Source organism: Triturus cristatus, chromosome 3_2 (assembly GCF_964204655.1).
Source record: "Triturus cristatus chromosome 3_2, aTriCri1.1, whole genome shotgun sequence".
In the NCBI taxonomy this organism is placed as follows: domain Eukaryota; kingdom Metazoa; phylum Chordata; class Amphibia; order Caudata; family Salamandridae; genus Triturus; species Triturus cristatus.
In genome coordinates, this window is record NC_140584.1 from 163,155,407 (window position 1) to 163,443,764 (window position 288,358).

At 46.4% G+C, this 288,358-nt stretch overlaps 2 protein-coding genes across 7 annotated transcripts; one reads left to right on the plus strand and one right to left on the minus strand.

Annotated features, from left to right (window-relative positions):
- Positions 1–3,189: 3,189 nt before the first annotated feature.
- SMIM35 (small integral membrane protein 35) lies at positions 3,190–150,209 on the plus strand. 6 transcript variants are annotated; one of them, XM_085647422.1, is made up of 5 exons: positions 3,190–3,434; positions 125,708–125,824; positions 127,667–127,700; positions 139,664–139,802; positions 146,389–150,209. In XM_085647422.1, exons 1-4 carry the CDS (start codon positions 3,218–3,220, stop codon positions 139,770–139,772), a joined length of 477 nt encoding a protein of 158 aa, XP_085503548.1. In that variant the 5' UTR covers positions 3,190–3,217; the 3' UTR covers positions 139,773–139,802; positions 146,389–150,209. The 6 variants fall into 6 exon arrangements, with proteins under 6 accessions (XP_085503548.1, XP_085503550.1, XP_085503551.1 ...); XM_085647424.1 differs by having other exon boundaries at positions 3,213–3,490; XM_085647425.1 differs by having other exon boundaries at positions 3,236–3,752.
- Positions 150,210–204,469: 54,260 nt separating this feature from the next.
- IL10RA (interleukin 10 receptor subunit alpha) lies at positions 204,470–253,453 on the minus strand. The gene is given in 8 exon segments (XM_085647428.1): positions 204,470–204,632; positions 204,635–205,448; positions 223,363–223,487; positions 224,835–224,982; positions 227,899–228,068; positions 229,567–229,739; positions 235,511–235,631; positions 253,254–253,453. Coding segments are annotated over 8 exon segments (1,653 nt in total). The 5' UTR covers positions 253,327–253,453; the 3' UTR covers positions 204,470–204,603.
- Between the last annotated feature and the right edge of the window lie 34,905 nt (positions 253,454–288,358).

Consider the following 288,358-nt stretch of genomic DNA (forward strand, 5'->3'; position numbering starts at 1 on the left):
CATGGCCAGAGTTTTATAATACTGGGCGCATGCGCATCATAGTCCGCAATTGCACTGGCCAAACCTATGGGCATGGGGAGAGGCGGATGGAGTTCCACTGTGGGGGGAGGTGGGGTCCGTGTTCAGTGGGATTGCTTCCAGCAAAATGTGAAGACAATGGTTACTTTCTGGATATGTACAGTACACATCTAAGCGGTCATAGTCAAGCCCCCCTTAAGCCACCGTACTGCAGGCCGTACTAGAATTAACATATCTCTTCTTTGGTCCATTTACGTCCAGCAAGATCTTTGCTCATCATTTCATTCTCCTCTGTCATTTTGTTGTAAAAAAAAAAACACCTGGCGCTTTTGCCAGGTGTCCACAACGCAGTACAATCAGTCATGTGATTCAAATGGATAAACTCGTGGAAGGGATTTTTATATGGGGTACTATAAATATTCTCTGCAGTTATTTTGACCTGCACTTTCCATCGTGACACTTAATGCACTTGCACTGCTACTGAAGGCTGCTCTCTACCGAGCTGCTCTTACAGCCTATCCAGTGCTTTAAATGGGCCGGTACTGCCCAGTACGGAGTACCGGCACTTTTTTATTTTGAGAGGGAGAGTACCGGCACTTCTCAGAAACAAGCAGGTACTTTGCTACAGAGTAACTGCATTTCTATTTTTCATTTCAAGCACTGCTCTCCACTCTACGTGCTTGCACACCTTCAGCCAAATGATGACCTCGGAGGCCTGTACCACAACCACATCGACTCACTCAGTGGCTAGTAGCTCTAAATCAGGCAATAAAGTAGATATTTCCCTAATAACGCGAGACTGGAAGCTACAAGCGACGCTCCACTCACAATATACAAGCCGTGTATTTATGCTCCTGTTCTGTTCAGAGACTAAATGACGATTTGTGAGATTTTTTGTTTTTGATACTGGTGCAGGGAAGAAAAGCAAAGAATAGATGCCCGGAGAAAGCTTAGTGTGCCTCTCAGCGAAACAGGTGTTGACGCCTTCATGGTTCCTCATTGAGATTACTTCTTGAATTAACCAATTCGGAATTAATAAAGGGTGCTCTGAGGAGAAGGTCAACTCCTCTCTGGGCAGGAGTGTGCTCTTCTGAGCAGTGTAGCTGAAGAGTCCTATTCTGTATAGACTGAGACAAACTGAACAAAAAGACATGAGAGCAGTTGCGGGCTGGGAGAGTCCTCGAGTGCTTCGCGTGTAGGCCCGCATTGGCACTCCGTAGTTGGAGCTCAGTAGAGCAGATGCCCTACACTGGCTCTCTAAAGGCTGGACGTGGGGCGAGATGAGAGAGACAGAAAGGGAGACACTGACACACCTCGCACCTTCAACCATGGCTCACTGAGTATAACCGAGGCACTCAGTTATGGGGTCTTTATTATTCTAGTTTAGACATATTGCAGGGCCGCAGCTCCCACCAGGGAGCGTTCTCTCTCTCTTTCTCTCTCTCTCTCCCCTCTCTCTCTTTCTCATTCTTTCCCTTTCTCCTCTCCTCTCTCTTTCTCTCTCTCTCTCTTTCTTTCTCTTTCTCTCTCCCTCCCTCTCTCTCTTTCTCTCCTCCCTCCTCTCTCTTTCTCTCTCTCTATCTCTCTTTCTCTCTTGCTCTTTCTCTCAGTCTCTCCCGCTCTCTCTTGCTCTCTCACTCTCTTTCTCACTCTTTCACTCTCTCCTCTCTATTTCTCTCTTTCTCTCTCTCTCTCTCTCTCTCTCCTCCTCTTTCTCTTTCCCTCCCTCCCTCTCTCTTTATCTCTCCTCTCTCTCCCCCTTTTTCTGTCTCTCTCCCTCTCTCTTTCTCCTTCTCTCCCTCTCTCTCTCTCTCTCTTTCACTCTTTCTAACCCTCTCTGTCTCCCCCCCTCTCTCTCTTTCTCTCTCTATCTCTCTTTCTCTCCCTCCCTCTCTCTTTATCCCTCGTCTCTCTCTCACTCACTCTCCACTCTCTCCTTTCTCTCTCCCTCTGTTTTTCGTTCTCCCCCTCTTTCTTGCCCCTCACCTCTTCATGTATTTAAGTCTCTTTTAATCTTTCCATTGCTTTCTCGATTCTGTTCAATGCTGCTTTATTGAGAAGTTTTGTAGATAAATCCACTGGAATTATGCGGCAAAGGACAACATTATATTGTGGGGTTGAGTTGTTTATCATGAAAGTTTGCGGCTAATACATATGCCATGCCATAGGGCGGTTGTGCAGCGCACCACTCTCTGTTGAAGTGTAATTTAATGACTTAGTAGAGGCATAGTGATAGTGCCAAGGTCTCCAAATCAGAGAGGAGCATGAGCTTCTTGCTACAGCATTTGCAGCAAAACAAGTATTTGGGGCACAGTAGGACCTTCATAAAATGTCGCTAGTGGCAGCCACAGCACTCCTGGCAGCCCCACTAAAGCCATACAGGGGGCTTAATTTCAGCCGGAGTCTGCCGGTACGCTCATGAGCAAAAACTATTAAAACATGAAAATTTGCGGATAATACATATGCCATGCCATAGGGTATGATCTTGAGTGGGGGTATAATTCAATGGGGGTCAAATAACATTTGAAAATGTCACCAAAAGTAATTCCATCTGCCTAATGTAAATGTTTCTAAATTACACCATAGTATTTGGTAGTGTGAGTACAATAAAAGTATGTTTGCTTTCTTACTAATAAAATATATATATATATATAATTATTTCCGCATTATTATTAATCCATACTAGTGTATGGGAGGTACTAACCGACACAACTCCCATGAATACGCCTTCAACTACATACAATACCTTAAAAAAAATCAACTACTACAATTCGATGCATGTTTCCCATTATTCAGGCATTTTTAAACAGATTACTTAAGGAAGCCTTATATTCTGCAAAACTAATGACCCCTCCCAAAGGCGAGACCTATTGGCTATGCCAATGATTGTTTGAAAATGTAACATATACTTCAATAGTGATTGGCATCACAGCTGCTGAAAGTCGTTGAAAATGACTGCTAAATGGAGTTACTCGCATTAGGGGTCCCTGTAATAATGTTTCCCGAGGCCCAAAACAGGTAAGATGGCATTTCTGTTTGGAAAGAGGGCGAAGGCTGCCTGTGCCAGGACTGGGCCACGGGGGAGAGTGCCTCGGCCTTCGCCCGGTTCAGCGTCAGGGGACAGTGTTTGCTGTGTCGCCTGCCAGGGTAAACAGAGAGCGCTGTGCCAATAACCTGTGGCTTGGAGAGACCATGCAGGATGTTGGGAGTGTGGGAAACACCGAGGTGTGGAAGCGAGGCAGCCATCCTGGTGCGCGGCTGCGAGCGACAGCAGACCCCAGAGTCCCTGTGGGACGGACAGGGACCGCCCTATATGAACAGGAGGGACTGCTGCAGGTCGCAGGAAGGGGGCGCCGCGGCAGGAAGTTCGGGGAGTGAGCCCACTGCTGAGGACTCCCCGGGAATAACAGAACTGGGTCAGTAATCCGCGTGTGAAGTGAAGCCCTCCTGCGCGAGCCTCTGCAGGAAGGCGGTACGTATGCAGGAAATTCTAGCTAAAGACGCACGTGCTGCGCCGGGTGTCTCCAGGCGAAGAGAACACTACTGCAGGAAGTTACACATGAGGGGAAGGAACAGCAGTGTTGGCACATCTTAAGGGGGGCGTGCAGCGCGAATGGCAACTAAAGAGAACAATACAGAAGCAACCATAGGCGAGGAGAGCGCGAACTACCACAAAAAGGCCTACTGGAGCCTCTACAGGAAGAGAACTCAAGAGTAGAAGCGACCATTTGCAGGTAAACTGCAGGGAACTCCAGTAGTGTCAGGTAGGAGCCAGCGTCATAAACACAGCAAACGTTTGTCAGCACACCCTGATTTGTCAGCACAGTAGCGCACGAAAACCTCTATCCTGAGCTGATACAACCTATGCTAAATGTTGTGACCCACACACAGCTCCGTCAATGCATGTCAGTCCTAAAGTACCCCTGATAACGCATCACTGATACAAGCACACAGCTCTCCAAATGCACCTACGGCAACATCCCTCCATTTCTGCACTGCATGCCACACACAGCTCAGTCAATGCCCCTCAGTCCTGGTCTGGAGCAACCCTAATAACGCAGCACTGATACAAGAACACAGCTCTCCTAATGCACCTCCTGCAACATCCCTCCATTTCTGCACTGCATGCCACACACAGCTCAGTCAATGCCCCTCAGTCCTGGCCTGGAGCAACCCTAATAACGCAGCACTGATACAAGAACACAGCTCTCCTAATGCACCTCCTGCAACATCCCTCCATTTCTGCACTGCATGCCACACACAGCTCAGTCAATGCCCCTCAGTCCTGGCCTGGAGCAACCCTAATAACGCAGCACTGATACAAGAACACAGCTCTCCTAATGCACCTCCTGCAACATCCCCCATTGCCGCACTGCATGCCACACAAAACTCAGTCAATGCACCTCAGTCCAGGGTTGGAGCAACCCTGATAACGCAGCACTGATACAAGCACACAGCTCTCCTACTGCACCTCCTGCAACATCCCTCCATTTCTGCACTGCATGCCGCACACAGCTCAGTCAATGCCCCTCAGTCCTGACCTGGAACACCAATGATAACGCAGCACTGATACAAGAACACAGCTCTCCTGATGCACCTCAGTCGTGCAACATCCCTCCATTTCCACACTGCATTCTTCACACAGCTCAGTCAATTCACATCAGTCCTGGTCTGGAGCACCCCTGATAACGCAGCACTGATACAAGCACACAGCTCTCCTTATGCACCTCAGTCCTGCTGCACCCCTCCAGTCCCGCACTACATGCCACACACAGCTCCGCCAATGCACCCCATCATATTCCGCAGTGCCCATGCTAATCGTATATAACACTAGCACACATACACGCTGATCTGTCAATGTACCTCTTTCCTGCATTTTAACATCACTCCTTCCGGCAACGCCCACAATGCAACATACAAAAATCTCAAAGTGCACGTCAACGCTGCCCTTCAGTACCCCTTCTATTCAAGTACTGGACCTGACATGCAATGTATTTCAATTCTGACCCGCAGGAACCAGTGCTGTTTCCTCAGGTGTCCCATAACTCTGCTTAAGTACCTCAGTCTTAAACTGTCAACTCCCTGATTGGACGCAGTGCGCATGCTCTGTTGCCATAAGAACTTCTGCCAAGTTGTGTGAGTGAACTTCTCAAAGTTCTGCTTCGCCCGGAGCGGCTCCTGCTCGCGCGCCTTTCTCTCTTCCCTTTCTACACGTTCATGTGACAGGTCTGGACTCTCTCCAACATCCCGGGTGGCTGGTGCATGAGACATTTAGCAGGAATGTAGAGTAGACAGTGCCGACACCTCTGTGTGCCAAGAGTATGGTGACTGTCATGGAGCTGGAAATCATGTGAGTGTTCGACTGCGTCACTTTCAACTAAATAGTTCAGTAGGTTAATGACGTCTCCCGCGCTCCACGAGCACGTGTCCATTATCCCAGGGCACGTGTGTCTTTGAGGCCAGGTTGAGGATTAGCGCCGGAGAACTTCCCAGCTCTCCTCAGTTCATCATACTGAGGTGACGAACATCTCAGGCATCAGCCGGTGTCTCAATGATGAAAGGCACTGAGTGAACCAGTGAGTGAGCGAAATCGCTTGAGGCGAGAGCGGAGGAATTAGTAACTGCTCGAAGTGAGAATTTCCCTACAAGTTGCACCACGCACGTGTCTGTTGTGATATACTTAGGCTGTCTCAGCTAAGGCTGCAACTGCATATCTTTATGATGTACTTTGGTTCCATCGTGATGTCACGATGCTTGGAGGACGGTTTGGCAGTTGGTCCAGCTGTGTCTGGCCAAGCTTTGGTGTGGGTTTCATCTCTGCTGAGTAAACCTACATCAATTTAAAAGCTTCGTTTGTGTCGTGCTCTTCAACATAACAATTTTGGTGAAAAGGGTTTTCTGTGTGGGGTTTGTGTTTTGTGTAAGATAGGGAGATGTGTTGTGATGTACTTAGGCTGTCTCAGCTAGGCTGGGACTGCATTTTTTATGATGTACTTTGGTGGGCAGGGCCGGACTGGCCATAGCGGGCACTGGGTGTTTCCCCGGTGGGCCGCCAGAGTAGGCGCCGATGTTGGCCCCTGGGGGGCCGTTTTTGTTACAGGGCCATTTTTGCAACAGAGCTGCAATCTTGGCCCCTGTAACAAAATCAGACGAAACCGGCCCTGGCAAACAGCTCGGCCGCACCCCCAACCCCCTAGGGGGCCAGCAGAGCACTTTGCCAGGGTCGGTTTTCGTTCCCTGTCCGGCCCTGACTTTGGTTCCATCGTGATGTCGCGATGCTTGAAGGACGGTTTGGCAGTTGGTCCAGCTGTGTATGGAGACGCTGTGGTGTGGGTTTTATCTCTGCTGAATAAACCTACATAAATTGAAAAGCTGCATCTGTGTCGTGCTCTTCAAAATAACAATTTTGGCGACAAGGGCTTTCTGTGTAGGGTTTGTGTTTTTTGTAAGATGGGGAGATGTGTTGTGATGTACTTAGGCTGTCTCAGCTAGGCTGGGACTGCATATCTTTATGATGTACTTTGGTTCCATCATGATGTCACGATGCTTGGGGAACGGCTTGGCAGTTGGTGCAGCCGTGTCTGGCGAAGCTCTGGTGTGGGTTTCATCTCTGCTGAATAAACCTACATCAATTGAAAAGCTGCATCTGTGTCGTGCTCTTCAACATACCAATTTTGTCGATAAGGGTTTTCTGTGTAGTGTTTGTGTTTTGTGTAAGATGGGAGATGTGTTGTGATGTACTTAGGCTGTCTCAGCTAGGCTGGGACTGCATATCTTTATGATGTACTTTGGTTCTATTGTGATGTCACGATGCTTGGGGAACGGTTTGGCAGTTGGTCCAGCTGTGTCTTGCGAAGATGCGGTGTGGGTTTCATCTCTGCTGAATAAACCTACTTCAATTAAAAAGCTGCACCTGTGTTGTGCTCATCAACATAACAGTGTCCTACCCACTGAGTATTAAAATATTTCTTGTTTAGGACTTATTCCCAGGTAGGGTGTGTCACGTCCACCACTGTTCTGGAGCACGCACATGACCACGCCACCTACGGAGCTCTGTAAAACATCTTTATTCTTCGGCATGCAACTGTTAACTGAACGCAGTATGTTTTAAACTTTATTGACCACTCCCAGACACCCAAATACCTCCCAACCTATTACATAACTTTGTAAGGCGTCAACCGAGGACCACAAGGGTCCTACTACTTATGATCACACAACACTACATCTCCCTCTTTGTTAAATAAAAAGTACTGAAAACATTTATACATTAGAGTTCCTCAATGAGTCGTTGAGGTGCTCGCACCAATCTTCCAGATTGAGTCGTATGAGTTGAAAGAGTTGCACTGTCATCTGGCATCGTAGATGTAGCCTCAGATGCTTGACTTAGGCACTCAGGAGGACTTGCCTCACTCATGATGTCTGAAGCTGACAAACATCGAGGCAGATGTTTGAAATGTGATGAGTCTCTCATAGTGGACTTTCTGGGACATTGAGCAGTCACCATATGTCCTTTACTTGTACGACTCTCAATGGATCAATATCGAACGGAGCGCAAGACTTGCGTTTCTGTTATAGTTTCACTAGGACCCAGTCTCCTTCTTCGAAAACCATGTCCAGAGCGCAACAGCGCTTATCTGCATAGGACTTCATCTTGCTTTTGCAAGAAATGTCTGTGACACGAATCTCATCAGTATCTATTCCTCGGCTCGTGTTCCATTGTGGTGGCTTTGTCCCAATGGCTCCCCCAAACAGCAAGGTGGCTGCTCTTTCACCTGTTGTAGAATGGATGGTTGACTGATAGGCATGAAGGGCTGGACATAAGGCTGACTTGAGATCGCACTGAACCACTTTATTCAGGGTGTCAAAAAATGGTTCAACAATGCCATTTACCTTTTGCCAGAGAGGTTTGCTTTTCTGACGCTCGACGTTCAAGTGACTAAGAAAGTTCTTAAACTCTGTGCTATTGAAGGGTGGACTGTTTTCAGGTTTGAAAATAGAGGAAACACCACATGCTGTGAAGATATCCAGCCTGTCGATGACTTTGCAATGGGTGGTCAATGAGAGATCTTGCACTAAGGGAAAATGTCAGTACTCATCAATAACTACCATGTGATGATTGCCATTGTTTAAAGGTCCAAAGAAATCAACGGGAATTTTCTCCCATGCTTGTTTAGGAAGGTGAGACACATTTAACAGATACTGTGTTTTCTTGGGAGATTTGTAGTTACATGGGGACATGCTTTCAGTTCCTTTTCAAATCATTCATCAAGGCGAGGAAACCACACTCTGTCTCGGAGGACTCTCTTGGTGGCTACAATATCACAATGTCCTTTGTGTGCCTGTTCAATGACTTGTTGCCTCAAGCTGTCAGGTATGACAGTTCTCTAACCTCTTAGTATAATACTTTCTTGAGTGATGGAAAGTTCTTCCCGTAAATCTTTGAATTTTTGATATTCAACGTCATCTGTGAGAGGTCAAGTATGTTTTCTCCATGTTTGCGTTGCAGTGATATCCTTGCGTGTAAGCATGGCTCTGTGTTGGTAGCAGCAATGATTTGGTGAATGGATAGAGCTGCAGGGGTGCTGGACTTTACTATGAAATTGAGATATGCTTCAGCCACTTTAGACATTGCACTGTGATGCAGTAACTTCACCCGTGAGAAGTAATCTACGGGGTTTTGATCCTTCACCAGTTTATGCACAATATTGTAATCATACTCTTGCAATCTCAACCCCCACCTCTCGATGCGAGGGGCCATCTTAGCTTTCGGATTTCTGAAAATACTGAGCAATGATGCCAGGGTCAGTGACAATGGTGAAATGTTTTCCGTACAGAAACACATGAAAATGTTCACAAACCCACTCTACTTCTGAGCTCTCTTTTTCTGGCTGAGAATAGGCACATTCAGTCTGAGAAATAATTCTGCTAGCATAGGCTACAACATGTCTCTGAGCATTTGGATGTCCATTGTGTTGAGCAAGGAAAATATCCAAACCCACTGGGCTTGCATCTACTATGATCTCAGAATGTAACTTTGGATCAAAATAGGCCAGTTCTGTTGCATTTTCAATTGCATGTTTAATTTTACTGAAGCTTTGGTCACATTTAGAGGACCATTGCAAGGGAATATTCTTCTTTTTAACTCTCCTAATGGGGCACCCACCATTGCAAATTCAGGAATGTATCTGGAGCACTAGCTGGCCATGCCTAAGAAGGATTGCAGCATGGTTACATCTTGCGGTTAGACAAGTGGATGACAATGCTTGTACTTTTTCAGGGTCATTAGTCATTCCCCCTTCAGAGACAATATGCCCAAAGAAATTAAGTTTGGTTTAGTGAAACTCCAAATTTTCTGCATTTAAAGTGAGACCTGCATCAGTGAGCAGACGGCATACTAATATATCATCACTGTAGTTAACAATATCTGTGACATGTTGAATTACTCGGCGAATGACATCCTGAAAGATTTCTGCAGCCGACGACACACCAAAGATAAGTCTTTTGTATCTAAACAACCCAACATGAGTTGAAAAAATAGTAATGTATCTACAGTTCTCTTCTAGCTCAAGTTGATGATATCCTTTGTTCAAATCAAGACGGAAGAAGACTTTGGTGCCATTCAGCTGTGTAATCATGTCCCCTATGTGTGGACCTGGATGTCTTCCTCTCTCGATTGCTTTGATGGTCTGGCGCATATCCACACAAATGCGCACTGCACCTCCGCTGTCCTTTTTTGGCATTACCACTATGTTTGAAACCCATGGCATCAGACCAGTTGAGCTCTCAATGATGGCATGCTTTAAAAATGTTCTTTCTCAATGGCCTCGTGTAAATGAAAAATTGGGTTGAGGGAAGCCTCAAGAGCCAAAGACTCAAAGAAATACTGGCACCTGATCGCAGAATATTGCGATTCAAGACAGAGGGCTCTCCCTATCCTGATTCCAGAAAGGGAGTGGGTGGTCTATATTTCGCTATTATATAAAAATAATGGTTTAGTACCTTTTTTGATGCCCGTCATAGAGGAGTCTTCTTTTTTGGAATATGGTACTCCGTCAAGGGATGAAGTAGTGGGTTACATAAAGAATGCTAGAACCTTCGGCGCACTAGGGCCAGATGGAATCCCGATTGTGTTAATTAAAAAGGAGCCAGTGGCATGGGGAGCTCTTTTGGCGCCACTGTTTAATTTCTGCTTTCGAACGATTAATATTCCCTCCTCCTGGAAGGGGAGTATTATAGTTTCTCTGTACAAAAAGGGCCCGAAGAGTCTACCTACTAGTTTTAGACAGATTGCGTTGTTGGATGCTTTGGGCAAATTATTTGCAAAAAGTATACTCTGTCACCTGCAGCAATGGGCCCATGACCAGAAAATCTTACCACCAGAACAGGCTGGCTTTAGAAAGAACCATTGATCCCTGGACAATATTGCGGCTGTCCAGACCATCGTAGAGAAATATGCTTTCTCACGAAGCATGGTAGTTTATACGGCTTTCATTGATTTCTCCACGGCATTTGATAAAGTGGATTGTCAAACGCTGTGGAGAAAGCTTCACCATCTCGGTATGCCATACCATCTCCTGGGCCTCTTAATACAACTACATACAGACACCTGGTGTCAAGTGATGATCGGAGGTCTGCAGGGTCTATCTTGTAGGATTGAGACTGATAATGGGCTTAAGCAAGGCTGCCTGTTGGCCCCTCTTCTGTTTTCTTTTTATATATATGATCTCCCCAGCACGTTAAATTCAGTGAGAGGGGATGCACCTAGAATTGGTACCTTGTCCATCGGCTCCTTACTATATGCAGATGACGTTGCAATTTTTGATTTAACTCCTATTGGCTTGCAACGTCGACTGGATGCCCTAACCAAATATGCGGAGGAACACTTTTTGAAGATAAATATATCCAAAAGCAAAATCTTAGTCTTCCGCAAGAAAGGTCATAGAATAAAGAAAGGGTATAAGTGGTTGTTGGGGCATGAAGAACTAGAATTGGTTGACTCATATTTGTACCTGGTAAAGGTTTTTTTAAAAAATGGGTGAGATTCAGAGCATATTAAGCTGTGTGTTGGTAAGGCTGCCTCTCAGGTCGGAACTCTAAATAGATTTTATAAAACCTGTGGGAGACGCCATTTTAGTCATGTCCTGTCAGTATTCAAGGTTAAAATTCCTCCTTCATTAACTTATGCTGCAGAAGTATTGGATAATAACTATTGGCTTGCTTTTGATAAGGCAGAAGGCCAGTTCATCCGGCAAATTTGTAATTTAAACTCTCTGGCTGCCCCACATGTTCTACGCTTGGAATTCGGTCTAGTCTCTTTGTACGTTTTATCTCTGTCAGTGGTCCTGAGGTGGGGGAATGCTCTCTCTTGGGGGGATGAGGGCTCTCTTAGGGCCTCCTTGAGAATGGAAATTTTGTGCCAAATTAAAGGATCAATCAGCATTCTTTAGATAATTTGCTTACGCAAATGACATATTTGGGCTCAGTCTAAATAGTGATTCACCCATGCCGAAGCCTGCATTGAAGTTATTTTTAAAGAAGTCCGCAAGCTCGATTAGCATGGCAGGAGATATAGTTTTAAGTCAATCTAAGTCCCGCAATGAGGTGGTTTGTGGGAGCGACTTAGGAAAAAGGCCACAGCCTTATCTAACATGGATTAGAAGACTGATACTTCTTTTGAGAATTAACCTGTTGCCCTTAAGAAAAGTTAATGGTATATGGGATAAAATCCCAAGAGAGGAGAGCATTTGTGAATTGTGTCATATACAAATCCAGGATCTCAATCATGTGCTATTTGTGTGTCCAGAATTACAAAGGGCAAGGCGTATGTTTTTAAGATCATCATTTATTAAATTTAATATTCATTCTGCTCAGGAGGCCTGAACATTTGTTTTATCCCCACCAAATGAAATGGTCTGTTATAGGATATTCCAATTTATTAAAACTTTTCTGGCTATTTAGCAGGACATTTTTAAAAGTCTAGCTACCAGGTTGTAACGTCTAATGGTTGGACATTGAAGAATTTTGCACTGTATACAAAGTATGTCTCTCCTTCGTTTCACTTTTTAATCTACTGGTGTATTTTAGAAAAAGGGAAACATTTTTTGTATTGTATTTAAAATATGTCTTTTTATCGTATTGGTGTATTTTTGTGGACCTCCGTAGGAGTTCTTTAAGAAATAAAAAACTGAATTGAAAAATAATCCGACGGTGTCGCTGAGCAACAGGATGAATGTGCTCAATAATGTGAAGTTTCACCGTCATTGTCATAAGTTTCCCATGTTCATTAAACAATGACGGGAATTGATTCACTATTTCAGAATGTGCATTGAGGTTGTAGTTGACGCATATTGGTCCCATGTCAGCAGCAGTGCTGATACTGAGTAGAAATATACTCTATAAGTACCTTGGAGGACATGAATTGGCACTTGGAGTGTTGTTTTCTTATGTCTGATGGTCGCTATGAACAACCCTTGACTTTCCAATGGCATAGAAGCATCCCCTGGGAAAACGCCTTTGTTTTTGATGGTGTTCGACATGGTACCACAGACAGTTTGTTGTATTTTTCTGCTGGTATAATATTGCTCAATGCACCACTGCCTATATTAATAGTTATAGTAGGGCAGCCAATTACCTTTAGCGTGATCTTGGGGCAATTACTAAATGAGTTTGGTCACGTCACGTGGTGATCTCTCTTTGACTAGTGCTCTTTTTTGCAAGCAGTCAATCCTACATGTGCCCATCATACTGCAGTAGACATCATCGCTGCATTTGACCCTTGTGGGTTTGACTAGAATGCTTCTAGAACTTTCTGGCACCCATTTTCTCTTCTCATTGTGACACACTTCTTTTCTGTTTCGATTTTCAGACCATTATGAAATGGTTTTCTGTCCTACAGCCTTAGCATATCTTTCCAATGGCAGGACATTTACCTTCGTGTGGAAAAGAGAATTCACATCGGAGATGCAATTTCTTTTTCTTCTGATAATTTGTTTTCTTTGCCTCCACTTTGTGTTTCTTCTAACTTTTCAAGATCAAAGCTGATTCATGTTGTGGTCTTCCAGCTTCCATATCAGCAGCCTGTCAATCTGCATGTTTCTCAGCTCTCGCAAACATTAGTACCTTTTCTAGACTGAGTGTCTCTCTCAGCATGCATTGTCTGAATGAATCAGAGAGGCAACTATCGATGACTGAGACACATATCTTCTTCATCATTGAATGTATTGACCTTTTGTTCAAGGGCCTCCTACAAACCCACACTGCATTCCACTCAACTCCAGCATCAACCCACTTAAAATGTAGAAACTCCACACTGGAACACCAGGGCAAGGTCCATAAAGCACCAGAGCATCCTTTACCTCTCATCATTAGTGTTATACACAAGAAGGTAGAGGTACAGACAAGAGCAAATTCCTATGGGGTGTCATGTGTGTGCTACCTGTGGTGTTCTTGTAATTGTCTCCTAAAGCTGCCCATGCAATAGTATATGGTGACACGTCACCTTATACTATTTACTCTCAGTGGGATTACCCTACATAATGTGAGTGCTTGTACAAGTCCAATAACGTAAGGGAAGGTAAAAAAAGGGCCTAGCAATCACCAATACAGGCCATTTGCTATGTGCCGGGAACATAATAAAAAACAAATCATGCATTGGTACCTCATTTAAAAACTCATCATTTTGCACTGCAGAGGTAATTTCCTGCAGACTATACATGTCTTAAAACATGTCCTAAACACTCAAACATACAGTAATTAGTTTGTTCAAACAAGGTGTTCTCAAGCCAGCAAACAAGAAAAAATCTAAAATATCTTCCCAAAATGATGAATAATAAAAAACTATAGTAAAAGACAGCAGCATCTGTCTTACTTTACTTATTTAATTACTTTGTTTGCAGTTTTATATGGTTAAAAAATGACTCAGGGCAGGGTAATCTTAACAGCATTATGGTCCACCGGGCAAAGCAGTGCATTGGGCCATGCCTTCACAACCACTTACAGGAATAAAAATGTTTAACGGAAACTTAGGGGGATATTCTCAAGAACGTGTGAGAACTACCGAGCTCAACGCGACCCTTCACATCACAGTCCATCGTGGGAAAATAATACCATGTTAACGTGGTATTCCCAAGCCGGCGGCACCATGCGATAATCCCACGGCAACGTGTCAAATGTCCGCGATAAAGTCAATGCGACACCGCAAAAATGGGAAACACCAACGCAAAAAAAACTGCGATGATGCCGATAGGGATACAAAAACCAGTGAAATCCAGCAACAGGCCTGCAATTCCCACACGTCATGCGGGAAAATGCAACATAAAAGCAGAGCACAAAAACGGTGAGATGACAATGTACGAGCACACCCCCACATCTGTGACGTAGAACAAATGACCATCGTCCCGCATCACATAGGCATCTCCTCACAGTCACAATGTACATCGAAATGCAGTCTGCATGTAAACTGCGCCAATGCTGACACATGCATGGAACACGCAGTGAAACCGCATCTCCCCTTCACATTGCAAAGGGACAAGCAATCCCTCCTGCACACAGACGCGTCATGAGCAATCAATCATGACAGCGTGGACGAATGTAGGGGCAGTGACTCCCGCTTACGTACATGTTGCACTTGTTGTGGGATTTGAGTCACAGGGGGCATCCCTGCATCATGGTGGCACATAACTGACCCCACAAGGAGCCCTGCTGTCACCTGTAGGCCACAAATGGCAGGCAAAATGGAATCACCATGGACACATGTGACACAAGAGTGGGATACCCTACCAACAGTGACACACTGGACGGGCACTTTGAATACGTGACAACCCAACAGCCCCACTGCACAGAGGTGACACACCCACCATCCATGAACACATCATAAAATCGCCATCAACACATGTCACACTCACACCTGTCTGATTGATGTGCCTGTACAGATGAGTGACATGCACTTAGTGAATGTAAGTTTGTAATGCATTTTGTTAGACCTGGCACCTTGGCGTGGGTCTCCCTTGCATTTTTTGCTGTTGCCTCATGTGTTTTTGCTGGTGTTAGATGCTTTGGGCACTGTGCCACTGCTATTCAGTGCCACAGTGCAAGTGCGACCTATGGTAAATTGATGTATGGATTAGTGATTCCATGATTGGCTGTTTGGTTTACTTGTTAGACCCTAGTAGAGTGCACCAGGGGTGCCCAGGGCTGGTAATCCAAATGCTGCTGGTGGGCTTGCAGCACTGGTTGTGCCACCCACAGAAGCAGCTTGTAAAGTGTGTCTCAGGTCTGCCATTGCAGAGCCTGTGTGCAGTCTGGTACTACCATGCTGACTGGGCAAGTGCACCCACTTGCCAGTCCCTCAACCTTTCCTTTTCTGCATATTAGTCACCCCTATGGTAGGCCCAATGGCAGGGTGCATTGTAAGTATAAGGTAGGACATGCCCTGATGTGTGTGGCATGTCCTATTAGTGAATTACAGCCATTTTCGTTTTTCACTATTGCAAGGCTACCTGTTCCCCATAGGCCAGAATGGGCAGTTTGTTATTAGATTTTATAATCCTAACTGACTCAGGGAACTAGGTAGAAATTCGAGTTTAGTATGCCTGAAGTCAGAATGATATGCATCTTTTAGTGAAGTTGGTTTTAACATTCTGGGCCCGATTCACGGAACTAACTTAAGACAAAATCCTAAACTTACTACCATTTTGGTATTCACAGAAGGCACTTATTCATTTTGGTATTCACAGAAGGCACTTACTCATTTCGGTATTCACAGAAGTTAGGAGTCCTATCTTTAGGACTCCTAAATGCCTTCTGTGAATACCGAAAGTCTTAAAATTAGGATTTTTCTCAGTTTAGTAGTAGTAAAGTTAGGACTCCTAACTTTAGGACTCCTAAATGCCTTCTGTGAATACCGAAAGTCTTAAAATTAGGATTTCTCTGAATTTAGTAGTAGTAAAGTTAGGACTCCTAACTTTAGGACTCCTAAATGCCTTCTGTGAATACCGAAAGTCTTAAAATTAGGATTTTTCTCAGTTTAGGAGTCCTAAATTTAGGAGTCCTAACTTTACTACTACTAAACTGAGAAAAATCCTAATTTTAAGGCTTTCAGGATTCACAGAAGGCATTTAGGAGTCCTAAAGTTAGGAGTCCCAACTATACTACTACTAAACTGAGAAAAATCCAAATTTTAAGACTTTCGGTATTCACAGAAGGCAATTAGGAGTCCTAAAGTTAGGACTCCTAACTTCTGTGAATACCGAAATGAGTAGGGGGCATATGTATCAACCGAATTTTTAATCGCAAACGCTGCGATTCGCAAAAAACAGCGTTTGCGATTAAAAATTTGCAAAACGGGATGTATGAGGCAAATCCTCATCGCAAATTTAAGGAATCGCTAATATAGCGATTTCTTAAGTTTGCGTAAGCATTTAAGAAATCGCAAATTGCGATTTCTTAAATGATATGTACCACGCACCAAAGCATTGCGACTAATCCTTAAGAAATCGCAAATTACCACCAACTTCTAGTTGGTGGTAATTTGCGATTTCTGTTAAAAATGCACTTATTGTAATTTTACAAAGTGCCTTGTGGCGCACATACATGCCCTTAGGGCATGTATGTGCGCCATATGCACACACATGCTCATTTCAGGGGTGCATCAGGGTGTCATCATGACACTCTTGCACCTTTGAAATTATTCTCAAATTGCGATTAGCAAATTGCGAATCGCAATTTGAGAATTACTTCCCATTCATTCCTATGGGTCTCCTGGCCCATAGAAATGAATGGGAAGGTATTCCTTAATTGCTATTTCGCAATTTGCTAATCGCAATTAAGGAATTTTAAGAAAAAGTTTTGCGATTTTTTTAAATACATCCCGTTTTGCAATTCTCAAACAGCGATTCTTTAAAAATCGCTATTTGAGAATCGCAAATGGAGATGTTGATACATATGCCCCCAAGTGCCTTCTGTGAATACCAAAATGAGTAAGTGCCTTCTGTGAATACCAAAATGGTAGTAAGTTTAGGATTTTATCTTAAGTTAGTTCTGTGAATCAGGCCCCACGTGTTTAAAAATACCACTTTTAGAAAGTAGGTATTTTCTTGTCCAACCATCCAAGCCTGCCTCTGCTAGGTTGTGTATTCCTTGTCTGGAGTTTGAGTGACAGGGGCTGGGGGATTCCAGGAGACAGGGTGAGTCAGCACAGGGCTGAATAGAGATATCTACATGTAGATGGGTGGGAGGAGTTGCACCTGGGACCTGAATAGGGCTGTGCCTTTCCTCCACAATGCTGGCTCCACCTCCTGTGGTGTGTCTGATGTCCCTGCCCTGCACTGTGAAAGGAAAGAAGAAGTCATGTCAGCAAAGTGCTCCAGGACTGACCAGAACTGGTTTGGACTAGGCAAAGGCCTCCCAGCCTTCAGAGAACAAAGAGAAACTGTGCATGAAAAGGGGAACCCAGACCCCAGAACTTTAGATCACTTTTGGGAAACAAGAAGAAACCTTTGCTGAGGAGAGGAACCAGAGAGACTGAGGAGAGACTATCCCTAAGCTTGAGGGATTGGCCTGCAGTGGTTGCCTGTCTGCCAAAGAGAGGAGAAAGGAACTTTGTGTGTACTTTATTCAACTTGTGAAGGATCTCCAAGGGCTCGAGAAAATAGCTTGCCTCCTGCTGAAGTCTCAGGGACAACAGACTTCACCAACCAGCTCCCCAAGAGTTCTTTGGAAGTGCCTGGAGTTGTGTTGGGCTTTCTGAGGGACTGCGTGTCACAAGGAGCTGGAAGCGCGACTCACGAGCAAGAAGCATGACGCCGAACTGCCACTGTCGCTTCACAATGCGAAAGCGACTCGCATCGCCGGAGAAGAGGATCAACGTCACATCAGATGCCGCCGCATTACCGGGAAGCGTATCGCAGGGCCTGTCGCGGCTCAGAAGAATCGTTGAGTCACCACAGGGCCGTTGGGCGTGCACGTGTGTCGCATAAAGAAGAATACGCCATCTTTGTTGCATTGTACCAGACCTTCATTGCATCACGGCATTGCGGGCCGCATCGCCACGGAAGAGCAGTAAGAAACCGACGCTTTACCTCCCCTCACAGAGAAGAACCGACGCATCCCCTACGCATCAGTAGGGACCCGATGCATCACTGTTCTTGTGTGTAAGGAACCGACGCATCACCTTCCCTGCAACACTTTCGTTGTATAGCGTTACGCATCCTAAGGTGCATTGAACTCAAAGTGTTGTATTTTAACATCTAAAGAGAACTACGCTAATCTACCATTTTAAGTACAGTATTGTGGATTTTTGTCGTTTATGGTCTTGTGTTAAATCTATATAAAGAATACCTATTTTTAATATACAACTTGTGTGGTGTCCATCTGTAGTGTTGTCACTTGATTGCTATATGTGTTCATAAATGCTTTACACACTGCCTCTGAGATAAGCCTGTCTGCTCGTGCCAAGCTACCAAGGGGGTGAGCAGGGGTTATTTTAGGAGAGTACCCCCTTACCCTGACTAGACGCAAGGGACCCTACTTTTCTCAACGGTACCTACCTCGGCCAACTAGAGACCCCCAAATCTAACACATTTATTTGCACATTCCGTGCCTGTGGCCATTCTGTACTGTCCCATGATTGCCAAGGACAGTCACAATGTGACATGATCATCAGAATAAATTTGTAATGATATAATCCCAGCGGGCTAATCCTGCTGCGGCTGCAGTGAGGTGTGGTCCACCTGCCTCATCCTCATCCCCATAGTCCGGTGCCTCTGGAACTGGTATCCATGGTGCCTTGTTGCGTACACATATGTTGTGCAACACACAACATGCAACGGTCATCTTGCACACAATGTCTGGCCTGTACAGGAGTTGTTCACCTGTGATGTCCAGGCACCTGAAACGTGACTTCAATACGCCAAATGTGCGTTCCACGATGCCCCTGGTGTGTTTGTGGGCCGCATTGTACTGCCCCTGGGACTGTGTGTTCGGGGCACGGAGGGGTGTCATCATCCAAGCGCAGAGTGCATATCCTTGGTCACCTGAGAAAGTGCAGAGAGACATGAGTCAACAGTTGGTTCTGCATGATGTGTTGGCAGGCTCACTGTGTCATTGGTGTGTGATATGTGGGACTGTGTGATTCTTGTACGACATGTACTGCTTGTTGCAAATGAGCGGCATCAATGTGTAGTACATAGCCTCACTGCTGCTCCTCCCTCCCCCGAGCCTATTCACTAGTGTGCGCAGTGCGGTTCATCACCTGCACCCCTACAGCACACCATTGTCATGCCCATAGAAGCATGTCCACAAGCCTGCCAATGGCACAGTGATGTTGTGTGCTGAAGGTGTGAGGTGACGTGCGTTTAGGCCTAGGGTAAGGACAGGGCGGACACAGATGTAGGGTAAATGCCTGGCCGAACTCGCCCTGTGCTTGAGGGTAGACCTCTGTCTCATGCTGCGGAAATAGCGACATACACAACAGTTGGCATGCATAATCCCAAACCCTGTGCGAGCTTGCTCACCCTCATGCACCCCTCGGCCGAGGCCGCACGCCATGGGAATGCTACATAGCAACATTGCACAATGTGTGATGGGTGGCGCAGACACCACACCAGAGACACACGCATCAGTTGCCTCTTTCTCAAGGCCTAACCTCAACCATGCCCAGAGCCACGTGTCGAAAGACCACACCCCTCACCGTAATGTCGTACGCCAGTCAACTCACTTACGCTCACAGGGGGGTCCGACACAGCCACATGTCCAAGGTCTACACCACTGCCTGAGGTGATAAGGTTGTGAACGCTGTACACAGCACAATGTGATGTGGTATGGCCCGGGGCCCTCATGCATACATAATGACCACACGGACACAATGAGATAATTTGTGGTACGGGCACGTGCGCCCGGCACCTTTTATTGCCAGGATCACACGTCCAGTGATGCCTGTGCTGGATGGGTGTTGGGTAGTGTAAGCAACCCCTCAGGGGTTGGTTGGTGCTGGCAACAACTACAACAGTGATCTGACAATCAGAAGTCCAAAGTACAAACAGCAAGGGTCCATGACTTGAGCTGCACAGAGTTAGTAGCCCCGGATGCACTGCGGCCGGCACAGGCACACCCGCAATGGACGGTGACTTGTGGTGCACTGAGATAGGGCCACAAGAGCTGAGCGGGACCTCGTTGATGTCCCAGGAGAATGTCACGGAGTGTTACGGGGACAGTGGAAGGTGTCCATCCAGGGCATGATGCAGAGGGCAGAAGCAAGCAGAAACAGGCATATTGGAAGAGATGAATGCTACAGTCTCCTTTATCCAACCATGTCAGTAACAGCTACATGATGAAGACAACCCCCAGGCCCTGGACTCAGATGCAAAAATAGTCCAACCGGAGAGTGCCCATAACTCCCGTGGCACAGAGTCTGTGGCACCAGAGCTGGAAGGGAATGCAGTCTGCGATGAGGCCTGTACACTGATATCAACTCTGCAATTGACAAATCAAGAGTCACTTCCAAATGTGTGTCTGACTCGACCACAGGGTGTGCCGGAGGCAGGGGTCAGCGTGGGGCAGCCACTGTGCAGCCAGCTCCTCCTGGATCTCTAACACACGGCATTGGAATGGCATGTGGAGAAGTTGCCTGGTTGACGGAGGTGGAGGCACCAGGGCGGGTGTGCAGTCCGCGACAATGCCGTGTCCTGGCTGGGACGGACTGGATAGGATTTGTCTGAGGCCTGCTGGACAGGTGTGTAGGCCTAAGGCAGAAGTCCACAAGGGCCCACAGACATGTGTGGTCGGACTGCTATGCACAGAGTTGGTGGCACCACATCAAAGGGAGTATAGGGATTTAAGCTCTGTCTTAAATATGCACTCTGCCACTGTGTAATCAAGACTCAGTTCCAAATGAGCAACCTACTTGTCCGCTATGTATGCCAGTGGAGTGCGTCAATGGGAAAGGAGTACTGTGGCCCTTGCTCGCGGAGGCCGTGATGGTCTGAGGAGTCTGCCAAGGTCACGGGCCTCAGGCGTCGGGCCAGCACAGGCACGTGGTGGGCACTCTTGGAGACACGCCGGGTTCAGCAGGTGAGCAGTGAGACCTGGATGCGCAGGGGCAGACGAGACTGGTTCGGGGAGCAGCGGCCCGGGCTGTGACAGGCGCACATGATCGCAGGCACCGCCGCAAACAGCGTCGGCCTCGTAGGGGGGTGAGAGGCGCCACCCTGGCAGAGAGGTTGGCCATTCCGGAAGAGAACCACGCCCAGGGCTACGTGCTTTTTATTCACACCCCTACGCTAGCCTGGCGTACGGCGGGCAAGCCCACTCCGCACAAGCTTACAGGGGGGACGTAACAAGCTACATTTCCGTGATCTTCCCCACTGGCTGTGGTGACATGGTTGAGTCCACTGTCCACAACACTACCAACATCAGCATTATATGTCGACATGGCTATGTCTGTGGTCTGCATACTTCAGTCTGTCCAGCACATCCACGCCACACTTGGCAATGTGTGCATTCTCATTCATGGGTCAATCGCCTCCTTCGCCACCTACCTACACATTCCACTGGTGTGTGGCTGGCTTGGCTAACCCAAGTTGCCACAGTAAGTTGTGCTGTCGGGTCTGGTGGGTGGGCGTGTTGTTTGGCCAGAGTTGTGAGTTGCATGATTGTGGAGTTGAGGTGTGTGGTGTGTACTTTTGCTACTTACCAACGAGCACTGCATTTCCGTAGGTGCTATCCTGGAAGGGCCGGTTGATGATGGACTGTCGGAAGATGTATTAGTCGTGCACACTGCCTGGGTAGTTGGCGATGACATTGGTGAAGAGTCCCCAGTGGGCCACAATTGCCTTCACATTGATGGAATGCGTGTGCTTTCTGTTGCGGTAATTGTGTGCTGTGTCTGCAGGGGGCACAAATAGGACATGTGTGCAGTCAATTGCTATGGTGTAGAATCCTTGATTAGTCTCCAGCTGTTCCTGCGCAGTGTGGGGGAAGTATAGGTACTGGGGTGCCAAGCTGATGATGGCATCCAGGACAGGTTTGAGGAACTTGGATAGGGCTGGCTGTGAGACTCCTCTGACTCTGGCGGTTGTTTGTTGGAATGTCCCAGAGGCCAACAGGTGCAGCACAGCCAGCAGCTTTGTCTGCGGAAGGATGTTGGTTGTCCACTGTGTTGGTACCGTCAGCCTGTGGGAAATGATGGTCAGGATGCAGAGGATGGTTGTCCTTTTGAGCCTGTAGTGGGCAATGACATGCTCTGGTGTTAAGTCTGTGAGGCTGGTGCGTTTCTGAAGGTCTGCTGTATTGGTCTGCGCTGCCTCTGTGGTGGTCCGGGGGGGGGGGGGACGGTGGGAATCCGGGGGATTGGCTGACCTGGGGGTGGTGGCGGTGGGTGTTGTGGCCCTGTTGGGGCTCCGAGCTGCATGATGAGTAGCTCCATGGCATCTGTTGTTCTTCAGGTGTAGCACTGGGCTGGACTCCCTTTATGCTGCCGGTTGTTGTCCGGCTTTGCACCACGTCGGAGCAGGTGTTAATTTCCTGCAGCTAACGCTCCTTATCGCCTGTTTTGGGATCTTATCGGCGACGTGGCTGGTCGTTGTGAATGTTGCGGAGTGGTGTTGTCACGGCTTTTTGCCCGGGAACGCCTACTCTGCATCTCATTAGCGATAATTGCCGGTGTCATCTGTGGCAATGTTTTTGGTGGATGCTCTCGCCGGAAAACTGGTGATATCGGCTGTTAGCACCAGCTTGTAAATGGTTCGGTAATATTTACTACGACTTTGGCTGCGCTAAAGTGCCGGTATCTCGGCGATAGCTCCTTGAGAATATGCCCCTCAGTGTTAAATTCTGGACTGCATGGGGCTCCTATGCTCGGGGCACCCCCGATAACTGCCCAGGGTGGCCATGCGTTAAGATGGCACTGACTCAGGACATTACACTGCCTTACATGGAAAAGGAATTTGATAGAGGAAAACAATCTTCATGAACAAATACCAACAAAGATGGATAAGCAGGGAAGATCAGCAGAAAAATCGCTAATGGATCTTATGTATGGGAGTGAGATGAAACAATCACAGCCTTAGGGTCATGCACAGGGTTGGTAGATGAGATGTTAACATATTTATTGTACTTCTGAGAAGGCCTGTTCCGCATGACTTTTGTGTTTGAATGTGGAAGGCTCCAGGAGAAGAGATTCTGTCTTCCTCTGTCACAGTAGTGGCGAAGTTTTTCACTGAGGCTGCAGGGAGAGGACTTTGAGAGTGGTGCAAGCAGTCTTAAATAGAACGCTGCCTTCAATGAGGAGACATTTAAAAGGTGAATGACATAAAAATCGAACGATAAATATCGTATGACATGAATATTTTGTTTAAAAAATAATTTGGCTACAAAAATGTTATGTAACAGAATATCAAAGGAAAGAATATTTTTTGTTTTGTTATGTATTACAGTTGTTATGAATATCGTTTTTAACGTTGTTTGCCTTAATATAGTTGTAATAAATATTTTGTTTTTTTATTCATTTAATTTATTTTTAGTTAATATATTCATTTTAGGTGTTAGTATATTTGTTATTAAGAAGCCAAATCTCGACCCAGAGGATCCTAGCAGCTACCGCCCAATTTCGCTGCTCCCTTGGGTTAGCAAAATTCTCGAGAAGCACATCAATGTCCATCTGATGAAGTTCCTCGAGAATAACTTGCTACTGGATGCTACCCAGACAGGCTTCAGACCCAGGCATGGAACCGAAACCGCCTTACTGGCAGTCACCGAAGAAACCCGAAGGATTCTGGATCAAGGAGGATCAGTGGCAGTGGTCCTCCTTGACCTAAGTGCCGCCTTTGATACAGTCAGTCACGCCACCCTGCTGAACCGCCTATTTAACATCGGAGTAACAGGCAATGCACTTAGATGGCTCGAATAATTTCTGAGCAATAGATCATTCCAGATTTTTGACGGGGATACGGTGTCTGCCAGCAGATCACTGAGCTGTGGGGTACCGCAGGGCTCCTCCTTAAGCCCTGCGCTATTTAACATCTATATGAAACCACTGGCGGAGGTCGTCCAGCCGTTTGGTATTAAGATCATTTCATATGCTGACGACACTCAGCTAGTGGTTTCCTTGGCGCAGGAGGGCAACAGACCTCTTTCATCAGGTCTTATGAAATGCCTGGAGGAAGTCAAGGAATGGATGACAACGTCCTCCCTAAAGCTCAATGGGGATAAAACAGAGCTGATGCTCCTAGGACGAACATCTCCAGTACCATTTAATTCCCTCTGGCCCCCATGCCTGGGCACCCCCCAGCACCCAAAGACAACATAAAGAGCTTAGGGGTATGGCTTGACAAGACCCTTTCCTTCAACACCCAGGCCACCAAACTGTCTGCGACCTGTTTTGGCCTCCTCAGAATGTTGAGGAAAGTTCTTCCCCTTCTACCGATGGAGGCCAAACAGGTAGCAGTTCAGGGTCTGATCCAGTCCCGGTTGGACTTTAGTAATGTCCTCTACCTTGGTGCCCCGGAATTCACACTGCGAAAGCTCCAGGTAGTCCAGAACTGCGCAGCCCGCACCCTGCTGCAGCTGCCTCGCAGACAATCAGTCAAGCCCGGACTTAGCAAGCTGCATTGGCTACCGGTACGACAGAGAATTGCCTTCAAGGCAATGTGCATCTCTCATCAGGCTTTCTGGCAGACAGGACCAGCAATTAGCCGCAATTTAATAGCTCACTACCACCCGACCAGAAATCTCCGCTCCACCCAGGCCTTTCTAGCCTCAATACCCAAAGTAAAAAGAGTGAGAGCTGGTGGCAGGATGTTCGCACTAAATGCTGCCAAGTTGTGGAACTCTCTCCCTCTTCAACTTCGGTCCAATCCCAATCTCCTGTCATTCCGGAAACAATTAAAAACCTTCCTGTTCACTACCCCCCTTTAATTCTTCTGGCTGATTCCCCCTCAGTGCTCAGTTACCACTAGTATACACTAGCGCTTGGACGCCCCTGGGCAGCAATTCGCGCTTTATAAATTCACTTTTCATTTCATTTCATTAATTTTTATAAATATAGAGTAGAATTCTAAGTGTTTCATTGTTATTGTATTTTTAATTAGTAATTTATAATGTAACAGCGGGTTGTTGGGCTTTTAGGGGACTAGGGTAGGAAGGTAATAATAATAAATTTACATTTATTGCTAATTAATATTTTAATATAAAATAATTGTTTATTTGAATATTAATTATGTAAATAATGTTTTGTTTAATTGTCATTTTAACTGTTTAGATGTGATAATTTTAATTATATTTTAATTGTACATTTTTGGTAATTATTTCTATAAAAGAGGTGGAAATAGAGTAGAAAGTTATTGAAGTTATACTTTTTTTTACTTACTTGTTCATAATATGTAATTGAGCAATTGATAACTAATTATGCATATTTTTATATGGTTCAATTATTATGTCAATTATAAGTTTTATTTGAATTATTTATTATTTACAGCTAAGTATTTGTAATAATAACATCTGTAAAATGATTATTTTTTAATTATATTTGTTGTGTGTTTAAGTAAAATTTGAAATTAAATATTGTTGTATTGAATATATTTCGTGCAATATTCTGTTTGTAGGTAGGGAAGGGATTTTCTTTTTTATTATATGATTTAATATTCTATATGCTATAGGTTACGTTTTAGATGGTGGATTGACATCCACTTTGGATTCTGGCCAGGGTGTTGAGTTACTGAGTTACAAAGAATCTTTCCAAGTGGTTCTAAGTTTAGACTAAAGTGTGCTTGGATCAAGCCCTCCAAACCCCTATTAATAGGCTGACCTTGCTGGATAAAGAACAACCAATTATAACTATGTTTGACAACTAGTTGAACCATTTTAGGGCTCCTTCTCAATACCCATTCATTCTTTCTAGATATGAATCGTAGAGAGGCGGTTGATAGTATCAAAGGCAGCCGATCGATCTTCGAGCACAAGTAAGGAGGTGCCAGATTTGAGGATGCAGAATGAGTCATCAACAATTTGTAGGACAGCATCTGTACTGTAGCCCTGTCTCAATCCTGAAAGGAAAGTGTTGAGAAGGTTGTTTGTTTGGCTGTGGAAAAAACCTTTCAGTGGGTACACAGCTTTCTATTACCTTTCCTAAGACGGGATCTGTAGAGCCAGGACAGAACCAATGTGTGGCCCTCACCCTTGAAAATGAGAAAATGCCCCTTGTGATCCATATTACAGAGGGCACTGCACATGTGTCCCAGAGAGCTAACAAAGGCACAGATGACCGCTGTGCCCCAAGACACGTACCGCAACAAGGCCACAGGTGGGTGCTCAATCATGTTTGATATGGCACAACTTGAGATTGCTGACCGTCTTTGCCTAGAGTACCTTCACATTCCCATTCCCACCCCTTCACATGATTCCATCTCCCACACTGTGAACTGACAATTTAGGGAGCTGCGTCTCACAATCTTTGTCACTTGTATAAGCATTGCTCCCAGAGATCAAGTACGAAACATCCCTACGATCCGCCCTCAATTCACCATCCACACAGCCAAAACCTTCGTACATATTGTAACACTCAACAACCTTAGGGATTGCTCATTGATGAAATCACAGATATCATAACATATACCTTGTTCAGTTTCTAATGCTACACCTCTGCCTCTCCCAAATTCTCTATAGTCATTAGTCGGCATGGCCTGCCTGTGATCCTTGAAGGAGTTCCTGACATTGGTCTTTAAATCCATTTCTTTGTCTCTTAAACCTCCAGAAATCTCAACTTCTCAAAACCCATGCACCATGCCCCGATTGTGCACCTTCCCCTGCCTGGATCCCTACTTCTGACACGCCTTCTCCTTGCACATGAGATCCAGCAAGAGCCTGAAGGCCTTCAGCTCAAATGTAAACTGTATCTCCTTACCTCATTCATGACTCACTGAGTCAACAATTTTGGCTTCACAAACTTTGGACTGTACGTTGAAGTATACTCATGTATGCCAAATGAATGTTTCTGAAAACCCTCTTGAGCTGATGTACCCCGTATTATATCCATTTCAAGCTGATGCCCCACAAAACATTTCTGCATGAGTTCTATAACTGGCTAGTGTAACTCCAGATGCTGTTTGTGATGTGCATTGCAAGCATTTTAAATCAAGGCACTCCAAGTCTCAATCTTGTGTTGGAGCAAGAACACGTTCCTTCCACATCTGTGACCTACAATTCATTCTCTTTCACAACTGTTTGCTTTTACACACACACTTGGGATGAAGTGATTGTGCTAGAATAAATATTGTGTATATAAATTACTAGGTGTGCTCCATATTTGTGTTACTGTTAACGTACGTCAGCATTCTCGTGTGCCATACAACCCAGATATTAGTGCTTTCTCCTTACATGGCACATTTTTCCTCCTCTGAACTCATTCCCTACTCATCAATCACAGCCCACAGCAGATAGCAACAGTGACTCAACGTTAAGTGTACCATCTGCAGCACCACACAATATGGATTCTATCGCCAAAGCCATCACCATGCTTTAGGGGGGCCTGCACGCACACCGGGTCCTATCATGGATGGCACTTTTCGCCTTCTATCTAGAACAATATCTACAGATACTATGTCACATGGGGCCACTGAGGAGCATCTGCACAGCTACAATCATTCTCACCAGGGTGTAAGGACACTGGATGCTGTAAGGTTAGCCAAGACTCCCTTCATTTCCTTGACTTTTTGGAAGAAGACAGGAGGAGATCTAGTGCAATCCGGGGCAACGGAGCGCCAATTGTGACCACTGTAGTTTTTTTTCTGTTGCCCTCAGGTCATCATTCTGTTGGTGCCAGTACTGAGCACTAAGGGGCATATTATCAAGAAACGGCGTTAAAATTATATGCCGCAGAGAGTTCCAATAGAAGCCCATGTTCTGGTGTCAACCTGGGCTTCTATTGGAATTCTCTGCGGCATATTATCAAGCCCATTATCGCCGCTTTAGCGGCAGTTTTCTGCCGCTAAAGCGGTGATAATTTTAACGCCGTGCTTGATGATAGCCCCCAAGTACACACGGTTAGCACTTGATGCACAGGGTGGCAAGTAGAGCAGTCCATGGTGGTGAAGGCTAGAGACTCCAAACTCAGTAAAGCACGCTGCAACGATTAATAAATCAAGGTCCAGCCGGAACCTTTACTTTAAGAGGGTGTCAAAGAAATCATTTCACATATTGTAAGGAGTGTACAATTGTTTATTGACAAAAGAGAAATAGCCTGCGAATCACAAAGTTAGTTGGCCATTGGGTGTTATTGAAATAACCGATGGAGACAAGTACAGGCAAGGCCCAAGTTTATTATCTGCTACATGCAAGTTTCTCGTAATGATCACATTTATCGCAGTAGCAATATATATCTAGGTTCTGAAGTAGGCTAGACACTTTTGGGTCATATCGCCGAAACATGTAGACTACGTTTGCAGTTATTATGTTAAAACTGCTCTTTATGCACTGTTTTTAACCCTGACATTAAGAGACATTCATTAAAGAATCTTTTGTCTCTTGATAGCCAGTTTTAGTTCACATTAGCACTTTTTTTGGTTTAGTTTTCACTGCTTTCATCAATCACATTCAACAACATTAGCTCTTCATTCTGGGTTTTAGGAACCCCTAGATAGGGACATTATATTTGAAAACATCCCTGTGCTTCTCCCTCATAGTGAGGGGGTTGAAGCCCTCGGCTGTACTAGGGTTTACAGCCGGAAGGAGGTCCCAGATGATGAAGCATGTCACTTCGGTGAGTGATGAGATTCCGTCCTTTAAGATAGGACTTCCTGTGTAGATTTAGTTTTCTTGGTGCACTAGTAGGCACGTGAGTCATCATAACCTTAGGTGGCTTTCTTAGACCCTCCGACTTGCTGGTTTTGTACATGTAGATTGGGGATTTAGTCTGAGCTGGTCTTTAAACGTTTCCCTTTGGCCCTCACCTCCCGGTTTTGTATTGTTCTTTAATGCAGCACCCAATCTCTTGAGGCAGCAGGGCTTGATGAACTCCGAAAGGCATGCTTTCCTTAGTGGGGATGCACTTCAGCAACCCTTTCTTCACGCGGTCCGCAGCTGCCCTCTCAGGGGTCATCGTCCAGGTGTGTTCCCAACCTAAAGGGAGACTAACATTAAGAGATTCTACCCCTGGATCTTAGAAGTCATCTTAACAACACTTGCACGAGGCTCATCTTCGGCTGACAAGAACTGCTAGCCTACTTGTCGGGGCAACTGCAGAGTAGTTATTTACACGCCGACCAATCACCTTCTGTGCAATGTTCAAAATTTGTTGGGCTCCTCCAAACAGTGTGCACGCTGCACGCTGCCTGATCACCTTATGTCCCAGTGTTGGTCAGCAGGTGCTCTTGCTAGAGCTGATGCATTCCTGTGATTTTGTATGTTGCACCCTTACAGGTCAGCTGCGTCCACTTTCATAAAGATATAGGCAGGAAGAGGGTGCAGACCTATGGAACCCTCTGGGAGGGGATGCACGAGACAAACACGAAGGAGAAGACGTGGCATGCCCACCCAGCAGATGCTGAAATAAGCTACAGTGTAACTGGAAGGAGAGGGAAGTAAACTTCCAGAGCCTTGGCAGGCTCACCCTAAAACCCTCTTTTTAGGTCTCGCTGAGCCCAGCGCATGCGCTGGCTCGGAGAGACATTTTGTATGTGTGTTTTTTAAGTGCTGCTGGCTGGCCTAGCGCTTGCGTGCACGTGAGCGTGCACGCGCGCAGCCGCCATGCGCTAGGCCAGCCAGCAGCATTCAGGAATGCCTTTAGCGCGTCATTGCGATCACTTTTGCTTTCTCAGCGATCAGGATCGCGATGACTTTCGTGTGGCCGAGAGCGCACACAACTCCCGGCCGAGAGCGCACACAACTCCCGCTTGTAAACCCACACTCTACATTTGAACTCACAGGGGTGTGTACCATCGAGAGGATCTGATTGACGTCCCTTAGAGAGCTAGAGGGAAGCCCTAGTTTTCAATTATGTTAGAGCATCAAGAGGAAACTTCAGCATTACTGACCGTCACCAACGTAGTATGCTGCGTACACGGCCTCTGCCTAAACTCCCCTACCTCTCTTCAGCTGATCCCTTGTTGAGCTGCAGAGAGGTACAGGAGTTTTACATGACACCCCCCCCCCCACTACCCCGCTGGCCATGTTGCAGCGGCTGCATCCGAACAAATATATATGTAAATAAAGTTGGAGTCAACCTCCCCCACACACACGCCTCACCTACCTCAGCGCTGCCGCATCCCGATGTTTACAAAATGACATACCTAGAATAATTTCTCTCTTCCCCATCTACTTCTAGTCCTTCCCTCACCCATACACACATACCTGAAGATGGGTTCTCTGCTCCTGATACAATAGTGGGGTGCGGCCCCTTGCTGACTGCTCTGGGACAGCTGACGTCATTGCAAGTTACAATTCACGGTCAGCCTTGGACTGAACGTCAGGCAGCGGGCGAGGGGTGTGAAAGAGCGCCCACGCTTTCTCTCCCTCTTGCTTTCCTCTGACTGATACTGAAGCAGTGAATAACCGGGTTTGAATCCTGTGGAAGCCGCTATGCACTGCAAACTCTTATTCGACCACCTGCGCATTCTTTGGGGCCTCACAACGGATGCAAATACCTATTCAAGACACCACAATGCAAAAAGACAACCTCTAAACCCATTTGCCTGAACACGAATTCTAGAGCTGACGAGCATTTGCTCAATCGGGAAAGCATCCGTGAAGAACAACTTATTTGAAAAAAATTGTCAGCTTTTTTTTTTTTAAATATCAAAATAAGGTTAGGAGATACAACTAACTCATTGAATTCACATAACCCGACTATCAGTTGTTGTGCTGCAATTGTGCTGCACCTTTTCCATCGGGTGGAAAGATCTAAAGCAGATGTGAGGATTACGCAGAACAAAAACCCAGCCCAGTTTTAATCCTTCTGTTTTTGGACTCGCAGCACCAGTGTTTCAGAGGTCCACAATCTAGATAGGAGTTACTCATAGGGAGACCACAAGCTCCAGGAAGCTGTTGCAAAGTCAGGATCATAAAACAGGGCTGAAGCATGACGTAGCAAAACTGCAAGCAAAAAACACACAATAAAAGCACCTTGTGACGTTTACTTTTCACTACGGTTGTGTTACTAACGAGTCACTTCAAAGTGCTTCAAAGGATCGTATGAGGAAAGAAACGAGGAAAAGAAAAGAAAAGAGGGAAAGATGTATTAAACCGTAAACAAATGAGTGAGAATGACGATTCTCCAATTATCATACAGAGAGAATCTTGATTTCATTAAAGACAACGGAGGCTGACATTATGCAATAACTTTTATTGGTGTCCAAGACATGCAGCCCTTTAAAGTGTAACAAGTAGATCAAAGATAAAACATTCCAAATAACAATAACAAAGCGCCATGGCAACCAACTATGTTCCTCTTGGAGCTGCGAAAGGATAGACAACTTCTTCCAAGATAAACATCATTATGACTTCTTTACAAAGATGTAGAGTCTGGAATAGAAAAAAGGAATATTGGTAGAGACTATTTTCATAAATCCATATAAGTAACATTTGATATAAATTAACATTGATAAAACATCCACCAGGGAGTGGTGGGAGGGATAATGTCAGCCTCCGTTGTCTTTAATGAAATCAAGATTCTCTCTGTATGATAATTGGAGAATCGTCATTTCATTACAAGACCGGAGGCTACATTATGCAAGTTTAAAGCTCTGCAATGCTACGTTGCTTACATGTTCTACAGGTTTAAGATAAAATCTAAAAGTGGAAGCATTTGACCAATCTGCTGCTTTGAGGATATCTGAAAGGGAACCTCCTCCCCAGAAAAACTTACTGGCCATAGCCCCTCAAAAAGAATGAGCGCCAAATTTGGATAATTCAATACCTGCTTCCAACATCACAGTTCTAACCCATCTCAAGATAGTAGCAGAAGAGATTGCCTTGTAGGGTTTAACAAAAGAAATCAGTAGTTGATTTTCATTCATAGGTCTAAAAACACTCATTTTCTCTTCATACACTTTCATGCAACTTACCACACAAAGTTTGGGACACTCAAAAAAGAACGGTAGAAAATGTTTTCCGACATTGTTGTGGTCCTTTCCCATATCTCAAATAATACACCATCAGGTGAATAAATCCTATTTGAAATTCCTAATGCTTTAACGTCTGAACCTCGTCTAAAAGATATTAAGCAAAGTAGTGTAGCTACCTTAATGGAAAGGTGTTTCCTTGTAAGGAAAAGGTTATCAGGCCAGGATTTAAAAAGGTCGAAGATAAGATTTACGTTCCATAATGAATAATATTTGGCTTTAAGAGAACGTTTCATTCTTATTCCTTTCATCACTCTATGAACTAGGGGGTCAGTACCGATAGAGAAGTCATTTAACAAGGAATGTCCTGCAGAAATCGCTGATCTGTAACAATTTACTGTTCTATAGGAAAGTCCTGATTTAAAAAGGTCTGCTAAGTAGTTTGCTCCCTCTACAACAGGTGCGTCCACGGGATCCATATCCGTTCCATGCACCAACTACACCATTTTTTCCAAGCACCGATGTATCTTCTCCTTGTTCCCGGAGCCCATGACTCATCCAACAGGTTTTTAGCCTCTCCTGAAAGGCCAGAGTATCTTCTTGAACCCCTGAAATCTTCCAGGCAAGAAGGTTAATCTTTCCTTCTAAGAGAAGAGGATGTACCTCTCCATCAGGGCCCTGAAGGAGGTCCAAACTCCCTGGGATAAGGCGTGGAGTTTCTACTGCCAGTGCCATCACGCCTGGGAACCATATTTGAGAATTCCAAAAAAGGAGTAATTAGACCAATGCGGCAATGCTCCCTTCGAACTTTCAATAGAACTCTCTGGATTAGTGCAAAAGGAGGGAAGGAATAACAATTCAGTATGTCCCAAGGTTGGAGAAGAGCGTCCACTGCAGTTGCTAGTGGGTCTGGCCTCCAACTGTAAAAAAGATTTATCTGAAAGGTCAGCCTGCTGACAAAGAGATCTATCTCGAAGGGCCCCCACAGATCTTGAACTCTGTGGAAAACCGAAGGATTCAGTTTCCAGTCACTGGAGACTCCTAGGAACCTTGAGTTCCAATCTGCCCTTGTGTTTAGATGGCCTGGGATGAATTCTGCCATCAGAATTATTTTGTGATTTCAACAGAAATACCAATTCTTTCTGGCTAGATCTGCTAGAAGCTTTGACCTTGCTCCCCCTAATCGGTTGATGTAGGAGACGGCTGTGAAATTGTTTAATTAGATTAGAACTACACTGTTTTACAGGGCAGACTTGAAGCTCATTAGTACGTTCAGGCTGGCTAACATCTCCAAGCAATTTATGTGTAGGGTGAGTTCCTCCTGGGACCATTTCCCCCCAGTTTCTATTTTTCCTAGTCTGGCACCCCAGCCTAGATTGCTCGCATCGGATTCCAGTGTGTGATTTGGAGTATTCCCGAATATTGCTTTCCCATTCCAACTGTCTAGGTTGTTGCGCCACCATAGGAGATCCTCTCGAGCTTCCAGAGACAGGGGAACGATGTCCGAGTACTAAAGACCTTTCTTCAGTCCTAAAGATTTTACTCTCTGTAAGGCCCTCTAGTAAAGGGGTCCTGGGGAAATTGCTTGAATGGATGAATATAAGAGCCCTACTATCCTTGCTAGTTCCCTCAGGCTCACTGTGTCTTTGGTCAAAAAATAGGAAACTTCTTTCTTTATTTTTGATAATTTCTTCGAGGGAAGTTGTAATTGAGTTAGAGGTGTGTTCACCTGAAAACCTAGAAACTCCAGGTTTTGTGAAGGGGTCATAATGGATTTCTCTACATTAATGATGAAACCTAGACTCTCTAGGAGATCTACAGTCCGTTTCATGTGAGTCAGTAATTCTTCCTGGCTTTGAGACATCAATAAGATGTCGTCTAGGTAGATAATCAGACGTACTCCTCTTCTCCTTAAAGAGATGACCACTGGCCTCAGGACCTTGGTCAAGCACCAACGAGCTGAGGATAGGCCGAAGGGGAGACAGCGAAACTGGTAGGTTGTATTCCTACATACAAATCATAGGTATTTCTGAGAATCTGGATCCATAGTGATTGTAAAATAGATGTCCTTGAGGTCTAGTTTTATGAGCTAATCTCCCTCTTGGAGAATATCTCTCAGAAGATGTATACCCTCCATTTTGAAGTGTCTGTATACAAGGAAGGAGTTTAATTCCTTTAGATTTATTACGGGGCGCCAGCCCTTTTCTTTCTTTTTCACGAGAAAGATTGTGCTCACAAAGCCTGGACCAATGTTTGAAACAATAAGAATTGCCCCTTTGGCTAACATTTGACTCACTTCGGCATCTACTAGCGTGGATTGTTCTTGGTCTAGTGAAAGTTCTCTGGGTTGTATGGTCTGATAAGGAGTAGTAATAAAATCTATTTTGAAATCTTTTACAGTCTCTAGGACCCAGGCATCGTTCATTATGGATAACCAATTGTGGCTGAAAAGAGAGAGCCTTCCCCCTACCTTTGGGGGGGAAGAACCAGGAGGAGAGCTCCTTACCTTGTTGTCCTTGATCTTGCAATATTCCTCGATTGTTTTCGCATTGTGTTCGACTGTTGCGGCCCCTCTGGGGGAAGAAGCTGTTATTCTCCCGATAGTATCTTGAAAAACCGCGTTGGTTTTGTTGATAAAGGACCTGTTATATCCACGCCGAGCAGTTGGCCCTGCCCTGACAGCCCTTCCAAAAACTCTTCCTCCGAACATGCGTCTCATGTTTGTTTGGGCTTTGTTAAAGGTGGAGAATGTGGAGACGTATTTACCAAGTGTCTTAATGAAGGTCTCTCCAAAGAGTAGACCATTCGGGTCTCCTTGAACATCTTTGTTCGCTAGATCTCCCAACTTGGGGTTCATGCGCATTAATATTGCCCTTCGTCTTTCGGAGGTTAGATTGGCGTTAGCGTTTCCGAGCAGGCAAATGGCACGTTGGCTCCAACCTCGTAGGAGTTCAGTGTCAACCGGGATCCCATTCATTGAGGACTCCTCAGCTAGGTCCAAGATCCTGGCAAGGGGATCAAGTGTGTCTAATAGTTTGTCCTGGCACTGCTTAAGGCAGCATTCCAGGCCCTTGCGAGGATCTCTACCCGTCTTGAATAGGTAAGTCAGAAGTTCAGGGTCAAGGTTGGGAGTCATGCCAGCCTTGTTATCCAAAAAGGGTCTTGGACACTCAAATTACATGAGATTGCGAGAATCTCTTTCAAGGGGTTTCCTTATCCAGGCCTTAATAAATTTAGATACATGATCTAAAGGCCACCATTCTGAACCTCTAGGATGGGTGATCTTTGAGGGGTTAAACATCTCAGACCCTGACGGGTCTTTAATAGAGTCAGAGTTGTTGCTAGATTGCCCCAGGTCCTCCTCAAGGAGGTCATCGTCAAATTTCTCTTGGGGATCAAGAACATATTCGTCAGCCTCATCATCAATATCAAGTAAAGACAGGTAATCATCGTCATCTTCGATGATGTCTATTGTGCCGCGATATACACCTGGTCATTGTGTGCCGCGAGGGACACCTGTGCTTTTTGCGCCAAGAAGGTCGCTCATTCTTTTTGTGCCGCTCGGGGCAACTAGGTCATTTGAAGCGCACAGGCTACCAATTGCTAAAACCCTGTCGTTGGTAGCACGAAGGTTACCATGAGGCTCAATGTTTTTAGATTTTTTTAGGACCTTACTGCCTTTTTTGGGGAGAGCGTCTTGCTCCTCTTCAGAAGAGAGTGCTGGGTCTTCACTCGCTAGGAACATCCCTTTTTCTTTGGGCAAGTGCTGCCTCCACAGCTTCCTTTAGGGAGGACTTTAATTGCCTCTCAAAGAGGTTCATCAGATTTTTTATTAAATAGAAGCCCCAGAGATGTTGCTTCAATAAGGTTTCCCTTTAAAAATAAAATTGTTTTCTTTAAAAAACCTTATTGGGCAAGTTAATAATTAATAAACTGACCAAGAGTAAGGATTGGCTTGAAAGCTGTCCTTAGTGTGGACACATTGGTTTGAAAGCTGACCTCAGTGTGGACGCATTGATTTTTTAGCAAAAAAAGGCTAAAAGCAAGTGCTCGAAAGTTGAATAAAACAGCTTTTTTTATTTTTTTTTTATTTTTTAAATAAAGGGAGAAGAAGGGAACCCAACCATAAATTGGAAGGGTGTCAATGAACAGAAAGTTAAACTTACCAGATAAGGATAATATTATCTAAAGTGCAGCCTACGTGGATAGGCTTACTTACCATTCCAATGAATCTGAAAAAAATCAAGTTTAATCCTAAACAATTACATCAAAAGACATTAACCCCTTCGCTGCTAGGCCTTTTCCCCTCCTGTGCTAAGCCTTTTTTGGGCTATTTGGGGTAGTGCGCGCTTAGGCCCCTGTAACTTTTTGACCACATTAGGTATCCACGCCAAATTTGCGTCCTTTTTTTCCAACATCATGGGGATTCTAAAGGTACCCAGGGTTTGTGGATTCTCCTAGAGGGTTCCCAGAAATTAGTCAAAATACAGCAAAATTTGGGTTTTTTTGTGAAAAATGGGGAAAAGTGGCTGCAAATGAAAGCGTCTGGGTTTTTCTCTGCAAATGATATCAAAAAAGGGTTTGTGGGGCTGAAATCACAATTTCTCCAGCTTTTAGGGAATGACAGTTTTTTGTTAGAAATCCAACATTTTGTACACAGTTTTGACATTTTTCTGGGACATACCCTATTTTTGCTATTTTTTGTGCTTTGAACCTCCTTCCAGATAATGGTAAAAATGGGTAGAAAAGCAATAATGGATCCTGGAAAGCTATACATTTTTACAAAGTAGACATAATTCTAAATTCAGCAAGGGGTCATTTGTGTAGATCCATCAAGGTTTCTTTATAGAAACTAACAGGTAAATATAGGAAAAATTAAAAATTTGTTGAAAAAAGCAGCCTTTTGAGTCAACGTTTTCACCTGTAACTTCTTCGAATTATGACATCTCGTTGAAAGCAATGTACCGTTACATCCGGTGGACCTTCCTGGTTGTGGGGATATATAGGACTTGTAGGTTCACCAAGAGCCCAACGAACCCAGAGTAAAAAACTGAGCAGCATTTTGTAATGTTTTTTTTTTTGTTCCGGGTATATCAATTATTGTGGGAAAATGTATACATGGAAAAATCGGTATGAAAGACACCTATGTATTTCTGAAATGGGAACAAATTAAAGAGTTTAGAAACAGTGCATATTTGCACATTTTCGAAATTGGGAATACTCATACTTGCATGACAATTATTGGTCATTTTTCAAAATTACTTTTTTTTTACACAATGTCTTTCATTTGGAAGGGAGAAATGCATCAAAAATCAATAGGTAATAACAGTTGCTTTACAAAGCTGAACTACCCTAAGTCTCCCGATAAAAATGGTACCACACTTGTGTGGGTAGGCATAGTGCCCACGACAGGAAGTGGCTCAAAACCAAAGGTGAACGCACCACATTTTCACACTGAAAATTTACACTTTTTTTGCGAAGAGTCTAGCTGTAGTTTTTGAACCCTAGCCCTGCCGGCACCTAGGGAAACCTAGCAAACCTATACAATTTTGTAAACTAGACACCCAGGGGAATCCAGGATGGGGTGACTTGACTGCCTCCCACCATGGTCTGTTACCCAGAATCCCTTGCAAACGTAAAAAAATGACAAAAAAACACATTTTCCCCACATTTCTGGGATGGAAAGTTCTGGAATCTGCGTGGATCCACAAATTTCCACCCACCCCACGTTCCCCAAAGTCCTACGAGAAAAATGGTACCTCACTTGTACGGGTCGGCCTAGTGCCCGGGACAGGAAACGGTGCAAAACGCAACGTGGTCACTCCTCAATTTTGCAGTGAAAAATGACCCCTTTTTGGCAAAGTGACTAGCTGTAGTTTTTGAACCCTAGCCCTGCCGGCACCTAGGGAAACCTAGCAAACCTATACATTTTTGAAAACTAGACACCCAGGGGAATCCAGGATGGGGTGATTTAACTGCCTCCCACCATGGTCTGTTACCCAGAATCCCTTGCAAACGTAAAAAAATGACAAAAAAAACACATTTTCCCCACATTTCTGGGATGGAAAGTTCTGGAATCTGCGTGGATCCACAAATTTCCACCCACCACGCGTTCCCCAAAGTCCTACGAGAAAAATGGTACCTCACTTGTGCGGGTCGGCCTAGTGCCCGCGACAGGAAACGGCGCAAAACGCAACATGGTCACACCTCAATTTTGCAGTGAAAAATGACCCCTTTTTGGCAAAGTGACTAGCTGTAGTTTTTGAACCCTAGCCCTGCCGGCACCTAGGGAAACCTAGCAAACCTATACATTTTTGAAAACTAGATACCGAGGGGAATCCAGGATGGGGTGACTTGACTGCCTCCCACCATGGTCTGTTACCCAGAATCCCTTGCAAACGAAAAAAAATGACAAAAAAAACACATTTTCCCCACATTTCTGGGATGGAAAGTTCTGGAATCTGCGTGGATCCACAAATTTCCAACCACCCCGCGTTCCCCAAAGTCCTACGAGAAAAATGGTACCTCACTTGTGCGGGTCGGCCTAGTGCCCGCGACAGGAAACGGTGCAAAACGCAACGTGGTCACACCTCAATTTTGCAGTGAAAAATGACCCTTTTTTGGCAAAGTGACTAGCTGTAGTTTTTGAACCCTAGCCCTGCCGGCACCAAGGGAAACCTAGCAAATCTATACATTTTTGAAAACTACACACCCAGGGGTATCCAGGATGGGGTGACTTGACTGCCTCCCACCATGGTCTGTTACCCAGAATCCCTTGCAAACGTAAAAAAATGACAAAAAAAACACATTTTCCCCACATTTCTGGGATGGAAAGTTCTGGAATCTGCGTGGATCCACAAATTTCCACCCACCCCGCGTTCCCCAAAGTCCTACGAGAAAAATGGTACCTCACTTGTGCGGGTTGGCCTAGTGCCCGCGACAGGAAACGCCGCAAAACGCAACATGGTCACACCTCAATTTTGCAGTGAAAAATGACCCTTTTTTGGCAAAGTGACTAGCTGTAGTTTTTGAACCCTAGCCCTGCCGGCACCTAGGGAAACCTAGAAAACCTATACATTTTTGAAAACTAGACACCCAGGGAAATCCAGGATGGGGTGATTTGACTGCCTCCCACCATGGTCTGTTACCCAGAATCCCTTGCAAACGTAAAAAAATGACAAAAAAAACACATTTTCCCCACAATTCTGGGATGGAAAGTTCTGGAATCTGCGTGGATCCACAAATTTCCACCCACCCCGCGTTCCCTAAAGTCCTACGAGACAAATGGTACCTCACTTGTGCGGGTCGGCCTAGTGCCCGCGACAGGAAACGGTGCAAAACGCAACGTGGTCACACCTCAATTTTGCAGTGAAAAATGACCCCTTTTTGGCAAAGTGACTAGCTGTAGTTTTTGAACCCTAGCCCTGCCGGCACCTAGGGAAACCTAGCAAACCTATACATTTTTGAAAACTAGACACCCAGGGGAATCCAGGATGGGGTGACTTGACTGCCTCCCACCATGGTCTGTTACCCAGAATCCCTTGCAAACGTAAAAAAATGACAAAAAAAACACATTTTCCCCACATTTCTGGGATGGAAAGTTCTGGAATCTGCGTGGATCCACAAATTTCCACCCACCCCGCGTTCCCCAAAGTCCTACCAGAAAAATGGTACCTCACTTGTGCGGGTCGGCCTAGTGCCCGCGACAGGAAACGGCGCAAAACGCAACGTGGTCACACCTCAATTTTGCAGTGAAAAATGACCCTTTTATGGCAAAGTGACTAGCTGTAGTTTTTGAACCCTAGCCCTGCCGGCACCTAGCGAAACCTACCAAACCCACACATTTCTGAAAACTAGACACCCGGCGGCTTCCAGGGAGGTATGGCTTGCATGGATCCCCCAACGTTTCCTTACCCAGAATCCCCTGCAAACCTCAATTTTTGCTGAAAAATTCACTTTTTTCACACATTTTGGGGTGGGAAAGTTGTGGCATCACCGGGCTCACACAAATTTACCACCACCCAGCATTCCCCCAGGTCTCCCGGTAAAAATGGTGCCTCACTTGTGTGGGAGGCCCAAGTACCCGCGGCAGGCAAGGGCCCAAAACGTAGTGAGGCGACATCAAAATGGCCTATCGCAAAACCACCTGGTTTTGCAAGGGGGGTCACTTTGGTTTTTGACCCGGTGCTCGGCGGCCATCTAAGGAAACCTACCAAACCCACGCATTTCTGAAAACTAGACACCCGGCGGCTTCGAGGGAGGTATGGCTTGCGTGGATCCCCCAACGTTTCCTTGCCCAGAATCCCCTGCAAACCTCAATTTTTGCTGAAAAAATCACTTTTTTCACACATTTTGGGGTGGGAAAGTTATGGCATCACCGGGCTCACACAAATTTACCACCACCCAGCGTTCCCCCAGGTCTCCCGGTAAAAATGGTGCCTCACTTGTGTGGGAGGCCCAAGTACCCGCGGCAGGCAAGGGCCCAAAACCTAGTGAGGCGACATCAAAATGGCCTATCGCAAAACCACCTGGTTTTGCAAGGGGGGTCACTTTGGTTTTTGACCCGGTGCTCGGCGGCCATCTAAGGAAACCTACCAAACCCACGCATTTCTGAAAACTAGACACCCGGCGGCTTCCAGGGAGGTATGGCTTGCGTGGATCCCCCAACGTTTCCTTACCAAGAATCCCCTGCAAACCGACATTTTAGCTGAAAAAATCACTTTTTTCACACATTTTGGGGTGGGAAAGTTGTGGCATCACCGGGCTCACACAAATTTACCACCACCCAGTGTTCCCCCAGGTCTCCCGGTAAAAATGGTGCCTCACTTGTGTGGGAGGCCCAAGTACCCGCGGCAGGCAAGGGCCCAAAACCTAGTGAGGCGACATCAAAATGGCCTATCGCAAAACCACCTGGTTTTGCAAGGGGGGTCACTTTGGTTTTTGACCCGGTGCTCGGCGGCCATCTAGGGAAACCTACCAAACCCATGCATTTCTGAAAACTAGACACCCGGCGGCTTCCAGGGAGGTATGGCTTGCGTGGATCCCCCAACGTTTCCTTACCCAGAATCCCCTGCAAACCTCAATTTTTGCTGAAAAAATCACTTTTTTCACACATTTTGGAGTGGGAAAGTTGTGGCATCACCGGGCTCACACAAATTTACCCCCACCCAGCGTTCCCCCAGGTCTCCCGGTAAAAATGGTGCCTCACTTGTGTGGGAGGCCCAAGTACCCGCGGCAGGCAAGGGCCCAAAACCTAGTGAGGCGACATCAAAATGGCCTATCGCAAAACCACCTGGTTTTGCAAGGGGGGTCACTTTGGTTTTTGACCCGGTGCTCGGCGGCCATCTAAGGAAACCTACCAAACCCACGTATTTCTGAAAACTAGACACCCGGCGGCTTCCAGAGAGGTATGGCTTGCGTGGATCCCCCAACGTTTCCTTACCCAGAATCCCCTGCAAAACTACATTTTAGCTGAAAAAATCACTTTTTTCACACATTTTGGGGTGGGAAAGTTGTGGCATCACCGGGCTCACACAAATTTACCACCACCCAGCGTTTCCCCAGGTCTCCCGGTAAAAATGGTGCCTCACTTGTGTGGGAGGCCCAAGTACCCGCGGCAGGCAAGGGCCCAAAACCTAGTGAGGCGACATCAAAATGGCCTATCGCAAAACCACCTGGTTTTGCAAGGGGGGTCACTTTGGTTTTTGACCCGGTGCTCGACGGCCATCTAGGGAAACCTACCAAACCCACGCATTTCTGAAAACTAGACACCCGGCGGCTTCCAGGGAGGTATGGCTTGCGTGGATCCCCCAACGTTTCCTTACCCAGAATCCCCTGCAAACCTACATTTTAGCTGAAAAAATCACTTTTTTCACACATTTTGGGGTGGGAAAGTTGTGGCATCACCGTGCTCACACAAATTTACCACCACCCAGCGTTCCCCCAGGTCTCCCGGTAAAAATGGTGCCTCACTTGTGTGGGAGGCCCAAGTACCCACGGCAGGCAAGGGCCCAAAACCTAGTGAGGCGACATCAAAATGGTCTATCACAAAACCACCTGGTTTTGCAAGGGGGGTCACTTTGGTTTTTGACCCGGTGCTCGGCGGCCATCTAGGGAAACCGACCAAACCAACGCATTTCTGAAAACTAGACACCCGGCGGCTTCCAGGGAGGTATGGCTTGCGTGGATCCCCCAACGTTTCCTTACCCAGAATCCCCTGCAAACCTACATTTTAGCAGAAAAAATCACTTTTTTCACACATTTTGGGGTGGGAAAGTTGTGGCATCACCGGGCTCACACAAATTTACCACCACCCAGCGTTCCCCCAGGTCAATGTATGCCTCACTACGTTTTGGGCCCTTGCCTGCCGCGGGTACTTGGGCCTCCCACACAAGTGAGGCACCATTTTACCGGGAGACCTGGGGGAACGCTGGGTGGTGGTAAATTTGTGTGAGCCCGGTGATGCCACAACTTTCCCACCCCAAAATGTGTGAAAAAAGTGATTTTTTCAGCTAAAATGTAGGTTTGCAGGGGATTCTGGGTAAGGAAACGTTGGGGGATCCACGCAAGCCATACCTCCCTGGAAGCCGCCGGGTGTCTAGTTTTCAGAAATGCGTGGGTTTGGTAGGTTTCCCTAGATGGCCGCCGAGCACCGGGTCAAAAACCAAAGTGACCCCCCTTGCAAAACCAGGTGGTTTTGCGATAGGCCATTTTGATGTCGCCTCACTAAGTTTTGGGCCCTTGCCTGCCGCGGGTACTTGGGCCTCCCACACAAGTGAGGCACCATTTTTACCGGGAGACCTGGGGGAACGCTGGGTGGTGGTAAATTTGTGTGAGCCCGGTGATGCCACAACTTTCCCACCCCAAAATGTGTGAAAAAAGTGATTTTTTCAGCTAAAATGTAGGTTGCAGGGGATTCTGGGTAAGGAAACGTTGGGGGATCCACGCAAGCCATACCTCCCTGGAAGCCGCCGGGTGTCTAGTTTTCAGAAATGCATGGGTTTGGTAGGTTTCCCTAGATGGTCGCCGAGCACCGGGTCAAAAACCAAAGTGACCCCCCTTGCAAAACCAGGTGGTTTTGCGATAGGCCATTTTGATGTCGCCTCACTAGGTTTTGGGCCCTTGCCTGCCGCGGGTACTTGGGCCTCCCACACAAGTGAGGCACCATTTTTACCGGGAGACCTGGGGGAATGCTGGGTGGTGGTAAATTTGTGTGAGCCCGGTGATGCCACAACTTTCCCACCCCAAAATGTGTGAAAAAAGTGATTTGTTCAGCAAAAATTGAGGTTTGCAGGGGATTCTGGGTAAGGAAACGTTGGGGGATCCACGCAAGCCATACCTCCCTGGAAGCCGCCGGGTGTCTAGTTTTCAGAAATGCGTGGGTTTGGTAGGTTTCCCTTGATGGCCGCCGAGCACCGGGTCAAAAACCAAAGTGACCCCCCTTGCAAAACCAGGCGGTTTTGCGATAGGCCCTTTTGATGTCGCCTCACTAGGTTTTGGGCCCTTGCCTGCCGCGGGTACTTGGGCCTCCCACACAAGTGAGGCACCATTTTTACCGGGAGACCTGGGGGAACGCTGGGTGGTGGTAAATTTGTGTGAGCCCGGTGATGCCACAACTTTCCCACCCCAAAATGTGTGAAAAAAGTGATTTTTTCAGCAAAAATTGAGGTTTGCAGGGGATTCTGGGTAAGGAAACGTTGGGGGATCCATGCAAGCCATACCTCCCTGGAAGCCGCCGGGTGTCTAGTTTTCAGAAATGCATGGGTGTGGTAGGTTTCCCTAGATGGCCGCCGAGCACCGGGTCAAAAACCAAAGTGACCCCCCTTGCAAAACCAGGTGGTTTTGCGATAGACCATTTTGATGTCGCCTCACTACGTTTTGGGCCCTTGCCTGCTGCGGGTACTTGGGCCTCCCACACAAGTGAGGCACCATTTTTACCGGGAGACCTGGGGGAATGCTGGGTGGTGGTAAATTTGTGTGAGCCCGGTGATGCCACAACTTTCCCACCCCAAAATGTGTGAAAAAAGTGAATTTTTCAACAAAAATTGAGGTTTGCAGGGGATTATGGGTAAGGAAACGTTGGGGGATCCACGCAAGCCATACCTCCCTTTAAGCCGCCGGGTGTCTAGTTTTCAGAAATGCATGGGTTTGGTAGGTTTCCCTAGATGGTCGCCGAGCACCGGGTCAAAAACCAAAGTGACCCCCCTTGCAAAACCAGGTGGTTTTGCCATAGGCCATTTTGATGTCGCCTCACTACGTTTTGGGCCCTTGCCTGCCGCGGATACTTGGGCCTCCCACACAAGTGAGGCACCATTTTTACCGGGAGACCTGGGGGAACGCTGGGTGGTGGTAAATTTGTGTGAGCCCGGTGATGCCACAACTTTCCCACCCCAAAATGTGTGAAAAAAGTTTTTTCAGCAAAAATTGAGGTTTGCAGGGGATTCTGGGTAAGGAAACGTTGGGGGATCCACGCAAGCCATACCTCCCTGGAAGCCGCCGGGTGTCTAGTTTTCAGAAATGTGTGGGTTTGGTAGGTTTCCCTAGATGGCCGCCGAGCACCGGGCCAAAAACCAAAGTGACCCCCCTTGCAAAACCAGATTAACTATTGTTCATACAGCGTGAGAATTTTGGAATAATATTGCAAAGAAAATGTGGCAGACATTTTGAGGTTTACAGGACATTGGGGATGAAAAATGTTTTTGAATTCACAAGAGAGACATCACCATGAACTCCCATGGGTTTTCGACAATATCTACAGTTGGTGGGTTATTCTTGAATGGAAAGTGTACCTTGGCAGAGAAACTAAAGACAAAGATTCCTGCACAACCATCTATTCCTCAAACACACACACATACTGGTTGGATTTGGCACGAGGGCGAGTCATGGTTCAGTGTATTAAATTTTATTAACAAGAGATTTCACAAAAATGAAATGCACTGTCAATAATTAAATTCACAAAAAACCAAACCAATGACTCGCAGCTCGTGAGCTGTAAAGCCACGTCAAGGCACCAACCACTTTACAGGCCATTCACACACCTTTCATACGTGATACAAACAAGACCATTCGCACCACCAGGCACAAAAGCAACACATTTCATAATTCACCAAAAAGGGACAAGTTACACCCTGCTTCAGAAAGACAAATATTACTGCACAGCCATCTAATCCGCAAGCACACACACATACTGGTTGGATTTGGCACGAGGGTGAGTGATGGTTCAGTAGATACAATTGTATTAGCAAGTGATTTCACAGAAATGAAATGCACTGGCAATAATTGAAAGGGCGAGAAACTGAACCATTGACTCACAGCTCGTGAGCTGTAAAGCCACGACAAGGCACCAACCTCTTTACAGGCCATTCATACACCTTTCATACGTGTGAGACATACAAAACCATTCACACCGCCAGCCGTAGGCCCATCACATAACAAAACTCACACCAGCACACAGCGCCATTCAAGGGCCCATCACTTTCACACGCCCACAATCCTGACACAGCAACTACACAGGCTGATGGATTGCATGGAGTGGCACTCAGCTAGCAGTGTGTGTAGTGACCAGCAGCAAGTCACTACTCACACACAGCCAGCCGAGCACCAGTCCACACACACCGCTAGCCAAGCGCCAGTCCACGAACACCGCTAGCCAAGCGCCAGTCCAGGCACACCGCCAGCCAATCGCCAGTCCAGGCACACCGCCAGCCAATCGCCAGTCCAGGCACACCGGCAGCCAATCGCCAATCCACCCACACCGCCAGCCAAGCTCCAGTCCACGGACACCACCAGCCAATCACCAGTCCGCACACACCACCAGTCCACGCACACCGCCAGCCAAATACCAGTCCACGCACACCACCAGCCAAGCACCATTCCACGCACACCGCCAAACAAGCTCCAGTCCACGCACACCACCAGCTAAGCTCCAGTCCACGGACAACACCAGCCAAACACCAGTCCGCACACACCACCAGTCCACGCACACCGCCAGCCAAGTACCAGTCCACGCACACCACCAGCCAAGCACCATTCCACGCACACCGCCAGCCAAGCTCCAGTCCACGCACACCACCAGCCACGCACCAGTCCACGCACACCGCCAGTCCATGCACACCGCCAGTCCACGCACACCGCCAGCCAAGCACCATTCCACGCACACCACCAACCAAGTGCCAGTCCACACACACCAACAGCCAAGCGCAAGCCTACACACACCGCCATCACATTTAGGATTTTTTTAGAAAAAAATAAAAACACAAACAAATTGCAAATAGATACAAATCTTCTAACAGAAAATCAGCAACTAAATACATTGCACTAACACCAACCTTGAAACAGAATCAAATTATCCAAAGAATACAGACCAGACAGTTCACTTTACCACTCATGAATGCTCCCAAAAATTCTTTCGCGTGTGGTACGCTCTGAAACAAGCAGGGAGACACAGTGCAGGATGAGAAGGACAGTCGGGGCAGTACATCCGACTCTCCTTCCGCGAACCTCTTCGCCAACAGACTCTACATCTCCTACTGGGAAAATCTTTTGCGGGTGTGGGAGGAATGTGATCTGGAAAGTGGCGTTCTTTCAATCTAGCAACATCCTCCACCACTCCAACTCTAGGAACACTTGCCTGTTCCACTACAACAAGGCTGCCTATTACAGACTCCTGAAACTTAGCAAAAGTCATCTTTGACTCAGGGCAAGAATCCTGGAACACAACAAAAGCATTAAACATTGCCAAGTGGAAAAGATGGATAGCCAACTTCTTGTACCAAATGTAAGCCTTATGAAGAGCAGTGTAAGGTTCCAACCTCTGATCTACTCTGTCAACACCACCCATGTGCCTATTATAGTCTAAAATGCACACAGGTTTGCGCGCTTCAGCGACCTGACCCCAAACAGTCACAGGTGCAGTGCTTTCATCATGGATGGTAGTCAGCATGTAGACATCTCTCCTGTCTGTAAACTTCACAGCAAGAAGCTCCTGGCAACGCAACGCACTGCACTGTCCCCGCACAAGCTTTTGACAAACAAGTTCTTTCGGGAAACCTTTACGGTTAGAGCGGATTGTGCCACAAGCAAGAGTGTCCACTTTGGCCAATTCCCTGAACAACCGCACACCAGTGTAGAAGTTATCTACATATAAATGGTGGCCTTTGTTAAAAAATCCTCTTCCAAGTTCCCAAACAATTTTCTCAGTCACTCCAAAAGTGGACGGACAACCAGGGAGGTTAAACCTAGATTCCTTACCGTTGTACACCCTGAAATTAGAGACATATCCAGTCCTACTGTCAGCATATACAGCTTTATTCCATAGCGTGCCCTCTTACTAGGAATGTATTGCCTAAAAACCAAGCAGCCCTTGAACAACACCAAAGACTCATCCACTGCAATTTCTTTCCCAGGGGCATAAATCTCAGAAAATCGATCAACAAAGTGATCAAGGACAGGCCTAATCTTAAAAAGACGGTCACAGTCAGGGTGATCTCGTGGCAACGCTAAACCATTATCAACAAAATGCATCATCCGAAGCAGAAGCAAATACCTGTCACGACTAATGACTGCCAGAAAAATAGACGTTGCCATCAAGGGACTGCTAGACCAATATGAAGACATTGATGGCTTCCTTAGCAAGCCCATCAAAAAAGTTAAACCCAAGAACTTCTTCATCTCTTCAACATTTGTGGGAGTCCACCGGGTAGCTCTAGAGTGTGGCTTAAGACTGGCACTGTTGTCCCTCAAAAACTGTTCGGCATACAAATTAGTCTGCTCAACAATCTCTGCAAAAAACACATCGTCCATAAACAACTGAAAAAAATTGACCGGCAAAAAGTTCTCAGTATTCACTCTAGACCCTGGAACACCAGTAAACTCTGGCAATGCCGGCTGCACCATGCCAGGGGCAACCCAGAGGTCATCACTTTCAAAGGGAAGCCTTGCAGCCCCAGCCTGCAGCCCAGCTGCCTCTTGCCGCACTACACCAACGGGAAGCCTTGCAGCCGCAGACTGCAGCCCAGAAGCCTCTTGCCGCACTATCGGCACATCAGTCTCCTCCTCTAACACAGGCACTTCATCCGCACTAAGAGTATCTTCATCATCCGATGACTCCATACAGAGAGACAACTCACTGCCAGAATCGTCCCCTGCCTCCTCTCCCTCAGATGCAGAGTCAGTCTCTGAACCAATATCAGAGGAAGACTCAAACAGCAAACCAACAACCTGCTGAGCAGTAATCCTGCGGCTAGCCATTATACTTACTAAGATAGAAGACTGCACAAACAAGTCAACAACAACCAACAATGTGCAAACCAAGTAAGTAAAGAAATGTGTACCTTTATCACAAAGATCAATGTACTCAAAAACTATACAATCCAATTACAAGAGACAGCTGCACTCACCAGAAACCAACTCTGCAGTGACACAGCAAAAACCAACGATATCAAACTAGAAAGAAGAAAAAAAAAAATTACTCACAAGACAACAAATTACACATCGAGCACCAATGCAAAAAGTTTTTGACACTCAAAAAACAAACATACTGCTATTATTACACCATTTGCAAAACAAATTCATGCAGAGAAATCAAACACATTTACATTGTACAAAAAAGAGTCTCTTACCAAACTACACAAACAGCAGAACCGCCAGTAACAACACGGCAAACTGAAAAGAGCAAAAGCCTTCACCTAGAACAAAAAAGTAAAAAAAAAAAACATTACTATTGCAATTCACAAAAAATAAAACAAACATTACAACATGCTATGTTACTACCCAAATGGTCAATCGGGTTATGTTCCAGGTGGGGCAGAAAACAGCAGGAAAAAAAAAGGCTACTCTGTCCCGGGGCGGGTGGGCCAAATACATATTATAAAAATTGCCCCCTGGAAGCGACTCTTGCCAGAGGGGTCACTTCCATTTTTATTTACACTAATTCCCTGGTGTCTAGTGGGCTTTTCTGCCCCCCCTGGGGGCAGAAACGGACCGAAAGTGGACCGATCTGCCCCCAGGGGGGGCAGAAAAGTCTGTCCACAAATTCTCCCCCAGGGAAGCGACCCTTGCCCAAGGGGTCGCTTCCAAAATGGCCAAAAACGACATCCCTGGGGTCTAGTGGGGGCATTCCTGTCCCACGATCGTGACGCTGTGCGCGATCGTGGGACAGGAATGCCCAGCATTGAGACATCAGGGGAGAGGAAATACTCTTTCCTCTCCCCCGATGCCTCAAGGCCCTGGAATTCCGCCCCCCGCCACACCGCAATCAAACACTCACCCTCCCCGTTGGACGCGCTGGAAGAAATGAATTCCAGCGCGTCCAACGCTTCCTGATGACGCCGGCGCGCGCTGTGCGCGCTGACGTCATCAGGAAACGTGGGGGGGCTCGGGGGTGGCAGCGGAAACTCTTCCGCTGCCATCCCCCTCTGTGGGGGCACGATCGATGCCCCAGGGGGGGGGAGCGCCAGCGCTTCCCCCAGGGGCTGTGCTCATGACGGAGCGGTTCCGTCATGAGCACAGCTCAACCGATGCTCATGACGGAACCGCTCCGTCATGAGCATCGAAGGGGTTAAGTATAGGAGATAGAAAGAAGTTGTACTTAACTGTCCTGCAGCAGCGAATAAAAGAGGAACATAGTTGGTTGCCATGGCGCTTTGTTATTTGAGTGAGAATTAAGGACAGGAAGTGAACATGAACTGTTAAGACCATGGATCTCAGGATAAGAGTAACACAGCGCATGCCAGCTGAAGTAAGAGCCTGTGCCCTGCTCTGTGTGAGCTAACCCTGCAGAAGCATTTTAACTTTTGCTTACAATATTTTAGTGGTATAAGGCCAACATACCCACTTAGCACAAGCCTTCTTTAAAAGGAAAAAAGGTTTTATTGGCACTAGAAGAATGCTGTTTTCTCTGGACATCACAGAAGCAGTCTGCTTGGAAAGCATTACACTTTCAAGGTGGTCTCCAAAACGCAAAGTAAAATGGAAATACCTATGGCTCAGTGACAATGAGCACTTCCTGGGCAGGGAGCTGTGCTTGGTACACTGCAGTGTCCAGATGTATTGTAATTGCATTTATATAGCGCTTACTATCCCTGACAAGTGTGCAATGCAATATAAACTGCAATGCAATAGATCTCGCATTTACGCGAGCTTAAGCTATTGCCATTGCATATGACAATGTCTTTTTATTTATGTTTTAAAAACCAAAATAAAAGGCATAGCCATTTACAGTGCCAATGGCTCAAACTCGCGTAACTGCGAGACCTATTGCATTGCAAATGCTTGTTTGAGTAAGCATTCACACTAAGGAGTGCCAAAAGGACCTCTTTGTTGCAGCTAGCCAAGCACATGAATAGGCTCCACACTGCAGTATACATGCAAAGTGAACAGAACCTCAAGTCATGTCCCGCACAACAAATCGAAGAAACAAAAACAGGAAAATTGGAAGAACAAGAACTTATCCAGGGGAGGCAATGTACACTGAAGTCGGACTTGACAAGAGCCCATGCGTTCCCTGTTGCCTTACTCTGGCAGCCTATCATAATAATACCAAATGTAGTAGTTTGGGGGAAATTGGGGAAGGGAGGAAACAAAACCTAGGTCCAGAATGACTTAGGGCCTGATTACGAGTTTGGCGGTGTGTGAGCGGGACCGCCACGCTGTCACACTGATCCCACACCGCCAAACCCGTGTATGACTTTTTCAGTCAATGGCGGACGGTTCTTTGGTGTTCCCACAGCAGTGCCTATGAAATAGGCACTGCAATGGGAATGTCAAAGGTGCAATCCATGCCAAGTAGGTACTGGGGTGCATGCTCACAAGGGGGTACACCATGTGGCCCCCTGCATGCACCCTATGGCCCAGAGGTAACAGGGGTCCCTGTAGGGCCCCTTTATTTCCTCTCTGTCACGGTTTTCATGGAGGAGGAACCACTTTGAAAACCTTTGTGGGAAGGAAACTCGAAATATGACTGGGAGGATCGCAGAAGTCCCGCCAAGTATGTTGCAGTGTCTAAACAGTTGTGCCATCACCATGTATCTCCGATCCCTGGCAGATGCAGCACTGCAATGGCGGTCCGACCGCCCTAGTTGTAATATGGCAGTTAGAAGATCGCCACCAGCATGCCACAGTGAGTCTTGCGGTGGGTGAACCACCAAACTCATAATCAGGCTCCTAGACAGTGCTAGTAGTGTCTTAACTGGGTGCTACTCAAAACAGTCATTATTGGGCCTTCACGCTATAGAGCTACACTGTGTCCTTTTAGATGATGACTAACAAAGAGTGGAACAAGGGCACATAAAGTTTTGCACAGTGCCTTACCGGTTTCCTGGTGACTCAATAATCTGACAAACATAAAGACGAGGAAACATTCAAGCAACCATGGGAAAGCAGAGGACAAAGCACACAGAGAGGAAGGGTGGAAAAAGCCTGAGGCAAAGGAACTTAGAAACCAAAGTAATATCCTGAGGGACTGAGAGGTATAGAACGACACAAAACTGCAGGAGGGAAAGGGCTGGTGCAAACTGGTAGCGGCAGCAGTTAATCACTCCAAACATGCAAACTGTTGCCAAGCATGGAACTGCAGACGTGCTTTCTATTGTGCTACGCCTATTAGTTGGGTCTGGTGGCTGAGTGGACTAAAGCGTCACTAGAGGGGCCTCTGTTTGACCTCATAGTCACAGGTTCAAATCTCGGTGGGTCCACTTAGCCTTTCATCCTAATGAGGTTTGTTGAGTAACAATAAACATCTGTTATTCAGCACCAAGATACCCTCCTGTGTGAACGTGCACTTTACAAATACTTATGTTATGGCTGCCTACAGTGCCCTGGGAGTCCTTCCCACAACCCTGAAGTTCTACAGTGGTCCGTTAGCGCTCTAGTCTATGGTATGTCCCTTGATAGTCGCCACTTTCCGGTTCTCCGTAGTCTTTAAGTCTGACCTGTTTCTCCATTATACAGATCGAGGTTTCATGGAAACAAATCCTCCTTTTGGGGATGTACAGAGCCCTGTTAAACACACAGCACCACAATGCACAGTCACTGGACAAGCGTCCCTCCACCTATGGGGGAGAATTTGTGAGCCCCTTTCTGACCTCAGCTCTGAGGTCTCAATCAGTGTAAATAGGGTGACCCTCAGTGAACCCAAGAGATTGACATTTTGTTGGGGTAAAAATCAAAACTTCTACTGCCACATTCCAGTAGATGGCCTGCAGATCAACACTGGCCAAGGGCACACTTTCCCCAGAGCCATATCGGGGACATTTCCATCACAACAATCTCTAGTCACAGCTATGGTTGAGCAGTCAGGGCTTACTCAGGGAGGTGATGTGAGAGCTGGTTTCTGATAGAATCCAGCCTTATCACACTTCTTCAAGGACAGTGTTCACTGAGCTAGATTTATTTTGAAAAGAATAGAACAGTTTGAATGAAACAAAAATAGTGAAAACCAGACGTGCTTGCTACCTACAGTGGCTTAGATATGCCACAAACCAGGTTCACATTCAATAACATAAAATAACAGAAGGTGGCATGTTCCACATGTATCATCTGGTGATGCTATGTTATCGGGCTACATTCATGAGCACTCAGAAGTACATGTGTCTTCTGGCTCAATATTATGTTTGCTAACAAACTGTCAATGTTTGGGGCAAACAAGTTTAGCAGAGCGGTCTCTGGCAGTGTAGTTGGGGTTCAAGGCAATTCTGCAGTATTGGTTCCTGCTGACGAGTTTTGACCCAATAATCCAGCAAAGATTTAGTTTTTTTAGGCTTCTTGATCCAATGGTTTACAATATCGGCTGGAGTCCCAGGGCCTTCTTTGGCTCCCTGTTTTTGTTTGGGGCTAACAGGTAGTCCGAAAGATGGTATACTATTGGAATATAAACAAGCATTGGCATAGCCAATAGGTCTCGCCTTTGGGACCTTATAAGTGTTTAGCCATGCAACAGTTGCATAAGTAAATGCTTATAAGGTCCCAAAAGCGAGACCTATTGGCTATGCCGTGAAAGTGAAAGTGATCGCGATCACGATCAAACATCAAAGCGGCCGCGCGGCAGCGAAAGTGAAAGTAATCGCGGTAAAGCGCGACGCGCGCGCACATGCACTGTAGCTCCAGACTGGCCTGGTAGCACTTTTTGGAGCCCTCTCAATAAGTCTCGCCAGACCAGTGCATGCGCTGGGTCAGGCGAGACCTAAAAAAGAAGGCTTCATGTGAAAAATGATCTTAAACTTCACATAGAGTATCAACATTTTGTAAAGGTAAGTATATACAGGTAAGTGTAGATTTACTTAACTTAATTTCTCATTAATGTACCCTGACAACTGAAGTACCTTCATTATATCAGGGCATTTATATTTTTGTTTTCAATATTCTGACATGCATCACAGAAAGAGCTAGTTTGTCAAAAGTGATTGAGCTTGGGTGTCTCTTTGGCATCCAAGCGGATTGTGCTTTGTGGTACCCGGGCAGCTTTGCTTCCTTTCCCCGGTGAGTCCTACCCCAATTTTAGCCCCTCTTCACGGGATACACTGGGTTTGCTAACAGAAGTTTTCATCATAATGAAAATAACAACAGGCAAGTTGTAATGTTGTACTAGTGGCAAAAAGTGACTGCAAATTGTGCCCTGACTTTTTGCAACTTATTATTTTTCAAACCTGCCTATGTACTAATCGGTCACAGAATGACCTGCATACTTAATATTCATTAGGCAGGTGAAAATTGTGACTCCCTCTGATTGCCTACCTTCGCAGGGGGTGAATTCCTGACCACCATCCCTTTGAACATTTTTCAAAATTATATTTTTTTAAGCACTGGGCAGATTTATGAAGCCCGTTGCGCCATCGGAACGTCACTTTTTGTGACGTTCCGTGGCGCAGAAGCCTGCGTGATATTTATCATGCAGCACTGAGCCACTTTTTGTGGCTTAATGCTGCCTCATAAATATCAGTCCCTTTAACGCAGTGTTCTGCGTTAAAGGGGCGTGCAATGGGTGTTGCTGGGGGCGTTCCCAGCAACATCCATGGCCTTTTGACACTGCCCCAGATTTACGAGAAATCGTAAATCTGAGGCAGCGCTAAAAGCTTCCGCCTCCCCAGGGGAGGCGTAAGGGAGGCGCAACGGGGAGAAATATATTTATTTCTCCTCGTTTTTCTTTTTTCTATCTGTGCTGCATTCTGCAGCACCCATACAAAGAGGAAAAACCTCTTGTGATTATTTTTGTACAGAAAGGTTTCCCTTCCTGTACAAAAATATTCATCTCCGCAACGCAGGCACCCTTGCACCATGGTGCAGAGGTGCCTGCGTTGGCGCAGGCAGCCCATTGTGCGCCGGCGCAGGGGAAAAGGACAGGAATGCGCCGCATTTTATAGATACGGTGAATCCCTGCCCTTTTCTTTTGCCGTAGGGAAGCGCAGCAGGAAGGCCTGCTGCGCTTCCCTACGGCAAAACCTCATAAATCTGCCCCTCTGTGTTTAAAAAAAAAAAATTAAATGGAGTTCTTTTTTTACATTTTAAAAAGGTTCAGTGGGAGCAAGCAATGGTTGGAATTGGATCCCTTTCCCTTCACAAATCACTTACCACCCTAACTTGGAAGCCTGTAACTAGAGAATGTTTTTTGACCGGAATTCGAGTCGCAAACCATTGATGCATAGGTTACCGATTCACAGCTTGGAAGGGACACCCAAAACATGTCGTTTTCAATTGCAAATGAGTATTTACTTCTAAACCCTTGTAGCGATTCGGGAAAACTTTTCTGAATCACTAAATAGGTTTAGCACATTCGAAAAAAGGATTTCTGTGAAAAATACTGTTTGCTCAATTCTCTGTGCAAATGTATTTGCACTTTTTATTCCATCAGCACGAGTCCACGAGACCCAGGACAAGACATATTGTTATCTTTGTTATTCCTATTATTTATTTATTTTAAACACATTCTATGGTTTTTACAGTTTAGCGCAATTTACAACAGTAATCAATATTTCTCAATTATACAAGTTTTCTGGTGATACAGTTAAGGTTGCAGGCATGGATAAATGGAAAAGGGAGACATCTTAAGTCTTGTGATAAAACAGCAACCATACTCATGTGATGATAATGACAAAAAAGAAGGAAATATGTAACTATCACAAAACTCCCTAACCCACCCCCCGAACAAGTTTGGGTGGTCCTAGTGTTGACTAAGAATTAAGCAGCAGGGTACTTGTGGGGTCCAATGCGGCCAGAGAGGTCTCAGAATGTCTAAGTACGTGCCCCTTAACTAATATGTGTAGGGATATTTCAATATCGGGGAGAAGGGTATAATCCCGATAGGCATATGGTCACTTCGCTGAGTCGAAAACAGGCACTTGTCACAGTCTTCAATGTGCCCGTCAGTGTCGCCCTTACTTCTATGGTTTCCCACGTGAACCTTTATTGATGCCAGTGGACTCGTGGATTCTACTCTACTTTCATCATACCCCAGATACTTGTACTTGAAATTGTTCGAGTAGGACATTCCAATCAAACGAGAGTGGCTTCTTACGGAGGCCCCTATACTTCTCCCGCCGCAGTACCTCACCTTCAGCTGTGCCACAGCTTAGCACCTCCCCCCCCCACCCAGGTCCCTATTCTTGGAGCCCATGGAGATTTCCTGGCTTTGTAATTAATCTCTTGTCCAGGAGTAATGTGAGGCTTACAAAGCGTTGCATCACTTTCGCTTTATTGGACAGCGGGGATAGACCCATTATACAGAATTCTACCAATGTCCAGCGAAAGCACCCCTGAAATCTCCCCCCAATACTCTGCCAGGGAGGGGCAAGACCAAAGCAGGTGCCAAATTTCCGCTTTGGGTGAGCTACAACCCGGGCACTCCGAAGCTTGTTAGTTTGTATGATGTTAAGTACGCCCTGTGTAGAATTGAAAATTGAAAACACTTCCTGTCAGTTAGTTCCCTCGCTAAGATGGCCTCCCACTTGAGTTTCAGGGGAGCGAGCGATATCATGAGATGTTCCCTCAAGCCTCGGTAGAGCCAACGCATTAGGTGGCTCCCGTGCCTCATTGTATGCAGCACTCAAAGTAACTTTTAAGTAGCAGGTTCCATATTATCCACCACCCAGTGTTTGCGTACATAGTGGAGAATACTAGCATGTCAGAAACAAAGAGTTGGGCAACCTGTGGACTTGTACAAACTCTGCATGGGGCAGAAGGACGCCATCTACGAATAGCGAACCGACTGTCGCCACCCCAGCCTGATCCCAGGGGGGCCGACTACAGGCTGTCAATGTGCCTGTGGAGATCAGGAGAGCACGAAGGGGGATATTTGAGGTGTACGGGTATTTTAATGCCATTCTCCAGTACATCAGAGCAATGCTCAACAATTATGAGTCTTAGTGTAATACCAGAGACTCTGGACATAAATCCGTATTTGTAAAACACAAACTACTCACCCTTAGGGTCTCAAGGCGCTGGAATGAGAGGCCTTTAAAGTGGAAATTAAGTGAGCTATTGCTATTGCCCAGAGTCACATGGTGTTTAGCCGAGCTGCCGCCATTGCCGGGAATCAAACCATGAACTCTATGCTCCGAAATCAGCTGCCCTGGCCGCTGCACCACACCTCTCCACTTTACTCCACTCACCTCTCCACATAATAGTGTATGGAGCTTACCCTGTTGTAGGTTTACTGTTGGGTATCCTATTTCAAACAGCTTATGGTCAGCTAACAAATATGATAACTACTAAAACTGTCCAGCTATACAATAGGCTTCAAAATCAGGAGCCCCCATTCCTCTCTTGGACACCGGTAGTTACATTTTAGACAGGCTAACTCCATGATGTCCTTTTCCCCAGACAAGTTCAGTCAGCATCAGGGCCGGACTGGCCATAACGGGCACCGGGCAATCCCCCGGTGCGCCGCATGGGTGGGGGCCGGTTTTGGGCCCCTGGGGCCGTTTTTGTTACAGGGCCGCTTTTGCAGCATAGCTGCAAAATCGTCCCAGTAACAAAATCGGCAGAAAACCGGCCCTGGCAAAGAGCTCGGCGGCACCCCCGACCCCCTGGGGAGGCCGGCAGAGCCCTTTGCCAGGGCTGGTTTTGGTTCCCAGTTCGGCCCTGGTCAGCATGGAATTCACAAGCTAAAACACCCAGGATGGGACCACCAATGGAAGATTCACAAAATGATACAACAACCATGGTAGCATCGCCATTTTTGCCAGCGCCAACCTACCTACCTTCGATGAGTATGGGTAGTCTGATCCAGAAGTACACCTGAGTCCTCAGGGAATTAATTGTACATACCAAGTTCCCTTACAGTATATCGAGGGATTTCCAATAGATCTGAATTCCTAAGTAATGGAAGGAGGCCACCAACCTGAAGAGTGGGTTCTTTATAAGTGTCATAGAGAGAATATCTGGAAGACTTAGTGGTATATATTTGGAAGCCAGACACGCAGCCAAACTGGGTGAGTAGTTGGGCCATTTCAGCTGTATTTGTCCAGGGATCTTTAAGATATAGGAGCATATCGTCGGCCCATAGAGACACAGAGTGAACAACCTGACCAATTGGGATTCCAACATTAGGCATAACGTGACGGAAATGTTGGGCGAGTGGTTCTACAACCAATACAAAAAGGAGTGGGGACAGGGGACAACCTTGATGGGCACTGCAAAATATCTGGTAAGATTGGGAAATGTGTTGGTCTGTTTTGGCCCTGGCTGTGGGCAAGGAATATATAACAGTTTTACCCACTGAAGGTACTCCGGGGGAATTCCGTATGTCTGCAAGGTCGCCAGCATAAAATCCCACCCCACGGTGTCAAAAGCTTGCTGGTTTTCCTAGGAGAGGCATTCAGCATAGGGGTGCTGGTTACAGGCTGCATCCATTAATCCAAATAGTCAACGTATATTCAAAGAGGGATTATTGTGAGGCACAAAACCATATTGGTCTGTATGTATCAACCGTGGAAGGAATGGAAGCAAGCAGCTGGCTAGGATTTTACTGAGAATTTTATACTCAGCATTTAGAATTGAGAGAAGTCTGTACGAGATCAATTCAGCAGGCGGCTTATCTGGCTTCAGATGGGATGTCACCAGTGCTTCTCTAGTGGTAGGTGGTAGCGCACCCTCCGTGAGGGAGACATTATAAAGTTGTGATAAAATTCTATTGGGAGGCTGTCCGACCCCAGCATTTTGTTACAAGCCAAGTCTTTGATGGCCCCACGTATCTCATCAACCATAATAGGGGTGCTAGGTCCTCTTTATTGGTGTCTGTAATAGTGGGTAGGGACACACAAGATAAAAGGTCAGAGAGCTCGGCCGGGGGGGGGGGGCGGTGCCGAGTAAAGTTCTGCATAATAATCACAGAACGCTGTATTCATCTCTACCTGCATGGTGACCAACTTCTATGCTGGTGTAACAAGGGACAATATGGGTGTGGGGTAAGATGTTTGCTGAATTAATTGGGCTGATATCGTGTCCCCTCTGTCCGCTTCAGAGTGTGCCGGTTGTATATATGCCCTCTGATCTAATGAACATAGTGGCTCCAGAAGTTCAGCATACTGGATTCTAGCCTCCTGCAACTCCGTTACATTTCCTGGATTTTCTTGAGCTGCCACCTCCAGAAGGCCCAGTCTGCTGTCAAGCTTTGTAATGTCCCTATTGACTTTGCTTCTAGCTCCCACCACCGCACCGAGTGATGCACCACGAACCACCACTTTAAAGGCCTCTCATTCCATCAATCGGGAGGAAGCTGTGACATTGTTCTCAGAGAAGCATGTGGTAATGGTTGTAGCCAAAGTGGTCCTAAACACTGAGTCTTCTAGTAATTGAGGCTGTAAACACCAAGGCGGTATAGGAGAAGGGACCCGCCCCCAAACAAGTGTAAGTTCCTGAGGGTTATGATCAGATATTTTTTATCCAAGATAAGTAGTGTGGGTAACAGAGGGGACCAAGCTCTGTGTACAGAGGAACCTATCCAAACGGGAGTGTAAGGTGTGGGGATATGAATAAAAGGAGAATTCGAGGAGACCTATATTACAGTCTCTCCATATATCCACTAAGTCCCACCCGTCCACCCAGCAGCGAAATTCCTTAGCTTGATGTACTACAGATGTGCCTGGGAGGGGGGGTGGTATCGGTCTAGGTTTGTGTTTACCAGGAGCCAGGGGCATTGTGAGCAATCAGCCAATGAGGTCGACAAGCAGGCCAGGGATTCCACTTGGTCTGAGTTGGGTGCATATACATATTCCTGGACTACCTGCTTCCCATCAAGTGTGCCCCTAAGTTGGACATAGCATCCCTGAATATCTATCTTGGATTCCAACACTGCAAATGAACCCTCGGCTTGTATCCACACAGCTGCCCCTCATTAAAATGCGGAATAGCTGGTGTGTTATAGTTGCCCTCTTCATCGCTTACTGAGCTTATGTGCTTCAGAGGACAGCAAGAGTGTCTCCTGAAGGAATACTATCTGTGTGCGGCATCTGTGTTATTGAGCAATGTTAGACCTGGCACCTTGGCGTGAGTCTCCCTTCCACTTTTTATCGCTGTGCCTCATGTGTTTTAATGGTGTTGGCTGCTCAGAGCACTGTGCCACTGCCAACCAGTGCCACAGTGCAAGTGCTCCCTATTTAAAATGTATATGTTGGTTGGATTCCATGATTGGTTTATTTGGTTTACTGTCAGACCCCAGTAAAGTGCACCAGAAGTACCCAGGGCTTGTAAATACAAATGCTGCTGGTGGGCTTGCAGCACTGGTTGTGCCACCCACAGAAGCGGCCTGGTAAAATGTATCTAGGGTCTGCCATTGCAGAACCTGCGTGCAGTCTGGTACTGTCATGCTGACTAGGGTAAGTGCACACACTTCCCAGTCCCTAAACCTTCCCTTAACTTCATAATAGTCACCCATATGGTAGGCCCAAGGGCAGGGTGCATTGTAAGCATAAGGTAGGTCAAGCCCTGATGTGTGTGGCATGTCCTAATAGTGAATTACAGCCATTTTCGTTTTTCACTATTGTAAGGTTACCTGTTACCCATAGGCCAGAATGGGCTGCTAGAATTGTTACATCATATGATCCTAACAGACCCAGGGAACATGGTTGAAATTCGAGTTTAGTATGCCTGAACTCAGAATAATAAAATACATCTTTTAGTAAAGTTTATTTTAATATTCTGTGTTTGCAAATGCCACTTTTAGAAAGTTGGTATTTGCTTGATTGACCATTTCAGCCCGCCTCTGCTATGATGTGTATCTGCCTGTCTGGTTGTGTGAGTGACAGGGCTGGGGAAACCCAGAGGGGCAGGGCGCCTCGCATCCATGGAGAAGCGTGCCGCCGTCGGAGCCGCTGTTGCCGCACCTCGCAGAAGGGGTGTCGCCGCTGCAGCAGCACATCGAGCGGCAGCGTCTCGCAACGTCGGAGAAGAGTGCCGCTGCAAAGGCCGTTGTCGTCGCATCTCGTCAAGGGTGACGCCGCTGTAGCTGACGCATCGAGTCGAGCCTTCTCGCAACATCGGAGAAGCGTAACGCATCTGGAAGATCCGTCTTTATTTCTTTTGCACCAAGAACTTCAACGCATCTGCATCGCTGCAACACTTTCGTTGCCCTGCGTGTCGCATCTAAGGTACATTGACTTAAAGTGTCGCATTTAAGAACTTAAGAGAAACTAAGCAATCTTCTACCAACTAAGCAACCGTATTGTGTATTTTTAATCGTTTAATGATCTTGTGATAATCCTATATAAAGAATCCTTATTTTTAATATAAATACCTGTGTGGTGTCCATTTGTAGTGTTATCACTTGGTTACTGTATGTGTTCACAAATGCTTAACCTATAACGCTCTAAGATAAGCCTTGTCTGCTCACGCCAAGCTACCTAGAGGGTAAGCAGGGGTTATTTTAGGAGTGTAACCCCTTACCCTGACTAGAGGAAAGGTTCCCTGCTTGTCACAAGTACCTATCTATGCCAACCAGAGATCCCGGATTCTAAAATTGGTGGTCAGCGGTGAGGATTCTGTATTTGCATTTGTGACTCATGTACAGTGATTGGTGAACACTACGTAGTGAGTGCAGACCTTAAACGCAACCAATACTTGTTGGTAGATTTCTTTTTGGGACTGTCTATTTTTGAGCACTGCCAAGCTTAACCATGGTGGAGAAAGCAGCATCCATAGTCTCGGTGAATACTGAATTAAAATGGGAAGAAGAGAAATTGGATAGTTACACTGTGTGAGAAGTTGGCCTGGTATATGCTGTTCACTAGTTAAAGTGACCACCTTGTACCATGCCAAGCAACCCTTATGGTGTGGTTGTAAGTCAACCTTTTCGGACTAGCTGCCCTAGTGGTAGCGTAGGCTAAGCAGTCTTTAAGGCTAAACTCGTTAAAGCGTGTTAAGCAGGCTGTTTTACCAAATGTAACCCCCCTTTATACCAATGAAAGGACACCACACAGATATATATTGAAAATATATATGTATTTATTTCTCAAAGTATCCCCTAGACTCTTTATGAGCACAGGAGCACAAATCGTTAAACAAGACAACGTTATAATATACAGAAGTTGCACTTTATATGGATGGGCCCTGGTGGCCACTCAAACCATATACTAAAATAGTGGTATAAGTACCACGAACAGGAAAGGGAAAAGGCCTAGGGCCTCTAGAATCGCTGGGCCTACACGGAGCTAACTTCAGTTAGTGACCAGGAGGTCCACGGGTCGCGTGTGCAGTGAGGAAAGTTACACGCGGGCTCCCATAGGTTTTCAATGGGTGCGTAAAAGTTAAAAAGTTACTGCAGAAAGGGTATTCTGGATAGACTACGATCTCAAGATTCAAAACACAGACACTAGAGATGTTTCTCTACACTTGGGCACCAGAGTGCCAGCTTTACCTCACCCACAGGAAGCGGGTGCATAGGTCTCGAAGTGCGTCGGGTTTCTTCTATCGATTCAATGGAGCCTGATGACAAAGATGCTACAGGCGGTCGGTCCAGAAGAGCTGCGTTGGATCCAAGGGTGGATCGGAGTGGTAGAAGACCTGAAAGCAGAGGGGACAGTGTTCACAGTCACTAGCCAGTGACCGGCGTGGCACCAGGTAGGTACCAGGCGATGTCGGGTGCAAACAGGTGGTTAGGTGTAGCTTGTCTCCGCAGCCACGTGGTCCCTGAAGGTCAACGACATCCAGGAGTCGAGTCACGAGCTGTCCCACGCAGGCTCTCGCTGTCGGCGGTGTCGGCGGCTCGAGAGAAGCAAACAAGCCTTGGCAAAGGCAGGAGTCGTGGAAGTTCAAGAAAGCTGATTGTTCTGACCAGCAAGGTCAGAGGGGCTGCTCTTTTGGGGAGCAGCTAGGGCCAGTCTGGAGCAACCAGACCAGCGTCGTTGTTTTTAAAATAGGTCGCCAAAATGGCCACTAGCCAACGGGCCAGGGACCGGACAGGCGCGTCGAGATGCAAAGTGCAGAGGGGCCCCACGCAGATCGTGGAGATGCTGGAGGGCTCACCTTTGGTGCAGATGCTGCTCGGTGTTTGGGCTTCTCAGGACCCAAAGCACAACTTGGAGGGAGCCTCTGTCGTTGCGCTTGCAGCTTGTCGTCGGTCTTCCAAGATGGCTGGCTCCACGTGTCTCGGTGCCTCCACGGGTTCCTTCTTCTCAGGGACTGTGGATCGGGCGGTGAGAGGTCTGGAGGTCCAGGTCTTGTTGGGCTCTGGGCTCGGGCTCCGGCAGGAGGCGGCGGCAAAGCAGACGTTCAATAGCTGGTTGGTGCTTGCGTTAGCAAGATGGTCACTCCCTGACCATAGGGGAGATTTCCTTCAGTCCTCTGTGCAGCAGAGCGTCGAAGTTCCCGTCTTCTTCTTTGTAGTAAGTTGATTCCAGGATGTCTGAAGTCTTAGGACACAGCTCCTACCTTTAAGCGGATTCTAGGGGCCGGACTACCTGCTAGGTCCCTCCCTAAGGGTGGGACCAGGAAGGGGGGTGGTTACACCCCCAATCCTTTGTCCAGCTCGCCCCAGGTCCGGGGCTGGTGTGCCCCAGGACCGGTTTGAACTGGCATATGCACCGAGGCTCCTTGTGAGCCTCAGGCATGTCTGATTCCTTTCAAGCCCTACCTGACCAATACACAAAATCCTGTCTGGGGTGATGCTCGCACCTCCCCTGGCAGGAAACCCTTTGTCCACGTCTCCCAAGCTGGAAGGACTCCCAGCAGCAGGAGGGCAGACTTGTGTCTGTGGTGGCAGCATCCATTTTGTGGAGCTGAGGCTATGTCTGATTTTACCCGGGTTTCAGGTACTGTACATGTCGTGTCCCTCTAGAAGGGTGGAATGCTAACCCCGTCGCCAGAATTGGCGAGGGGTTAGTATTCCAATTCGTATGACACCTTACTCGACATGTTTTGATAAAGCCAAACCAAAGATAGCATTTAACCGCGAGGTTCATAATGCACTTAAGAGTATATGGTATGACGATATCTGGAAACGGTAGAAGGAAGTTGTTCCGACCACTGCAGACAGGCTCAGCTCATGCCAGAGCACCATCTCACATGGAACCAAGCACTCTGCCTTCAGGATTGTCAAGGCCTGCCATAGGAGTGACTTATAGGTTACCAGGTGTCCCATTTAAGGTTAGGTATAGGCATACTACACCTAAGTAAGAGGTGGTTACACCAACTTACCCCAGCTGAGTGATCAGCCAGTTGTGTCAAATTTGTTAGGCCAGGCCAGGGGTGGCATAATACATGCTGCAGCCCCTGGTAGGCCTTAGATACACCAATGCCCTGGGTACCTAGTGTACACTGGTACAGGGGCTCACAGGGTGATCTAGTTCCAATGGGTTATGCACCTAGGGTACATGGAGTCCATTTTAAAGAGAGAGCAGATAGGCTGAGATCCTGAATGGCAGGATCTCAGGCCAACTAAGTCGAAAAACCAGCTAGACACTAGGCAAAAAATTGGGGGTAACCATAGTCAGATATCCACCTTCCTACACAACCCCCCCCCCCCCAAACGAAGGGAGATAAGGCTGTCCTTGACCAGGTAAGCCTCTATTGCCCAAGTGGCCATATAAGGAAGAACCAGCACTGGCATGGTTACCCCCTGTCTCATGGTCCACTAAGCAATCCCTCACCCTAAAGGTATCATAGGGTCTCCACCATAGGGAATCTCTACATTTGGTGTGTCTTTGCAAAGTAAAAGGCTGGTGTGGAGATGGAGTACTGAAGTGAGGGTCCTCAAAGTTGGGCCTCAGCTTCCTCCAATCATCCTCCACCATGGATGCCTTTCTCTCTTTAGCTGAGTTGCACTGTGCTCTCAGGGTCAGCCTCTGGCTACCTAAAGCTGGAGGCTGGGTCCCTTTTGTGGGATTACTGGAGGGACAGGTCAGGTTTGGGGCCCTAAGGTCCCATGTTTGCCTGTGCCCAACAGAATCCCTCTGGGGGAGGTCCCTAACTACCTGTAAAGGGGATCCCTCAGAAATGTGTTTAACCATCACCTGGCTAGGGCTACTAGCCAGGCAATCCTCATTCTTTTGATGGGGGGGTTCTTGTGGACAGGGGCCCTCTTGGGGGCCACTGGCCTCCCTGACCTCTGCAGTCCTGGGCTGACTAAGGCAGGGTAGAGAGAGGCAGGCTACCTGCACCAGACTGGGTCCCACCTTGGAAAGGTCCACTGACATCAGAGGCTCTGCCAGGCCAGGCCTGGCTACCTCTGGGGCAGTTCCTTCATAAGGGGTGAGGTTAGATCCCTGAGGAGGCTGACCTTTTCCTAATGTCTGGGGAGAGGGAGACTTTTCTTCCTCCCCACTACTCTCTGTTTGTGTGGAGTGATCCATAGTTTCAGGCTTCACTACACCTATGTCAGTCTGAGTATAGGCTGAGACCATTACAGCCTTGCCAACCTTTTCAGGGGGGCACTCAGTTTGTGTTTGAGCTGTGACTGTCACAGCTCTGCCAGTCTCTACAGGGAAGTCTGTCTTTGCCTGGGCTGTGGCTACCACTGCCCTTCCAACCTTTCCAGGGAGGAAACCTATTTGGACAGGGGTTGTGAATGGCACAACCCCACTACCCTTTTGTGAAAGGCCTACCATTTTAGAATGGGTGTCTTGTTCAACTCTAGCCCAAGCTGAGAGTTCTAAGTCATTCCCCAGTAAGCAGTCTACAGGCAAGGTTGGGGACACTGCCACCCTTTTAGGGCCAGTGACCCCTCCCCAGCTGAGACATACCTCTGCCATGGGATGATTGTTCTGTTTGCCATCAATGTTAGTTACCTGGTAGGAGAAACCAGGCAAACGCTGCTCAGAGGGAACTAGCCAATGGGCCACCATAGTGATGCTAGCTCCAGTGTCTCTGTAGGCCTCAGCTTTTGTACCATTGATGTAGGGCTCCTGTCTGTACCTACCCAAAGTGTTGGGACAGGCAGTGAAGTTGGCAAACCCCATGCCACCATCACAGACAAGAGTAGTTGCTGTAGGGGAATTGGCTAAGCCAGGGTCCCCCTGTGTTCCCCAAGTAAACCCACCCAGATTTCTAGGGGCACTCCCACCACCTGGGGGATTACTGCTGACAGTAATAGGTGGTGCGACAGGAGTAATTGGAGGAACAGTTTTGTTTTTAGCCTTTGGGCAACTGCTGTCAGTTTTCCAATGCCCAGGAATTTTACATTCATGGCAGTAAGGCTTTTTAGCTGTGGTAGAGGAGGGAGCTTGGGACACACCACCCTGCGTGGAGTTTTGGGGCCCTGTGGAAGATTTCTCTTTTACTTTATCCCCACCCTTCTCTTGAGGCTTGGTGGTATCTTTCTTTTGGTCACCACCCTGGTTTTTAGGCCTGATCCTGGTCCTGACCCATTTATCTGCCCTCTTTCCCAATTCTTGGGGAGAGGTCAAATCTGAGTCTACCAGGTGTTGATGGAGAAGCTGGTTTTGACAATTACTTAAAATCTGCTCTCTCATCATCAAATTGTACAATCCTGTATAATCAGACACCTTACTTCCCAGCAACCAACCCTCCAAAGCCTTAGTGGCACATTCAATTTATTCAGACCAGTCCTGAGTCTGTGTCTTCTGGGTGTCTCTGAACATTAACCTGTACTGTTCAGTGGTTAAGCCTAACCCATCAACTAGGACACTCTTCAGGGCTCTGTAATTTCTGACATCCTCCTCCCTAACAGTGAGGAGTCTATCTCTGCCTCTTCCTTCAAAGGAGAGCCATAAGATTGCTGCCCACTGGTCTTCAGGAACCTGCTGCACTTTGCAGGCTCTCTCAAGAGCAGTCATCCATTTGTGGATGTCATCCCGACTTTTGTAGGGGGGCACAACCTTGGACAGGTTCCTATTGTCAAAGACCCTATCTTTGTCCTTAGGGACAATGCTGCCACCAGTGGGTATAGACCCACTCTCTCTAGGTTGCCTAGCCTTACTCAGTTTCTCTTCTATCAGAGCTACTTCTAGCTCCTGTCTCCTGATTCTCAGCTGAGCTTCCTTCATTCTGGCCTCATGCTCCCTCCTCTGAGGGGTGGTCATCCTACTTCTGGAGTGACCTTGAGAGCCTCTAGAGGTATGAGAAGCATTAGATTCACCTGAGTGATTCCTTTGCCTCCCAAGCCCCTGGTTAAGTCCACTGGGGAGATCCAATGGGATGATCCCATTGTCAGTCCCCAATAGCCTTAGGTTAGCTGGGCCACGTATAACACTTGGCACTGGGCTAGTTCTCCCTTCATCCTCACTACCTTCTGTATCAGTACCCTTATCACTTTCATCCTCTGTAGTATGATTCTCATCTAAGGGGTGACTATTGGAAAGGGGTACCTCAGTAGCATCTTCAGAAGGGGGGCCTCCTGTTCCAGTCCCTAAGGGGCCTAACTGGGAGGCTTTCTTGAGAGCTTTCTGATCTTCATCAGCTTGTAAAAGCTCCCTGAGTTCAGCAGAAGTAGGGTTCTTGGGCTGTTTAAGGCCCCTGATATTTGCCAACTGCCTGAGCTCATTTTGGTTTAGGGTAGCAAAGATGGATGGTGCCCTCTGGGGGTCACTCTCAACAGAGATGGGTACATTGGACCCCTCTGCCCCAGCCATTGCTCTTAAGTGTGGGTGGATGTGTTGCAATCTACCTACACTTGGGTTTTCCTACTAAACCTATCTAGTAGTTGTAGTCAGGGTGTGCTACTCCCTGTGCTCTACAACAACTAAGTTCAGTAGAACTTAAGTATATCTATCTTGTTTTATATGTACCTACAGGTACCTATGTGATCTTTCAATTGGTAACCAAGAGATTACAATGGTAAAACACAGCAAGCTCACATCCAACCGCTGCTCACCAATATGAGAAGTTGGCCTGGTATATGCTGTTCACTAGTTAAAGTGACCACCTTGTACCATGCCAAGCAACCCTTATGGTGTGGTTGTAAGTCAACCTTTTCGGACTAGCTGCCCTAGTGGTACCGTAGGCTAAGCAGTCTTTGAGGCTAAACTCGTTAAAGCGTGTTAAGCAGGCTGTTTTACCAAATGTAACCCCCCTTTATACCAATGAAAGGACACCACACAGATATATATTGAAAATATATATGTATTTATTTCTCAAAGTATCCCCTAGACTCTTTATGAGCACAGGAGCACAAATCGTTAAACAAGACAACGTTATAATATACAGAAGTTGCACTTTATATGGATGGGCCCTGGTGGCCACTCAAACCATATACTAAAATAGTGGTATAAGTACCACGAACAGGAAAGGGAAAAGGCCTAGGGCCTCTAGAATCACTGGGCCTACAAGGAGCTAACTTCAGTTAGTGACCAGGAGGTCCACGGGTCGCGTGTGCAGTGAGGAAAGTTACACGCGGGCTCCCATAGGTTTTCAATGGGTGCGTAAAAGTTAAAAAGTTACTGCAGAAAGGGTCTTCTGGATAGACTACGATCTCAAGATTCAAAACACAGACACTAGAGATGTTTCTCTAAACTTAGGCACCGGAGTGCCAGCTTTACCTCACCCACAGGAAGCGGGTGCATAGGTCTCGAAGTGCGTCGGGTTTCTTCTATCGATTCAATGGAGCCTGATGACAAAGATGCTGCAGGCGGTCGGTCCAGAAGAGCTGCGTTGGATCCAAGGGTGGATCGGAGTGGTAGAAGACCTGAAAGCAGAGGGGACAGTGTTCACAGTCACTAGCCAGTGACCGGCGTGGCACCAGGTAGGTACCAGGCGATGTCGGGTGCAAACAGGTGGTTAGGTGTAGCTTGTCTCCGCAGCCACGTGGTCCCTGAAGGTCGACGACGTCCAGGAGTCGAGTCACGAGCTGTCCCACGCAGGCTCTCGCTGTCGGCAGTGCCGGCGGCTCGAGAGAAGCAAACAAGCCTTGGCAAAGGCAGGAGTCGTGGAAGTTCAAGAAAGCTGATTGTTCTGACCAGCAACGTCAGAGGGGCTGCTCTTTTGGGGAGCAGCTAGGGCCAGTCTGGAGCAACCAGACCAGCGTCGTTGTTTTTAAAATAGGTCGTCAAAATGGCCACTAGCCAACGGGCCAGGGACCGGACAGGCGCGTCGAGATGCAAAGTGCAGAGGGGCCCCACGCAGATCGTGGAGATGCTGGAGGGCTCACCTTTGGTGCAGATGCTGCTCGGTGTTTGGGCTTCTCAGGACCCAAAGCACAACTTGGAGGGAGCCTCTGTCGTTGCGCTTGCAGCTTGTCGTCGGTCTTCCAAGATGGCTGGCTCCACGTGTCTCGGTGCCTCCACGGGTTCCTTCTTCTCAGGGACTGTGGATCGGGCGGTGAGAGGTCTGGAGGTCCAGGTCTTGTCGGGCTCTGGGCTCGGGCTCCGGCAGGAGGCGGCGGCAAAGCAGACGTTCAATAGCTGGTTGGTGCTTGCGTTAGCAAGATGGTCACTCCCTGACCATAGGGGAGATTTCCTTCAGTCCTCTGTGCAGCAGAGCGTCGAAGTTCCCGTCTTCTTCTTTGTAGTAAGTTGATTCCAGGATGTCTGAAGTCTTAGGACACAGCTCCTACCTTTAAGCGGATTCTAGGGGCCGGACTACCTGCTAGGTCCCTCCCTAAGGGTGGGACCAGGAAGGGGGGTGGTTACACCCCCAATCCTTTGTCCAGCTCGCCCCAGGTCCGGGGCTGGTGTGCCCCAGGACCGGTTTGAACTGGCATATGCACCGAGGCTCCTTGTGAGCCTCAGGCATGTCTGATTCCTTTCAAGCCCTACCTGACCAATGCACAAAATCCTGTCTGGGGTGGTGCTCGCACCTCCCCTGGCAGGAAACCCTTTGTCCACGTCTCCCAAGCTGGAAGGACTCCCAGCAGCAGGAGGGCAGACTTGTGTCTGTGGTGGCAGCATCCATTTTGTGGAGCTGAGGCTATGTCTGATTTTACCCGGGTTTCAGGTACTGTACATGTCGTGTCCCTCTAGAAGGGTGGAATGCTAACCCCGTCGCCAGAATTGGCGAGGGGTTAGTATTCCAATTCGTATGACACCTTACTCGACATGTTTTGATAAAGCCAAACCAAAGATAGCATTTAACCGCGAGGTTCATAATGCACTTAAGAGTATATGGTATGACGATATCTGGAAACGGTAGAAGGAAGTTGTTCCGACCACTGCAGACAGGCTCAGCTCATGCCAGAGCACCATCTCACATGGAACCAAGCACTCTGCCTTCAGGATTGTCAAGGCCTGCCATAGGAGTGACTTATAGGTTACCAGGTGTCCCATTTAAGGTTAGGTATAGGCATACTACACCTAAGTAAGAGGTGGTTACACCAACTTACCCCAGCTGAGTGATCAGCCAGTTGTGTCAAATTTGTTAGGCCAGGCCAGGGGTGGCATAATACATGCTGCAGCCCCTGGTAGGCCTTAGATACACCAATGCCCTGGGTACCTAGTGTACACTGGTACAGGGGCTCACAGGGTGATCTAGTTCCAATGGGTTATGCACCTAGGGTACATGGAGTCCATTTTAAAGAGAGAGCAGATAGGCTGAGATCCTGAATGGCAGGATCTCAGGCCAACTAAGTCGAAAAACCAGCTAGACACTAGGCAAAAAATTGGGGGTAACCATAGTCAGATATCCACCTTCCTACACACTGCCAAGCAGCTGAAGTCCTTCTGCAAGAGATTTAAAGTTTGCATTACTGGATGTACAGCCAAGGCAGAGTTCTACAAGGCGCTGAGGGCCTGGGTAGAAGCAAGGAATACTACTGATGATGAGATTGCAGATGAGCAACTGGATGAGCCAGTGGGCTCAAGAGGAAGGAGAAGCCCTTCCCCTGCAGGTAGCAGTGTTTCTAACAAAAGTTTATCTCCAGAGGAGTTGGCAGACAGGAAGGACACCAGAGCTCATGAAATAGAGATGGCCAAACTAAATGGACAGTTGGCCATGGAACAGAATAGGCTAGAAATGGAAGAGAGAAAAATGCAAATGGAAGAGAAAAAAGTCCAAATGGAGCATGAAAGAATAATGAGGGAGCTGGATTTGAAAGCCTAGGGCTTGGGAAGCACTCCCTCTGGTGGCAGCACACCCCCAGTGCAGGTAGAGTCTAGAGTGTACATACCCAAAGACGTAGTGAAGGAATTTTTTAAAAATGATGACATAGGGCAGTGGTTTAAGGCCTATGAGGTAGCCATGTCTTCCCACCGGGTCCCTGAGAAAGATTGGGGAGCGGGGATGTGGGGACAGTTCCTTAGTGAGGGGCGGGATACACTGCTGGATTTGCCTTCAGATGACTATAATTCCTATCCCCATATGAAGGCTGCTTTAATGTCTAGGTATGGGTTGACCCCTGAGTTGTATAGACAAAGGTTCAGGGGTTGCACTAAGATTCCAAACAGTACGTATGTTGAGTATGTGACTTTTTTTGCAGAGCACTGGATGGTTGGGTGAAGGGTAGCAAAGTTAATGATTTTCAAGGGCTTCTTGATTTAATGGCATGGGAGCACTTGTCTAGTAATTGTTTTCCTGAGCTACGCCAGCACCTGATTGATAGTAGGCTGACTAACCCTAGGAAGCTTGCTGAGGAGGCGGACCGCTGGGTCAGTACCAGGGTCCACAAGGGTCAAGTGGGAGATTCCGCCAAAGGTGGGCAGGGTCCCCAGCAGAAGAGTGGGGGGGACAAGGGTAAACAGAGGGAGTTCCAGAAGAGGCCCCAAAGTAATCCCCAAGGGAACCAAGGGAAAGGTTCTCAGCCTCCCCCACCACAGAAGCCGACTGGGGCCCCGACAGGTACACCTGTTCAGAAGGGGCCCATCAGATGTTACAAGTGTGGTAACTTGGGGCATTTTGCCTCTGATGTAAAGTGTCCATTATTTGGTAAAACAGCACCCACTGGTGCTCCATCCCGGCAGGTGACTAGTGTAGCCCTGGGGGAGGAGATGAGTGTCCAAGGTGGGTGGGGTATTACAGAGATGTCCCTTGTCTGATTAGGAGACTGTGAAGTGGTCCCCCAAACCCAGCTGCCTGAGAACACTAAGAAGTACAGTCAGTGGGTGACCATAAATGGCCATAGGGTGGAAGCTCTCACAGATACAGGAGCCAGTGTGACGGCTGTCAAGCGCCACCTGGTGTCTCAGGAGGAGGTTGTCCCAGGAGCATTCTATCCGGTTGTTGCCGCCGACAACACCGAGAGTCACTGCCCAGTGGCTCAGGTTCCCTTTCAGTGGGGGGGGGGGGGGTCTCTGGTACTCTTCAGGTAGCTGTGAGGCCCGCCATGCCTGTAGACTGTCTGTTAGGGAACGACTTGGAGAGCTCACCTTGGGCTATGGGGGAGCATGCTCACCTGGAGATGTTGGGTATGCGGGATTGGGCGTGTGTCACCACACGGTCCATGCCAGCCAGTAGAGGTACTCAAGAGGTCCTGGAGCCTGAGAGGGAGGCCCAGGGACCGGTCTTAAAGAGAAGGAGCAGGGGGCACGGGAAACCGGCCCCTGAAGTTCCCACGGTCCAGTAGGGAGCAGACCTTGAGGGGGATGCTCTGGAACCTACAGGGGAACAGATAGCTGAACTGGGGGACCTGCCTGAGCTGACCCATTGGCAGAAAGAAGGAGGACCCTCCAGGGAGGAATTCTGCGGGGAGCAGAAAGAATGCCCTTCTCATGTGGGTATGCGGCAGCAGGCTGCAGACCAGGCCAACGGTGATCAGTCTGGAACACACTTCATTTACTGGGAGAACGACCTCCTGTATTCTGAGCCTAAGGTTGCTGAGCCTGGGTCAGCCCGTGTGCTGGTGGTACCCCAGCGCTTCAGAGCCTTCCTACTGGGGCTGGCTCACGATGTGCCATTAGCAGGACATTTGGGGCAGGACAAGACCTTTGAAAGGCTTGTCACCCACTTCTGTTGGCCCACAAATGCGCAGGAGTTCAGACACTCACTGCAGAACATGCCAAACTTGCCAGGCAAGTGGGAAGAGTGGAAGGAAGCAGAAGGCTCCACTCCAACCATTCCCTGTGGTCGGTACCCCACTCCAGCGAGTGGGGATTGACATTGTAGGGCCACTGGACCCCAGGACAGCGATGGGCAATAGGTTCATCCTGGTCCTGGTGGACCATGCCACCCGGTACCCGGAAGCCATCCCTCTGAGGACAGTGACGGCCCCCGTGGTGGGACGTGCGCTGCTGGGAATTTTCTCCCGAGTGGGATTTCCTCTAGAGGTGGTGTCTGACCGAGGTACCAACTTCATATCTAAATATATGAAGTCCCTTTGGCAAGAATGTGGGGTAACCTACAAGTTCACCACACCTTACCACCCCCAAGGAAACGGGTTGGTTGAGAGATTCAACCGAACCCTGAAGGGCATGATAATGGGTCTCGAGGAACCCATGAGGCGTAAGTGGGACGTCCTCTTACCATGCCTGCTCTTTGCTTACAGATCGGTGCCACAGAAGTCTCTAGGGTTCAGTCCCTTTGAGCTGCTGTACGGACACCCAGTGAGAGGACCTCTAAGTCTGGTCAAGGAAGGCTGGGAGCAATCTCCCAGGAAACCTCCCCAGAATGTATATAGTTACATGCTGGCCTTCAGGAACCAGACTAGGTGTTTCAGGGAACTTGCTGAGACAAACCTGGAAGCCAGCCAGGAGGAGATGAAGCGGTGGTACGACCGGAATGCCACTCTGGTAGAGCTTCAGCCTGGACAGAAGGTGTGGGTCTTGGCCCCCGTGGAGCCGTGTGCGCTCCAGGATAAGTGGACCGGTCCCTTTGAGGTTGTGGAGCACAAGAGTCCTGTTACCTACTTGGTGGACCCGAAGTCTCCTAGGAACCCCTTAAGCGTCCTACATGTCAACCGCCTCAAGCCCCACTTGGAGAGGTCCCAAGTGGGCATGCTCTTTGCGACAGATGCTGGGATGGAGGAGGAGACCAAGCCTCTTCCTGACCTCCTGTCAGTCAAGGAGCAAGATGGGTCAGTGGATGGTGTCATCCTCTCTTCCGCCCTGACCCCTGAGCAACAGAATGATTGTCGCCAGCTGCTGGGACAATTTTCTGATCTGTTTTCCCTGGTTCCCGGTGTCACTGATTGGTGCGTCCATGATGTGGACACTAGGGATAGTACACCTGTGAGGCACAAGGCCTACAGGGTGACTGACAGGGTAAGGGCCTGCATCAAGGAGGAGGTCTCCAAGATGTTTGCCCTTGGGGTAATTGAGTCTTCAAGCAGTCCTTGGGCCAGCCCAGTGGTCTTGGTCCCAAAGGCTGCAGCGCCGGAAGCCACACCCGAACTCCGGTTCTGTGTGGACTACAGAGGACTCAATTCGGTCACTAGGACTGACACACACCCCATCCCCAGAGCTGATGAGCTCATAGATCGGATAGGGGCTGCCAACTACCTCAGCACGTGGGATCTAACATCTGGGTATTGGCAGATCGCCTTGACCGATGGGGCCCGAGAGGTCAGCATTTTCCACCCCTGATGGGCATTACCAGTTCCGGGATATGCCCTTTGGGATGAAAAATGCCCCTGCCACCTTCCAGAGGTTGGTCAACCAGGTGTTGGTTGGGCTGGATTCGTTCAGTGCAGCCTACCTGGATGACATCGCAGTGTTTAGCTCCACGTGGGAGGAACACCTGCGCCACCTCTGGGAAGTGTTGATGGCGCTGCGGAGGGCAGGCCTCACGATCAAGGCGAGTAAGTGCCAGATCGGGCAGGGTTCAGTGGTGTACTTGGGGCACCAAGTTGGGAGTGGCCAGGTGGCACCCCTTCAACCCAAGATAGAAACCATCCTGAATTGGGAGTCGCCCAAAACCCAGACAGAGGTGAGAGCCTTCCTAGGTCTCACCGGGTACTTCAGGAGGTTTGTCAAGGGGTATGGCAACATTGTTGCCCCCTTGACAGCGCTGGTGATCTGGACTGACACCTGTCAGAAATCTTTTGAGGCCCTGAAAGCTGCTATGTGCACGGCGCCCATGCTTTTGGCTCCCAACTTCTCCAAAGAGTTTATCGTTCAGACAGATGCTTCAGAGCATGGTGTGGGGGCTGTTCTTTCACAGATTAATGAAGAGGGCCTAGATCAACCTGAAGCCTTTATTAGCAGGAGGTTACTACCACGGGAACAGAGATGGAGTGCTATTGAGTGTGAGGCATTTGCTGTGGTCTGGGCGCTGAAGAAGCTAAGACCCTACCTGTTTGGGTCTCACTTCCGGGTTCAGACAGACCACAGGCCCCTCAGATGCATATGAGGGGTGAGAATCCAAAGCTGTTGAGGTGGTCCATTTCCCTATAGGGTATGGATTTCACGGTGGAACATCGCCCTGGTACAGATCACGCCAATGCTGACCGTCTGTCCAGATTTTTCCGCCTTAGTGATGAGGAACTCCCTGGGGTAGGGTAGTTCTCCCCACTTTTCAGCTGGAGGGGACACGTGTTAGACCTGGCACCTTGGCGTGAGTCTCCCTTCCACTTTTTATAGCTGTGCCTCATGTGTTTTAATGGTGTTGGCTGCTCAGAGCACCGTGCCACTGCCAACCAGTGCCACAGTGCAAGTGCTCCCTATTTAAAATGTATATGTTGGTTGGATTCCATGATTGGTTTATTTGGTTTACTGTCAGACCCCAGTAAAGTGCACCAGGAGTACCCAGGGCTTGTAAATACAAATGCTGCTGGTGGGCTTGCAGCACTGGTTGTGCCACCAACAGAAGCGGCCTGGTAAAATGTATCTAGGGTCTGCCATTGCAGAACCTGCGTGCAGTCTGGTACTGTCATGCTGACTAGGGTAAGTGCACACACTTCCCAGTCCCTAAACCTTCCCTTAACTTCATATTAGTCACCCCTATGGTAGGCCCAAGGGCAGGGTGCATTGTAAGCATAAGGTAGGACAAGCCCTGATGTGTGTGGCATGTCCTAATAGTGAATTACAGCCATTTCCGTTTTTCACTATTGTAAGGCTACCTGTTCCCCATAGGCCAGAATGGGCTGCTAGAATTGTTACATCCTATGATCCTAACAGACCCAGGGAACATGGTAGAAATTCGAGTTTAGTATGCCTGAACTCAGAATAATAAAATACATCTTTTAGTAAAGTTTATTTTAATATTCTCTGTTTGCAAATGCCACTTTTAGAAAGTTGGTATTTGCTTGCCTGACCATTTCAGCCCACCTCTGCTATGATGTGTATCTGCCTGTCTGGTTGTGTGAGTGACAGGGCTAGGGAAACCCAGAGGGGCAGGGCTAGGTAGCCTGGTGGTGAATAGGAAGATTGGCAGTCGGATGGGTGGGAGGAGTACACCTGGGCTCTGAATAGGGTTGTGCTCTGCTACCACAATGCTGGCTCCACCTCCTGCGGAGCGGCTGATGTCTCTGCCCTGCACCCTGAATAGAAAGGCAGAGTCATGTCAACAGAGTGCTCAAGAACTGGTTTGGACTGGGCAAAGGCCCCTCTACCCCAGAGGAACAAAGGAATTAGGGGTATAAGTATTGGGACCCTGCTCCCAAGAAATTAAATCAGATCCTGCTGAAACAAGAAGAACCTCTGCCTGAGGAGAAGGAACTGGGAAAGCTGTAAGGAGGAGTACTGTCCCTGACCTGGGGGATTAGCCTGCAGTGGTTGCCTTGCTGCTGGAAGGAGAGGAGAAAAGACTACAAAGACTTTTATTTCAACTTGTGCTTTGAAAAGATCTCCAAGGGCTTGAACTGAGCTTGCCCCCTGAACGAAGTCCCAGGACCAGTGGACTTCACCCCCAGCTCCCCAGAGTCTTTTGGAAGTGCCTGCTGCTGTTGTTGGGCCTTCTGAGGGACTGCGTGTCGCAAGGAGCTGGAAGCGCGATGCAAGGAAGAGAAGCGTGCCGCCGTCGGAGCTGTTGCCGTCGCATCTCGCAGCGAGTGTCGCCGCTGCAGCATCGCATCGAGCGGAAGCGTCTCGCATCATTCCGGAAGTGTCTCGCAATGCCGAAGAAGCGTGTCACCATCGCAGCCATCGTAGCTGTCGCATTGCACCGCATTGAGAGGAGAGTCTCGCATCGAGGACGAAGCGTGTCTCCATCGCAGCCATCGTAGTTGTCGCATTGCACCACATCCAGAAAAGCGCCTCGCATCCAAGGAGAAGCGTGCCGCCGTCATGGCCGCTGTTGCCGCACCTCGCTGAAGGGGTGTCGCCGCTGCAGCATCGCATCGAGCGGAAGCGTCTCGCAACGTCGGAGAAGAGTGCCGCTGCCAAGGCCGCTGTCGTCGCATCTCGTCAAGGGTGACGCCGCTGTAGCTGACGCAATGAGTCGAGCCTTCTCGCAACATCGGAGAAGCGTAACGCATCTGGAAGATCCCGTCTTTATTTCTTTTGCACCAAGAACTTCAACGCATCTGCATCGCTGCAACAGTTTTGTTGCCCTGCGTGTCGCATCTAAGGTACATTGACTTAAAGTGTCGCATTTAAGAACTTAAGAGAAAGAAAGCAATCTTCTACCAACTAAGCAACCGTATTGTGTATTTTTAATCGTTTAATCGTCTTGCGATAATCCTATATAAAGAATCCTTATTTTTAATATAAATACCTGTGTGGTGTCCATTTGTAGTGTTGTCACTTGGTTACTGTATGTGTTCACAAATGCTTAACCTATAACGCTCTGAGATAAGCCTTGTCTGCTCGCGCCAAGCTACCTAGAGGGTGAGCAGGGGTTATTTTAGGAGTGTAACCCCTTACCCTGACTAGAGGAAAGGTTCCCTGCTTGTCACAAGTACCTACCTGTGCCAACAAGAGAACCCGGATTCTAATAAGCAAGTATTATGTGCTGTTTGTGGATTGAACCCATGACCCGTACATTCCAAGTGATTAGGATATAGACTTTAGTTACTGTCGACATGAAAAATCTGGGAAAATGTAGAACAGGTGTACCATTGGAAGCCAGGCCCAACCCCCGGTGTTAGTACAAGAAATGACGACCTCAAACAGGTAATAAGAAAACAATCCCACAATACTCGGTCCAGCGATTCTTTGTCATTCGACCAAACTTGAAACCAAATAGAAACTGTAAGATAATGTGTGCATTCACCATAGGGGCGGGTAGACAGACCCTCCCATCAGCAGTGAGTTGGGTACAATCATGCATAGAAGAACCCATACCAACAGGACCTAAGACCAGAATAAGTGCAGGATCCATGTACAATCCCATAGCCAACATAGAAGTGTTCATCAGGCAAGGATGCAAACATTATATTATATGGCACCTCTTGGCCATGAATAGAATTACGCACAGTGGCGGTCCAATCTACATATACCAATGTCTGCAGCACATACCAAGTATCATCAAGGTGCCCCGGAGGGGTGGTACCCCATCACCAAATGACAGCCGGTAGGTATTGGCTTAAAGGATCTATTTTCAGTGATCATTCCAAAGGATCATTACTCAACTGCAGGGAAACTGAGGGGAACCGAGCCACACTACCATCGGAATCCGAGTCTGAGGCGTTGTTCTGAGAGGAACTTGAACTGATGGGCAGATGGGTGGACCTCAGCACCGATACCAAGTGGAGCACCTCCTGTTGGCCCTCGAGTGCTTGACGTGGGGAAGGTGCATCCCGACACTGTCCTGTTTAGTGAGCCCCCTCCTGCGTCTATGAGGGACATGCTGTGACCTCGGCGGCGCCGCATCCCGAAGGCCTCATCTTGCAGAGTCTGGAGAATTCTGCTCTAGCCATTCCCAGGCACTCTCATGGGCATCACAGAAATGGGAGCGTGACCGTGGAGTATTTTAAGTTTAGCCGGAAAAAGAAGGGCATATGGGAGGCCAGTTGTACATAAGTGGGTTTTAATGTCTTGGAATGAGGAACGTTTGTGTTGTACAGCCATTGTATAGTGAGGGAATATGGAAACACTTGAATTGTTGACCAGTAGGGGGTCTCTGTCACAGGCTGCTTGTAGGAGGATCACATCGTGGTCCCTGAAATTGCAGATTTTGAGTGATAGCAGGGCGAGCATTTGCTCCATGAATGGGCTTCCTGGAGGGGACATCATGTGCCCTCTCGACAGTGAACAGTTCAGATATACCGGTCTGGGCCAACTCCTTTCAGAGCCAATCTTCGATATATAGTGTCTAGCGGGGGTCCTCTGTTCCTTCAGGGAGTCCCACAAAGCGGAGATTATCACAGCGAGATCTTCCTTCAGCATCCACCGCACGTGCCTGAAATTGCTCCACCTGTTAGCGCAGCTGCAAAATCTGGGCATTATGTTCCTTTGAACATGTGGCGAGTGTTTCCAGTACTGTTTTGGAGGCCTTGACATGGTCTGTCAATTTACAGTGGTCATCCTTCCATAGGCTTATGTCTGTAGTGATCACCCCCACCTGCTGCACTATTGCCGTTTGAGATTCACGGATCTCTTGAAGTATAACATCTAATTTGTCCACGGGGGAAGCTGGAGAGGTGTTGCCCTCTGGTAAGGAGTGAGCAGATGAGCACTCTGAAGGTGAGGAGTGAGAGTGGATCCGGCCGGAGGGGTTCCCGACTTGGTTTTAGTGAGCCGGTACCACGGATGATGGAGACTAATAGACAGAGCTGAGGGGCGGGATATAAAGATTATACTGGGAAGGTCAATGTGTGCACTGCGAGGCCACAGCTGCTGTCTATGTCTAGCTATTTACCACTGCTAGCTCCTCTGTCTACCACTCTATAAGGAGTCAAGGAGTGTAGCACATGATGTAGGGCCTGGTAGCACCTTTGTGATTAATCAAATCTGGGGATGGGGTGGTGGTCGAGTAGCTGCTTTTCGGGTATCAACTTGTGCACTCGCTTCTCAAGCACATCGGCTGTTATCCACAGAGGTGACAGTGCTGAGTACAGTCTCTTGCAATGGAGTGAGAGACTATACGCACACAGAGTCTTGCAACACCTAGGGAAAAGGTGAATGATTTCTGCTGAGGGTGTACTCAGTCCATCGGGCATTGTACACACTCTGTTCTCCTATTGGAGGAGGTGACCTCAAACCATATCAGACAGTCCCGGGGGGAGGGGGGTGCAGGGACTCACAGATGTCCGCTCCACCTCTGGACCAGTAACAGGGTTCACTGATGCTCCCTACCAAGCCACTCACACCTCCAAGGGGAGGCCTCGGTGCAACAGGGTAGACCTCCAATCAGTATGTGCCCAACCGTACTCACAGTCCTTATCCTCATCTGAGGTGGGCAGCACACCCAGTAGACAAATGATGCGCTGCAAGTACCCAGGCAGCACCCTGTTCACTTGCAGGCTGTCACCAGACGGTCCCACGAAGGCAGCAGTCGAGCTTAGGCTCCAAGGCCAGCCCCCAGGCACCGCACAGCACTTCTTCTTCAAGCACCAGGGGGCTGGCAGACTCCAGCTTCAGCGTCACCCCACTTTGAATCAACAGGGAGTGACCACGCAGCTAGTCTCAACACTACCCTGTCCCCAGGCACCGGACCATGCCACTCCGTGGCCGCAACACAGGCTGATGCTCAACCCTGACCACGGGCGGCCCAAGCAGGCACAGTCCGAGGACGGCCACTCTGGTCATCAGCAGCCAGCAGAGCCGGACTGGCCGTAGCGTGCACCAGGCAATCCCCCGGTGCACCGCATGGGTCGGGCCAGTTTTGGGCCCCAGGGGGCCGTTTTTGTTACAGGGCCGCATTGGTCCTGTAACGAAATGGGCCGAAAACCGGCCCTGGCAAAGAGCTCGGCGGCACCCCCAACCCCCTCCCTCCCCCCCCTCCCAGGGGTGGGGGCCTGCCGAGCACTTTGCCAGGGCCGGTTTTGGTTCCCAGTCCGGCCCTGGCAACCAGACAGGTAGGGAAGATGTAAGGAGGGCCTCTAGTCTGTGCTTTCCACAGGGAGCCCATCGCACCCCCCAGTTCTGGCACTCATCAGCCCGGGGCTCAACCCAGATGTTGCACCCCACCCCTGGGCTGCACCTCGGGGCCAGCCAACAGTCCGATGCAGCAGCCCAGTGGGGATGGTAACTGGATAACTATTCCTTGGTCTGAGAGACTTCTGATAATGAAGCTGCTATCTTGGACTGCTAGACACGCCCCCCCCCCCCCCATTATTCTTGCTGTTATTAGGAGTAGTATGATTAATATGCTGTTTTGTTGTTATTAATATTACATTGTTAATAGTGAGGCGCAACATTCACCTAAGCATCTTGGCACTCAGAATTAAATAAAAGTTGAAAAATATTCAAAATAGAAGAAGAGGAGAATGAGAGATCCACGGGGCATATTATCAAGAAACGGCGTAAAAATTATCGCCGCTATGGGCTTGATAAAATGCCATTGAGAATTCCCATAGAAGCCCATGTTCTGATGTCAACATGGGCTTCTATGGGAATTCTCTGCAGCATATTATCAAGCCCATTATCGCCGCTTTAGCGGCAGTTTTCTGCCGCTAAAGCGGTGATCATTTTAACGCCTGGCTTGATAATATGCCCCCACATAAGGCAGATTTTCTAAACCCTGGAAGAAGGGCTAGGTTTGAGAAAGAAAGAAATCCACTGTAGTGTTGTAGATATGTATCTCTATGCAGAGCGAGCTCTCCTTCGGGCGAAGCATTGTGCTCAGAGTTCCCTCCACTCTCTGTTGGGCATATTATCAAGCACGGCGTTAAAATTATCGCCGCTTTAGCGGCAGAAAACTGCCGCTAAAACGGCGATAATGGGCTTGATAATATGCCACAGAGAATTCCAATAGAAGCCCATGTTGACACCAGAACATGGGCTTCTATGGGAATTCTCAAGTGCATATTATCAAGCCCATTATCGCCGCTTTAGCGGCATTTTTCTGCCGCTAAAGCGGTGATAATTTTACGCCGTTTCTTGATAATATGCCCCTGTGTTCTTTCATGGAGTTTTGGGGCATATCAACAACAACCGGCGATAATTATTGCTGAGCGCACTTAGCGCTCGGATAATTATCGCCGGCTGGCGCCGATTTTTATTGCTGAGATAGCGTGCTATTAGCAACGCTTATCTCATCGGCGATAAAAATCCTAGCACTAACTGGCTAACGTGAGATTATCGCTGGAAACCCAGCGATAATCTCACGTTAGCTAGTTGATAGGGACTCACAAACTTAGCCATGATATCCACCTTCCATAGGATATCATGGCTAAGTCAGTCCTCAAGCAGGCGTAAGGAAAGTAGCGATAACAGGGGTTATCGCAAATTTTCCTGACGCTATGCTTCATAGCGTGGGGCTTGATGATAGGAGAAATGTCGCTTAGCGACATTTCTCCTGTCATGCCAGGTCAGGTATGCCCACTTTGCATCTCATTAGAGATGCAAAGCTGGGCGTTAGGAATTCTGACGCTAAAGCAAGGTTTCACGCGTTAGCGTGACCTTGCTGATTAGGCGATAAAATTATCGCCGCTTTTCAGCCGAAAACGGCCGCACAAGCGGCGATAATTTTTTATCGCCAGCTTGTTGATATGCCCCTTTATTCCTTGAATGTGTTGTGCATATTTTGTCATGGCGTGAGCCTCCTCAAGCGCTCAATGTGTTGTATATATATTGCTTATATTTGAATGTGGATGTCATGGCCTGTGCTGCCCTGGGTGTTGGTTAACACAGATACTGCTGAGGGGCCGATGGGGAGGGTGCGCTGACTGGGCTACGTTTATATTACTATTTGTTGCTGCAATAAGCATACAGTGGAAAACCTACCTGGATTTTGTGTGGAATTCCTCTTGCAACATTTGGCGATGAGCTGTGCTGCTGATAATCATGGGTTTCTGAATTTTGGACCCTGCAGTGGCGACGCTTATTTGTCTTCTTTCCGACACCTTCACCACAGACTTGGTGTCGGAAGGTGTTACGCACCTCGTTTGGAGCACACACTGCTCTGCTATTTTTTTATTTACCTCCCACCTATGCTTATGCTTAGACGCGCTGTACTTTATGATTAATTAACTTCATGCGCATTGATACATACTCATTAATTGGTTTCTAGACGGCTCCTCACATCTTTACGCTCGGCAGCAGCCATAATTATATGGGATTTCATCTGAACCACCGTTCAGCTCAATTAAGGCTGCATGATTACACACATTATACCCTGGCTGCCATCTTCAATTAGTTGGTGATAGTAACGATGCTGCCAACTTTGGGGCATATTAGCAAGGGCTGGCGATATAATTATCGCCGCTTTAGTGTACGTTTTTGGGTGATAAGCGGCGATAATTATATCGCAACATCATCAAGGACACGCTAGAGCGTGTTTCTTTCATGTAGAGCCAGTTTTTTCACAGCCTCGCATCGCTAATGAGATGCAAAGAAGGCGTGGCTGTGAAAACAACACATGAAAATATCGCTAAGGCAGCTTCGCGATATTAACAAGGAGGTGAAGCGATAAAAAAAATCGTGCTACCCCGGCCTTAACGCTGGAATTTAACATCTGTTAAATTCCAGACTAAGGCATACTAATAATGGTAGGTGGATAACGCTGATATGACCACAGGGTCGTATCAGCAATGTTATCGCTGTTTTCCATGGAACATTTCTGGAAAACCAGCGATGTTCCATGGTAAACATCACTATCGCTGAAATATTATCGCCATAGCGCTATGTATTGTTAATATAGCGTTATCATGGCGATAATTTTCAGTGATAGCCGGCGATAATATTTCTACCGCTATGTGGGGCCAGCGATAATTATCGCTGGCCCTTGTTAATATGCCCCTTTGTTGGGGCAGTAATTGCACCTTCTTCAATTGTTAAACTACTATTGGATGGCGAGTTCTGCGGAAATTATATACATTTGACTGTTAAGGCTGTTGCACGTCACCTGGATTCAAATTTGCATCATCACTTGGATTCATATTAGCACAGATTATTGCATCACAGCTTTATGTGGATTACTGATAATGAATTGCAAGTTTTGCTGATGTTTAATTAGAACTAGGGCTACGGTGTCTGCAACAAATTATGTTCAAATTGCCCCATTCCAGCAGAACCCTAGGAAGCCAGCAGTCAAATGGAACAAGTAGAAAAGATCTTTCGAAAATTATCTGATTGCTGTTGGGGCTGATGAATTTGATCTAAAGTGTAAAGCTCTTATTTTTTGTAGTCACTTGGGTGAATGTGGGCCAACAGATTTTTGATACTTTACCCTAAGTTGTGGCGCCTTCTAGTGAGTCTGGTGATTGAAGTGAATGTTCTGAAGCAGTTCCCAGACTCAAGGTAACATTTGCAGAAGAATCTAGTTTATTATTTGAAAGGTTCAATAACTTTAAAAAGAAAAAGAAACAGTCATCTGAAGAATCAATAGAAGAATTTATCTCTGCGTTACAGTTATTAGCTGCAACCTGCAATTTTGGTTCATCCCTTGACACTTTTCTATGGGCTCAGTTGGTTTACAGCTATTTTTGTAAGAAGAAACAAGAGGGATCCACCATTGAGGGAAGTCCTGGATTTGGCACAGATTATTGAACGTTCCAATGTGTCTACTCACACTTTGACTCAGGAGAGTGCCATTCCTTCTTCCACTTTTGTAAATGCTGTGGGAACTCCAGAACATATTGATGCAATTAGCTTGAAGGGCAAGAGTTATAAATCTACCTCTTGTAATTCTAACCATTTTTAGGTCTCGCCTGTGAACGCAGCCCGAAGCGCTGCTGTCTGGCAGCGAGATCTATTGTTGCTGACTTGCCGCGGAAGTGGGACAGGAGATGGGCACGCGCAAGGCTTTTGGTGGATTTGAGCCGGTGTACGCGCACGTGAACACGCACGTGCACACACACGATGTGCACATCTCCTGTCCCGCTTCCGACCACATGCAAGCCCCGTTGGAGCGCCCCCCTGCAAGATGGGGCCGCTCAGAATTGCAAAAGTACACTTTGCGCCAACAATAGCCCACACAGTGCCCCCCAGCCCTTCTTCACTCACCGGGCTGCTCTTCTGGGGGGGGGCTCCTCGCGGCTGCAGCACTTCTGTTGCGGTGCACTCCTGGGAGCCCCGCGCTGCTGTGGTCATCCTCTGCCGCCGCATCCTTCACCCGGTCCCCCTCCTGGGACCCGGGGCTTCTCTTCACTCCGGCCGCCACCGCGGGGCTCTCCCTTCAGCATGGGAGCCCCGCGATAGCACGGCATGCCGGTTTCTGTTTTTTCCGGATCACGCCCCGCCCACGTCCCGGGCAAGGGCGCCTGACTTTCGGCTTGTTTTTTGTTGTTGCTAATTTCAACCCGCTTCGTGGCCTGTTGCTGACACATTGAATAGAGTGACTTTGTTTAATACACTCCCCCACAGGCCCGATGATTGTATTTGTTCTGATTCTTCATTTGTATTTCTTGAGGTGTTGGAAATCGAGTGTTTGTTGCTTTCCAGGTCTCGGTGGCGGACAGGCGAGACTTGGGCTGCAGTTTAAATAATGCATTTATGTGGGACGTAAGGTGGTCTCCCCTGCTCGGGTTGAGTGGTTCTGTGATGAGATCGTGTTGCATGGCTTCAAATAGCACCTGCTGAAAGAGGCGAGCGTTTTACAGAGGGCGACCTCTTCGGATGTGTTATTTCTTTTTAATTGTACCCATAACCCTTATCTTTTGAAGTAAAAAAAAAAAAGCATTTGCAATGCAATAGGTCTCACATTTGCGAGGGTTTCAGCTATGGGCATTGTAATTGACAATGCCTTTTATTTATGTGTTGGTTTTTAAAACAGATAAATTAAAGGCATAGTCATTTACAATGCTAATAGCTTAAACTCTCGCAAATGCGAGACCTATTGCATTGCAAATGCTTGTTTTTTCAGGTGAAGCTTCAGGTCACATTTAAGTAGTTTGCCCAATGTCCTGCTGTTGGTAAGCGTTGCCCCAAGTGCAAGAAACTTTAGCACTTTCACAGTATGTGTAAGATGAGTAAGAATTTGAGGAAGGCGCACAGCATTGAAGTGTTTTATAATGAGAGTGTGTTGGATTTCTCAAATCTTGTGTTAAACCTGGAAATGGATTCAGTGGTGGTTGTTAAAGTTAAGAATCTGTTTATTGGGTAACTTTGGGTAGTGCCCTCACAATCGATATGATGAGTGACTCTTGGGTGTCTGTCCCAATAATTCCTGATTCCTTAATCAACTAGCATTTGGGTGCAAGTGTGAGTTTGAGAATTTCAGATGTTCAACCCCAAGACATATGCTGACATGATATGGGCATGGTGGATTTCTTTGAAGAATATGTCACATGTTTACGTAGAAAAAACCTTCACATGGATTTATGTAGGAGTCAAAGATAGCCACATTGTAGGGTGGGAAGACCTGGCCAAACTAGGACTTATGCTGGTTTCAGGTGCAGACCCACCAGTAAGAATTTCCAACATGCCTATTTCTCTAGTTCAATTGAGTGAATACAACATGACTGATGTGATTGTCAAAGCTTTCTCTGAAATTTTTAAAGTCAGAATTGGGTGCATTAAAACTACGTACATTCGTTCAAGTTAAAAAAAGAAAGCGGTGCCGGTCGCTCGCAAGGTCTGACATGTGCCGTTGAGTGTGAGACCTGAGTTGAAGAGACACCTTGAGGAAATGGTTAAAGATAGTATTATTAAGAATGCAGATTTCTCTGAATGGGTCAGTCCAAAGTTATTGTCTGCAAAAAGGATGGTGACATCAGACTATGTGCTGACTTGTGCAGTTTGAACAAAAACATTGTGGTGGATTGTCACCCACTCCCCAGAGTACAAGACTTACTAGCCAACATTGGTGTTTCATCCTTATTTTCTTTGTTGGTCCTCAAGTCAGCTTATCACCAGATTCCTTTGGATGATGGCTTGCAAGAACTCACCACCTTTGTTACCCAGTTTGGGGGGGGGTACATATATTTTCCAGGTTAACCTTTAGCCTGGCATCTGCGGCCAGCGAATTTTAACGATTGATGGAGACTATCTTGGAGGGTGTGTATGGATCACTGGCCTTCCAAGATGATGTTCTCATTTTTGCAAAGACGCTGGTTGAGCACAACCACATTTTGTCTACAGTATTTGTAAGGTTTAGGACCATGGCATTTCGTCCAGGACAGGGAGTACACCATCGCTTTTGCCTCACACTCTCAAGACTGCTGAGTTACAATACAGTACAATTGATTGGGAAGACGTTGGCATGTTCCTGGGCAGTTGAGAGATTCAAATCTTTCATTTAGGTACTCATTTTGAAACGTATACGGATCACAAACCATTGTTGCATTTACTCAATGGAATTGGTTCTGGGAAGGCGTCTGCACGCCTTGTCAGGATGCTGTTCAAGTTGCAAGATTTCAATTTCACTTTAAAGTACATACCTGGTGGAAAGAATGTACGGGCAGACTGCTTGTTCAGATTGCCCATGGACCATGGCTGCATTGACAGTGTCCGTGAGGAGGAGTGTCTAGTTGCACTGGTTGATGACATTCTACATAATTCTGGCCCAACCACACACCAAGTCTGGTTAGAGGATGCCAGTCAGGATCCTATTTTGCAAACTGTTTGCACCTGCATGAAGGATGGGTGGCCTACAGAAAGGAATGTTGTAGCCTCTCTGAGAGCATATGTGCAAATGTCTGAGGATCTTCCTCTGGTGAATATAGCATGTCACAACGCATGCTATTACATCGCGTTCCATTACAATGTGGTCGTTACAACGACCGCGTTGTTAGAATGTGATACCATTACTACACAAGTCATTAGATTGACTTGCTCTAGATGGCGCTCCAACCTTAGGAATAGTATAATTTACTATTCCAACTCCAGCCTGTGCAACAGTAGGGAAGGTGTTGAAATAGTAAAACATACTATTCCTTAGGATGGAGCGCCATCTGGAGCAAGTCGATCTAATGAATTGTGATGTAAAGGCATCGCTTTGTCACAATGCGGTCATTGTAACCACCGCGTTGAGAAGGTAATACGATGTAACGACCGCATTGTGAAGGCTGTTTCCCTTCTCGGGTAGATGGTGTAGTATCTGGAGCTAATGTTTGTGTTCCACCAATATCACTCAAGAAAGGCCCTCATGAAAGAGGCCATAAATGTCATTTGGGTGTTAGGAGCACCTGTGAGGCACTTAAACAATTTTATTGTTGGTCAGCTATGGAGTCTCAGGTTGTGAAGTTTGTTGGTGAATGTACTACATGCTTGGTTTCAGACAGGTAGTGGAAGGTACAAGAATCTCCGCTTCACACGGTACCGTTTCCTGAAGAACCATGGCACAAGGTTGCCTTAAATTTTGTAGGGCCCTTCGAGTTATTACCAAAATCTCAAAGATATACGATGGTCCTTCTAGATTATTTTTCAAAGTGGGTGTATTTTGACTTCACACCAATTCCCAACACTGCTTACATCATTACATTTTTGCAACAAGTTTTTGCCATTGAAGGGGCACCCAGGGAGATATTGACCGATAATGGGACTCATTTCATGTCCAGTCATATGGAAAACTTTGTTGCTGACTTTCACATTTCTCACATTATAGTGGCTCTTTACTCTCCTTCCTCAAACAGCCTTGTGGAGTGCATGAACAAAGTTCTGAAAGAAGGTGTGCAGACAGCTTTGACAATGGGACATGAGATGGAGTCTTTTCTAAAAGAAAAGATTTGGTTTTATTTAGTGACACCTCAGAGCACTACAGGTGTGTGCCCTTTCGTTTTAATATGCAAGACATTTTCTAGGTGCTCAATGTGCCCTGATTGGATCAGGGAGTTGCGTAAAACAAAACCTGTCAATTTGGGTGCCGTGCCTGATGGAGACAAAACTAGTCAAATTCACACAAAATTACTTTTCCATAAAAAAACGTGATGTGATGTCAAGAACATAGGGGCATATCAACAACAACCGGCGATAATTATCGCTCAGCGCTCTTAGCGTGAGGATAATTATCGCCGGCTAGCGTGAACTTTTATCGCTGAGATAGCGTGCTATTAGCAACGCTTATCTCATTAGCGATAAAAATCTACACGCTAACAGGCTAACGTGAGATTATCGCTGGAAACCCAGCGATAATCACACGTTACCTTGTTGATAGGGACAGGCAAACTTAGCCATAATATCCTCCTTCCATAGGATATCATGGCTAAGTCTGAAAATTAGCAGACGTAAAAAAGCAGCGTTAACCGCGGTTAGCGCTGCTTTTTTTGTCTCTAACAGGGTTAGCGACATTCTTGATAATAGGAGAAATGTCGCTTAGCGACATTTCTCCTATTATTTTACTCTGGAACGCCCCCTTTGCATCTCATTAGAGATGCAAGGGGAAGCGTAGAGTAAAAGGGTGCTAACATGCAAATTTGCGTGTTAGCACCCTGTTGTTGATAGGGTGCTAGTTTTATCTCTGCTTTTTTGGCTTTTAAAGCCAAAAAAGCAGAGATAAAGCCCTTGTTGATATGCCCCTTAGAGTTGAACATTGGTGATTGGGTTTTGGTCAGGGCTCCTACAAGCGTGAACAAAGGTGAATCTAAATTTTCAACACCTGTAAGAGTGGAGAACGTTTCAAAGGTTCTGTTCTGTTGCATAACAAAGGTTTGTGGAGCGGGAGAGATATCGCCCAAATCATATGTGATCAAGCTCAGAAAATCCAACCTGTTTAATGATATTTTGGAGGTGAATTCTGAGGTGCGTTCTGGCAGTGTCTCTGATACCATGGTCTCTGTACCCTGTGCCTCTGATTTTGTCTCTATGCCTTGTGACCCGGTCAACGCTTCTGAGTCTAGTGTCGATTCACACGTGGGTCAAGTTTGTGTCCACTCCTACAGAGTTTCACGCCAATGTCAAGAATTACTATGTTGCATGAACATTTTTAATTGATGTAAATTTGGTTTAGGATTTGTATACATTTTACTATAATAATTATCTTCATTTTTCAAAAAGGGGAAGGTGTTGTAGATACGTCTCTGTGCAAAGCGGGCTTAGCATTTTGCTCAGAGAGCTCTCTACGCTCTGTGTTCTTTCATGGAGTGTTATTTCTTGAATGTTGTGTATCTTTTGTCACGGCGTGAGTCTCCTCACGTGCTCAATGTGTTTATATACGAATATATCGCTTATGTTTGAATGTGCATGTAACGGCCCGTGCTGCCCTTGGTGTTGGTTAGCAGTTACTGCTGAGCGGCTGACGTGGAGGGTGCGCTGACTGTGGGCTCCGTTTGTATTATCACTTGTTGCTGTACAGTGAACAACTTACCTGGATTTCATGTGGAATTCCTCTTCCAACATCCAGGATGGATGAAAGGATGCATACGTGTAGGAGGGAAAGGATCAACAGGTGAAAAGATTAAAAGGTGAAAGAATGGGAGAATGGGCAAAGGGAAAAGAATGAATGGATGGACTGGTGAAAGGACACATGGGTGAATACTTAAATATAGAAATGGGTCATGGGCTTAAAGGATGGATTATATTGGAAAGGATGGGTGATGAATGGCAAAAATATGGTACAGTGAGACAAATAAGTGGATGGAACAGGGAAGGGATGGACAGCTGCATGGATGAGTAATGAAAGGATATATAAATGAACAGGAGGAGGGTGGAAGGATAAAAGGAACTCTTTTAAGGGAGTGGGGTTTGCTTAGTTCTTATGCAGGGTGATTAGAGGCATGTTTCAATTGGAGGGAGTATTTTAATTTTTTCCCTCCGTTTTTATACATCTGTAAAAAGACCACACTAATTTAAATTGTGGGGCCCTTCTCAAAACGAAGGCTTATCCCACCACATTTGCAGGGGATGCCATTATTTTCTCTTACAGCGTTGTCTAATATCACCATCACAGCTGACTTGCTTGACCTAAATACTTAACGTAAGTAGACAGCACCCTCTGCTGGCTATATAGTCATACTGCTAGATTCAAGGTGAAAACATCATTCGACTGTAAGCATGGTGTATGTGCAGCGGGCGCGAGAACGTTTGTTTGTTTTCTAATATTTACTCAACACAGTCGTACAGAAAAAGAGTTGTAAACCCTGCTTGAGTTTGGAGAATGTACCTCTGCTTACTTCGCATATAATCCCGGGCTGTACCTCTGAACATGGATGATAAAAAAACAACTTGCTGTCATTTCGCATAGTATCGTCATTGGCATCCTTTTCCACCCCTCCAACATAATATACATTTCCCATAAATAAACACGCAACACAATTTTTTCTTTGGGTAAAGTTGCTGCAAGGTTTATTACATACACCGTTATGTAATAGTGGGTTATCTTACGGGCGATCCAAGGGCTGCCAGGCAGCACTGGGGCGAACCCCGCCTGTGCTGCCCTTACTAGTGAGCCTCTTCCCGGATCACAAGACCATTGGTACCTTCTTACTCACGCCCCTGTCAGGGCGGAGCGTCGCATAGCAAACCCCCCGGTTGTTCAGTCCCACAACCGCCCAAAGGACTAGCAGGGCGCCGACACGGTTCCAAGGACCCTCCTAAGAGGCTCCTCGGATTTGGCTCTGGCACCCCCTATGGTGCCACGCAGAGGTACCCTTGGTACCGGCCTGCTTCCAAATCGCCCTGCAACTCCGCCACAGCTCCGGAGGTGGCCTCTGTCGCCGCCAGAGCCCCCCACCAATTAGCTATACCCTTACCTGCAACCTCTCATCTTTAGAGCCTCCTGCAAATCTAGAAGGAAGCAATCCATCCCTACTGGTGACAGATGAACCCCATCTGGATCACAATGGCCCTGGACGTTGGCCTGGATAAGCTAGTGTCTCATGAAACCAAAAGCCTTTATGGCCTGTGAACTTGTTCTGAGAACTGTACACCCTCATGCGGGAAAGTTCCACTGCCTCACATGACTCAGCCCCGTGACCCTCTGGGCGGGACAATTGCAGACACCCTGGCTCACATTGCCCCATCTATTTGCTGATCTCACCTAGCTGCCATCCTTCTAGCACAGTGTGCACCAGAACCTCTGTGTGCCCCATCTATGGGACAACAACCAACTTGCTAGGTGACCGCTCCCACAACCCTCCTGCCTACTTTGGCTATTAAGGCGAGAAGGATTATACTTGTTCTTTGCACAGTCCCTTTGTTTCTAAATCATGCCACACTGGAATATTCATTCTAGAAGTATGTGACAATGAGCACGGGAGCCCTCCTGCCCTTGCCTTGGTTCTGGGGTGCCCTTACTTCGCCCCGATGATCAGACAATTGCACAAACCCTTTTGGTTGCCAAACCCTGGTGAAAACTGTAATGGTGTCAAATCTGTGTTGAAACAATATACGCCTTGTGCCCATTATTGGATACAACTCATCCTTTCATGGAGTGACAACTACGCAGGTGCCTACTCAAGTTACCCAACATACACGCTGGCCCTGGCTGCCTTGTGTTCTGGTGCCCGATTTGGAAAGAGCCTTGCCTTCCCTAGCTGCCCCCTGGGATTTAGTATTTCATGGCACCGACCCACAAGCGCCTCATACTGGGCTGTGTAAATACGGCCCAGGATGACCTTAAAGAATCAGCTTGGTGTGATACCACAAACCGCATTGGTCATGAGGACCTAAAGAAGCACACAATTTTCACCTGGGCGTACCTCTCAATGAGACCGGCTCACACAGCTGTAAGGCCAGAGACACACAATCAACCTCTTTACTGGTTTTTGCCACTTGGCATCCTACTGGTTGCAGCTCTGTGTTTTTGTGAAGCGTGCGTGGCCCCGGGGCATGAAGTCGCTGATAACTGGTGTGTGTTACCCACTCGCTGATACTTATGTATTGCTAACTGCCCTTACTTGGATTGAAGGAATGCTGGATGATTCCTAAGGACTGTGGAGTTAATACTCCAACCCCAGTTAGACCCCAAAATTGGGACAGGCCAAGAAGTAATCATGCCCTTCAAGGGACATCTACCCCAGCATTGACTATCAACGTAGTTGGGACACTGGTCGCAGAAGATGCCCCTTCCAGTTCAGGTTCTAGCCCATATAAGGGTAACCAGGGTGCCGACAAGTCTGTGGGAAGCAGAGGGGAACATTCTGGACCAAAACCTGCCCCTTCCTGAATGTAGGACGCCAAAAGGTCTATAATACCCTGTCACCATTTGGCTCTAACGCAGTGTTTACCAAACTTTTCTGCACCACAGCACACTTGTTAGACGACAACTACCACCACCCACCTGCTGTCCTGGCTAAAGCGCGGGTGAATATGTCTTAACTGAAGCGACCTGATACCTGCCCTTGGTTGCACAACACGTCGCCAGGCTCCCAACCAGGGCCCTCCGCAACCTTGTGGCCTAAAACATTCTCCCTGTGTGGCGGTTGCGAATGGACTGCAAACAACTCCTAGGCATTCTATACCAATGTTGCAAATTGAGTTTTTGGTTGGCTAGGGTATGCACCTAAGCCTGACAGAACCCACCTCTCTAGTCAAGAGAAGGGAATACACACTGAAGCTGACACTTGCCCACCCCTTAGGTGGCTAGGCAGAGACTTTGGCTTATCCCAGAGGCAGTGTAAATTTAATGTGCCAACCGCACTCCCTGAGTGGCACAATACAGAAGAAATTCCACACCAGTTTATTTTAATTACCCTTCGTATTGTCCATACAAGAGACTTAGTACCATCTGCCCCTATTACCCTGTGCTACCAAACCTCTTTCATGACATCACAGGGATTACATCCCTCACTAGGTCAATCGGCCACCGTCCTACAGCTCAGGAGTGAGAAAAGTCTTCCTAACGTCGCCAACCGACGGTTTATATGTAAGTGACTGCCCCACTTATGGTACGACCAAACTAAGGGTGAAGCAATGGGAGCATGAGACCTTAAGCAACGGGTGGCTTTGTGTACTGGAAACATTAATTAACCATGCAAAGAACCATGGACCTCCCCTTAAATGCGAGTCACCAGTTAGTCAAAGAAATATTGATGGATTCGAGATATCGGCGCCATCCAAACTACTGAATTCAAATAGCTCTTTGAGAGCTAGCCGCCCCTGTCCATAGCTGCCCAGGTTTCATATTGCTATGTGTGACATTTTCATCCTTTCAGTGCAGCTGAGAGTGCCATTCAAAAGACTGTGAATGACCCTTTCTTGTGAGCCAAATCAAACAATTGTACAGTGCATTTCCAACCTACCCATGCCAGCTACCCCCTGCACATTTCAGAACAAGTTAGTAGACAGAACACTATGAAGGGGTATTCAGTGATGCAATGTGTTGTGAAGTTCATCAACACTATCGAACTTTATTCGAGTATAATGTCAACGAGGGCCTCAGACTCACCATCATACATCACCGACGACCTATGCTGGCACCGGGCTCAAGGCACCACGCAACACAAAGCAGGTGGACAACAATGTATCCAGCGAGACCAGGGACCGCATGGGCACACGCGACATGACCCGATGGCGTGACCAGGGGAAAACAAAGGGGGAGGGGGTGACGATTTCGGGCAGCACGCCCAAGTGAGCGCTCCTTCCCCCATGGCGGCGTAATTTGCCTGAGCCATGCTGATTGGGACGCCCTCATGTTGCAATAAACACCACACCAATCCCAGCTTGTCCCAGCGACACGAACCTCCCTATTGGTCCCGAACGACCAGCTTCTAGCAATGGATCCTGTCCCTAGCTGTGAACCTATACATGCCATGAGTGCAGCCAGCCGTCTCCGAATGCCACATAACATTTGTAACTAGACTGCTTGCCGGGATGCCGTGACCACTGTCGTTAGGAGCTATGTGCTACTTCTACGTGCGTGCTTAGGTTATGTGATCATGGCTCTAGTTGCTGCTGTTGCATTCTAACTAGCTGGAAATTAAAGAACATGGGAGGAGGTCCGTTTGAATTTGTAAAATGGACTAGTGATGTGTCTGGTGGGTGCTACCCTCCGTGGGTGTTTCCTGTCCTTACCACCGAAGGAGGAAAGGCAGGTAAATGTTATTGACCTTGCTGTGCCTAACATAACATGTGTTGGTGCTCACCTCCACCACCCAAGGTATATCCCAACGCTGCTTGCAGGTCTTATTGCTAACCAAGTTAATGGTACTTATTTTATTGACCTCAGCGGGCGGCAGGAGGCCACTACAGTTTGCACCAAGCCAAGCTACAGCCCTGCCGCAAGTTCCAGTAACATCACAGCTACTAACCCAAGCAATTGTGTAAGTGTGACAATTCAGACTATTCCAGTTCCCTGTTGAAACCTAAAACAGCGATCTGGTTAAGCATTCACTAAAGACATGAATTCCCCTACTTAGAACAAGCTTCTCTCGTTATGTTGACTAATGTCTGGACTCCATTTTGTGTGGTCATGTCTCCACGTGCTGTGCACGAGAGGAGTCCTTCCTTCTCGCTAGTTGCTCTTGTAATCTGCCTAGTAACAGTCTATAAATAGCTCCTTTGTCCGTCTGGCGCATGCCCAGACTTGACCACATCTGTTATCAGTTAGTCCTTGTTTGACCATGTTTTCGCGGGCTCAGGAAATTGGTTACTCCGCCCACATATTGGTTCTGTATCGAAAATGTCCTTAAAAGGTAAAGAACTCTACCTCATGATGTATCCACCCACTTATGAGCCCCTCTGTTGTGTATAAAAGGGGACCGTGTACGCAAGTTCTTTGTACTACTCTGTGCAATGCTGAAGAGTGTTGTATAGATTGTAGGACCACCCTTAAGGGTTAATAAACTTTGTCTTTGTATTTGCAGCTTCCGTGCCAACTTCCTTCTAACCTTTGTTACAGGAGAGCGAACCCTTGTATTCTGCGGGCCTAGCTGGGGCTTGTATTCTTCAATTGGCGCCCGTCACGTGGGGCTCATCGGCGACTCGGATGCTCGAAGGATTGGTCGTGGTGAAGGTGAGGAATTTGACCGGGGATGTGATCACTGCCAGTGGCGTCTTTTAGCCCTGGCATCCCGAGGTTTTTCTTCCTCCCCTTCCGAACTGACCTTCTGGGTGGCGCCGGTCCTCGACTGAGACCTCTTCTGTCGGTTTGCTGTGATAGCCGTTGATAGGCGAATTTTGGAACTTGGCAGTTGGAATCTGGACACTCTTGATTGGTAAGAACCGTTGTACGGTACTTGCTCCGAGTTTTGAAGCCTGAGTTGGCTATTTGAGTTTGATTTGTGATGACCGGTCATATTTTGTATTGATTACTTTAAGAATATATGCGTTGCAACACATATAGGCAGGTAATGTGGAGATATTTCTCCGGAACTGTGACAATTTGAGCGGCACAAAGTTTAAGTGCCATTTTTTTGATAATTCTGCATATTCTGCATTATTTTTGAGCATGCCTGCTTTCAGCGCACTCCGTAAGTGGTGCTGCTGTTTTGGAAACCGGTTAAATCTCGAGGAATCTGCTCCAGCCCCCCCAGAGGGGACTCCTAATAGGGATATGTATGTGAAGCATGGTCTTTCCTCTATAATGTACAGCACAGTGTGGAGGAAATACACCAAAAAGGATCCTGAGTTGCGATGGCCTTTGTATGGATCGTTTGATATGCGTAAGATTGAGTATGTGGAACAGTGTATGTGTAAACGGCGTGCTCGGCAAGACATGTTTGAATGTGTACGGTTATGGGTGAAGGAAGTGCATGAACAAGAGAAACGTGAGAAAGCGCTGTTTGATAAAGAACAACGGAAAAATGATCATGTGAGAGCACAGGAAGCGAAGCGTCGGGAGGAAAGGGAACTGGCGGAGAGACAAGAGAAAGAGCGTAGGTTGCAAGTCTCGGGTCAATATGCTGTCCGCCAGCCACTTTATCCTGTCCTTACTAATCTTGAAGATGATTTTTATTTATTAGATCGTTCTCTGCCTCCTTATGCTGGCGCGTCCGCCCCGAGATCGCAGGATTCTGGAGTGGTTTCGGATAAGGTAGACACGCGGTCCATGTTATCAATTGAGCGTATGGGTGAGCTTCGGAAAATTTCTCTTCGTGCATTTAAGGGCAAGGTATCCCTTGCTGAGTTATTGACTTCTTTGGAACAGTGGCAGGATAGGGAGAAGTTGTATTTTTTGGGTGCCTTTTCTGATGAAGTGATTTCTGCCTTTCGGAAATATTCAGCAGTTTTTGAGCCTGATGATGTAGTATTAGATGCTAAAGCATTGCGAAACGGTGTTTTTTCTCCCTCTAAGGCACCTGAGGCGGTTCGACGGCTGTTTGCACTACGGGACGCGACGAATGACCTTAAAGAGAGGGCGCGCCTAGAGGCAGGGGAACAGGAGCAGTCGAATCCACGTATCGGCGATGACCAGTCATCTACCTCCCACTCAGATAAGAGCGAAATAGTGCATGCTAAACCGATGCGAGAGGCAGCACCTTTGTATGTTCCTCCTAAAGGAGCGGGAACTAGTTCGGATATTACTTCTGCCGATGCTAAGGGATATTTTGTGCATAATTGGGTCTATACTCCCTGGCATAGGGCTGATGTTATGGCATTAAAGAATGCATTGCCTGACCCCCGTAAGAACCCAGCGGCCTTCTATGAAGAGGTCGAAGGGGCCCTGAATTCTTGTACTATGACTTTAGCGGATATGGATTTGTTCTTTGGACTCATATTGCCACCTGATATGTGGCGATCTGTGCGAAAGGTGGATGATGTTCCCACTTTTAAGGCTAGGTGGTCTGAGATTGAGGATGAGGATAGGGAAAGAAAGCCCGCGCAAAAACCACCGCGGATTATTTTAGATCTTCCTGCTGCTATCTTGACTAAGTTGAAAACGATTATTCCCCCTAAAAAGATTGACTGGAATATGTTAGCGTCGTGTAAACAGAAGGTGGATGAATCAGTCTCAGATTTCTTTACGCGCTTTGAGGAGACGTTTCATGATTTCAGTGGTCAGTCACTTACCGATGATACGGGTCGCCATCTTTTTGTGGATAAATATGTGACAAATTTATTACCGGGAATAGCAGCTCGTTTAAAGGCGAGTGAAAGTTCTTGGTCCACCTCGTCTCCGGCATCCCTCCTGACTATGGCTCAGTATTATGAGCGTCAAGAACAAGAAGCGAAGGGGCAGGAGGAGAAGAAATCGAGAGACTTGAAAACAAAGGTGATGTTAGCACAAGTGTATGGTCCGCCTCGTCGGGGTGCCGACAGAGGTAGGGGAGGATTTTATGGTCCCCCTTCGGGTCGGTCAGATGTAAATAGGAATCAATGTGCGTATTGTAAACAGTCGGGCCATTGGGCCAGAGATTGTCCGGTGTTGTATGCATCTCGTCAGGGGCGTGGTCAGGGACCACCGAGAGGTAGAGGGGGCTTTTCGAACTTCAGAGGACATTCCAGTGATCGTGCTCGATTTGAGCCTAGCGTGCAGCAACGGGGTGGCCCTAACGTATTTGACCGGCAAAATCAGTATCAGATTACTGGGAATGACCGCCCGGGGTACTACGATTCACAGCATGCATAGGATTGCGTTGGGTGGGGGTTGGAATCAGTTGAAGTACCGGTTGATCAGCAGGGTCCTTATGTTTCAGCAAGTGTTTTGGGGTCTACTGATCGGTTCCTAGTTGATACCGGAGCTACTCGTAGTGCACTATCTAAACAATTGGTTCCGAGGGCTCCCCCATCTGGCTTAATGGTTACATCGGTAGGGTTTGATGGTACACTCTCTCGAAGCCCTCTTTCTCGACCCCTTCCCTTCCACGTTGATCACTTTTCTGCACCCTGTCCGTTTTTGCTCGCCCCGAACACACCTGATAACATTATGGGTCTCGATATGCTTAAGCACTTCAGAGCTACGATTCGCTGCTCCCCTACTGGAGTACGTGTGATCTTAAATGATAATCACCCCCTGGCAGACCGGATGTGTGTGGTTGTGGAGGACACTGCATTAGCCTCTCTTCCCCATTCTTTGTGGGCCGTTTCAGATACTGATGTGGGACAGATGGTGATCCCGCCTGTCCACATCCGTGTCCAGGAGGGTGCGGTATTACCGCGCCTCCCTCAGTATCGCATTTCCCAGGAGGGGGAGGAGGCACTCATTCAGATTGTGCAGGATTTGATTCAAGTGGGGGTAGTGGAAGAAGTTCCCTATAATGTTTGCAACAGTCCTATTTTGCCCATTTTGAAGAAAGATACTGACTCCAGGGTTTATCGTTTCATCATTGATTTAAGAGAGGTGAATAAGATGGTGATACCTCAGTATCCAGTGGTTTCTGATATCACGACCTTACTTACTTTGGTCCCGCCAATGGCGACTGTGTTTTCAGTCATTGATTTGAAAAATGCCTTCTTTTCGATCCCTATTCACCCTGATAGCCGATATCTCTTCGGTTTCACTTTGAATAATAGGTCTTATAGGTTTTGCAGAGTCCCCCAGGGCTACACAGAAAGCCCTAGCATTTACAGTCAAGCATTGAAAAGGCAATTGGATTCCTTTGTTCTGCCCGAGGGTGTCGCCCTCATACAATATGTCGACGACATCTTGTTGGCGGCTGACACTTCTGAGCTGTGTGAGCAGACTACGTTATCCCTGCTTTCCTTTTTGGCATCTCACAATCACAAGGTGTCGAGGAAGAAATTGCAATTCTGTAGACCAAAGGTGACTTATTTGGGTCACCTTTTGTCTAAGGAGGGGCGTGCACTTACACCAGATCGTATTCAAGCAATTTTGGACACACCAGCACCTTCCACACAGAAGGATGTGCGTGCATTTTTGGGTTTGGCCTCTTTCTGTAGGCAATGGATATTGGGGTTCTCACACATAGCTAAGCCATTGTTAGCACTTTTGACAAAAGACACTCCGATTCCTCTTCCCTGGTCGAATGAGTGTGAAATTGCCTTTCAGCAATTACGACAAGCCCTTTGTTCAGCACCAGTGTTAGGTACCCCTGATTATGCAAAGCCTTTTTCACTGTATGTGCATGAGAAAGATGGATGTGCATTATCGGTTCTAGTGCAGATGCACGGTGACAAGCAGCGCCCGTGTGCATATTTTTCGGCTGTACTTGATCCTGTTGCCCGAGCATTACCTGGGTGTTTTCGCTCGGTTGCGGTGGCAGCTGTGTCAATACGCCAAAGCGAGGGAATTGTGTTATCTCACAAGCTGCTGGTATTGGTTCCCCATGCTGTGGATGCCCTGCTTAATCAGACAAAGACGCAGCATCTGACTAGTGCCCGTTTAACGGGATATGAGTTGACGCTGTTGGCTCCTCATATTACGTTAAAGAGATGTGTAATGTTAAACCCAGCCACATTGTTGCCATTTCCGGAAACTCAGCCTGAGGCACGAGAAACACATGACTGTATCCTTGTGACTGAGGAACAGACAAAGGGTCGTATTGATCTCCAGGATGCGCCCTTTACAGATGTAGATGGAGAACTGTGGGTGGATGGATCATGCCTGAAGCTACCAGATGGTACGACTTCAGCAGCGTATGCAATTACCACATTACAAACAATAGTGGAGACAGAACGCATACCGCAGAAATCAGCTCAAGCAGCGGAACTGATAGCATTAACACGAGCATGTGAGCTCAGTACAGGATTGTGTGTGAATGTTTATACAGATAGCCGCTATGCCTTCGGAGTAGCGCACGATTTCGGCTTACTCTGGAAGGAGAGAGGGTTTCTAACGTCACATGGAAACCAGATAATGTATGGGGAGTTAGTTCACAACCTCTTGACTGCACTGACATATCCAAAGAAGATTGCTATAGTTAAATGCAGTGCCCACAAGAAGGTGGTGGATAAAGTTGGAGAAGGGAATGCTTTAGCAGACCGGGTGGCGCGAGAGACTGCAATGCAGCCTGGTGCTACTGCAATGTATGTTGTGAAGTCACAGACAGAAAGATGGCACGATGCCAGGAGAGAAGTGCTGGAGATACAGAGGACCGCTTCCGACAAGGAACGGGAACAATGGTCCAATGATGGAGAATTAGATGACGAAGGGTGTTGGAGAAGTAAGCAGATGGATAAATGGAAGTTACCCACTGCTTTCGTCCAACCTATGGTCCAGATGGCACATGGACTAGCGCATGTCGGAGCTTCCGCAATTGTCAAGTTACTCACACGAGTTTGGGAGCATCCGGAGATCGCTAGTACGGCAAAAAGGGTCGTGCAAACCTGTATGATTTGCCTGAGGTATAACCCAGGGAAGGGTACACGAACTCCAGCCGGAGGGTTTGCGACACCCACTGCACCCTTTGAGGTTCTGCAGATGGATTATATTCAGCTTGAACGCTGTAACAATCTGAAGTATGTTCTAGTAGTGGTTTGTGCCTTTAGTAAATGGGTGGAGGCCTACCCTACTGCAATGACTACAGCAAAGATGCTATTAAAGGAGTTTTTCCCTCGATATGGGGTTTGCAGATTGCTGTGGAGTGATAACGGGCCCCATTTTGTAGCAGATGTCATTAAGTATGTCCTGAAAGGACTAGGTATAACGCAAAAGTTCCATGCGGTGTTTCACCCGCAGTCTGCAGGACTGGTCGAGAAATATAACGGTACACTGAAGCTAAAAATTGCTAAGATTCAAGCTTCAACTTCTTTGACTTGGCCAGATGCTTTACCGCTGGCATTATTGTCAATTAGATCGATACCGCATTCTCGGACCGGTCTCACGCCCTATGAGACTGTGTTTGGGCGCCCAATGAATATTTGGGGCCCACCAAAACCACAGTCAATGTATGATGTACCTTGTGTAATGATGAGTGATTACCTGGCACAGTTAACGGATAATTTGGTTTCTATTCATCAACAGGTTCGAGAAGCGCTCCCTGATCGGTCCACAGGTGAAGGCCATAACCTCCGACCCGGTGACCTGGTGATGGTGAAAGCTTTCCAAAGGACGAACAGTCTGGAGCCAAGATGGGTCGGCCCTGAGCAAGTTCTGCTCGCAACAAGGACAGCTGTGCGAGTTTCCAATCGGAAGAACTGGATCCACTCCTTGCACTGCCGTAAAGTGCCGTCTGGATTGGTGGATCCTGCTGTGTTGACCGACCATCGAGAAATCCTGACTGCGGAGAAAGGCCGTGCCGTGGAACCAAACGACACTGCGGAGCTCTTCCCGGACCAAGTGATCCCCGGAGGAGGGAGATATCATCTTCGACCGAGGAAGTGATTTTCCTTTTCTGTATCCAGATACGTTGTCAGAACGGCCCTTAGGTTAGTGAAACGGAGAGCCAATGAGGCAAGGGGGGGGGATCAGCCCTGCATTAGTGTAGCGACACCCGTCTTGGCCCGTTGGTGAAGAAATCAACCGCTGCCTAAGGGGAAGAGTTCTGACAACCTTTTAGTTTCAGGAAGATATTGACTTTTTACTCTAAGATGGAAAAGAAGAAGATTCTTTGCGCAACAGGCTTTATTATTACAGTAGCTATTGTTGGTATTGCTACATGGTTTGTTGAGGATGTGACTCCTGCCCGGGAGTTGCTTGTTTTGACTACTCCAGTGCCTGAGGAGCACTACTTTTATACACTTCCGTATCAAGAACTGAAGCATCGACAGTCTTATTTGAATAACACTTTCATTCAGATGTTGCATCATACCCACGTTGCCACGAATGCTACGAACTGTTGGATATGTGGTATGATGCCAGCTCATCAGAAGAAAGGAGGAACGCCATTCATACCTCTTCCTTTTTCTCATAATGGCTCCTGTAGAGCATGGTATACTTTGCTTTTTGCCACACGGAAACCGACAGTGGGACGATTACTTTTCAGACTTAATAGGGAATGTCATCAAGATAAGGATGGCTATCCACAAGCGAATGGGACAATATGGGAATGGGAAGAATATCGACCGGACAATGAATCGATTCCCTACATCTTCACAAACACCAGAGACACTACAGGCCAAGAGCGCTTTGTGATTCAAGTGGCAAGCTCAAGCGGACCTGTGTGTCCAGAGTGTGGGTCATATTCCTGTCGGTGTTAGTGACTGTATCATCATCCTGAATATTGATGGATTGAATAACAGTACTTTCTTGGCATCCCATAACACATACTTTGTATGTGGGAATAAAGGTTATTATCGCTTGCCGGCCGGTTGGTCCGGAGTATGTTATGTAGCATTTTTATTACCTCCTGTATTCTTAGCACCTGCATCTTATCATAAGGATTTAAAGCTGATGAACAATGTAACTGTAAATAGGTACAAACACACTCTATCTGTTGATGATGTTGATCAAACTGATACGAGTTTGCAACAGTATATTGATTTTAACTTAGGATTGTTTTTCTTTGTTGGAGCTGCCCTAAATAGTAGGAAGGTTCGGAGATTGACAAGAGTCGTAGAGGCTGTGACAAATCAGACCGCTGATGATCTTGGGAATCTTACGGAAGAATTGCAAATTACTAGAATTGTCGCATTACAGAATCGCATGGTATTAGATGTTATGTTAGCTGATAGAGGTGGAGCATGTAAAATTATCGGAAGTAGTTGTTGTGTGTTTATTCCTGTTCATACGCCATCAGTTTATAGCGCTATCAATAAACTGCATAAAATCGCGGCTGAGATCCATACAGAAAATGGCACTTGGTCCTTTTCTGGATGGTTTTGGGCATTGATTACTACATGGGGATGGAAGGTTTTAACTGGTCTCTGTATTATTGTAGCAGTTCTGTTTTCCTGTTGCATCAGTGTCCAATGTGGTCCTTTACTCTGTTCTTTATGTGTGTCATTTTGTATTCCTGATAAGAAAACTATCGCTAATGTCGCTCATCAGAAACATTTAACTAAAGAGGTGGAAGAGATGATGAAAATTGACATATTTGATGATTATCCTAATAAGCCGAATGTCTTCAGTAAATGCTGAAAGGGTCGTCTGTTGAAACCTAAAACAGCGATCTGGTTAAGCATTCACTAAAGACATGAATTCCCCTACTTAGAACAAGCTTCTCTCGTTATGTTGACTAATGTCTGGACTCCATTTTGTGTGGTCATGTCTCCACGTGCTGTGCACGAGAGGAGTCCTTCCTTCTCGCTAGTTGCTCTTGTAATCTGCCTAGTAACAGTCTATAAATAGCTCCTTTGTCCGTCTGGCGCATGCCCAGACTTGACCACATCTGTTATCAGTTAGTCCTTGCTTGACCATGTTTTCGCGGGCTCAGGAAATTGGTTACTCCGCCCACATATTGGTTCTGTATCGAAAATGTCCTTAAAAGGTAAAGAACTCTACCTCATGATGTATCCACCCACTTATGAGCCCCTCTGTTGTGTATAAAAGGGGACCGTGTACGCAAGTTCTTTGTACTACTCTGTGCAATGCTGAAGAGTGTTGTATAGATTGTAGGACCACCCTTAAGGGTTAATAAACTTTGTCTTTGTATTTGCAGCTTCCGTGCCAACTTCCTTCTAACCTTTGTTACAGGAGAGCGAACCCTTGTATTCTGCGGGCCTAGCTGGGGCTTGTATTCTTCATCCCCAGAGCTAAAATAATGGCATGGGCAGCAGGGAATAGTAATTTTAATGTATATTGAATTAAATTGTCCGATGTTGTGGTCAACTCTAAAATAGAGAGACAAGGCCAAGTAGAGGCGAGCTGCCACCATCGCCGGCATTGATAATTACATGACAGTGCAGAGTGCCGGAAACCACCCCGGTCGAATCTATTAATTAATACCGGATAAAGATTACCTGCATTTATAGAATTGCAACACCCTTACACCGATAGCGACAGCTTGAAAATGTTTTTTCGAGCCACCCCGTGGCCTACTGGTTCAGACCCGAACCCTTGCTCCTTCTTTGTCATTGGATTAAAATATGCAAGCCGATCCCTATGTTCAACCTCTTTTGTCATTGAGTCCCATGTATGATCGACCCTTAACCTTGTACCTACAGCAATCCTGGGCCCTTGACCTTGTCAATGGTGTAAAGGAGGAACAGGCACAATTAATTCTTCCCTCGAGCTGGGTGCTACTGATATGAAGAGCACTGATCCAGCTCAGAGCCGCAAGGAGCATCAGCATTACTGATGGCACCACGGAAGGGGGTGACCTGGCCAGGTCCCTCAAGGGGTCAACAATCTGATCCCCCATAGTGCTTCCTATTGGCATGTTTAAAACGCAGACGCCGTCATGTCGATTGGAGCACTTCAATAATAATAAGTCCCGGTTGCCATGCAATTGGATTACTTTAGCCACAACCCTCCGTTACAATCAACCTTCGACACAGAACATCCCTTAACACAGACCTGCACGAAGCCGAAAAAGAGTTCGGAACGACGGACCAAGAAACCACATTCTTGGTCATTGATTCTACACTCGTGTGCATAAATCACAGATGACATCATGCAAATTTCAATAATCTGAGCGCAATTGCGCAGGGCAACCCGCCCAAAAGGCACTGCCAGAGGGGCTCAGGAAAATCAAACTCTAACATTACAGGGCCCACCGCATCCAATACTCATTAATCTAAAATGCATCCTGGAGCCAACCCATCCACACAACGGGATGCTAGGCAAGCCTACCCGAATAAGCCCCAGAAGCTAAGCAATAATGTGTCTCGGGGAGAGCTGCGGACTGGTGCCCAGCGCCCATGAAGGCATGAATTCCTCTGGCAGTCTCTTGTTAAGGACATCTAAATGACTGCGCACAAATCAGTGCCGCCGATTTAAGCAAGAAAGAAATCCCAATACCAAACAACATTTGGGTGCAAGAAATATGCCCCATAATATGTAAATGGAAGAGGTGTGGCGCCGCGGCCAGGGCGACTGACTCCGGAATCTGGGGATCCCGGTTCGATCCCCGGCGCCGGAAGCAGATTAGCCCAGCACCATGTGACTCTGGGCAATAGCTTGCTTAATCTTCTCGACGGCCCCCAGCGCCTAGAGACCCTTATGGGTGATTGTTTGCGCTTTACAAATGTGGATTATTATTATTTTTATTAATGCAAGAACGGTTTGGACTGAAGTGAAAATGCCCAACACCGGCAAAAGTAATTAACGTCTGAGTGCATTTAGCATGCCCCAAGATGTTCAACAATTTAGTATGGTTTGGGTGCACTCAAATACCCCATCACCAGTAACAAAAGTGTCTGGGTGTAACCCAGTAAATAAAAGCAGAAATGGTTTAGACGCAAAGCAAAAGTGCGGTTAAAGTTGCAGAATTGCTGCCCCGTCACCGGGAACTGTAAGAATAGATTGAGATGCACTGAACATGCCCCAGATCAAGAAAAGGTAAGTAACATTAGGGCAAAACATAACACCTACAGAAGGTGCATCCTCAGATCCCCTACGGTCTGAATCCAAGGATAAACTCAAACGTATGCTGTCATGGCATTGCCAATGTGTGCAGGCAACAGTTCAGCATAGTCAAATAAATATGCTAACTTGGCATTTTAAATGCATGCACTGAGCATAGCATAAATAATTAGGCATTAAATTATGAACAGCACAGAAAATATGCTAACATGGCATTACAACAATCTCAAAATGGCAATGAACCTCACTATAGGAGAGCGTTTTAATTCTATGTACAGGACTCTGTGCAGCCTCCTAGAAATATTTTGTGAGGAGCAAAGAACCCCTCGGACTGTGCCAAAACCCAGGATTGAACCAGGGGCCTTTAGATCTGCAATCTAACGCTCTCCCAACTGAGCTATTTCAGCCTGCCAAGTTAATAACATATGGAGCATAACATAGGACGCCGTCTAGCCCCCAGGCTGCATCCCCATCTAGGGCCGCGAGCCAGCCTCATGCCGCTCCCGAGAGAACCAATGATAGCCTCAGTGCGCCCTCCCCCGCCTCAGCATGCTTATGGCAATGCCAGGGAACCCTGACCAGCACCCACATCCCACTCCCATATGGGCCCCTGAATGGTCTAATTCCCCAATGAATGACAAAAAGGTGGGGGGGCAACCTCAGCTGCTTCATGGCGGGCCAGTCAGTCCCCCTCGAGCCCAAGGGCGTAATGCACCGCGCCGGAGGCCAACCCCCCGCCACTCGGAAAATGAGCCTGTCCACTGTGCAGGTCAACCAGTGTTAGCAATAACGAAACAACCACATACAAAACCATGTACAGGGTCAAAGCCCTATGTACCACAAAGAGTAACCACATTCCGCAATCACTGCAAGGGATCTCACTCATTGCTCCTGGAAACACTGACTGTGCGTGCCTTCACTCATTGCACGCAGCCCTCACCACTGCTCAAACCAGGCTGAATACAGAGCCGTCCCGAGGGGCGGAGCGCCCAAAGACTGGGGTAGAAAGCGCCAGACACCGGCCCTCAGCCACCGCAAGTAAGCGATAACTGAGGCCCCCGTTGCTTATGCGCAAACAATCCCCTCCAAATACCATATGGCAGTGTCCTAGGGAGCCCGACCTGAAAACATACCCCCGGCGCCTCCTAGTCTGGGCCAAAACACACACAGGGCATGCCCTGCGGTCCTAAACCCATGGCGCTCCAGCCCGCGCACACACACCACCAGGCCTGGATGACCACCGAGTCCCCAACAGGAGGACAAAGCCACTGTGCTCGGGGGGGGGGTTTGGGGGGGGGGGAGATTCGTTGTGGGCAGATACTGCCCCTGACCCAGAAACATTCCCGACCAGGGACAAGACAGCGCAACCCACAGGAGCCCGGACCACCCCGCAGCACCGAGGCGGCAGCGCTGGACACAACACTCCCCCGTCTCCACCTTGATCGCCTGGAGTGTCATACCAAATCCCTCAAGGCACAAGCAACCACAGAGGAGGCCACCCTGTCCCCACCCGCAGTCACGGGCCAGAGGCCAATGCGCAGCGTTCCGCCTGCCAAACGCGTGGCACCCACCAACTTATTATTTAATAATCCTCTGCCATTGCAAAGCATGGTCTGTGATCGCGTGAGTGCCACACTCACGCGATCCCGCTGGGACCCCGCGCGACTGCGGCCAGGGATGCCCCCCCCCCGGACAAAGACACCAAATGCTAAAGGCCCCTGCGACAAGGAGTGCACCCGCAGGAAAGCTCAGAAACTGCACCCCCCTCCTGCATGCCCAGGGCACCAACACGCTTCGTGAGCATGAAACACTCAGGATCCCATACAAGGTGCCGCCCATTCCCCCTCGTCCCACCCTACCACGAACCACAGTGCAGCTCACTCGCAGCCCTGCTCTGCCGCTGCACATGTGGCCGGGATAGTCTGCACCGGCACAGGTGGAAACCATTGGTCGAAGTGGGGGGGAACGGCAGGGCACGGCGTGCCCCATCTTCTTCAATTCCAGCGATTCCGTTCCCCTACTTTTTTATTTTGAAAATGCGTCCCGGGACGCAAGAATTCACCATGGCCTATAAAGCTCAGCGTTCGAGGACGGGCGGCAGAGAAGTAACAGGACTCTGTCTTTTTCTTCTTACCCAGAGAAGCAAAATACAGTGTCCGCTTCTGCTCTGTAGCTTCAGCTGCCTTCCCCCCCCCCACTCTTTCCCTCTTCCCTCTCTTTCTGTCTAGCAGTTCTTCCCTTACAGAAAACCGAGATTTCAAGACGGGGTTTTCATACTCTTTCCTCTCCTTTCTTTTATTTCCTCCCCTGTGAAATGGATCCAAAAAAGAAAATAACTTTTGCTGGAAATGTGCAGCATCTGGAATAAAAGGTTAAAAATAGGAAAAATAACTAAGTAAAGTAAGACAGACTGGTAGCCAGAGGCGCTACTAGAGCCAAATTTCGGGCGGGGGGGGGCTTAATCTTTAAGCAACAGGCGGCGTGGAGCTGCAGGGGCTCTTAGAAGGGGTGAAACAACAGCAAGGCCCCATTAACATGCAAATAGTCTTTAAAAGACCTGTGAAGTGCTCAGGTGCGGCTGTGTGTGTGCCAATGGGTGTTGCGTACCTGCTGGTAGCAAACTGACCAGATTGATTTTATTCACACCCAAACACATTAGCGCCACTTTTACAGAGTTTGCCAGTGAAGCGCTATTTTTGTTTTCTTGTCTTTGTTTTCCCTGGGCTTGCAACTAGTGCCCCAATCCTGGAGGTACTGCAAAGTGTGGATTGGAAAACAAAATGCGTCCAGGGATGTGGTCTTTTTACCATACTGCTTACGTTTTGTAAGGATATAAGCAATGGGCATTGAAATGGGTCCATTCAGGGCCCTGTAGTCATGTCCTTAACTTTTCAGGCAAAAGCACTCACTGATTTCTGAATAGTGAATGTAAACGCATTAAGGTAACCATGTTGTTCCTGCTTACAATTCACATGGTTTTCTAAATTTTGCATTCCCTATGAGTGTTTGCTTTTTCCAGGATGTTGTCACTTTTTTTTTGTAGGCTGCATATTGCTCTGCGTCATTTAAATTGAGCCGCATCCAGGTGTTTATAGCTGGCAACAATTGGGTTGTAGTTGAAGGCAGTGTGAGTTTTTCTAATTGGGGCAGTATGGTGTTTAGTGGGGGAGAGGATGTGGCACTATGGCCAGAGCTACTGAATTTGTAACTGGGGAAACAGGTTCAGCCTTAATAACCAGCCCACCAGACCACTCTCCTGAGAGAGCATAATCCCATGCTACACCTTAGAAGGCTTCACAAGACCTTAGAAGCCCTGGTGTCTTAGCACCAGCAGGTGGACCCTAGCAGTGGCAAGTGTGGGTTAACCTTCAAGGTTTGTCCACCACAATCCATATTGAAGTTCACCTCCAGTCTTGCAGACAGGCCTATGAAGCAGCACACCCTAGAGCGACAGTGACTCTGTCACTGAGGTCACAGGACACTTGAGAAGGGCCAGCTCTAGGGCAGTGCAACCGGTGTGACCGCACCGGGTGCTGACTTTGGGTGGAGGCATTATGTTTGCAATTATATTAAGGTTTTAAAAGTGCTTGCTGCCTCCTTCCTGGCCTCCAGCAATTTTCGGCAACAATAAAAATGTCATGATGACTCTGGTGTTTAATGTTCTTCCTAGAGAGAGATCATTTTGTCTAGTGGAAGTTCTGATTCATGGAAAGGGAGCTCAGAGGATTAATGTGCCTGATGCAAAGAACATGTACCATACAGATTGTGAGAAGTTGGCCTCGTATATGCTGTCCACTAGTTATAGTGGGCACCTTGTACCAGTCCAAACAACCCTTATTGATGATAGGTTTAAAGACAACCTTTATTGAAAGCTATCCTAGTGGTAGCTATGGAGAGCAGCCTTCAGGCTAAGTCTTGAAGGAGTGTAAAGCAGCTTGGTTTACCAGATTATAACCTCTTGAATTACTAAATGAAAGGAGATCCACACAAGGTATATATAAAATATATGTATTTATTTCTAAACACTCACTACTAATCTCTTTATGAGATTAGAGTCCAAGAGGCACAATAATACAGTTCTAAAACGACAGTAAATCGCACAATATACAATGGGCCCTAGGGGCGGACCAAACCATATATTAAGAAAGGGGTATAAGAACCACGATTTGACTAGACACAGTGCCTAAAGCACGTAGAATCGCTGGGACCCCAAGAAACCACCCACGGGAGCACCGGAGTACTTGAGTTACCTCACCTAGATAAACGGGTGCATAGGTGTCAAATGGTGTCAGGGATCGTCGTTGATTTCAATGGCGATCTACTGAAAAATGCTGCTGCCGGGAAGGAGAAAAGTGTCCGGTGTGATCCAAGCCTGGATCGAAGATCAGAAGAACCTGAAAGCAGAGGGTACAGAGTCTGGGTCACTTGCCAGTGACCAGGGGCACGGTAGATAAAAGCCCACCGATGTTGGGTGATTCAAGTGCGAAGAGGTGAAGCTTGACTCTGCAGCCACGAGGACCTGGAGGCGTTGACGACAACCAGAAGCTGGATTTGAGCTGTCCCACAAAAGATGTTGAGTGCTGGGGTGTCGGTCCGCGTATTGAACACAACAAGCCTTGGCAACAGCAACCCACGCAGGAAGAGAAAAGATGCTTTGGTGCGGACCAGCAAGGTCCTGGGGACTCCCCAAGCAATGGAGAGTCAGGACACATCTGGAGCAATCAGGTAAGCCTAATTAGAGGTAAAGTTGCCTTCACAGGGACCCACCAGTCGACGGACTAGGGATCGCAAAGGGACCTCGAGAGAAAACACAAAGGGCCAGCTCACGGAACACTCATGGAGTGTAGGCGGGCAATCTTCAGTGCAAATGCTGCTCGGGGTCAGGGCTATAAGTAATCCAAAGCTTAGCTGCAGGAGTTGTTGGAAAGCTGATGCTTCTGCAAAGTGACGTGGTGTCCAGGGGTTCGGTTTGCACAGTCGCCAAGAGGGATACGGGCCTCAGACTTGCTGTGGGCACTGTTCGACCTCTAAGACCACGGAAACCCACCTCCTATGTTACAAAATTCTTAGGAGTCTGGCGGGAGCTTCGGAGCTGCAAACCGGTCAGATCTGTCTTTGGTGCCTGCCTTGCAGGGGAGTAACTCCTTTACTCCAAGGGAGATTCTTTACTTATCTAGTTCAATGTAGATCGTTGAAGTTCCAGGATTCAGTATCAGAGTTTCGTCCAGGTGTAATCTAAAGTCCTGTAGCCAGGGGTTCCTTTCTTATACCCAAGAAAGGGGTGGGACAAACTCTAGGGACCCACCTATGGGAGGGTCAGGAAAGAGGGGTGGCTACACCCATTTCCTTTGTCCAGTTTCACGCCATTGCAGGGGCTGGTAGCCCCTGCAACCGGTTTGAGCTGGACTATGTACAGGGACACCAAATGTGCCCCCAGTGCTGAACTTCAAAGCACTCTTGGAGTGCACCCACCCAGCCCCAATACACTAAAGCCTTTCTGGGAGGTGGTGACACCTCCCTGTGACAGGAAACCTATTGTCCAGGCCTCCTCTGCCGGAGTTTCGTCCAGCAACAGGAGGGCAGACTCGTGTCTGTGGCTGGCAGCATCCATTTTGTGATGCCAGGGCTCTGTTAGCTGGTGCCGGGTATACCGGTGCTGTCATGTCTCTCCCTCTAGAAGGGTGGGATCATACTCCCACACCAGTTACTGGTGTGGGGGTATGATTCCAAAGTGTTTTGACACCAAATACAACATGTTTCCGTGCAGCCATTCCAAAGTTAGCATTTACCGTTTGGTTATAATGCACTTAAGAGTGTATGGTTTGGCAGCATCACAAACAACCCCAGAATAAAGGTTCTGAAGGCTGCTGAAGGGCTCTGCTCATGCATGGGCACCCTCTCACATAAAACCCAGCACCCTGCCTTCAGGATTGGTAAGGCCTGCCATAGGGGTGACTGATAGGTTTATATGTGCAGTGATATGGAGAGATATAGTGAACCTATATCTCAATAAGGGGTGCATGCACCACCTTACCCAGGCTGCAGTAGCAGACCTGTGGTGTCATTTTGGAAGGCTTCCCAGGGGTGACGCGATACATGCTGCAGCCCCTGGTAGACCTATGGGGTACCTATGCCCTTGGTACATAGTATACCATATACTAGGGACTTATAAGGGTACCCCAGAATCCAATCTGGAGTGTACCTATAGTACTTGTAATCAATTTAAGGGAGAAAGCAGATAGGCTGGGTTCCTGAATAGCAGGATCCCAGGCAGACTAAGTCGAAAACCAGCAAAACACCAGGAAAAAAGTGGGGCAACCATGTAGTCAGATTCCACCTTCCTACACAGATCACAAAGTGCACATAATGTAAATAGGTCAGTGGGCTACTGCTTTTGTCAGAGAGCTCCTTTTGTTACTTGCAGTTTAGAAGTTAAAATCCTAACATACAACAGTGAGCTATTAACTTTCATGTAAGAGCTGCATACAACCTGCAAGGTATAAATTAGAGCGTTATGTTTTCCCCGCAGTCTTTGATTATCCTAATGTTGCAAAAAGTGTTCTTTTGGACAGAAATCAATTCTGATTATTAAAGAGAACCCCCAACCATGGTATTAAGTTTTAAAATTCTGAGTTTGTTTCTCCAGACCAATCACTATTAAACTATACCGCCTAGTAGTATGGTTGTCATGTGACTCCTACACCTTGTAGTCCTTAGTCTTATGTAACATTTTCTATACAGTGATTTACACACATATTGATTGTCTCTGAGTAATGTGTGTGATGTAAAGTGCTCTGACACCCTACACTGGTATGAGTGGCGCTGTAAATCAAATTAAATGCATCTGAGAGAGAGTGTGGTTATGGAGACTTGAGGGGCACTGTTAAAGGGTGGTAGTGAGGGAATCCATGACAGAGGTGGCCATTAGAGGGTAATAACAAACATTAATGCACAGGGCACCACCAGTGCCCTTGAGGCCAGTCTGCCTCACCCATAGTTAGCTCCATTGGCCTTGTTTCAGCAGTAGTAGCTGAAACTCACCAGGGATTGGCAATGCAGAATTTGGCACGCACACCAAACTAAGTTTGCAAACTTCACAGTCTCTCTGCTTCATTCACAAGCACTTTTAACATGTGCTGCTTGCTGTGGGGCCACTGGAATTAAATATGCAGCAAAGGAGGACACAATTATGCCACAGTGTTGACTAAATTATGCATTTAAAAAAAGGCTGCAGCGTAATGCAGTATACTTTCTGATATTTTATTATTTTGACGTGTACACATGCTAACTGTCTTTGGAAAGATTTTGCCTTATTAGCACTAGTGTAACATACAAATGCAACAGTGAGAAAGATGATCAGTCAACCTTTGCAATAAGCCAGCCACTCCGCAGCAAAACAAGTCACATTTTTTGTTAACTTTTGAAACAATTGAGCTATAAACAATTTATTAGTTTAAATGATCAGATCATGCAGCAGATCTTGCATTAGGAGGCAAATTGGCAGAGCCAGAGTTATATAGAAAACATTTGCAAACTAGGATATTTTGCCATTCATGTTTGAACTGCTGTTGTGGAAAAAGGGAGAAGTGCTGATGATAAACACCATGGCTCTGCGAAAAATTGCTTGTGCTTCCACATTTCATCGTATTTGGGACATTCTGTGATTAGAAGCATATCCCACTGTCAATAACTCATTATAACCTTATATAATCATGTGTATCCATTGGTTGATTAAACTGGGCAGTGAAATGCCAAACAAATACTAAAAATTGGGATATTTGCGCATTCTGGCCACACCTCTGGCTCCGCCCACTGAGCCAATCCTTGGGTTATTCCTGCCCTCTGATTCTCCGCCCACAGTTCCCCTACTTTTTTTCCCCCACTTCGACCACTGGTGGAAACAAGTAGGGGGAGGGGGCGATCGGACACAAGCCGACTCACCACCAACACCGGCAGCTCCGGGCCAGAAACACGACGCGACCCAACTATAACCAGACGATTGCGAGTCCGACATGGTAAAGACGGCGTGTGTGGCGATCAAAAGAGGTCCCCAAAATGGTGGGGGAGGGATATATACCCTCCCCCAAGTCCTGGGTGCCCAGGAAGTGACGCCCCTCGTGCGCCGCCACCAGGCTGGAGAGGGGGGGACTCCAACCAGAGTCCCTGCCCCTGAAGGGGGCAGGGGGTGCCCAGGCGACACTAGAGTGCTGACCTCTCTAGTGGCCCCCTGTGGGTGCCTCGGCCAGCAGCATTTTCAACATTTTTGTGCCGATATTCTTAAATTATTGGAGATGTCGGAGAACACAGAACAATGCACGGACTAGAACTTCCAAACCCACCTACCCTGCCAGTTTACCTTCTACTTTCGACATACACACAAAAGAGGAACTCCGCCTTTATAGCCCTTTCCTCAATAAATTGTCTCCCAAGAAAATGTCTGTCTTACAACAAGTCTGCCCATTTTCAACTATCTGTAAACATAGGGTTTCTTCTTGGCCTTGCTTTGTTTGACCTTCCTTCCCTGGTATAATACAGCCAGGTGATGTTACCAGCATTTAATTACACGATTCTTTATTTCTTAGGTAGACAAAGCCAGCCCATTTTATGCGTGACCTTTCTCATAGACTCGCGTCAACTCATTCCAAAAATAGCAGCATATCCATTTGAAGTTTATTTACATATAGTTAAACTCCTAGGGAACAATTTGCATAGTGGTTATCCTGAACACGTGGCATGGATCGGCTCCGCAAGGACTAGCGTTGTTCAACCCTACTAGCCTCCAGCTCCTACACAGGCCTTTCAGATGCTTCCGCCCGTTGTGACTCTGGTCACTACACTGGATCTGCTCGCTGTAGAATCCATCATGTCTAAATGTCACAGCCGGTGTGTACCGCAGGGCGTGGGCGGGGTGCAGGCACGTCAGTGCTGATAAACATCACAAGTTGCTCGGCGTGGACTAGCCGGTCCCTTCACAAACCTGTTCAACCGGGCAGGTAGATGAAAGTTCGTCTAAATCTTGAAAACACCAGGTCCCTTCTCGCCAGCCTCTGCCCGCCATCAGCCTCGAAGGCCGCCCAGCCGCTGCCAGACTCCGGGCCCAGCCGTGGCCGCCTGCCGCCGGGTCACTGTCACCTGAGGCGCTCCCCCACCAGCCTCGCGAGCCTGCACCCACGTGACAGGTAAGTGAGTGATCGGAGGCCCAGATATTACAGCCACGTCTGCTCAGCACACAGCCTTCACAGTGACCAATGCTAACTCCAACCAATGCTTGACTCGCCTCCGGCGGCCCTGGGAGGCAGTGCTGTGTCGGAGCATTTCACAGGAACCGCGGAGGGCGTCACCCACACTGTGACAGGAAGCTGGGTACTAATATTTCACTCTTCACCCCTCATCCTCGGCCGCCCCCATCCACGGGGAGCAGTGAGAGGTTGGCGATCCGATATGTTATCAACCCGGCCCGAGGGTTGGTTCCCACTGACTTGTGAGCCAACTATGGTAGTCGAGTGACAGGTGGAAGCCTACAGGTGCATTGCAAAGTACTCACACCCTCTCTCTCCCATACCAGCATCTGACAGCCATTCACCGGGGAAGAGCAGAGCGCTGGCACAGGCTGGGCGCCCCCATCTTAATGCCTGTGTACTACTACTGCTACTACTTCTACTGCTACTAACAATACTGCTACTACCTCTACTGCTACTACCAATACTACTTCTTCTATTACTACTGCTCCTCCCACTATTAGTACTACTATTGCTGCTACTACCAATACTACCACTAGTATTACTACTACTGCTGCTACCACTACTGCAACTACTACTTACATTACTACTTCTACTAGTACCACTGCTACTATTACTACTGCCTCCTCCTGCTGTTTTTACTACTGTTGCTACTACTACCATTACTACTACTACTGCTGCCTCTACTAAGGCTATTACTTCTTCTATTACCACTATTACTGCTACTACCACTAATGCTGCTACTACTAGTACTACTCCAACTACTAGTACTATTGCTACGATGCTACTACCATTACTATTTCTACTTGTGCTACTACTGCTACTGTTCATCCCACTATTAGTACTACTATTGCAGCTACTATCATTACTACTATTGTTGCTACTGCTATTGTTACTACTACTACCACTACTGCTGTTGCTCCTCCCACTATTAGTACCATTGCTGCTATTATCACCACTACTACCAACACGTCTGCAGCTACTACTACTTACACTACTAACACTACTACTTCTACTAGTACTATTGCTACAATTACTACATATCCTCCTGCTGTTAGTTCTACTGTTGCTGCTACTGCCATTACTACAACTGCTACTCCTGCTATCACCACACTAATGCTACTCCTACCACTGCTACTACCACTAATGCTGCTATTACGAGTAGTACTCCTACTAGACCACTGCTACTCCTGCTTCCACTACTATCACTGCTACTAATAATGGTAACATCTACTAGAGGTAACCCGTTTACATTCCTCCAACGTCATTGACATCCGCAGCATCCTCAGTAAGGCCTGGGAGGCCGAAGGCTTTAATGCCCCCATGAAATGACTACTCCTCATCACTTGTGTACGCGTAAAAGAAACTCTTACTTCCAACACTGTGTGACCCACCTCTTCACGTGACCAGGACATTCTCAACAATTAGTTACTCCACCCATGCAGTTATATGTTTCTTGGAGTTTACCGCACACAGCACCTACCATGTGTGATAAAGTCTGACCCCAGAAATACACCGAGGCAAGTCAAACCTGCCAACATTTAAAGTGGGGAAAATGTCTGTAAAATACTGGGACGTGCAGACTTGGGAGCCCTAAGCACAAAATCCTGCATGATATTACCCATCTTGCAGGGCTGAACTTGGAATGGAAGATAATTATCACTCCCTTTGGGGAGAGAGAGAGAGAGAGAGGAGAGAGAGGGAGTTCCAGGTCTACCTGGCCGCCAAGACCTGGAACTCCCTCCCGTCCGACCTGCGCCTGACCCAAGACCACCTCTCCTTCAGGAAGAAGCTGAAGACCTGGCTGTTCGAGCAGTAGCGGCACCCCCCCCCCCCCCCCCCCAGCGCCTTGAGACCCTACGGGTATGTAGCGCGCTTTATAAGTGTCACTGATTGATTGATTGATTGAGAGAGGAGAGAGAGAGAGAGAGAGGAGAGAGAGAGAGAGGAGAGAGAGAGAGAGAGAGGAGAGAGAGAGAGAGAGAGAGAGAGAGAGAGAGAATGAATCACATCCTAAAACAATTTCCTTATTTGCCATGGTTGGGTCACAGTTGTGTAACTATTCTTACCAGACTTCACTCTCTTCCTTGGGCATCTTGTTGTGACAATAGTTTTACTCCAATGTTTCAGAGACCACCTACTGCGCCTCTCGCCAGGACTTTCAATCCGTCACTAGTATGTTACGGTATGGGGTTTCTCAAGGTTCTGTAATCTGTTCTCTTTACACCATTGCTCTATTATATCATCACTGATATTCCTTTCTCCCATGCTGAAGGTTAATACATATTCCTTTACTTTTTTTGTTATTGATCTGCTTCATCACCGGATCACAGAGTGGCAGATGTCTTTTTTTTTTTAATAATATTTTATTGAGCAGAGGAGAGCAGGATAAAATGAAAGACAATTTTTAAACGATTTTACAATTTCTTTCTGATACATGTAAGCATCTGGAACAACACATCCTAACATACCAATCTAAGATCGAGGATATAGACTTATATAACAAAAAAACAACAACAACAAAAAAGTGTAAAACTACTAAAGTGCAGTGTGCAGCACTATTGGTCTCTCATCGAATCAGCAATAAATTGTGTAAAAATGCCTAAAGTACATGCCATATAAGTAATCTAAAAGAAAGTGTAAAACTACTAAAATGCAGTGTACAGCACTATTGGGCTTTCTATAAGACTTCAATTTTATATTAATAACAATTTATCTGCTGACCTCCAATCCATGATATGGAAAGTATCTGCTTTTCCACACCCCTCATTCCCATCATATTTTAATCTATCCATCGAATCAAGAATAAATTGTGCAAAAATACAAATTTTCTTAAAGTGCAATATGCTTAAGTGCTATGTGCTAAAGTGCAACAATTTGTCTAATGGCCTCCACTCCACAGTAAGAGAAGCATTTGCTTTATCCCACCCTTCTTTCCCGCCATATTTTAATCTGTTTCATCAAATCAACAATAAATTGTGCAAAAATACAAATTGTCATAAAGTGCAGAATGCTAAGGTGCTTAATGCTAAAGTGCTGCGCCACTACCATACTAAAATTCTATATAGCTTGATACTTATCTAAAAACCTTCAAACCAAAGTGAATTTTTTTACTGCCCCAATCCGCTTGGCATATGCTTCTTCATATCTCCTAGTCCTCCATATTTTAATTAACCATTCCGAGTAGGAAGGGATCTCTTCTGTTCTCCACTTTTGTAGAATCAATGACCGTGCTATTACAGCGCCAATAGCCACGAACGTTGTTTCTGCTTTATTTAGGTCAGCTCTTACTCTAGAGATCCCAAACAATGCTACCTCTGTTTCAGGATCGACATTTTTATCAATTGCATAGCTTATAGCTGAAAAAAATTTATTCCAGAAAATCTGAAGTTTTGGGCATGTAAAACAAATATGTAGCCAGTCTCCCTCTCCCAAGTCCTGGCACCGAAAGCAGTTATTATCAACCCCGGCATGGCACTTGTTTAATACTGCCGGAGTATAATATGCCATCCACCTTGAAAGGAAGGCCCTCCTTTTAAAATTGGCCGCTCTCAATGCTTTGCTACCCATTAGTGCAATCTGCTGCCACTCTTGATGGGAGAACTTGCAATTAGTTTCTTGAATGATTTTTCCCAAAAAAGATTCAACTATAGGAGCTGACCTATATTTTAAGAGTAGAGTACCAATTTCCTACGCCTTTCAATCTCATCTTATAGAGCGCGTCCACAAGCCCCCCTGGTACCCGGTCTGGGCAAATATCATATTTTTTAATCAGGTGCGAGATCTGTAAATATTCCAAGAATCCGGGTTTCTCCATGTTTCCACATCTGGCTACAACCTGTTCCCAGGACATAAAGGTTTGAGCTATAAAAAAGGTACCCAGCTCAAAAAAAGCATTGTCCTTCCATTTTGTTAACAGGCGAGAATGCATCTGCAGCCCCAAAGATCTAATTTCTTCGAGATTTAAAAAAATGTAGCCAGAAGAGTTAATTTGTTTAAAAAAGCATAAAAGGCGTTTGGAGAAGTCTCGTATTGTCTTATAGCGGGATTTCTTAGGTAGTTTGGTTGTTTTAAGAAAAGCTGATAATTGTGTTCCAGACTCACTAAGCATTTTTTCATAGTAAAAAAATTCTGTCAAATCATTACAAACAAGTAGACGGGCAGTTATGTCCAGTAGGGCAGCCTCATAATAGATTTGGATATTGGGTAGAGCCAATCCCCCCTGATCTATTTCTAATTGTAGTGTGGAGAGCTTGACTCTGGAAATCTTATTATCCCATATAAAATCTCTAAACATTGAATCGATTTCTTTAAAGAACTTTACATTTATCTTAAAGAGGAATATTAATAAATAAGAAATTTAATAAGGGTAGAATAGACATTTTTAAAAGCCCGACCCGGCCTATCAAAGTCAATGGTAATATAGACCACTTGTCCAATAAACTTTTGATCTTACATTTCATTGTCGTATAGTTCAAGCTAAAAAGTTGATCAACTTGGCTGGAGACATAAATGCCTAGATACCTTATTGGGTCTGTTTTCATCGCCTGGGGTTTTAAATTCGGGGGTAGAAAGTTATAATCATTATTCAATATTAACATTTCTGTTTTATTTTGATTTATTTTACAACCCCCTATTTGTTCAAATCTTCTAAACTCCGCTAGTGCCTCGCTCCAGTTCATTTCGTCCGAATATAGATACAAGATTATGTCATCTGCAAATAATTTCATTTTTGGCATCCCATAAATGGGAGCGCTAATTAAAAGATTATCCCTTATTCTACATGCCAATGGCTCTATAAAAAATGTAAACAAGATGGGTGAAAGGGGGCAGCCCTGCCTTGTCCCTCGTTTTATTTCTACTTCCCCAATTGATTCACCATTTATAATCAGTTTGGCATGAGCTCCTTGATATATATTCTTTAGCATTTTTATAGTTTGGCTAGGGAACCCAAACTTAGATAGACCGATAAAAAGAGCTTCCCAATTCACTAAGTCGAATGCTTTTTCAGCATCGACCATTGCAATAAAAATGGGTAGTTTATTTACAGTGACAAAGTCTAAAGTCTGAATTAAAAACCGGGTATTCGTTGACATAGATCTACCTAAAATAAACCCAGTCTGATCCGGATGAATTAGAACTTGGGCTATGGGTGTAAAGCGCTGAGCCCAAATTTTCATTAATATTTTAAAATCTGCATTCAAAAGGCTAATTGGTCTATAAGAATTAACATCTTTTTCATTCTTCCCCTTTTTAACAAAACTAATCAAAATAGACTCCGTAAAAGTTCTGGGAACCTTACCACCCTGCTTAATATAAGTAAATATTTTTAAAAAAAAGGGAATTAGTGTCTTCTTAAAAGTTTTATACAGCTCAATCGGGAGCCCGTCCGCTCCACAGGCTTTTGCCCCTGGAATTGATCCTATGGCCTTTTCTATTTCATCTTTGGATATATCCATGTGGAGCTGCTCTACCATTTCTCTTGTAAGACTGGGTATCTCGACCTCCTCATAGAATTGATCAATCTGCTCTACTCCAGCCTGATATTGGGCTGCGTATAATTTAGTGTAATGTTCCAAGAATGTTTGTGCAATCTCTCCTTTTTCAGTTAAAAGGCCATTATTTCTAGGGTCAAAGATTTCAGTGATCATTGCTGACTCTTGCTTAGTTTTAGTAGAGCCAGCAAGCATTTTACCAATCAACTGATTTTCTTCATATACTCGTTGCTGGTAAGCTCTTGAACTAGCTATCTCTTCCATAATAAAAAATTCTTTTAGTTCATATTTAGCTTTAATGAGATGCCTTTTATCCTCCTCTAACGCTACAGACCGATTATTTACTGCCTTTGTTGCCTTTTCAACATTCTGTTGGAGATTATTGATTTTTTCTCTCCTCTGCTTCGTTTGGGCAGCCGAGTAGGCTAATATTTGGCCCCATAGGGCAGCCTTGAACCCCCCCATACAGAGAATATGTCTGCCGTATTCTCATTTCTGTTGAAAAATTCTTCTATCCATTCCTCCGTATTATTCACCCCCTGACTGTCCTGTAAGAGGAGTCGATCCATTTGCCACTTGGATCTTGATCTCACCTCTTCATTAATTTTTATCTCCACTTTGATTAGGGAAGGATCCGAGAAAGGGTTTGTCAATATTTCTGTATTCTTATACCCCAGGGATTTAGTTATTAAAAAAAAATCAATTCTAGATGCTGTATTGTATTTATTGGAGTAACAGGTAAATTCCATCTTAAGGGGATTAGCATCACGCCAAGGATCTATTAAAACATGTTCTGTTATTAAACCTTCTAACACTTTTTTGGCTTGGGGTTTCAGCTCCTTTTTTTCCTATTTGAGGTATCCTTTTTTAAGTTTTGGATAAAATTGAAATCTCCACCCCAAATAATTTTCCCTGGTCTCCCCCTAAGTGTTTCCCCTATTTAAAGTAAAGCTGCGTTATCATCCATTACAGGAGCATATTAATTCACAAAATTAAATGTAGCGCCCTTTAATCTAGCTTCAAGCCAGATCCATCTACCCTGAGGATCTCTTACTATTTGGCCGAATTCCCAAGGAAGATTTTTGCCAAAATATATCGCAACTCCTTTGCAAGCCAGTCCGGCAGAGGCGAAAAAGACATGCGAAAACCAACGAGGAAGAAATTGATTTGGAGAATTTGATTTTAAATGTGTTTCTTGTAGAAACAAGACTTGAGGTGTCAGGGAGGTAAGCCATCTAATAAGGGCCCTGTATTTCTGTTTATTTAAGATCCCGTTAACATTTAGAGAGTATATATTACACAAGTTTGTCATCTCCTATATAATTCAATATTCCTTCCACCAATTACTTGAAAAACATATCCTATCCATCGCCTGCCTACCTTAACCATCCATAACCTAACTAATTTAACCTTTTCAACTTCTGCCCTGCTTCTGCTCATTATTATTTTGCTTTTACACCCCCCCTACTGACCCGAGGTCCTCCCTGTCCCCACCACCTACCACTTATCCTCCCCTTACAATGTGGAAACCCCCCTAGCTGCCATGCTGCCCACATTGCACCCCTCCCAAAAACCTTATGGGCGTCTTGGAGTTACGCCCAGGGTGAGCCCGCCCTTATCCCCAAATCCCGCCCATTCTAATTAAAAATGTTTTTTTTTCATATATTGATTTATTTTTTCCCCTCCTGTATCCTGTGAGTGATATACAACCCTATGTGCACAACCCCCTACTTGATCCAGCAGTCATATTAAATCCCGGGCCTATCCTTAAAATCACACAGTCTTTTAATTGTTTCCCCATTTTTTTCTCTTTCTCCCCCTTTATGCGCCGAAAGTGTCTTTTCTATCTACTATGAGCCGCTTGCGTCCTTTTTTTTTTTTTTTTCCTTCTCCCCCTTTAAATAATTCTTTTATCTTTGTCCACACGTTTCCTAGCCTCCTACCTTTCAGCCTCAACTTTTTCCATCACCACTCCTCACCTCTCTCACGCAGTTCAGGATGTCAGTTCCGTGGCTTCTTTAACCCTTTTCTTCCTTTTTTTTTATCTTCGCCTTATTTCAGTCTTGTAAAGGCAGCCGAAAATCATTTACCAAACATCCGCGGAGAAGTAGCAATGTCCTCAAGACCTCCACCTCCACCACCTCTGTATTTCTGTATATCCGCTGTAACAATGTAGCGGCTGAGCTACAGACCGGGCACCAAAATGCCGAGATTTCTTTGGTCCAATAAGCTCCTGTTACACCTCAGCGCTACTCCCAGCACCCACGCATTTCCTTGCGTCGCATCGCTGCATTTCAAGAGCGGGATCCCATCTATTTTCTCAGAACAAAACGCTGAGTTACCATCACCATTGCCGTTAGAGCCTGGAGGCGGGACCTGGGTTTCAGGTCACCTGCCGCTACGTAGAGGCGTGGTGCTCCGTAGCGGTCATTCTGCCATACCGAGTGGCAGATGTCTTCTGACTTTCTGAAGCTCAGTCCTAAGAAGGCTGAATTTCTTCTCGTACCTGACACTGTAGCTTTGCTTCATCACCTTCATTTTTTTGTTCCTGCTCTTTTAGTATTTACCTTTGTGCTGTAAGCTTAGGATTTTGCTTGAATTATTTCTTGGCCTGCTGTTGGAAAATGCCTCTTTTTGCATGATTACTCCCATTTATTTGGGCTGTCGCTGATGTGTTTTTTGACTGTGGTCTGGGACTTTGCTAACCAGGACCACAGCACACGCCCGACCACTCAAACATGTCAAATTTGCTTATCCTCCTAATTGGCATATTTAACTTACCTATAAGTTGCTCCAATATGGTACACAGTGCACCCAGGGCCTGTAAGTCAAATATCACTAGTGGACTGCAGCACTTATTGGACCACCCGTTACATTGATAATGCAAACCTGACTGCAGGCCTACCACTGTAGCCTGCCTGTACAAATTTAAAACTAAAATTAAAAGGAACCCATTTCGACAAGCCTAAACCCTTCTTTTAAATATTAATGAGACATCCCTAAGTAGTCATTAATGCTCATAAGGAAGGGTGCATTAAAAGAAGGACATGTGAAAGTTTAATGTAATACATGTTCTTGCATTGACAATACCCCCAAACCTATTTTTCCATTAGAAAGCATTGGGATACAATATTAAAATTAAATGATGTTAGCTCCACCTAGGAAAAAGCTCCAACGTTCATTTTTGGACTCTTTAAAATATTTATTACACACCCAATTCATTGGTAAAGCTGGATTTTGAATAAATATTGTACAAAAGGCACTTAAAAAAACCTGTTAACTGCTTAATGCCTCTATAAGCCAATTTGCATGAGTCTCCAACTGTCACCCAGGGGCTGAATAGTCCCTTCAATGAGGTGTGAACTTGCTCCCAGAACTGAGTGAAACGTTTTGGGTGTGGAGAGTTGTTTTGTTCCTCTGACAAAATGGCCACCTGGGCAGTGCCCAGGAACTTAATAAACTTCAAGGAGACCTATACTGTCACAGGCAGATGCAGGTAACAACTGGGCCTGTCCCCTTCTTTGTCCCATTAGCCAGTCAGGCACTGACAGTGAGGAACTATCCCCAGAACCAGTTTTGAACTGAAGACAAAGGAGGAGTTGCTCATTACTGTGAACACACCACTACAGTGGGCACAAGAGCTCTGAACACGGGAAGAAAGACTTTGCCATGGTGGATTTTGGTTGATAGGGGCACAGTAGTATTTTCAGTGGGGCACACATGAACTGCTACAAAATCAGGTAAGGTTAACCCTGGTAACTTTTTCCCTATTGGTTAGGGAGGAGCCAGGAGTCCCCTCCACCCACAGGCTAGTGCAAGACATAAATGTGGTGCCCTTCTGCAACCTCTTCAGAAAACTGCTGGACCTGTGGTAGGCAGAAGAATGACTGCACCTGCTGTTGAGACTTAGGAGGAAACCTGAGAGGTTGGACCTGCTCCCACTTGTACCCAGCTCAAAGAAGTGGACTCGTAGGTTGAGTTGGCTGACCTTCTGTCAAGCTACAGGGACACAACAAGCAGTTTGAAGCCCTTCTCCTGAAGAGCTGAGCTAACCAGTTCCAACTGGATCTGCCCTGGACCATACTGGTGGCTTCTACTGGAGTGAGGCTTGACCCCCAGTGCTGTTCCTGAGGTCTGGGACCCTTGGTTGTGCCAAAATATACTCCTTCTAACATCCTGGAAAACCTGGAACTTATTAACTTTTGGCTTAAAAGACCTCTGGAGAACTGGAAGAATCCTGCAGAGTCTAACCACTGAAGGTGCATTACTGATGTGCCAGAGATTCAGGTTGTTCCCACATGAAGCTTTTTCTGCAGCAGCAAATCATTTTCACCAGGTTGTTGCTGAGAAAGTGTGCGACCTCGTGGAGGCCTGTTCAGCTACAGCCCGCAGCCTTGCCCTGCTAGAGAAATCCAAGCTCCAAAAAAGTGACTAAGCCCGAATGTAAAACTTTTCACCGGATGAAGGTGCCAAAAGCATCTGGCCGGTTAGGGGTCTTTCTTGAGCATGAACTTTGAATTTATGCCACTTGGAGCTTTCCCACCAAAAGTCAGCTGCTTCACTCGGACCTAGTCTGATGGTTATCCACCATCTTGGAGCCTGTCTCGGCCACAGCCTACTGCCTTGCCTTTCTTAGGCTTTTTTTTCTGAGGTGTTTGAGTTCCATCTCAGAGACTAAGTCAGACTGTAACTGCCATCCACCTCAAATAATAATTTACTTTATCACACCTGCTTAGATCAAGTCTCTGCTAATTCAATCTATCGCCTTCTTCCTTGACAATAGATGAAAGATTTAACCCTTCTTTCCTTCCCACCTTTGAGATTACTTCGCCAAATCCGTGCACACTCTTGTACATAGTATTCATCTTGCTGTGAATGCTCGCCAAAAGAGTGTGTGAGAGATAGGTCTGGAAGGAAGAGTGAAATAAAGGACATATGAAAAGAAGACAGAACATTTGGCAAGGAAGGAGGGTTGAAAGCTTTACAAGAAGTGTAACCCACCATTGCATGGGTGGTTGGAAGAAATAATAGCAATAATGATAAAAAGCTGGATGAATGGGTGGCTGAATGGGGAATTGATCAAAGAAGGGTAAAATTATATATGGATGAAAATAGACGTATGGGTGGGAAAAGGATGGGTGAATGGCTGCAAGTGGGAGTGGAAGGATAAAAGGATGGATTGAAGAGTGTAATGATGAAAGGGTGGATAGATAGAATGGTAAAGTAAGGATAAATGGAATGTTGAAAGGATGGATGGAAGTATGAATAGATGGATGGATGCATGAAAAGCTTAAAGGATGGTGAGAAAGATGGATGGAAGGTGGGTAGAAGGACCTCATCTAAGCTGGGTAGGGCTTACTTGCTTTTTCTCACCAGTGGTATTCAATGTATGGATAACAGCGGAGGTCTTTTAATTGTCTAGTTATTCCCTTGAATTCCATTTCTGAACGTCCTGGATGTATTTGTAGGTTTGTGCAGAGGTTGTGGGTAAAAGTACTCTGATGTATTGAGCTAAATACATTAATATAGATAGTGAATAACTCTTCCCCTTTTCGGTTCTTTTCAGACGCCAGCATGGTCAGCCCTCTCGGACTCATCCTAGGGATCGTGCTGTCGGTGATGCTGATCACCATCCTCTCCTATGTCCTCATCAAGTGGTACCAACGAGGCAAGTGCTTCGAAAGTAAGTTGTGCCTTTATCCGTCCTCCAACCAAATCCAGAGAAGACAAGGGGTTTGTTGGATGAGTCTCAACTTCCAAATGACCAGCCATCATGAGATCAGACCAGGTCCACTTGAGACCTGCTGTCCCTACTAGTGTGAGACACAGGACATGGGATGTGTAGTTCCATTCCATAGAAGATTCTTAAAACACACAGGGTCACAGGATGATTAGAGACATTAAGTGTAGGCTATATCCACTTCTCCCCCTCTTACTCCTACCTTAGTTGGGGTTTTGGTAGATAAAGGGCCAGTTAATCATTATTTTGCTCCAGCCATAGAATGACTAAATGATAAAACAAGGACACCCCATAAAGCTTCTTTAAAGTGTCTTGTTGCATAGGATATGCTCATTACAATCTTAACTGTCCACCGGGTCCTCTTTGCCCAGTGCTATGAAAAAAGTAGCAAAAAAGGATTGCTTTCTGCATAGAATGCTCATAGAAGTTAAATAACTGAGTGTGACAACCAGTGTGGTGAATAAGTGCACTTTTCAGATGTAATACAGTCCCTGATGCATTTCAGTGAAGAAATTCCTAGAAAGAGGAATGATATGGTAAATAACCAATAGCATGAGCTGAGACAGTTGCACTCCTCTGGGTGGAGGTAAAGCCAACTTTCTGTGGAGTTCAAAGGAATTGTAACAATACATCTTGAAGCCAGGTTCACTGTCATATCAAAACCTTTCCCTGATTGGCACATAGATTGTGCACTTACCGTTGACCCCAACATTTTTATACAATGTCTTTTTACCTGATATGCAACTCTGTGCTCTGTAGGAGGACAGGCGAGTGAGCAATGGTCCCTCTCTGGATGTGGTGGAGAAATCATGGATTTAACCCAATCATTTAGTTTACATCAGTCATGGGCAAATGGGATGCAGGAACTCTGTCGTCAAATGGGGCAGATATTCCTGTTATGAGTTCTAAGATGGGTCAGACAGGGGTGCAGTTGGTCATGCATGCCTTTCCATGAGAATGCATGTGGACACATGCACACAGTGGCGTCTAGCATCTACGGGGATTTAGGGTTCAGGCGTGCTAGCATGAAAAGAAAATTAAATATAATAAAAATAACACTCACAGAGTGACAGGACCTCCTCGCTATGGACCTTATCGTAACTGCAAAGCAGGCCCCAGCAAACTCCCTTGACCAATCCTGGTGCTGCTCACAGCCTGAGAGCAGCACCAGGATTGGAGGCAGCAGCCTGTCTCAGCACTCACCAGTGCACTGGAGGCCTGCACTTACTCTCAGAAGTTTAAAGTGTGCATGTCTGGCTGACTATCGCAAGGTGGCCGGCCAAAGAGGCATGCGCACTTTAAACAATTCAAAGGCAGCCCACCCTCCTCGCTGCTGCTGGTGCCACTCAGCAGGCCCCTCCCTGTCTTGGTGCTCGGCTCGGGACAGGGTTATTGAAAAATAAAATGGTAATGATTTACCATTTTATTTTTCAACTTGGTGGCATTTAATAGTAACGACGCTCCTCTGCTCCAACGAGGAGCTGCACCTGCACGCACACACTTTCAATCGCAAACCACAACCTTCTGACCCAAGAGCTTGTATTCTAAAGAGAGATATAGTGAAGAATCTGAGAATCCGAGTATAAAAGGGGAGATGACATGAGGAAAGGGAGGGAAAGGAAGTGGCAAGTCTGAGTTGAATCAGAGGTGCCACGAGAATAATGGGGTAGGTAGCTAAAAGAGGGAAAGGTGGTTGGTAGTGGCTGTTCTTTGAGCTCTCTCTTACTCTTCTTGGCTCTTGTGCTCTGAGGCTATAAATGTAACACCTCTCTCTCTTCCTCCCAGGGCCCAGCTTTGCTTCAAACCTGGAAAAATTACGGTGAGTACTATTAGTTTGAAGCGATGGATCATGTACAGTGTGTCTCCTTGTACGGAGATGTATACTTTTGCCTTTGTGTGTGGAGTGTGGTGATCTGTGAGCAGAATAGATCTATGTGGGTATGCACAGTGGGTAAGTTGAGTTGTGTTCTCTGGCTGAATGAGCACGGCAAGAACCCCAGCAAGGACGAGAAGATCATGCTCTGTAAATATGTCATATATATATGTCCAACCCTAATCGCTCCAACATTTCTTAATATGCAATCGTGAGTGAATTTGCAACATGTATAACTGTAACTCTCACCACAAGTAACTGTAGTAGATATATATATTGCCACTTACTACCACTCTTTTTCAGTTTAGATGCATGTATCTGTTTTGTATCTTATATGTGATTCATGACTCTGAACTCCTCACGTAATGTAACTGCTTCTATTGTAAAGCGTTTTGACACCTTCGGGTAAAGTTAGCGCTATATAAAAACACAAATCTGTGAGCATGTACAGTGTGAAGACAGTGCTGTCATCTGTGAGTTTGAAGAGTGCAGTAGTATTTGTCAGCAGTGTGGGGGTCTGTGAACACATGTGCTGTCTGAACACCATTCATTGTGCAAAGCATTTGTGCATTGTCATGAGCAGAGAGCGGCACACTCTGGTGATCTGCCAACATGCGTGTGCCTCAATTGCAATTTGGAGGTAAAGGATCAAATGCCTAAAATTGGGGGATCCCATTCGCCGCAGATCAAGTCTCCGTGCTGGAGCCATATGGCAGGCGGCACACCAAGCAATAAACGAGGCCCTGTATCTCTGTAGTGTGGTGATCAGTGAATGCACATTTGTGTGTGTGTTTTGGAGACATGTGATTCAGCATAGTGTGGTGATCTATGTGTGGCCACCCCGGAATGCCCAATACTTACATGTGCAGTTTAGAGAACTGTGATTTCATTTTGTGTATATTGAGTAGATTTGCAATTGCATGGTACCAGCCCTGGAAATGGAAAGAGTTTACTATGGATGTCTCATAAATTGGGTACAGCAGAAAAGGGGGCGGAGTCTTGAATGATGGCGTCATGCGGTGGCAATGATAGACCATATATGCATTGTTTTTGACTAACCCTGCCAGTTAAGAAATTGGCAAAATGGAAAATTGAAGTAGTCCAGATGTTCTAGATTACTGAAAGGATCACAAAAGACTGTATTTTAAGATAGTTGAGGGGGTTAAGTAGTGCTTTACGCATGCTGAAAAAGTGGTGGACTTTATAGGGTCTATCGTGAGAGAAGAGTAACTAAGCATTCCTTATAAAGTAATGAAGTGCATGGCGTTTCGGCCAAACTTTAGGTGTGGGAATGCCTGCTACATGAGCAGCCAACAGCGAGGATGAGAACTGGAGGTTGGGTACTGGAGGAATGGACTCTGGAAAGAGGAACATAACAGGGATGCCCGCTGTCCACAAAGGCATTCCGGATTGCCCTGGAGTCTTCAGCCTGCAGCCTCCATGCATCCATGTTTGAATGGGGTATAAGCGTTGGGGATAAAACTCATCCGATAGTGTGTTACACAAGTGGCATGGTGGTATATCTGAGAGCCGTGCAACTATTGGTGCCAATAGTGTGTCTCAAGTTGACTTGATTTGGTGATGCATCAGGGCTGAGGGCCAACAGTAATGAATTGCTATTTTACCCTTTGGGAGATACTGCTTCTGCACAGCTTCTGGGGGCGGGAATTAGATGGGAGTCGGACATGTTAGATGTTTAGGTATTCTTGTGCCAATGATCAATGTGACCTAAATATGAGCAGGGTGACCTTGGGACTTGTAGGCCAATGGCTTTTTGGAATACTTTGCTGGTGTCCATAATGGGAAGTATAGCGCTGACTTCTATGCAGGCTTGGTATCCGACCGGAGGGAAGCACAATGAATGCAAGAGAGAGGTGGTCACAAGCATGCATGGAACCCTTGTAGATGCTGGGAAAAGGAAAGTGTGTGCCTGAGTGAGAACTGGCTCCACAAAAACAAGATTCAAACCAGTTCAGTTCCATTACCTTCAGATGATCTACCTCAATCTTAAAAAACTAGCTACAATCTACGCTTGCAACAACTCAATATGTCCTAGGTGTAATGCGTGGGGGCAGGCATCCTACATATGGTATGGGGATAATCTAAAGTGGTGGAATTGAGAGGTGGTGTGCACAAAAAAATATGTGAATCAATGCTTACTAAGTATATTTCCTTCTACGCAACATTAAAAGGTGGGAGTGGGGGTGGGGTGACATAGAGAGCGGAAAAGACAGCCAAGTAGAGACTTTTCCTAAACTTCTTTTTTTAAATTTTGCCGTTGATGAACACCGGCAAAACCCTGTCACTGCAAACACCAGGGCTAAGGAACCTGTTGCATACGTTTTTGTTATTCCTGTAAGTTTCAGGGTATAGCATCTGTAAGGTTACTATGGTGGTTAATGAGCTTGCAGAAAAAGCCATGGATGAATTATCTGGTCATAGGTCAGAAATATCATTAAATAGCAAAGCTGTTTAATGTACTTGTTTGCAGGCACGGCCGGTGCAGGTAAGAGGGGTGGGGCAGGGTAGAGGAACTCGACAGATGATGAAATAGGAAAAAAAATAAAAAAATTTTTTAATAAAATCACTTACCTTGTGCTCGGCGTATTGGTGAGTCGTTGATGCGGTGAGCGCAAGGTAAATGGTTTTATTTTATCTTACCTATTTCGTTGTCTGACGATTTTCCCCCGCCACGCTGCACAGCCCACCGCTCTTACCAGCACCTTCCGAGCCTGCTTGTTTTAAAGCATAACGTGTAGGTCAAATATTTGTAATGTATGCAAGCTAGCTCAGTGGGCTTAATGCATTTTTTTAATAAAGATTCAGTATAACCTCCAGGTCACGAGCCACAGTCCTGGTATTATAGTTCATTGAGTTATGCACCAGATTCAAGGAGCTGTATGAAATCTGCAAGTCTGTAGGTATTCTTAGGCTGTTAAAAGGATTTCTTTTAGGTACTTATTAATGTAATTACCCAAATGAGATATGGCATGCAAACACCTGTACTTCTTACACATACTGTGCTTGATTTCAGCCAGTGGTTGCAGGTTGGGCTCACCGGCACACATTTGGTGGTACTGGCACTTAGTTTTTCCTCATCAGACGTGGATCCAGAACTAGAGAGAGAAAAGCTGAAAAATTGGAAAGCTGGAGGAAGAGAAAAAACAGAGAAACAATGACAAAGGAAATAAGCATTTGCGATGCAATAGGTCTTGCATTTGCGAGAGTTTGAGCTATTGCCATTGTAAATGACAATGCCTTCTATTTATGTGTTTTGAAAACCTGCAAGTGGTGCATAAACACACACTTTGTACTTTGCAGGTTTTCTTAAAACATGCATAAAAGGCATTGTCATTTGCAATGCCACATTGCATTGTAAATGCTTTTCACAGTGTTTATTTTATATACAGTCCCTTCTGTGCAAGAGCAAAATGACAAAAATGGAAATAGAGCAATAAGTGCAAAAAAGAGAGAGCGAACAAGGAACAAACTAAGACTTGAGGGTTAAGAAAGATCTGAGAGATAATGCGAGAAACAAGGGTTAATGAGAGAGAGTCGAGATCGAGGAAGAATCAAAGGGGAAGAGAGAATGAGTGACAAGGTGCAAAAGGCACCAGGCAAAAGAGAAGAAACGAGTGAGCAAAAATTTGTAAACAGTGCAGATAAGCAGAGAGATTGCAAAACGAAACCACACAAATAACCGGAGCAAAAACGTGGCAAAATAAGGCAAACAGAGAGGTATAGCAGGGAAACAATGGCAATACCAAACAACCTGAAGAGACGAAAGCGAGAGAGAGAGCGCAGGACAAGGGAGAAGCAGCTGGAGCAAGGCAGGAGCCTCACACGCTATACAAGATAAATATAACATAACATAACATAACACGCACTGCAACGGGGTCGGAAAGGTCTTCCTCTAGTTCAGAGGACCAGGTACAGATAAAGTCCTAGAAAAGCACCTACAAAATCAAACAGAAAGCAAACTTGGACAATCAGCATTATTCTCTGCCGGACACAGACCCAGGTCTAAAAATTCATCATTTTATGATTGGCCTATCACTAACATGAACATGAAGTAGCCTTCTAAGAGTATCAGCTTCACATGTTTTTTCATTCCATCCAAATGGGACTCAACGGGAAAAGAGAATTGTGGCTCAGAAGGGCTGGTCTCACAGCTCTGATGCAGTGTATCTCGTCCTCATCAACATGCTTAGATTACACATCAAAGTCAGCGTCAGCTTTAATACAATATTAAGCAGCGCACAACAAAAGGGATTACAGTATTTTACAAAAGCTGCTATAAACAGGCATAAAATATAAAACCTAACTTATACATGCACTTAAGGCAAAGTTCTGAGGATGTCCCTTTGCTCTTGCACATATAGCCCAGAACAAAACGATTTATCGATGGTAAATTCATAAACGTGATTTGCAATTTAATTACAGAAGCAGACCTGCTCAGGGAAACAAACATTTTTTTCACATTAGTAACATCGACTCAAGTTCACAGTAATTACAGTGATATTTTCTTACGTAATGCCTGTCCAACAAGCCTTAACAAATAGGCTGTTTTGGACAGGTTGTTGCTACAATAGCTCTCTGAAAACCTAAGTGCCCTATTGCTGTCCCAACGGCAGCAATGTCACTGTGGCCTAACAGCAAGAGCGATCGACCTCGAAGCTGGGGAACCGGCTTCGAGTCTCAGAAGGGGCGCTCAACATCCTGTGATTCTGGGCAAATCACTTCATCCTCATCACATCTCTAGTCAATGAATGTGTCTGTAATACAACTGGTGCTCATGTAAAGCGCTCTGATGCCTTCAAGTCGTGTTCCGCTATATAAAACTTTTAAAACAAAAACGCACCTTTACTTGCTGAGGTATATTAGTAAGCCTTAAAACTTCGCTCGGTGCAACAGTACTTCCACTTGATTATTGATAGGTTTCAAATAAATTAGTTTTCAATTTTTAACCCCGTGGCAGCTCAAAAAAATATCAGAACTCAAAGTCTGACCTGATAGACTACACAATATATCACAAATAGTAACTTAGAGTTTTAGGTTTTCCAAAAACACGCTGATCATAAAATACTTTCACATGGTATCAGCTAGTCAGGTATTTCCTTTCTGCTGCTTGTCAAGTGGGGCAAAGGGGCGAAGTTATAGTAACACGAGGATCTGTGAACAGTAAAGGGAGTGAGTATCAGTATAAAAGGTGCCGTCGTAAAGTGAAGGGCTCGACCTTCATTCCGTTCTGCGGAGATCAGTCGTTTAGAGCGAAGAGACAATGATCTAATCAGTCTCGCACGGCCAACACGAACCAAATGGAACATTTTTGTTTTTTTCCTTCCAGAAAAAAACATAAACATGTACAGATCAGTTATGCAGTCTACCAGCGGATGCTACCTTTTATAGAGGGGTGCATTAGGAGGCACTCAGAGGGGGTTTTCAGCAGCATATTAGCTGGAATAACAAGCGAAGGGAATCGCTCCCTGTAACAAGCGCTGGTCACATGCTATGAGAGGAAAACCAGATGGCACCTGTGCACGTAACCGTGCGCGTAACCGCACGCTTTAGGCCTCACAAAAAGCGTGTGGTGAGCTTTTTGAAGCCCACTTACTAAAAGTCTCGCCAGGGCAGCACATGCGTTGGCTCAGGAGAGACCTAAAAAGCAGGGATGAAAAGGCATGTGCAGGAGTCATATAGAGGGTCAGGGAGTGTCAGGTCAGGTGGCAGATTAAAGATGGAATCAGAACTGCGCAGCCCTGATATTCACTACCTGGACCTTATGCAGTGCCCGTGGCAGCTTCTGAGTATGAGTTTGTGCCTGACACTTGTGTTTTCCCAAATTAGGCACTGTTTAACAAATAGACTTTGAGCGTGTAAAAAAACGTTTCCAAATCACCGTTTTTGAAGGCACAGGCTGTTTCTTAGTTTGCTCTGATGGTTGTGTTGCTTAATCTGATACCAAGATGTTGGGCTTCTGCTGTGATTCTTTGACATACAACTGCTACTGGCCGGCGAATGACCTTTACAACACGGTCGTTACACCGCAATACATTTACATCGCGATCATTACAAAGCAAGTCGTTACAATGACTTGCGCTGGATGGCGATCTAAACTAAGGAGTAGTATGAATTACTATTCCAACACCTTCCCTACTGTTGCACACACAGGAGTTGGAATAGTAAATCATACTATTTCCAAGTCCTGCGCCTCTAGCGCAAGTCATTTAATGACTCGCATTGTAATAACCTCGTTGTAACGTACCGTGATGTAAATGATCGCGTTGTAATGTCATACATTCCTACTGGCCTTGTCGGACCAAGGGAGCTGCTGATTGCCTTTTGAGTGCTCAAGTCCCAGTCACAAAGAAAAGTTGTAGAGTTCTCTCTGATGTCCTGTGTGCACCCAGCAAGTGTTGCATTGTTCGCACACTGGACCTGAACCCAGTATGTATAAGATTCGCAACCAGGATGTCAGATCCGGCTCAATATTTTACAGCAGTGCTTTAAATGGACCGGTACTGTCTGGTACTGAGTACCAGCACTTTTTTATTTTGAGAGAAAGAGTACCTACACTTCTGAAGAAAAACATAATACTTTTAATTGGAGAGTACTGGCACTTCTCAGAAACAAGCAGGTACTCTAGTACAGAGTACCTACACTTTTATTTTTCCATTTCAAGCGCTGATTTACAGTGCTTAATTAGAGCCGGTGGTTTCCGGTGCTCGGCCCGGGAACTAAATTGTCCATACCAGCACTTATGACAGTCTGCCACATGGTGGAGATGTTTACCTAGTTTAGAAATGAGCTCAACAGTAATAGTTTAGGAATTCGATATACATTAAAAATGACTAATACCTGCCACCCGTTCATTCTTATAGCTTTGGGGGCCTGGAAGAGTCTGAGTTGTCACTCTTGTAGGAGTGTGATGGTTAGTACTTGTGTTGGTACTGTCACTGGCAGCGCCTACCGGAGCAACAGGTTGTGGAAGCTGTAGTGGACTCGTGATGAGCGCCCAGGCACGTATTATTTTTTTGTTTTTACAAATTAAGCACTGCAATAATACCTCCCTACTCGAGATGCTGTTGGTTCCCTCTCCACCGAATGGTACGCAGAAAAGCGGTTGAATGCTGAGCATAGGAAGACGAGACAAGGTTTGCTGCTTTCATTTTGGCAGTACTGCACATGGGTTTTGAAGGATGCGAGTAAAGGCTGTGACTGGTCAGACAATGTGCTTCCGCTGGAGGTAGGAGAAAAGGGAGGCTTGCTCAATGCAGACGCAGTGACATAAATAACAGAATGCGCGCCACATGCCTACCACCAGCCGGACTCCAACAATAAACCGTGGCCTCGAGGAGTTACAGCTTCCTGTTGAATGATGGACAGCGGAACTAGGACACATTCTTTCAAACCATGATGAAGCGGCGACTTAACATGTCGGACGTAAATTTAAGGAGAAGTGGGCCTAGACTTGGGGTGCTATAAAACAATCGATATATTTTTGTATTTTGTATTTGTCTGTTTTTTAAATTGTGAGGCAAGTAATTCAGTGATTCTTGAAATACATAGGAAATCCCAATCATGCTGATATGGGGTCAGGCAGACTAGGACTGTTTTTGGAGTAGATGAATTAGAAAAGTTTAAGAAAGGGGCACTCATTTATACTGAACACTAGATGGCGCTGTAGTAAAGCAAATGGGAGACAAAGTGCCGTTCGTTGAAACTTCAGTGTGTCAGCACTGACAGTGAGCGGCAGGGGGCTCTCCAGAGTACGGAGCCTTGGAATGGTCCACCCCATGGAACGTCTTCCCATGGCAGAGTAAACCAAGGCAGCGACGTGGGCTGCCTTGCATTACACCATATGTACCAAACAACGCAGGGCCACGCGAGGTCGTCTTGCATTGCTTGACAAATCTGACTTAAGTATTGTGTTCCCCTTGCCTCACCGTGGGTGACGCAAGGGAAAGTAATACCATGATAAATATGGTTCTTAGTTTTAAAGATCCAAACCCGTGAACGAACACACATTATAACAGCACAAAACTGAGTGCTAAACTGCAGAGCATGAAAAGGTGCACGATTGATGAATGGATGATTGAGTGGACGAGAAGGTAAGATAGAAGAAGAGAAGGAAGGAAGGATGGTCGAATTCATTAAGAATAAAGGGGCTTATTTATGAGACCTTGTGTCACTTTTGCGCCACCGGTACGTCACTTTTTGTGACGCAGCAGCTGCGTAAAAATGAGCATTGTTGCACCATATTTACAAAGTGACGCATCTAGGTAGATGCGTCACTTTGTAAATCCCTGTGCCACATTATACCTGCGCCAGGTATAATGTATGCAGAGGGGGGTGGCGTTCCGACGCAAGTAAAGGTCATAAAAGTAATGCAGGGAAAGCTATAAGGCAGGCCCATTTCACATTGGACTTGCCCATGTGTAATGACCCATTGCTGGAGTTGCGTCACTTTTGTGACACACTCCAGCAATGCGTCATTTTTGCGCCTGCAGATATGTCAGAAATACTGACGTAGCTGTAACTCCTTGCGACATGATGCGTCATACTGTAAATATGGCGCATCATTGGTGTTGCAAGGAGGGCGCAATGAAAAGTGGCGCATCGCTGTTTTCTGGCAGCGATAGGTCACTTTTCATAAATGAGGCCCTAAAGGGTTTTAAGGGAACCATTCAGCCACATTATTTTCAGAATTTTCATGGGGAATCCCCCTAAAAAAAGTGCCAGGCTCGTTTTTCTCACTGAGTGCCATTGTGGCTGTGATCTTATTTTTCTGGCTACTCCCTTCTCTTCTGCTCCAAAGATAACTTTTGCAAACCATTGTCACCTGGTAGCAGGTTTCCTCTCAAGTTTTTACTTTTACAAACGTTTGTAGCGTGCTAGAGTAGGGTAGGATATGGTAGGGTTATTTATTAGGGCTCACTACCGTTGCTGAGTGACTGAAGCTCTTTGCAGATGGGTGGCACACTACTCAATGGGAGCCCACACCACTTATGCTGTACTCATGCATTTTGTCAACAGCTAGTATGCTTTTTCGTGCAGTTGTAATGCACATTGTGACAGTCATAAAACAATTTGTCATGCAGTTTTGAATTATAGGGGATGCCCGCACTATTGATACTTAGGGTCTCATTTAGAGTTCGATGGAGCAGGAGCACCACTATAGATTGGCGATACTCCTGACTTGCCAGGATTTTGGTCTGGGAGAAGCAGTGTTTTATAGCGGTGCAGCCTCCATTGGCTCTACTAGTGTTAACCTCTGACCCAGTGACCAAACTGTCATGGCACTGCCAGGTCATGGCAACGGTCAGAACGACCTGTTGAGATTGGGTAAACCATCACCATACATGCCAACGTTTTGGAAGAGGAAAGTGGGAGATTTTTAAAACATAGTCGGGAGAATGCATTTCTCCCATTTACTTCTATTGAGGCTTGCATCAGGTCTATTGGGGTGTACGGGGCTTGCAAGTGTGCTGATGCAGGAACAGATGTCAGAAATTCAAATATACGTTTTTTTCCATACCTGTTAGGAGCACAGAGAAATCGCTATGGCAGGCAGAGAAAGTGTGACAAAAATGTTGTGCGCTTGCTTGCAGGAGGAGGTTACTGGCTGTGCATAATCCAAGTCACACAAGACCAGCCCTTGCAATCTGAAGCCCTAGAGGAATTGGGTTTCTGCCGGCAGGCAATGGGAGGCAGAAGATTTGCCTTGAAATCGGTAGTCTCCCGCCTGAACCGGGAGGGTTGGCATGTGTACGTCACTCACTTACCCTGCTTGTGTCCACCATGCAAGGCACAGAGGATACATGCAGGGAAAATGTAGGCTGCCCCAATGCATAGGGAGAAAACATCCTGCCTGCCGGGGACATTTGTATTTTGGAGGAAACAAACTTACCCTTTTTTGAGAGTTTGTTTTCTCTGAACCAAAAAGTTTAGTGAGTGGGTGCTTTAAACATGGCGCCTGCTCAGAAAGCTTTCAGTGGCGTGAAGGAAGGCGCCTCAGCAGCGGTTCCCCTAAAAGCTCAGAGATTTTGTCCAGACAGACAGACATTCCACCAGGGTCTAAGTGACCCTCTTTAGTCATGTATATAACAGACTGCTATGGTCAAGCTGCTAGTCACATACAGTATATGTAGTTGTTACACACTATAATATTTTTCTTTTAGCTCATTGACTTCCTGAAATTCCTTGAAAGGGTTAAGGTTCAAACACTTGTGTAGTTATTTCATGTGTATTTCCTGCTTGGTCTAGAGATCTTTCAAGACATCATACAGTAACAGACATGCAGCGTTAATGGAAGGGTGTACAGAGTGTTTTAATAACTCACATTTACTTTGAGAGTTATGAAGAAGTTTATTATAATTAAATGATAATAGAGGTAGGCGTTGATGAAGTTCCATTATTTGTAGGCATCTACATGGGTTTGTTAACTGCTGGTTAGAAAGATGCTGGAGCTTTCAGCTGTGATTGGTTACACCTTTGCTGCGTGGGTGAATTGCAGTGATTATTTGAAGCTTTTTTCATATCATGGCAAAGTTGCATGTCGCAAGGAAAGACAGATACTTCAGGAATACTGACGTATCAGTTGGCGTAAAAGTCATGTATTGCTGGAGTTGTGTCGCAAGCATGAGGCAACTCCAGCAATGAATGGGGAGGCTTATCCTTAGTGCACTGCGTCACCATTAAGCCTGCCATGAGGCAGGCGTAACGTTTTAACGCAATGGAGTCCTAGAAGTGACGCACTGAAATCTTATAGATTTCAATGCGCCACTTCTATGAGGCTTTCTAGTGGGTGGAACGCCACCCTGCATACATTATACCTGACACAGGTATAATGTGGCGCAGGAGTTTACAAGGTGATGCATCTGCCTAGATGCATCACTTTGTCAATATGGCGCAACGTGGCGCATTGTTTTCGCCGCTGCTGCATCACGAAAAGTAGCGCAACGGCGGCGCATAAGTGACGCAAGGGCTCATTAATAAGCCCTACGGTATTTATAGAAGGAAAGTCTTTTCAACTTGACATTATTTTTCTGCAATAAAAGTTTCATTCATCATGTTCCATGCATAGCACATGGGTTTCATCAACATTACTGATCCAATTATTCTGCTTACAGACAGTCCACACTTAAGGCATCTAGCTGCCTCTGACGCCCTAAAGATGTATGTAAATATACCTTTATTTTCTTTTGGCGGGCAGCCTTTCACTTCACATAGGGCTATAGGAAGGTCGCATTGGACAAGAGAAAAAAAGAAAGAGAGGAAGCAAGGACGTACCCATACCTCAACTCAAAGTGTGCAATTGTGTCGCAAAATGCACTTGAGCTCAGGTTCCTGGGAGTAGAGCTGTTAGAAGTAACCGCTGTCCGGATGGAATGCCTTTTTATATTCCTATATACATCTCTGTTTTCTTGTGTAACTGTATACCCGAGGTTTTTCTATATGCACACGTGCGCTTCTTTGTATTGTCGTGGTTGTCTATGAACGTCCATGCTTCTGCGTGTCTATCTGTGTTTTTCTAAATATTTGTTTGCCTCATTGAGTGACCTGAGTTTTTGTGCCTGTACTTCCTTTTGTATGTCTCTATTTATCTACGTATATTTGTGCTTTTCTCCCTACACCTATGTTTTTTTACAGTGAATGTGCGTGATTTCTTGTGTCTGCCTGTGGTTTTCCATGTCTTTATTTGCCTTCTTCGGGCAATCTGTGAGTTATTTTCCGAATGTCCTTGCTCCTTGTGTATGTCTCTATTTATCAAGGTATGTCTGTGCTTTCCCACCTGTACTCGTTTTTACGATGAATGTATGTGCTCCCTTGTGTCTGTCTATGTATTTTTCGGGCTAATTGTGTCACAGTACATCTTTGTGGTTGATCGCCTGTCTGTCTCCACACAGGAAGTTGAAGTCCACAGAGCTGGAGTTTGCGCCTCCATTCACAGTGAGCGGTTCCCTGAGCGGTGGAGGGGGTGTTGCCTACACGCGCTTTCAGGAGCCCAATGTGTGAGGTGTTGAAGGAGGACGGCAGCAGCGGCAGGTGAGTTTGTGTGGATGATGGTCACGCATTTAAGGGTAGACTCTCAGTGGGTGGCTTCCTTCAACTTTCTGAAGGAGAGCGAGATGTGTTCTGTGAGAGTCAAGGCTACAGAAGAACATCCTGTGTTCCAGGAGTGGGACTGAACTTAGACTCAGCAGCACTCAACTGAGATGACTCATGGTCTCAGTTATTATGTTTGTCGTGTGCATTGTATACCGCCCATAACACACAGACCCTTATGTCAGTAAATGGTAGTGCTGGAGTGGAAAGCTCTATGATGTTGCGAGCAAACACCCCTGCCTGATTCATCCAACAATGAGTATTTGGTGTGTTTTTGACCTTTTTTTGGACTCCGCGCACTACACATTCGGGGTGTATGATTAGGACCACCTTAGTTATAACCTTTCGACCCAATGCTCCTCTCTGATCTGGACGGGTGCACCATGTATACCCTTACTAGAGAACCTGACTCCCTACACAACACAGACAGTGACAGCAGCTTTTCCATTGATACTGACAGTCCATGCCTTCTTTAGCTGTTGTATGGGTGACACGCCTACTTCACGCACCACTACAAAAGTTCAGCCAAGTTTTTTGTAACCAAGCGCTTTGATACATTCCGTTTGTAAGGATGGGTAGCTTGCATGTAGAACTAGTGTCCATCATAGAAGAACCAGGAGTGCGTTGGTTCCAATTGACTGAGCACTTGGTGGATTTCCACCGAAAACATGCTACACAAAATGGCGAATGAATGTAGCCTGTCAGACTTGCATTTCCTATTGCCTGCATTCCTGAAGCCTTTGGGAAGAGTCAGACTCCGAGTTATGGCAGGGATGGAGACAGCAGTCTCCTTAGGCGTACAGCGACAGCCCTTTGGTTGAATACTCTTTTTTTCCTATCTAGTAATGCCCCCATTACATTGGTGGTAAGTGGGAAGAGTCCATAGGCAATGGTGTCCTTAGAAGTGAAATGTTAGCCATTTGTCCGGGTCTCCTCTTTTGTTCATCTTGATTTTTCAGCGCCAGGACACCGTTACGGGTGTGTTGTGTGCTCTGCAAATACCCAAAACATAGCATTTGGAATTGCTGCTCCTGAGAGGTTGATAGGTAGGTTTCTCTTCTATTGCATGTGTATTTTGGGTTTCTCCCAGTAAAGTCTTCCAGAAATACTCCCAACCTAACCACCACCACCTGAAGACAAAGAGCTTGACTGATCTGTCTGAGAATGGAAACACAAAGTGCAGAGCTGCCTTCACCCAGTCCCAGGGTTACACCCATCTGCAAGGCTAGTGTAAGTGAAGGACTGACACTCCAAGATGATCGTTCCAGGACTCGTCACTGACAAGTGTAGGTGACACTACACAGGGTGTTGGAGAATCTTGGGAGTTCACAAGCTGGTGTTTTTGACAGCTAGATTCTCAGTCAGGGAAGCGACATCAGCTTAAGAAGTCTTCAACGATCTGTTGTGAGTGTATCTTGCAAAGGAGCGGGGTTGACTCCTCTGTAATGGCGAAGGAGCGCAACCCCCGGTTAAAAGATCACAAAAAAAGATAATGAAGGAATTTTGTTATCATTTATTTTTTGCCTCACATCGTCAGTTGTCAGCACGAGTCTTCAGCGGGGCGGGCGGGGTGGGGCGGGGCCAGGCAATCCTCTGGTGACATGCATGGCAGGGGGAGGAGTGGTGGGCTCTTTTTAAGTGTGCATATCAGTTTGGCCGACCGCCTTAGGCTGGCCAAACTTTCATGCGCACTTAGGTTTCTCCAACCTAGCTGTGTTGCACATTTAGGTTGGAGAAATGCCACAGGCTCCCAGGCACAGTCTGAGCAGCAAACCAGGCTGCTCAGACCAATCCCAACACTTCTCTCATACTGGGAATAGTATTCCTAGCATGAGAGAAGTACCTGGATTGGCATCTGGGAGCCTGCGCAGTGTGCAGCTGGAGTCGAGGATTGGGAGAGAGGAGCAAGACGGCGGCCATCGGAGCGGCAGGTAAGTGCACATTTTTTTATGCGTTCCATTTTTTTTGTGTTCGCTCCACCCACACCCCCCAACCAAGCAATGCAAGCATCCGCCACTGCAAAGGAGTCTTCCTTTACTGCTGAGAGAGGGGTGCTAGAGCTATCCATGCAGGAGGAGTCTGTTCTAAGGAGAAGTCCAACTATGCCTCCCAGAGAAGTGGAGTGACCTTAGCCACATGATTGAGAACAGCATAATGAATGAGGATGGATAGAGGCCCTGAAAGGAGACTCTGGTGAGCTCCTGTCTCTTTGTGCATATCCTCGGTCGTCTCTAACTCATTCCCTTCTCCCTAGCCTGGTTAGTGTTTGGCAGGGCAGCCAGCATGCACTGCAGCGAGTCCCCGATCTCATGGACGCACTTGTGCTCTGCCTGAATCTCTGAGTGCCCTCAAGGTGTGGTGCACTTAAGAAAACTGAATTGCAAATCCACAGTTGTCACTGTGACATGGACTGTGCCCCAGCACTAACAAGTTTGCCCCAGGACCTTTCAGCCCCATCAATGTGCCCCCTGGGATCCTAGAGCACAGACCCTAGGGACATCTCTCCTCTCCCTAAATTCTCCAGCTTCAACTTTCTCCATGAGTCTGTGGATAACCTGCACATTATTTGGGCAGAGGGTTTGTTTGTATCTAAGACACTAACTCCAATAACTGCCACCACCTTAAACCCAATTGAGGTCCATTAGTACCCATTAGAAGCTGACAGGAGAAGGCGGAGCTGAGCGGCGAGGTGCAGCAACATCACACAAGGTTGGTGCCTCCAGAACTTTAGATCCACTGCATCCGGCCTGGGTAAACCTGTTTCGCTGAGAGAGAGCACCGGACAGTGCAACTGTTGAACTAGTCTATTTCAGAGGCTAGTAAAACCACATAAACACAGTGGCATCTGGCATGTCCCAAGGGTAGTGGGGTGGGTGGTACATAAAAAAATAAAAATACATTAAAAGTACTTACCTGTGAGTGTGATGCCCTCCTTGATGGTCTTCTCTCCTCGAGGCAAGCAGGATCCAGACTCCCAAGCCAATCCTTGCGCTGGTCTCACCAGCATGAAAGCAGCACCAAGATTGGTGGGAGCGGCCTCTATCAGCGCTCACAAAAGCACTGGAGGCTTTTCTTTCCTCTAACTCAGCTGTCTTAAGACAGCTGGGTTAGTGAGGTATAAAGTGCGCATGTGTGGCTGGCTGTCGCAAGATGGCTGGCTAAAAAGACCTGAGCACTCTAAACTAAAAGTGCCCTGCTCTCTCTGCTGCTGCCAGTCAGCAGCAGCGCACCCCCATCCTAACACTCCGTTCAAGACGGGGTGACGAAAAATAAAATGGTAATAAATTAACTTCATTACCATTTTATTTTTCATCTCAGGGGCATTTCAGTGGGGCGGCGCACTTCGGCTCAAACAGGGGAGCTGCCCCTGCATAAACATTTGGAGTCAAGTGTCAGTCATTGACTGGAGTGGAAGCCGTTCACTAAGCCGCAGTGAGTCAGCACCTATCTAAAGTTCGGCTATCCCTTCACCTTCGATTATTTCAGTAGTTATCATAATTACTGTGGCAGTTGAACTCTTGCATTCTGCAGGATACATTTGTGTAGTATTACCTACAGGTAGAATAAAGTACTTTTTCTTGTAAAATAAAAGCACTGGTTGGACAAAAGTTTTAGAATGGTATCATGTTCATTGCTTTAAGTAGAGTTAACAAGGAGGAGTTTAAAGGGGCGTGTTCAAAGAAATGTAAAAAGGAATTCTGTCCAAGAGGCGAGGCTCATGTAATTGAATTTGTGGCTGAAAATGTCAACTAAAATTCTGTGCTTCTCGCATCATGACCCCTGATCAGAATTTAGGTGCCTCTGCATGACTATTCTGTTATGCATCTAAACATGCCACACAGTAATCAACTCACATACCTAAAACAAGCCAGACTTATTGACTTTACCAATGAAAGAAATCAAAGTACTCTCTATTAATACCTTTCTTCCCTAGATCATAAGATACCCATCCCGATTCCTCAATTTTCTTCATGACTACGGCATACCGACTACTTTGTGTTTTCGACTTCTCAGTCCTGACACTACCCTCACTTTTCTCAAAACTGCATGATCCTGCAGTTTTCTTGACTGTGATACTTTTGTTTTTATTGGTTTATCTCCTCTGCTCTTTGAACATTGTAAAGCTTACTCTTCCTTTCCGGGTACTACTTTATTCTGTATTTTTCTCGAATATGATATTGTTATTATTGCTCTGCTCTCTGTACACTTGTACTTGCACTGATACTCGCAAGGGTCATGTTCGCGCTATATAAAACTTTCAAAATAACATATATAAATAAATATTGTATCAGCTAAATGAATAACAACAAAGATTTTGTTTTGAGTAATTAGATTTGAAACAGTTTCAATTATGAAAATATGAGATTGTGAATTAAACATTTGTGATCATCGCTCTGTGCACTCTGTAGAGAGGCAAAGGGCTGGTAGTAGATGTGGTCTGCACACCTTTATGACGCATTCACAGGCACTGAGAGCTCTCCATTGTGCACCATCATAAACAACCCCCTGCAACCTGAACTCACTCAAACACCTGAGGGAGACACCATCTGCACTCACTATACAAGGGTATGTTACATGAATAAAAGCTATAAAAATACATCATGAAAAAGGAAATGTTCTTAGGGAGTGCAAGATGTTGTACAATGTGGATTAAGGAATGCAAGATATAGTAAAACATTTAGGGGCTTATTTATGAGGCACTTGTGCCAATTTTGCGCTGCCGTTTCGTCTCTTTTCGCGACGCAGCGTTGGCGTAAACAATGCACCACATTGCGGGATATTTACAAGGTGACGCATCTAGGCAGATGCGTCACCTTGTAAAGTCTTGCATCACATTATACCTGCATCAGGTATAATGTATGCAGGGTGGGTGTTCCCCCGAAACAAAGCACCATAGGAGTGGCACAGTGAAATCTACGAGATTTCACTGCGACACTTCTAGGACGCCATTGAGTCAAAATCTTATGCGTGACTCCTGGCAGGTGTAAGAGTGACGCAGTGCATTAAAGATAGGCCTCCACCACGCATTGCTGGAGTTGCATCATGCTTCTGACACAACTCCAGCAATGCATCAGTTTTGCGCCGAGAGATACATCAGAAATATGACGTATGTGTCATTCCTTGTGACATGATGTGCCGTACATTTAATATGACGCATCTATCATGTCGCAAGGAGAGCACAGTGAAAACAGTTGCATCGCTGTTTTCACGCAGGATTATTTATTAAAACTGTCGCATCACTGCACCCTCCTTGTGACATGATGGATGCAACGAATGTAATGTACGGCGCATCATATTGCAAGGAATGACAGATATGTCATATTTCTGGTTGAAAACAACTCCAGCAATGCGTGTTCGAGGTCTATCTTTAATGCACTGCATCACTCTTACGCTCATGGCAGGCGTAAGGTTTTGACGCAATGGCGTCCTAGAAGTGTTGCAGAGAAATCTCATAGATTTCACTGCGCCACTCCTACGAGGCACTGTTGCCTGGGAATGCCCACCCTGCATACATTATACCTGATGAAGGCATAATGTGACACAGGGCTTTACAAGGTGATGCATTTGCATAGATGCGTCACCTTGTAAATATGCTGCAACGTGGTGTATTGTTTACGCCACCGCTGTGTCACGAAAAGTGATGCAATGGCAGCGCAAAAGTGTCGCAAGGGGCTCATAAGTAAATCCCTAATTACCTTACAATGTTTTACAGTCATTATTGTGAAATTGATCTGTGTTTTTGCCAGTAACGTTAAGACATGAAAATAAATCCTTATAGGGGCAGGCACGAACGTTGCCCTGCTTAAAGCCCTGATCATGGGACTTCTTCATGTGACTCTCAACCCTCTCTTAACCTCTATGATTAAGAGTTTTACTCCTCGTCTCACTACCATGAGGGTCTATTGCTAAAGGGATGCACTTGGTGTTTAGTTATCAGTGTCCCCAGAAGGACCATTGCAGGACGTCGTCAATTTAGACCTAGCAGCCCCTGTGTGCCCCAGGAACCTGGAACCAGTTCTGACAGGAGCGTAGTTGCCTATGCTATTAAGAGCTGTATACACCAAAATCTCCTGTGGCCATCTTAAAGATAAACAGGGCATTGAACATTGCCAGAAGGGATTAAGTAACATCATTAGGCATCAATGCAAATGTATGGAAATGTATGGAAATGCATGTTTCCGTGACTACCTATGCTCAATTTTAGTGGAGAATCACACATGGCTACTGCTCCCTTTGGTTAGGCTGTTGACTGTCTACAAATAGTGGGGGGGGGGCTGCAACCAACAGTATTAAATCCCAGATTGAGCCCTGGATTCAGAAGGCTAAGGGATCCATCAGGATACAAGATATGGCAGGTTTAGCCATCAGGAGTGTACCCAGTGCAGACAAACTGATGTGCCGCCAGTTTCTAATGGAGATCAGTTTGGTGGGTGTAGGTGTCAAGTTTTTCTCCAAAAGGGAAAGATCTGTAAATATTTCTGCCACTGATATGCTTACTGTTGTATTTTTTTTACACAATATGCAGGACCTGTGAGCAGTGGATATTCCAAAGGCTGGACTGAATGTTCGAGTCCTGCACCATCACCGGCCTCATCGTCTTCAATGGAGATGACGAGACTTCCTCGAGCACCTTTCAGACTGCTGCATATCCATCTGTAGGATATCCGCTCCCTCCAGCACCTGGTACACCTCTGCCTGTCGAGCTTACGGACCTTCCTCCATCACTTTACACCCTCCTTGACTTTGAGAACCTGAGTGTTTCCTATGGTTCGCGATCTATGGGACGGTATTTGATTTGGGGTCGCTTGACAACTATCCCTTAACTTTTGAAAGCAGCTCTAAGATCTGCTTCTGGGTGGAACATTACATATGGCTGAATTGATTTAGTAAGCCCCATGTCCTCCTGTCCCTTGATTTCTGCGCCCCTCCTCAATCCTAAAGTTTGGGAGAGAAGAGAGACTTGAAAACATTTTATTTAAGTGGGACTCGGCACAGGAAAGATTGAAAACCTCTGGCTTAGCCTTTGATTCCAGGTCTACGGAGTCTTGTCGCCCAGGCCTGCATCTTAACCACCAGTACCGTAGCCACTCCTTTCCATCATTCATCGGAACAAGGAAGCTTTCAGGGGGCTACTGCGTTTCCCAGAGAGTTAGGGTCTATCAGGGGAGCTCTTTCCACCTTATCTGCACTTTGTATTATATTGAAAGATGGGAGTATAAACTAATGTCAACTTAACCTGTTACCAAGTCTACAACCCAGGAAATCCTGTACTCAGCATAGTCTGTATGAGGTCAAGGCATATGAGTGTTAGGAGTTCCCGCACACAGCAATTAATACAGGTGCTCATTATAATGATGAAAAATCCATATTTTGAGCGACTAAGACTGATGAAATTTATAGAATGCAGGGAATAATTCCCATTTAGTAAGTTAAAAGTTGACCCGCGAAGCTGGCATAATGGCTCATTAAGTTCAAGAATTTGCTGCTGGTGACAGGGTTAAATTGCAAAACTTCCAAACGGTGATAGCAAATGCTATTTTTAAAAAGGTTACGAACACTATTTTGATTTTGGATTATCCCACCCTTTTCTAATCTGTGGCAGGGCCGTTTCTACCATTAGGCAAGACTAGGCGGCTGCCTAGGGCAGCAAAAGAAGGGAAACATTTGAATACAAGTTCTTTTATATCTAATGCATTAATTCTTCTAGCCTGAATGACAGGGGGAGAGAGTGATGGTAGTAAAAGGGAGGGGGCGGCATTTTTCAATTCTCGCCTAGGGCGGCAAAACACCTAGAAACGGCCCTGATCTGTGGACAGTATATATTACATTATTTGGTACTTATTATATTTGAGTCAGACAGCCAGAGCTTTTCAGCAACCAGAAGGTGATGGGGAATGGGATCTTCCATTCCTGCTTCTGTCAACTTCATCTATGCGCGTGGAGCACAGCGGACGGGGAAAAACCTTGTCAATGAAACAACATCTCTTGACTGTCCGGATTGTTTTCACTGCCCGTGCTATTGCCTTTCTAAGCCACCCAGTTATCCCTGTGTCTGATCTTGGCACTGCCAGAAACTTCATGTGAAGCCCAGTAAAGAAGGGCACCTTCTGCCTGTTTCTAATGGTGGCCTCCACCGCCTGTCGAAATGAGGAGATATCCGTGGGCGTGGAGGAGCTATGCTGCACAATCCAGTAGGAGGCACTCAACATGCCTTCAGTGTACCTAGTCGAAAAGTACTGACGCTGAAGCTAATCTGGGGACCTGTCTCACCTATAAACGAGTCCAATCTACGTACTACTACTAACTGCCTTCTCCGACACAAGACACTTGTTCCCTCTAGAGTGGAGTCTCCAGAGCCATGGTGAAGGAGACCCAGACTTTCCTCCAGGGAGGGTGAGCCCTTGAACTACTTAATTCTCTTGACAATGGCTTCCCTGCATTCTGCAGCAAGACCTATCCGAAAACAACAAACTGTGAAGCAGCTGAACATGCAACCCAAGTGCTATCTGCCGTACCCGGAACCAAAAAGGGCGCCAAAAATAAATAATTATTTAAATATATGTAAGGAATGGACCTGATATTACAACCAAGAAGAGAAAACTGGCTAAAGGAAGAGACAGGAGCTAATAAATAGAAGTAAAAGCACGCTGAGCAAACAGGAATAGAAAGCAGCCTGGGCAACTCAGAAAAACAGAGAACCACACTCACCATGCAAAGTAACTGAACAAGAACTAATGGAAATGTAAATTGAACTGATTCTGCAGTGAGTTTAACAAGATGGGATCTCACACCTGAGATGCTAATGACGGGTATCCTTACAGTTTTGTCCTTATGGTTTCCTATGGTTATTGCTTGAATTTCTACCAATCTGCTTGAAATAATTTTGATAATACAGATAAGGTTGGTGCAGTGATGCAAATATGTAATTCATACGAAACAAAGGCCTTGCTACAATTGGGCGGGCTAATTCCATCCCATGCCTAAACCCCTGTTTGCGCACGTGACGGAATTACGATTTTTGTTTTATTTAACACAGTCCATAATTATGGGATGCGTCAGAATAACCAAACATTAGTTAAACAGGCAGGTCAAACCGTGCTGAAATTTAGCAGGGGAAAACATACGTTATTTACCATAACATACGGATATTGGTGCGTTTAACACCGTAATCGGCATGTTATTCCCTTTAAACTAATAAAAGGTGTAATTTACTGCACCGGATAAACGTACCGCACCGGATAAACATAGCCATGTATTGTTATTTATCAGGGGTGATAAATAATGAATCAACTTGCAATCAGGCCCGTAGTGGCTAAAAGATTTATTACTATAAGGCAGAAACATGTCCTAAACAGTTTATAAATGCTGAACTAGTTGTGCATTTGAAAAACCTGGAAAAACAATTTGTGTGATACTTTGCCTTGCCTTTCTGTCCAGTGTTCTGACTTCTGAGCATGATAGCGGACAAAGTACGCTAATGGATCCTTAGAGTACAAACTAAAGGGCATATCATCAACGAGGCGATAAAAATTATCGTCGCTTTTGCGTCCGTTTTCGGGCGAAAAGCAGCGATAATTTTATCGCCTAATCAGCAAGGTCACGCTATTGCGTGAAACCTTGTATTAGCACCTGAAATCTGAACGCCCAGCTTTGCATCTCTAATGAGATGCAAAGTGGGCCTTCCTGCCCTGACATGACTGGAGAAATGTCGCTAAGCGACATTTCTCCTATCATCAAGCCCCAAGCTATAAAGCATAGCAGCAGGAAAAGTAGCGATAACCACTGTTATCGCTACTTTCCTTACGCCTGCTTCAGGACTGACTTAGCCATGATATGCTATGGAAGGTGGATATCATGGCTAAGTTTGCCTTGCCCTATCATCAATCTAACGCCAAACTTTGTGAGATTATCGCTGAATTTCCAGCGATAATCTCACATTTGGCAGTTAGCGCTAGGATTTTTATCGCTTTTGAGAAAAGCGTTCCTAATAGCACGCTATCTCAGCGATAAAAATCCACATTAGCCGTCGATAATTATCCTAGCGCTAAGTGCGCTTAGCGATAATTATTGCCGGTCCTTGATGATATGCCCCTAACTCACTCCAAAGCTTTTGAGGCTACTTAATTATATGAAAAATAAACCCAACTTTGGCAACTGTTTCCTTTTTTTCACAAGTCATGTCTTGAAGCCATGCAGGTGTTTCCTTTTGAGAGGTATTGATTTTTGTATTATTTTGTTTTCCTTTTAAAAAATGTCTGGTGGTTTTTCCAACATTCTTTCTGGGCCCAATGCCACTGTTACTTGACTCTGTTGTGGATAACAGCAAATAAAAGTGATGTCAAAGCACTCTTGTGTCACGTCCTAACTTCAGTCTCTGAAACATAGGAATATAGGGAGGTTGGGACAGTATTCACGGCTGGCCCTAGCAATAAGCACTTGCAACTGACTGGGAGCCACACCTGAACCTTGCATGTCCCGGTTACTTGTAGTGTAACACAACGCTGTTAGCGATTCCCAATGGGGTCGCAAATGACCAGCCTCATTAATATTCATGAGGCAGGTCACAATTTGCGACCTATTTGGAATGGCCAGAACTCACAGGGATGGTAACCTACTGGGATCAGCAGACCACCATGTCTGTGACTGCTTTTTAAATAAAGCAGTTTTTTTGGGGGAAAAGCAGCCTGTTTTCCTTAAAGTAAAACCGGTAGTAGTTCAGTGAAACGTTTGAAACGTTTCAGTTTCATTTTTTGGGAGCAGGCAGTGGTCTGTGGGACCACTGCCAGCTCTTAAAATATATCTGTGCCCACATTCGCAAAGGGGAAGGGGTCCCTTGTGGACACCTTCCCCTTTGCGACTGTTCTACCACCAACTTTCCATTGGCGGTAAAATGCAAATGTTGTTCGACCTCATTTCGTTCACAAAACAATCATACATGGCGCTGTGAGTCACTATTAGGAAGGGACTCACTTGGCACCCCTCTTCCTAATAGCGAGTCGCAAACCCTATTTTGCGAGTCGGTAATAGGTTATTGACTTGCAAAATAGGGTTTGTATATGCCACAGACCTATTTAGTGGTCACACGCTGCCCGTTTCACCGTTTGCGACCACGAAAAACGGTCATACATGTGGCCCCATGTATAGACTGAGTTATTGTTTATAGTGGTCCTGCTGTTGCCCCATTATGCAGAATACAGCACTAAGGCATAAGCTAATGCCTCACTAGGTGACTTCTTCTAAGACGGTTCTGTGGCAAGAGAGAGGCCCCTGTTATTCTCTCTACAGCCTTTACTATCAGAGGACTCCTGGGAGTTGTCGTTTTGATATAGAAATATTACAGTTGTTATTTCTTTGCTGCTGATCAGCAGTGAGTGGTAAAGTCTGGACTCTTGAGCGAGCCCAGTACTCACATTTGTGTCTTTAATAAAGTCTAGACTTTCTTTAAGGTTGTCCAGAATATCAACATTTTGTAGCTGCTGTTCATCCAAATTGACAGTCGCCCTACACATTTACTTCCTGGAGGAGGGGACAAAAAACAGAGCTTAGAAAGCAGAGTTCATTGTGTAAAACAATGATTGAAAGAGGAGTCGGGCAGCAAGCATGCCTAGTTATTATGATCTGTTCATGCTCTGCTATAGTGTTTAGAACCAATGAACAAGGATCAGCCCTTGAAAAAATAGGAACAATTCCCCTTCAAAGAGCCTGCATTCATTGACGGAGAAGTTGTTCGGCAAAAAGACTGGACTGAACCCGAAAGATAAGTTCTGCAGACCCATGCCTGCCCCAGAAGCATCCAGGAACGAGGACTGGAGCTGTGCACAAAGAGTAAAGGGATGGCAGCTGCTGCTCGGTGTCCTTGTGAAATATTGGTTTTAGGACATGGGTTATAGAGTGAACTAAAAGCACATTCATTTCATATAACAGGCCTACAAATGTTGTTCAACTCAAATACAACTCTCCTTCACAAGAAAAGCTTCTTTGCTCCTAAGTTTGTTTTAGTCAGCAGATAGACTTAGTTCACTTTTATGCAACTCTTTCCTGAACACGCTGGAAGATGACCATTGTCCTCTAATTCACTCATCTATTTATGACATGTAGCTGATAGACCACAGAATTAGAAGGTCTTTCCACTGATACTCAATTTTTATCTGGTGAGATGGAACTTTTGAACTGACCTCAAGCTGATGTGAGGAATTTCCACTGCTAAGCAATTTTGTATGAAGTCACGTAAGCTCTGCTTGGAGTTGTGTATATATAAACGTTGATCTGTGTGCAGTCTATGCTCGCCGAAGTCCGAGTTGTATATTGTTCCTGGTAGCGTAATAAATGGCTTAAAACGTTGCCTCTGATTCATCGCACTTTAATCTGTTCATGGACAGAGTGGTGATAAACAAAAGCGTAAAGGCGCCCTTTCCTCATCCTTGGGTCGTTTCACAATATGAGAGGCACTTTTGCTTCTTGTTTTCTTTTCATTTTCTTTCATTGCTTTTGGATTCTATTTCAGTCTGTCTCTGGAGCCAAACAACACACAACTTTATGAATTGCCCCATGCATAATATATTATTTGCTTCTTTTGTATTGCTCTCTAATGTCAGGTACATGTGGCGGAGAAAGAGTCCTTCACCACAGCAGATCTTCAAGTACAAAAATTATTCACAAGCATGAGACAGTGCATTTCATCACATTGGAAACAGGCTCCACCTCCCCCTTCCTAACACTCTGGGGTATATTCACAAGAACGTGTGATAACTACCGCAAGAGTAGCGTTACACAACTTCCAATATCGCAGCCCATCGCGGGAAAATAACCCCGTGTCAACGTGGAATTCACAACAAGGCGGTACCATGCGATAGTCCACCGACACTGCAGATAATGGCCGCGATACAACCACCACGACGGAGATAAAACCACTTCCCCGGATGGACTCTGGCTGGCCCTCCACGGGCCCATTTTGTGTAGTGTGCTCCGCATTACCCTGTACCGCTCCAGCTGCAGAACTGCACTGGATGTGCAAATAAACATCCGGTGACGCACTGCTGTGTCATGTCTTACAGCAATCATGTATGAATGTGTGGATGAATGTAGGGACAGTGATTTCTCTTGCGTCAATGATGCTCATCCTGTGAGATGCCAGTCAGAGGTTGCCACATTGCATATTGTGTACTGGATCCCTGGGACACTACAACAGTGAAACACGCATCAGTCACTTACTTGTCAGACATGGACTGGCCAACGCCCGAGCCCATGAGTCATTGTGGCAAGCCCTGCGCTGGTCCAGCATACGGCAGGCAAGACCACTCCGATGACGCACTGATGGGGGCCATCATTGTTACCCATTGCAGGCGTACGTGCTGGTGGTGGGCAGGTCACTGGTCTAGTCGTCAGCATGTCACAGCCATTCCCTGAGGGCAGATTTGCACACACACCACACCCATCTGGCACAGGCGTTACTGGCCATGTGACTGCACCAACATAAGGGGCTGATGACGTCACATTCCCCTCTTCCGGTGGTGACTGGATGACGGCCGCTCCACGCTTCTCATTCATAAAGGGCCCATGAGTTGTTGCGCACAGGGTTGGTGGCATCCGAGGCCTGGCACACGACATGGGCCTACCGCCACGTGGCGCTGACTGGGCTTGCACAGGGTCAGTGGCATCCGAGGCCTTGCGGCCGGCACAGGCCTACCACCACGTGGCGCTGACTGGGGTTGCACAGGGTTAGTGGCACTCAGAGCATTGCGGCCTGCACAGGCACCCTGCCACAGGACGGTGACTTTGGGTGCACTGAGTCAGTGGCACCTTAAGCTGCTAAGCCGTTGTGCAGCCTGCGATGATGCCCTGTTCCGGTGGTCCGGACAGCTCAGGTTTAGTGTGCCCTGCTGGACCGCAATGTAGGCCAGAGCCAGCGGGCAGCGCAGGCCTACCGCCACGTGGCGTCGCTTCCGGGATCCCAGAGTTTGTGGCACCGATTGGGCTGAGCAAGTGTGCAGCCTGCGATGGTGCCGGGTGCACTGGTATGTCCTCTGACATGGAGTAATCAAGACCAAGCACCAAACGTGAGACCTGTTGGCCTGCGGATCATGGATGCATGGTGTTGAGGGTGCCATGTCTGTGGGCCCCGGGCTTGTGGCTTGCAGTGGCACGTGGTGGGACCACCTCTGCCTGGGTGTGCATGGGCGGGCAGGCGATGTTGTCTTGTGCAGGTGTCTTTACTGTGCCAGTCATGTATCTGGACTCTGTTTCAGCTGACGGCTCTGACTTAGTTGTGTGACCTGGTGAACTGTGATACATACCGGCAAGTGGTTGGAGACACACCAGTGGTAGCAGTTGAGCAGTGTGGCCTGGGTGCGCAGGGGCGGCACTCTCTCTCTCTACCCCTCTCTTCTTCTCTCTCTCTCTCTCTTTCTCTCTCTCTCTCTTTCTCTCTCTCTCTCTCTCTCTCTCTCTCTCTCCCTCTCCCTCTCTTCTTCTCTCTCTCCCCCTCTCTTCTTCTCTCTCTCTCTCTCTCTCTACCCCTCTCTTCTTCTCTCTCTCTTTCTCTCCCCCTCTCTTCTTCTCTCTCCATCGCTTTCCCCCTCTCTTCTCTCTTCTTCTCACTCTCTCTCTCTCTCTCTCTACCCCTCTCCTCTTCTATCTCGCTCTCTACCCCTTTCTTCTTCTCTCTCTCTCTCTCTCTCTCTCTCTCTCTCTCTCCCCCTCTCGTCTTCTCTCTCTCCCCCTCTCTTTTTCTCTCTCTCCCCTTCACTCTCTCTCTCTGTCCTTTGATGTGCGCAGGACACACCTCCTCATCATGTTTTTTGTGTTGTCCCGAGGGGAGCGGCCATGTGTCTTCATTTCATTTGAGTGTTCATTTTAATAAAGTTTCATTTGTTGCTTAGAAAGTGAATGTGTGCTGCTCATTTCTGTGTCGACACATGCATGTCACCAGTTGTGACTGTTCAACGTCTGGCGGATTATTTTGTGCATGTTTAGGTGTAGCTGATATGACATATCTTTGGTCGGGGGTGCCAGGGAGGGGTGGTCCTGGGGGTGGTGTCGGTGGGTGTTGTGGCCCTCTTGGGTGTCCGGGTCGCATGATGGGTGGCTCCATGGCATTTATTGCCCTTCCAATGTGGCCCTGGGCTGTGCTCTCTTTTGTTGTGCAGGCTGCCGTCCGACTTTACACCAGGTCAGAGCAGGTGTAGATTTCCTGGTGCTAACGTGCCTTATCGCCTGTTTTGTGTTTTCATCGCAGTTCTGTCTGGTCGTTGTGAATGTTGAGGTGTGATGTTGTCGCAGCTTTTGGCACGGGAACGCCCACTCTGCATCTCATTAGCGATAGTTGCGGGGGCCCTCTGTGGTGATGTTGTTTGCGGCTGCTATCTCGGGTATACTGGTGCTGTGGGCTGTAAACACCAGCTTGTGAATGGGGCAATACATTTATCGCAACTTTGGCTCCGATAAAGTGCCGTTGACTCGGCGATAGTTTCTTGTGAATATGCCCCTTTGTATTTTGTGTCCCATGAGAGATACAACAGAGAAACTGCTAAAACCGTTACATAGCATACAATACTACATAACACCAATATTAGACATCTTCACCACTAAAGAAACAAAGGAAAATTGAAGCAAGCCAGCACCCGTAAGGGGCAAGAAAATACATATGTAAATAACGTAACACCAGTGCCTTACTCTCATGGGTAGCCTTTATACTTGCAAGGGCAATTCATTGACATGTTCACTCACCAACTGATCAATCTTCCACACACCTTACCACCTTCACACAGCAGCCATTTTGCATTCTTACCACATCCTAATGACAGCTTGCCTTTCCACATTTGGATAATCTAGATTCGTTACAGTTTCCCTTTCACTTCAACCAAACTCGGTAACACTCTGATTAGCTTCATGACTTCATAAAATGGCGACTAATCCTCTTTAGAAGTATCTGCATGCTTAATGTGGAGGTACACCTCACAACCAAAATCTGGGCTCCCACATATTGTCTACGATCATGCCTCTTCTTTTGCACTCCGTGGACTTTCTTCACCCGTTCTGCTACATCTTTCTGGGTTTCTAATTTGCTCCTCCCCTACCCATCTATTGTGGATATAAAGGAAAAAAGCTTCAACCATCACAAAGGGCAAAACATCTATCATTGAAAGTGCAGTTATTCCATAAATCCACAACATAGACCTTCTGTCTAGCCACCAGTCCCAGTGAGATACGGTCAACTGCATATGCTCCTTGAGCGCTCTGTTAAATCACTTTACCAAACCATTGTTCCTGGAGTGGTTTAACATGGTCCATTCATCATCATATCCTCCCTCTTTAAAAAAAATCTACATTTTGTGTGAGATGTGTTGTATCACTTTATCAATGAACACCTCTTTAGGGAATCTTTCTCAGAACACATCCATTACAAAATCTCTTAAAACCCTTGTGCTGATGTTATTCACAAATCGAAACTATGGTCCCTTTAATAAAAGTGCATCATCACTAGTGTGTATCTGGGAGTATAGACTAACATGAAGTAAGGCCATATTGCATGCGATGAAATCTTCACCCAGAGTCGCTGTAGATATCCCACTGGCTTCAAAGCATCTCTTTACCTGTCTGAGTCTTAACATTCAAGTTACAGATCTGTTGACATTTTTGATCGGGGGCCAATATAAATCATGCCTTAACTTATACACGCCTATCGGCCTTTATGAACGGTTTTCGCCAATCTACTGCTGAATTAACTAAACTGCAATGACCACGATGACTGGCCCCCACCTTTACAAGATACGTTCCTTCTCTCAAATTTACCGTTCTTGATCATCTATAAAACACATACACCGTCACTCCAGTGCTCCTCATCATACACACACACCATGGAACAACTTTACCTGCATTGTTGCTCCATTAGAAATGTGGAAATCATTCATCTTCACAAATTCGTCTCCAAATTCTCCCATGTTCTGACTCACAACAGGCAAGATGAACTAGCAATCATCCACTGCAAAATGTTGTATCCACATCAGATATTTTGTATTGAATGTCCATCACCTGTATAACCATTGGGAATGTGAAATGTGGCTCTATCAGGATCCTTGCTGGTGAAATGACCATTACAGGCTTAAGATGCGTAGGGATTTATAACATGTGTGCGCTACACATACATAGGAAAATGCTGCACTCTCCCACCATCAAGCTATCTTCACGGTAGTAGTCCCTTTCTTCCTTCCATAGCATGAATGGTGTGAACATAACCATCCGTTTGTCTTTACCTTTCACCCTTATTATAATTACCCCAATCTAGTACAATCCAATAGCGGGCCATGCAGATAAGCGCGGTGGGGCGGGGTGGGGGCGGGGCAAGGGTGAGGGGGTGGAAGTGACAAACAAAAGGAATAGGGAAACTAAAATAAATAAATAAAACCACTTACCTTGTGCTCAGCAATGCGGCAAGCGCAAGGTGGTTTTATAAATTTATATTATTTTCCTTTCAACTTTTTGGTTTTGCTGGAAAAAATGGGGAATCAACTTTGGATAATATATTACCAGTCCAAAGAGTGAAATGAGTTGTTTCCTTGTTCTTGGGGCTGAGGGCAGACCTTATTGCCCATACCAGCTTAAGTAGAAGCTTTACTGTCTCCCGCGAAGCTGTGCATCCTAAAAACTCTACATCATCTACGACAAATTGACATTTTTACTTCAGTATTATCAACCCATCATCTCTCAAAATGCCTTCTATTATATGTTATTGTGGTTCTTGAGAGCAAAGACAAGCTCCAATATGGCGTCTTGTTAGTATAAGTCACATGAAACAGTGTATTTGTCACTTGTTGGAACACAAAAGATGGAGAGTCCAAGCCAGACAGCTTCTCCAAGAATTGATTGGGCCAGTTTTGACATTTTGAATGGTCTTAAAGGCCATGGCCCCAATGAAAGGTAGTTTAGTTTTAACCCCTTGAGTGCCCATGACGAGATGGTCTCGTCATGGGCCACGGTTGCGCTGTGCCCATGACGAGACTATCTCGTCATGAGCCCCGCCCGCTAATGAAACGCCCGGCACAGGGCGTGGAAAGGGCGGGGCACTCAAGGGGTTAAACAAAGAGTCGATGAATTGTGCTTAGTAGTCTAGAAGCTCCTAATTTGCATGCATTATGTTGGGCAATCAATGAAGATCCACCAAATTACACATGTTTAGGTTGCACACATCGCATGCATGCAACTCTTACCATTAGGTTTGCGCACAAGGACCAAAGACACTAGACATTTTGTTGCTCCAGTCAACTGTGTGTTGCCCAATCCGCACCATCAATTTAACTCTTTCTTCAACACCCCCCTTAGAGTGACAAATATTTCCAAACTTTATACAGCTTGGTTTGACATTTTCCCTAAATACCATCTTCTAAAAAAATATTTGTAGGATTCCAAACCCTTCTAGAAATTCCTCATTGAATTCTTGCTTAACCCTTCCAAACCAAAATGTAGTTAATCTTTGTCCTGTGATGTCATTTCTTCCCTAGACCATATAAAACTAGATACTGTCTTGAGATGGATTTGTCATATTGCATTTGTTCCTTTATTTTTCATTGCTTTCATCACCCATTCAAAAGCCTGTTTTGTCTGTGATTTCTGCTATGCTATTTCTGCAGCAGGACTCCTTCTGGATGTCTTTGTTTCTGGAAGCCTTTCTCAACCCTGGCTCAAAGTGGTTTTGCTGCCTTGCTGGTCATCTTCTGTATCATCGTCAATCACAAATTTCCAGCTTTATGGCTTTTTCTTCCTAACTGCTACCCTCGAATAGAGATACATAACATATTTTATGTGTATCTTACTGTACAGGGTGGCACTGTGGCTAATGGGAGGACCTTCCCTGCGCTCATTACTTACAATTGGTGCTAAACAGCTTAAATGGAGAGATTTAAATATGCCCAAGATAAGTCAAACAGTTGTGCCCAATGAGCACAAGAGCAGACAAGTCTCATCAAAAATTGAAGAAAAATAGGTAATGAGATTTGTATTAGAAGGACATGGGGGCATATTATCAAGACCAGGCGATAATTATCGCTCAGCACTCTTAGCGCGAGGATAATTATCGCTGGCCAACTCTGAATTTTATCGCGGAGATAGCGTGCTATCAGCAACACTTATCTCCAAAGCGATAAAATTCAGAGCGCAAGCTGCCAACTGTGCGATTATCGCTGGAAATACAGCGATAATCGCACAGAGTTTGGCGATAGCTTGCTGATAGGGCAAGGCATACTTAGCCATGATATCCACCTTCTATAGGATATCATGGCTAAGTCAGTTTCAAAGAAGGCATAAGGAAAGTAGCGATAACAGAGGTTATCGCTACTTTTCTTGCCGCTATGCTTCTTAGCGTGAGGCTTGATAATAGGAGAAATGTCGCTTAGCGACATTTCTCCCGTTATTCTGGGGAGGAACGCCCACTTTGCATCTCATTAGAGATGCAAAGCTGGGCATTAAGGGAAACGGCGAAGAAGCATGGATTCACGCGTTAGCGTGTCCTTGCTAATAGGGCGTTAAAATTATCGCCGCTTTTCATCCGAAAACGGACGCAAAAGCGGCGATCATTTTTTATCGCCTCGTTGATGATATGCCCCATAGTTTGTTTTCAAAGGTTAAAACAATATCAAAGCGTGATTTCCCAGAGAGAAGGACAAAAAGAGAAACTGGTTTGTCACAGAAGAATAACGTTTGAATAATTTTAAATGTGAAGGTGACTTGAAGACTGCTTTTCGCCTCGTTGATTTTCCTCTGTAAAGCTTTGGTAAACAAGTAAAAAAACAAGTCAAAATCACATTAAAAAACTGCTAAAAGCTGTAGAGAACTTCTGTCACCAGCTCTAGAGCAGAAGAAAAGAACTAAAATACTGGCGAAGCCAGAAAGGGCAAACACAACAAAGTGACAATGACAGCAACATCTGATTCTGTCACCAGCAATCCCAGGTGCGCCAGACAAAATGAAATTAGCAATGTCTGCAATACCTAACATTGAGCCACCAAGCTAAAAATGGTGGAACTTGAAATTGCCAAGTCAGCAAATTCATTCACCGAGAATAACGCTAAACATACCCTCGATTTTTCCACAACCTTTTGTAGTATACAGCGCATATGTTCTAAAAGAATACTTCTTATGATCTTGGTTCGGGCTTACAATCCTTTATTCTTTCAACTGCGTTGTGTTTTTTAATTAATCCTCTACCTTCGATACAGTGGGTCTTGAGTGTGACACATAAGTAAGCTTTAATAGAGGGACCACTGGTTGACGGCTGGTTGGGTTGTAAAACCTAATCTTACATCATTCACCAGATGGAAGTCCTTTCAAACAAAACGCTGAAAACCTACCTTCTCACCAATTAGTTCATGTCAGATGTTTGTATCTTACTAAAGCGCTGGAACATCTCTTCAGTGGAAGTTGCAACGCCCTAGAATTTTTATATCATTCATTCATTTATGGCCCCTTTAAAGAAATCTTATAACTTGGAGGGTTATTCTTCACCTGTCACTGTGTATTTTATTAAAGTGCTTGGCGATTTTCGTCTTGCCCCCAGTGTGCCCCGAGTGATTATTGCAAGGGGACATAATGTCTTGAACAATGGGAGCCAGGGCACACATTGAGAGTAAACACGGGTAGATGCCATCTACCCACTCCTTTCACCGGGTGGGCGCCATCTCCCCTTCAAAGAGTTGGGCCCCGCAGAAATTTTCTGACCTCATCTAGTGTAATTTTCAAACACCAGGACACATTCATCAGCACCTGCATGTTGTCTGCTTTCATTTGGAGCAACGTGCAAGTGGCGTAGGGGTGTTTGTTGTTTTAAATTCCAGGTGAGCCGAAAACAAAAAACCGAAAGTAAGGGGCCATCAGGACTCCTGATTGAGAATCCTGTCTGGAAGCTACCTGGAACCTCGCACCTAACTGCAAATGCAATGGAGGGAAACAAAGGCTCACAGCTTGTTATCACTTCACATGTACTTAAGAGAGGCATGCTTTTGACTTTGTTCAGTCCCTGTGTATAAGACTTATGAATGCACTGTAAGAATGTCAGATGTGCTGGTCTGTCCCAGTATTTACTCAAAAAACAATTTAAATACCACTATCAAGAGGATGAGTAAACTACCCTGGCTTTAGGCTGGGAGGGGGGTCATGTTGGACATGGCCCTTCTTCGGGGGGGTTCGCTAAAACCTTTGCCTTTTTGTCCTCCTGGTTTTTGCCAACTCTCTTTTCTTGACCTTAGGACTCTGGGCACTTTCCTACTGTATTGCAGTGTGAAAGTGCTCGCGCCCTTCCTCCACATGTCAGGATCGGGTGCAGACTGGTGGGTGCACTCGCACCAATGGTGCTCCTCAATAGGTGTCCAGCCTGCCATTGCAGGCTGTTTTGCGCTTTGCACTGATGGTGCTTTCAAATACGTGTCTAGTCTGCCATTGCAGGCTGGTGTGCACAATCGCACCGATGGTTGAAATGGTTAAAATACCTTCAGGCTGCAATAGTGGATGCAGTGGAGCAACCTGATGATGGCTCTTATCATTGGATTCACAGCGACAACCCCTTGCCAGTGGTAAAGATGGCTTTGTCGTAATTAATGTAGAAATGCCACTCTTAGAAAGATGCAATTTCTGTGCTCTAAACGCTTGGTTTGCCTTGGTGCTTGGCTCCAGTCCACACTGGATGTTGGCGGGGAACACATCTGGGCATTCCCCAGCAACAGCTATAAAACACTGGCCATGCAACTGGAATCACAGACCTCTGGTGCCAAATCATGGTCCCACTAAAGATAAAGATCTGCATTCCATGGCCCCAGGGCAGACAAGACTGAAATTTAGGGGCAACATCTGTGGTTCAAAGGGAGATCCTTTGAATCACCCCCAACTTCAAAGGCACATTCCAGTATAACTACCTGTGCCATACTTAAGAACGGGGTGAGATACTCTTGTGGTGGAGCCAGTCTAAGTAAAAGCGCAATGGCACATATCAGCCTGCAATGGCAGGCTGGACTCCTCTTTAAGAGCACCATCGGTGCAAAGCGCACACCTCAGCCTGCAATAGCAGGTGGGACACATATTAAGGAACACCTTCGGTATGAAGTGCCGACCAGTCTGCAATGGCAGTCTGGACCTGTATTTAGGAGCACCATCGATGCAAGTGCGCACACCAGACTGCAACGGCAGGCTGGACACGTATTTAGGAGCACCATCAGTGCGAACCGCACACCAGCCTGCCAAGCAAAGTTGGTGCGAATGTGCCCATCAGCCTGCAATGGCAGACTGGACACGTATTTAGGAGCATCATTGATGGGAGTGCACCCACAAGCCTGCAATGACACATGCTTGCTGCACACATGCTTAGCACACCCTCGTGTGAAGTGCACACCAGCCTGCCATGGCAGGCTGGGCACACATTCAAAGATACCATCGGTGCAAGGGCACACCCCAGTCTGCACTGGCAAGCTGGACCCAGATCTTAAAGCATAATAGCAGCGAGTGCGCACCCACCGGCCGGCCAAGGCAGACCTGATCAATGCTTTAGAAACCTCAGGTGAGCACCACTTCCTAACATGTGTAGGAAAGGCGAGCGCACTTTTACACTGTACTTACAGTGGGAAAGTGCCCCAGCCCCGAAGGCCTTAACAAGAGAATCAGACATACCCAGGAAGTGTTCCATAGGGAAAGCCAACCCACTAGGTAGGAAAAACTCACATGGGTGTACACACACAGATGTACCTCCCCGCCCCCTCACTTACACCGGTTTGGTGGTTTTGAACGGCCCCTCAGGTTTGACTACAAAGTGAGACTGATCAAACTGAGTACGCAACATTTTTGACAGGCTATTCCACTGGGTGGCACCAACAGTGCGGTGTCCCCCTATTAGCCAGTGTCGCACCCACCCAGGGTATGTAGTGTACCTTTTTACAGGACACTCACAGGTACATACACCTGAACTAATCAAGTAAGCACACTTTCCTGACATGTGCAGGTAGGGCGTGCGCATTTTCCGGCTGTACTACAGTGGGGAACTGCTCAGAGTCCGAAGATCAGGAAAAGAGTTGGCATAAGGGGACTCTCCTCTGTAATTGATTTTGTTTTGATTTCTTCATGCTATAGGAGTTGTGTTAGAAATTATGATGTTTTAGATCTATCCCTCAGTGATCATTTTCCCATTAAGGTGGAATTTAGTAACTCCCGCGTTATCCTCGATAGCATCCCCAGGCCACAATCTAAGGATATTGCTATCTCTAGACAAAATGGATACGCTTTAAAATGGTCAAAAATCGTACCTGCTGACTTTCTTTCTAACCTAATTAAGACATGTAACACATGTTTCAACACTTGTCTGGATATTGCCTCCAAAGATCAAGAAGTTGTAAATGATTTTAAATCTATTGTAACATGCATTAAGGAAAGCCTGTGGGTTAGTTCGAAAAAAGATAACAATAAAATCAGGAAAAAGGAGGGATGGTTTGATCATGAGTGTACGAAGGCACACTCTAAACTTAAATTGGCATTAAATGGACAAGTAAGGGATAAAATTCAGATCAGAGAACTTCGTAAGTCTTATAAACTGGCAATCAAGAATAGGAGGGCCAGTTTAAAGAAGGAAGCGTGGGAGGAACTACTAGGTGCCTCAGAACGGAGAGACATGACTGCCTTTTGGAGGGCAGTAAACGCACCATATTTTAAGGATGACACCAAGGCGAGGATTGAGATAGCCATTGGTGAGAATGAATGGGTGAGCTATTTCGAGTCCCTTTACAGCCCCGTTAACCCTTTGAGTGATTCGTTAAAGCAAGATTTACCTAACATATCCACAAAATTTAAGAGCTTGAATCTTACATTCACACTGAGCGAGGTGTTGAAGGGCATTAGCTTGAGTCAGGGGGGCAAGGCACCAGGCCCTGACGGGGTACCTGTGGATGTCTTTAAAGATAATCTCACACTATGGGCTCCCCTACTAACCAGATTTTTGAACGCTGCTTGTAAGCTAGGCCTCCCTACCACCTGGTATGAATCAATAATAGTACCAATCTTTAAAAAGGGAGATAGGGAAAGCTGTAAATGCTATCGCCCTATATCCCTACTTGATTCCACCATCAAAATTGTGGGCAGGGTTATTCTTGAAAGGTTGCAGGCGTGGGCAGACGAGCACCAGATTATCAGCGACTTGCAATATGGGTTTAGGGAAGGGGTCGGGACTGTCGACCAAGGACTTAACTTTTTCATCCTTTTGGAAAAATATACTAAGGCTAAGGCCGGGAAAATGTTTTTAACTTTCGTAGATTTAACTTCCGCCTTTGACTGTGTTACACACAGCAAACTATGGTTAATTTTAACACGATTGGGAGTTGAGGATAATATTATTTGTTTTCTAAGAGAGTTGTACAATGGGGCCAGGGCTACAGTTAGATTTGGTCTAAAGGGAGAATGCACCAGAATGTTTAACATTGCGAGGGGAGTAAGACAAGGATGCGTCCTCGCTCCGTTCTTATTTATAATTTACATCAATGGGCTTGAGGATGTCTTGCTGAGGGACTGCACAGACATGCCATCGGCAATAAAACGCCATATCCCGGCCTTAATTTATGCTGATGATGCCGTTCTGATGGCAAGGACCCCTGTTGCAATGCAAACTATGATTACTTCCTTTTCCACTTTCATGACTAGTTTGGACCTGAGGGTGAACTGCACAAAAACTTATTCCATGAATTGTGGCACCAAAACTAAACAGAGGAAAAAAGTTATGTTCATAGAGTCTAAGCCATTAGAACATATTTCTACTTTCCCCTATTTAGGAATCATGTTTGAATGCTCAGGTCAGTGGAATGCTGCAGTTAAGGGAAGAAACATGCAATTCACTAAGTCCATAATGGCCCTTAAACTTTTCAGTAAAAAGATGGGTAAGAAACCACTGAAAGAGTTATTGTGTATTTATAAATCCAGCTGTGTGGCCGTGGCAACTTATGGTGCAGGAATTTGGGGTTACTCAAATGTAGCTAGCATTCAGCTAACAGAGAATAGCTTTTTGAAATTTCTTTTAGCTACCCCAGACGGTACATCCACTTTTAACGTCCATGCTGAGCTTGGAATGTTATATATTGAGGACCTCATTAGAATTCAACCTGTCCTCCTGTGGTATAGGGTTTGGACTACAATTGAGTGTCACCTGAATCGCCTCATATTGAGGGACACCCTAAATCTGGAGAATGTGCACCGAATAAAATGGCTGAAGTATATTAAAAGCTTCTGCGATCACATTAACCATCCGGAATTTTATGATGATCCTGAGTCTATGGCAACAATCTCTAGGAAGGAACTGAAAAGGTTGTGTATTATGTACCTAGAGAAGTTAAGAGAACGAACGGAACTGACAAAGAAAACTGTGATGTCCCATCAATTGATTTTAATATCGCAGGATATCCAACCATATTTAACCCTGCGGTTGACGGAACATGAAAAGTTCCTGTTGATACGTTTTAGACTTGGGTTTCTTTTTAGGTCTGTGAGTTTTCCTGTAAAGAATGATTGGTCAGCTGGAATTATTAAATGCCCCTGTGATAACATTTCCTCCCAATCGGACATTCATATTTTATTCTTTTGTAAATATTATGTTATACCTAGGGGAAGGTGGATTAAGCCAATCATAAAATGTATGAACCTTAGACAATGCCGACCTGCCTTTTTGATTATACGAAAACTTGAGGATATATTTACGGTCGCCTCGGTTTCTGTATTTCTAAGAAATGTTTTCAATTTAAGAAAATCAATACTGTTTTAAATGTATTTTAGAGCCCATGTGCCTTTTAACACTTATTTTATCTTCATCATTATTGACTTGAAATTATCTGTAGTATGTATTCGTTCAAATTTGAAAATTGAATTTTGGATTATGAAATGTGATATAATATGTCCTTTTTATGTACTTTTATGGTTATCATTGTATTATAACCGAATAAAGTCTTAATGAATGAATGAATGAGTTGGCATAAACCAGGAGGACAAACAGAAAAAAAGCTTTAGGGAAATCTCCCTAAGAAGCGCCATGTCCAACATGACCCCCTCCCAGCCTAAAACCAGGGTATTTGACTTATCCCCTTGATAAACCTTCCAGCTCAGGGTGATAGAGTCTACCTCCGCAGTGGTACCACCCCTCAACTCTAGGCCCCATGATCCCAGTAGGATCACCTTTGCCTCTCTCGGAGCCCACCCTAGGGTGTGGCCCCTTCCGTCCTGGGACTGGTACCCCTGTCCCTACCCCGGGCCACCTTAGTTCACCCAAACAGCACCTGGCCCAGGATGCCAACAACCACCAGCTTCCCCAACCAGGGAACCAGCCACCCAAGGACTCTGCCCTTGAGAGCTCCAGGAAGGGGGTCAATGGGCCCAGGGGTCTCGTCCCTTTCCCTCCCTTCCCCTTCGATCAGGCCAGGGATGGCTTCCTGCACCTGGTCCCCCATCCAAGGGTTTGTACCCTGTGACTGGATGGGGCCAGGGGTGAGCTCTTTTTTTCCCCTGCATCCCTTCTTGGGGGCCCATACCCCTCACTTATGAGGGGAACCCCCTGATCCTGAATTGGGGGGCTACCAGTTTTGGTTGCCCCCCAGTGTCCTTCTGCTACTGGGGATCCCCTCCTCACCGGATTTCTTCTCGGCCCAGGTCAGCGTCCCCACCTGGCACTCCCTTTAGGAAAACGCCAGGCAAAAGGGCTGGGTGTAGGGCAACCTGGGTGTTGGCCCACCCCAGACTCCCCCTTACATTTTGAAGGAAAATGGGACTTCCTGGGCATTAGCCCGACTCCCCAATCCCTTGGAGAAGGAACATGTGGTCCCTTCATCACTTAGCTCCACGGGCAACTGCCCACACATACATGCATCTCCCCCACCCATGGTGAAGAGATAGCCGGCCGATATGACTGAGGGCCTTCCCCCAATGTCTTCCCAGCGTAGAATACGAGATCTCTCCCCTTCAGGGAAACCGTTTGGGTCCTCCCCAAATGTCTTGATCAAAATAGCACATCATTCCCTTCCCTGCTGGCGTCCCACCCCACCTTATCTACGAACTGCTGAAAGTTGCACTAACACCGCCTCATAGGTTGCCAGCTATTTCTTGATGTCCTTCCCTCACAGGAATTATGGTACTATTTGTTTGGGGTAATAACTTCTACTCTCACTGTCAGACACAGCAGGTGCTCCGTCAACATTACTACAATTAGACCAAAACTATAGGGTTCTAATGTCCAATTATTTTAGGCTAAGCTCATGGGCCACCTTTTTCTCTTCCATGGCTAGCTCATTTTAGTTAGGTCTTGCTCGGTTTCCAATCTGGGAAGGACCTTTATAATTTAGCAAGGGCTAGAGCCTGCTACTTGTCCTGTCTGGCAAGCTCAGATTTGTGCGTCCTTTCTTCCCTTCTCTTCAGAGGACAGTCTCCTGGAGAACACACTGCTACCTCTGGGCAGGAAGATTCCCCGTCCTGAAAGACAGGGGTTCCCCCCGTCCACAGGTAGTACATTTGGAAACACTTGAGCCAGCTCTGGTTCCTCCCCGCACTCAGGTTCTCCCCCAACATTTACAGACCCTTCTGTGTGGTCCTCGGCTCATGCTCATGGGGATTTCTGAAGATTCTCCTTTGTGGCACTTCCCTTGTCCAGCACCCCTCTCTCCTGGCAGAACGTTTCAAGCTGCATCACCATATACAGGTCAAGAGCAACCAACTCGACCAAGTCCCCTTTAGGTAAGACCCCAGGCATGGTGGCAACTAGCAGTAGCAGAAATAGAGATCTATAGGGAACAACAGTCACCGACCCAGTTGTCAATACGTCCTTCAGGCATGCCCTAAGGAAACAAAGGGACACTTTGTCTACATGAAGTTGTGGTGCTCAATTTGTTACCGTGTGATGCTGTACAAATGCAAGTCCTATCACACCGCTTCCACCAAATGTTGGAACTGGCACTTTCTGGTTGGTTGAGGCAATACCCCAGTAGGCAGAACCTACCACTCCTGTTAGGGGTGGGTGTATACTGTATAACCTGTAGTCACCCTTGGGTAGCTTGGCACTGGGTAAGGCAATGTGTAAAACATTGGCACAGCTCTCACTCACAATAAATACCTTGAGCGACACAAAAGAGACTTCACACGTGATGTATGTAACTAACGTTTCTATTCAACACACATAATAATCAACACAACATGAAAATAATATATTTCTGGGCATAAATCACATTTGGAATTATTACTAGCAGACTGGGGCCCAGCAGTGTTCAAATGACATCGGTAATATGCACACTTGTGAAAGATCCTAATCCACACCCCCCCCCCCAGCACCCTTCATGCGGTGCATCCAGGCCCATCATATCAATTCTTATAATTCAATACAACACAGTTATAGGGTGCACCCCAGGTCACAATGATATCAGAAATATGTACATACGTTCATAATGCTTTTTAGCAGCATCATAGGGCGAGGCCACACGGGGAAAACCAATATCAAACGTAATGCTTTTCTGGCAAGAAATCAACTCAACCAGAGTCGTGAATCACGGTAGGTTCCAAACAGACAAACACACAGACAGACACACTGACACACACACTCTCTCTTTCTCTCTAACTCTCTCTTTGCACTGCTACTCGGTACAACGGATATCGGACAAGTCCGTACGGAAGCGCTTGCGTACATAGGCGCTCAGCACCCTAATGCGGTGCACTGATACCCAGCAGGTCAATTGGTTAGACACTGCAGACTCCGTGGCCCCAAGCCTCCATCCACCCACCAACTCACCACAACTATCCCACACCCGTGGATTGGAGACACCTCATCCTCCTTCCCGGACACTAGGCCGCACGCAGTTTAGTCACTCTTAGTCAGGGTCCCAGAAAGCAGGTGGGGGTAGGCAGCAATGTCATTTAGGAGGCAGTCGGCATAAGGGGTTTGGCAGCCACTCGAAAAGTTCATCCACAGGATGCAGAGCAGTCACAGGCCGAAATCAATAGACGATCACACAAAAGGGGTCCCCAAGGGCCTTACGGCACGAGGGTCATCAAAGATCTCCTAAGAGAGACCCACACCGTCTACCTATGACACCCGCAGCACGGTGCCCTCTCAAGTGCCCACATCATCTGCTGGCTTCCAACTGGTAGCCTTGAGTGGCCGTTGAGCTAATAATTGTGCCTGGAGAGCGGATTGCCTTGTGCAGAGCCTCGAACTCTGCCCTACATGTAAGTAGTGTGGCCCCTACATCGTGGGGCCCTTGGCACGTATCAGAGTCTCATTGGTGGTGAGCCGATTTACCGGTTATGGGACTCAGTGTGGTCCGCTGCGTTGATGGTGCGACATCTCTCTCGTGCGGCATGCCGACTGCATGCTCATTGCCTGCGGTGTCCATTTCACAAGTTGCGATACTCGGAGGTGGGGGGTGCAACTGTAGTAGTGCCCCGTTCTACCTTGTGAGGAATTGCTGAACTTGCGCCTTTGTGTGTGACCTGAACTATCTGGTGCGACCAATACCAACGCACACCAGGCGTTGTGCCTCATTTCCAGGGAGGCACGAACTTTGCAACTCTTCTTTGTGTGTGACTGGGATTGTCTGGTGCAAACCATATCAATGTGCACTGGACATTGGGCCTCATTTCTAGGGAAGTACGGAATTTGCAACTCTTCGTTGTGTGTGACCGGAATAATCTTGTGCGGGCCGTATCATTACGCACCTGACGTTGTGCCCAGATTGCATCGGTGTGACTCTGATTAACGTGTACCTGTCAGTGTGCCACCTCCTTCCGAGAGGCTCCCCCTGCTTCATTCTCCATTCATCCATTGTTACCTTACTTGGCCCTCAGCGTGGAGGATCACCTGCCCTCTCCTCACCCGGCCATCCGCAAAAACAACACTCTGTTTGCCAGGTAGTATTGCCCGGCTCGAGCCTGGGTGGTGAGAGTGACTGACTGGGTTGGAGGAGCACTTCTGAGAACAACTTGAAGCAAGTCAAGAGACTGCGTGCCCCTCCCCACCCCCCTGTGCTTCACAGAACTGGGGTGGTGCCCAAAGGCCTAGTGTCCAGGGGCAGAGGACGGGGTGTCCCCAATCCATGGGTGTAAGACAGTCCGGGTGAGTTGGAGGGCAGAAGGAGGCTTAGGGTCACAGGGTTTTGAGTGTGGAAGCAGTTGACCTGCTGGGTATCAGTGCAACGCATTAGGGTGCTGAGTGCAAATGTATGCAAGCGCTTCCATATGGAATTGTCTGATATCCATTGCACCGCTTAGCGGTGCAGAGTGAGTGTGTGTGTGAGAGTGACGGGGGAACCACCCAAGATTCACAACCCTACATAGTGTGTTGCCTGACACGTTGATTTCTTGCCAGAATAGCATTACGTTTGCCATTGGTTTTCCCTGCGCAGCCTCGTCCCGCGGTTCTCCTCAGAAGTGTTATAAATTGTTGTATGTACATATTTGTGATATCATTGTGATCAGGGATGCTCCCTATAACTTTGTGGTATTGAATTATAAAAATTGCTAGGGTGGACAACGTGTTGCACTGCATAAGGGTGCTGGGAGGATGTAGATTAGGATCTTTCCCAACTGTGCCTATTACTGATATCATTTCAATGCAGCTGGGCCTAGTCCTGCTAGCAATATTTCCAGATGGGATTTATGCCCAGGAATATATGATGTTCATGTTGTGTTGATTATAATGTGTGTTGATTACAAATGTTATTTACATACACCACGTCTGAAGTCTCTTTTGTGATGCTTTTGTGATGCTCAAGGTAGTTATCATGAGTGAGCGCTGTGCTAATACTTTACACATTGCCTCTGTGGTAAGCCTGGCTGCTCAGTACCAAGCTACCCAAGGGTGAGTGCAGGTTATGCAGTGTGTATAATCACTTGCCCCTGATGGGAGTGGTTAGGTTCTGCCTGACTGGGGTACAGCCTCAACCAACCCTGAAAGTGCCAGTTCCTACAAGGATGGGTTACATAAGACAGTGAGGGTTACAAGGTTTAAGTGTCCGGTGTCCTTCATAGGTCACTGTGCTATATTCGAATAATTACAATTTATGACCTGCGCCTGCAATTAACAAAAGAATCTCTGTGTTAAAAGCAATAACCCACTTACCCATCTAAATAAAATTAAAATGTGTCATCGGCGTGTCACATGATGTGCTTTGCAGTAGACAAATTAACCCTCTATGCTACTTTGATTCAACACTGGGACAAAACACAGATCTCTCCAGCAGTGCTTTAACCTCAAGAGGTATCTTATCATTATTATTATTATTCCCTGAGATCTACTGGGCACACAATCATCTATGCAGCAGGCGCCTTAACCCCATAAGACATTTTAAAATGCAGAGTTTGCAGCCAATTAAGCAGAACAGATCTACTGTCACATTCGTCTTTGTTCAGCTGATTTTGCCAATTATCGGGAGCCCATTTCCCCGCACGCCGAAGGAGGACGATGGCCGCCACGTCTGATATTTCTTTATAAATGGATTGGTCTGAATATGCGCCATTGATTGCTTTTCTTTTGGAGATTGGACATACCCTTAGAATTATCTTCTTGCATTTTGAACCTCCATATTGTGGAGCCTGATGAGCGTCTTGCTTGCCCACATTTCAGCTGTATCCATCTAAGTTTTTCGACCCTGTTTGTTGAGCTCTGTCTGAACTCATTTTTCTATTGCTGTTGACCTACCTAGATGTTCCTAATTAAGGCGCATCTTTTCTTGTGTCCCACATTTGACCTGATCGCCCTGATGAAGGTGTGACCCACATTGGGTCAGACACCGAAACACACGTTGCCGCTGGAGAACTTCGTGCCTCCGTATATTTCCACCTTCTATAATAAGAAGACGCACGAAAGACTATTGACCACTAACTATTTGATGATTATTTGTATATTTTATATAATTAATATGAACCAACTTGGGTCCTTGACCATATTACTAATGATGAATTGCTCTTGAGTGGGTAGAGTGTATGAGTATGTTTGTATTTGTGGTTGTTAGTATGTTCTGAGTGTGTGAATGTAGGACTTAATATATATTTATGCATGTTGTAATGAGATTATGTTATATGTTATTCTCGTGAATTAAATAATAAAAGATACATATATTTTCTCTTATCCCTCTCTCCTATCTGTTTGGGGAAATTGTTCTGTTTGCACAGTGATGTCTTAATGTATTAGTGACTTTGCAAGCACCTCAATATCATTTTTCAGGCAGCTTGGCAGGCGCGGTGCATCCATTGGGGCGTTGCCCCCTGCCCACACCCGCAGCTCCCTCGGCGTCTCTGAACTTAGTTTACTTAAGTTCAGAGACGCCGAGGGAGAACTGACAATGCATGTCATTCAGCATGACGTCGGACCGTGAGCGGTCCGGTGTCATGTTGACTGACATGCATTGTCAGACCAGGCAGGGACAGGCAGCACTGCAGCACAAGTGCGCATGAGTGGGCAAGGTGTGCACATTTTTAGCCCGTGCCCAGTCATGCGCACTTGTGTTTTCACTGACTTGCGCATGCCCATTAGGAGCCCCTCGGTCTCCTAATAGGCAGGCGGTGGGCGAAGAGTAAGCTGTGCCCTCCGCCAATGCTGGCACTGCAGCAGCGCCAGGATTGGCTGAGGGGTTGCCAATCCCGTGCTGTTGAACTCAAGAGGCGCCATTGCCAACGCGGAGCAGAGGCGGTCAGGTACGTTTTTGTCTTAATTTTATGCTCCCTCGGCCCCACGCGCGACCCCCCCCTCGCGAGATGTGCTCTGTCATAAGTCACTGCTTGAGTCCGTTCCCCTACTTTCTTAAACATGCCTCCCCCACGTCGGAATATGCCAAGGGGCAAGGCCGATGGTTAAGGTTCGGCCTTTGGGGACGGGCGAAACGGGCAGAGAAGGAAAAGAACTCTGTCTTTTCCTTCGTGCCCAAAGAAGACAAGGACAGTGTCCAGTTCTCCCGCTGCTGGCAGCTGCCCCCCCCCCCTCCTTTGTTCACCCTCTTTCCTCTCTGTCTCGCTCCTCCTCATGTAGTTAAAAACCGGTCCGAGACTTCAAGAAACATGTATTACCTTCCTTTTCCTCCTTTCGTTTATTTGCTTCCTTGTGAAATGGATCCAAAAAAAAAAAACACTTGCTGGAAACGTAGTCTTTTGCTGACATTTTTCAATTTCTAAGTGCAGCCTCAGGGTATAGAGAAATAAAACATTCAAAATATGAAAATGAACTTACTAACTAAAGCAAGGTGGCCATATTGATTAAATTTATTCACACCTAAACACATTAGCGCCACATTACAGTGTTTGCCAGTGAAGCCCTACTTTTGTCGCCTCCTCGCTCTTTGAACAACCATGTTTTCCCTGGGTGGGAAAGCACACTATTCCTGGAGGTACTGAAATACCTGCTTGTTTTGTGCGTGCATTGGAAAACAAACGCGGTCTTTTGAAACCATTCTGCTTTCGTTTTGTAATGATATAAGCAATGGCCATTAGGTCAGCTCCGTTACTCTCACACGTTCCTTTCTGCACCCTCGTTCCCTTATGTCACTGTTTCCTTCTCTTTCTATTCCCCGGTTAACTGACTTTTCTCTCTTACTCTGGGGGTGAAGACAGATGATGAGAAATATGCCCGGACCGGACGCCGGACCTTAAAAGAGTGGCAGCACTAAGCGCCCACAACCTACAATCACCGGTACATATTAGGCGCTATAGTAGAGTCTAGAGATAGTTCATCCAATTCTTGTGTGAGATGTGCTCTGTCGTCGTAACTACTTGTCATTTGCTATGATGGGGGAATGGAGGTGCGGAGACAGAGAAAGAGACGAGGGAGGAAGGGATACTGAGATGTAGGGAGGGTTTGCAAGCAAGATGGATGTGACAGCAACAAGATAGGAAGAGATAGCAAGATAGGCAGAGGAGAGCATGGGGGGTTGCGAGACAATGGAAGGGGCAGCAAGAGACAATCACCGGGCAGTGTCAGTAGCACCCAGCTAGTGGCATAGGAGGGGAGATGCTGAGATAGCGAAAGAGATAAGATAGGAAGGGATACTTAGATGATGGGAAAGTGAGAGTGTCACTGGAAGAGAGTGACGCCGATAGAGCAGCTCGCAGCCACTTACAGGTGAAGGTGGTGAATTCTGGGAGAGAGATAGGTAAAGAGAAAAGTGACAGTTCACAGAGGCACTTTCACAATTGCTTTATTAACCTTCCTGTTTTCTCAAATTTGCTTGAAAATGCACAATTTTTCTTCTCTTTTTTCAAAATTTTCACGGGAAGAGAATCGCAACGAACCCCCGTTATGGTGCTTCGGGCTCGCAACGGTGCAGTATGCCAATCATTTTACGCCTCACCACTTTCAAATGTCACCAGCCACCCCTGCAGCTTGGGTCTCTCTTGACTGTTGTTTTGGTTCTCTTCCCTGTCCGACCTGCCTGCTATCCGCCTTCAGGGGCCCCCTTCTGTAGTAGCGGTTACATTTGTACTTGTTGCCAGTTTATTTGTGGCAGAGTTAAAAAAAACATACATGTATAAACTGAGACCCATATTTTGCGTCAGGGTTGCGTCACTTTTTCAGCACAACTCCAAAGCAAAATCTCATTTGTTAAATGTTGATAAATAGGTTTGAAAACTGAGTTGTGCACTACACCTATTGTGCCGCCAATGTCATGTAAACAAACGGCTTATTCACAGTGCGGAGGACGAAACGGCATGAGTGTTGAAGCTGAGCCTCAGAGCTGCATCTTGCCATCATGCTACAGCTGTCATCTAAGTCTGCAGCCAACCAACACTTCCTTCCGGTAGAAGCAGCGATAGCACCACAGGTCCCAGCTGTGGAAACCCTATCAGCACCCTGGCCAGCTGTCCTGACCACGTGTGAGGGAGCGCAAAATACGTACAGTTTGAAGAGTCGAAGATGGCGGCCATTACGCACTGCATGGATAAAATGGTCTCCACAATGTGTGTTCATACAATTCTCCCACTGCCTGTTCAATGTGGTGCCCCCATCATGAGCTCTCTCCCATCTGTCTGCCATTAAAAGATATACTCTCTGATGTAGGGTAACACAGGATTTCATGTCACCAGGACGTCTCGTTGTCAGTTTTGGGGTATAAATTAACACATTGATAGACTCTGGGAGTGCACTTTATTTGAATTTTCAGACCAACTCACCTGAAAACAATCACTTGTAAAAGGAAAGAACAGAGCTTAAAAAAAAAGACATGTAAATGGAGTCTTCGGGTATGGAATGATGGATTGTATACGTTACTTCATGGTATTTTGCAGGGAATTCCTTGAACATTTCCAGGGATAAGATAGCAGCTTTGGGGAAAGAAATAAGATATTTTGGTGGCAGATTGCAGAGACCACTGGAGTCTTTTTTGCCTGTGGTAGGGGCAGGATTCAGAAGGGACGTGGGACTGACAGGGGCAGGACTTCGAAGGGATGTGGGACTGAGTTTTAAGAGGAATCTCCTGTGGGGTCACTGCCTTGCAATACAAGGGAATTTCTAGGTCTTGTAGATAAGAAGTGGGTGATTCACCAAATTAACAGGGCAAGCCAAGCCAGAGCCGGCCCGAGGATGTGGTTTGGCTCTATGAGCCCATGCATGAATCATGAACAATGATTCATGAAAATGTTTTTCATGTAAAACATGCAACAAACATAATTTAAATATAGACTAAAGTCTCTTTAACTTAAAAAAAAATGATTACTTCAACATGCAGAAGCATTTCACCTGAGTACTAAGCCTAGGCAAAGCACTACGCTACGCTCGCGTAGTTTGCGAAGTTCGCCCTACTTCGCACTACGCGAATTGCACGTAGCACAGTGCAAACACGCGTAGCGTAGTGTTGCGTAGTGCTGCGGTCATTTTTTGCTTGCTCGCGGTCCTCATAGTCAAGTTGGCGACCGCGAGCAAGCAAAATGACATCCCGGCGAGAATTTTTCCTTGTTCGCGATCGGCAACATCAAGTTGGCGATCGCGAGCATGGAAAATTAACCTCCGGCGAGATTCCCAACGTGAGGAGGTCAGGTTTCTCATTGCGAGTGGTCGCGTATGCTTGCGACCGCTCGCGATGAGAAACTACTAGTTCGCGTTGAGAAAACTGCCGCTCGAGTAAAAATCTACTCGAGCAGCAGAAAACTACAGCTCGCACTGTGCAAGATGCCATTTTCAATGATTGCACAGTGCCGGTTGCTTGTCCGCACTGTGCAATCATTGAAAACGACATCTGGCACAGTGCGAACAAGGTACTACGCAGTTCGCGCTGCGCGTAGCTCGCGTAGTGCGAAGTGCACTTTGCGTAGCTTCGTGAAGTGCTACTTCGCGAACTACGCCCAGGGTTACTGAGTACATCAGATTACATCATTTTATTGAAAGATGTTTATTAAATATGATCATTTAAACTTAGAAATGTTCATACCCCTCCTGATGACAATGCCATTCCTAAACTGATTTAAATCAGTTGTCATGTGACCATTTATGTGGCCCAGGTTCCTATTATATATATGTAGCAACATAATAATCTATTAAACACAACAGAGATATTTGCATAGGGTCATCCGATTTGGCCAAGCAGGGAAACCTGGAATGATCCCAGTTATTCTGGTTTCACTTTGTGCAATTCAGCCACTAGGTAGATGGGTTCAGGAGTAGCATGCTCCTCGCCAAAAAAGTGCTTCAACATCCCATCAGGGTTAACAAGTGCTATATAAATGCAAACCTTTTTCCTTCTTCTATCCTTCCGCTATCCTTCTGAATTCAAATAACTGACTAATATTCACCACTCAAATTACTTTCATATTTCACTATACTAATTCACCACTAATCCTTTATGAGTTTCTGGATCAGCGTGCTACTCACCAGCAAAAAATGCTTCAGCACACCATCAGGGGTAACAAGCACTATATAAACACAAACCTTTTTTCCTTCTCCTATCCTTCTGAATCCAAATAACTGACTAACCTATCCACCACTTAAATTACTTTTATGTTTCATTATACTAATTCAACACTAATCCTTTATGGGTTTCGGAGTAGCGTGCTACTTGTCGAAAAAGCGCTTAGACGCCTCATCAGGGGTAGTAAGTGCTATATAAATGCAATTACAATGCAATACAATATATCCTACTTTCTCATGTTTTACATAAAAAGTTAATGCTTTGTCTTAAACCTCTGGTGCATGAGATTACAGCCTGGGTTACAGACAAAAGCAACCAGAAATCTCAGCCCGTCTTGGGCTTCAGGGTCAAAGAGACCAAAGCTGAACCAGAGCCAGATATCTGGCTGGAGCTTTCAGTGGCTCTCACACCTGAATGTAGATGCTCCATCTGTAATCTCCCATACTGTTTCGTCACCAAGCTTTCAGTTCCACGCTTCTTGTGTGTCATACCAGTGCTTAATTTGTAAAAAAAAAAACAAGTGCCAGGGCTCTCCTCAGAAGGCCACTGCAGCTTAATAGTAACTGATAGTAACAACACAACTACTAGCCATCACACTGCTACAAGTGTGACAATTCAGACTATTTCAGGCACCCAACGCTTTCAGAATGGCTTGATGGCGGGTAATAGTAATTTTTAATGTATATTGAATTAATAATTGACTGTTGTTGTGGTCATCTCTAAATTAGCCAGACAGCGCCACCTTGTGGGAAACTGTCACAAGCCCCTGTGTTGACAATTAAGTGCCGGTGCCGAGCACCGGAAACCACTGGCTCAAATTAAGCAATGGTCAATACCGGACATAGCCGGACTGTGTTAAAGGAGCCATAAAGTGAACGATGTCACAGTGCATTTCAAAACCCAAGAACACGTCATCAAACAAAGCAACATTGTAGAAAGCCTATTGTTGGTGATTGTTTGAGAAGCAGGACTCGCAGAAAATTGTTTTGTTCTCTACCTTGGATGGCCCCTTTAAAGTCACTAAAATGGAGTCCCAAGCACTGCACCCAGCTGCCCCACAGAATGCTACTAGACTGTACTCTTTGCGTCCCACTGGGGCCATTTCCCCTGGCTGCAGCATGACAGAGATGGGAAACTGGCCAAAACTAGGATTAGCTACGGATTAGCTCAAACAACCCTTCCTTCTAATTTACATTCTGGCAAGGACTAGAAATAGTGAAAGGAAAAACAGCAAGGTGAGAACTCAGGACAGAGCAAATGAACTGCTAACACTGGATTTGGGACCGCTGGGTCTCTCTGAGCTGGATGAGGTGCACACTCCTAGTGTGCAGCACTCTGAAATCTCAAGAGTTGCCAAGTTAATCAAGTCCAGGAGATCCAAGATCACAGAACTGGGTTAGATACTCGAACCTGACATGCAGGGTTGCACCTCCATCGATTGGGTGAGCCACTGGCTTCTGGCATCTGGCAGTTTAAGATCTCAGGATTAGATGAGCCAGGAGCAGCCCATGCAGGAAAGAGCGGTGGGCCGAGTTGGGGGGGGGTTCGACAGACGACCACGAGGGAAAAATAAATAAATAAATAATTTTCCTTCACCGTTGTCTGTCGAAATCCCTCCCACCCGGCCCCACTGCCCCACCGCTCTTAGCTGCACGGGGCCGCGGCTGAGATGGACAACTAAAACTTGAATCAATTTTTCTACAGTCCAAAAAAATCAATTTTCTAAGGAAAAACGATGATCGGTGACCTGTCGAACTTTCTCCAGATGGTCAGAAATTTAATTTTTTTTAATGTTTTGTCTTTTGACTGTAAACGACTATTGCATGTGAATTTAAACTCACCTATTTTAGTTCCAAGAGCTCTGAGTCATTTTAATGCCTGAAGTCGGTCGAAATAGAAGCTTCTGAGTAGGAGAAAAGTCTGTAAAAATGGCGATTTTGGTCACATTGAAGATTTAAAAAGTAGTTATTCAACTTGAGGCACAAACCAAATGACATTTTGAATACATTTTTCTACAGTCCAAAAAATCAATTTTCTGATGAAAAACGATGACCCATGACCTGTCAAACTTTCTCCAGATGGTCAGAAATGGTAATTTTTTAATGTTTAATTTTTTTACTGTAAGTGACTATTGCATACGAATTATCAATTTGGAAGTAAAATAAGTGTGTTTAGAGTCAATTTAATGCCTGAAATTGGTCGAAATAGAAGCTTCTGAGTAGGAAAAAAAGTTGATAAAAATTACAATTTTGTCACATTGAGGCTTTAAAAAGTAGTTATTCAACTTGAGGCACAATCCAAATTACATTTTGAATCAATTTTTCTACAGTCAAAATAATCAATTTTCTGATGAAAAACGATGATCGGTGACCTGTCGAACTTTCTCCAGATGGTCAGAAATTGAATTTTTTTAATGTTTTATCGTTTGACTGTAAATGACTATTGCATGTGAATTAGAACTCTTGGAACTAAAATAAGTGTGTTTAGAGTCATTTTCATGCCTGAAATTGGTCGAAATAGAAGCTTCTGAGTAGGAGAAAAAGTCTGTAAAAATGGCAATTTTGGTCACATTGAGGCTTTAAAAAGTAGTTAATCAACATGAGGCACAATCCAAATAACCTTTTGAATCAATTTTTCTACAGTCCAAAAAATCAATTTTCTGATGAAAAACCATGACACCGTGACCTGTCGAACTTTTTCCAGATGGTCAGAAATTGAATTTTTTTAATGTTTTATCTTTTGACTGTAAATGACTATTGCATGTGAATTAGAACTCTTGGAACTAAAATAAGTGTGTTTAGAGTCATTTTAATGCCTGAAATTGGTCGAAATAGAAGCTTCTGAGTAGGAGAAAAAGTCTGTAAAAATGGCAATTTTGGTCACATTCAGGCTTTAAAAAGTAGTTATTCAACATGAGGCACAATCCAAATGACATTTTGAATCAATTTTTCTACAATCCAAAAAATTTATTTTCTGATGAAAAACGATGACCCGCGACCTGTCGAACTTTCTCCAGATGGTCAGAAATGGTAATTTTTTAATGTTTAATTTTTTTACTGTAAATGACTATTGCATGTGAATTATCACTTTTGGAACTAAAATAAGTGTGTTTAGAGTCTGTTTAATTCCTGAAATTGGTCAAAATAGAAGCTTCTTAGTAGGAGAAAAAGTCTGTAAAAATGGCAATTTTGGTCACATTGCGGCTTTAAAAAGTAGTTATTCATCATGAGGCACCATCCAAATGACATTTTGAATCAATTTTTCTACAGTCCAAAAAATCTATTTTCTAATGAAAAACGATGACCCGTGACCTGTCGAACTTTCTTCAGATGGTCAGAAATGGTAATTTTTTTAATATTTAATTTTTTGACTGTAAATGATTATTGCATGTGAATTAGAACTCTTGGAACTAAAATAAGTGAGCTGAAGCACTCTGGGCCAGGAGAGCTGCTCACAACTGGTGCAAGAGATCCCAGGACAGCCTAAACTGTTCACGCTAGGAAGCTTAAGTTCTTAGGAGGGAGTGAAACAGCACATCTGGAAACTTGAGCTTCCAGGACTAGGTGAAATGCCAGCACTGGATGCAGGCCAGTAGGATCACTCTAGGCTTGGTGAGCTATTCACACCGGGCTCGGGCAGCCCTAGCTGCATACCTGTCAACTCACATAGTGCCACCGTGTTTCAAACGACATCAGCTCCCATCACACTGTCTCCCGATGAGGAGTCTATATCACATGGTGGGATGGAAAATGAGCTGAAAGCCACTATAAATAGTGGATTTCCAGCTTGTTTTCCAAGGCTCTGAACTGCCGACGTTCATTTAAGGGTGTGAAAACACGGCAGGATGTCGGCATCAGCCTCATCAGCTTTTTTGGGGCGGGGGAGGGGGCTTGGGTTCGGGGTGGGGTTCAAATGTCCCTTGCAGGTACTCCTTGGCACTAGGCCTCACCCCCTTCGTCAAAGGCCCGCCCCCTCCTCACACTCTGAGATTGTTCTTAAAGTTGATAGGTGTAGTATCCTGCTGGATACAGTCTAGAGTTCCTACTGTCTCTAAACCCACACTAAACACCCACCCACCACGGGCATCACCAGTCAGGTGACCCTGATAATAAAAGGGGCCGAGCGCACGTGCTCATGGCCAGTTACCAACTATACATCTGGTGTCTGTGTGCTCATTCCTAAAGTATGTGGGCCTAGCCCCCCCACCACTTTACAGTAGGTATGGAGATGGCTAAACTGCTAACTGGGCTTCTAAATTGACATGGACTTGTCTACGAGACATAATTGAATTTAACACATGGAACCCAAAGAGTTCTCTGGACTGGGGGAGCCACTCACCCTGACAGGGGAGAGCTGAAGCTTCTGGGGAGGGGCAGACAGGGGTCTCCATGGCAACGAGCGTGCCGGTGACAATCAGCTGGCTCTCTGGAAGGTCCGTATACACTTCTGACATTCAAACGAGAAAATGGATAAAACAGAGAAACTCCTGTGAATCATTTTGAACAGTGTCGAGTAGCAGCGTCCAATTAGTGTGGCCGCAGTGAAGTCTCTGCCACAAGGCGGTGAGGGGGGCTCACTCTGTCGGGTCGAGACTCTAGAACACAGAAACCGCGGAGATGAGATTCCACACCAGCATAACATTTCGGAACATTTCAGAAAAGAGTTAGTTTCACTCCTGTCCCCAGCAGAAACTTCCTCCTTCGAGGGAACTGTGGGCTTTTTTGCTCATGCGGGATTTTTTTTTTCTGACAAAGAGAGTAGCTGGAAAAGCCTGTGACTCACTTCTCGTGGAGTGCATCACAGGAGGGTTCTCGTATCATGACGTAGCCCTGCCATGTCATGTCATAAGGAAATTGACACTCGTATCACCCAAAGCCACAAAGCCACAAGGACAGGAATTCACAAACTGGCTAGTTAGATGAGATGGAAAGGGGAAGGCAGACAAATCAGACGAAGGAAAGTGAAAACATCGAAAGAGACTTCAATTAGAGCGAGAAGGATGGGAAAACTAGAGTAACAAAATAAAGGAACCAGTGAAAAGCGCTTACTTCCTCTATAATCATTGCGAAACTAAAGTGCAAATGATCCCCTTACTTGTAAAACAGCTCAGGAGGGTACATACTGGCTGCATGTTTTAGGGTCTGATATCAGTGCGATCACTTATGCACCTGCTGCGGAGATGTAAACATAAGACAGTTTAGGATACCAATCAACACTATACCCCAGTGGGTTAATGCACCTATAGCACAAATCAACGTTCAATTTCAAATTCTGATATCCGTAAGGTTGTTTAATCGGTTAATGCACCTACAACAGAGGCAGGTATATAAGTGCAATTCCAATTATAGTAACATGGAGGTAAAAAGAGTGGGCACATACTTGAAAGAAAACTGACGGCTCAAGGGTACAATGATTCAATTTATTCACAAGTTCATGTGTACATTAAACATCAGGCAGGTATCGGCTGCCTTATAACCCCCAGAATGTATTCTGCTATCTTGCTCTAGCTTCAGCGCAGATGATCTCCTGATCGCCTTCGAATGGACTCTTACAACCCCCCCCCTTCATCAGACACATGTCATGTGACATGTCATATGAGATGTACCCTGTGACTATGATGGATTGCACACCAATTGTAATCCAAATAAACAATGGGGCATATTATCAAGAAACGGCGTTAAAATTATCGCCGCTTTAGCAGCAGAAAACTGCCGCTAAAGCGGCAATAATGGGCTTGATAATATGCCGCAGAGAATTCCCGTAGAAGCCCATGTTCTGGTGTCGACATGGGCTTCTATTGGAATTCTCTGCGGCATATTATCAAGCCCATTATCGCCGCTTTAGCGGCGGTTTTCTGCCGCTAAAACGGCGATAATTTTAACGCCGTGCTTGATAATATGCCCCAATGTTTTTTCAGAGGTCAAAAAACAAAAGTTTTGGCGTGCGAATTGGCATGTGCTCTGTCCCAAAATCACAGTGAATAATTCCAAACATAATTGGTGCACCGTTGCCCACCAAACCCAAGGCGTACAGCCATGCAGGTGGTAGCCAACCAATCAGAAACAAGAATCCAATGTTTGCCATGTAATCCATTATAATCAACTTTATTCCAATTTCCTCAGTAATTTGGGAGTTCAAGTATCAACACGCTCTGTGACGCACCACAGACGAGATCCCTTCATTCCAAACATGCAGTGTATTTCAAAGCAAACTACATGACCCTGAACAGTCCAAAAGCATGCAAGAAAAGAAATACATAAAACACTACCTAACAAAATGCGTTGGGTGAACATCAATATGATTTACTAGGATGCAAAGTGAATTCTGTCATATTGTAGAAATAAGCCTGGATGAGCATTCTTCTGCTTTGGAAGATTAGAGCCATGTTGCCTCTGTTCGAACTCTGAAATTACTGTAGAAATTGGAATAAAGTTGATTAGTATGGATTCATGGATTGCATTGAGTTCCTGTTTCTGATGGTTTAGCTACCACCTGCATGGCTGTACGCCTTGGGTTTGGTGCACGACTGCGTACCAATTATGTATGCCATATGACAGGCCATGTGCCTGGATTTATGAGGTTATCCTTGTTAGACTTAGCTCTTTATGCAGGGTCCTCCCAGAACTTTTTGCCTTCCTCCTGTATTTTTTCTGACTTGTTTTTGTTGGTTTTAGGACTCTGGGCACTTTACCACTGTTGATCAGTGCTGAAGTGCATGTGCTTTCTCTTGTAAACATGGTAAGACTGGTTTACATCTGTTTGGCATATTTAATTTACCTGTAAGTCCCTTTTACAGTGGTATCCTATATACCCAGGGCCTGTAAATGAAATGCTACTAGTGGCCTTGCAGCGCAGCTTGCGCCACCCACCAAAGTAGCCTTCCAAACCTGTCTCCGGGCTCTGCCGCTGCAGGGCCTGTGCGCGCAATTTACTGCTGCAGCAACATGGCATGTGAAGTGGTTGCCACGTCTGAAACTCACCTTTTACTACATATAAGTCACCCCTAAGGTAGGTCCTAGCTAACCTTATGGGCAGGGTGCGGTGTACGTAAAAGGTAGGACATGTGCCTTAACTGTGTGGCATGTTCTGGTAGTGACAAACAGACATTTTGGTTTCTCTCTGCTGTGAGGCTGCCATCTCATAGGATTTCATTGGGAATTCCCTGAGATGTGCTTCAGTGGTAATTTCTGATCTGAGAGGGGTAGTGTGGCCATGTTTGGTATGTTTGGAATAGTAGTGATAAAGCCTGCTTATTGGTGAAAGCAGATTTATTATTACTATTTTAGAGATGCCACTTTTAGAAGTGGGCATTTCTGTGTGCTTAGGAGACTTTGTGCCCTGCCTGGATGTGTATTGGCTGTCTGATTTTGACTGACAGGAGAAAGGGGATGTGCATTTACTTGAGCCAATCACAAGGGGGGTTGAGGTGTGCCCTGCCTTTCCTGGGTGACTCAGCACTAGGCTGAATAGACCTTGGCTGAATTCATAGTAGCGGGAGGAATTTCCCTTGCACCTGAATAGGCCTGGTCTGCATTTGGAGTGGTGGGAGGAGTTGCACCTGCGCCTGAATAGGGCTATGCCTGCCTTCTACATTGCTATCTCCGCCCCCTGTGGTGTGTCTGGGGCCAGGGCTTACAATGTGAATGGAGGTGTTGTGCAGTTCTAATATGTGTTTGAAGTGCCCCCGGAACAAATATTTTTGCACTGTAAATACAGGGGCCCATGAAAATGAGAAGACACTGCGTGGATTTTGAACCAGACGCTGATGGTTCTGTATGCTGCCCCAGAGGGTTGCTGTGCTACCAGGGAACCGCCATCTGGACTTTGCCTTTGTGTGCTGGCTTGAGCCTGCTTCCTGCTCGGACCCCCAATAATCTCCCAGGGCTTTGTGGCTTGCCCTGTGTGATATTTTGAAGCGCATGTGGAGCTCTGTGGCCACAAGCGTGTGGAGCGTGTGAGGGTGCTTCCCTCGTCACTTGCAGGGCCTAAAGGTGAAAGCGTGTGAGAACCGATCCTTACATTGTCCAGCACTACTCGTGAGGAGGGAGACGCCATAACAGCGAGCGAGGTCTGACTCCATGAAGAGTCAAGGATCCCTGCTCATGTCCTACAGTCGGCGGAGCCCAGCAAGGGAAGCCGCGCCCACCCTTCCCAGCTGTCTTGCAGTTGCGGCCCGTGCAATGGGGGTCGCGTTGCAGACCCTGCAATCCTGTTCGGCTCCCCTCAAGCAGCGCGGTGCTGGAGGCTGTGATCGGAAGCTGCCAAAGGGGTCAATCCCAGCGTGGCTGGCATTGACACTGTAGGCCCCGCCCTCCCTAAGGAAGCTGGGGCTGCGGCAAGAAGGAAGGTGGTGTTCGGGGTAGGGGCTGCTTCGCCGCAGCTGCCTGATAGCTCCACTGTGCATGGGGGAGACCACCAGAGGTCCCCCCAAAGAAGAATCTGCAGGGTGGGGGCCCATGTCCGCCTTGTTTGTCAGCAGCCACCCAGTACATTCATGGGTGGCTGCCTTCCAGTTGTGGATACACAGGGTGGCCGAGAGAGGTCACCTGCCAAATTGGACAGTGTGTGCTCCCCCATGTCTACGCATATTTGGGGACGCTGGATCTTGGCATAACGACAGAGTGAGACCTCGATGGAGGCCCCTCAGCCCCTGGATTCAAAGGAATCCCCAGTAACTACCACATTCCTTGTTGTAGGTGAGCAGGGGGCCAGTAGCCTACGGGAAGGGCACAGGGACACCAGGTACCATATATTTGGATAGCAGGTGCTGCTCTTGGTGGTTTTTTTGTGTACATACAGTAATGGGGATATGCTGGAGGTAATTCTACTGTGTTGTGCATTCCCTAACCACTTGGTGCCCATGCCCCGATGTGTAAATTCATGTTGTGTTTGTCTTGCCTTTATCAGGATAACAGGCATTATCTCAGACGTTGAATTAAGTGCCCAAGTGATGGTGTCATTGTATAATGTTGGCCTGATGTTTTGTGATGTGAGCACCCTTTAGGGATTTACAGAAGTGCACTACCTGTGATTTCATGACAATTGCCAGTGGCAAGGGGATTTATGATCTAGGTTATGACTATGACAAGTACCCAGTGGCACAGTGATTTATGTGAGTGGTGGGCTAATGTGTTTTACCTACTACCAAGTGATTTATGATCAATGTGGCATATGACAAGTGCCTAGTGGTGCAGTGATTTATGTGATGGTGGTCTAATGTGTTTCTATGAATAATACAAAGGATATTTTTTATATAACCTTGTGTGGAGTCTCTTTGTTTGCGGTGTGCCTAGTGTGTCACTGGTGTGTGTGTGTGTTGCACAAACGCTTTACACATTGACTCTTGGATAGCCTGATTGCTCTGCCAAGCTACCAAGGGGGTGAGCAGGGGTTATCCTGGGTGTGTAACTCCCTTGCCCTGACTAGAGTGGTAGGTCTGCCTGGCTTAGATGCATGCCCTAGTTAACCAGAAACCCCATTTCTAACAATCCTTCTGTGATAAATCTTTACTGCAGGTGGATCGTGCCCGGCTTTTCTGCGAGGCCCCCTTTGAGAAGAGATTTCACCACCAAAAACAGGTGTATTATTTGGTGTAATCTTGCCAGATGTAAATTGTGTGTAAATATTTGTAGATGACTGTGCAATATGTTGCTGTGTATATATCAACATACTTTTCCTTTTTAAAAGTAAAAGCGTTAAGTGGGCAGTAGTTAATTGAGTATTCTTAAGAACGGTAAGTGAGTCCTAAATTTACAACCAACATCCCCTCTAAGGGAGACTTGACCTTCCCTGCTGTTGCTACCTTGAAAGTCAAGTGCTAAGGGGTTTGGTTGGTTTTCAGTTTGAGGTCACAGTAGTTAGTGATCATGAGACACCAGTTGTAAGGAAATCTATTGGTACAATTGGGACCCAATAACCTCTGGGTTCCCTTGTCTTATCCTCTGAAAAAGCCCTCACATAGACTCTACCACAGACGACTGTAATCAGTGCATGCTGGACGGCAGTTATACTCTCTCACAGTACTGTTAAACATCACAGGAACTGCTGGCTCTGCCTCGGCCGACTGTTGTCAGCGCTGGCTGGATCATAGTTACACCTTCTATCAGGGGCGATTCCTCCATTAGGGCGTAGGAGCGTCACCCCAATGCTTACTCTCAGTGCAAGAAGCAGAAACATAAAATTGTATTTTAAATAGCATTTTATGTTTCTGCTTCTCACGCTGCGAGAAAGCAGAACGGTATGCCTGGTTGGGGGCCTCGTTGTTGGTTTAGGGTCGGGGAAGAGTGGTGTGCCCAATGCTGTAGGCCCTGACTGGTCGGCCCTCTGGAGCCGACCAAACCAGTCATGCGCACTCTGCATTTTCTCTATGTAGGCTGCATGCAGCCTACACAGAGAAAATGGCCTCCCTACAGGTGCCCGGCTGCACCCCGCCCACACCAAGCACAACGCTACCATTGCAGCGTTGTGATTGGCTTATGGTAGGGGAGGGAGGATGCCTGCTTCCTGACGCGGGACGCGGCCTGGAGTGGAGGCGGTAGGGACCCGGTAAGTTACGTTTTTTAATTTATTTTTAAATCCACCCCCTCCCGCGAGACCCCGCCCACGCGAGTCATGCGAAGCCGCGACTGCCTTCAATCGTGGCTGGCTACTATCTTAAAAGACTGGAAACAGTTATAGGACACACTTCCACTTTCAGGAACCTACTACTAGTCCACCTAAACCAAACCTCTCCCCATTACACTATTGAAGACAGGAAGTGAGCCAGTGCAAGGGAAGAGAGAAGCAAAGCCATAGCTTAGTAGATAGGACATGGTTCTGCTCTCTCCCTTTCACACAATGAGGTGAAGCGCTATGTGAAAAAAGTAGTGATTTTGCCCTTTAGTTTTGATCTTGCTGCCTGTTGCAGATGATGGGCCCAGGTATGGAAGTACCTGTTCTTCTCAGTTCAGCCAACACATACACCAAATATGACGATGACGGTCAGAGAGGCGGTGGTATCGCCATAATCTACAAATCTACACTGAAATGTAAGATAATAGGAATGGATATAGCAGACTGCGAGGCCTTTTTATTCACACTAGCAGCTACGGAAGATAACACCATAGCTGGCCTTCTAATTTACCACCCTCCAGGTCCATCAACTAATTTTATTACAGGCCTACAAGAAATGATAGTACACCCAGCTCTCCAATATAAAAACTTTCTGGTACTAGGTGACCTGAACATACATTTTGAGGATAAACAGAACAAAGATGCTAATACTATATGTAAAGATCTTCTGACTTTTAACTTAGAACAAAAAGTGAAGACACCTACGCACCAAGGGGGGCACACTCTGGATCCCATTTTCTCCAATATCATGGAGATAAAAGTTGATATACCCTCTGGCCAATTCCATGGTCCGACCACCGTCTTGTCCAGTTTACAATACCATCCCACAGAAGGAGGCAAAATCAGCAGAACAAGGAGATTACTACGAGAAAATTGAATAATTTTAACACTACTTCCTTCACCCAGGCGCTGTTGGGAGAAATAGCTACGCTAGATACAGACATTAATCAAACCAACTCTAATCTGGAAACTTGGATCACAGAGGCACTAGATAAAACAGCACCATGCAGCACAAGAACCCCTAAGAGACAAAAAGAAACAGCACCTTGGTTCGATGATAAACTGAAAATGGCTAAAAGAAAATGTAAATTGTTTGAACGAGTATGGAGGAAGGTGTATTGCAGTAGGGCCAAAGAGGATTACAAAAAGGAACTAAAACAATATCACGCACTTATAAAAAAATCCAGAAGTACTTTCTATACTGAAAAAATTGAAGGAGCCAGTAACTCCTCCAAAGAAATGTTTACCATACTTAAGTCCCTCAGAACACACATAGCTAGAGACGACGCGATCACCTCTACTGAGAGCTGTAACAAGATAGCCGAGTTCTTTGCGAACAAAGTGACAAAAATATACGATACCTTCCCGGCAGAAGCACGACAGGGTATAGGCCTGACACACGGAAGCCAGGATATTTTTGCAGGGATGACGCTGGACACCTTTGATATTCTGGAAATCGCTGAAATTACAGCCTTAGTCAAAGGTATACAATCCGGTTCTCCACTTGATCCAGCCCAACCTAAAATAATAATGGAGGGAGCCAGTGTAATTATGCCGTCCATATCGGACCTCATCCAGCGCTCCTTCCAAACCAGCACTGTTCCCACAAAATGGAAGCAGGCGATTGTCAAGCCACTAAAGAAGAAGCCTTCATTAGATTTTAACATATTGGATAATCTCCGCCCTATCTCGCTTTTGCCATTCGTGGCTAAAATTGCAGAGAAGGTAGCAAACAAACAGCTGGTAGAGCACATAAATAGGAATGACCTACTGCACCCCTCACAATCAGGCTTCAGGAGTGCTCATTCCACTGTGTCCGCGCTACTCATGGCCTCCGAAACTCTGAGAAAATATGCAGACGAAGGGCAAACGGCCGCACTGATCCTGCTGGATCTCAGCGCCGCATTTGACACCGTCTCCCACAAATTGCTCCTACATAGGCTAGAGACGTGTGGTGTCAGGCACAGTGCGCTGAACTGGCTAGCATCGTTCCTCTCGTCAAGGAGCTTTCAGGTTACACAACAATCACATCGCTCCAAGAGCATTCCCCTGTCTCAGGGAGTACCACAGGGCTCAGCCTTGAGCCCTACTCTTTTCAATGTTTACGTGGGACCACTTGCAGAGAAAGTGGAGAAGTATGAGGTATCAATTGTCTCTCACGCAGATGATACGCAGCTGATTGTGTTGCTATCTGAAAACAAGGACCAGGCAGCTGTTTGTTTCTCTGAATGTTTAAAGGAAGTAGCACACTGGATGGCAAATCAGTGCCTCAAATTAAATGGCAGAAAGACGGAGGTACTGATCATAGGTAAGATGCCATCCATTTGGTCAAGCGCATGGTGGCCTGACTCTCTAGGCCAACTACCGACCCCAAAGGCTGAAGTAAAAAATCTCGGAGTGTGGTTCGACTCAGAATTGACATTCGAGATCCAAATCAGGAAGGTAACGGGAAAATGTTGTGGCACGATGAAAACTCTACAGAAAATCCTAGATTTCTTACCTTCTAATGCCAGAAAGACCATTGTTCATTCAGTGGTGACTTCCCAACTTGACTATGGAAATGTATTATACCTTGGAGCCACCAAGAGGGATCTGGCCAGACTACAGAGGGTACAGAATGCGGCAGCTCGTTTGGTACTGGGGCTGCCAAGAAGAGCCAGCGCAAAAAAATCCCCGACAGCTCTCCATTGGCTGCCAGTAGAGAAGCGAGTAGTATTTAAGGCAATGTGCCACTGCCATCAAATTCTTCTAAAGAAAGGTCCAAGGTACATGCAACCTTTAATCACTAAATATATACCAGGGCGCTGTCTAAGATCAATGGAAAAGGACTTGGTGGCCATACCAAGAACTTTTAGAGCCAGAATGGGCGAACGCTCTTTCAGGTACCGAGCTGCAAAACTATGGAATAGCCTACCTGCCAACTTAAGAAGAGAGCCATGCGAAATTAAGTTTCGTAGGCAACTAAAAACATGGCTATTTTTACATCCACTTCAAGGATAATCCTCAATGGGCCCTACACTACGGCCATACGTGCAGACACATACCATATCTCCTAGAACTCTCTTGAAGCGCGGGGACACACCGGTTGGTGTAACCAAGCGCTCTATAAATGAATAAATAAATAAATAAATGTACACTTCTCCACCTCACACCACCACTGTTGACTTGCTGCCTGGTTTTGATTTGCTTGCCGTGCCATAATGACCTTTCTACAGAGCCGACCCTTTCTGTATAGATCCCGGTATGGAAAGATATGTGGCACCCTTGCTGCTGCTGGTGAATACAACAACACAACTGGGGTTCCTTTTTTATGCTAAATTAAATAGTGACTGGAATCTGAACACAAACATTTTCACTCCCGCCCCCTCCAACTCAACGAAATTACCTACAGATAAGCTCTGCCATGCAGATGCCAAGTTTTTTGTTGGCTGAGGGGGCTGTTGGTGTGTGGCAACAGGAGGTGAAAAGAAGATGAGAGGGCAGTAAAGGGATGACGGAGTGTTAAAGCAGTGCATGCACCATGTTAAAAATGATTAAAAGTGCTGTACACTGAATCACTGGAGCCATGTGAGGGAGCACTGTTATTGCATGCCTACTGCAGACAGCTCTGGGCCCAGCTCTCCCATGCCAAACGACGGCCCTGTCTTTCTAATGGCATGTTCATGGCTGCCATTTTGATATTCTGGTTTATTTTGCACCCCCTTAGTAACATGACCTGAAGGGTCTTAAAGCTTTTATCCCACTTAAGGGCATATGTTCAAGGGAGTGGCGGAGTGAGGCATTAGCCGTCATGGCTTAACGCCTCACTTCAGAAACGCAAGGCTGCACCATATTTACAATGATATGGTGTAGCCTTGCTTTTCCCCCTGTGCTGGTGCTACACTACACTTAGCAGTGTGGCGCCAACGCAGGCACCCTTGCACCATAGTGCAAGGGTGTCTGCGTGCAGGGGAAAGATTGTTTATGTACAGGAAGGTCCCCCTTCCTGTACATAAACAATCTTTAAATGCCATTTTGTCACATCTGTGTGTGCTGCTTAATGCAGCACACATGGAAGTCACAAAATGGCATTTAAAAAATATATTATTTATGTGTAGGAAGGGGGACCTTCCTGTACATAAACAATCCCAGGCATTTTGCTTTTTCCATGCGTGCTGCACAAGGCAGCACACATGGAAAAAGCAAAAACGAGGAGAAATAATGCATTTCTCCTCGTTTCGCCAACTTAAGGTTTTCCCTGGTCTTAATTTTGACGCTGCCTCCTATTTACGCTGCCCTTGTAAATAGGGGGCAGCATCAAAAGCAAAAGGTGTTGCGGTGGAATGTCCACCGAAACACCCACTGCCCACCCCTTTCAGGTTAAGTGGCCTAACGCTGCCTTGTAAATAAGGCAATGCCCCTATCGTCACCACACCGTCGTAAAAAGTTACGCTGTGGTGGCGAGAGGGGCTTGTACATATGCCCCTTCGGTTGTGATGCTTTCTGCCAAAGAGAGGTTATAACTGGATGTAAGGCAGCCAGATGACTCAAGGTCTGCGGAGAAATCTAAAGTAGATGTGGCCTTCCATCCCAGTATGAGGAGAAGTACAACCGGAAACTTGTGAAACAAGCATTTACAATGCAACGGTCTCGGCATTGTTAAAGTTAGAGCTATTGGCATTGCTCATGATATTATTTTTGTTTATATTTTTGTTTTTAAAACATTTAAAGAAACGGCATTGTTATTTACAATGTCAATAGCTTAATCACTCTCAAATGCGAGACCTATTGCATTTGCACCCACACACAGAGCCACACACACAAATAGAGCCACCCACACACACAGAGCCACCCACAGAGTGCCACTCACATAGAGCAACCCACACACAAATAGAGCCACCCACAGGGCCACCTACACACACACACACATGCAGCCGGACACGGGAGCACCGAGGGAGCCGAGAGCAGGGGGAGAGGACGCCATGAACACCACCGCCTTTCTCCGTGGGCTTTAATCCCTTTAAAGTAGTAAAAGCAGAAAACTGTGTATAATATGTTGACCGTATATTCTCATTCCAGTAGGCTTTCTAAGTGGGTTCATTAACCTGAAACGAAGACCAGCCCTGCAGGAGCACGTTATAGTCCCAGTGAAATAGCACAGGTGGCTGATGTACATGCAAGCGTGACGTGGGTCTAACCTGTAGACCATATGTCTGAATTAGGGAAAGTTCTTCTAAAACATTAAATCTCGCGAGCGAGACCTAAAAAGGCATCGATTCCTCCAATTCCCACGACTCTCTGACAGGAGTGACCCCTGATAGAGACACCAAAGTGACCTCAGACAGCGTTCACACCGGCAATCTTACCGCAACGATGTGCTACTCAAAAGCAAAGTCTTCCGCAACGCCGTCCGCATACACTGAGCCGCCATGTCTGACCTGTCACACCGCGCACACACGCCGGTCAAACAGCACCTCCTCCGACGCAAAGCAATGACGCACTCCCGAGACCAACCAATCATTACACTTACAACTGCTACGACATAAACCAACGCCGAAGCCATTCACTCTCTCCAAACAAATAATAAAGTTGCCATTGCAAAAGCCGCCACTCGGCTGAGCTAAAAACCTAGGCGAGCTGCTGCTTTTGACAAACAGTAAAGTTATAAAGGCTCAACTCCGCAGTTGCATATACCGCATATCTTTACAAATTGTGCGAGTGTGGCCACAATTTTACACCTTGAATTAATCTAAAATGTTCCAGTCTTCTGCAGTGATTCATAAGAATATACATTTTCTTACGTGTAACTTTGTGACTAAAGTTGGGATTATGACTGAATAACTTCGAATGTGTGGGCTACCGACAATTTTCGCCAATACGAAGGAGGGAGCGGAAGGAGGTAAAACGTCATTTTAGAGTTAGCGGCCATCGCAGAAAGGTGTTTGTAACAGTGCGGCTAACTCGGTCATAGCCATTACCTTACAATTACGGATTTCCTTTCATTATGTTAACCTTTAAACTCTGCAAGTTTTTATTATGTTTTACAACGCTTTATCAATAGAAAGCATACTTGTATGGCTTAAAATATATATCGAATACGCCAGAGATAATCTATTGTAACCTCGTTATATATATTTTTAATAGAAATATTGGTTTCCGAGGCATATACATAGGCATAATTGTTAATTTAAAAAAATAAAAATTTGTGAAAGAGATCCTCGGACACGCAGAGTGCCACAGAAATCACAAAGCAAAGGAAGGAATAAAAGACAGCCGGGTAGAAGAGGCACTGGCAAATACCTGCGTGCACAGCCTGAGAGGACAGGGGGGAGGAGACCAGAGCAGCAGCCGAACACGGGAGCCGAGAGCAGGGGAAGAGGACGCCATTAACACCACCGCCTTTCTCCGAGGTCAAGCAGAAATGCCTCGGAGAAACGCAGCGGCGTTTTCGGATTCAGGGGCGTGTTTTTCTTTCTCTCCTCTTGCCATTGGCTGGAATGTTTACATTCCAGAGGAGAGAAAGAAAGTAAAAAACACGCCCCCGAATGTTTGGAGAGACAAAGCTCTTCCCCAATGGCTGACCAGCATTTAAGAGGCCAGCCAACGGAGAAGAGGGAAGAAGAGGCGCGGGTTAAAGCCCCACTTCTAAAACGTTAAATATCGCGAGCGAGACTGCGCAAGCGCAGCCTTCGCTAGCCGAGACCTAAAAAAGGCCAAGAAGCGCCATCCTTCATGTAGTGAAGCGCTTTGTGAAATGTGTCAGTGCTGTGTTGCACAAAATACAAAAATAGCGCACAACCAGACTGATGATGTCATTGTTGGTGTTCATGCTAAAAAGGGGCGGTGCTACCTGAATCAGTCTCGCTTCATAGCGCGATGGAAGCAGCAGAGTCTGGCAAGGGATTTATCACCGAGGTGCAGCTCCAGGACAAATCCCTACATGGAGGCAACCATGGAAGTATTAAACATGTACAATGTGTGTTTTAGTGCAAAGCATTTGTTACACCTATGTATAGTGATAGATCACTTGACCTCTTGATTGCACCTGGTTTCACCTGGAATAAGAATTTGGTGCAATGTCACAACATGGTACTTTATTAGACCTGGCTTTGCAACAAAAGCTACAGTTTTTGTGTTGTTCTGTCCCAGACATGCCCCCTTTGCATAAGTTAATGGGGACTGGCTTAAAGTGACTCTGGCACTCAGTGAGGGTCAAATTTTGGTGTACAATATCTTGTGTGCATGAAAATTGATCGTCATTGCAGTTTGCATCACTTTACGTCATGTGAGTGCGAGCACAAACCTGTAGGGCCATATTTATGATCCCAGTTGCGTCATGCTTATACCACGCAACCTAGTACATGCACAATGCAACTCAGATATGAGATGTATGAAGCCAGGCAAGGCCACCTTGTGCGGCCCTGAATGGCTTCATGAATCTTGTGTAAAGCTATGCCTTACATATCGCTGTGTTGCCTTACTCTGCGCTAGGAAGGCATTCCATGGGCATTGCGTGGGTGTTCTCATGGTTTTTTTAAGCATTCCCAGACTTACCAGGGCTGGTAAACCTGGGAATAAGCCAAAAAGATACGCCTTCCCAGGAAAGACATAATGAGGAGAAATATCTTTATTTATCCTCGTTACTTTTTCATTCTATTTGTGTGCTGCAGAAGGAGGAACATGCCTCTAAGGATTGTTTTCATGCAGGAAGGCAGGGACATCTTAAGGATTTGAGGGGCCCTTCTTCAGAGCTGCTTTGAATTTATTATCCAGTTTCAGCTCTTTCATGCCCTCTTTGGCCAGGTCATTGACTGTGCACAGTCACACTCGTCCAAATTCTAAATGTGTTTACATCTAATATTCAGGGCTAGAGGCATGTTTTGTTTTCAATATTGTAACACAGCAGCAGCTCGCTACTATTACATCAAATAATCTCTGTGATGGCCATTTCTCATATCTGAGGTCATGTTTTGTTCTAAAAGAAACCTTTTATGGATGTTGCATGAAACATAAACACAACATTTATCTGCAAAATGTCTGTAATAGACTCTCGCACATCACCTACATTGAAAAGAAATTAAAGGAAAATGGTATTTACAAGAATTTGTTTAAGAATTATTCAGGCTCATCAGAGCAAGACTCTTTGCAGAATAGAGCTGGCTATATCAGGAGGCTCCTTGAAAAGCTGAGGCCCTGGGCCAGAGTCCCCCTTTTGCCCATGCCTTAAAACATCTCTGCAGGAAGGTACCCCTTCCTGCACAAAAATAATCCTGCATGTTACAGACAGTGGTGGCTCCTCGAGGGAGTGCTGCGGGGCAGTGAGGCAGGGGAGGGGCAGGGTGGGGGGGGTAGTAAAATCCGGCTCACGGCCGAACGGAGTAATGTAAAGAAAGAAATCAAAAAAACGAATTACATTGCGCGCGCTGCATCGCCATTTGGCGTTGCAGCACGCTCTATCTAATTTGTTTTATTTATGTATTTCTTTACATTACTCCGTTCGGCCGTAAGCTGGAGTTTACTCCCCCCACCCTGCCCCTCCCCCGCCCCACCCCACTGCCCCGCAGCACTACCTCGAGGAGCCGCCACTGGTAACAGAGGCTTCTTTGCCCCATGGTGCAAGGATGTCTGAGTTGGTGCTAGGCAGCCAAAATGGCGCAAGCACAAGGGAAAAGACAGGAATGCACCATATTCTTTTAAACACGGTGCATTCCTACCCTTTCTGTGTCAGGCAGTGCAGCAAGGGGACTTGCTGTGCTGCACTGCATGACAATGTCGTAAATATGCCCCTATTTTTTTCTTGCTTTAATTAATAAACACCTCTTGTATCCAGATGTTTCTGTTACCAAAATTATCCAAAGTGAGCTCCAAATCAAGTTCCTTATTCCCCCTACCGGATTCCCTGCGTCACGTTCCTCTCAAAATGAGGATCTTATTTCATACACTGCTGAATAAACGTAAAATTTACAAAGACGTTACTCATGTGTTTTTTAAGCACATACATTTTGTAGACGCATAAAGAGGAAGTTGCCATTGGTGGCGATCAACTTCCGGCTTGGTTATTTCCTTGGTAGTTCCAAACCTCAAGGCGTCACACAGATGTGACAGAAATTTTTTCGACAACATCGCTGTTAAGTTCTGTCTCTGCCATACAAGGGTTAGTTTGAACATCACAGAAACACGCAGAAAACTGCAGATTGCCACTCAAATTTTGCCTACAAAAATTATCATAAAACTAGCCGACAGCTTCGAAATTCAAGGAACTGGCAAAGGTCATTCTCTAGTTAGGTCATTGTCAAACTGCTGTAACCCAAACCTCTGTCAATGTTTTTTCTATTTCTGCTGTGGTGTCCATCGGCAGATCCAGTACAAGCAGGACACGAGTCGGGGGTATACGAGGGTAGATGGCGTCCACCCACTATTTTCACAGTGTAAATGCCGTCCACCCTGCCAAGAATTTGGGCCCCTCTGAACAATGTGCTGAACTCGTCCTAGTGTAATTTCCAAACACCGGGACACTTTCCGCAGGACCTGCACATTGTCTGCTTTCCATCTACAACAAGCAACAACATGCAGGCTGGGATGAGAATTTCTTATTTAAGACTCCTGCTGGGCCCATAACAAAGGCCGAATTTGAGGGGTCATCTGGCCTCCTTTTGTTTGAGTCTCTTGGCTGGGAGAGGTCAGGAGCCTCACACCTGATGCAAATGAAGTGGAGGGGAAACAAAGGCTCACACTTTGTTTGCTCTTCCCACATACTGAAGAGAGGCAGCTTTTCACTTTGTTCAGTCCCTGTTTAGGAGATATGCATGCACTGTAAGATTGTCAGATGTGTTGGTCTTTCCCAGTATTTACACAAAGCAAATTGCATTTATATAGAGCTTACTACACCTGAGGGGACGTTGAAATAATTTAAGTACCACTACTTCTTCTTGTATAGCCCTACTCATCCCAATGCAGGGTGTCAGTGCACTTTACATCAACATGTGCATATTACATGTACAATAAATTATATAAGTTTGTAAATTAATTTTAAGGATGTGTTACATAACACTGGGGGATAGCAAGGTGTAGAAGTCTCATATCATCTTCCATAGCTCACTGTGCTATTATGATAGACCTGCTAAACATATTTTTGAGGGCTTTAGATCCGATGTCACTTCTTGTGAAGCCACTTCCTGTAAAGTTGTGGCTTGTGATGCCACTCTCTATGATGTCAATTCCTGTGATGCTATGTGCGATATCATGCGCTGTGATGTAATGCGCCGTGATGTCGCACGCCGTGATGTCACGCGCCGTGATGTCGCTTGCATACTGCCTAACTAGGTTAGCCCCCTCCACTTCTTTTTTTAGGACTTGTGCCCAGAGTACAAGATCATTTGCTGGGGAGTAGGAAGGAGGGAGGGAGAGGTAGGTGTGTGGATAAGCAAGTTGATTGGCAGGTGAGAATCAAGGCTCACTGGGGGAGCTATGCGTTGTTCTTGGCGAATGATAAGCAGGGATGGTTGCATATCAGGAATACAGGAATACAGTTCATTGGTAGAGCAGTTTGTGTGTGTGTAAGAGTGGGGGGAGGCCCAAGTCAACTGATATCAGAGGTGCTACTCAGGGCTGCATTCAGGTGCATCAGCATAGCTGTGTGAAGGTCCCAGTGCTAGAACAGCAGAGGGGGCTCCATGGAAGGACCGTGTTGATTTGGCAGAGCTGTATGTGGGGCCCCATTGATGAAACACCAAGGGTCTCTGTGTGTCATGATTAAGGTGCATTGCCGGAGCAGTACGTGTGAGCTCAAATCCCATGAAACAGGAATGCTCTATGACCGGATTGAGGCGCATAACCAGGGCTGTGTGTAGGAACTAATACTGGAACAGCAGGGGCTGCAGCATGGCAGAAACAAGTTGCTTTGGCAGAGATGTGTGAAGGGTCCCAACAATGAAACAGTAAAGGGTCTGCATGGCATAACTGAGGTACTTCGGCAGAGCTGTGTGTAGGCCTCAGTGCTGGAATAACTAGGGCAAAGGAGGCCTGCTAGGAAGAATCAAGGTGCATTGGCAGTGCGGGCCTATAATGAAATGCCAGCAAGTATTTGGGGTCGGAACTGAGGTGCATTGACAGAGAGCTATAGCTGTCAACTGTCCAGTTTTTGCCAGGACAATCCCGGCAAGTTGGTGACTGTCCAGGGTAATTCACTATCTGGGACAGGCCCGGCAATTGCACTTTCATCCCTGCCAAGTCATGGGCCTACTCAATAAAAGGAGAATTGACGGGAATTGCGATGGAAATTTTAAACTTTAGACCTAAGTAGCCGAGTTGGAAAAGTTCTCCAATGCAGCTGAATTGGAGAATTTTTACAACTCAGCTACTTTGACCTTAAGTTTGAAATTCCCGTCTCAATTCCCTGCAATTCTCTCTTTATTGAGTAGACCCTATAATCTGCACTATAATAAGTAGGTGGGGCTAAATTATGCTAAATATGGTTGAGAGGAGTGGGCGGAGATTTGGGGCAGTGGGTGTGGTAAATTTTCAAGTAAGTAATTGATAGCTGTGCTGAAAAGTGTTCCTGGAATTTCTTTCAAACGTTGGCAACTATGAGACACATGCGTGCTTCAGTACCAGGATCCCTGTCAGTGCGGATTGAGGTAGATCAGCAGAGCTGTGTCAGCCTCAGTATTCAGATACCAGCAGGCTAGACAGGTCTAGACTGAGATGTATTTGCAGAGCTGTGGCAGGGGCAGTGGAGAATTAAACTACATATGGTGATGTTTTAGAGGACTGTGGTCAACTGGTGGAGATGTAGGCGGACTCCTGAAAACCAATTATATCTGTGCATCAGGATTTGGATGCGCTGGATGAGGTGAGTGTGGGATGCCTGGAGTCGTAGATGTTATGTTATGGTAACTGCAATTTATAAAGCGCCTAATACCGGGAGGTCTCTAAGCGCTGAGAGAGAGTAGCCCTAGCCCACCACAAATAAGTGAATGTTCGCCCTTGGTCAGCACCTGCATTACGTCCAGGCCTCTATGAAAAGGAAGGTCTTCCGTTTTTTCCTGAAGGGACCGGAGGTGTCCAGGCAGCTTGTTCCACAGCTGCGGGATCAAGATTAAGGGGGCTCGCCTGCCTTTAGTTGTATTGTTAAACCGCCGGCAGGCCAGCTGCCTCCCTTGGATGACCGTAGGGTGCGGCCGGGGACGTATCTCCCTAGGCGCTCCTTGATGTATCCTGAGACTTGCCCATGAAGGGCCTTGTAGGCAATGCAAAGGCCCTTGAATCTGGCGCGCGGTTTGACGGGAAGCCAGTGTAGCTGTTGCAGGAAAGGTGTGGCCCGTGCCTGTCTGGGGAGCTTGAAGATCAGCCTAGCTGTGTCATTCATCACTACTTGCAGTTTGCATAGTAGCTTTTCCGGTAGTCCAATATATAGTGCATTACCATATTCTAGGTGGGACATGATCAGTACGGTCACCACTGTCCGCATGGTGGAAAATGAGATGCGGGGTGATAGTTTCCTTAGCTGCCTCAGCAGGCCCACGCAGGTCCCAAACACAGAGGCTACTTGGTTGGACAGTGTGAGTGTGTCTTCTATTTTAATACCAAGGCTTTTTACAACTGGGGCTGGAGTCGGGGTGACTCCCAGCTCCTGTGGCCAGGAGCGGTCGGTTCACGGGTTGCTTCTTGAGGTGATGGCTAGGACCTCCGTTTTGTCTGGGTTAACTTTAAGTGAGTTGGCTCTCATCCAATTGACCACGTATCTAAGGATATCTTGCACAGGTGCGTGGGATTGTGGGGTGTTGTCGATTTGCAGGATTAGTTGTGTATCATCGGCGTAGTTGAACACCTGGCAGTCCACCTGGGACAAGGCACCCAACAGCGGTCCGAGAAAGATGTTAAACAGAAGCGGCGATAGAGCCGATCCTTGAGGGATTACGCAGGTTAGTGACCCTCTATTGGACACACAGTCACCCATTTGGATCCTTTGAGTTCAGTCTGTCAGGAATCAGGCTATCCATTGGTGTATCGTCCCGTGGATACCTATGTCCCTGATGCATGTCAGAAGTTGACCGTGGATGACCGTGTCGAATGCTGCCGAGAGGTCTAGGAGGACCAGGGCACACGGTTTCTTGCTGTCTGCTGTGAGCCTGGTTTCGTCCAACACCGACAGCATCACCAGCTTGGTGCTGTGGTGGGCTCTAAATCCTGCTTGCCTACCCTCAAGTAGCTGATGTTCCTCTATAAATATTGATAGGGTTTTGAGGATATGCTGTTCCATTATTTTATCCAGGAAAGGAAGTTGGGATATGGGCCTGTAGTTCTTCATATTGGTGGTGTCAGCTCCCACCTTTTTTAGTAGGGGGGATTACTCTGGCTTCCTAAAAGTTACTGGGGACCTTCCCCATTTCCAGTGATCGATTGAGCAGGGCGAGGACCTCTCCCTCAATCACTGGGAGGGCCAACTTAAATATCCTTGGTGGACATGGGTCTGCGGGTGAGCCTGACTTAATACGGGTCACAATGTGGGACAGGGAGTCGTGGTCCAGCCTTGGGAAAGGGGCAATAGGCTCTTTCATGTACCAATGTGGCTCAGGAGAGAGGTGCACTGGCAGAGCGGAGTGTGGGGTCCCTGGACTGTAGTGGATGTTAAAGGCCAGGTAGAGGTGCACTGGTAAAGCAGAGTGTGGAATCCTGGAAAAGCAGTGGTTATTACAGGTGAGGACTGAGATGCACTGGTAGAGTTGAATGTGAGTTCCTGAGGTAGCAAAGATGTTGCAGGGTGAGGTAGAGGTGCACTGGTAGAGCTGAATATAGGACCTCTGGAGTAGCAGAAACTGTTGCAGGTCAAGTTAGAGGTGCACTGGTTAAGCCGAGTGTGAGATCACTGGAGTTGCTAAGGGTCCTGCAGCTCAGGAAGGTGCACTGAGGTGCATTGGTAGAAGCAGAGTGTGGGTCCCTGGAGGTTATAGAGGGTCTTGCAGGTCACAATACAGGTGCAATGACAGAGCTCAGTGTGAGTTCTCTGGAGCAGCTGAGGGAATTGCAGGTCATGACTGAGGTGCACTGATAGAGCTGAACAGGGCCTGACTGAGCGGCATCTGGTGTTTTCCCGGTGGGCTGGAAGGGTGGAGGACAGTTTGGGGTGGTTTTTGTTACTGGGGGACCGTTTTGCAGCTGTGCTCCAAAATCAGCCCCCTGTAACAAAAGCGCCACAGCAGTGGGAAGACTTTGAGGGTTATTTGGAGCCCTCCATACTTCCCCACTTTCAAACCTACTTTTAGCCAGGACATGAGTAAAAAACAGACATTACTGATGGCCCATTATAGAGTGACTCCCTTCCACTTTGGTTTCTTTCCCCAAAACCATGGTTTTTAGCTGTTTGCTGAGGGCATATAAATTCTCCCCTTAGCCAGACCCCCTTACACCCCCATGATATGAATTTAGGACCACCCCCCCCCTCCCCCCCTCCCCCCAGGAAGGCCGCCTCGCCTCTAGTTTGAAAACCTCTGTCGTAGAGGATGTTGTGGGTTTGGCTAGAGGTGCACTTGTAGGCCTCTGCATGGTGTGTGTTTGTGTGTTCCCTAGAGTAGCGGAGGTGTTGTAGATCAGAGCACAGCTTGGAGCAGAGTGCAGACCGGAACAGGACTTGTGTAATAGTTACTCAATACAATTGCATGTCTGGCTCATTTACAAAATATAGTTTATTAATATTAAATAACATAAATTACATTTACAAAAATAAATGCATTGTATTTTTACGGGAATTTTAAAAACGGTACAAACAACAAATCAGTACTCTGAGTATTTTGTCAGCATTCATTGGTGGTTCCCTATAATAATGATCAATGTGTTCCCCCAAGTCGAGCACTTGGGGGTCCTCTTAAGTGAACAACACCTGGTCAGCTATGGTTGGAAGGAAGGCATTATCCCATCACTAGTGCAAATGTAGGCCTCCCCAAAAGGAAGGAGAGGTTCTTGGAATATGCATCGTACACCAGATACCACTCTGAGGCTGGCTTACCAACAATTTGTGCCGCTGCAAAGTCACTGAAAGTAATGGAAACCAGTGCAAAGTGTTGATAAAGTATTTATTTCCCAAAGCAAAACTTGTTTTTGTGCTGAAGGGAGCATAAAAGTAACACAATAACAGGCACATGCATCATCATAGGGTTTTGCGATTCCTTAATAGCGATTATTAAGGAATCGCAATTAAGGAATAGCAAAACCCTATGCATGTAGGAATCGCTAAAGAAATAGCGATTCCCACAAATTCCTTAATTGCGACTAGCAAATTGCGAGTCGCAATTAAGGAATGTCTTCCCATTCATTCCTATGGGCCTCCAGGCCCATAGGAATGAATTAGAGATTGCGGGAGCAATTTGCGAGTACCAGTAGGCACTCGCAAATTGCTCCCGCAATGTCGATGGTGCAAGGGTGTCAAAATGACACCCTATTGCACCCATGTATGTTCACTCTGCACAAATGTTGCATACACACATGCTCTAAGGGCATGTGTGTGGGCAACATGAAACTTAGAAAAATGCAAATAAGTGCATTTTTCTAAGTTTTCGCAAATTACCATGAGGTCCAGCCTCATGGTAATTTGCTCACGCTAATAGCGAAATCGCAATTTTTTTAACTGTAATGCATTGCATTTAAGGAATCTCAATTAGGGATTCCTTAAATGCAATCGCTATTTAAGAAATCACAATAATTTGCGATTTCTTAAATTGCGAGTGGCAAGTTGTTTCATGCATCGCAAAAGCTATTTTTGCGATCGCAAACGGCCGATTTTTGCGATTCGCGCCGCTTGCGATCGCAAATAGCTTTGATGCATGTGCCTGTTAGTGTTTTGCACTTCTTTGCATTACCTTGCTTCAAGGGGTTTTCCCATGGGTAGTACATGGATATTCCATGGTCGCTTTCACGTTGCCTCCCATGGTTTTTGTCAGAAAGCCCTGTCTACCAACAATGGTAGACATGGCTTTGTGGAAAAAAGTAACACCTCCTCAAGGCAAGCATTAACAAGGAGAGCTGTTTTTATTTCTCCTAACTTTTCATACATTGCTGCACTGTACGGCGTACGTGTGAAAAGATTAAAAGTAGGCCTACACATCATATTTTGAACTGGAAGGGTACACTTTCAGTGCAAAATCCAAGACTTCACACACACCTTTCCACTGCGATGCAGAGGTGTGTACAAGACGCTAAGCAGCCTGAAAGAGTGCCAGTGCTAGAGAGAGACCTGCCGTACCATAGCTTAGTTAAGTATGGCGCTGCGTATGGAAGAGGGCATTCAGGGCCGACGAGGACACAATGCCCACATCTCACAAAACCAAGTGCCTATCACTGGTACATGTGCAGCTCATATCTTACACACCCAGTACTAGTGCACTGTGATCAACCTCTGGTTCGTTCCCTCCCAAGGGCTTCACGCTAACCTTGAATTCTGCAGTCACCAAAAACCTTAAACGAAGAGTCCTATAGGCCACGCCACCTGAGACGAGTGCCGGGAGCGGGTCTGGAGGAGGCTGTCTTTGGTAAAATGGGGCGATGTGCAGAGCAGGGTCCTTCAATCCTTCCTCCCTTACAGTGCTATACTCTGGAGTACATCCAGTTATTATGAGAAGTAGGAGCAGTAGTAATGGAAGTAGTGGTACTGCAGTACTGCCTTGTAAGCAACAGTCTTCAATGACTTCAAGACTTCACCCAACATTGCAGTTTAGGAAGGAATACAAGAACCACCTCACCCTTGACGAATAGAATGTAAACCTCGTTATCCGTCCTTCCGCCCCTTCTATCAATGTTACTACTTTGCCCCCATGGGACAACCATACACATATTACATATAAATAACACAAATATAATAAAGTTAAATAAATATCATTGGTCACTGAGTGCAAAAGCTGACAATATATCACTGTTCTCAACCTTCTGATTATCATCTCTTTGATCAATGACATCACCCCCAGATTCAGATGAGTTCACAGTGACTACTCAAAAGTAATAATATCAACTTGTTTGTATATAGTGTATGTGATTGTCGAGTTACTGAAGCCCTTAATCAGAAATATCTGTATACACCAGGCAGGAAAATGTCCATCTCCGAAGTCAAACACCGGAAAAGCCACAACTGGAACCAGTCACAAACCCGAGGTCTGCAGGCCAAACCACAAAATGTCCGCCTTCCTAAGATCTCCGATCTGGTAGCGTAGTCTCGCATCTTCCTTTCCTAGGTCTATCTGTCTTTGATGTCAACATCTACCAGTGAAAGAGTATTGAACTCCAGGTGGAATCCATCATGTGTCCTCAGACTCGAGGCCAGGGGGAAAACCATGTCAGTGTCAGCACAAAACCTGCCAGGAATGTGTCTTTCTTCCATAAGGTCTTTGCCAAAGTCTTCCTCTGTGACAAGATCACGCAACACTGTGTGGACTAACCCTGGACCTTTGAGTTCCGAGCAGACCAAAGAATTTGCTTGTCCCATCTCGCCCAATAAAGAAATGTGAGTTTTTCCCAAAGTTTCGCTCAAATAGCTAAAGCTGCTGAGTTGCTTAGATGACTGCTTTAAGTACCCATTGACTCCAGCCGGTGGAGGGGGGTCAGTCTTGCAGAGCTCAGCTTCTAGCCGCATAGTTCTTTGGAAAGTGACTGGAAGGCCTGAGATGCTCTGGTTATCGGGTCCCTCACACATAACTTCATTTTGACTGGGGTCAATCTTGAGCTTTGATTCTTTCAAGTAACCCTGGCTCGCCGCATTCGCAAGATCCAAGCCACATTTATTCTCGTTACGCTGCTTCCGATAGCCTTGGCTCTCTGTGCAAGCAAGCTCGCTTGACTTGGAGGTGGTCCCGCTCACGCAGATGCCGCTTTCTGTGCCGGTCCAGTTGGATTTTGGAGGTCGAGGCACTACAGGAGACTGATCTGGGCAGCCCAGCGATGGAGTCGGGAACCGGCTCTCATTCTCCAACGAGATCTTGTCACCACAGAAGCCACTGTCTGTGCTCAGCCGAACTGGGGAGCTCTTCTGGAGCATGGACAACTTCTTTATTGACTCCTCATCCAAGCTCACCACCACGTCCGCAATCCATGCAGGGGGCTGCCATTTCTCCATCCAAAGCGAGCTGGCTTTAATGGGCGATTTCTGAAATGGAAAGGAATGAGTTAACGTTTACAGCATGGTCGAGAGTGACTAGTGTGAGAAAGTTCATGACACTGGTTATTATGTGCAACAAATTAAACATTGGAATTTTTACTCAAACTATATGGGCAGTGTATTCAACAAGGGAGTTTTTGTTGTACACACTGTGATATGGTGCTTGCGCCAAGTGGACTGATCAGTTGGTGGGGCTCATCATAAACACCTCAGGGCAGTAGTACTGCCGTTGTTGTTTCTCCTTCTAACACTATTCTGATCGCAAAAACACAGATGTTGACAGCTAAAAGTGCGTTTTGTTACATTGCCGACAACTCTCTAAAAGGCTGCTAATTAAAATCATTCACATATTGCCAGGCTTGCCATTTAAAGGTCCCTGGAGTGTGGCAGAGTCCCTATAGAGCTGGAGTAGAGTCAGTCACATGCAGGCTTGCCTTTGAAAGACACTTGCAGCAGGGGCAGTCAGTCACATGCAGGCTTGACTTTAAAAAAAAAACACATGGAGCAGGGGAAGTCAGTCACATGCAGGCTTGCCTTTAAAAAAAACACATGGAGCAGGGACAGTCAGTCACAAGCAGGCTTGACTTTAAAAAAAACACATGGAGCAGGGACAGTCAGTCACAAGCAGGCTTGACTTTAAAAAAAACACATGGAGCAGGGGCAGTCAGTCACATGCAGGCTTGCCTTTGAAAAACACTTGCAGCCAGCGGCAGTCAGTCACATGCAAGCTTGCCTTTGCAAAACACTTGCAGCAGGGGAAGTCAGTCACATGCAGGCTTGACTTTGAAAAACACTTGCAGCAGAGGCAGTCAGTCACATGCAGAGTTGCCTTTAAAAAAACACTTGGAGCAGGGGCAGTCAGTCACATGCAGGTTTGCCTTTAAAACACACTTGGAGCAGGGCAGTCAGTCACATGCAGACTTGCCTTTCCAAAGCACTTGCAGCAGGGGAAGTCAGTCACATGCAGAGTTGCCTTTAAAAAAAACGGTTGGAGCAGGGGCAGTCAGTCACATGCAGGCTTGCCTTTGCAAAACGGAAGTCAGTCACATGCAGAGTTGCCGTAAAAAGACACTTGCAGCAGGGGCAGTCAGTCACATGCAGGCTTGCCTTTGCAAAACACTTGCAGCAGGGGAAGTCAGTCACATGCAGAGTTGCCTTTAAAAAAACACTTGGAGCAGGGCAGTCAGTCACATGCAGGCTTGACTCTGAAAAACACTTGCAGCAGGGGCAGTCAGTCACATGAAGGCTTGCCTTTGCAAAACACTTGCAGCAGGGGCAGTCAGTCACATGCAGAGTTGCCGTAAAAAGACACTTGCAGCAGGGCAGTCAGTCACATGCAGGCATGCCTTTGCAAAACACTTGCAGCAGGGGAAGTCAGTCACATGCAGAGTTGCCTTTAAAAAAACACTTGGAGCAGGGCAGTCAGTCACATGCAGGCTTGACTTTGCAAAACACTTGCAGCAGGGGCAGTCAGTCACATGCAGAGTTGCCGTAAAAAGACACTTGGAGCAGGGGCAGTCAGTCACATGCAGGCTTGCCTTAAAAAAAAACACTTGGAGCAGGGCAGCCAGTCACATGCAGGCTTGACTTTGCAAAACACTTGCAGCAGGGGCAGTCAGTCACATTCAGAGTTGCCGTAAAAAGACACTTGGAGCAGGGCAGCCAGTCACATGCAGGCTTGACTTTGAAAAACACTTGGAGCAGGGCAGTTAGTCACATGCAGGCTTGCCTTTGAAAAACAGCAGGGCTGAGGCAGTCAGTGGCATGCCAGATGTGCCTGTAGATGGAGGCATGCAAGCACTAGGCCTGAGCTGAATTAATGCCCAGCAGTATCTGACATGGGACTGACTTGAACCCAGCACCAGCAGTTTTCCTTAGCCAGTGCTCCCTCAGAAAGAGCCTCAACTTCACAATATTCCCTGCCCCATTATTGAACAGTCAGTACATGCACCCCCGCAGAATACCGTGTTAGCAGATCCCGGTATTTTGCTGACACAGAATAGACTGGCTGATCCGAAGTACTCTAAAGTCTCCACCCTCTTCCCTTTGGTACATGAACAACTTTAAGCTAGTGTTGTAAGATGAGCCCAGGACTCCAGGGCACCCCTTTGGCTTTAAGTTAAGTGAAGAGGTCTGCATTTCCTGAGCAGCTGCGGGCCCCCTATGCAGAAGGAGGCTCGTGGAATACTAACGAAGTCCAAACTGTCTGTCTGACTGTGGCGATGATATCACGCACCCACGCACGCCTGGCTAGGAACGTAAGCACGCAGCAGCTGGAGAACAAAGAAGGCGTCTGGCCCCAAGCCAGGACCTCGTTCAGAATGACCTGGAGGTATTAAGAAATGCTTCCGCGGTCACGAGCAAGAGACTCTGCTAATGCAAGATGGCGAACAGCAATCATATGGCATCTGATGTAGCGCTTAAAAGTTTGAAAATTGTAGGGGTGCATTATACTCACGGTTAGTCGGCACCCGCATATAATCAAATGTGTACTCAGGTATTTTGTGTGCAATGTATTATGAATTGTATAACCTATATTGATTTTAATAGAAGCATTAGCTATGTACAAGCATCTCATGTATATATTGAAGCAATGCATAGAGCTTAGTCCTTTTTTTTGAACAATGTGGTGTTAGAAATGTGTAACTTAGACTTCGTGTCTGTGGACTGTTTAGTTTGACCACACATGAAAGAAAGACGTAAATGTCAATACTGTGATTTAAACCTGCTTGTGTAACCGAAGTAGTGGCCAGAATTCGCATATATCGTTGAGGCGAAAGGCCTGGTATTTTCTTATGTTAGCCAAGGGCAATAGGCCAAAAAGGATTTATTCCAGTAGAGGTTTTAGGCTGTAGTAAATTGCAACTTGAAAGATGTGAAGAATGTCTGCTTTGCATGATCTCACCCCAGGTGCAAGGACAGTTGCTCGTTAGTAGAGAAGCTCTTTGTTCACAAATTGACTTATGTAGTAAAAGCCAGACATGGGAGTGTATTGGAATGTGCCAATCGTAACTCCTAGTGCGGATGGCGTCTGGGACTCAAGGCCAAGCGATGGACGATGGAACTGGACAGCGCTCTGTGGAAAATTTCTGAAAGTCGACCCTGCAGAAGAGGAGGCGCAGAGGGCGTGTTCTGAGTTTTGGGGTTCTGTATTAGGGACAGCGCCCCGAGGGTGGAGGCAGTTCAGAGCAGCCCAGAGCAGAGGAAGGCTAGGCGAAGGGATAGAGGGGGCAACTTAGACCAAAGCTCTCTAAGTGAAGACTTCTTATGAAGTTTCACTCTGACACCTTTTATTCGATGAGGGTCTCAAGGGATTGCTAAGTAGGGATGTCATCTAGTGCAGAGTAGGGACAGAGATGGTATGGTTCAGTGTCCCTAGTATCGACATTTTCTTGGTGGTGTTCTACCTCATGCTTTTAGAGATTGTACTTTGTTATTTTTAGCTGTATGCGGATTCTCCGTAGAGTAGCTTTTGTGTTAGTGCCTATGTACTTGTTGTGCCTCGTATTGAGGACTTTGTATCTGCAAATCTTTATGCTGATAATAAAAACCAGAGAGCCAAGAGATTAAGTCTCGAGTCCTTGATTATGGCAAATTGCGGACAGTAATTTTGATAATTGTGTTTTTCCCTCCACGCTATTGGGCAAGTAAAAAGTTCCATCTGACCAGAGTGGGTTCCAGTAGATAATTGCGAGATACTAAAATGGGCCGGAGCAGTTGGTAGCAAACGAGGATGGTTTCTTACTGATAGCGAGGGAAGATTAGATAAGGATAAGTGACCCTTGAGGCCCAAGAGACGATAAGTGATGCTGAATCATCAGATGGCGAGCAGCAGACGGCAGCAGATGAGCATCGACGGCGAGTAGCAGCACGGCCGAAAGCAGCAGTTCCAGGAGTGAGTATGAAAATGAGATGTTGTAGATTGCGGTGTTGATTTGTTGTGTGATGTCTTGCGGAGTTGTTGTGTATGTCGTGTGATTGTGAGATCAGGCTGTGAGCGCGCGCAGCCCGGGAATTGTGGTGTAGAAGACACCTGAGATAGATTTTGTTGACCACCCAAAGGAGATCGTGAGGTACCATCGATCACCTGGACCGAGATAGGGGGAACGAATGCGTGTGTGTATGGCAACTTAACGCTGGTCGTGGGTTGTGGTGTGCAGATCGGAGTGTTAGTAACCTATCAGAGGCGATCTGTCTGGCCGGACGGGGGCAGACGGGCGCCAATTGAGGTCAACAAGGTCGAGAGACTGTGGACGAACAGTCAGAGGCTGTGGACGGACAGCCAGAGAAGTAACTTAATTGGTTATTTCAGTGTGTGAATGGGACGTGAGTAAGCGTGAAACGAGTTTGGAGAAGGGAACTGCTGCGAGCGAAGGAAGGTGACGTCAGAGAGTGTCGCGCTGTGATAGGCCGGTTGGTGTGAGTCGCGCTGTTATTGGAGGAGTCGAGAACAAGAAGTAAATAGAGCGCGAGATCGAATTTGCTCATTATGAAGTGCCTTAGGGCTTTGCGAGAGTTGTGTAGAGGCGATAAGCATGTGGTTGTTCGTGGGGGAGAAGAAGCCCCTCCCGAGGATACCCCGGCACATTACATGGCACAGAATGTGGGGTTACATACTATAGTTTGGATCGAGAATTGGCACAAGGTTACACAAGGCGAAGGGGAACTAGCTTTCCCGAGGTATGGCTCATTTAGACTAGCAGTGCTGTACCAACTGAAGACGGTGATGGGGTCCTTAAAACCCTTGCCAAGACCAGCACAGTTTGAAGCATTACATGCGTGGATTAGAGCAGCGCATGATAAGGAAAAGGGAAGAAGTCAGGAGAGAATGAGGAAGTCGATTAGGGCATTTCAGGATGCCAAGTGGGACGCAGCGGAGAAAAGATGGAGAGTGCAGACAATTGAGGAAGCGAAACTGTATCCCGCGCTAATGGAGGAGACTGGGATAAGGCATGGGAAAGCACAGAAAGAGGAAGATAGTGATTCTGATGATGGGGTATTGCAAAGATTGCTAGACGAGAGACCACCCCCTTATAATCCAGATGAAGCGGATGATAGGTGGGGTGAGAGGGGAGACTCTAGGAGGGTAACAATCCAGCCTGAGACCCGAGTGGAAGGGTTGGTTTCGTTTGAAACCGCGAGTTCACAGGGTCAGTCTGAGTCTAGTGGGAGGATTGAAAGAGAGATGAGGTTACCGGATGCCTTAAGGGTACCGGTCACCATTGGACCGATTGTGTCGATATACAGTCCGGAATCAGAAGAAAGAGAGAGGTCAGAAAGAGTGGCAGAAAGAACGAGGAGAGAAAGCGGAGAAAGTGAGTTGGAAGGGGCAACGGCCCGACCTCCAAGCCCTGTACAATGGAGTACACCATTAGCAGCGGTGTCAGACACATCTAGGGGCGAAGAGGACGAGAGACCGGTGAGGCCGAGGACTCTGATGGAGTCGAGATCAGATTCAGGGTCATGGGTACCGCCAAAGAAGCAAATGAGCTGGAATATGGGCCGAGCGGGGACAACCCCAGTTGCCTTTACGAGCCATTCTGCTCCCATAGAACCACCAGAAGAAAGGAGAGAGCAGGAACCGGAATGCGAGTATGATGAGGGACGTGGAGCAAGTTGTCAGGTCTTGAAAGGGACCTTGAAGGCAGGAATGATAGATGTAGTAAGACTTAAAGCAGAGGCGGATGAAATAATATATGGGAACCTACCTCTTGAGAGAGTAGTGACATATACTCCAGATGAATTGCTTTTTGTAGCAAAAGATGTGACTCGTAAAGCACGAGCGGCACATGAGAAACTGGCGGGTTTGGCTAGAAAATATGGGGTGGATCTATCCAAGACTAGAGCATTACAAGGGAACCATAGGATGCATTGTACTGAGCGGGAATTGGAAGAGAAAAGAGTGGTTGGTCTAAGGTCACATACTAAGGAACTGATTGTAGCTATGAGAATATGGCTGATGCTTGACAAATGGCAAGAGAAATGGGCTAGGAAAAGGAATTCTAGGGGAGCGAAAGGAGGGAGCTCTGAAGGAGATTTGCAGGAGGTAAAGATCCTTCCCTTGAGAGAGGTGGCGAATGGAGGATATGTGCATGTACCATGGAGCAGGGGGGATTTGGCATCATTTACGAATGATTTTCCCAGGCTCAGGGAGAAGCCTGCAGAGTGGTACAAGCAAGTTGAGCGTTTCGTTAAAATTTCGAAGGTGTTGTGGATAGATCTGAACACCTTATTCGATATCGTGGTTCCGGGAGATCTGTGGAACGCATGTAAAATTGCTGTTGATTGGCCGGACTATGAGCCTGATAGGAACATAGTTACAAATGGTCCGTCGCCCGTGGTAATGAGGCTGTACGATAAGGTGATTACCTGGTTGAAATCGAAGGTTTCACCCCAGGACATCGATTGGGTGAAGATAGACAGGACGGTGCAGGAGCCAAAGGAGACAGTACATGAATTTTATGAGAGACTTCTGAAGGCTTTTAAGCAGTACAGTGGTTTAGATGAGCTGGAAACGAAGGACATGGGACAGTTTGTGTCTAAGTTTGTGCTGGGTTTGAAACCCGAAGTCAGTCTCATGATACAGCAGCATTTGATCTGTTGGCAGAATAAGCCTGTAGATGAGATCTTGCGGTATGCTAGGTACTGCATGGATGAGATTGAGTCCAAGCACAAGAAGATGAAGGATAACTTATTGCTTATTCAGATGCAAGCTGCTCAGGGACCGCCGAATGGGGGCCCAGTGGTGCGGAGACAGGGAAACTACCAGACAGGGAATCAGAACGCGCAGGGTCAGGGAAGGCCGAGGCCCGTTGACCCTAGGACAGGCATAGATGTAGCGATCTTGAAGACGACTGCTTGTCACCAGTGTCACCAGGTGGGACATTGGAGGCGCGAGTGTCCCTTGAACCCCTATAATCAGCCGCAGACGGAGGGAGGAATGGGCCAGGTCCCTGGGGCAGAACAGGTACAGACGGTGACTGTACCGAGAATGATGCAAGGGGGGACCGGCGTCTCGCAGGTGCAGGTTCCCCAGCCACCCCGGATGCAGAACATACAGCAGGGAGCTCGGACTTATTTGCAGATGCCCATGTTCGAAGTAGGAGAGGAGAGGGATGCAGATTTGCTGGCGCAGCTAAGTTTAGGTCAGGATGATGATTGCCTACTTAGGGCTATTCTAGAGGTAGATCAGAGAGGACCCTTTGTGGAAGCAGAACTCGATGGACACCCTACTACCTTTTTGGTAGATACGGGGGCTACCAGGTCAACTATAAGGTCAGCAGTAATTCCGGGGGTAGCCCTTTCGGGGGAATGCATACAAGGGGTTGGAGTGGCGAATAAGAGGCTAGTGAGCCCCTTAACGGAACCGATTCCAGTCAGGATAGGAAACTTTAGGGATCGACATCAGTTTGTGGTGTGCGATTCTAGTCCTGTTTGTCTGTTGGGAAGAGATTTGCTGTGTAAGCTCAATTGCACAATCTACTGTACCCCGAAGGGAGTAGAGGTACAGACAAGGGATGATGACGCGACCTTTAAGGTTGCAAATCAGCGGGTGTGCGTGGAAATGTACCCGGCTTTGACAGTGGAGGAGCTTCCACCGGATTTGAGGGAGTCTGTATCGACCGATGTGTGGGATCTAAGCGGAGAGGAGATCGGCTTAGTCAGGGGAGTGGAACCAGTGAAGATACAGGTTAAGCCAAACGCGGAATTCCCGAGAACACCCCAGTATAAACTGTCGCCTGAAACAATTGCAGGGATCAAACCTGTGATTGAGTCTATGATTAGGCAGGGAATACTGGTGGAGATCATGGGTAGTCCATGTAACTCACCCATTATGGGACTGCAGAAACCAAGTGGGAAGTTTAGGATAGTGCAAGACCTGCGGAAAATAAACGACATAGTTGTTCCATGTTGTCCAGTGGTACCGAATCCATCTGTGATACTGTTCCAGATCCCATGCGAAGCTGGATGGTTCACTGTGATTGACTTGTGTCAGGCATTCTTTTCGATTCCCCTACATGAAGAGAGTAGATTTCTTTTTGCATTTAGGCTAGAGAATCGGATATTAACATGGTGTCGTATCCCACAGGGGTATACGGAGAGCCCGTCAATTTTTAATCAGCTCTTAAAGAAGAATCTTGAAGGTCTTGTGTTGCCGAAAAACTCTGTTTTGGTGCAATACATTGACGACCTGCTTGTTGCGTCAGAGACAGAAGACGCTTGCAGGGTCGATACCATTGCGTTGTTGAATTTCCTGGGAGAGAACGGTCACAAGGTGTCTCCAAACAAGCTGCAATACTGTTTACCTGAGGTACAGTATTTGGGGCACAGAATTGAGAAGGGTAAAAGGAAAGTGTCTCCAGATCGCATTGATGCCATTCTGAGGATGCCAGTTCCCTCGACACAGACGGAAGTTAGAATGTTTTTGGGAATGGTGGGCTATTGCCGCCAGTGGATCCCAAACTTTTCCTTTGAAGCGAAGCCTTTACAGCGGTTGACGCGAAAGGATGTAAGTGATCCGGTACCATGGGACGACGACTGTTTGAAATCATTTCTGAGGCTGAGAGAAGCCTTATGTAGCGCTCCTGCGTTGGGAATGCCGGATTACAACAAGGCATTTGCATTATTCTGCTGCGAAAGAGAAGGTTGCGCATTAGCAGTGTTAACCCAGAATCATGGAGGTGTCCGTAGACCAGTTGCTTATTTCTCAGCTACTTTAGATCCAGTAGCTTCTGCGTTGCCCGGATGTCTCAGATCCGTTGCGGCAACAGGTGTCAGCATCGAGAGATGTGAGAGCATTGTGATGGGTCATCCACTTACTGTACATGTGCCACATTCTGTTGAATTGTTGATGACCAGGACTAAAACACAGCACCTCACGAATAATAGGCTGACTCGTTATGAGCAAGTTATCCTTGCAGCCGATAATGTGACATTGAAGAGGTGTGCTGTTTTAAATCCTGCTACATTGTTACCTGTTCCAATTATAGATGAGAATGAAGATTGTGTGGACCATGATTGTCTCGATGTGACTGAACTATGCACCAAACCAAGACCTGACATTGTCGATGAACCGCTCCCAGTGTCAGATGAGATTTTCTTTGTAGACGGTTCATGTTTAAGAGACAGTGTCGGTCGACTGAGAGCAGCGTTTGCTGTATGCACCATCACGGGTGTGGTTGAAGCCGCTTGTTTAGAAGGAGTACACTCCGCGCAGGTGGCTGAGCTCATTGCCTTGACTCGTGCCTGTTTGGCAGCCGACCAGATCCGTGTAACTATTTACACGGACAGCCAGTATGGGTTTGGTGTGGTTCACGACTTCGGACAGCTATGGTCCCAGAGAGGGTTTATGACGTCTTCAGGTTCACCCATAAGAAATGGTGAACATGTACGGAAACTGTTAAAAGCATTGCAAGGTCCTGATGAAATTGCTGTTGTTAAATGTGCTGCCCACACAAAGGGAAATGATTTAGTCTCGTTGGGAAATAACTACGCTGATGAAGTAGCCCGATTCTGTGCAGAACAGGGATGCAATTTCACTGAGACCCACGTCGAGGAAACTGGGGAGGAGGTGGTGTACGGTCAGATGTTAGCAATGGCCGACTCATGGGAGGAACTGAAACAGCTTCAGGAAGGGGTCTCGGATCAGGAACGTGACAGCTGGATACGAGCGGGATGTGAGAAGGGAGATGTGGATATATGGGTTTCGAATGATGGACGAGCGGTGTTGCCGGAAAGTTTGTTGAATCCCATGGCGAGGTTGATACATGGTGCTGTACATCTGGGTAGGGATGCCATGATGAGAGTGTTTCGTCAGACTTGGTACAATCCGAAGTTTCGTGCAGTGGCTGAAACTGTGTGCCAGAGGTGTGTCACTTGTCAACAGATGAATGTAGGGAAAAGAACCGCTGTGACTTTGAGCCACATAGGGAGGTCAGGGGGACCTTTCAATAGGATGCAGTTGGATTTTGTCGAAATGCCGAAGTGTAATGGGTTGAGGTACATATTAGTGATAGTATGTGTCTTTTCCAGGTGGGTGGAGGCATACCCTACACGCAGATGTGACACACTCACAGTAGCGAAACTATTATTGACAGAACTCATTCCAAGGTACGGGTTCCCGACGTCCTTTGAATCGGACAGAGGAACTCATTTCCACAGCGAAGTTATGAAGTTGCTTTGTGCTGCTCTGAATATAGACCAGAAGTTACACTGTAGCTATAGACCAGAAGCTTCAGGGATAGTGGAGCAGGTGAATGGAACTCTGAAGGCTCGGATGGCGAAAGTGTGTTCGTCTACGTCTCTGAAATGGCCTGATGCATTACCTTTGGTCCTTATGAGCCTCCGAAGTGTGCCTGATAGAAGGACTGGGTTGTCTCCCCATGAAATCCTCATGGGAAGAGCGATGCGTTTGCCTGCAATACCTGCCACTGCTCTGATAAATATCACTGATGATATGATCCTGGACTATTGTAAAGGCCTTGCTGACGTGGTCCGTTCTGTGTCTCAGCAGGTGCAGACAGCAACGGTTCCAGCTGCGAGTGACCGGTGCCACGACTTGGACCCAGGCGATTGGGTCCTAGTCCGAAAGCACGTGAGGAAGAGTTGTTTGGATGCTAGGTGGCGCGGCCCTTTCCAAGTGATCCTTGTCACGAACACAGCTGTCAAGTGTGGAGGTTTACCGAACTGGGTGCATGCTTCTCATACCCGTAGAGTCCCAGCACCCTTGGAAGATACAGCCCCTCTCGAGAACAAAGATCCCAGTGAGCCGACAGAGCCTCCTGAGAGGGCCAGTCAAGCTGTAAGGGTTGCTGAAGCGGCTGCTGGTGCACTGAATCGTATTGGGGAAGAGCGTGAAAGGAGTACTGACCCAGAAACCGGCGAAAGAGCAAGAGGTGCAGTGGGTAGTACAGAATCAAGTTCTGCCGAAGAAGAGGAGGTCAGTGCACAGGGTATCGAAGGGAAGACCGGAGGCGTTACCGAAGCAGAAAGGGTTTGGCCCGCAAGACAGAACCAAGTAAACCTGAGGTTGGCTCCGGACACAGACCTTGCACCAGTTTCGGAAGAACCAGAAGAAGAATCAGGAGACGAGGAGAATCCTCAAGGTGGTGTGAGAAGGTCCAAGAGAACTCGAGTGCCAAGTCGGAAGTACGCTTCACCAGAGTGGGCATATCAAGTGACTGATGCCAGGGTTACCGAGCACGGGAAGGTTGAGGTCGATGACGTTGGTCAACAGTGTCCCGCTCCAGAGGGTGGAAGTACTGCTGAAGGTTCCGGGATTGGAGATCGAAGGAATTTTGACGATTCATATTCCGAGTCCGCCATTCCTGAGTGTCATTCGAGGTATGATCTTGGACAATTTGGAGTTCCCGACGTTCACGACTGTGCCAGACCCACAAGAACTGATCATTCTTAAGCTCGAAATATTGCAGGGAGTCTTGGAACTGTTGGGACCAGCGCTTATGTTAGATTGATTTGAGAAGGTTGCAAGCAGAGAAGAAGATAACCTAGATCCGAGCGGAAGAAGAACAAAATTAGGGATTTTTCCGTTATAGAACGAAGAAAAGTTAGGGAGGTTTGCCTAAGTTCACGAAAGAGACATTAATGAGAAAGAGACTTACCCTTTCAGAGACTGTATTGGACACTGAGTACATTCCGAAGATGGCAGATCCTGCAAACCCACATCGTAGGGCTAAATTGATAATAGGCACATTGGTAGGAGTTGTGATAGTCACCATATTTGCGGTAGTGATAAGTTCATACATGGTGGCTCACAGGCAAGAGGGGAAGGTTCAGGGAGCACCCACACCTATTACCCCAGGGCAGAGAGGTGTCAGTATCAGAGAACAGGAAATATCGAAGTTGAGGGATGATCGCAGACTCCACATGGATTTATCGAGGGGTGATTTCAAGCTTAATGCGTATGCAAGGCTGCTGTATGAGTATGTTGATGCGATGGATGTGAAGGATTGCTATGTGTGTATGCAGTTGCCTGCTTCAGTGGATGAGGGTATCAAGTATCATCATCTCCCATTGACATATGGGATTTCTTGTAGTTTATTGCTCAGTTTATTTTATGACAGGAGACAGTTCGAGTATTTCTTTTCAAATTTTGACACGGTACTTCCTGAAGTTCCAGCAATCAAGCATTTGAACAAATATGATTCTAGCAAGAAAGAGGACAGACTCCTAAAGTATTTTAGACCGACTATGAAGTTGGATACGGCGCATGCTCACAGGAATAACCTGACATGTGCGTTATCTGAGATAGAGAAGAAATTCATAGACCAGGTAGAGGACAGATACAGACAGTTGACCCAGACACGACACACCGGAGATAGCCCAGTAGATTGGACAGACGAGGAGAGGGCTCACAGATCCAAGGGAAGTTATGGACCAATAGCGTTAGATGAGGTACAGAGAGGGAATTTGTGTATTGGACGGCCTCAATCCGATACGGATAAGGTCGCAGTAGGACATAGCACTTGTTCTCAGACCTTTACAGTGGAAGCTTCTGCTAAGAATTTTATGGTAGGTCCAATAGAGGTAATTCCGACAGTATATTATGTATGCGGGAAGAATGCTTATGTCAGACTACCTGCGAATTGGTATGGCATATGCTATTTGGCTATCATATTCCCGAAGATCTATCACACCGAGGACTTGGAGTTGTTAGAGACGAAGCGACAGTCTAGGAAACGTAGGGCTACGAACGCCGGTGCAGTGATTGGGGACATATACGGAGCAATGATACCTAGTATGGGTGTGGTATTGAATGATGTGAAGATTAGGAGGTTGGCGACTGTGGTTGATGAGTTGTCTATGAACACGGCGAGATCTTTGTTGTTGGTGGCTGGAGAGATGTTGTCGATACGGAATATGGTCATGCAGAATCGCCTTGCTTTAGACGTATTATTAGCCAAAGAGGGCGGAGTCTGCAAATTATTGAAGGTTCAGGAATGTTGCACATATATTCCAGACAACACGAAGGAGATAGGGAAGTACATAGATAACATCACGACTATTCACAAGGAGATTATGGATTTGACGGAGGAGAATGTGTGGGAGAAGATTGGATTAGGATTTGGAAGAGTGGGAACTTGGTTTGCGAATTTGGGAAGAGGATTTCTGGGATCAGTGTTGAAGCCGATTATCATTGCTGTGGTTTGCGTGATTTGTTTGTGGGAATGCGTGAAGGCATGGAAGTGGTATCAAGGAGGCAAGGTTGAAAGGGCTCTTAAGGCAAACGAGAAAAGGATGGCGAAGCTCCAGGAGCAGCAATATGAGAGTCTTAAGAGACTGGAGGGAGTTCGACATGGCAAGATTATGACTAGCGCGGTCTAAATCAGTTCTAAAGAAGAGAAATGTAATGGTGTGATGACGGGTGTCATCAAAGGGGGGAACTGATGTAGCGCTTAAAAGTTTGAAAATTGTAGGGGTGCATTATACTCACTGTTAGTCGGCACCCGCATATAATCAAATGTGTACTCAGGTATTTTGTGTGCAATGTATTATGAATTGTATAACCTATATTGATTTTAATAGAAGCATTAGCTATGTACAAGCATCTCATGTATATATTGAAGCAATGCATAGAGCTTAGTCCTTTTTTTTGAACAATGTGGTGTTAGAAATGTGTAACTTAGACTTCGTGTCTGTGGACTGTTTAGTTTGACCACACATGAAAGAAAGACGTAAATGTCAATACTGTGATTTAAACCTGCTTGTGTAACCGAAGTAGTGGCCAGAATTCGCATATATCGTTGAGGCGAAAGGCCTGGTATTTTCTTATGTTAGCCAAGGGCAATAGGCCAAAAAGGATTTATTCCAGTAGAGGTTTTAGGCTGTAGTAAATTGCAACTTGAAAGATGTGAAGAATGTCTGCTTTGCATGATCTCACCCCAGGTGCAAGGACAGTTGCTCGTTAGTAGAGAAGCTCTTTGTTCACAAATTGACTTATGTAGTAAAAGCCAGACATGGGAGTGTATTGGAATGTGCCAATCGTAACTCCTAGTGCGGATGGCGTCTGGGACTCAAGGCCAAGCGATGGACGATGGAACTGGACAGCGCTCTGTGGAAAATTTCTGAAAGTCGACCCTGCAGAAGAGGAGGCGCAGAGGGCGTGTTCTGAGTTTTGGGGTTCTGTATTAGGGACAGCGCCCCGAGGGTGGAGGCAGTTCAGAGCAGCCCAGAGCAGAGGAAGGCTAGGCGAAGGGATAGAGGGGGCAACTTAGACCAAAGCTCTCTAAGTGAAGACTTCTTATGAAGTTTCACTCTGACACCTTTTATTCGATGAGGGTCTCAAGGGATTGCTAAGTAGGGATGTCATCTAGTGCAGAGTAGGGACAGAGATGGTATGGTTCAGTGTCCCTAGTATCGACATTTGCTTGGTGGTGTTCTACCTCATGCTTTTAGAGATTGTACTTTTAGTTATTTTTAGCCGTATGCGGATTCTCCGTAGAGTAGCTTTTGTGTTAGTGCCTATGTACTTGTTGTGCCTCGTATTGAGGACTTTGTATCTGCAAATCTTTATGCTGATAATAAAAACCAGAGAGCCAAGAGATTAAGTCTCGAGTCCTTGATTATGGCAAATTGCGGACAGTAATTTTGATAATTGTGTTTTTCCCTCCACGCTATTGGGCAAGTAAAAAGTTCCATCTGACCAGAGTGGGTTCCAGTAGATAATTGCGAGATACTAAAATGGGCCGGAGCACATCTGTCAAGTACGCAGACTGCAGCAACACCCAACCCGGAAGTCAAAGCAGACAGGCTGGGTGCAAAAATGTGGTACGGGGAGTGAAGGCTAGAAGAACAGCCCTTTTCGGGCTGGAACAGCTGAAGTTAATGGACAGATTCGATGGTCCTAAATTCTGGTCATTTTAAACACTGGGAGCGTTGACATGGCCTTTTGGTTCTGTGAATTGGACAATTGTATTTATTCCTGTTATCTGGTGTTATTAACTTTTTTATTATTTCATACCTTCATTCAGGTTATGCAAAGGCAGAGTTCATTCTGGTAAGAGAGCAACAGAGACTAGATGCTTCTTAGTCAGCTGAATGGCTACTTGCTGGCCAGCCTGTGCTCTTTATAAGCCTTTGATTCTCGTGACGGGTTCCAGAGCTGGTACTGACAGACTGATACCTGTGCTGTTCATCAGACCCTTCTTGTGGCTCCATACCAACCCTATTCAACCCACAACAATTTGTGGGCTATGTTAACTTCAATTTGAGAATCATTTCGTCACCACAACCTCGCCTTCTCTACTAATATGTTTAAAATCTTTCCTCAAGTTTTGAGAAAGCCCCAGGGGTGCGTAACCTAAAGGGTGCGAAACGCATTGGGTGTGAAATGCTCTCCTTTTCCATTGTTAATGGGAGCAATCATCTCAACATTGGACACTGCAAATAGCATCATTTGATATTGAATAAAGTTGTTGCCTTGTTCCCTTCTACTGTTTATGATCCGCCTAAGAACAAACACTCTTAATTATTATCTATGGTTTTCTATTTATGACATATCACCAATATCTCTCTCATATAAAATAATATATATATATATCGCCTCCTGTCCGACAACCTCCATATCCACCAGGCACAGACCGCAATCCTTTAAAAAAAAATCTTTTTTTCACTATTTCTGCCGTTGTATATATAATATATATAACCAAACTATTCTAGACGTTTTATGTTCTGTTATAAAGTAATGAAGTCGATAAGGTGTACGTTGATAAGATATGTGCTGCATTACGCTAACTGACTTGGCGAGTCAGACCATACGCGTTCTTTTGATTTAACAATTTCTGGGCTTGAGGGCATCACTCAAGTACTAGTGGATTGCAGCATGATACCACAGGTTAGTAAGCATACAAATGTGGCTATTGCAAGGCACACTAGGATTAGGGGCCATATTTTTTCTTTTTTGCTCCTTATAAGACAGCTGAAATTAGACATCTTGGTCAACCTTCGATACTTTTATGACGATAAAAGGTGGCATGCTGGCCAACCTCCGATCTTTGATCCTCCTATGAAAGCTGAAAACAAGATTGAACATCAACTTTTGATCCTTCTTAAAAAGCTTAAAGGAGGCCCGATTACCCTTTAACCCTTCTAAGTCAACCAAAAGAATATCTGACAGCCAACATTTGGTCCATTTTAGAAAGCTGAAGGGAGGCCTCATAGGCCACCTTTAATACTTCTATGAAAGCTGAAAGGAGGTCTGATGGCCAACATTTGATTCCTCAAAGAAAGATGAAAGAAGGCCCCATGGTCGAAGTTTGATACTTCTGGGACAGTTGAAGGAAGGCTCATTGGTAAGTCTTTTATTTTCTGAGCACTGGAAAAAGATTTGATGGTCTGCTTTTCATTCCTGCACAGGAACTGAAACAAGACTCAAGGGAAAGCCTTTGATCCTTAATAATGAGAAGAAAAAGGACTGGGGAGAAGCTCGTCACATAAATAGTGTGGGATGTGTTTGCTAGATGCGTTATCAGAGCTATGAGAATCCCAGTGTGATCAAAGCAGTAAGGCCTTGCCTCTGTAAGTGTAGGTAAGAGGTTATAGAAAATCAAAGTGCTTGGTATTCCCAACCTTATGGGCCTTAACCCATGAAAGAGAGGGAGCAATGCGCCACAGAAGAACATTGTGGTGCCTGCCACGGCTGGTACACACCTTAAATTGTAGGGCTAGCGTGGCAACCTCAGCTTTTGTGTCACTGCGTGGGGATACCATCTGGACATGGAATGTTTCCCTTGATACATAACATAGCTTCAAAGCTTTTAGGCTTTTCCATTTTGCCTCTATTGAAAGGTCTTTAACTCTTATTATTTGCGGCACTCCTGAAAAGGACTTTTAGGATGACATGGTTTGAAACTATCCATTAATGTCATTCACCTACGGTGAGACCTAAGAAGCTCTCCCATTCCAATTACCTCCATCGGGACTCTTACACCCGCTTACTTGTCTTAGCACATCATCAGGCTTCTGGTGGAGGAGCAAAGGACTGGATTTCTCTGGGCTCCCCCTACATGTAGGGGGCTCTTACTGTACAGCTCATGGTCAACTGGCATCTAGTGAAGGAGGTAGGTCCATCGGAGCTCTATCCACGTACAGAGGTCTGTCACTAAAGTGTGCATCGCCAGGCTTGTAGAGGAGGAGAAATGACCCCATGAAGCTTCTCCCATGTGTTGAGCTTTCACACAATAAAGTAGATTACCTGGGCTGTGGTGGAGGAAGCAGAGCCCTCTCCAAGCCTCAGAGGATTCTCTCTGCAATGTGTATGTCACGTGCGGCCCTCCGTCAATGCCCAGTTCCCAGTAAGAGACCGATTCCACACTTTAAAGCACTTTTCCCGGGACTACAAGCTCGCTGTTCCATAAAGACCTAGTCCTTGGTGCATGGCAGGTGACAACAAACACACTAGATGAAACACATAGACTGTGAAGGGGTGGATAGCCAGGTGGGTGATATCTTGGAGCTCAGTTCACCCTTTGCCAGTGATTAATTTTTAAAAACATAACTGCTGGGGCTCTCATCAGGAGGTAGCTTCGCACCAGCCCATTTCTCATGTTAGCGCCGCCTAAAACAGAACCAACTACTGACCATGAAAGCTGGGAGAGAATGTGGCATAATGGCCAGAGCTGCCGACTTCGGAGCTGGGGACCCAGGTTCGAGTCTCAGAGTTGGTTCAACATCCTGTGGTTCAGGGCAATTCACTTTATCTCCCCGTAAATGAATGTGTCCTTAACCGGTGCTTATGAAAAGCGCTGTTGTTGATGATTAAGTGCCGGTGCTCAGCATCGGAACCCACCAGCTCAACTTAAGCGCTGCGCTCTGATTAGTGAACCACAAGATAAAATAAACACGCACAGAACTTTTGATGCATTTAATAAAACTCATGACGTACTAGCATTTCCGGTGTTTTCATGGGTTTCTTAATGTAGAGACAGACGAAGATATTGCCAAACACCAGCAGCATGCACAGCACGGTGATGCAGGAGAAGGCGGTCAACACTATCACACCAGTGCGAGCTGCAAAAAAACAATACACGGCAGAATCAGACTTCTCGTCAGCGCGTACACGATAAGCAAACAAGTATGCAGTAAGCTTCATGGTTTACCTTATTTACATTTGATTTTTTTTATATATTGAGCAATCCAGGCCCTGAAAGACATCACCTGAGCAACTAGAGTCGAAAAGAATGCCCAGAGGAAGAAAATGTATGTATATTGTAGTAAAGCAATGAGGTGGCGGTAGCTGTCGCTAAGGCAGTAAAGCCGTAAAATATGTTTTTGGGTAAATGCCGACCTGCCCTGCACAGTCTTAAAGAATGTAAAGTGAGAAAACTATCTGCATTGTATTAGGAAGGTGATTACAACTTTGTAGAGTAACACAATTGCGTAGTGGGACAACGGCAGCTACTAGAGCTGCCCAGTGTGTCGCACAGGTGCCAGAGAAGCCAGGGCCAGGTAAATAACACAACATTTGCGCCAAGGTGAGGCCAGTTGAGGCAGGCAGTGTGCCATGGGCCCTAGGGAAAGAAAAGAAATGGGGCCCATGGACACTGCTTGAACTGCGAAATGCAGCAACAAGCAAGGTTCGGTGGGTCCCCGGGACTCTGAGTAAAGTGCTAATGCGCCTGCTGCATCACGCTACGCCCCTGGGCGAAATCCACGCATAGGAGAAACCAGCACTGAGGCCAGTGGAGACCTGGGCAAGGGGTGTGAGCCAGGTATATAACACAGATCAGGTGCCAATGGAGGCCAGTGCAGGCTGGACAAGACTGACAGCTAGATAAAGGAGAAAAGAGTGCAGGTGCCAAGGTGAGGTCAGTGGAGGCCTGGGTAAGGGTGCAGGTGCCAAGGTGAGGCCAGTGGAGGCCTGGGTAAGGGGTGTGAGCCAGGTATATAACACAGATCAGGTGCCAATGGAGGCCAGTGCAGGCTGGACAAGACTGACAGCTAGATAAAGGAGAAATGAGTGCAGGTGCCAAGGTGAGGTTAGTGGAGGCCTGGGTAAGGGGTGTGAGCCAGGTATACAACACAGATCAGGTGCCATTGGAGGCCAGTGCAGGCTGGACAAGACTGACAGCTAGATAAAGGAGAAATGAGTGCAGGTGCCAAGGTGAGGTCAGTGGAGGCCTGGGTAAGGGGTAACAAAATGTTACCCAGTCCCGGGGTAAGGCCAATAGAGGCCTTGGCATGGTGGACGGCGAAGATCGGTAATGTGTCGCTCCTCTATTTTATATTGTAGATACTGTACAGGCTCCATATTTATAAATGAATAACTCTATTTCAGTGGGAGCCATTTTAAATATAGTCTCTGGGCTCATAAGAAGCAGCGTCAGGGTGAAGTGCTGCACAAGGGAGGCCTCTTACCCTCAGCGGGCACAGATGCACAGTGCGCCTCCGTGGTGATGCCCAAGTTGAGCCTGGATCTGATCTCGGGGGCGACGGTGATGCAGTACTGCTCCCCCCAAGTCAGGTTGGACACATCAAACTCTGTCGACTCCTCGTTCTGTGTAAACTGGAAGACAAAAAGGAAGACAAAAAGGAAGAGTGTTGTGTACCGCTGTATCAGTGCAGTCATGGAAAAGTGCAGACCGTAGACACAAATTCTCGTTGACGACCAGAAGTAGGCTGCAAGGCGGCTCGAGGCTTGCATTCCAAGCAGCAATATGGCTCACGGGCCTAACCATCATTACAACAGGAGGGGGGTGTTTGACCTAACTTTACTGCTGATAAATGAGCAATTTGATAATCCCAAATGGGATCCCGCCAACGCAAAGTCAGCAATGAGGTTGGGAAATTAAGAACAATAAACTGAGTAATAGTGACATCTGTTATTTACATTGTATAGACATGACAAAATGTGATATGAAGCACTATATATAAAAAACAAGCTGTTGATATTATAGCAGAAAGTGCTGGGTTCCTACGCCCAGCAATGAGTGGCCTTCTATACCCCATTCATGGCTGCCTTTTTACTATCCAGCAAGAAGGTAGGTGGGCTATTTTTCCTTCCTCACGTTCGGGTCAATGACACTCTTGCTACATCAGAGGCTGGGAGTCTATGCCTTCGTTTCAACTAAAGGGGGGTTGGTCTGGTCTCCAGGAAAACCAAAAGTCTGTACTCTGTAAATAATTATGAACTCTGGGACACCCCCTGTCACATAGACAAATGCAATGTGGTTTTCCCTCCCATATCGGTACCAGCCTTAAAATGTAAGTGACCACTGTGACTAACTTTCTTGCAGACTCAAACGCCTTTTAGAGGCGAGTCAGGTATAAGACTGGCTCTGTTTCAGTCTAATCAGCATTACTGAGGGAAGTCCAGCATGTGGTTGACTGGGCGTGTCCTAACCCTATTGGCCTGTCAGGAGTGATTCTGATATGTGTACAACACTGCCACCGCTCCACTGTCCTTTCTGAATCATAAGTTGCATATAAGACTGACACTACCCCACCTTGCTGCACAGATGAAAGCTTGGCTTGTAGGCTGACCCTCAAACCTAAGGAAATCAGGGATGAAACCTGCCCGCTATGCTACTTATTTACTGAGGGGGGAAGTGTGGACATGGCCGGCTCTAGGGCGTTGCCACTGGCGTAACGAAACTTGAGGGGGCCTCCCTGCAAGGCACATGGAGGGCCTCCCTCCAGGCTCAATCTGGAGCTCTGCAGCCAGAGTGCTGTGCTGAGGTGGACCCCCTGGAGCTTGCCCCCCCCCGCACCGCGAGGGCTGCGGGGCCCTGTGTTACGCCCCTGGGCGTTGCAACCGGTGCCACTGCACTGAGTGCTGACTTTGCATGGGGATGCCTGTTTGCTAGTTTATATTGTGCTTAAAAGCACATGCTGCCGCGTTCCTGGCCTCCAGCAATTTTCAGGCAACAATTAAAATGTCAAGAAAACTCCGGTGATTAATGTTGTTCCTGTCGAGATCGGAGTTTTGTCTAGAAGAAGCTTTGACTCGTGGAAGTTTCGATTCATGGTAAGGTAGCGCAGAGGGTTAATATGCCTGCTGCAAAGAACATTTATCATGCAGATCACAAAGTGAATATAATGTAAACAGGTCAGAGGGTTACTGCTTTTGTCAGAGACTTTCTTCTGTTAGTTGCAGTTTACAGTGAGCTATTAACTGTCATCAAAGAAATGTGTGCAGATTTCAAGGGACAGATTAGAGGGTATATTTTTTTTCTTACCAGACTTTCATTATTCTAATGTTGCAAAAAGGTTTTATTTGGCTACAAATCAGTTATTGTTAGAGAGCCCCAAACCTTTATGTTACATTTTAAATTCAGCATGTGTGCTTCTCCAGACCAAGTACTCTTCAACTATACTGCCTACCTGTGTGGATGACATGTGAATCTACCCCTTGCTGTCCCCTGTCTTATGTAACATGTCCTATACACTGATTTACTCACCTATGATTGATAGTCTGTGTGTAATGTGTGTGAAGTAAAGTGCTCTGACACCCTTCACTTTTATGAGTGACGCTATAAAATTAATGAAATGCATCTGTGAGAGAGTGTTTATGGAGACTGTTAAAGGGTGGTCGGGAGGGAATCCGTGGCGGAGGTGGTCATCGGGAGCACCAAACATTGTCGCACTGGGCGCCAGCAGTGCTAAATCTGGCCATGAGTGTGGAAGACACTAAGAGACAACATAGACAGCTGCAAGTGCCTGGAAGTAATACAGCAAGACGAGTGGTAACATTTGGAAAAGCTGGGAAAGAATAATAAGGCCTTTGCTAAAAGTTCTGAAAGTTTGGACTTAGAACCTTGTTCATCTCTGGAGAAATGGGAGGACGTTGGAGCTCTCGACAAGGACCCTATCTCAATGAGCAAGATTTGCTGGTTTGTCTCGCAGATTCTGTCCCAAAGCCACAAGATTTCTGTGGAAGCATCAGTACATTAACAACAGGACCAGTGTAATTATGTGGATTGGGAGGACCAAATTATGTTGCAGAGTTAAATAAATATTGTGGCCAGAAAAGGCAAATTATACTGCATAATGCTGCACATTTTTTGTCATTTATACAAATGTTGACATTATTGTTCCAAATATTTTGACTCACTAGTACCAGTTTAACACCCAAATACAGAAATAAAGACCTGAAAGGTCAACCTATCTGAAGAGCTTTCCACTTTGTGGCAACAAGTGTCAACAAGTTTTTACTAACATTTGATCCGTTTCAGCTAGAAGCAAGTTTTTGGGTAAAATCTGCAGCAGATAATAATTATGTGGCAAATCCATAATTATGAAGAAAACACCACAGACTGAGAATCGCATAATTCCAGGGGGCCGGATTATCAGCATCCTCCTGGGAGGGTGCAGCACCTTCTCGGTAGGATCCTATATTGTATTAGGGGGAGCCTGACCTCTCCCCTTTAGTATCACCCACGGTGCAGTAAACCCCACAATGCACCGCCTGAACAGGCCTTACCAGCAAGTTATCCGAAGTTCGGTTGATGTACACGCGGTAGGCCCGGTTGTACTTGAATATGTCCTCATAACGCAGGGTGATGTTCTGCCACTGCAGGGCAGGGAGGCGCAGTGCCACATGGATAATGTTTCCCTCCACTTTTAGGTCCACGTCAGGGGGAGGGAGTCGGACTGCGAATACAATCGAGAAAAGCGCCCATGAGACTTTGAAGGGAAACCAAAGACGGTGTTTGAATGACTGCACAGCAGTGCTCCAAATTCATGACAGACAGTACCATCATAACTCTGCACGTCGGAGGGCGGCAGAAACACAGAAATAGCAAAGTATCACCGCAGTATAGTGTTACAAAATCACAGCATTATCACACGAATGCTGCGCTATATTTCACCATAAACACAACAATGCCATAGTAATACTACACAATATTGCGACAGGTACAAAGTATTTATTATAGGAAATATCTATTAAAACGCAGGCCTTACATCATAGTACCTTTACAACGCAGTCAATACCACAACTGCGACGTTTCCACGAGTTCCATTACAATGCAAGTCATTCCAACAACTTGCTTTAGGGAATGCGGTGTTGGATTTTAAGTCCAACACCTTCCCTACTGATACACCGACTGCAGTTGTAATAGTAATTTAAACCATTCCGAAGTCCAGCGCTTCCCTAAAGCAAGTCGCTGTAATGACATGCATTGTAGGAGACCTCGTGGTAACGACACAGTCGTAGTATTGACTGCATTGTTTAGCCACGCGTAGTTTTTGCATGCGTGTTAACAGATGCTATACCAGATACACATTATGAGCATAGTATCACTGCACTTACAGTGCAGCTGTTCCATTCCATCACCATAGCAACACTCCTGTACAGCATGACTTGTCAACAGTTTCAGCACTACTGTGTGTTGCGACAAAATCCCAGCATTACTGTAAGAATTCTGTTCTTCGGTGCCCCAGAAAGATAGTATTACAATAGTGATAGCATTACAGCAGTAATACAATAATATGAGCCTTACAGCATTACAATAATATTAAAAATAGCAATATAATAGTAATGGCATTACAATAGCAAGGCAGTGTTACACTAGTAATAGTGTGCCAGGTACACAACACTATCACAGTAAAACTGCACTATAATCAGTGCTTTAAATGGGCCGGTACTCACCGGTACTGAGTACCGGCACCTCTGATTTTTTTTTGCCGTCAGTACCGGCACTTCTCTGTAGCCAGGGAGAGTGCCGGTACCATGATCAGCACGGCAGGCGCAGATTAGGTTTCTCTTCCAGTGCAGGGCAGATGCAGCTCTTCTTCCGAGGAGCTTGTAATGAGTTAATCTGTTTTAGTGACATAAACGCATTTATCGTGTGCTTTGATATGTGCTGCAAATGGTACAAAAGTCATTATGTATGATCATATCTTGCCCTTAGACCCGCCCTAGCCCTGCCCACTTGCCACACCTCTATTTTAGTGAGTACCTGCACTTATTTTTTCCCATTTAAAACACGGACTATGCACCCGAGGTGCATCAATCTGCCCTGAAAACTGAGCTCTAAAATATTTCAAAATCACAGCATTACCCTATAAATGCTGTTCAAAACTGTACCAAACGTGCAGCGTTACCAGCACATATAGGCTACAAGATGCAACGGTCATGGTCCCGTACCTTGCTGAGGGATGAAGCGGCTGGTTCTGGTCCAGTTCGAAGTCTGGTTTCCGGACACGGCTTGGACTCTAGCGTAGTAGCCCTTGCTGAGAGCCAAGGTCTCCACTGTCAAGTCGCAGGTGTGACCCATGACCCGAGTGCAATGCGCTGCTGATTTCCAACCATCACCATACCTGCAGGCGGCAGAAAGTACAAAATGGAGGATCTCTGCAATCTGTTTGGTCTACAGTACCCAAAGGGCAGGCCAGAGGAAGGCAGCCATCATGTGGGGCCGATGTAAAGGATACATTTGTGGCAGCAGGGATTGAGTTTGGGCCGTAGACTGACCTACACATTACACCTTACTTTTGGGCTACCATTTTGGGATTCATTTCAACACATTTTAAGGACAATGCATATCTCGCTCAAACTCAATCCCCTAAACTCATGGATGTTTTAAAACTATTATTTTGTTAACTCAAAGAGCCCTTTAAAATTGGTTATTTTCACCACCTATACCGGAGGTGTTAAGTACAAGTGAATATATTCTATCCTATATGTAATGCGTAGCTCTAGAGTTGTGCTCAGTAATCTAGTGTGTCTCAAACACAACCATGCGACATCCACTAAAGTAGGGCTCGAGTCGGGGTACCACGTGGGTGGACGGCGTCCCTCCACTTATTTTACCAGGAGATCGATAACTGGAGCAAATGGAGCCACACCTTCACTCTTTGGCCTCTCTGGGGCGAGATCGGAGCTCATTCAGAACGCTGCTCACGCGCTGGCTTCTCTCATGCAATCGCATCTAAGGGGTGAGCGAGGGGAGGCAATGAGTCTGATGGTGCAAGCCACCTTTCATGACCTCACTTCCTGTCGTGACGTCAGCGTCCCCCCACTTCTTTTGTAGGTCTCGCCTGAGCCAGCGCTTATAGCGCTGCTCTGGCGAGAGTTTTAGTAAGCGGGTTTTGGAAGTACTAACGTAGTGGCTTTTTTCAGGCCTCCAGCTTGCGTTTGTGATGTCATGCACGCGCACAGCTGCTATCCTAGTTTCTAGCATTCCTTTCCCAGCATGGCCGGCTTTCCTCCCCCTCTCTCACCCGCTCCTCCCCCTCCCTTACTGCACGGAAGAGTTTCGTGAGATGCTAAGTTCCCCTCTTACTTCTCTTCCTCACGCAAGCAAGCAAAAAGCGCTGTTCAATCACTTTACATGGTACCACAGTACCTTTATTTAGTTACTATTTTTCTTTTATTTACAGACTCTAATCGTAATTCTTTTTAAATAAATTACGCTTGCCCAAGCAGATATTCCTGTAAGCTTTTCCACCTTAGTTACACATGTACTGTTTTGCACCTTAATGTTTAAGAGTCATCACACATTTGTTAGCCTTCTTGTATGTTAATAGGGACAGCTTTATCCCTGTTAAGACACCTCAGTATTTATACTAATGTTAGGACATCACTAAGCACCACCACAGCAACACCACTCAGCACGACCTTAGAACCACCACAGCATCACTCAAAACCACAACAGCATCACTCATCACCACCACAAAATAACTCAGCACCACCACAACACCACTCAGCTCCACCACAGCAGCACTCCGCTCCACCACACCACCACTCACCACCACCACAGCAACACGCAGCACCATCACAGCACCACTGAGCACCACCACAGCATCACTAAGTACCACAACAGCATCACAAAGTACCACCACAACATCACCTCTTCTACTCCTCTACCCCTGTTCTAACACTGTACTACCCCTCTTCTACCACTCTACCCATCTTCTACCCCTCTAGTACCCGTCAAACCCTCTACTACCCCCCAACCCCTCTACTACCACTACACTAACAATCTACTACCCCTATAGCCTTCTAACGCTCAGACCCCTCTACTACCACTCTACCTCTTTTCAACACCTCAAGCCCTCTTCAACACCAATAACCCCTATTCTAAACCTCTACCCCTCTACTACCACTCTACTACCCCTCGTCGACCCCTCTACCCCTCTTCGACACCTCAAGCTCTCTTCGACACATCAACCCCTCTTCTAACCCTCTAACACACTTCTACACCTGTACTACCCCTCTTTTAACCCTCTACTACCCCTCAGTACCTCAACACCTCTACTACCCATCAACACCTCTACTATCCCTCTACACCTCTATTACCCCTCTAACCCTCTTCTACCCCACTACCCCTTCTCTACTCCTCTACTACACCTCTTCTACCCCTATTCTACCCCACTTCTACACCACTACCCCTCTTCTAACACTCTACCCCTCAACTACCCCTCAACCCCTCTACTACCATGCAAACACTCTACTACGCCTCTACTACCCCCCTACTACCCCTCTTAAACATCCTACCCCTCTTCAACCCCTCAACCCCTCAACACCTCTTCTAAACCTTAATACCTCTTCTACCCCTCTACCCCTTTTCTACCCCCACTATACCTCTAACAACCAAATACTACCCCTCTACTATCCCTCTACTATCCATGTACTAAACCTCTAATACCACTATAATACACCGCTACGAGTCCTCTACTACCCCTATACCCCTCTACTACAGCTCAACTCCTCTTCTAACCCACATCTACACCTCTACTACCCTTATACCCTACTACCACCCGAAACCCTCTTCTCCACCTCTTCTAACCCGCTAATACACCTCTACTACCACTACACCCCTCTACTACCCTACTACCCTACTACCTCTCTACTACTCCTCTACCCCTCTTGTACCCCTCTACCACTGTAACTAGCAAACACACTCGGTCACAGCAGCAGCACTCAGCGCCACAACAGCATCACTCAGCGCCACAACAGCATCACTCAGCGCCACAACAGCATCACTCAGCGCCACAACAGCATCACTCAGCGCCACCACAGCATCACTCAGCCCCACCACAGCATCACTCAGCGCCACCACAGCATCACTGAGCGCAAACACAACATCACTCTACGCCACCGCAGCGTGTCCGCTTGTTCTTGCAAATATTGTGAAATAATAGAACAGCCACTCCACGAGTGTTTGTGCCTTGCATAGTGCTTGCACCTAACACATATCCTAGGGTTTCAAGGAGCTTTCTTCTTGAACCTTCGGTATGTCTCTCTTTTAGACACAAAAGTTCTGCTTTAACAACTTTGTGATCTTCTGCTTTGCGCCGTTTAGCATTATTGATCAGCCCACAAATGTTAACAGAGGCAATGTGTATCTTTGTCATGCTAGGCATATGAACAACTTGCATCATCCAGTAGCTTATGCAAAGGATGATTATCTATAGACCAGGTTATCTCAGCCATCTGACAATAAAGGTGTAACTCAAGAGATGCTTTAAAATGTTTTTGTGCCCTTTGTGGAAAACCCCTCACTCACCCTAAGAACACAGAAACCTCTATCTGGATGAATCCACCTCTCACCCCCAAGCCTTAATCCCACCCTCCTTCTCCTTCCAAAACACAAAGCAAGCAGACCGCAACTGGTCTGAATAATGGCTACTGTGTGCCACTCTTCCCAAGCCTCTGAGCCGTCCAACCCCACACACTTGCAGTTAAACACATTCCCGTGAGACACAAAGAGAAGACAAGCATTGGCATAGCCAATAGGTCTCGCCTTTGGGACCTTATAAGTATTTAGTTATGCAGCACAATATCATTGGTACAACAACATCAACTGTTGCATGGCTAAACACTTATAAGGTCCCAAAGGCAAGACCTATTGGGTATGCCAATGCTTGTTTAGGACTCGTGCCCTGCACTAAAGTCTCAGTCGCAAATCAAGGCACAATAGGGACGCCGTGGCTGGGAGGCGATGCAAATCTCACCCCTGCGCCACAGATGTCAAACAGTTAGGCACGAAGTAGGGTTCTTTTTAGTAAAAAGTACAACATTCAAGCCTCAGAAGGGGAGGGTCTCATATTTAACACCTCCTACTCGGGAACAACGAGGCAGAGGATTGTGCAACAACATCTGTAGCTTGAATCTCTGTGGGGACGCAGTGCATTATGGACGTGTGAGAGCAGACAGACAACTCGACAGCTGATCCAAGGCCATGGAATGCAGGCTAGATAGGAAGGGGCAGTTTTGTAGCAGGGGCAGTTCTTGTGGCATGGGCAGTTTCAGGATATCAGTATTATGCTCTGTACACGATTGCACTAGTTCTTTAAAACTACCCTATTGATATAGGCGATGGCAGCTCTTTTCTGAGGGTAATACTTAAAACATAAAAAGTGAGAGGTTGGCCTTAAATTGAATAAATTAAGATTATATTATTCCAGCAAGGATTTAGCATAGTGATTGCAAACATTACCTACCCGCCCAGACCTGTAAACCATTCCTTGGCAGACTGTGCTACAGTTCAGTTAATCCTCACTGCTGATTGGCTGCTGGGGCCTTGTACTGTACATGCCTGGGATAACACTGTATAAGAAATGTATTCATGCACCTGGTAGGCAATTGAAATATGTGTGCCTGATTTAGCAGTCAATCACAATTTATAGGAACTCATTTGAGAAAACATAATTAAACCCAAGATTGGATCTTCAAATTTGCCCCATGAACTCTGTTAAAGGTTTTATTTTTATTGGCATATTTTAATGTTGTATGATTTTTCACAAGGGTATTTCTTCCAGCTAGGCTTTCCCTGTCCCGCAAAACACAACCACACATTGTAACGAACACTACAATTAGTCAATAGTTTATGAGCCACAAGTCCTGATAACTTGTACAGCCAGATCATAGTTTAGGAAAAGAAACACGTATTGGTATAACTATTAGGTTTGGTGCTTGAATTCGAGCTCTAACAAAAAAAGCCTACTGTAGTGCAAAACAATTTTCACAATGATTGTGTTCTTTATAATGTATGGATCAGATAAAGAATTAAGTGTGTAATGTCAGAACGATTCATATGTCGAATAGTGCCTCATTGTTACAAAAGAGGCAAACACATACACCCAAACAGCCAATAGAAAGAAGGTGAAATTGAAATACCATTTGGGCTGATCCAAGTAGTGAGTGACAATGCCTCAATCCAATGTCTGAAGGTTCCTGAGCCAATGAAGTCAAAACTCAAGGCTTAAGGCAGCTTAACCAAAGCCCATTAGAGTAAACACGAACACAGTGAGTTTGCCATAAATAGCACTAGCACCATTCCACGCCAAACCTAATGCATGTTGCAAACCCCATTACACATCATGCATAAAAAAATTATGAAACTACCCCTTCCCTGTCAAATGTAACTGCTGCTGGAGAAATGTTGAGGGGGGGGGGAATGGTGAGGGAATGTTCCTACTTCTGGCCCTATTTAGTGTGATTCATTTAACTGAGTGTTGAAGTAGGATACGTGTTTAATTTGAGCTGGTTTCTGGTGCTCAGGACCGGTACTTAATTGTCAACACCGCCACTTGCCGAAAGGTGGCACGACCGGCCCGATTCACAGAACTAACTTAAAACAAAATCCTAAACGGACTACTTTTGGTATTCACAGAAGGCATTTAGTAGTAAAGTTAGGATTTTGTCTTAAGTCTGTCTTAAGTCAAATTTAAGACAAAATCCTAACTTTACTACTACTAAATGCCTTCAGTGAATATCAAAAGTAGTAAGTTTAGGATTTTGTCTTAAGATAGTTCTGTGAATCGGGCCCTATTTGTCTAATTTAGAGTTAAGCAAAAAATGTGTTTACTAAATACATATCCAAAACAACTAATACCTGCCCCCAAACCATTCTTATAGCTTTGGGGCCCGGAATAGTCTGAATTGTCACACTTGCAGGAATGCGATGGTTAGTAGTGGTGTAGGAACGGTCGTTGGCCGCGTTGGCTGGGGCAATGGGTGGGGAAAGCTGTAGTGGCCTCTTGACGAGAACCCTGTGACTTATTGTTTTACAAATTGAGCAGTGGGTAGAATTCTTCTCCTTCCCAGCTACCAGAGTACTCATGTGCCCTGCTCGGATACTCACTTTATATACTCAACCTGGTAGAAGTCTCCTGCCATCTCACTGTGCCCTGGCTCCCACTCGAGGATGTGTGGAAAGAAGTCCAGCTTAAATTTCACCCACTTGGGCTTGGGCAAACCTTCTCCTGCAGAGGCAGAGAACAGAAACAGACAGGGATTAGGACAATACCGTTTCCAAAGGATCACCGTTAGCAGTGGGGTGTGTGGATCTGCTTTCACACAGACAGCATGGAACACAGACATTGAGGTTTGAAATACAGTAAAATGCTGCAGCTCATAGAAGACAATGGTCTCTTCGTCACCCACCCTGGTGCTGTTCAGGGTTGGACTGGCCTACAGGGAAATCATTAGAGGAGAATATTAGGGGAGTGGATGTGGTGTAAGGGACAGAGCTGCTGACTTTGGAGCTCAGGAACCAGATTTGAGTCTGGCGTCAGCTCAACATCCTGTGATTCTGGGCAAATCACTTAACCCCCCCGCCCCGCCCGTGCCTACCAAAAATGAATGTGTCCTTGTGTAATGTAACTGGTGCTCATGTAAAGCGCTCCAATACATTTGGGTTGAGTTTGAGCTATATAAATCTGCAAAAAAAGAAATCCGGCAGCGTCTGATGGCCTTGTGTGTGGGCAGGTTTTTTTAGCAGTTGTGGGCCGTATTTGTTGCCAGATGTGCGGGTTTTACTGTAGATTTCACTGATATTACCACTCTTTTAGCTATCTGCTTCCCTAATGGGGGCCACTTTTATTTTGGTGCCCATGCCTATATTCTTGTCCCAGTCTGACCCTGGCGCTGCTCATTGACAAACTGTGTCCATAACAGATTATACATCAGAAACCACCAATTCAATGACTTTTCGAGGGTCCACTGAAATAATTGTCAAACAAAGTAGCAAGGGTGGAGTGTTTAGTACTTTTAACGCAGTTCATTGGTCTAAGTGGGTATAGGATATTAGCAGATTCCCTGGTAGGTAATGTTAATAACAGGCAGATTGAATTCCCCTCCAAAAAGAGAACATTGATTAAAGTTTTGTTTTGAAAAATTGAAACACATGCCCAGAATAATATTAAACGAAGGCGCATACACCGATGAAATAATCTATTTTTTTGCAATGCGATAACAAGAAATGGAAGGCATGTCATATGTTACCTTTTGGGTCAAAATGATGGTGATTTCAGGCTTCCAATCAATAGACGGGGGAACATTGATTTTTAAGAGGTATAAATATGAAAAGTCCACGTAAAGTTACTTCTTCCAGTGTCAGAATGAGGTAAGGTGAATCCAAAAGGGGAGTGTGGGAAGGGTGATAGGGATTTTAACAGCAGTCGGGCATACATACTCTTTTACAAGTTGTGAAAACACAGACTGAAAAACCCTTGGCAGCAACAACAGTGGCCCAAAACATGATAGATAGATAGATAGATAGATAGATAGATAGATAGATAGATAGATAGATAGATAGATAGATAGATAGATAGATAGATAGATAGATAGAGTGAACGGTGGAATGGGAAATAACATGCACCATTGGTGCATTATTCCCCGTTACCAAATGCCACACACACAATCGGTCAGAAAGTTATTCCATTTTTAATCTTGGAGCCACGCACAATCACAATTTATTATTTAGCGGGTCATGATTTGCATCCGAATTTTGCATCCAAGTAAGATTCGGTGTGCTTCACGAATTTAAAACTGGTAAGAAATTTAGAAGGGAGATTTTAAGAAACGTAAATAGTCTGGTAAAACATGTTTTTCAGTCTATGTTTAACGTCACATAGAAACAAACATATTGATGTACGGATTCTAGTTTCAAAATGACATTTGAAATTTCACTGTGTGACAGGCTACTTCTTAATATCGTAAACATGGAAAATGTGAACACTGTTGAAGTTTGCTTTGGAAGATTTTCTCTGACTTCAGTTGTCTGTTTCTCTCTTTACAATATCCGGAACAACAGAGCTATTTTTAACTTCAGCTCATCAAATCTTCATTTCAATTTATGTGACTGTCTTCTGACACTGAAAGTTGCAAACTTTGAGCTCAGCAACTTTCAGTTCTTGAGTATTTCTTGATTTCGCCTAAAAGTGTTTTTGTTTAGCTTTTCTCCGGAGTCTAACAATCTGAAACTGATGATGGTTAGCCACAGGAAGATGAAAGCGCAGAATGAAGACACCTATTATTTAAGGCAAGTGTCACCAGTGGCATTGCATGGGGCGGGGCACAGCAGCGATTGCCCCGGGTGCAAATTGCTCCTGGTGCAAAATTCTTAGGGGACGGAAAAGTGAAATAGAAAAAAAAAAATTGCACTACTAATTTTCTTTCTTTAACATTTTGTGCCAGGAAGTGCAAGCAGTCCATGGGTTAATGGGGCACAATACTTGCCTGGCCCGGATACTGGCAACCCACGCGACGTCTCTGAGTGTCACTTACTAGAGGTGGGCAAGCCCACACACAAATTAACAGGGAGAGCCGAGTCACAGCCCAGCCCATGGTCTGACTCAGCTCTTAGAGCCCGTGCACGAGTCAAGCCTGAAAATATTTTCTATGTAAATCATACAACAAACTTCACGCAAAATATGATAACGTGGTTAGGAATAGCAAAAGGCTATGCATGTAGAAATCGCTTACAAAATAGCGATTTCTAAACATTCCTTAATTGCGACTCGCAAATTGCAACTCGCAATTAAGGAATACCTCCCCATTCATTCCTATGGGCCTAGAGGCCCATAGGAATGAATGGGAAGACCTTCTCAATTTGAGATTCTCAATTAGAGAATCGCAAATTGCTCATGCAATTTCAAGGAAGTCAGGGTGTCAAAAGGACACCCTGTTGCGCCCCTGAAATCTGCATATGAGTACATCTTGCACACACACATGCCCCAAGGGCATGTGTGTGTAAAATGGAACTTTGAAAAATGCACTTTAGTGCATATTTCAACGTTTTTGCAAATTACCATGAAGTTCAACTTCATGGTAATTTTCTCCCCCTATTAGCGAAGTCGCTAATTTTTTTACTTCAGTGCATTGCATTTAAGGAATCTCAATTTGAGATTCCTTAAATGCAATCGCAATTTAAGTAATCGCAATTTAGAGATTACTTAAATTGCGATTTTTGCATTTGGGATGATGCATCCCAAATGCAAAAATACCGGTCGCAAAGGGGCAGATTCTGAGAATCTGCCCGTTTGCGACCGGTTTTTGCTTTGATGCATGTGGGCCTTAGAGACAAGGGGGTGTCGTGTAAACCCTGTACGTGGCCCAGATTGTTACAGAGCAGAGGTCTCCAACCTTTTCTGTAATAAGAACTACTCATGTTCAGTGAATATCATCCTGTGCAACTAGTATTTCTGTTGTAGTAGTGAACATATCAGACATAATTACATCAGTGGGCACCCCATGCAAAATTACCAGCAGTGATCACCTCAGTGCCTTAGAGTTGCCATCAGTAATGCCAAAAAGGATTTATTAATTTGGAATGCCTCTACATGGCTAATACATAACAGCCATTGCTGTAATGCCCATGGTACCCAGTGCTTAATTTGAGCCAGTGGTTTCCGGTGCTCAGCACCAACACTCGACTGGGGGTGAGTGTTTGATTTGCTCAAACGTTCCGTCCTTCATCCCCTTTTGTATCGCTTTGTTCGCCCTAAATTGGCACGGTATGCCCAGACGTGGGTCCCTTGCTCACTTTGCCACTGGATTCAAGATAGCCTGGCTGATGAGGATTATGAACCCGAAACCGGTCCCAGGATGCTGGTTTCCGGTCCAGGGAAGACATGGCTTGGCAGTTCGGGCTGGACTGTTCCCATGAGTCACAGGGTCAGACTGATTTGCATATGGCCATGTCTGAACTGGGGTGGTGGAGTGAGCTAAAGAATGATGATGGATTAAACCCAGATCAGTTGACTGGGGGTGAGTGTTTGATTTGCTCAAACGTTCCGTCCATAAACCCCTTTGGTATCGCTCAGCACCAACACTTAATCATCAGGACCGGCGCTTGAGCACCAGTTAAGTACACATTTATTTTCGGTGGACACGGGGAGATTAAGGGATTTGCCCAGAATAAAAGGATATTGAGCTAACGCCAAGACTCAAACCTGGTTCCCCAGCTCCGAAAGTCAGCAGCTCTGGCCATTAGGCCACATATCCTCCCCACTTGTAGGGTTTGTTGGTTCTGTGTTAGGCAGCACTTACAGGAGAAAGGGGCTGGTCAAAGCTGCCTCCTGACGAGAGCCCCAGCACTTCTTTTTAAACACTGCTGGTACCAAAGTATTAATATGAGTAATAAGTCACCACAGCACTGAATGATTGATCACTCAAATATCAGCTTTCAATATATTTTACAATGTCAACCATTCCTTTTTTTCTAAACATCAGAGTATGAGTTCCTCAAAAACAACATTTTAATCTCAAATGCACATTTTTCAATTTTGGTATACATATATTATTTCAACCAAGGGAAAGCTTCTAATTAAGTAGTCTGGGCTGCATGCAGGAGAGCTACTTCGAGGTAGCTGGAGAGCTACCAGTAGCTCACATGCTACTTGTTGGAGAAACTTGCTGTAGAGCAACATTATGGACTATTTTATTAAATAAAAAACAGTAGACTTTTGAACATCCTGTATTTTGAACTCAACTACATGAAAGTGCTTTCATATTGGATAATGAAAAAAAGGAGTTACGGTAAATAAAATATTTGACTAGGATCACGCAATTTAAGCAGGGAGGCCATGATTTATCTAGGCTTTCAGAGCTGACATTTTGCATTTTTCTGCAATTTTTATTTAACGCAAGCTCAATCAGAAGGTGTTGGAGCGCTTTATATGACCACCCATTACACAAGGTTAGATTAATTTTGATAGCAGATGGAGATTAAATGATTTGGCCAAAATGTTATGTTATGTTATGTTATGTTAAAATGTTTCTAAAGCACTCGAATAGCCATGGGTGTCTTGGCACTAGTTGGCAATAGCAGTGAAGGTGAGATCAGAGGAGGACTAAAGGTTAAAAAGCCAGGTTTTTGTTAGTTTCCTAAAGCTCAGTAATGTGGGGGCTGCTTTAATATTTATAGGCAGACTGTTCCAGAGAGCCGGCGCTTCAGAGGAAAAACAACTGCCTCCCCATGTGAGTCTCTTAAAACTGGGACGTGAGACCGTCAGGGAGGTTTTTGATCGCAGGTCTCTATTGGGTATGTACTAAGAAAGGGAACTATGGAAAGAATTCCCTCTACGGTGGCTCTGTCTGTCTCGGACTTGCTACACAGCGACAGCTGGGTGCTAGGTCCCCTCAGCTATCCTACTGGCCTCCGGGAATGCCCCAGGATATCTTGCTCCCAAACACTACTTACACGCACTCACATGGTACTTTTTGCTAGTTTTACATCTGGGCTGATTTTCTGGCAAGTTCCCCGGCCACTCCCCTTCTCCAAGGATCTGAGGGTAGCGGGAGTTCCCCGGGAGCCACCCCAATGGCAAGATTTGACGTTCAGAATACTACCCACTTTCTCACCAGGGGTTTCATTTGTGCCCAAGCAGGAAGTAATTGGAGATCAGAGCTAAAGTACATAGTAGGACTTCTCCTTTTACAGGAAAACAATCTGCATTTCAAAACAGTCTTTGCGTCCCCGCTGAACTCACATTGTGAAACTTGGCACCTCATTCAGGGAGTTTCAATCAGAAACAGGAACTTTCACAGGACTTTTCATCTGGCTGAGAACATAATCCCCTTCTCCCCCCCCCAATCTAATCCCCTTAGTGGGGTTTGCCTGGTCCCTGGGCCCCAAGAAGACATAACAAGCATTGGCATAGCCAATAGGTCTCGCCTTTGGGACCTTATAAGTATTTAATTATGCAGCACAATATCCTTGGTGCAACATCAACTGTTGCATGGCTAAACACTTATAATGTCCCAAAGGCGAGACCTATTGACTAAGTCAATGTTTGTATACTTTGCACCTGACTACCGTCTGCTTCCACTTGATGGTAAATTTACACATGCTGTTTGCTGTTTGTGTGAGAAGTCAGAATTTGCAAATGTTTAGTACATGCAAATGGCGACTATGTAATTGGTATCACAATATTAGAATTGCAAATTTATGTCACATATTAAGGATTCCCTGCAGGTAAACAACACTGCAATTTTCGCATCCCTTTGTTTTGCAAATCTTAGTATACAAAAAATGGCCGATCTTGCAGTCGCAAATCATTTTGCAAATAGTTTCACAGTCTGCAAATATTTTCAGGCACCTTGTGATTTCTTTCTGTATTCTATATCAGCAGATACGTGCTATTAAAAGATAAGCTGGAAAATAAAACCAAATTGAAACTTTTACGTCTAATACACACCACCGTCACACTCAAGACCACCCCGAACTCTCTTCTTATTCCCAAACAGCATCTCACCACAGGATCTATCCACAGTCAGCAGGCGTTGTTTGAGTTAAACCTGCCACAGGGTAAAGGCCAGGACCCAGCAGTAATGTACAGTTTCTGCCTGTGTTAAACTGGGGGGTCTTTAATACATTTTAAAAGCAGTCTTGTCAGAAATCAATGCAAAGCAATCGTTCCTGGTAGATAAGGTGTTCTGCAGTCTAAGGGCCTAACCGCCAATTACAATGTTGAGAAACGATCCCCGAACGCGCTGAAATTTCGTCTTTGTCCACTAGATGACAGCGATACTTTACGGGTGAGCGTTTTCTACAACAATAGTAAAAATCGAACGGTCTATGCACATAAATCTGTGAAAGTCATAGATTTCAGCATGCAAAAAAGTCTATACTTTAGGGTGAAGGTTTAGCTGCAGCTCAAATGTTGGAAATAGATGGCTCCGCTGCTCGCTCCCGAGACACACAAGTTATGGGAGGGGACATTTAAAGATAAGGCGGGACATACCCGAACCTTTGGCCATTTGCGTGCTTTCTTTTGTGGAAGCATTACGCAATGGCCAATCAAATGAGTGGCAGTAAAAAATTAAAAAAAACACGGGGGAAAGCTCTGGGAGTTTGAAGTCCTTACTATAAGCCTCACAGTCAGCGCATGCGCGCTGGCTCAGGCGAGACCTAAAAATGATCAACAATTCTCCTTTGGCCGTCACACCTTGATAAATGTTCAAAGCCTCCTGCTTACTTTTGAGTTAGTCAAAAAGTATCAATGCAGGTCTGCTTGAGGAACCAACAAAGAACCAGATATAATATCAAATTATATAATAAAAAAGAGTAACATTATTTTATGACAATTGATGGCCAAATTCGAATAATTGATCATTTTTGTCTCGCTAGGGCCAACCAGGGTTGGATTGGGATCAAGAATTGGCCCGGGTACACCAAAAAAAAGAGTAGCCCACATTTGCATATTGCCTTTCCGCAAAACACTCCTTCAGTGAAGTTTTATGAAAAGAAAGGGGGGGGGGCATCTTTTATTAACTTCACTTAGATAAAAAAAAAAATGTACAGATTGGTTCACACTGCTGAGCCACACATGAATGCAAGTGAGCCTTCTGCTTAGGCTCCCTGCCCCCGCTCAATCAGCATACATTGATGGGCCGGCCCAGCGAGAGAAAGGGAGTGATACCTCCGCCCATCTGCCTCTAGAAAGGCGACTCAGGCACCCACTGGGCCACTGGCGGGCATCCTAACAGCACAGGCAGCCCCCAGGCTGCCCAGAAAGCACCCCACAGCTAGAACTCGGCTACCGGCCCTTCGGCCATTTCCCGAGTGCCCGTGTTACCAATCTGACCCTGGGGCCTAGAGAAGGGGAACGTGCACAGAAATAGGAAAAGGACTACAGAACACTCACTCACTAAGGGGCCTTTAGTGAGGAGAAACTTCATGAATATGTGGCCGGTGAATTGCACAGGCACTGGGACCATGAAGAAGTGGCCTTCTGGTGAATTGTCCAGATAATTGAGACGTGTAATTGACGGGGACTAAAGTGGTGCCTGGGCATGAAGAGGGAAAAGGATGTCTGTTCTCATTAAGTGAGCGAAAACAAGCCAGCGCGAGGTGATGTCATCAGGTCACCTTGTTTGTTGTCCTCGGCTTTCATTGTTCAGTGTAATGCATTCTCAGGAGTGTAGTTATGAGTTTCTTAATTTGAACCATTCGTATTAAATCACAGGATGGCAGGGATTTGTGAAAGGAGAGCCTGGGACGCAAGGTATCGTGCCATGAAGGCATGAAGCGAGGTGGTGATCATAGCTGGCCCACCGCCATATAACTTTAAATTCACAAGAGTGCTCCTCCCCTAACGTTATGAGGCCTTACAAGATAGCCCTGGGCTGTGGTAAACTAGCAGTGTGGCCATCAGGCTACAGTCTGCTAAACATACAATGCCACTGAGACTTGAACAGGTGAATCGGATCCTGTAAGAACCAGAGTGATTTGAAAGGTACAGGAGACCTTTGGGGTGTATTGTATCACATTATAGTGACCCTTTGTGAGGCTCTGAAGAGCTTGTACACATGCATAGCATGCTACACTGTGTAGGTGTGTTTTTAGAAGAATGTTGCCTTACTTTAAGCAAATGTGTGAAGGGTTCCCATGCCGTGTATGATGACCATGAGGTGTAGTTATCATGTCATGGGTAGGTTTGGGTGAAAAATTCCACCCCGCCAGCAGAGTTCGCAGAGTTTTATCCACTCTGCGCTCTCCCTGGAGCGTGGTGTTGCAGAAAAACTACACCAACCGCCGTGTGGCTTGAGTTTTTTCTTGTGTGCAGCTTGCCAACATTAAGTTGGTGAGTGCGAGTGTGAATATGCACATGATTTTTCGCGTGCTAGAACCCCCTCCTGGTGAGACTTCTCAACACGGGCTGTCATGTCAGGTCGCTACTGTTCGCATTGAGAAAGCTGCTTCTCATGATGAGACAGCTGCAGCTCAAGTAGAAAATCTACTCAAGCGGCAGCAAAGAAGCAGCGCCCTCTAGCGTGCCGTGTGATGCCGTTTGTGCTGATTTTACACCGCAGAACAAGTTTTCACTGCTCAAAATCAGAGCGAGCAGCGCAACGTGCCAAAATTTTGCTGCTCGCGGAATCTCGCTAAGTTTTTAGGTAACTGCACGAAATTCGCGAGTGAAACTTCATGAGTTCCGCGCACTCCTAGCTGTGGAATACTTGCATTACTCCACCCAGATAATTTGATGACTGGTACAGAATTGTATAGTGCCTCATACCCTTGAAGAGGCACAAATAGCTCTGATTTGCTGTGAGTTACTGGACATCCTTCTGGAATGTATGGTTGGAAAGATGTTTGTTCTTGCATGATCTCAAGGAGTGGTGTTGGCTGAGGTTCAAATACATGCATCAGAGCTGGAGAAGTGTACGCCACTGCACCTAAGTCTAGTTGCTCCAACAGTCCTTTGCAGCGGGGAAGCGAATATTCTTACTAAGTCAGTCTGTTTGTCTCTGTTGACGAGATGTGTAAGGTAGGTTCAGGTGCATTTTATGATGCAACAGTGAATAGCAAAGTGCACTACACTGGTTTATGAAATAAAATACTAGCTGGAAAATAACTGCAAATTTTAACGATATTTTACCAAGCAGGCTCAGATAGCTATGTCTGTAAAAAAATGAGATTTAATGAAATCTATCATTGACTGTTGCTATTATTTCCTGCTAGTATTGAGCAAACTTTCAGTTTGAACCAATGGGAAACGCCTTCTCCTAAGTACTTTGAATGCCTCAGTCACTGTAGATCAAATAGCAAAATACAATAAAGGAACATTTTTGACCAACAGCTAACACATTAAATACGTGGATTTGGGATGAATTGTATGCTTTAACCATGCTTTATAGGATAAACAAAATACAAATAGGTCTATAACATGTGTTTTTAGGTCTGGCTTACTCACGTCCTTTTGACTTTACTAAAATTATTTATACAATAATCTTACTGATAGGGGCTTTCAGCCAGCCCTCTTTGTTCATTGGTCTGCTCTTGTGTTATTCACATTTTTCTTCCACATACTAGAGCCATGGTACTCATAGTACGGCCCGGCAGGCCTTCATTGGCAGCTCACGGACCTTGCCTTGCCGTTTCTATGTTTCCAGTGAGGCCGGCAGTAAACACAGAAGATGACCGCAGGAGCATACATAGTGAATACATATTAAATAGCTATGCACTACATATGCTCCTGCGGTCATCTTCTGTGTTTACTGCTGGCCTCTGAGACCTCACGGCACCTTCGGAGAGCTTCCCAAAAGACCCTTTAAAAAAGTCAGCTGTAAGCGCTTTCACAGTTGACTCTTAAAGGGCCTCTTGGGAAGCTTCCTATTTGAACAGAGGCAGATAGAGGCAGAGACAGATAGAGGCAGAGACAGATAGAGGCAGAGACAGGGAGATACAGATAGAAACAGAGACAGAGCTACAGATAGAGACAGAGACAGATAGAGACAGAGACAGACAGACAGAGCCAGACAGACGGAGCCAGACAGACAGAGCCAGACAGACAGAGCCAGACAGACAGAGCCAGACAGACAGAGCCAGACAGACAGAGCCAGACAGAGTTAGAGATAGAGGGATAGAGATAGATAGAGAGAAAGTTAGAGAGACAGATGTATGTATGCCGGGTGTGGTGGCTCAGTGGACTAATACGTCTGCTGCAGGGGCCTGTGTTCAACCTCATGATCACAAACCACACTGTAAATTTGGTCCCAGAGAGGAAGTTTGTGAGTACCCATGTACTAGACCTGCCCTCCGGACACCCCCGCGCCACACGGCCACCAGCTGTAGCGTGTGCGTTCCTCCCCGCTGCTGACCTCAGCCTCGCTGAGCCCGCCACGACGACCCCGCCCCCGCCGTAGTAACGTGCTTGTGATTGACTCTGTCTCCTTTCTTTCGTTTTTTGCATCATACTGTACTGTACCCCATATTGTTTGTTTAGATTTCCTGTTTCCCATATTGTCTCCCATATTGTTGTTCTGTGCCGTTTCCCTCTCTGCCCCTGTGCCCCCCGCCCCGTTCCCCGCTTCCCGCCGCCTGCGTGCGGCCACGCCCCCTTTTCCTTCTGTGCCCTCCCCGCTCCCGCCTCCCAGCTGCTCCTCCCTCCCTCCCACTTCGCCATATTGTGCGCCGAAGGCGCGCCAAAGGTAAGCCCGTCTGCGCCCGTCCACGCCTGGACCGCGCCCAGTGCCAGGACCCCTGGCCCCCACCGACGCATGACGACCCGACTGACCTACGACACCACCGAACTCATCGCACTCAACACCGGCGGGATCCCTGGATGCTACCGAGCCACCCCGAGGCGCAACCATGGACCCTTCAGTTGCCACTCCTGCAAGTTCTCCTGCATCCGGACCTGCACCGCACCCGCACCCACCAAGCCGAGAACCAGCAGAAACCACCTGAAGTGCATCCTGCTCAACACCCGCTCCGTCCACAGACACGCCGTGGAGCTCTGGAACCTCCTCGACACAACATCACCAGACGTCGCCTTCCTCACGGAAACCTGGATGAACGCCTCCTCAGCGCCCGACATCGCCATCGCCATCCCAGACGGTTACAAGATCATCCGGAGGGACCGCGGCAACCAGACCGGAGGAGGCATCGCCATCATCCACAGGAACACCATCCGCATCACGAGCAACTCCGACGACACCCTCACAACCGCCGAACACCTGCACTTCCAGATCCACACCGACCCCAAGACCACCCTCAGAGGCACCCTCATCTACAGACCCCCGGGACCACGCACACAATTCAGCGAAGACATCGCCGACTTCATCAGCCCTCACGCTCTCCCCTCCGCTGACTACATCCTCCTCGGGGACCTCAACTTCCACCTGGAGAACAACAACGACTGCAACACCACCACCCTGCTGGACAACCTCGCCACCCTCGGTCTCAAGCAGCTGGTGACCACCCCCACCCACTACGCCGGACACACACTCGACCCCGTCTTCTCCTCCAGCAAGGACATCTCCTTCAGCCACGCCACCGGACTCCACTGGACGGACCACAGCTGCGTCCACTTCAGCTACAGAAAGAACACGATACACCACCACCAGCAACAGGTTGCACGCAGAAGATATAACAAGATCACAGCTGACCAGCTCGCCACTTCCTTGAGCCAGGACCCCCCCGCCAGCTCAGCGAACCCCAGCCAGGCCGCCAACAACCTCACGAAGTGGATCAGCAACTGCGCAGACGACCTCGCCCCACTAAGGACCCCGCCCAGCAGACCCGGCAGGAAGAAAGCACCATGGTTCACCGACGAACTCAAGAACTCCAAGAGGAACTGCTGTGCCCTCGAGAGAGCCTGGCGCAGAGACCCAACACCAGACAACATGACCTCCCTCAAGCTCGCCACTCGAAAACACCACCAACTGATCCACACCACCAAGAAAACCGCATTCAAGGAACGACTGGACAACAACGCCCACAACAGCAAGGAACTCTTCAACATCGTCAAAGAGCTCTCCAACCCCAGCGCCGGAAACAACGACATCACCCCATCACAAGACCTCTGCAACTCCCTCGCCTCCTACTTCCACAACAAGATCGCGGACATACACAACAGCTTCAGCACAGAGCCGACGCACCCCACGACAGCACCTGCACCCCCCACCACCACCCTCCGCACCTGGACCCCGATCAACACCGAGGAAACCCTACGCACGATGAACTCCATCCACTCCGGATATTCAACCGACCCCTGCCCTCACCACGTCTTCAACAAGGCCGACTCCGTCATCGCACCCCACCTGCGGGACATCATCAACACCTCCTTCGACACAGCGACCTTCCCGGAGAGCTGGAAGCATGCCAAACTCAGCGCTCTACTGAAGAAACCATCAGCGGACCCCACCGAACTCAAAAACTACCGCCCCATCTCGCTCCTCCCGTTTCCGGCCAAAGTCATCCAGAAGACCGTCAACAAGCAGCTGGCCGCCTTCCTCGAGACGAATAGATCCCTCGACCACTCGCAGTCCGGCTTCCGGGCCAACCACAGCACCGATACCGCCCTCATCGCTGCCACTGATGACATCCGAGCCCTGCTCGACAACGGGGAAACAGCGGCCCTCATCCTCCTGGACCTTTCCGCGGCTTTCGACACTGTCTGCCACCGCACCCTAGAGCAGCGCCTCAGCAACGTCGGAATCCGAGAGAAGGCACTAGAATGGATCATCTCCTTCCTCGCCGGAAGGACTCAGAGAGTCCGCCTCCCCCCCTTCAGATCAGAAGCCACCGAAGTCATCTGCGGCGTTCCTCAAGGCTCCTCGCTCAGCCCCACCCTCTTCAATGTCTACATGAGCCCCCTTGCGGCCAACGCACGCCAACACAACCTCAACATCATCTCTTACGCCGACGACACCCAGCTGATCCTCTCCCTCACCAACGACCCCGCCACCGCCAGAGCCAACCTACACGAGGGGATGAAAGACGAGGGGATGAAAGACGTAGCCGAGTGGATGAAGAACAGCCGCCTGAAACTGAACTCAGACAAGACGGAAGTCCTCATCCTGGGATCTTCGCCATCTGCTTGGGATGACTCCTGGTGGCCCCCCGCCCTGGGCAGCGCACCCAAACCAACAGACCACGCACGCAACCTAGGCTTCATCCTGGACTCCTCCCTCTCCATGACCAGACAAGTCAACGCCATCTCCTCGTCATGCTTCAACATCCTGCGCATGCTACGCAAGATCTTCCGGTGGATCCCCACCGAGACCAGGAAGACGGTCACCCAGGCCCTCGTCACCAGCTGACTGGACTACGGCAACTCCCTCTACACCGGAACCACTGCCAGACTCCAGAAGAGACTCCAGCGAATCCAGAACGCCTCAGCAAGACTCATACTGGACATCTCCCGACACAGCCACATCTCCGTACACCTGAGAGACCTGCACTGGCTCCCGGTCAACAAGAGAATCACGTTCCGACTCCTCACCCACGCACACAAAGCCCTACACAACCAAGGCCCAAGATACCTCAACAGCCGCCTCCACTTCTACACTCCCACACGCCAGCTTCGATCAACCAACCACGCCCACGCCGCCGTCCCCCGCATCCGAAGAGCCACCACAGGAGGAAGACCCTTCTCCTACCTCGCCGCCAAGACGTGGAACTCCCTCCCAACCCACCTCCGCCTGACCCAAGACCACCTCGCCTTCAGGAAGCAGCTCAAGACCTGGCTGTTCGAGCAGTAGCGGACCCCCCCTCCCCAAACGCCTTGAGACCCTCCGGGTGAGTAGCGCGCTATATAAATGCTGTGATTGATTGATTGATAGATAGAGCATACAGCAGTGGAGCATACAGCAGTGGGTCAGCCCACTTTAGCCATTGGCCAGCTGTGAGTGACGCATTATGCTCTTTTCACAGGAGCCCCTTTACATGCAAAGTAGTTCCCTTTAGTACCTGGGACTGCAGTGGCAAAGTATGCTTTGTAAGGGGAAAAATAGCTGTGCTTTTAGCCAATGTTTATTTTTTATTTTAGCAAGGGCCTGGCAGCTACTCAAAAATAGTTTTTCTAAAACCATTTCAAAACAAAATAATCATCAATCAAAAGAAAAGGCGTCCAACAGCTCCAGATCACCAGTGCTTGTTGTGCTGGGTCTTTAAGACAGCACTAACTCCAGCTTCTATCTTGCTTTGTCCATCTCGAACATCGACAGTCTGCTATTAAGGAATGATGTCATGCACCAGTGGAAATGTGGGATAGATAAAGGCCTACAGGACAGAGGACAAAAAGACAAGAAAGAAGAACAAGAAATACAAATACGTGGTAATCTAATGCAGACATGATAGACTGGTTTTGGGCAGTAAGGGCACATTTGTGAAAACTAAAGCAATTCACAAATAGTATCGGCAAAGCCAGGGGGTCAGGCCTAAAAGGAGACCCTCCACGGTCACCTCTTTAATAGTGCAAAGCTTACTCCAGACCAAGGCAAAACACTTAGAGGTCCTTACAGAGCGGGCGGCCTTTCTACCTGGCAAGAGATTTCTCCAGAAAATATTTCACGAAGCAACAGCGTTCACCCACAGTATCGTAACACAGCACTGTCATAGGATAGCCATGCAGTAGAAGTATCACTATTTCAGGGTCCCCTGCAGCAATACAGGGCCAGCTGCACAGGGCGCCCTACAGTATCACTTTTTAGGTCTCGCCTGACCCAGCGCATGCGCTGGTCTGGCGAGACTTATTGAGAGGGCTCCAAAAAGTGCTACCAGGCCAGCCTAGAGCTACAGTGCATGTGCGCGGGGGTGCGCGGGCGTGCACGGCAGCGCTTTACCGCAATTACTTTCACTTACGGCTGCACGGCCGCTTTGATGTTTGAAAGTGATCGCGATTGCGATCACGATCACTTTCGCGGCCGCATGGCCGCTTTGCATAGCCAATAGGTCTCACTTTTGGGACCTTATAAGCATTTAGTTATGCAACTGTTGCATGGCTAAGCACTTATAAGGTCCCAAAGGCGAGACCTATTGGCTATGCCAATGCTTGTTTAGGATGCCTCTCTGTTACCAGAGGTCATCCTGTGAGGCTGGCAATTCATTATACAGTGCCAGCCTCATAGGATAGCCTACAGTAATACAGTGTCAGCCTCACGGGATATCCTTCAGTAATACAGTGTCAGCCTCACAGGATGACCTCTGGTAACACAGTGCCAGCCTCACAGGATAGCCTACAGTAATACAGTGTCAGCCTCACAGGATAGCCTACAGTAATACAGTTCCAGCCTCACAGGATGACCTGTGGTAATACAGTGTCAGCCTCACGGGATATCCTTCCATAATACAGTGTCAGCCTCACAGGATGACCTCTGGTAACACAGTCCCAGCCTCACAGGATAGCCTACAGTAATACAGTGTCAGCCTCACAGGATAGCCTACAGTAAAACAGTGTCAGCCTCACAGGATAGCCTACAATAATACTGTTCCAGCCTCACAGGATGACCTCTGGTAATACTGTGCCAGCCACACCGGATAACCTACAGTAATACAGTGTCAGCCTCACAGGACATCCTACAGTAAAACAGTATCTGCCTCACAGTATAGCCTACAGTAATACAGTGTCAGCCTCACAGGATAGCCTACTGCAATACAGTGCCAGCCTCACATGATAGCCTACAGTAATACAGTGTCAACCTCACAGGATAGTCTACAGTAATACAGTGTCAGCCTCACAGGATAGCCTACATTAATACAGTGTCAGTATCACAGGACAGGCTACAGTAAGACCGTGTCAACCTCACAGGAGAGCCTTCAATAATACAGTGCCAGCCTCACAGGATAACCTACAGTAATACAGTGTTACAATGTCAGCTTCATGGGTTAGCCTACATACAGTGTCAACCTAACAGAACATCTTACAGTAATAGTGTCAGCCTCACAGGATAGCTGACAGTAATACACTGTTACAGTGTCAGCCTGACAGGATAGCCTACAGTAATATGATGTCAGCCTCCCAGGATAGCCGACAGTAATACAGCCACAGCCTCACAGGATAGCCCACAATACCTACCTCGCAGAATTCTCTTTGACCACACAGAGCCACCGTCACAAGGCGGCCCGCGGTAATATTGTGCCACCCTCAAGCCAAGGCCCACGCTACAGTAAACATCAACCTCAATGAGTGACCGACGCTCTTACAGGAGGTCTCGCAGCACCAGTGTCACGTCACAGGACGGTCCAGGGCAAAAGTAGCCCCCATTGAGAAGGAGCCCCAATAATGCAGTGCCACCCTCATAAAATGGCCGGCAGTAAAATTAAACCACTTAAAATGGGCTTCATAATCATGAATATAAATTCACTCCCGGAATATGTCCACAATAGCAGCGTCTCTCTCTAGGAGCAGGAGAACTCTCTGGCTGGTAACAATACACAGGAACCAGGTTAAATCAGGGACCCTCGGAGAATGACCAAAACAATACAACGACGCCGTCAGAGGGCGCTACAGAGTAATACAGAATCGCCTCATGCAATGTCCAAGCAGGAATACAGCGCCACCACCCCAGGACGGCCCATCTCTCTCTCCCAGAAACATATTTCCCTAATCATATGATCACGCAGCCCTGGTGCCAGGGTGCGCCCCATGCCATAAGGCGCTCCCACCCTGTTCAAAAGTCAAGAAATAATTGTCCCCTCCGGCCATGCCCTCACATTACGTCACATTTCTTCAAGAAAACTCACAAAAGGTTTAGAACAATGTGGTATTGCTACTTCTTTTTTTTAAATGGGGGTTCTTTTTTGCCCCATTTCTCAGCTGTCTTTCACGTTTGTCCAGTTGGTATCTTTTAGTTCCTCGTTCTCTTAAGGTATTACTAATGTATTTTGACAACCAACACAAATGAGAAAGGCCTGGGGCAGGCCATGTCTGGGAATGGGACCAGACACAGCGACAGAAATGTACACTTTGAGGCGCATTGTGTTATGGGCATGGATGTCTGTGTATTATGTGATTTTAAGGGTGTGCTTTGTGCTCGATTTCTTTTTGTGTCAGTGCTGTTTTCAGGCAAGAAAACCAATGCTTGCATTTTTTCTACTGCATACAAAATGCAAACAATGTATTTTTGCTTCATGCAGTATGCGCAGCCCAAAGCAAAACACATAAATAAATAAAAACATTTAAAAATGCCTCACGATACATTTTGTAAATATGTAACATGGTGGTAAACAGTAACTGGGAGCCACTTGGCACAGACCAAAAATAAACACCAGTATCTATGTAGCAGGTGCATTAGCCCGCTGCACTATTATCTTTCTGTGCAGGGTTAGTATACCGGATGTACTGAAAAGCACGCGCACAGCGTCTTACCTCGCGCCGCACTCAGGAAGCAGACGAAGAGAAGGCCCAGGGCTCTCAGTCTTGGGTGCAGGCGTTGTGCCATGCTGGGGCGGCCCGCTTCATCTGCTCCACTGAGGCTCTCAGCCTTTGACCAGAGTAATGTGTCTGTCGTAGGCCCGTCCCCTGGCCCGGCCCTCCGGGGGTGGAAGGCAGCGGCTTGTTGTACTTCCCCATTTCTCTACCCGCCTCCTGCAGCTGGAGACGTGCGAGTGCACACCCCCCAGGGCTACGCCTCCCTCCTTCAGCTGAGCGGGGTTTTATCCATCTCGAGTCACAGAAAAATCCACCACCTTCCTAATTCAAGAGCAAATACACGCAAAATACGGATTACTTTTAATGAATGTGACCATCTCCCTCAGGCTATGAAGGGCTGCTTCCTGACATGGACTTTTCTTTGATAGCCTGATGCATTCTGGGTGTAGTAGTATTCTGTTGCTTCCATTAACCTAATTAGACAAACACACCTAAAATGATTTGTAGGTGAAAAGTTCAGGTCTGGCCACAGTGTCCATAGTCACCCTACTTCCAAGTCACAGTGTGTCCATGTCCATCTTATCATGGACAAGGAGGGCACACTGGCACTGATCCTATTTGACCTCTTGGTCGCCTTCGACACTGTCTCCCACCCCATCTTCGCACAATGCCTCCACGAAAGCAGAATCTCCAGGCCAGCACGCCGATGGATCAGCTCCTTCCGGTCAGGATGTACCCAAAGAGTAAGCTTAGCCCCCGTTGACCTACTGCCTCCAACCTGCTCTGTGATGTCCCTCAAGGCTCCTCACTCAGCCCTGTGTTATTCAACATCTAAATGGGCCTCCTCAACAACATCATCCGTGCTCACGGGCCCAGCATCATCACTTATGTCGATGACACCCATCTAGAGATGGGTGGACAAGTTGATGCTTGAGCCAGGATTGAGCCAGAGGGCTGGCTTTGGCTCGGCTCCAGGGTCTTTTGGACCCTCAAGCCCAAAACGAGCGAGCTTTAATGTGGCTTCTGCCTGCCGCCCCCACTCTACCATCATGTATCCAGAATTAAAAACAAAGCATAAACCTTTGATGCTAAGAAAGAGAGAAAGCGGAAGCCATCTAGTGGGTTAATTGCATAATTGTAAACCAGAAAACCTGGGACCAGTCCTGGTTTCCTCACCTGATCAAATTGTGTGATTGAAGGCACATATTTTATTTTTCGAAACCTCCTTTTTTTTGGGGTATAACATATCAGGGCACCTTTCAATATTTGAGTTCAGGTTGTGGGGCTGCCCACAAATAATCTGATATATTAAGGTGAAATGCTTTGGCATTTTAAAGAAATACCTTTTTTAATTTTGAAGAGACTATCATATTTTCGCATGTTGTTTGTTGCATAATTTAGATGTCAATTATCCTCAGTCGAAGTGAAGCAGCCGACGGATGGCGTATGGTGAGTCATAGCGCCACTACAGCCAGTGCAAGGCTAGGGAAAGTTAATTCACAATCGGCCCAGAACCTACTGGTAAGGCTGAAAGAAGAGGTACTGTGCTGCGACATAACACATTGAGTCAGCATATAAAAAGTACGATAACGCTAAAGGCAGTGAAAACCAGGTACGATGCAGAAAGTTGAGAATGGTGACGAATATGAACAAGACTCAAAACTGTTACTCTCCATCAAAGATGAAAAAGAGGCCATACAACATCAGATCGGCTGCAACAACACTGATGCAAGCACGCGGCTGGGGCTTAGAGATGGTATGAATGGAGCAGGTCCAAGTGGGCAGCGGATGGTGCAAGTCCTGTTCTCGACAGTAGAAACTTCCACAGGTGGTTATGATGCCACCATGTTCTTGAAACTGACGCCTCCCTTTGATACTGACAAATAACAGAATATTGGTACCAGATGGACTTCCTGGATCAAAATATTTGACAATTCCATCGATGTGCTAGAAGAAAAATGACAAAAAGATACTTAAATAAAAACTTGCAGGTGATGATGTGAAAGAAGAATAGGACACATTACAAAGGAAACTTTTACAACGCATGTCTTTACAACGCAGTTTTTATATCGCAACATCCATTACAACGCATGATTTTACAAAGCATGCCATTACAACAAATTTTTAGAAAGTACACTTACAACACATTCCATTACAATGCATACAATTACAATGCATGCAATTACAACGCATAATACTTTTAGGGCAACAGTAGTGTAAGTTTTGGATAGTGAAGGGGTAAAAATTACTATTCTCACTCCAGTGAGTGCAGCAGTAGAGCAAGTGTTGGATAGTGTAGGGGAAAAATGACTATTCCCACTCTAGTGAGTGCAACAGTAGGGTAAGTGTTGGATAGTGTAGGGGTAAAAGTTACTATTCCCACTCCAGTGAGTGCAACAGTAGGGTAAGTGTTGGATAGTGTAGGGGTAAAAATTACGACTATGAAAGGTGCATCGTCAACCAAGAAACGACAGCAGGATGGAGAAACGATAGATGAATGGCAAGTTCAAAGAATTCAATGATGAAGAAGCCATCCATCTCAGTCACTGACGGTTGCCTTTCCAACTCGTTCAGACGACAGATGTTGAGTGAGACACTCAGTCTGGAGAGAGTGCTCATGGCTGCGAGAGCAGAAGAACATGCAGATCGACACGCTGCTGATATGGAAGCTGGAACAGCCAAGACTGAATCAGCATTGAGCATGAAAAGTAAGCAGAAACACATGATTGAGGCCCATAAAGTGATGTCAAAGAAGAAAAAGAAATTGTGTTTCCAAAGCGGATTCACCTTTCTACACAAAGGTAAATGTCCCACCACTGGAAAAACATGCCAAGGCTGCTGGAAAGTAAACTATTTTGGAACTGTTTGCAAAGCGAAAAAGAAACCAACGCCATCACCTCGAGAAAAAAACATGGATTCCAGTAAGCTCCAGACACCCTCCAGCCATGCACACAAACCAAGCGGCGACACCAATTGAGGCAAGTGGAAATTAAGCAAGGTCGATCGTCATCGAGCTCATCTTCCAAAGGTTCTTCAATATCATTGTCACGCAACAGTGAAGAAGATGGCTCTGCAATGATGGTGTAAACGCACACTCAGACATAGTAAGTCAGTTCCCGTCATTGTTTTGTGGATTAGGAAAGCTTAAGACGATGAAAGTGCAACTTCATATCAATGAGGACATCCATCCTGTTGCTCAACAACATAGTTGAATTGCTGTTCACTTGCAGGAAGCTGTTGAGAAAGAACTGGAAACGCTGTTAAAACATGGTATAATTGAACGCTCTACTGGTGTGACACCATAGAGTCCACCCATAGTGATAGTACCCAAAATGAACAGTGAAGGTGTTGTGCGCATCTGTGTTGACATGCGTCAAGGTAATAGGGAAACTGAGAGAGAATGACATCTAGATCTGCACATTGCAAGCATGATTACATAGCTTAATGGTGCCAAAGTCTTTTCTCGTTTTGATCTGAACAAGGGGTATCATCAACTTGAACTAGAGGAAAACTGCAGGTACATTACCACCTTTTTGACCCATATTGGTTTGTTCAGATATAAAAGACTAAGCTTTGGGGTGTCGTCAGTAGCAGAACATTTTCAGGGTGTCATTCACTGCATAATACAGCCTATTACACATGCTTTGAATTATAGTGATTGTTGGAACTGGTACTTTCTGGTTGGCTGAGGTGGTTCTCAAGCCAGGCAGAACCTACCATTCCTGTCAGGGTTAGGTGATTACACTTACTGTATAACCTGCACTCACCCTTGGATAGCTTGGCACTGAGCAGTAAGGCTTATCACAGAGGCAATGTGTAAAGCATTAGCACAAACTCTCATCACACAATAAATACACTGTGCGCTACAAAAGAGACCTCACACATGGTATATATAAATAAAGATTTTTTTCAACACTTACAGTAATTAACACAAACTGAACATCATGTATTTCTAGGCATATATCACACTTATAAATATTACTAGCCATCCTATGCCCAACAGTGTTAAAATGACATCAGTCATATGCATACTTGGGAAAAATCCTATTTTACCCCATCACCCTTATGCAGTGCGATACGTTGTCAGAACTGACCCCACCTTGCCAAATAACGCAATAAAATCCACAAATTTCTAGGATGCATACCAGGTCACAATGATATCAGGAATGTGTACACACAGAAATTATAACACTTTTCAGCAGCACCATGGGCCAAGGCCGCAATGGTAAAACCAATGTCTAAATGGAGTATACTTTAGGTAATGAAAGAAATAAGTACAACAACACCACTGTGTGGTGCAAGTAGAAGCAGGCTGTTCTCATGCAACACACTCTTCAACACTTACACAGCACCGTAACGTAGTGCAAAGGAGATCAGCAAGTCTGTATGAAGCACACATACACACTTGGAACCGTAATGCGGTGCAAATGATATCCGGCAGGTCAGTTGATAATATGAATGCGGACCCCGTGGCACAATCCCTCCCACCACCCCTAGTTACCCCCTACTATTCTGCCCACAGGATCGAGGAAAAAAAACACCCGTTACTGTGCTGGTTTAAGGCCGAATTCACATTTAGTCAGGGAAGAAGGTTGGAGTAACTATCAGGGTAACCAGGCAAAAGTCGGCAAATGGGGGAAGTTCATCTACTATATGCAGAGCAGAAATGGGCTAGAGGGTGTCTCAGCCTTTCAGCACCAGCCCAGTTCTGCAAAGCACAGGGTGGGGGGGAGTCACACAGTCTCTCGACCAGCTTCCGAGCTCTCTCAGAAGGGTTCCTCAGCCCAGTCACTTACTCTCACGACCCATGTTCGATATGGACGATACTACCGGGCAACAAGAAGCCATCCGGCCATCTGGCTTGGCAGTTCAGGCTGGACTGTTCCCATGAGGCACAGGGTCAAACCTGATTTGCAAATAGCTGGGTCTGAACTGAGGTGGCAAAGTGAGCTAAAGAATGATGATAGATTCAACCCAGATCTGTGACTGGGGGTGAGTATCTGAATAGTTGCAGCACTCCATCCATCATTTCCTTGTGTTTGCCAGTAGTTATACTACAGTGTTCCTTTGAAGTCGGGGGTAGTTGAGAGGGTTCCCATTTAAACCAGAGATATCTCCCCTAAATTTCAGTCCTGACTGCCATGAGGCCTTGGAATGCAGAGCTTAATCTTTAGTAGGGCCATAATCTGGCTTCCTGGAGCCCAAGTTTCAACCCCTCCCCCCCCCCCCAATCTATCCAGCCAATTCCTCAAGTGGCAGAGGTCTGTCGTTCCAGTTGCATGACCAATGTTTATGGCTGTCAGTGGGGAATGCACAGATGTGCTCCTCCAGCCTCCAGTTTGGCAGGCTTAGGACATGTTTGAAATCGCCATGACGCTACTCCCTGCTGTAAGCTAAAATTGTAGTTTAAAATGTATTCAGCAATTATCCCATGTTGACCCATGGGAAGAGCAGACCTACTAGGGAGGGAAAACCCACATGGGGACTATTCACTACCTGGGCAGGGAACACACATGTGTACCGTTCCTGCCTTTCCCCTAGTACGTGCACTGCCCCTCAGTGATAGTGATGGCCCACTCAGCATTGGCTAATGGGTTAGAAATGCCAACCTGAGCATTGGTACAACTGCACACACACAGGCCTGCAATGGCAGGCTTGAGACATGTTCTTGTGGGTGGCACAATCAGATGCCTCGGCCCACTAGTAGCCAGTGCAGTACCTGCCCTGGGTATGTGGCATACCTCTTTACAGGGTACTCACAAGTTCAGCACCTAAACCAATCAGGTAAGCACCACTTCCTAGCATGAATAGGATGGGCGCACGTGCTTTCACTCTGCATTACAGTGAAACAATGCCCAGGGTTCCAAGACCACGAAAACAGAATCAGCAAAAACCAGGAGGAGAAAAGCAAAAAGTGTTAGGGAAATCCCTTAAGAAGGGTCATGTCCAACAGTGATGATATATTGGTATTTGAGGCCACTCAAAAGGAACATGGCAAAGCCCTTACACCAGTGTGCTGCTTGCTGGCTGATCTGGCTGATATTGGACTTACTTTGAACGCAGAAAAATGTGAGTTTCACTTAATAAAACTCAAATTCTTTGGGCATATTTCCTCTGAAAAGGTAATGACTACAGATCTGGCTAAAGTACAAGCCTTATTGTCCACTACTCCACCACAAGTTGCGACCATGCTGATACTTTCTTGGCATGTCCACTTACTTTTCCAGGTACATTAGGGATTTTGCCACAGTCAGTGCCCCGTTCAGAGACTTAACAAAAAAGAATGCTGTGTTGAAGTGGTCACCTTAACCAAAGCTAAAAGAAAATCAAACATGCAATTGAGAATGCTACTAAAATGGCCTATTTTTATCCAAAACTTCATAGTGTGATTGTAGTAGATGCTAGCCCTGTGGGGTTAGGTGTGTTCTTTGTCCAGTACAGTGGATACGACAGTGCTCAAAGGCACATTGTGGCTTATGCGAGCGATAGTAGTTGTTGATGAGTACTCACATTTCTCCTTTATGGAAGACCTGTTGTCAACCACAGAACACAAAGTCATTGGGACATTAAATGACAGCTTTTCAATTTGAGGTGTCCCCTCCATTCTTAAGTCTGACAATGGCCCACCGTTCAACATGCAAGAGTTTAACGAGTTTCTCACTAACATGAATGTTAAACTTCAGAAAAGTACACCTCTCTGGCCACAGGCCAATGGTGTTGTTGAATGCTTCATGGACACCCTAAAGAGAGTAGTTCAGCGTGCTGCACTAGAAGGAAGTGATCTCAAATCAGCTCTATGTTCAGCCCTTTGTGTTTACAGATCAACTCCCCATTCCGCTACAAGTGAAGACCCTGCTGCCTTGATGTTTGGGAGAGCCTTAGGAACCAAATTGCCGCAATGAACCACTCATAAGTCGACAGATGCGGGCGAGATCCGACAATGGATTCCTTGCACAATTCCAGAATGAAGACCTATGCTGATAAACAAGCAAAAACAGAAACGCAAGTCTGATGCTTCATTTGATGCTGAACCCCTGAGGGTTGTGACAAGCAAAGGACATATTGTTACAGCTCAGCATCACAGAAACTCCATCACAAGAGATTTGTCACACTTCAGGCACATATCTCGATGTTTGCCGGCTTCAGATGTCAGAAGTGAGATCTGCCCACCTGAAAGTCCAAATCCCGAACTCCTATACCTACCTATGCATCACTGGTGCCCGAGGCAGGCGGCGCTCCTCCGCTTCATCAACGTCACACGACTAGTGTCTGGAAGACTGGTTCAAGCACCTCAACAACTCATTGAGGAGCTTTGATGTATATGTGTAGTATTTGTACTTTTTATTTAAGAGAGGGGGAAATGTAGTGTCTTGCACCTATGAATAGCAGGACCCTTCTGGTGCCTGATTGGCTCCGTAGGAGAATTATGTAATTGTTTGGTTGTGTCTGGGTGTGGTTAATAAAGGTCATGATGCAATGCATGCAGTTAATTAATGGTTGCACTCTGAACAATACAGACATACAGGTCTCTGTGTGTGGCACAGTTATTTTTATGCTACAGGGCAGGGGGGACGCTGTTTGAGGCACACTTCCACAGTGCCTCATGGAGATAAACAAAGCAGAAACATCCAAGAATCACAAATTAGGAGAAATTAGGAGAAATACACAGCACTGCACATGCAATTCTTCACATCAGAAACTGTCAGTCAGTCAAAAAATATGTTTATTTATAGCATAGTCTTTTAAACTAATTGTGATTATAAAACAATGTATCAATTAAAATACTAAAACAAAACCAGATTGACATTATCTAAAAGACAAGTAATAAAATAAGTGATAGTCACTCTACATCATGAACCAAATATCAAGACACTAAACTTTAGTCTAACTACACACTTTAAATCTCCCTGTACTGCACATAAGACTCTCCCAGTGCACGTCACATCTAAAAACCTCGTGTTTATCAATAATGTAACTGATTGACTCCAATTTACAATTCAATATTTTTTAAATATCGGTCTTAAAATTACTTTACCTGCAGATAAAAGCCAGAAAAAATCTAATAAAATATGTGCAACATCACATTTAAAATTCTCACTTGTCTAAGACAACCTAAAAAAAAATGAGGCTGTGCTTGCCCGAGCAGTTAGGCTAATTGTGCTGTGTACAACAATGTCATACAAAATGACATGTTAATGTCCAATAATGCAAAGGCTTTGCTAGTATGCTAAGGAGTTATAGAAATTAGTTCGCAGGCAGCACTGCACTTTGCATTGCAGTTTACAGATATGTCTGGCCTCTTTAAGTGGAAGCCAGTAAAAGAAATTGAAGAATGAGCAATCGTTAGGTTTTTTCCCCTTTGGAACACGTAAAATACAGTTAACTGATGGTGACCTTACAAAGCGAGGTGCAGGTTACTAATACAAGACGAATATAGCGTATGTAAGTAGGTATTTGCATGCCTATCGCATTTTCAAAGATCAGTTGATATAAAAATCCCTGGTAGTTTCCTAGTGGGCTGAATGGAGAGTGATGGAATAGATAACGTGTGGTTTGATACTGTCTTCAGAAGAGCTGCACCAAGTGATCGTCTCGTCTGTCAGAGCTTGAAACACCAAAAAACACGCTGCATGATTGAGTAAAACCATTTATAAATTTCAAAATTGTTTATCAATGTTTCAATAACCTATAAAAGGTTCTTCGATACATTTAACACTTCCCCAGAACATTCCCAATTACCTGAGACACATGCAGATCAAAGTCAAATGGAATGGTCCAGTTATGCATCAATCTTTTTTTCATTTTTCAGAGATGTCCCCTGCATTTTTGCAGTGGATGAGCCTTATTGCAACCAAATCCTCGATGGTTCAAGCATATCACGAAACAAGCATTGGCAAAGCCAATAGGTTATACCTTTTATATATATATATTGGCATTGCCATTTTTTTTAAGCAGCATGAGATAACGTTTTAAAGGCTTAAGAGTCAGCAGCTATTTGCTGCCTGGTCCTCCTCAAAAAATAATAACCTAAAAAAATAATAATACGAAAGACCATGGGGTATAGGTGGGGAGAAGCTGAGGAGCATGTGGGGGAAGTACTGGGAGGGAGCGGGGTAGGTGAAACGCAGCACAATAGAGGGAGGAACATAGGGGTTGGGGGAGAAACACGTAGGCCAGAAAAAACAGAGCAAGGGGAGGTTGACAGGGGAGAAGCAGAGGAGAGAGAGAGCTGGCAACACAAGGAAGATAGCACCATGGGTCGCAGGGGGCAGATATTTGGCAGTGGGCCTGAGGCACACTTGGGAAAGAGCTCAAAACCCATGCACTCTCATTGAGTGCTTAAGCAAAAAGAACAAAGTAGTTTTCTGAAAGTGAGTAAGTCAGTGAAGTCAAAGGATACTAAAGAGGCAATACTCCAGGGGAGGGACAAGCATAAGATGTAACAAGATGGACAAGGTAAGCCATCAAATCAGAAGCAACCAAATTACAATGACAAGAAAGCCAACCAATGGTAAGCAATGGGCAAGTTGAAGCCCATTGCAAGATCTTGGTAAGGGCATAATAAGTCTTTTCAAACCAGTTAACTTGCTTTGTTCATTAGGGGAAACCTAAGCACACTCCAGGGTAGGTGAGACCTCAAAATCAACCGCTAGTGACCCAAATAGAAGAATTGTTAATACTGAGATTAGATGTAGGAAAATGGGTGATTAACAGGGAGTCCTTAGGCTTCTAGGTATCCGCCTGGGCTTGAATTACCCTACAGGCGCACATTCCCTCTTTGCGCTATGGCGCACCTTAAAACAGGTGCACCAGGCACAAACAGTGAAAGGGCGCCCTATTATCACAATAGCGCTGCCATGGTGGCAGCACATTTAAGTGAAATACGGAGCAGCTGCTTCAAAGCCATTCAGTGTTTCACTGTGCAGGCGGAACTTTCACAAGGGGAGAGAGAACCCCATGCAGGCGGGTGCAGTGAGTGACTGCATCCGCCTGCAAGGGAAAGTCTGAGGTGTCCATGGGACCTCCTACCCCGCCCAGAGGGCTGGCATTAGGAGGCTCACTGAAAGTGCACCACCTTTTTGTTGCACACTATCATTGCACCTCATAAAGCAATGTTGGCTTCTGCGCCCACGTCCCTGATACGGCTTGGGTGCAGAGACAAAGTGATTCCCTCATTTGCATATGGCCACACCCCCATGCAAATGAGGGAACTCCTTCTATTGATAGCGCTGGCGCTAGATGTGCGCCAGGACTATCTGTATTGCAGAACGGACCGCACAAGTGTCTCAGACCCCTTCTGTAATACCAAAGTACCCTGGGGTCGCACCAAGTGGGAGCACATGCCCGTTGCGCACCAGGGCACTTACTGTAATAAGGCCCATGGAGGTGTTTTTAGCAGGTTGCTCCCCTTCACAGCGGGTTGGCGCCGTTCATATTATACATATGCGGAGCTGAAACAGCAGCACTTAAAGAAATTTTCAGGGTTCTCTCTGTCTATGGTGCTCCTGCATCAGCTCCTCTTATTCAGCTATCCAGTGAAGCAATACAGTGATGGGCGAGGGAGGGTGCGTGGCTAATTTGCATGGGGTGTACCATTAATGTCATCATGGAATGAGAGAGACTCCAGAAAAGGGCAGGATTTATTCACATCATGGGACAGTAGGCCAGGCCCAAGAGTCAGAGATAAGGATAGCTGGGTCACGAGCCACCACAACACCTGGCATGCTTAAACATATTGTCCCACTGCCCAATGGCACCAGCTGCATAAAACACCTTCAGGGGTTTAGTCACCCGGGGAGGATCACAGCACAGATGGAGGTAAAGTATGTGTGCAATCTGTATAGGGCACATTGGAATACACCAACCTTTCTATGTATATGTGTCTTGTTGGTTGTCTTGTTTGTCTGTACTTTTATTATGACTCATAGAGATCGAAATAAAGTTCTCTGACTGACTGAATAACCCAAACCACCCTATTGCATCTTGCACAATGGAACACGCCACGTGCTTCAGTATGTTAGTGCAGGATTCCGTAGGAATTTAAGTGCACCTTTGTAAAGATTTCTACAGCTTGAAATGCAACTTAAATAAAGCCCAGAAACCCGATTATCTGCTTAACAACAAAATAAGAAAGGAGTACATATGAATTAAACACTGCAGTGACAGGCAGTGCTTCTTGTTGCTCTACGTTAAAAAAAAGCTCCAGCAACAATGTAAAATGCTTTCGCCATGTATTCTCCCTCCGGGCTTTCAACCAAAGAATGCACATCCTTTTCCACACACTGCAGCTCGAAGTGAAGTAGGTGCGTTACTGCCCTCTGTGTGAGCATCTACTATGGAACAGACTGCTATCACTCCAACAGGAATCAAAAACTACATTTCTACGCTCGCCATGCCAACTACTTCAGGTCAGAAGCAGTTTGACCGATTTCAGAGCGCTGAACTGTTCTCTCTTCATTCGTTCATGTAGCCTTTCACTCAGGCATTCATTTGTGTGACTTTCAGATATCAGAAGAGAGTTCAACTTGTGGAGCACGGATGTCATTTCAACATGAAGACCTATAGTTTTTTCTACATTGGCGGACGATGGAAAGTTTAGCGAGTATTCATCAAGGCGGTGCAAAGAAAAAAGGAGGGTCCCAAATGCGTTTTGGCAGCAATCCATTTTTCATTGACTTTGTACTCAAACGTAGTGGCCAAACACAAAGGGCCCGATTCACAGAACTAACTTAAGACAAAATCCTAAACTTACTACCATTTTGGTATTCACAGAAGGCACTTACTCATTTTGGTATTCACAGAAGGCACTTACTCATTTCGGTATTCACAGAAGTTAGGAGTCCTAACTTTAGGACGCCTAAATGCCTTCTGTGAGTACCAAAAGTCTTAAAATTAGGATTTTTCTCAATTTAGTAGTAGTAAAGTTAGGACTCCTAACTTTAGGACTCCTAAATGCCTTCTGTGAATACCGAAAGCCTTAAAATTAGGATTTTTCTGAGTTTAGTAGTAGTATAGTTAGGACTCCTAACTTTAGGACTCCTAAATGCCTTCTGTGAATACCGAAAGTCTTAAAATTAGGATTTTTCTCAATTTAGTGGTTGTAAAGTTAGGACTCCTAACTTTAGGACTCCTAAATGCCTTCTGTGACTACCGAAAGCCTTAAAATTAGGATTTTTCTCAGTTTAGTAGTAGTAAAGTTAGGAGTCCTAACTTTAGGACTCCTAAACTGAGAAAAATCCTAATTTTAAGACTTTCGGTATTCACAGAAGGCATTTAGGAGTCCTAAAGTTAGGACTACTAACTTCTGTGAATACCGAAATGAGTAAGTGCCTTCTGTGAATACAAAAATGGTAGTAAGTTTAGGATTTTGTCTTAAGTTAGTTCTGTGAATCGGGCCCTATGGGCCTGATTCACAAAGGTAAACTTAGACCTGAAGTCTAAGTTTAGACTTCAGGTATAAAGTTATACTTAAGGTCTAAAGTTAAACTTCTGATGGATACATCTGCCAGTGGATTCCTCACCTTGTGAATATCCCCTGCGCAGCAACATTCGGAAACTTTTGTAGCAGTCCACGCCGATGAGGTCGAAGACGACGTCACAGAGACACGGCTCCGCTCGCGACTCCGCTGACGTCACCGGCTCCATAAGAAGACCTCGTCGGCGTGATGACGTCAGTTCCCTTTTTTCCGCGCCGACGACGCCAACGGATTTCGGGAATCGTTATTAGTAGCTTTGTTACTTTGTGTATTTTCTGGATTTATCTGTCTTTCTTCGGGAAGATGTCGACAAGGAAGTCGGGTTTCAAGCCCTGTCGAGAATGTGGCAAGCACATGTCTATTACAGACCCACACGAAGATTGTGTTTGGTGTCTTTCATCCGACCACGATGTGGATGGTTGTTCCAGCTGCCGCAAGATGAGCTCGAAAGCTCTTAAAGAAAGAGAGGCGAAGCTCTTCATCGCTCGGATGAAGAAGGAAAAAATAGGAAGAAGGAAGTCTAGATCCAGGTCGAGGTCGAGGTCGGCGTCCAAATCGACTTCGGGCATGCTTGGAGAAGTAAGAAGCATAAGAAGGAGAGGAGGCATTCTTCACATCATCACTCCGATAAAGGTTCGGCTCTGAAGTCGAAGTCGCCTACTCGACGCCGGAGAGAGTCCGTGTCTCCGTCTCCAGTCCCGACTTCACCTACAGCTCCTTCTTCTCCGGTGACTTCGCCGGCTCCGGCTACATCTCCGGTTCCGGTGTCATCCCCAACGCCGGTTCCATCTCTGGCTCCAGCTTATTCTCCGGCTCCTTCTCCGGCCCCGGTCGAGGATCTTCAAGCCCCGGGTGAGCCTGTGACGCCGCTTGTTCCACCGTCGGCGCCGGCAGGCCCGAGTCCGGTGATACCTGACCAGTATCCTGCATTCCCTGGTCCAGGTCAGGACCCACGCATTATCTAAATGCCATGTACGGGGTGTTTTCAAGGGCCATGTATACCTCTGGTGCACCTGTGGGTCCGATGGGTCCGATGGCTTTTAATCTGGGAGTGCCGCAGGTCTATCCTCAAGCTCCATTCTTGCCATTCTTTCCGGCGACGCCGTCTTGGCAGCTACCGGCGCCGAGAACATCAACGCCGCTTCCCTCTTCACTGGCACCGACTCGACTTCGTACGACGCCGGCTGCTCCTGCGGATCCGTGTTCGACGCCGGCGCCGTCGGATTCGAACACGGCGCCGCCGACGCCGCTGGTGCGGATTCGTTCCAGAAGGGAAGCACAGAGAGTGGTGGATGAGAGAAGATTTCTTTTGGAAGAAGCTGAAGAGGGAGAGTTAGTTGAATCTGATGAAGTGTTTGAAGAGCTAAAGGAGGCAAGTGGACTGGATTTGTCTCCAGAGTGGGAAATCACTCCACCATCAGATGAGCCCTCTAAAGATGCAGCGCTGTATCATGCGGTCATCAGGAAGGCTGCGGAGTTGTTAGACCTTCAGTTACCAACCACGGAGTTCAGGTCTAACATTCTTACTGAGGTACTGCATTCGCCTACTGCAGTCTCGGAGCCTTTGTTGCCCTTTAATGAGGCCATTATGGACCCTGTACTAGAGGTATGGCGCAAGCCTTTTTCAGCTCCTGCGGTCTCCAGGACAGTCGCAAGGAGATATAGAGCGGCTCCAGGGGACCCTGAGTTTTTAACTTCGCACCCATCGCCTGAGAGCTTGGTAGTTCAGGCGGCTTGTTCGGGAAGGTCCAAGGGTGCCTTTCCTCAAGTTCCAGGGGACAGAGAGGCCAAAAAGGTAGACCAATCGGCCAAAAAGGTCTTTTCATCAGCCAGTACGGCTCTTAAGTCAACAAACGCAACGTGTTTGTTGGGGCGCTATATCCATGCGCTCATGGACTCAGCGAAAAAATTGCCACCCAAGCTATCGGAGGAGGATAGGGCCGGCTTCAATGAAGTTCTGACTGATGCCCAGGTGGCTGCACGCCAAGTCATTCAAAGTGGACTGGACACAGCAGACTCAGTTGCCAGAGTCATGGGGTCTTCTGTCGCCACCAGGAGGGGTGCATGGCTAAAGTCCTCCGAATTCTCTTCGGATGTGCAGTCGACTTTATTGGACTTGCCTTTTGATGGGTCTGGTTTGTTTGGTAAGAAGGCGGATGCTGCTCTCGAATGCTTCAAGGAGAGTAAGGCTACGGCTAGGTCGTTGGGTCTTCAATCCCAGCCGAGAGGATCTTTCAAAAGATATAGGGGCTTTGGAAGGGTGACTTTTCACTCTTATAGACTGACCCAGCAACAGCAGCAGCAACAACAGCAAGGCTCTTTGTCCAAGGGATACAGAGGAAGAATCAGGGGTCGCTCACGTGGCCGTTAACTCTCCTCCTCCTCTTCCTCTTCCTCAGCCCCTCCCACCACCGCAAAGCAGCCCTATATTCGACATTCCGGATCATGCTGGTCCTGTGGGGGGCCGGCTTACCCATTTTCTACAAGATTGGGAATCTGTAACTACAGATCTTGTAGAGAATGGGTACGCCCTTCCCTTTCGGGAATTCCCTCCAAATTACCCTCCTTGCCAAGGAGCTTGCTCGGAGGACCACCGTCTTCTCCTGCAGGAGGAAGTCCTGAAGTTGTTTCAGAAAGGTGCGATAGAGGTGGTTCCAGAGCAGGAGAGGGGTCAGGGATGCTACTCCCGGTATTTTCTGATTCCGAAAAAGGACGGCAGGTTACGTCCGATATTGGACCTCAGAATCTTGAATCTTTTTCTAAAACAAGAGAAGTTCAAGATGCTCACCCTTGCACAGGTTCTTCAAGCACTGAATCAGGAGGACTGGATGGTGTTGATCGACTTGCAGGATGCGTATTTTCACATCCCAATCCTGAAGTCGCACAGAAAGTATCTCCGGTTTACGGTAGGGTCGCAATATTATCAGTTTGCGGTCCTTCCGTTTGGTCTTACTTCGGCACCTCGAGTCTTCACGAAGGTGATGGCAGTGGTGGCAGCCCATCTCAGAAGGTCGGGGGTCTCGGTTTTCTCTTATTTGGACGACTGGCTGATCAAGGCAGAGTCGCCGGAAAAGGTGCTGCGTCATCTGCAGGATACAACTCAGCTGTTGTACAAATTGGGTTTTTCGATAAACGTGCCCAAGTCTCACCTGGTGCCCTCTCAGCGCAACCTGTTCATAGGTGCGGTACTGGACACTACTGTTTGTCGAGCATTCCCTCCTCCTCAAAGGATTCTCGACATACAGGAAATGATTCCTTTATTTTACATCGGAGCGGTCGATCCGGTTCTGAAGGTCCTTCGCCTGCTCGGTCTGTTCGCCTCCTGCATCCTGTTGGTCAACCATGCACGCTGGCACATGAGGGCGCTCCAGTGGTGCCTGCACAAGCAGTGGTATCAGCACAAAGGAGATCTCAGGGAGTCGTTCAGGATCTCCAGAGAAGCTGCAGCGGATCTATCTTGGTAGAGCGTGGAGGGCAATCTGTCCCAAGGAAAGCCCTTCCATCTACCTCCATCGGTGGCCACGGTGATAACGGATGCATCCACCTTAGGGTGGGGTGCTCATCTGGCGGATCTGGAGACCAAGGGTCTTTGGTCTCCAGAGGAAAGGTTGCTTCACATCAACCTTCTGGAGTTACGGGCGATACGTTTGGCGCTCAAGGCCTTCCTCCATTCCCTTCGCGGTCAGTCTGTTCAAGTCCTAACGGACAACACTACCGCGATGTGGTATATAAACAAACAGGGAGGAGTGGGGTCTTTGCAGAGAGGCCCTGCGTCTATGGTCCTGGGCTCAGGACCATAAGATTTGTCTGATGGCAAATCATCTGGCCGGGGTTCTGAATGTACGTGCGGACAGTCTCAGTCGGCAGTTCTCCGCCGACCACGAGTGGAGGCTTCATCCAGAGGTAGTTCGTCACGTCTTTCTGATGTGGGGAACTCCTTGAGTGGACCTGTTCGCCACTCACGAGAATGCTCACTGCCTGTTGTTCTGCAGTCTCCAGTATCCGATGCAGGGAGCGTTGGGGGACGCGTTTCAGTTGAGTTGGGGCTCACAACTCCTTTACGCGTTTCCTCCCATACCCTTGATTCTTCGGGTTCTGAGGAAGATTCGCCAAGACCGGGCCCAAGTTATTTTGGTCGCCCCGGATTGGCCAAGAAGGGTGTGGTATACAGATCTTCTCCACCTCTGCTCGTGCCCTCCGCTCTGTCTCCCTCTGAGGGCAGACCTCCTCTCGCAGTCGGAGGGGCAGGTTCTACACCCCCACCTCCAGAGCTTACACCTTCATGCCTGGAGATTGAACGGGGCAACCTGATTTCTTTCTCTCTCCCGCCAGATGTGGTGGATGTTATTTTATCGGCCAGGCGACACTCCACCAAATCTATATATTCATATAGGTGGTCTAAATTTGTGCTTTGGTGCGGAGAGAGGTCCATTGATCCCTTGAAGGCTCGTCTATCTAACATTCTACAGTTTGCCCTTTCTCTGGCTCAGCAAGGCTTTGCTGTGGCTACTGTGAAAGGATATTTATCGGCTTTGTCGGCTTTCCTTTGTTTGCCGGATCAGCCGTCATTATTCAAATCACCTATTGTTCTTCGTTTTATAAAGGGCCTTACAAACAAGTTTCCTCCAACTCCTTTTATTATGCCTCAATGGGACTTAAACCTTGTATTAACTTATCTTATGGGTTCTCCCTTCGAGCCCTTACACAAATGTCCCTTGAGGCTGTTGTCCTTTAAGACGGTATTCCTCATTGCAATCACCTCGGCAAGGAGGGTAAGTGAGCTTCAAGCTCTAAGTTCAAAACCCCCATTCTTGACTGTTCATGCTGAACGAATGGTACTCAGGACCAGGGCTGCGTTTTTGCCTAAGGTGGTAACTCCCTTCCATCTGGGGCTGTCCATTACCCTTCCTTCCTTCTATCTTCCCCCTCACCCTTCCAAGGAGGAGGAGCGGCTTCACCGCTTGGACCCTAAGAGGGCGGTGAGCTTCTACCTGGACAGGACAAAGAACTTCAGGGTTGATGACCAGCTCTTCGTGGGCTTTGCTGGCTGCAGGAAAGGTCAAGCGGTGCACAAGCGCACCCTTTCCAGGTGGATTGTCTTGTGCATCAAGATTTGCTACTCCCTGGCTGGTAAGGAACCTCCGGAGGGTTTGAGAGCTCATTCCACTAGAGCAAAGTCTTCCACGTCTGCTTTGTCTAGGGGTGTTCCTGTGGAGGACATTTGTAGGGCGGCAACTTGGGCCTCCCTCCACACTTTCGCAAAACATTATTGCTTAGACACCGAGGTGAGGAGGGACGGACATTTTGCGCGATCCGTCCTTCAGGACTTTCTGGTATAGAAGAGTGGACACCCTCCTCCGGGAGTGGGGACTGCTGTGGAATCTATTCACAACGTGAGGAATCCACTGGCAGATGTATCCATCAGAAGAACAAGTTACTTACCTTCGGTAACGCTTTTTCTGGTGGCTACAGTATCTGCCTGTGGATTCTCACTGACCCACCCGCTCCCCGTTTGGGGCTCACAACTCCTTTACGCGTTTCCTCCCATACCCTTGATTCTTCGGGTTCTGAGGAAGATTCGCCAAGACCGGGCCCAAGTTATTTTGGTCGCCCCGGATTGGCCAAGAAGGGTGTGGTATACAGATCTTCTCCACCTCTGCTCGTGCCCTCCGCTCTGTCTCCCTCTGAGGGCAGACCTCCTCTCGCAGTCGGAGGGGCAGGTTCTACACCCCCACCTCCAGAGCTTACACCTTCATGCCTGGAGATTGAACGGGGCAACCTGATTTCTTTCTCTCTCCCGCCAGATGTGGTGGATGTTATTTTATCGGCCAGGCGACACTCCACCAAATCTATATATTCATATAGGTGGTCTAAATTTGTGCTTTGGTGCGGAGAGAGGTCCATTGATCCCTTGAAGGCTCGTCTATCTAACATTCTACAGTTTGCCCTTTCTCTGGCTCAGCAAGGCTTTGCTGTGGCTACTGTGAAAGGATATTTATCGGCTTTGTCGGCTTTCCTTTGTTTGCCGGATCAGCCGTCATTATTCAAATCACCTATTGTTCTTCGTTTTATAAAGGGCCTTACAAACAAGTTTCCTCCAACTCCTTTTATTATGCCTCAATGGGACTTAAACCTTGTATTAACTTATCTTATGGGTTCTCCCTTCGAGCCCTTACACAAATGTCCCTTGAGGCTGTTGTCCTTTAAGACGGTATTCCTCATTGCAATCACCTCGGCAAGGAGGGTAAGTGAGCTTCAAGCTCTAAGTTCAAAACCCCCATTCTTGACTGTTCATGCTGAACGAATGGTACTCAGGACCAGGGCTGCGTTTTTGCCTAAGGTGGTAACTCCCTTCCATCTGGGGCAGTCCATTACCCTTCCTTCCTTCTATCTTCCCCCTCACCCTTCCAAGGAGGAGGAGCGGCTTCACCGCTTGGACCCTAAGAGGGCGGTGAGCTTCTACCTGGACAGGACAAAGAACTTCAGGGTTGATGACCAGCTCTTCGTGGGCTTTGCTGGCTGCAGGAAAGGTCAAGCGGTGCACAAGCGCACCCTTTCCAGGTGGATTGTCTTGTGCATCAAGATTTGCTACTCCCTGGCTGGTAAGGAACCTCCGGAGGGTTTGAGAGCTCATTCCACTAGAGCAAAGTCTTCCACGTCTGCTTTGTCTAGGGGTGTTCCTGTGGAGGACATTTGTAGGGCGGCAACTTGGGCCTCCCTCCACACTTTCGCAAAACATTATTGCTTAGACACCGAGGTGAGGAGGGACGGACATTTTGCGCGATCCGTCCTTCAGGACTTTCTGGTATAGAAGAGTGGACACCCTCCTCCGGGAGTGGGGACTGCTGTGGAATCTATTCACAACGTGAGGAATCCACTGGCAGATGTATCCATCAGAAGAACAAGTTACTTACCTTCGGTAACGCTTTTTCTGGTGGCTACAGTATCTGCCTGTGGATTCTCACTGACCCACCCGCTCCCCGTTGTCCATCCTTCTATACCTGTAATTCTATTGATGATATTTCAAATGTGTTTTGTTACTGTCAAAGGCATTATGTTATTTCTTGTGCCTTGCTATTTATTCTCCACACTGTGTGTGTTGCTTTGCATATCATGTACTGTGTATACTGTGTATATATTGCTGTCAGTCTGTCCGTGTGCCTCGAAGGCACGGAAAAAAGGGCGGAACTGACGTCATCACGCCGACGAGGTCTTCTTATGGAGCCGGTGACGTCAGCGGAGTCGCGAGCGGAGCCGTGTCTCTGTGACGTTGTCTTCGACCTCATCGGCGTGGACTGCTACAAAAGTTTCTGAATGTTGCTGGCGCAGGGGATATTCACAAGGTGAGGAATCCAAAGGCAGATACTGTATCCACCAGAAAAAGCGTTACCGAAGGTAAGTAACTTGTTCTTCAGGTCTAAACTTAGACTTCAGGTCTAAATTCAGACTTCAGGTCTAAACTTAGACTTTAGGTCTAAATTTAGACTTCAGGTCTAAACTTAGACTTCAGGTTTAAACTTAGACTTCAGGTCTCAGTTTGCTTTTGAGAATCGGGCCCCTAGTCGGATTTACATGAAATTTGGCAGGATTATAGATTATGGTGTGCAGAGGATGCTTTTTGCTAGCACAGGTAAGTATTTTTAAAGTTATATAAGGTATTTTAACCTAGCGATATCTGTTGTCACTGTAGATTCACAAAATTTCGTAAAAGGTACTGTGGTACATACCGATGACAAGGCATTATGTGATTGGCTTTTGACTGCTTTTACAAAAGTTAAAGGCAGCCATGTTGATTTGAGTACATTTTGGCTGTGTTTTGGGTTAGGGCCTGAGATATAGGTAAGTATAAGGTTTCATGTCTTTTTTTCCTACCTGCTACCACTTTATTAAAGTGGTAATAGATCGGCAAATTATTTATAAGTTTCTATATATTTCGTAAAATATCACAGACTACCGCAGTACAACCTAGGAAGTAATGCAGTAATTACATTTTTTTTACAAAAAAGAAATATGCAAACTTTGTAAAAATACACTGTACTACACTATATTTTATAAATATAGTGTACTTCACTGTATCTTAAATCTTTTGCATATTTTATATTTTTGAAAAAATCTACAAATTACCAGAGTAATACCTACAAATTACTATAAAGTTCCAACGCAGTACTCCATACACTTTAAAAGAATAAAAATGTAAAATATATAAATACATTTCCCTACATATTACAACTTTAATAAAGTAGGTAACAACAATAAAATCTACTATTTACCTACATCTAAGGACCTAACCCAGAACACAGGCAAATTGTAGAAAAATAATATGGGTACCTTTACATTTTGTAAAGACAGGCTTTAGCCAACTATATACTGCCTTGTAATCACCATGTACCACGGTCTACTGCAAACATCATCACAGTATACCATAGCCCAATATATATATCTAGGGCCCAGATGTATTATTCTAATGCATTACCCTTCCGTCACATATGGCCTTGCATGGCCAACGTAATACTTAAATCAGATTACAAAGCAGCACAGGGTTACCATGCTTGACCCTGTGTTGCTTAGTAAATCTGCAGAAACGCAAGCCAGTGCAAATCACTGTCTTACATTACTCTGTACACCATATTGCACTATCCTGCCAAATTTCATGAACATCGATAGACCACTTCACTCTATACCGCTCAACTATAGGCCACTCCACTCTACGGTATTCCACTGTATGACACTCCAGTGTACTCTACTTTGCGCCACTCCACTCTACGCCATTCCACTTTAACCCACTCCACTATACATTTCTATACTGTGTGCCACTCCACTCTACACCACTCCATTGTACACCACTCCACATCACTCCATTCTACGCCTCTCCACTCTACACTTCTCCATTCTAGGGTATTCCACTCTATGCCACTCCATTGTACGCCATTCCAGTCTATGCTATTCCACTCTATGGCACACCCACTCTATGCCACTCTACTCTAAGCTATTCAACTGTATGCCACTCCACTGTATGCTACTTCACTCTACGCCACTCCACAGTACAGTACTCCACTCTACACCACTCCTCCTTAAGCCATTCCACTCTATACTGTTACACTGTATGCCACTCCACGCGCCCCCCACTATATGCTATTCCACTGTATGCCACTCCACACTATGCCACTCCACTGAACACCACTCCACTATACGCTATTCCAGTGTATGCCACTCTAGACCACTCCACTGGATGCCACTCCACTGGACGCCACAACACACTCTGTGTCATAATACTCTACACCACTCCTCTTTAAGCCATTCCACTCTATACTGTTACACTGTACGCCACTCCACGCGCCCCTCCACTATATGCTATTCCACTGTATGCCACTCCACACTATGCCACTCCACTGAACACCATTCCACTATACGCTATTCCAGTGTATGCCACTCTAGACCACTCCACTGGATGCCACGACACTGGACGCCACAACACTCTATGTCATAATACTCTACACCACTCCACTCTGATTCAACACTCTACGACAAGACACTGTACAACACTGCACTCCACTGCACTCCAGTCTATGCCGCTGGAGTCTACTTCACTCTATGAACCTCTATGACGCACTACGCCACTCCACTCTAATAAATTCTACTCAACTCTATGCTGCTCCAGTCTGCAGCACTGTACTCCAGTCTATGTCATTGCACAACACTGTAGTTCAATCTATGCCCCTCTACCACACTCTACAAAACACCCTCTATGCCAGTCCAACACAATTTACTCCACTCTACTCCATAACACACTACTCCACTCTACTCCACTTGACACCATTCCATTCAACCACACTATATGCCACTTCACTCTACAATATTCTATGCCACTCCACTGTTCAACACTCTATCACACTCTACTCTACCTTACTCCACTCTACAACACTGTACTCTTCTCTATGCCACTGCATTCTGCACCAGTTTCAAACACTCTATGACACGGCATACCACTCCACTCTATAACATTTTACTTCAGTCTATGCTACGCCACTACACTGTACTCCACTCCATGGAACTGTACTGTACGACACACCACTCCACTGTAAGACATTTTACTCCATCTTACTCTACTTTACTCCAATCAACTCCATGGTACGACACTTTACCCCACTCTAAGCCACTGTATGACACTCCACTCTACGCTGCTCCACTCTACAGCACTCTACTGTACTCTATACGAGTCCACTCTACAACGCATTACTACACTCTCTGCCACCACTCTACTACACTCTATGCCCCTAAACTCCACTCTATGCCACAGTGCTCCATTCTACTCTACTCTATGCCACTCTATGACACTCCACTCCACGCAACACTACACAACCTCTCTATGCCTCTCCACTCTACTTTACTCCACTCTACTCTATGGCACACTACTCTAATCTATTCCATGGTGCTCCACGACCCCACTCTTCACCACTCCACTCCACTTCACAACACTGTATACCACTCCACTCTACCACATTCTATGACACTGTACTCCATTCTTCCACTCTACTACCCACTATGACACTGTACTCCATTCTACGATTCTCTACTCTACAACACTGTACTCTACTGTATGATACACCACTACAACACACCACTCCACTCTCAGACACGCCACTCCACTCTATAACATGTGACTCTGAATATACTCTACAACACGCGACTCCACTCTATGACATACCACTCTGCTCTACAACACTCCATTCTATGCCCCTCCACTTTAAGACACTCTACGACACACCACTCTATGGCATGCTACTCCACTTTTCGACACTCCACTGTGCTCTACAAAACACCACTTCTGTGTACGACAAGCCACTCCAGTGTATTCTACAGCACTCTACTCCACTATTTTCCACTGTGCGACACTTTACTGCAATCTATGCCACTCTATGAAACTGTACTCCAATCAATACAACTCTACAACACTGTTCGCCACTCCATGCCACTTCATGCCACTTTATTCCACACTAATCTAAGACACACTACTTCACTCTACTTCACTGTACTACACGACTTCACTCTTTGCCACTTCACTCTATGCCACACTATTCCACTCCACTATTCTGTATACCACACTCTATGCCACAATACTCCACTCTACAACACTGTACTCTACCGTATGACACACCACTCCACCAACACACCACTCCACTATCAGACACGCTGCTACACTCTATGACACGCCACTCCACTCTTCAACACATGACTCTATGACATACCACTCTGCTCTACAACACTCCACTCTATGCCCCTCCACTTTAAGACACTGTACGACACACCGCTATATGACATGCTACTCCACTTTACAACACTCCACTGTGCTCTACCACACACCACTCCTGTGCATGCCACAACACTCTATGACACTCCATTCCACCCTACTCTATGACATGCCTCTCCACAGTATGTCACTCCAGTGTACTCCACGACATACCATTCCACTCTACGCCACTCCACTGTATGTCACTCCAATGTACACCTCGATATTCTATGCCACAACACTCTAAGATACAACACTCTACGATACAACACTCTATGCCACTCCACTTTACGAGAATGTACTCCACTCTATGCCACTCCACAACACTCTACTCCACTCTTTGCCACTGTACAACACTCTACTGTAATCTATGCCACTCTGCGACAGTGTACTCTAACCTATGTCACTGTATGACATTATGTCACTTTACTCCACTCTACTCAATGACCCACTACTCCACTCTACTCCACTCTACTTCACGAATCCACCCTATGCCACCCTATGCCACCCCACTCTACACCAAGCTATGCTGCTCCACTTTATGACAGTCTATGCCACTCCACTCTACGAACTCTACGACACTCTTCTCCACTCTACAAAACTGTGTGCCACTCCACTCTATAACACTCCATGCCACACTGTACTCCACTCTAGGCCACTCCACTCTACTCCACTCTATGACTCCTCCCTACAACACTCCTCTCTATGACACTGGACTCTAAGACCCCTCCTCCACTCTGCTCTGTGACACACCAATCTACTCTATGTCATCCCACCCCACTGTATGAAACTTCACTATCTGACATGCTACTCCACTCTACTCTACGCCCCTCCATTCTGAGACACTCTACAACACGGCACTCTATGACACTCTCCTCTACTCTACTCAATGACATTCCACTCGACAAAACTCACCTCCACTGTATGCCACTCCACTACATATCACTTCGCTCTACGACACTCCACACCCCAGCCCTCTAAGACACTCTATGACATGCATCTCTATGACATGCAACTCCATCTACTGTCTGACATGCCACTACTCTCTAGAACACTCTACTCCACTGCATGCCTATCTTTAGAACACTCTACTCCACTACATGCCCCTCCACTCTATGCTACTCTACTCCACTCTACTCCACTCTACGATATGCCACTTCTCTCCACTCTACGACATGCCGCTACACTCTATGACACATCACTCCACTGTATGAGAGGCTATGCCACTCCACTCTACTAGATGCTTCTCCACTATATGCCACTCTACTCTAAGCCCCTCCACTCTAAGACACTCTTGGACATGTCACGCCATTCCACTCTACTGTACGACATGCTATTCCTCTCTATGTCAGTGCAGTCTACTCTATGATACACCACTCCACTTTACACCACTCCACTTTGCGGGACTCCACTGTACACCACCACATTCTACGCCAAACACTCAACGCCACTCCACTCTATGACTCTCTATGACACTCTACTCCATTTTATGCCACTCTACAACACTGTACTCCACTGTACTCCAATCTATGCACTCTGCATCACTGTTCTTCTTTCTATGCAACTCCCTCTATGCCACTTCATGCCACTTTACTCCACTCTACTCCATGATACACTCTTCCACTCTACTCCATGACTCCACTCTACAACACGCCACTCTATGACACTCTCCTCTACTCAATGACACTCCACTCGACAAAATTCCACTCCACTGTATGCCACTCCACGACATATCACTTCGCTCTACGACACTCCACACCCCTGCCCTCTAAGACACTCTATGACATGCATCTCTATGACATGCTACTCCATTTACTCTCTGATATGCCACTCCTCTCTAGAACACTCTACTCCACTGCATGCCTATCTTTAGAACACTCTACTCCACTGCATGCCCCTCCACTCTATGCTACTCTACTCCACTCTATGACACTCTACGATATGCCACTTCACTCCACTCTACGACATGCCGCTACACTCTATGACACATCACTCCACTGTATGAGATGCTATGCCACTCTACTCTACTAGATGCTACTTAACTCTATGCCACTCTACTCTAAGCCCCTCCACTCTAAGACACTCTTGGACATGTCACGCCATTCCACTCTACTCTACGACATGCCACTCCTCTCTATGTCAGTGCAGTCTACTCTATGATACGCCACTCCACTCCACTTTGCGCGACTCCACTGTACGCCACAACATTCTAAGCCAAACACTCAACGCCACTCCACTCCACTCTATGACTCTCTATGACACCCTACTCCATTCTATGCCACTCTACGACACCGTACTCCACTGTACTCCAATCTATGCACTCTGCATCACTGTTCTTCTTTCTATGCAACTCTCTCTATGCCACTTCATGCCACTTTACTCCACTCTACTCCATGATACACTCTTCCACTCTACTCCATGACTCCACTCTACAACACGCCACTCTATGACACTCTCCTCTACTCTACTCAATGACACTACACTCGACAAAACTCCACTCCACTGTATGCCACTCCACAACATATCACTTCGCTCTACGACACTCCACACCCCTGCCCTCTAAGACACTCTATGACATGCATCTCTATGACATGCTACTCCATCTACTCTCTGACAAGCCACTCCTCTCTAGAACACTCTACTCCACTGCATGCCTATCTTTAGAACACTCTACTCCACTGCATGCCCCTCCACTCTATGCTACTCTACTCCACTCTACGATATGCCACTTCACTCCACTCTATGACATGCCGCTACACTCTATGACACATCACTCCACTGTATGAGATGCTATGCCACTCCACTCTACTAGATGCTACTCCACTCTATGCCACTCTACTCTAAGCCCCTCCACTCTTAGACACTCTTGGACATGTCACGCCATTCCACTCTACTCTACGACATGCTACTCCTCTCTATGTCAGTGCATTCTACTCTATGATACGCCACTCCACTTTGCGCCACTCCACTGTACACCACCACATTCTACGCCAAACACTCAACGCCACTCCACTCTATGACTCTCTATGACACTCTACTCCATTCTATGCCACTCTACAACACTGTACTCCACTGTACTCCAATCTATGCACTCTGCATCACTGTTCTTCTTTCTATGCAACTCCCTCTATGCCACTTCATGCCACTTTACTCCACTCTACTCCATGATACACTCTTCCACTCTACTCCATGACTCCACTCTACAACACACCACTCTATGACACTCTCCTCTACTCAATGACACTCCACTCGACAAAACTCCACTCCACTGTATGCCACTCCAAGACATATCACTTCGCTCTACGACACTCCACACCCCTGCCCTCTAAGACACTCTATGACATGCATCTCTATGACATGCTACTCCATCTACCCTCTGATATGCCACGCCTCTCTAGAACACTCTACTCCACTGCATGCCTATCTTTAGAACACTCTACTCCACTGCATGCCCCTCCACTCTATGCTACTCTACTCCACTCTATGACACTCTACGATATGCCACTTCACTCCACTCTACGACATGCCACTACACTCTATGACACATCACTCCACTGTATGAGATGCTATGCCACTCCACTCTACTAGATGCTACTTAACTCTATGCCACTCTACTCTAAGCCCCTCCACTCTAAGACACTCTTGGACATGTCACGCCATTCCACTCTACTCTACGACATGCCACTCCTCTCTATGTCAGTGCAGTCTACTCTATGATACGCCACTCCACTTTACACCACTCCACTTTGCGCGACTCCACTGTACGCCACAACATTCTATGCCAAACACTCAACGCCACTCCACTCTATGACTCTCTATGACACCCTACTCCATTCTATGCCACTCTACAACACCGTACTCCACTGTACTCCAATCTATGCACTCTGCATCACCGCTCTTCTTTCTATGCAACTCTCTCTATGCCACTTCATGCCACTTTAATCCACTCTATCCATGATACACTCTTCCACCCTACTCCATGACTCCACTCTACAACACGCCACTCTATGACACTCTCCTCTACTCTACTCAATGACACTACACTCGACAAAACTCCACTCCACTGTATACCACTCCACAACATATCACTTCGCTCTACGACACTCCACACCCCTGCCCTCTAAGACACTCTATGACATGCATCTCTATGACATGCTACTCCATCTACTCTCTGACATGCCACTCCTCTCTAGAATACTCTACTCCACTGCATGCCCCTCCACTCTATGCTACTCTACTCCACTCTATGACACTCTACGATATGCCACTTCTCTCCACTCTACGACATGCCGCTACACTCTATGACACATCACTCCACTGTATGAGATGCTATGCCACTCCACTCTACTAGATGCTTCTCCACTATATGCCACTCTACTCTAAGCCCCTCTACTCTAAGACACTCTTGGACATGTCACGCCATTCCACTCTACTGTACGACATGCTATTCCTCTCTATGTCAGTGCAGTCTACTCTATGATACACCACTCCACTTTACACCACTCCACTTTGCGGGACTCCACTGTACGCCAAAACATTCTACGCCAAACACTCAACGCCACTCCGCTCTATGACTCTCTATGACACTCTACTCCATTCTATGCCATTCTACGACACTGTACTCCACTGTACTCCAATCTATGCACTCTGCATCACTATTCTTCTTTCTATGCAACTCCCTCTATGCCACTTCATGCCACTTTACTCCACTCTACTCCATGATACACTCTTCCACTCTACTCCATGATACACTCTTCCACTCTACTCCATGACTCCACTCTACAACACGCCACTCTATGACACTCTCCTCTACTCTACTCAATGACACTCCACTCGACAAAACTCCACTCCACTGTATGCCATTCCACGACATATCACTTTGCTCTACGACACTCCACACCCCTGCCCTCTAAGACACTCTATGACATGCATCTATATGACATGCTACTCCATCTACTCTCTGACATGCCACTCCTCTCTAGAACACTCTACTCCACTGCATGCCTATCTTTAGAGCACTCTACTCCACTGCATGCCCCTCCACTCTATGCTACTCTACTCCACTCTACTCCACTCTACGATATGCCACTTCACTCCACTCTATGACATGCTGCTACACTCTATGACACATCACTCCACTGTACTCCATGATACACTCTTCCACTCTACTCCATGACTCCACTCTTCATCACTCCACTCTACGCCACTCTATGCCACTCCACTTCACGGCACTTTATGCAACTCCATTCTACCACACTCTATGACACTGTACTGCACTCTATGACACACCACTCTATGACGGATGTATGACGTAACAACACGTGTGTTTACAACGTGTGCAGTTACATCTCGGTTTTTACAACGAAGCGATGTAACCACGCGATGCCATTACAACGCAAGTCTTTACATCGACTTGCACTAGATGGCGTGCTAACATTAGAAAAGAGTAATTTACTATTCCAACTCCAGTCAACTTAACAGTAGGGAAGGTGTTGGGATAGTAAACTACACTATTTGTAATGTTAGCACGCAATCTAGCGCAAGTCGATGTAAAGACTTGCGTTGTAATGGCATCGCGTGGTTACATCGCGTTCGTTGTAAAATCCGCGATGTAACTGCACGCGTTGTCAAAGTTTCGTTGTAAAGGTTGTTTCCCCTCTATGACACTCCACTCGACATTCCACCCGACAACACCCCACACTACGACACTCCACTTCACTGTATGCTACTCTATGAAATGCCATTCCACTCTACGCCATTCCACTTTACGTACCTCCACTGTAAGACACTGTTTGATTCTATTGAGTAGGATCCGTTCAGACGCTTAATTCGTCTCGTCCGTCCCCATCTCCTTGAATAGAACCACGATAAACGTTTGTCATATATGCTGCCATTTAAAGTAACGGACAAAAGTGGAAGAGAAGCATAATAAATTAATTGGCATTGACACGTTGTTGATTGAAGTAACGGTCCAACGCGGTGCTACTAAGCCCCCTTGAATATGGCTAAGTGCCCCTTGTAGCCCTGCTTCGATCAGTGGCCTCACCATTTCATACTGTGGAGATACAAGAATACCAATAGCCCCCAGATAACTGTCCTGAAGAGACCCCACATCCAGAGCGGGTTGAAACGTCGTCGACACTGACCAAGAGAGGGCAAGAAAGATTCATCATATTGTTAAATGCCTCTCATTGTTGTTTTTATGACCTTTGAGTTAATATTCACGTAATCCTCACTCCTTAGGCTATGATCACCTCACTGGGTTCCACTGCTTCACTTTTCTAATTGTGCTTGTAATATAATGATAAAAACTGTTCTATGATAAAATTGTTATCTATGATTAATGAAATAAACTACATTTACTTTGGCTGAAGTAAATACTTCTCCAGGTTTCTCTAGTATTAATTTAATTAATGAATATCTATGCTAATTAATTTCTGCAGTTTTCAATTTAATTAGAAAGCCTTTTTTTGATTCAATCGGTTGTGAGTACTTCTTTACTCTTTATTGGCAAATGTGGCAAATGAAATAAGTTCCTTGTGGACATTGTTCTTGCTTTGTGTAAAACACTGTACGACACACCACTGCACTTTACTCTGTGACAAGCCACTCCACTATACGACACACCACTCCACTCTATGACACTTCATCCACTCTACTACACTTCACTCTATAACCCTTTACTCTAACAGACTCTACGACATGCCACTCTATGACACGCTGCTCCACTCTACTCTATGACACGCCACTCAATTATAGAACACTCTACTCCACTGTATGCCCCTCCACACTACGCTACTCTACACCACTCCACACAGACTGTTGAAATTCTAAAGTTATAAATGTAGCTTAAAGTTATAATTTGCACCCCACCCAAAACTTACTATAAGTCACACACAGTATTTCCAACTCGTTAGCCACACTACATGGGCTATAACTTGTGCCTTCCACATGCACAATGTATACCCTTTTAATTTATATATGATTATTATATATTAAATGATTGCATTCAAAACAAGACTCATAACATCTTAAATACATCATTTATAAGACCACTATGCAAAGTAGCAGGCCGGGTTATAGTTAATATAGTGCGGGTAGCAAGTGACAGCACTGTGTATGGAAATGGAAGCGAAAGTAGCACAAGATCATTTATAGAAACTCCGTACTATTAAAAAAACATGGGGCACGTTGATTTTGTGCTGTTTCTGCTTATAGAAAATTACTCAGTCTATGCTACAGAAAGGTATTTGAATTCAGGCAAGTGCCTAATTTTTTTTGGGCTACTACTGCCGCTGTGCCTATCTCCTCCTCTCCTACCCCGGAAGGAAATCCTGCTCGCGGCGTGTCGACCCCTACGGAGCTCCAGCGCCGCTCTGAACCACGGCTGGTCTGACCCCGTGCTGCCGCTATGGTTCTTGTCTCCTTCACCGCGACGGAAAAGGTTCCTCAAATGGCACGAAAGTGCATAATCATGCAACACCGCCGTCCGCTCGCCTCTATCCTTGTTGAGCTTGTACAAATAATCAGTGGCGGCTGGTGACAATTGAAAGTGGTAGGGTGTAAAACAATTCCTGTACTGCACAGTGGCGAGCGAGCGTATACACCAAGAGTGTGTCAATAATGTTCTAATTTAGGCTGTTGTGAGGGCACATAGTTGGAGTGAAGAAGACGGAGATTTATGCTCACAATAAAGCGCTGTTTAAATCGGTTTGCCAATACGCGTCGCTATACCCTCAAGTTAAGAAATTTGTTTGAAAAGAGTCCGGGGTTCACCTTGTATGAAGACTGCATATTTCAACGTAAATATTTTGTTTTTTTGTTTGTTTTTTACAAATTTGGATTCACGCCTATCACACTAATCACCAAAAGCTGCACTGAATATAATATTTCAAAGTTTGCTGTAAAGTGGGAAAAGATGTGCTTAATTTAACTTTGTACACATATTGATAGGGGCACAAAATCCCCATTATATTTATAGGCAGCAAAACTGGCACCCGCTGCAGTGTTTTCATTTTGCACAATGTAAATATGACTACAACGAGCGGGGGTGATTCATTTTTAATTATATTTTATTATTTTGTGTTCTCACAGTAGAGGGCACCTCATCTCCCTATACCAGATGCTCTGAAAGGACACACAAGCTGATGTTATTTCAGTGATTGTCATATGACAACGAGATTCGCACTGAGAAATCAAATTTCAAGGCTAAAGTATAATGCACCGTGGTTGTGCATAGTGTGCAGTCATCTCCAAGTGTGGGGGTTGCACTTTCCAGTTAACACACAGAGGGGGGACACTTGTAGCTGTGTTGATAGTGTCATTGGCAGCGCTGGCAGGGGCAATGGGTGAAACTAGCTGCAGTGGCCTCCTGACGAGAGCCTGCAACTTATTTTTGTTTTTATAAATTAAGCACTGCCCACGCAGCCCTTCATATCCCCTAGTCGTCCCCTCCTGTCCCACACCCAGCCCCACAGAGGCCCGCACTACCCTTCCCTCACAGTGATTACTGCCAGTCTCACCAAGGCCTGCACACACCTCTCCACTCACTCGGGGCTCCTTTCTGGACTGTTTACATTCTAATTTGCAGATTTGAAGCGGGGATTAACAGAACTTCCGTTGAGGTCAGGCTAAGCACACAAACCTGACATCTGACAATCAGTTCCCAGACTCTGGTTGTAAAGATACCTCACAGTTCTCTGCCTGGCGGGAGTTCAACACTTTACTATTTCACTTCATTCCCCTCAAATCCTCGATCAGCCGCGTGGGCAGGAATGCAGTTTAAACACAGCTGTACAGCTATGCCAAATTAATTAGCGATTTCGTTTTGTGCAATGGAGAGACTGGGAGAGAGTAAATTAAGTTACTCTCTCTCAGTCAGTCCGCCACCTCGCCCTGCCCCTCGTCGTTTTACGGCCAATGTTGCACCAGGGGCATAGAAAATAAAATATCCAGCTCGGGAGGGAGGCAATCAGTCTTTGTGCTGGGTTCCGGGACATCTAGCTCGATTTGGGGAGGTGGAAGATTAAAACATAATGCATAGCATCCGGTGGGAGCTGTAAAAGGCGGGGGCGCGAAGGTTGTAGCCTAATTACTGTGGGAAACAAAGGAGGTCATCACATCGCAAATAATCAAGCAGGTACATTTGTTAAAATTAATGGCAGCCCCGAGCCCCAATTCAGCTCTCGATAACTTGATAAAAGTAAACCAACCTGCTGCGCGCTCATTTGAAAGTAAGGGCTGCAGGCGCCTTTCTTTTTCCAATTCCAGCAACTGTGTCCCGGAAATAGGAGCTGCCAAACTAATGCATAGCTAGCCACTCCCCTAAGGTCGCCTCAGCCTTACATACCCAATTAGAAAGCCTTACTGATGAGGTGAAAGGCGTGCTGCATTTGTTACCACCCCCTGCACTGTGCGCCAGCCCTGCCCCTTCCCATTATTGTGAATGGCGCTCCACTGACCGCGCCCTGGGCCAATTCCTTAGCGCCCCATTTGTAATCCATTTACTGCCGCTTTATGTGGCCACTCCCTCAAGGCTGATGTCACCACTCACCCGCCTCCTCGCTTGTGCCTCGAGGGCGAGGAATAGCCCTCGCCCAACTTTGCACATGCGGAGCAGAAAGACTCTTCGAGACGACGAGCACAAAAAAAATATTTCACATAGCCTCACGGGGGAGCACCAAGCAGTGTGAGCACTTCTTAAAACTGCTCCATGGTGAGTTGAGTTCATTCTTCTCTCCCTTTAGTTTTCCCCGATGCTGGTAGGTGGGGCAACGCCCCCTACGCCCCTTAATACCAGCCACCACTGCAAATAATGCTTCTATTCCCCCTTCAAGACATGCAGTAAGTTTGGATGCGCTCTGGGCTCACCCGTGACCTGCACGCTAGCTGGTCGTCATGTTTTCCCCACAATCTTTTCCAAAACTTTTAATAGCGGAAATAGAGAAGGTCCTTTGATGTTGCTATCACTGGCGCAACAAAACTTGAGAGGGCCTCCCTGCAAGGCACATGGGGGGCCCCCTCCGGGCTCAATCAGGAGCTCTGCAGCCAGAGTGCTGTGCTGAGGGGGCCCCCTGGAGTCTGGGGCCCCCCCCCGCACAGCGGGGGCTGCGGAGGCCTGTGTTACGCCCCTGGTTGCTATTTATTTTGCAAATTCCGACCCCTATCCCTGAGGTGCATTTTTGCAGAGTTGTCATTTGGCTGTTTAATGCACCAGAAGTTTGAAATTCAACTCCCACGTATTCATAGGGGTTAGTGTTACTGATTATATGCTAGCCTAATTTCCATGACCATTGCTGCTACATGTGGAACCATATGAATGTAACATTTTTTGTATTTTCTGGGCCTCTTTCCAGTTCATTTCCCTAGAATAAGTGCACATATTATTAAGAAAAGATTGAAGACCAATTGCTGTGGTACTGCCTAAATTTCTCCCAAAGGGAAGATGAGTTCAGCTGTCTTAAATGTAGGGTTTCTGTAATTTTTACTGTAAAGAGAAAGGAAGTGATGAAATAGGATGTGGACATTGGGTGAAAAATCAAACAGAATTGGGTAGGCAAAAGTCTCTAATCACAGGATGTTGCACAGGATCATACTCTCACCTCATCACCCATTCCTCAAAACATTCATGGACCTGTGAAGAATACTCCATGAGAAGAAGGCACTGCTATTACAAAGTCTTCTGAGTCCTGACTTGGCACCTAGGGACTGGATCTGGTCTACAAGGAACAGCCGGCGGACCTCTGTTTGCTGGCTCTGGGGTCACATAAAATAGGACTTCTGATTCCACCAAGACCCAGCTGACCACAGAAGAATTGGACCGTGCAGGAGCCCGGTCTCGAGAGAGACCCAGGGGCATATTTACAAGGAGTTAACGCCACAGGAACATCACTTTTTCCAAAGTTCGGGCATTAAGCCATTCGTCTTATATATAGGGTGGCATAGGAAACTTTCTGTGGCTTAACGCCGCCTTGCAAATAATGCCCTATTCATGCAGCACTTAGCGTTAAAGGGGCATGCAATGTGTGTTGCACTGGGCATTCTGCCGCAACCCCAATTGCTTTTTGATGCTGCGCCATATTTACAAGGTATGAGCCAGTGCCAAAAATATTGCAAGGGAATACCTGGTCTTAAGCAAGCGATACAAGGAGAAATGCTTCATTTCTCCTCGTATTTTTCTCTTTCCATGTGTGCTGCATTCTAAGAAACAGCAAATCACCTGTAAAGATTGTTTTTGTGCAGAAAGGTGTATCTAGCTGTACATAAACAATCACCCCTGCAGCGCAGGCACACTTGCAACATGTTACAAGGGTGCCTGCACTGGCGCTAGGCAGCATCTT

What these genes read in the sequence shown, in the direction of transcription:
- SMIM35 (XM_085647422.1), top strand. Translation starts at nt 3,218, where the DNA reads ATGTTGGGAGTGTGGGAAACACCGAGGTGTGGAAGCGAGGCAGCCATC. An exon ending in ACGAGGCAAGTGCTTCGAAA is followed by an intron (nt 125,825 to 127,666) that starts GTAAGTTGTGCC and finishes TCTTCCTCCCAG; the next exon opens with GGCCCAGCTTTGCTTCAAAC. An exon ending in TCAAACCTGGAAAAATTACG is followed by an intron (nt 127,701 to 139,663) that starts GTGAGTACTATT and finishes GTCTCCACACAG; the next exon opens with GAAGTTGAAGTCCACAGAGC.